General features: G+C 45.7%; 1 protein-coding gene across 1 annotated transcript; it reads left to right on the forward strand.

Annotated features, from left to right (window-relative positions):
• The first annotated feature begins 27,483 nt into the window (after nucleotides 1-27,483).
• LOC146808492 (extracellular calcium-sensing receptor-like) lies at nucleotides 27,484-204,111 on the forward strand. The gene is made up of 6 exons (XM_085623961.1): nucleotides 27,484-27,566; nucleotides 45,431-45,722; nucleotides 130,283-131,125; nucleotides 133,766-133,993; nucleotides 156,888-157,011; nucleotides 203,090-204,111. Exons 1-6 carry the CDS (start codon nucleotides 27,484-27,486, stop codon nucleotides 204,013-204,015), a joined length of 2,496 nt encoding a protein of 831 aa, XP_085480087.1. The 3' UTR covers nucleotides 204,016-204,111.
• Nucleotides 204,112-288,358: the final 84,247 nt, after the last annotated feature.

Here is a 288,358-nt window from a genome sequence, read left to right on the forward strand (position 1 = left end):
GGGGTGTTACACCTCCTAAAAAATGTATTTTCTGACAAATATTCGGGCACAGATGCTTTCAGTTGGGTATGGTGAGATGTCTGTTGGATTTCATCAGGAATGTTTACACACACACAGACAAGAACCCACACACACTCTCTCCCTTTCAGCTTTGACAGTCCTAAAAATTGTTGGGTATTTTACAAGATATTGTGTTTTCTCTCTAAGTACTAATACAAATCTGCATTCCTCTCTCTTTCCGCTGTACTTTGGCCCCTATCATGCACCCTGCTTGTCTTTTAATGCATCTAAAGATTATTTGTCAGCATCATTGTTGGAAAGTCTGACATTCACACTCCCTCAAACTTGCTAACCAAGCTACGCCCCTTGGTGCATTCCCCAATGTGCCCACCATGAGTAGAGACCTGCTGGGTGCAGCTATGTGGCAGGAGCATCATCTGAGCCAGATTATTCAACTTCTAACTGTCCCAAACCATATCCTAGAGCATCACATGCGTGTGCCTTGCGTGTGCAAACTCCACATTCAGGGTGGCGCAGGATGGCTTTAAACACTGACTGCAGCAGTGTCCGTTCAGCTGTGTCTTCCATGGGCAAGTATCTTCTGCTTCCAGCTCTGAGTGAAACATCTCCAGCTGCAGCACCACGTAAGGTGGGACGCGGCCGCCCCTGGAGGCCTCCTTCTACTCCATCCCTGTTTCCCTTCAAGCTCCGATGGTCCCGAGGAGGGTCGGTCATCTGGCCTAGTTGTGAACAGCACCACAAAATCTACCACAAAGAAAGGGAAAAGGTGATGTACAAATTTGAGCATCTGGACAATGCTCCTTATCCACCTGAGGATCACACATTTCCCATCTGCCATGGAATTCTGTCTGGAAACCTACTATGGACAACTGTTGGACAACCAGAACTTTCTCATCCAACATTCAAATTAGCCCATTTTCTGAGAATCCTACATAGAATACAATGTAATTAATTGACATAGTTAATAAAGAAAATAATGCTAAAATACAAATATTGTTTGTATGTGATACCTTCTTTGAATCCATTTTAATAAAATTGTTTTGATCATGGCATGCACACACTTTACACCACTGTGAACACCGATGACAATCAGTGTATCTAGACACAAAATATATAGTTCATGATCACAAACAGTAATTGTCAAAATAATATATCTCTAAACAAACACCAAATGTTGGGGGTTCAAGTAATACTGTAATGGGAATGCAGTAGAAAACCACAAATGCAGCAAGGGACGTAAACAATGTGCACAGTCATCTAAGTACATGTCGATGTGTCTATGTGGGGTTACTTATATAACGCGACTGTTACTCCAAGGTATATCCTGGCGCTACTGCCAAAAGGGTGACAGCGGGGGAAGAAGAAACTAACTAGGGGCTTGAGCAAAGCCAGGTCTTGAGCTTTTCCCAAAACACAGGCATTGCCTTGATACATATGAGGGCTAATGGCAATTTGTTCCAGAGGGAGGGACCCAAAAAAGAAAGGGCTTTTCCCCCAGACCTTGCCTTCCTGATTCGTGGGATTCTGCCAAGGCAGAGATTCTCAGAGCGAAGGTTTCTCTGAGGGGCATAGAACTTGATCCTGTCTTGTAGACAGCCTGAACCTGTTCCATGTAGGGCTTTCTGGATCACAAGCAGACTCTTAAAAAAAAACCTTTTCCTTACCGGCAACCAATGAAACCTCTTAAGAAGACATGACACATGAAAAAAAAATCCAGTATTTGTAAAGTGCAAACAGCTACCCGAAGGATCCTGGCGCTGGGGCCGTAGGGAAATTAAGCAAGCTATTGCCCAGAGTCACATGGTGCTGGGCTGACCTGCCACCGGTGATCGAAACGTGAGCCCCAGATTCCAGCGTCAGTCGCCCTGGCCGCGGTGCCACACCTCTTCCCTTAGAGTCCCGGGGAGCCCGAAAATAGTTCAGGCTGCTTCATTCTGGACCAGCTGCAGCCTATCAGTCAAGTATTTGGGCATGCCTGAATAGAGGACGTTCCCATAGTCAAGGCAAGTGATGATCTGGACTTGAATCACTTGCTGTCTGGCACAAAGGACAATAAGAACAGAAACATCCGAAGATGTCGAAAAAGGGCAAAACAGTGCCCGCCACTGAATTTACTTGGGAGTGGAATAGCAGTTGACCATCAAATTTACAGCCCAGATTTTCCAACCACAGATTTTTGGTAAGTGGTAGAGGGGGGCGTCAGATGGGCAAAAGGACTGCCAAGGTGTCTCACCCTCTGAACCCAAACAAAGCAGCTCTGTCTTTCCAGCATTACATTTATGTTGGTTCGTGGAAAGCCACCCACACACCACAAAGAGGCACTTGCGGATTTTGTTGCCTGGGCAAGGCTCACCATTCTTCCAAGAACACAGCAGCTGGGTGACATCTGCAAAAGACATGATTTTTGCCCCTAAAGATTCTGCCAAAGTAGCCAAAGGAGTGAGGTAATTGTTAAATAGAGTCAGACTCATGGCAGAGCCCTGAGGTATTCTTACACTTAGATTGCGGGGTTGGGCTGAAAAGGGGTGGCACCATACCTCTTGTCCCCTCATCTCCAGAAAAGATGCAAGCCACTTCCATGCCAGCCCCCCAATACCAACTGAGTGGAGATAGGCCAAGAGGATTTGGCGCAAGATTGTATAGAATGCCATCGACAGGTCTAAGAGAACCAGCAGTGCACTATCACCCACTTTTAGACCAAGGGGCCGGTTACGTTCTCACTAGGAAAGCCTTCAAATCAGAATTGCAGAATTGCAGAAACCGATCCGGAGCCCTTGTTCCTGACCGAATTGTCCCCCAGTCCGAACGACCAAGTACGATGTAAATATCTCGTCCATGTCGACCGACTCGTTTCTGAGGCCAATCCTGTCAGTTCAACTCGTTCACAGGCGAATCATGCCGCTCAATGGAGCCCACTTCCGAACGAGCGAGTACAATGCACGATTCGGACAGCCATATTGACTCGGTTTTGCCGAGATGAAACAGCTGTGGGAATTGGATTTCAGGGGGCTGTAGCAAGCACCCTTTCACTCGGGGCCCACAGAGTTGGTCAGCGTGGGGGTACCCATGGGTCCCCCCTTTTCATGCATGCACAGTGTCGCAGGCACCATGGGGTGCCGGCCACAGGGGGCAGGCTTTTCCCCACCCACCCCTTTTTGCTATCGGAGCCTGTGTACACTGTAGGTATACAGGCTCCCATAGACTTCAATGGCAGTCCGAGAGGAACAGTCAGTCACTATACGGATGCATCGGAATCGGTCGCTCGGACTCCCGGACCGCGATTCACTAGGAAAGCCCTCCCGATCCGAGCCGTATGGAGGGCTTTCCCAGTGAGATTGTAATCGACCCCTAAGTCGAATGGAGTCAACAACCTCCAGAAGAGCTGTTTCAGTACTAGAATTAGGGCGAAAAGTAGATTGGCTGGCATGTAGTAGGCTATTCCTTTCAAGATATGATGATATCTAATGGTTTACATACCATTCAGACAATACACACCAATGCAGAAACAACACAATATTAGTACAGATACAAAAATCAATAATTGAATGAGTCATGTGCAATTTTTAGTTTGAACGTCCCCGCAAAAGAATTGTTTTTAATCTGCCTAACATTTCGCCAAATGGGAGTCCTCACTAAAACATTTGGCTGTCCTCATGTTCTCTGAAGACAAAATGCTACAGACTCTATATGCTCCATCTTCTGTTGCCAAGGGGCCCTCATCGAAGTTTCATCTTTAGTTTGATAACAATTGGAGAAATAGGAAGAAAGCCCCCTTGACGGGCTTTGGTGAAGATGCCAACAATTGTCTGTATTTCCCCTTCATTAGACAAGGAATACAACCCATATAGCTGTAAGTAAGGCCAAAGGACAATATAATAACATCAGTGAATGAAGATGGGAGATGCTTTGGCATGTATAGATTCTCGTAGCTGTTGATCACTTGTAGGAACTTTTTCTTTACCATCTTCCGTATAGTAATATCATAACAATATTTCTGGATCCCCTGGTGGGACCAGATATTAATTATTTATGGCAGCCTGATGATGGAGCTGGTGCCCCTTCCCAAAAGCTTCCCTAGATGACTCACCAGGAAAAGATCTGGATCTTACATTTAGCTGGAAACTTCTTATCAAGAATTGCCAATTAACAATGGAGGAACTCAGGGTACCTGGCCCTTAATGCATCCAACAAGCCTTGCTACAGTTAGATCCCTCTTTCTGGGCATTAGGATTGAAGGACATGCTTATGCCCATAACACACTACAGCATCTGTAATTGTGTGCATAAAGCACTTACTACCCCTGATATGGTGTTGAAGTGCTTTTTGGTGAGTAGCACGCTACTCCGGAACTCAAAGGTTTGGCTTTGGATTAGTATTGGGAAATATAAGCTGTTCATTTGAGCGGTGGACCAGCGAGTCTGTTAGTTTGATTGAATACGATGAAGTAGGGATAGAGAAGGGAAGACTCTGGAAAGTGTTATTTGGGAGCTCATAGTAGTAAGATGAGGTTTGGGATGAGTAATCAACCAATCAATCAATCATAGCATTTGTAAAGCGCACTACTTACCCGTGAGGGTCTCAAGGCGCTGTGGGGTGGGGAATGCTGCTACTGCTCGAAGAGCCAGGTCTTGAGGAGTCTTCTGAAGGTCAGCAGGTCTTCGGTCTGCCGTAGGTGGGTGGGGAGGGTGTTCCAGGTCTTGGCGGCGAGGTGGGAGAATGACCTGCCGCCGCCGGTCACTCGTTGGATGCGGGGGAATGTGGCAAGGGCGAGGTCGGCGAAGCGGAGCTGGAGAGTGGAGGTGTAGAAGATGAGTCGTCTGTTGAGGTACGCGGGTCCGGTGTTGTGGAGTGCCTTGTGTGCGTGGGTGAGGAGCTTGAAGGTTATCCACTTGTTGATGGGGAGCCAGTGCAGGTCTCTCAGGTGGGGTGTGATGTGGCTGCGGCAAGGGATGTCGAGGATCAGGTGTGCAGAGGCGTTCTGGATGCGTTGAAGCCGTTTCAGGAGTTTGGCCGAGGCTCCAGCATAGAGGGCGTTTCCGTAGTCCAACCTGCTGCTGACTAGGGCCTGGGTGACCGTTCTTCTCGTTTCGGTGGGGATCCACTTGTAGATCTTGCGGAGCATGCGGAGGGTGTTGAAGCAGGAGGAAGATACGGTGTTGACCTGCTGAGTCATAGAGAGGGTGGAGTCGAGGATGACCCCGAGGTTGCGTACGTGGTCGGTCGGTTTTGGAGCTGTTCCCAGTGCAGTCGGCCACCAGGAGTCGTCCCATGCTGAAGGGGTGGATCCAAGGATGAGGACCTCCGTCTTGTCCGAGTTCAGCTTCAGTCGACTGTTCCTCATCCATTCGGCGACGGCCTTCATTCCTTCGTGGAGGTTGGTTTTGGAGGTGTGGAGGTCCATGGTGAGGGAGAGGATCAACTGGGTGTCATCGGCGCAAGAGATGATGTTAAGGTCATGCAATTGGGCGAAGTGGGCGAGCTGTGCCATGTAGATGTTAAACAACGTTGGGCTGAGGGATGAGCACTGGGGTACGCTGCAGATGATCTCAGTGGCTTCGAAGCGGAAGGGGGGGAGGCGGACGCTCTGTGTTCTGCTGAAGAGGAAGGAGGTGGTCCAGTTCAGGGCCTTCTCTTGGATCCCGGCATCGTGGAGTGCTTAGTGTGCGTGGCAGACCGTGTCAAAGGCGGGTGACAGGTTAAGGAGGATGAGGGCCGCGGTTTCTCTGTTGTCTAGCAGGGTCCTGATGTCATCGGTGGCAGCGATGAGTGCCGTTTCTGTGCTGTGGTTGCTGCGGAACCCGGACTGGGATGGGTCCAGGATGCTGTTCTCCTTGAGGAAGTGGGTCAGTTGTTTGTAAAAAGAGAGTTGGAGGAGGGAAGACTCTAGAAAGTGTTATTTGGGAGCCCATAGTAGTAAGATGAGGTTTGGGATCATTCAAAGCAAGAATACAGGAGGGAAGAGTCCAGAAAGTGTTATTTTGGTAATTATAGTACTAAAACGAGATTTGTGGTGTGAGTTCTGGAGGGTTAGAGCAGTGAAGAGTCTAAAGGGGTTATATGGGAGATCATAGGAGTAGAATGAGGTTTGGAGTGAGTCAAGGACGGATAGGGGAGGGAAGAGTCAAGAAAGGATCCTAGGGAGATCATAGTAGTAGAATGACGTTTGGAATGAGCTGGAGGGTGGAGGTAGAGGATATATTGCGAGAGGTATAGGATGAGAGAGAGAAGTGCATTGGAGGGAATTGAGTTGTTTTCTTCTTCCTTCTACAGCAGGATTAAAGTAATAAATATATAGATACATAACTACATAGAGAGAGTATGCATGTATATGGAAAATAATAATGAGTTATACATTTGCATTGCATAAAGTTCCATATGAGCAAGTATGGATATGTAGACTGTCAGGTGTTGCCCTGTAAAAGTTAATTGTACTTCTCCCTCAGAGAATTAAAGGTTAACTGATTTAATAATCTCGGCTGATAAAGCCTACATTTTAGTCCAGAAGGACTTTGCACCATCTTTCCAAACTTAAGATACAGGATGGCATTCCAAGCTATCTACTAACAGATAGGCCTGGGCGGAGTACGTGGAGTTCTACTACGTGGAACTACGCGAAGTGACGAAAAAACTCTGGTGTGCTATGCGGAGTTCTGCAAGCGGCGGAGTGCGTTACATCATGCTGTTTGAGCTAATTTTCAGCACCGGGTGTTTGCGAACGGTACCACGTGCATGCATGAAGGCGCTGCTTCTTTCTGCCGCTTGAGTAGAAATGCCGTCCTCAACACAAACTGAAGATTTCTCAGCGCAAGCAGCAGCGACCATCTGCAACCGCTCGTGTTGAGAAATCTTACTGGGAGATAGTCCAGTGTTGGATTTTCCTCACTTGCCAACTTAACGTTGGTGAGCGAGGAAAAAACGCCACTCTGAGTTTTTGGAACACCGCGTGCGCCGCGGAAAGATCCTCAAACTGAGCAGAGTTCACTGCCCAGGTTTACTAACAGGTTCTTGTTCAGCAGTTAGTCGAAGACTTATGTTAATGTGGGTTGGGTAAATGACAGAACATTATGAGGCAAAAATTGTGTAAAAAAGATGATAGTGTTTGCTGTGGATTTTAGGAGAAAGAATTGTGATAAACATCCTTATTTAATGTACTCTGGCTATCTTTCGAAAGAAATAGAGATGAGGTTGCAATTACGATGTATATTATGGACTTAACTGTTCAAAGAACCCTTTTAAAAAAGAAAAAGTGACCCCCAAAGTACTGTCGCTCTGTGATGTAGTCTTATTTCAGCGTACTAGCTGCAGTTTCGTTGGCCTGAGAGAACAAGCTCAATGGATCAATTTTAAAGCAAAACATGTTGGGAAGTTGATGTCTTTGTTGAAAAGGAAAATATAAGAAAGGTAAAGTGTGGTACAAGCTCAAAGCGTTCATCGCTCCCATGGGGGCATGCAAGCTCAACCCCATGCCGTTTGGACTTGCATCTCCAGCAGCAGTTTTTCAAAGTATAATGGAGAGTATGCTACCAGGGATCTGGCGTGTTCCGCTAGCAAGATGATGTTTTAATCTATGGGGAGAGCAAAGTGCAACATGATCAAAAAATCAGGCAAAGTATTGAGAACGTTCAACGAGTGGGGACTCACTGTAAAGAGGAAAAGTGTAAAATAGGCTACCTTGAAATAAATTATCTAGGTCATAGGATAACTGCAGAAGACATACTACCCAAATCAGAGTTAAATGACTCCATATTGAACCTAACACCCCCTACAAGTAAAGAAGAGGTCCAGTCTTCACTGGGAATGCTAGAGTTCTACAGCAAATCTTTAATAATTTTGCTAGATGAACATACCATATTCAAACGCTGTTGAAAAATGGGGCATACTTTGATTGAAGCGAGGAGTTCCGCCAAAAAATTGTTATGCAAACAAATGATGGATGGTATGCTGAATAAATCACACATTCACCCCCATTCAAGAGATCTGGGTTATATCCGACGTTCTCTTGCTCACCATGCCACCCCAGTTTAGACCTACTCATATGCAAATCAGTCTTGACCCTCTTTCCCATGGAAACAGTCCAGACCGAACTGCCAAGCCAGGTCCTCCCTGGACCGGAAACAAGAATCCTGGGACCGGTTTCTGTGTACTACCCTTCATCAGCCAGGCTAGCTTCAATCCAGTGGCACAGTGAGCAAGGAGCCCATGTCTGGGCATACCCATCCCACTTAGAGTGAAAATTGCTATGCAAATAAATGATGGATGGAATGCTGAATAAATCATACTTTCACCCTCAGTCAAGAGATCTGGGTTAAATCCATCGTTCTTTTGCTCACCATGCCACCCCAGTTTAGACCCTGCCATATGCAAATCAGTCTTGACCCTGTGCCTCATGGGAACAGTCCAGACCAAACAGCCTAGCCAGGTCTTCCTTGGACTGGAAACAAGAATCCTGGGACCGGTTTCAGAGTATTACCCTTCATCAGCCAGGCTAGCTTGAATCCAGTGGCACTGGAGTCAAGCTATCCTGGCTGATGAGGGCTGAAAGCCCGAAACCAGTCCTTGGATGCTTGTTTGCAGTCCAGGGAGGACCTGGCTTGGCAGTTCGGGATGGACTGTTCCCATTGGGCGCATGGTTAAGACTGATTTGCATATGGCTGGGTCCAAACTGGAATGGCATGGTGAGCAAAAAAACGATGGATTTAGGCCCAGATCTCTGTACTGGGGTGAACGTATGACATTGTTCTGCATTCTGTCCATCAATTGTTCTTTTTGCAAAAATAATTTGTTGACACAAAAGCAGCTGTAGCTACAGCTCCCAATCTAAAACCATTCATACCAGCCGGAAAAAACGTAGACAGTTGCCAGTTCCAAAGGCCCGGGAGCACTGATGATGAAAGTGAGTGAGAAGGGGGAAGAGACTTTTGGCTTTGCTTCCCGATCATTGAGACAGGATGAAAAGAACTATTCAGTGATAGAGAAGGAGGCTTTGGCTGTACACTGAGCAATCAACAAGTTCGGAAAGTTCATGTGGGGAACGAAATTCACATTAAGGACTGACAATCAGCCACTCGCAGACGTTTTTACAAAACAAGGCTTGGACTCTATTTCAAGCAGAATCAGGTGGTGGGTGGTTAGACTCCAGGAATATACTTTTGACCTGGAATATGTCACGGGTGGTGGGAGAAATTATGGAGCAGATTGCCTCTCATGCTTGGTAGATACCACGGAAGAGGAGAAGGAGGGTGTCACGCTTCAGGAGGAAAAAGTGTTGGACGTGCATAGTGAAAACGTGTGTGTCTAAACCCAGGGGGTTAAGTTCGTTTCGGAGGTCAACACCAAGACAGTCACATCGCATTCATCTTTATTCGAGCTCCGGAAGGCAGATCATAAAAGATACATGCAATAAGAAAAAATGCAATATAAGACAGATGTTAAAAAGACTACAAATTATAAAATAATTTACAATATGTAAAGTGACATGCATACATTTTCAATCCAATGATGTCACTGCAGTGTTGGTGCCAGCAGAGGCGCAACAAGAGCCAAATTTCGGGGGGGGGGGGGGGGGCTAAGTAAAAATTTCGGGGGGGGGGGGGGGCTGAATCTTTTAAGCCATAGGCAGAGTGGAGCTGCAGGGGCTCTTGGAAGGGGTGAAACAAAAGCGAGGCCTCATTAACATGCAAATTTTCTTTTAAAGACCTGTGAGGTGCTCGGGTGCGGCTGTGTGTTCGCCGGGAAGCTGTCTCATCCCGGGCCGCCACACACGACGGGGAGTTCTATGTTGCGCTCCCCTGAGGCGCGAGCACGGTGGCGGCTGGTGAAGCGACAGCTGTGACCGAGGTGTCTCCTGATATAATTGATGAAGCACTATTTCAAACTAGCAGCGTCCCCTGTGAGGTCTCTCTGCCAAGTTTAACATAAAGGCCCCTCATACCCTGCGCTCTGAGGGGATCGGACATGAAATCATTCCGGGTGCATTTTAGATCCGTGAACCACTGGTTATTCTCAGTTAGGACAGCCAACACGTGCTGCCCACTACAGGTCACAGCCTAGGGCTACTTTAAGGGAGAGGGGGTGATTTAAGGGAACCCTAAAAGCAGCGGCTGTTGTACCTCATGGGCCTGCGTCATCTGTCTGCTGGCGGTCCTGGTGCAGGAAGGGCACGCTTGAGCGGGAGGCGGACTTTCACTCTGTTTGATGCACATGTATGTAACTATTCTAGGTGCAGTGAGCACACATGTGTCCGGGAGGAGGGTGTAGACGTTTGCTAATACCCTTGGTGCCGTGTGATGGGTATTCACAGACGTTGAGACTCCACACCTGGACCTGTCATGCTAATGACATGCACAGTCACATGCATGGTCAAGAAACTGCTCCCTGCCCCGAGTCTATCTGCTCGTGTCTGCTTCGGAGGGTGGACGGCCTCGCATATGGGATTCGGTGCGGTGGGTCTGGTTCTAGCCGGTTCCGATGGAGAGCTGACCTTCAGAGCGTGCCTAGAGGGTGTGCACTGCTTGGCGCTGGAGCTCGATGGCTGGGATCCTTCTATTTGGTTTTGAGAGACCCTGAGGCCGATGCAGGGACTCCGACTCCGTCCAATGGAGCGCCTTCCCTTGTAACGGAAGCATCCAGTGTGCCTGCGCTGTGCCCGCGATGAAAGGTTTATCTGAGGCTCGGAGCTCCCTCCTCGGCCTGCAGGCTTCCTGGAGCCGCCGCCCGCACTCCTGCCTGAGGTGTAACAGGTCCTGGGGATACCCCCTCTGCAGTCTCCACGCTGGAGGCAGAAGAGCCCAGGTTGACTCAGGCCCGTGCACCATACAGCTTGCCTCTAGGCACGACAGCAAATATCTGTGCAAAGGAAACGGCAGTAGAAAAACTCAGTTCCCAGTAACGGTACAAACACGCACTACCTACGAGGGAATGTGACACATATCGCCATGTCTACCATGGGCTTCAAGTGAAATGCCCTTTCAATCATTGACCCCTCTGCTGAGACTGTCGCCTCAATTCGGGGAGATCTTTCTGAACCCATAGTCATCGGCACCTGGCCTCTCTGGTGACAGTGGTTCTGATGCCCTTTTGATTCTTGGTCTCTGTGCTGAGATCACTTACTCCTATGGACGAGAATGCAGTTGAGACGTCAACACCATCTCACCCCAGTCATTGCACCCAGGTATAAACGCCTGCCATCGCTGAATGTTGAAAGAAAACATTTTTAAAGCTCTACATTTTATCAGAGGGCAGTGCTGAGCATTTGTTGTACTCACAGAGGCACTAAACGAGACACACTCAAAGAATACAGCGACACCAATTTTGTACAATAACATTTCTTTTTATATATATTTTCGAACTGATAACCACTTCCTAAGGTAAGTACTGTTTTCTTATGAATTTTCAAAGATAAGCAAATACACGCCATGCACTCCCATGGGAGGAAGCGGCAGGGAGGACAAGCACACAGTGAACTTGTAGGGCAGGCCAAGAGCTCCCAAACAGATGCTGGAGTCCTCAGGCCTTAGGGATACGGGGGCACAGCTCTGGCAGGTCCTGGTGCCTGCACACTCGATGGGGAGGTAGATCTGACCCCCCATAACACGGGTACCTCTTCCTGGTTGATAACTGTGCCGGTTGGGCTGGGGAGCTGCAGGTCGGTGTACCGGACTCTGCGGTTTTGGTGCCTGTGAACTGCAGGGGAGTAGCTCCTCTACTTCAAGGGAATTCTTGGTCGATACGCGAAGGCTGGCAGTCCTCTGGGTTTCTTTGAGCCCACACAGCAGCAGGACGAGGCAGTTCACCTCAATTGTCGAGATTTGAAGCGGCAAGTCTGGTTTCACGCCACAAGTCTGCAGCAAACACTCAGTTCTCGGGTTCAGCAGCTCCTCTTTGTTCTCTTCTTCTTTAGGTCCATTGAATCCAAAGTGCTGGGTTGGGGGGTGCCACCTAAATGCACAATTTAGTGGTGTCAAGGGGAGTACCAGGTACTAGCCAATAGGCGGCCTACCTTTAGGGTGATTACACCCTCTATAAGACTACTTTCTGTGGAAAGCGGTCATAACCCTGACCTTAACAGGCTAATTGTCTCCTACACAAGATGGATGATTCTGAAAAGTGGGATCGACATCAGCTGCCCGACCTTAGGGTTTGTGCTGGCTGGGTGTGGACACACCTCCTAATCTTAACAATTTACCTGCTTATCCTCCTGCCAAAAAGTGGGGTTAGGACAGGAGGTTGCCATGTTCCACTAACTTGAGAGTCCTGGGCCGCATTTCAAAGGCAGCATGGCATTTAAAGTGTCCTGTCCTGGGAGTCAATTCCTGCTTGGAAGAGTTGCGAACACCTTCGCCCAGGGCAGGCTTTGTTCCTGGCTTCGGAGAGCGAAGGATCTCACCCCAGGAGGCCAGAAACATGTCTAGGGGTGTCAGGTTGGCTGACACCAGTCGATAATCACAATAATAGTCGGTATGTTTTCTGGGGGGACCTCGTAGTTGCCCTCTGGGTGCATTTATTAATAAATCCTACACTGTAAGTTGGCAGGGTATGCCCCCCAGACGTGGGTCCCGGGCTCACTTTGCCACTGAATTCAAGCTAGCCGGTCCTAGGATTCTTGTTTCCAGTCTAGGGAAGACCTGGCTTGGCAGTTCAGGCTGGACTGTTCCCATGAGGCACATGGTCAAGACTGATTTGTGATAGAATTGAAATGTAACATTGTCACCTTACTCGTATTTTACTCAAAATTATGTTAGCATTTGTATGGCTAATACATTGTATTTGCATATTGTGTGTAGATGCAACCAGTAGATGCAGATGTTGCGTTAGTTAGGTTAACATCTGTGCCACCATTTTAGTTCTCGAAGATGCCATTTTGTATTATAATCAAAACTGTTACTTGCTCATTTACGAGAAATGGTCCATGGTAAGTTTCATTTCTCCAGTGTTGAAACTTGCTCATTAACACGTGTCTTTCCTGTTACATAGAGTCCTTCTCCCACCTGTCTAGAAGGGAGGATAGGCCAGACGGCCTTGGATAGTAGATAGCTTGTACCAGGCTGTAGAATTGAAACTTGTGTTCTGTGCCCCCATTGTATTATGAAAGCTACCACTACTTTTCCATAATAGGCGGGTCTTTGTGGGCTTCGCAACCTACATAATGTAACTTTATGCTTGTTAGAGTCAGTCCCTCGTCAGCCATCATAGGAGGCTGGTCAGACTGGACTCCACAGCAGTGTACTTTGTGAATAAACTAGTTTGCTTGTATTCTCAACTGCATCATCGAATCTTCATTACTGGAAGGGGAGAAGAGGTCGAGAGTGACCCAGGTGACCCTAGTTGGGTCACTTCCTTCAGTTGGTGCCCAAACAGTGACTCCACCAGGTGACCCATTCCACCCGTAATCGGGTCGAGGGGGTCGGGGTTGCGTCCGGTCGGATAGGTGGATTGGGGATCCCCATATGATAAAGCTTGGTTCTTGCGGCTGCCCCGCCTGTCTGATCAGGTGGCTCCCCGTGTAGTGGTCATCTCGGCTGAGGTCCTAAAAGGTGAAACCCTTGGATCTTACTGTTTGGTCCAAAGAGTCGGCAGTGGAGAATAATCTTGTTTGACCTGTGTGCACCGGGTGAGTTTATCTTGATTTTTTGGTAAGTGCGGCGCCGTCTTGATCAACCTGGTGGTTCTGTCAACCCTTGTGATACGGAAAGTTTTTGAACGTTCTGCCAGGCCACTTGTTGAATTTGGTTTGATATTGAAAGGCCTGGGGCTATAGCCTATCTTGTCTTGGTGCAGTCTGAGGACTGACTTGGAGAGCTGTTTTATTTGTGTGTTCTTATTGTGTGTGTGTGTTGATTTAAGTGGAGAGTAAGTGTGTCTGATGCTAGAATGCCTTGTTGGAGTAAAGTATTTTGCTTGGTGTGCCGATGTTCTGCTGAGCATCAGCCTGAGGAAAGGCAGCCTGCGCCTCCAGAAGGCATTCTGAGTTTTGAGATGTATGTGAAACACAGTATTGGCCCTATTATGTTTCGTACATTGTGGCACAAGTATACGAGGGACAATACCGAGCTTCAGTGGCCACTGGATGGTACAAAAATTTAATTATTTACAGGGCAAATTATTTTCTAGAAGAAGTACGCAGTCGATGTTTGATACTTTGCAGATATTGGCTGAAGGAAGCTAAGCAGAGGCGTATATGTGCCGAGAAGGAAAAAGGCAATGCAAACAGTGGTTCAGAAAGCAGTAGCTTATGATAAGGAGCAAACTGAAAAAGGTATTGAGTGTGCAGATAGGAAGTTTTGATTGCAATGCAATAAGTCCTATTTTGTCCGGGAGGATGAGGATCCCTTTGTGGAGGATTTGTTGGACACTCGTCCCCCACCTCCCTATGCCCGCAGAGAATATATCCTGCTGTCCCATCGTCTCAGTCTTCTGTTGCCCAACCGCTTTTCACTGTTTTTTCTGCAGATTCAACAGCTTCGGCTCCAGTCCTATCTGTCTCCCCTCCAGTTTTGCAACCAGTGAGTGTGGTGACTGCAGGCACCCCTGCAGTGTCTGTTGTTTCCCCTCATGTTTCTCCTTCTTCTCTTACACCTATCACACAGTCATTGTTGACACTGTCACCTTCATCTGTACCTTTTGTGTCTTCCCTGGGCACTTCATCAGTGGTGTTGGATAGTGTTAGAATACCAATACGGGGGTCGGATGGAGGGGATTGGACAGCGGCACAGGAGCGAATGGGGCGGGCAATGATCCGATCTCATGTGGGTGAAGAGGGGAAGAAGATGGCTGCAAATCATGCAGCACAATGGGTTTGGACTCGGATTTATAGTGTGGAAGATATATGGCGTGTGATGAAAGATTTTGATCAGTTTGTACAACAGCATGCCCTTCAGCATATGTCGGCTACATTGATTGGCTTGTGGGAACAGTGTATTGGAGGTATAGCTCCTCAAGTTATTTATGATATTTGAGATTGTGTATATTCAGTTGGTATGGCCCCTGCAGTAGTTTTTGGTAATGTTGAGACACTCTTCGGTTATCGAGAAAGATGACATCACAAACTAAAGTGTCCCATTCTCCAATGAGAGCGGTGCATCCTATTTTTTACCCTGAGATCCCAGAACAGCGTAACCAGAATGGAGATGTGGTTCAGCAGCGGGTAGAGGCTCATTTTCGGGAACAGTGGGTCTAGACCCCATGGAAGAGAAGTGAGGGGCTTGCTCTTAAGAGTCAGTTACCAGACTCTAGGAAAAATCCTACTGCATACTATAAAGAATCAAAAGAGGCTGCCACCTCATCAGTTATGACTTTAGCAGACATTGAGATGTTTTTTGATCTTTTGGTGCCAGTGGACATTTGGCGACAGGTGCATACAGAAGATCATGTAGCGGAGCTGGGTGGTACTTGGAATGAGATTAGGGCATAGGAAAAGGAGAGAAAGGCTGGTGAAAGCCCAAAGCTGAAATTTTGGCTTTGCCAAGCCGCATTGTTACCTATATGCATTCTCTTATCCCACCTAGACGGGTTGATTGGGACAAGTTGACGGCATGTCGTCAGAAGAAAGAGGAGAGTGTGTCTGATTTTTTCACTCATTTTGAAGGGGTGTTTCTAGATTTCAGTAAGCAGTACTTGTCAGTCGAAGGCGGTGTTCGTTTGTTTGTTAATAGGTTTGTTACGAATTTGCGTTCTGAAATTGCTGCTCGACTGCAAGCTTCTGAGAGTACTTGGACTACTTCCTCCCCTTCAGTGATATTGAGTATGGCTCAGTATTATGAGCATCGAGAACATGAGGAAAAGGATAAGGTGGAGAAAAAGAGTAAGTATTTGAACACAAGGGTGTTGCTACAGCAGGCTACAAGGGGTCCAGAAGGGGTCGAGGCACTGGTCCGGCTCACAGGTCACTGGGTGCTGGTAGAGGTGGTGTGCCCTTGGGGCTGAATCAGTGCACGTATTGTAAAAAGAAGGGACTTTGGCGAAGCGAGTGTCCAGAACTGTTACAGAAACTTGCAGTACCCTGGGGGCGGGGTCCAAGTGGAAGGGGCCATGGACAGGTTGGTCGGGATGAGGATCAAGTTGGTACATCTTCAGGGGGTCGTACAGATCAGAATTATTTTGATGACCTCCGGGGAAGGCAGTACTATCATGACGATTAGGATATGGATGAAGTTACAGGGATGTCCTATAGCTAGGACAGCAAGGGACAGGGTGAGGGACCAGTCAAAATTCCTGTAGATCAGCGTGGTCCTTATGTATCGGCAGATTTGCATGGTTTGGCACAGAGATTTTGGGTGGATACAGGTGCAATGAATAGCTCTGTTTCTCATTCGCTGGTCCCTGGAGCAGCCTTGCCTGGCTGTAATAATATATCGGAAGGTTTTTCAGAGGTACCGGTTCTGTGCCCCATTTCCCGACCTCTTGCTTATACTGTTGGCCCTTTTACTGTGGACTCCCCGTTTTTGTTGATGACAAATTGTGGGGAAAATGTATTAGGATTAGATTTGTTGAAGAAGTTACATTCTACCATTTATTGTTCCCTGCATTTTGTTTATCTGACTTTCGGACCTAATGTGGTTAGTGCAAAACAGTGTTTGGCGAAAGATGCACCGCTTTCTGTTGAATTTAAGGATGTGCCGTCCTCTTTGTGGGCCACAGGGGATACGGATGTGGGGTTGTTTCAGATACCGCCGGTTTCAATTAAAGTCAAGGATAATGTTGTGCTCCATTGTATTCCCCAATACAAAATACTACAGGCTGGGGATCAGGCTTTGATGCAGATCATACAGGACCTGATCAAATTGGGGGTGGTTAAGGAGACAGTAGCGAACGTGTAATAGCCCCATTCTCCATATTCTTAAAAAGGTACCTGTGGGTTCCCATGATGCACATCCTGATGTTTATCGTTTTGTGATTGAGCTGAGGGAAATAAACAACGTAGTTGTCCCTCCGTTTCCGGTAGTCCCTGATATTACCGTCCTTTTAACAATGATTCCTTCCACAGCTAAATTCTTTTCTGCTATTGATTTGAAAAATGCTTTTTTTAGCATTCCTGTCCATCCTGACAGCTGGTATTTATTTGGCTTCCCTTTAGCCGGCAGAAGTTTTCAATTCTGTAGAGTTCCTCAGGGGTATACTGAAAGTCCTAGTATTTATAGCCATGCTTTGAAAAGTCAATTGGACTCTCTCTCTCTTCCAGCAGGTAATGTATTATTGCAGTACGTGGATGATCTTTTAATAGCCTCCGATACCGAAGAATGTTGTCGGGATGCCACAATACAATTGTTAATGCATTCGGTGAAAAATGGACATAAAGTGTCCCTTTCTAAATTCCAATATTGTTAACAGCAGGTCACCTATTTAGATCACCTGCAGTTGAAGGAGGGTCGGAGGCCAACACCCGAGCGAGACATTGTTAAGATGCCTGTCCCTGTGACTCAGAGGGATGTGCGTGCTTTCATAGGCATCACCTCGCATTGTCGTCATTGGATACCTGCTTATTCCTTATTAATCCATCCCCTGCTTTGCTTGACAACTAAAGATGTGCATGAACCTTTGCCCTGGAGGCATGAATGTCAGCATGCTTTTGAACAATTAAAAGTTGCACTTTGCGAGGGGCGTTGCCAAGATGGCGGCCGAGTAGGACGTGCCTGCTCATCGCTCCTTCCTTCGGCCCAGGTCCTGCTTGCATAGCGGCTTATAGCATTGCCCTACACATGGATTTGGACCTTGTCTTGGTCCCGCATATACCTGAGCGCCTTATCCTGGCTCCAGAGTGGTGTGATTGCAGCTGCCGAGCCCTAATGACCGCAGTGATCCGAGCCGGGGGAGAACCCGTAGACCACCTCGTGGGCTGCCGCGGGAGATTGCAGAGGCAGGCGCGCGGCGTCTGAGACCAGCTGCTGGGCTCCGGGTTTGTGCTGCGCTGGGGTGGAGTGCGGAGAATTGTGGTGAGCCCCCCGCTGGAGTCCCCGAGAGCAGTGGTGTGACGTTGGCCCAGTGGCGGATTGGCGACGTCGACCTGGAGATCGCTGGAGCTGCACCCCTCCGTCTACTGCGGTGACCCTGCATGCGGCGTGGCCTGCCGGTGGCAGCGGGTTAGAGGAGCCACCTGCTTCTGCATGATCACCGATCAGGGGCCACCCTGACCTGAGACTGGCGCTGGTGCGGCATCTAAGACCCGGATGTCGGGGGCCGGCACCTCAGAGCAGTAAGTGAATCGTGGCCTACCCGATGACCGGTGCCGGCGTAGAGCGAGGCCTTGCGACATACCTGGTGTCCTGGCATAGGAAAGGGCGGAGGCCTAGGACTGATCCCCGGGGATGGCCCACCTAACACACGCAGCCTTAGACCTCAGGAACTTCAGTGATCCCTGTGCTTATACGTGCCTACTTTGGAGCTGCAGCAGTGGCGTGGTTCCGGGCCCTGCTCCCACACGGAGAGTGCCGGCTGCTGGGCGTGCTGGCCTGCAGAGCCCTCATCCCTCCCGAGTAATCGTGCACACCGGGGCCTTCTCATCCCAGGTCTGGCCCATGAACTGCCTGTGAGACCTATGGCGGGGTGCCCCACACACGTGCCTGTACCTTGGCCCACAGTCTCCTACCAGGAGGGCCTCGCCCTTCTCCATCTGAGCATTGCGGCGGTGGCAGGACGCACTCGGAGATGTCGACCCGCTCCAGGTTTAGAGGTCAACAAGCGGAGACAGAGAGGAGGGGACGCCAAAACAGACCTTCCCGCACACAGAGCAAGGAATAACAGGGCCGGTGGTGGGTGGCCGGCGCCGAGCTGAACCTGACTGGTGGTGGGGCTTCGCTGGTGTGCTACCTGGCAGCAGTTTGTGTACCCATTCCTGAACTGTCCCTGCCATAGGAATGCCGACGACAGCAGAACTCTAGATTGGACAGTGCGATCACCACACATGCGGTGCTCCCCCTCCCCCACTGGTCGGGAACCACACATCCTTCCAGATGGCCTCTAATAAATCCCGAAAGGACAGGTCGGTTCGGGACCTGCTTTTCAAAGCTGAGGCCGGAGGCACCAATACAGCGTCACTGCCGAGTGACACAGCGACCGGACGTGGGTTGGAAGATATGGAGGGACTGGTCACACGCAGCATCCTAGAGTCCCTTTTCGATGGCCTCACAAAGGAATTTCACAACATGAAGAGGGACCTCACCACAGAGCTGCGGGAGATGCGAAAGGACATCAACTCAGTCGGGGAGCGAGTGGATGAACAGGAGAACCAGATGACTTTCCACGACGAAGAGGTGTCCCAACTCCAACAAGAGGTCCTGCGCCTCCGGGACCAACACATAGATCTCCAGGCACACGCGAAGGACATCGAGAATCGATCCTGCCGCAACAACATACGGATCCGGGCTGTGCCTCAGGAAGCAGAGGAACAGGACATTGAATCCTTCCTCACGGACATGTTCCGCCATATCCTGGGATGCCCCCCTGATATATAGATCAGACTTGCCCGGTCACACCGTGTGGGGCTTAGAAGGTCACCGGCAGCTCCACCACCAGACATTTTAACATGCGTCCATGACTTTAAACTTAAAGAGCGCATTCTCAAGGAGGCATGGGCCAAGCATCTTACCAAATTCCATTCCTGCAGGCCCCTTCTCTTTTAAGACCTAACACTCTCCACTTTGCAGAAACGTCGCGACTTCTGACCCATCACTGCCTTTCTCCACTCTAAGGATGTGGCATATTCGTGGGGGCACCCGTTCAGACTTATCTTTAAGTGGGAGGGCAAGCTACGCCAACTTTGCTCATTTGAGGAGGCCGCACAGCTTCTCCGACTACCACAACATGACCACGCTACACCTGAGAAACCTGCCTCCTCCGGATGCCAAGATGATGGCTGGGGGTGGGGGGTTAGCCGCAGAGTCTGCGGCCGGATCCAGACGCTATGGCCAAAGAGAGCTCGGCAATCCTTCAATCCCTGTCGTAGGACTCGAACACTGTGGACTGATGTGTCCTTATTGAGATGCTCTGACCTTCAATATGGTTGGGCTCTACCTGCCTCCCCTGGCGGGGCCTGGTGAAGGGAAGGAGTGGCGGGTGTTCCTGCTATCTGTCTCATGCCCCACTCCTGGGCGGATGCCCGGACAATCGTAGACTCCATACGAAAAGGGTTTTTCTTCTTCTTTGCTTATGTTGTGGGTTTTGGGGTTTCCTCCTCCTCCTCCACATTCTGCAGGCAACATGCCCCCTTTTATTCCAACTTCGCTTCCGTTTTTCACCCTTGCTGGATCTGGGGCGACTATTCATGGCTCATACAGGGACTTCCCTCCATGTCTTCCGACATCAACATTGTGTCCCTTAATGTTAAGGGGATAAATAATCCTACTAAATGACAGGCCAACTTGTCCTATCTCGAACAATCAGACACCCATATCTGTTTACTTCAAGAAACACACCTGCTGTCTTAAGACACACACAGATTGAGGTCTAGAATATTCCCTCATCAGATGTTTTCTTCTGCCACTTCCAAGACTAGCCATCCTGGTTTCCGCTCGGTTCCCGGGCCAAGTTGGCAGTAAACAGGCCGAGATCAGGGAGAGACTCCTAGCACACACTTTCACTTTAGCGGCACTCACGTTCTCAATCACCTCGGGCATGTCCCTAATAGTGGGCATGAGGGCTTCATCACGAACACCATACACAAACTTACGGGCCTACCGGATAGAACATTGCTCCTGGGGGGATTTTAACCTAGCATTTAATAAGGACATGGACCGTTCGGGTCAAAGATGGGTACAATCAGGGGCTCTTTCCAACGAAGGGAAACGGCTACTAACAGAGGCCGGACATACTGCTATCTGGATACCCCGTAACCCCAGCGCTCGGCTTATACCTTCTATTCTCACCCACATTAGACCTACACCAGAATTGATTATGTCCTCACTTCTGACTCTTTATCCTTTATCCGACCACTAGGCGATAAAAATATCCCTATCATTACATTATTGACGCCCTACTCACCGCTTCTGGCGTCTCCACGAGACCATGTTACAACGTCCCTCAGTGGTACAACTAATCCAATGCTGTATGACAGACTATTTGGACCTTAATGACTTCCCACACTCAGATTCCCAGCCTATGTTCTTTTGGGTCTCCCTAATGCTCTTACCTTTCCTCTTACATTCAAGAGGGGTCGACAGATGGCCTCGGCCTTGGTGGCGGCAGGCCCAAACCTCCTGACACATTGGGGTACCAAGATTGCCCCCACTCGACTGGGATGGCTCCATCATCTGTGGGCCATCCTGGGGATGGAAAAGATCTCCCTCTCCTTGACCAACCTGGGGGCTCCCTTCCACGATTTATGGACGCCCTTTCTCATGCTACTGACTTCGGAATTTACAGAGCTTACTTGCCCCAAATACCTACGACTCTTGAGACTAGCAGACCCCACTACGCAGACAACCTCTAGTATGTCCACCGCATAGTAGGCCTTAAAGGTCTCTTTCCAGATCATTGTTTGTTCCCTTTCTAAGTGGGAGTATTTATTTTCAGGGAGGAAGAGGTGGGATTGTTCTTTTTTTCATTTAACTGTGTTTATGACAGCCGCACTTAGCAATACAAATTCTGGGTTGCACCCCGATGACTGCGGAGCACACTGGCTCGTTAGTGTTCCGGTTTCTCTTAAATCAATAAAGAAATTTATTGATTTTGTACATACACAAAATGGCTGAGTGTGCGCTTTCGGTGTTAACACATGCCTTTGGAGGTAAGCAGTGGCCATGTGTGTATTTTTCTGCTACGCTTGACCCTGTTGCTAGGGCCCTCCTGAGTTGTTTAAGAGCCATGGTGACTGCGGCGGTCCCTTTTTAACAATCGGCAGGGCTCGTTCTCAATCATGATCTCACAGTAATGGTATCCCATGCTGTGGATGCACTTTTGAACAAAACAAAGACGCAGCACCTCACCTGTGCTCGTCTGACTGGTTATGAATTGACATTGTTTGCACCTCATATTACTATAAAAAGATGTGCCACACTGAATCCAGCCACGGTACTACCTCTCCCTTCGGAAAAAGAGAACAAGGATGTCCATGATTGTCTATTTCGTACCGAGGAGGAGACGAAGGAACAGGTAGACCTGACTGATGTTCCCTTATCTGATCCTCAAGGAGAACTATATGTTGATGGCTTTTGTTTAATATTGTCAGATGGCACCACTACAGCAGCGTATTCTATCACCACGCTACGCACTGTCGTTGAGACATCTCATGTTCCTCATCAATCAGCGAAAGCAGCGGAGTTAATAGCTCTTTTGTGAACATGTGAATTAAGTGAAGGACTGGCTGTCAATATTTATACTAACAGCCAGTATGCCTTCGGGGTGGCCCATAATTTTGGACGCCTATGGGCAGAGAGAGGATTCTTGACTTCACATGGTACCAAAATGCAACATGGTCCATTAATGGAGAGACTTCTGCCAGCTTTGACTCTTTCCAAACGACTGGCAATAGTAAAATGTAGTGCTCATAAAGCAATTACTGATGATGCAGGGAGGAGAAATACCTTTGCAGATCAGATAGCGAAAGAGACAGCCAGGTCGAGAACGACAAAAATGTTTGTGGCAGGTTCTGCTAGATGGGCACCAGATGTTGGTATGTTTGAGAATTCGCTGGAGAGTGTTAGAGAAATCCAGAGTGAGGCAACAGTAGAGGAGTTGGCAGTGCGGCAGGAGAGTACAGGGCGTCTAGATGACGAAGGATGTTGGACTGATAAATCTGAGAAACAGAGATGGATGCTACCAGATGCATATGTACTTCCCTTAGTTACTGTGGCACATGGTCCGGCTCATATTAGCACCATAGGCATTTGTAAATTGTTAGATCCTGTGTGGCAAAATGACAATATTTCAAAAGTTGCTGCTAATCTGGTGAAACACTGTATGATTTGTTTGAGACACAATCCTGGGAAGGGTACCCCTACACCTTCTGGTTATTTTGCACCCCCTTCTTTCCCTTTTGAGGTGCTCCAGATGGATTACATAGAGTTACAGCGAGTTAATAATTTGAAATATGTGTTAGTGGTAGTTTGTGCATTTCGTAAATGGATTCAGGCTTACCCAACAAAGGAAACCACTACCATGGCAATGACAAAGGCTCTTATTAAGGAGTTTTTGCCGCGCTACAGCTTGCCCCGTTTGATTTGGAGTGACAACGGAAGTCACTTCAACATAAATGTGATCCAATTTAGTGCGATGGTTTGCACATCAAGCAAAAATTCCCTGCAGCCAATCACCCTCAGTCAGCAGGTTTATTTGAGAAGTACAATGGTACTCTCAGGCAAAAATTGCCAAAAATTAAGGAAAGTACTGGGTTGCAGTGGCCAGATGCCTTACCTCTTGCCCTGTAGTCCACCAGAATGATGGCCCATTCTAGAACAGGATTATCACCCTATGAGGTGATTTTTGGCCATCCAGCAAGTGTGTGGGGTGTCCCTAGAACGAAGAAGTTTTCTGAGATAGATTATCCTTTATTGGTCTATTATTTGGATAAACTCATTAAAAGCTTGCGTTCTATTCACCAACCGATACATGAAGTTCTACCTTCAGCGCCTGAGGGGCACGGGCACACCATCCAGCCTGGCGATTATATTCCTGTGAAAAGCTTCCAGAGACGAGAAAGTTTGGATTCTAGATGGAAGGAACCCTATCTAGGCCTCATCACAATGAGGGCAGCTGTAAGGGTGGAAGGCCAGAAGCACTGGATCCTTGCTTCCCACTGCAAACGGGTGTCGATACCTCTTCCCTACGATGCCTGGGTGCGTGAAGGCATTGAAGACCACGAGAGGGAGAAAGCCCCAAGATTTCTTCCGTTCTCTGATGCCCAACTAGTTTGGATGCAGACAGAGGAAGAAAATGATTCTGTTCTGAATGCGACAGTTCCCAAAAAAATTAGGCATACTCAGGTATCCGCTTCATCTGATCTGCAGAAACCTGAGTCTCAGTCCCCAGCACCCTGAATTTCAGAGTCTTCTCCGAGATGAAACAGTGCCTGGGGTAGAAAGATACAATTTGCGTCCTTGATGGAAAAGTAGTGCACCAGAAGAGAATTGAGTGTAGTTAGGGATGGACTTCATTGGATAAGATTAGTGCCAATGCCCCTTGTTTCTGCATTTTCCTATTAGACTAGGGATTGGAAGATTCGGTGCACTGCCTGTGGCGCACGACAGGATAAGCTGGGGGTATTTTCCAAGGAGGGAGAGTGCCCTATCCTGAGAACATTGAACATTTGCTGATGGGCTGCAACAGTGTGGCTCCGCTGCTACGTGCTTAATAGCACCACCGAGGATTGGACAATAGAAGACTACCAGGTAGGCTTGGAACGGACCCTGAATTCTTTTTTGACATTTTTCTTTTTGTTTTTCGTGTCCTTTCCATCATTGGCTCCATTATATGACCTCTCTTTCTCTGGTGATTTGATTTGTAAAATTGTGGAAAACATGTATCTGTTTGGTCGTCCTCTTGCAGAAGATGAACAATTACTTGTCGCCCTGTGCCCGGGGCAGATTATTTTTGAATGGTTGCTCAGGAACAAAATATTTTGGGCTGTAGTTATATTGTTGTTCTTGTTGGTGGGAGGGGGGCTGTGCTGGACATCGGAGTGCTCTGGAGTTACCACATCATGTGTCTTATATCAAATTGTTTCCTCGATTCATAGCAATGTTTTGTTAGACACATTGAAAGTTCTTTGGGGATAACACAGCTTGTTATCCCACTGATTCTGTTACAAGTTTATGGACTGCTTATCCATTGTCATTGGTGAATTATACATATGTTTGTCCTCCCCAATCTGTAGAAGTAAAGGGTGAATTCGGCCTGGGATATCCTGGAGTTTGCTTTTACTAAAGAAAGCTGAGAGGAACAGGGTGCCCTGGATGCCTGCTCGAAATGTATTGTGGTGATCTGTACCTTGGTAAAAGAAATATCACCCAGACAGGTTAGCATTACCAAGCTTTGACTGTCACTCAAGAGGCAGGTATTTATCCTGCGTGTTGCCCTGTAATAAATAGTACGGATGCTTATTTGTATCTCAATTGTTCTGGGGAAGTAGTGTACAAAAATGTAATGCGCTTATGGAGAAAGGATGATCCTAGTATGATTGAATGAAAACTAGATACGCTCCATTAGATTATCAAGGTCTACTCTATGCTCATCCAGGTTTTAATTTTTTATCAGATGGTACATATTCTAATATGTACAACGGTACAGAGGACGTGGCATTGGGAATGGTGCTACCTCTTTGGGTACCTTGCAGGTGTGGTAGACCAAATATAAGATGGGTAAAAAGAACATTTACCAAGGAATTCTGTGAGGGAGTTACCGACTTGAAAGTTAATAATTATAGTAATGGTATCACCTTTGGATATATCCTTTCCTCTTTTATTACATTTGCTGGTACCGACATGGCCACGGGTGAATGAGCTAGAGAGTATTTCAGGTGTAAGTTGCTAATTTTATCTAATTCTACAGTGGCAGCTTTACGGGACATCACCACTCAGTTGGAAAGTATGCGGATATACTCCGAACAGACGAGATATTCAGTCGATTTTATTTTAGGCAAGAATGGTGGTGCATGCGCAATAATAGGAGAGCAGTGTGTGGTCGGTATCACGAATATGGAAAAGAATATTACACAACATATTTTAGACATTTTGGGAAATGTTAACGGGATGGAGAGCAGAAATTGGAGCTGGTCGTTGTTCGGGGGTTGGGGTTTGCTTCTAGAAAAGGTGATATATTTCATTGTTCTTTTAATTTGCTGCTGTGTTTTGATTCAGTGTCTTCCCTTATGTTGCTCATATTGTGCTATTTATCTCACTCCCAAAAGAATTTCGATTCATGATACAAATGCAACTGTAATGCTTCAAAAAGAGCTTGATACTATCAGGCAGTTGGACGATGGAGTTTTTGTTTCAACTACTTCCCTTGCAGGTTCTGTTCCTGATGTTACTTGCACTGCTAATGTTTAGTGTCATCTTTTTCTTTATGATGACTATGTCTATAAACATATTTTTACCGGACAAATTATTGTTTGTATAACTATATTTTTTAATTTACTCTGTTAGAATTGTAAAGAATATATCCGTATTTGTAATGCGTGAACTACTCACCCTTACGTGTCTCAAGGTGCGGCGAGCCATCGTGGAAATTAAGTGAGCTACTGCCCACATGGTGCCGAGCTGAGCTGCTGCCGGAGCTGGATATCGAACCGTGAACCCTGTGCTCCAAAGGCAGCTGTCCTGGCCGCTGCACCAGACCTCTCCACAATAAAGGTGTCCGTATTAGTATACAATGCTAAAAGGAGGGTCTGATAGAATTGAAACGTAACATTGTCATCATACTCGTATTTTACCCAATATTATGTTAGCATTTATATGGCTAATACATTATATTTGCATATTTTGTGTGGACGCAACCAGTAGATGCAGATGTTGTGTTAGTTAGGTTGACATCTGTGCCACCATTTTAGTTCTTGAAGATGCCATTTTGTATTATAATCGCAACTCTTAATTACTCATTTATGAGAAATGGTCCTTGGTAAGTTTAATTTCTCCAATGTTAAAACTTGCTCATTAACACGTGTCTTTCCTGTTACATAGAAGCCTTCTCCCACCTGTCTAGAAGGGAGGATAGGCCAGACGGCCTTGGATAGAAGATAGCTTGTACCAGGCTGCAGAATCGAAACTTATGTTCTGTGCCCCCAATTTATTACAACAGCTACCAGTTCGTTTCCATAATAGGTGGGTCTTTGTGGGCTCCGCAACCTACATAATGTAACTTTATCCTAGTTAGAGTCAGTCCCTCGTCAGCCATCATAGGAGGCTGGTTAGACTGGACTCCACTGCAGTGTACTTGGTGAATAAACTAGTTTGCTTGTATTCTCTACTGCGTCTTCGACTCTTTATTACTAGAAGGCAAGAGGAGGTCGAGAGTGACCCGGGTTATCCTAGTTGGGTCACTTCCTTCATTTGCCCATGGCTAGGTCTGAACTGGGGTGGCAAATTCAGCTAAAGAACGATGATGGATTCAACCCAGATCTGTGACTGGGGGTGAGTGTCTGAAAAGTTTCAGCACTGCATACATTATCTCCTTGTGATTCCTTTGTTCACCCTAAGTTGGAAGGGTATGCCCGGACGTGGGTTCCTTGCTCACTTTCGGAGATCGGAGACAGTGTCTCTTTGGAGTAGTGAGTACATATTGTTAGGTGTGGTGGTAAAAATATCTTGGATGTATTGTTCTCAGATTACTCCTAGCGTTATTATCGGTGGGACTCTGAGCTGTATTTTTAAGAAAAGCAGACGATATTAGTGGGGTGAAGTTTGTTTTATGATATTTGTAGTCAAACAGAGGTTGATGAGTGTGAGGTGGTGACAGACGACTGGGAGAATTATTGCACTAATTTTGTTGCACTAATATTGTTGCCCCGTTTTTTGTCTACCTTGCTCTCCCCTATACTCGATGGTGCACAAACATCCAGAGTGTGACGACAAGAGCACCATCCCCCAAAGTCCCGGGTTCAGAATAAAAACTCGTAAACTCTCGTAAGTACAATGGATTTGTAAAGAGAATGGCTCAGTGGAATCATAGATTTGCGTGGAGATGCTGGCAAATCTTTATTTTAAACTTATGTGCACTGTGAGTATACTTGTAGGTCTTTAATCTAGACTTTTTGCACTCATGCCACGGGCTGAGGGGTTCACGTGTGGGGTGATGTCCGCATGTACAGGGGATTAGGGTTATGTTGAATGAACGGGCTGCAATGAGGGATATAAATTACTTAAATAGATGCATGGGAAATTTAATAAGAGAAAAGGCTAATGAGAAAAACTACGAGTCTGGAAATCACGGAGGGTTTTCCCTCTTTTGTTTTTTCTTGTTGTAGAATTGTGTATCCTCTTGGAAATCTCCAGACAGAGTGACGTTGGGGCAAAACCCAAATATACAAAGTAAAAAGGTAAAGAATACCCGATTAGGGGTACAGACCAGTAAATAGGGACCAACACCCTGACGAATGCCAGAGTGACCCTGTTGGGCGCAAAAAGGCTGGCAGAACCATGTTGGTTTTTGCAGTGGGGATAGAAGGGTCGTTACCTTCCCTGAATACCCCATACCGTTGGTTTTAATCCTGCCAGAGGTTGACCAAAAAATAAAAATTGTGGGTTAACCTCGAGACAGTTTTACATTTATATCTGCACCTCTCTTGGTCCCTTCTTCCAGGAGAAGATTTGTTTTCCTTTTTATTTGAGTTACACTTTTGTGTTTCGTTTTGTCTTTCTTTATTACACTCTACCCTCACCACTATTCTTCATCTTCTTACTAAAAAATTGCGCTCCATCCAGGGTGTTGGTCTGCACCTGGATGTATGATGCGGCCCAATGATGAAGCATGACACTATCAAGTGTGTGAGGGCAGTATTAAGACATCTTTTGATTTTCCCACATTTAGCGTCTAGTAAAGTTATATGTGTTATATAGTGTTTCTCTGTCGTGTGAGATTATATTTCGGTAAGGGAGTCAGAGAAAGCTCAATCCCTTGTCTCTTCAATTTTGTGATATCCTTGCTCACTTTGCCTGGATTCAAGCTAGCTTGGCTGATGAGTGGTGTACCCTGAAACCGGTCCCAGGATTCTTGTTTCTGGTCCAGGGAAGACTTGACTTGGCAGTTCAGGCTGGACTGTTTCCATGAGGTAAGGGTCAAGACTGGTATGCAGATAGCTTGGTCTGAACTGGGGTGGCGAAGTGAGCTAAAGAACAATGATGGATTCATCTCAGATCTGTGACTGGGGGTGTGTGTCTGAAAAGTTTCTGCACTCTGTACATCATCTCCTTGTGTTTGCTTTGTATCTCCTAGCTACGGCGCATTCCTGCTCTTTTCTTTTTCCGTAGGGCAGCGCAGTAGGGACGCCGGCCATGCTGCCCTACTTTAAAACCTCAATAATGAGGCCCTGAGTGTCCTTATTAATTTGAATGTTATTAACATTGCTTGGGTTGGTAGCGTGCACCTGGTCCAACACAACTCCTTTCTTCTAACTTAGACTAGACAGATTGCGCATAAGTGACACTAATTCCACATGGCTAGCAAGCACAAAACTTGTTTCCTTTGGTGGGAAAGTAGATTCATTTTTTAAGCGTGTTTGTCACTTTATCTTTGTTATTCTGGTTATTTAGGAATATGGGGGCAGATCTATATCGGAGATGCTCCACTTTTACGCCGCCGTTGCGTCACTTTTGTGACGCAGCGGCGGTGTAAACCCTGCGCCACGTTGCGCCATATTTACATCGTGACGCATCTATGGAGATGCGTCACGATGTAAAGTCCTGCGCCACGTAAAACCTGCGTCAGGTTTCACGTGGGCGTGTCGACATAGGGGGGGGCGTTCCGTCGCAGGAACGCCCCTGAAAAGTGACTCAGTCAAATCTATAAGATTTGACTGAGTCACTTTCCCAACGCTGATGCGCCAAAACCCTGCGCCTGCTTGAAGCAGGCGTAAGGCTTGACGCACCATGTTAGGGATAGGGTTGGTTGGAACAGTGCTGGAGCTGCGTCGCGCTTGTGACACAACTTCAGCACTGCGCCAACCTTACGCCATTGGATGCGTCACGCATCTGTTTATTCCTGCGCCATGATGCGCCGCATTATAAATGCGGCGCACCATGTGTGGCGCAAGGGTAAACTTGCGTGACGCATCATTCCTGGCGCATCCTTGCTGATTTGCAGGGATGCGCCAGGCAACATAAATCTGCCCCATGGTTTCCAATTTCAGGTCAGCGATGCAGAGGTAGATCTAGCAGATTGATGTCAAGTCTTCCACTTTGGGATGAATGGTCTATAGATCTGTTTGTGCCTTTATCTGTATTTTTGATACACAAATCCAGATGGCACATTTTTGTGTCTAGAAAAACAGAGCTGAATAATGGTTGAACACATTTCTGCTCAGGTACAACCTTTGCATTCCTTCCTTCTAGAGACAGACCACGGTCAAGGCTACATTATTGTAGATTTTTTACAGAGTAGTGCCACCCTTCCATAACCTCCATGCTTTAATATTCTATTTACTGGCAGTGATATACTCTTCTCTTTGAACCCAGCGTTTGAGTTCAGGAGAAGCCACATCTGTTTTTTGCTTCTCAGCTGATACTGCTTGCAAGTGACAGTGCAATACTACAGCCATCCATGCATTTACTTCTACATCCGTACACTCATCCATTTACATTTCCACCCCATACACCCCTTCGTCCACTCAGCACCCTACACTACCTTTTCATTCAATCAATGCATCCATCTATCCACTCATTCACTATTCACTATCTATCATTTGTTTATCCAAGCATTCATTAATAACTCTTTTGCTTCCACACCAGTCCCCACTCGCTGGAAGCATGCCTCAGTTGTGCTGCTCCTGAAGAAGACTTCTCTGGCTCCTTCTATACCTGAGAACTTCAGGCCCATTTCATTGCTTCCTTTTTCCACAAAAGTTACAGAAAAAATTGTTAACCAGCAACTCTCAATGTTCTTTGAGACTTGGGTGCCGATTACGATCCGTTAAAAACCGCGTACGAACCGTCGGTCGGAGCGAATTCCCCGTCCGACTCGTACCCGGTTGTAAAACTTTACAAACATGGAATTACGATTCGCACGGAAACACCATTTCCGTACGAATCGTAAAAAACACCGACCGACGAAAATATACATACGAATGTGATCCGGGAATGCTGCGACGTGACGTCGGGACGCTTTCAGGCAGCGTTTCACGAACCAGGAATTACGATTCGAACCGACAGCAGTCCGGACGGCAATATTTTCACGGCACCCAAAAAGTGCCGCAAAAGCGAAGTACGGCACGAATCGACCAGAGTAGGTGGCCCGGTACGCGCCGACCCCCCCCCCAGCCCCCGTAGGTACGGGCCGACCCCCCCCCAGCCCCCGTAGGTACGCGCCGACCCCCCCCAGCCCCCGTAGGTACGCGCCGACCCCCCCCCAGCCCCCGTAGGTACGCGCCGACCCCCCCGTGTGTACACCCGTGTACGGTGCGTACCCCCCGTGTACGTTCGAGTCGTACCCCCACCCGTGTACGCTCGAGTCTGACCCCCCCGTGTACGCTCGAGTCGAACCCCCCCGTGTACGCTCGAGTCTGACCCCCCCGTGTACGCTCGAGTCGGACCCCCCCGTGTACGCTCGAGTCGGACCCCCCCGTGTACGCTCGAGTCTGACCCCCCCGTGTACGCTCGAGTCGGACCCCCCCGTGTACGCTCGAGTCTGACCCGTAGCGCTGGGGGTACGCACCGTACATACACGGGTGGGGGTACGACTCGAGCGTACACGGGGGGGTTCGACTCGAGCGTACATGGGGGGGTCAGACTCGAGCGTACACGGGGGGGTCAGACTCGAGCGTACACGGGGGGTACGCACCGTACACGGGTGTACACACAGGGGGGGTCGGCGCGTACCTACGGGGGCTGGGGGGGGTCGGCCCGTACCTACGGGGGCTGGGGGGGGGGTCGGCGCGTACCTACGGGGGCTGGGGGGGGTCGGCGCGTACCTACGGGGGCTGGGGGGGGTCGGCCCGTACCTACGGGGTCTGGGGGGGGGGTCGGCGCGTACCTACGGGGGCTGGGGGGGGTACGGCACGTACCGGGCACCTGTTTGGACGTCTCCATGGTTGTTATGGAAGTTCGGTGCGGACGGTCTTTTCACCATACGGTTGTACATTCGGACGCCCGGGATGGATCGTGATTCCCCGGTCGGAGTTCACCTTTCACGTTTGTACGGTGAATCGTACGAGGACGTGTCGGACACATTTTCCGACCCGAGGACGTGTGGGGAAATATTCCCAGTGCGGTTCGTATGGACTTTTTACCATGCGAATCGTGATTGCCAGTTCGTACGGCACTTGTACGATTCGTACGGTAAAAAGACCCGATACGAGTCGTACGGGGACATTTTTTACCGGATCGTGATCGGCACCTAAGGGTCTACTGCGTAGAGCACAGCCTGGCTTTCGCCCTCGATAGAACATAGCATCGGTTCTGTTGCTGGCCTCTGAGTCTATGCACCAGATTCTGGACAGAGGTGACACAGCAGTATTATTGCTGCTGGACCAAAAATGTCCCTTTGACACCATGTCCCGCAACATTCTATTAGAGCAGTTATGGAGCTACAGTGTCAGTAACAAGGCCCAAGTGGCTTGTGCCCTTTCTGCAGGGCCGCACTTTTCAGGTCCTGCTGAAACCTTTTCAATCGGAGGTCTTGCCACTGCAGCAGTGAGTGACACATGGCTCATCCTTGAGCCTTACTTCATTCAATATCTATATTCACCCTCTGGTGGATATCATCAAGCAGCCTGGGTTTGTCATCATATCGTATGCCAGTGATACTTAGATCACTGTCGCCTTGTCGCAGAACTCAGAGGTGGTTGCGGCCTCTCTGAGGATTTGCCTGTCTGAGGCGGCCCTCTGGATGGACCTGCCTCAAATTAAATGCAGGCAAGATTGAGGTCCTCATCCAGGGAGGGCAGATCTCTATTTGGACCCCGACTAGTGGCCACCATCACTTGGTCTCCTCCCGGCGCCAAAGCCCAAGGTCAAGAACCTAGGCATCCTGTTTCACACGGGCTTCAGGTTTGATAGCCTTATCACTGCCTTAGCATGCAGGTGCTTTGGGTTGCTAAAACCCCTCAAAAACATAATCGAGCTTCTGTCTGAAGCTGCTAGGAAAACAGTAGTCCAGGCTTTAGTCATCTCACGGCTAGAATAGTGCAGCATCCTATATCTGGGAGTCTCTCAGTTTCGGCTGAAGAGGCTCCCACGCATATAGAACACTGCGGCTCTGCTACTGCTGAACCTTCCCAGATGGGATTCGATGGGCTCTGCAGAAATTGCACTGGCTTCTGCTAAAGAAGTGTCTGTCCTTCAAGGCTTTCAACTATTATTACAGGGCCTTTAACAAATCTGATGCCAGCTATCTTCTCAGTTTCATCAAACCCTACTTCCCTCTGGGTGCTTGAGGTCTTCAGGGGCTCTGTTGGTTGAAGTCCCACAGTTAAGAAAGCCCGTATTGGGGGCTGTTTGTTTAGTTTTCGGCTCCCTAGCTATGGAACTTCCTTCGGTTGGTTGAAATCCCCGCACCTGGACCGTACTCTCCGAACCCGGACCGTACTCTCTGGTTAGGGCCGTACTCTCCGGCTCGAGCCATAATCTTCGGCTCAGGTAGGATAAAGTGTAATCAATGGGCTGGAATGCTATTTTTACAAAAAGGAACATTAGGAATGTTTGATAGATGATAGAGGAGGTCATGAAAAACAGTTTGGGCAGGGAAAAGGGTATGGCCAGACACTACATCATCACCCAGAAAAGTTTGCTCCTTTGTATTATGGTACCATTTGCTCTCCCCTCATTGTTGACTGCAGTGTCAACACTATAGTCAACACTAAGGGCACTACCCTAGAGTTGGCTGTAGTGTTGCTAACACAATCAACACTGAGGGGAGCGCAAACTGTGCACTAACTGTACCATGATGCAAAGAAGAAAACGCTTCTGGGTTATAATGTATATCTGATGTGATCGAACCATTAGACAAAAGCAAGTGTAATAGGATCATCCTAGCCGGGGATTTTAATGCAAAGATTCCCAATTCTGAATTAAATAAAGGAAATATCCAAACTGACCGTGCGGTAAAACGGGGCATAGAATTGGATTGCTCTATTCGTGAGCATGTTTTAACGAACGTGATGGACGTAAACCATATCTTTACAATTAATCACGTTCCAACATTCAGAGGTAGAGACCACTCCTCAATTATTGATTATATTTTTATGTCACCTGAGTTAATTGATCGCCTTATAATGGCTAAGGTTTTAGAATCCGCTTTTGGGGACCATAATGCATTAGTGGCGAAAATTAGCTTGGGTCCCTCCCCAGTATTCGCACGTATATTAGGTGCAAGAGATATTACCCCCGTCACAAATAATCTGAGGTTGAGATGGAGGGGGGTCGACAGTGGAAGGATAGTCGAGCTTGTTGTAAACAAGCATCATCATCTGATTGACTCATGTATACTCTCAGATGGGAATAATTTTAGGGTAACCAAAGATTTTACCAGTCTATGTACAGTTATGAAGTCACTCCTAACCGCCCCTAATCAAAGGATAGATAGGGATCCCAGGTGGTTCGATAGAAACTGCTCAGTTGCTAACAGGGCCTTACATAAGGCATTGAGCGCAAAACCGAGGTGCCGATTGGAGGTCAGGGAGGCAAGAAAGAAGTATAAATCCACAATAGAGGAACGCAAGGCAGCGATTCTGATAGAGCACTGGGAGGAGCTATCTGATTCCGCAGCAGGGAAGAATGGAATTACTTTCTGGCCTGTAGTGAAAAAGATGCGTAATATGGGAAATCAACTATCAACAATTAGCTGCATCATCCCGAGTGATCGGTGGGAAGATCATTTCTCCAAAGTATACGCCACACCCCCAAATGTTAATGATGAATATACACCAGGCCAACTGTGTCCTATACAGATTAGCTTAGGCGAGGTGACTGTGGCTATTAAACAGAGCGTTGGTAATAAGGCCCCTGGGCCAGACGGTTTTCCAATAGATATAATTAAATGGAAACTTGAATTTTGGGCACCTATTTTAATGAATGTTTTTAATAGCCTACCCCTAGCACCTATGCCCGAAACATGGTCTACAAGCATAATAGTGCCTATATATAAGAAGGGGGAGAGAACAGACCCAGTGAATTATAGACCTATTTCACTCCTAGACAACACTTTGAAAATTCTGGGAGGAGTCTTATATAATAGAGTAAATACTTGGGCAGAGGAATCGGGTGTTTTGGACCCGTGTCAAATGGGCTACCGAAGTAGGGTTGGGACGACAGAGCAGTGCCTGAATTTAAATTTAGTAATTGGCAAATATAACGTCGCCAGGTCGTCACCAATTTACCTAGCCTTTATGGACTTATCGTCCGCATTTGACTTTGTAAATAGGTCTAAACTGTGGTCCATTCTTCTAAATTATGGCTTAGATGCGCCTCTTGTACACTTCTTGGCCTATCTGCATACCGATACAAAAGCCCAAGTAAAGATCGGGATGGCGGGGGAAATTTCAGGGGCCATAAGAGTGGAAAGAGGAGTCAGGCAGGGGTGCGTTCTAGCACCCCTGTTGATTATTATTTATATTAATGGGCTAAATAACTCCCTAAAATTGGCAACTACGGATGTCCCGAAAATAAGGGGGGGGTTGTTACCGACATTGCTTTACGCAGATGATGCGGTCCTTATGGGTCTCACACCAAACGCCCTACGCACCTTGGTTAAAAGTTTTGCACAGTATATGGATAAATTAGACCTCAAAGTAAATTTTAAAAAATCTTTTATTATGCCGTGTGGGCCAGGGAAAAGACAGCTTAGTGCTATTTCGGTGGGAACTGATAAGTTATATTCCACAAATACTTTTCCCTATTTAGGAATGGTTTTTGCTGCGAACGGCTCGTGGAGTGGACATTTGGCCCACACCACGAGAAAGTTCTCAAAAGCCATTAATTCTATCTTAAGTCTCCCACGGCCTAAGAAAATAGGTGCAACTAAAGCAATTAAAAAATTTTTTAAACTGCAGTGTGTACCGGTAGCAACATATGGGGCTGAGATATGGGGTCTGGGAAAGACATTTAGTATTCAAACCGAGGAAAATCGTTTCTGCAGGAAATTCCTTGGAGCCCCTATTTCTACCTCAGAGTATATTTGTCATTGTGAACTAAATTTGCACTACATATCAGATTTTATAGCAACAAGATCAGCCTTGTTTTGGCTGGCCATCTGGAGGAATACAGCGGCCTCTCTAACCCATGAAATTATAAGAGATTGTCTCAATTGTGAGAAAGGGATGACAATCCCGTGGCTTGCTGGAGTTTTTAAGAAACTAAGCAGCGTGGGTAGAGGCCATCTATTTACCGATCCTACTAAGATTGAGCCCACAGACAAAAATGAAACTAAGTTTGCACTGTACGCACTTTATAGTAAAGAAAGATTGGAAGTGGAATTAACAAAAACAACTGTCCAGGCCTATGTGAGTAAAAACCTGTATAGACAACCAATTCCTTTGTATCTCACCTTACCAATGACAAATTGGGAAAGATCATTGCTGTCTAAACTAAGGGCAGGTACTGTCAGGTTTCTATTATGCTTTCCATTAGGTTACTTTTCATCGAAATCTGAACATATGTTATGCCCATGTGATGGAGTGAGTTTACAAAATGATCTACACTTTTTCTTTACTTGTACATTTTATCTAAAATATATTAAATGGTTTTTACTTCCATACTTTAAGAAACAAAGACCACTTTCCCTGGAGCAGTCTTATTTGATGTTGCTTACCCTGCACACTGACGAACTGATTTTTCGTGTTAGCACTTTTTTGAGAGTTACGTACGCAAAACAATGGAAAACCCCTGAAACAATCTTTGTTGCTAAATAATATGTGATTTTGTAATGTGTGTTGTTTTTAATATGAACTCAGAATTATAATTAATTATTGGGATTGTATATATGTGATTGCTTTTATGGATTTGATAAAATTCGAATAAAGACTATGAAATCAAATCGATAATGTAGTGTCCGGCCACACCCTTTATCCAGCACAAACTTATTTTCATGTCTTCCTCTACCATTTATTACATGTTCCTAATGTTTCCTTTTGTAAAAATTGCATTCTTGCCCATTGATTACAATTAATCCTACCTGAGCCGGAAATTGCGGCTCGAGCTGGAGAGTACGGCCCTAGCGGGAGAGTATGGCCCGGGTGCGGAGAGTACTGTCCAGGTGAGGAAATACCAGCCTGAGTGCAGACGTAAAGATATGACTCGTAAATGACCTCTGTGAATACCAAAAGCCGTAAGTGACTTCTGTGAATACCAAAAGTTGTAAAGTTTGACTTTTGTCTCTGGTTACCTTTGTGATCGGCCCCGGGAATTTTATTCCGGAATAATCTCAAAAAGGGGTTGTTTAGATAGTTCCCTGGTTGCCTTCAGGCTTTCTGTGTCTCTTTTCGGTAGCTAGACATTTCCAGCGCTGGGACACTTCTTCTGAAGTGACCATGCGCTTTATAAATTGTTTAATTATTATTATTATTCTTATTAAGCACTCACTCGTCGTTTGTCTGCACTCGCCATAGAGGTGTCAAACTTACTGGTCTTGCCAAAGCTTGTTTATATGTTAATATCACAAAGACATATGTCCTTCAATGAAGTGTATATTTTCGTTCTTTCAAAGAATACATCTCACAGTAAAATATAATTGATAAGGCTGAAGAAACTAGAAAGAAGTGATAGCATGGGGAAAAGAAAGGCAATTGTGGTACTCTTGACACCAGGTAATATTATCATTATGTAAGCTGAATATAGATATGAATATTATTTAGCAAATTGAGAAAAATATAGAGGAAGGATATGCTCTATAATCTTCACCTTATAGAAAATAATGTACATTGGTATTATCTAAATGATGGTTATTATCCAACGCCTGGAGGCGTGCGTTCCTATTCACTGCTTTCCACCCGCTCATCCCCAGGGGCTCTCTGGCTCTATAAAACACTGAAATTACTTCACCAGAGTAGAAAAATTAAGAAAAAGGAATGATTGCCCACTCAATACACCACACGACCTACAACAGATGATGCCTGCTCTACTCTAAACAAGGTGTGGAAAAGATGGCGTTGTGACATGCAGCTAAGAGACTGAATTTTAAGTGACTGCCCCTTTAATCCATCAGTAGATTTGCAGAACGTTTCTTGTCACTCATGAGGGTATCCAGGTTCCTTACTCCCAGTTTCATGCTTCTGTTCCTCGTTCGGGTCCGAGAGGCAAGGTGTATGGTCGATGCTGAAAAGGGTGAATTCTACATCTGTGTTATGTCTGGCCGGTCTCAGTGGTGAATTAGGAATCCACTTGGTCATCTATGGCTCTGTGGATATGCCCAGCTTTTCTCCTGACCTCTATTATTAGAGGAGGGTGGGGCTTGCAGTCGGGGTGCAGAGTCCAAGGCTGGACACTTGACTCCTACTCCTCGGACGGAGACATTCTGATTGGGGGAGTCTGTGTGGTGCACTCAGGATTCGCTTTCCCTCACCGGACTCTCGAAGACGAGCCAAAGCAGATCACATGTGAAGGGTAGGTGTGCTACTTGTTACTTTAGATAAAAGGCCACTGTCAGTTATCTGCCAAGGTAGGACAAACTGTGTCAATAATTAAAGAACACTCAACAATGGGATACAAGAGCTTATTACAGGACTCACATGTTACTGTTATCGTTTGCTGATATTTATAAACAACAACATCCGACAATGCTGACTCATGACGTCTGACTCCCATGGCTAATTGACCGTAGTTTGTTCTTTTCCTTCTCCTTTTTTATTAACCTAGTTTTCATCTCTCTCTGCTCTTGAGTTTGTGACACTCTTTATTAGCATTGGTGTCTGTGTCCACCGTTCACAGTTTCCATGTTTGTATCTCCTTGTCCAACTGCCTACTAGGTTTGCATCATAGAAAGACCCATACATACATATATACGTGCATACATACATACCACATACCTACATACCTACATTGATACACACATGCATACATACTACATTAATACATGCTTGCACACATACATACATGGTGGTTCCAGGGTGAGGTCGCCATCTTAGGTGAAGGCAGGTCGGCGCTCTAGGCGTCACACTTCCTGCCTACTTAACCAGATGTCAGCGCGAGCGCGCAGCGGACGCGCGCTGCGGGCGCGCCGCTGGGGCGCCAAAGGCGCACCTAAGGCAAGCCCGTCAGGCGCCCGTCCGCGCATGACCCGCGCACAGCATCAGACTTATTCTGCCTCGATGCTGCACAGTCTAAATAACACGAAGAGCAACTCCCGGTGTAGATGCATCTTTCCGGATCTCATATTTGCCAGCGACACAATAATTTGCTCAAACTGTGGAACTAATATACCCATACACTACTTATAACCGACTAATACTACCCAGACACTGATTAAAGCAAAAACAGGGCATGGAAAAAAGAACTCTCATAAATGTCTGCTAATAAACGCGAGGTTTCTTGTTAAACACAGCACTGAATGCACGCAATTAATTGAAAATGAAGAGATTAAGATCGCGTTTATAACGGAGTCATGGACCGACGAGGCCTCAGGTCCTGATATAGTGAAAGCCGGATGTATGACGTTACAACGCACACTTTTACAACGCATGCACTTACAACGCATTTTTTACAACGCATAATCCATTACAACGCATGACATTACAACGCATGACACTACAACGCATTTTTAAAAAATACCTTTACAACGCACTACCATTACAACGCATACTACCTTTACAACGCATACCATTACAACGCATAATATTAAATTACATTTAAGGTAAGTATTAGATAGTATAGGGGTAAAAATTACTATTCTAACTCCAGGGGGTGCAACAGTAGGGTAAGTGTTGGATAGTATAGGGGTAAAAATTACTATTCTAACTCCAGGGGGTGCAACAGTAGGGTAAGTGTTGGATAGTATAGGGGTAAAAATTACTATTCTAACTCCAGGGGGTGCAACAGTAGGGTAAGTGTTGGATAGTATAGGGGTAAAAATTACTATTCTAACTCCAGGGGGTGCATCAGTAGGGTAAGTGTTGGATAGTATAGGGGTAAAAATTACTATTCTAACTCCAGGGGGTGCATCAGTAGGGTAAGTGTTGGATAGTATAGGGGTAAAAATTACTATTCTAACTCCAGGGGGTGCATCAGTAGGGTAAGTGTTGGATAGTATAGGGGTAAAAATTACTATTCTAACTCCAGGGGGTGCATCAGTAGGGTAAGTGTTGCATAGTATAGGGGTAAAAATTACTATTCTAACTCCAGGGGGTGCATCAGTAGGGTAAGTGTTGGATAGTATAGGGGTAAAAATTACTATTCTAACTCCAGGGGGTGCATCAGTAGGGTAAGTGTTGGATAGTATAGGGGTAAAAATTACTATTCTAACTCCAGGGGGTGCATCAGTAGGGTAAGTGTTGGATAGTATAGTGTAATATTATGCGTTGTAATGGTATGCGTTGTAATGGTAGTATGCGTTGTAATGGAATGCGTTGTAAAGGTAGTTTTTAAAAATGCGTTGTAGTGTCATGCGTTGTAATGTCATGCGTTGTAATGGATTATGCGTTGTAAAAAATGCGTTGTAATGGTAGTGCGTTGTAAAAGTTGCGTTGTAAAGGTTGTTCCCCGTGAAAGCCACACCCCCAGGCTTCATCTGTCATACCCTTAATAGACAAAATAAGAAGGGTGGTGGATTAGCTATAATCTAACACAAATCCTTAACTGCAACCTTTAATAGTTCATCCAACTCTGAGTGCGAATCTTTAGACTTTTGCTTCTTGCTTTCGCACCAAAATAACTTCAAGGGTACCTTGGTGTATAGACCACCTGGCCCCAAATCCAGGTTTATAGCGCATGCCAGTAGTTGGGTGGAAAATGAACTAGGTGCAATCTCCTTCTCGATACTAGGGGACTTCACTTCCACCTAGAAGCTGAGGAAGACCCTGATACTAGGAATTTAATAGACCTCATGAATATGATAGACCTAAAACAAATTGTCCTCGGAGCTACACATAAGGCAGGCCATACCTTAGACGGCATATTCACTAATAATACACAAGTTACCTTCACTGACACACTCTCAGTGATCTGGTCAGATCACAAGACAATGAAATTTACAATATCTTCCTCCACGCAAGATACTAATAAAATAATGATTAAACAAACTATGTATCGATCGTGGAAAAAAGTGAAGGCTGACAAACTTAACATTCGTTTGGCAGATACCCTCCCTAATTTTTCTCCTGATCTGGATGAAGCAGTACTGAACTACTGTAATTGGTTGGAAGGAGCATGCAACGAATTGGCCCCTAAAAAAATTCGTCGTAATTTCAGAGTTCGACCATCCTCTCCATGGTACTCACAAGAGCTCAGAGATAAAAAAAACTCCGTTGTAAATACCTGGAAAGATCCTGGCGAAGAAAGTATGATGTACAGGATAAAAAATTATATAAAGACTCTCTGAACCAATATAAACAAATGCTCTATAATACTAAACAAGAGTTTTATGCCACTAAAATCAACAAGGCAAAAAACTCTATTAAAGAACTATTTAAGACTGTCACAGTCCTGGCTCTTCCGGCCCCGCCCCCCATAGAAACTAGTCAAGTACTTTGTGATAAAATAGCTAATTCCTTCTTTGATAAGGTTGAAGCCATCTTCTCTACATTTGCACATTCCTCAAATGTGATATCTGTATCAGGGTTGGCAGATACAAATGGCCTAAGTAATCATAATACTCAGCTTCACACCTTTAAGCCTGTTTCAGTTACCAAGGTCTTAAAACTGTTAGAGGAAACCAGATCAGGTTCACCTAATGACCCCTGCCCCCTTTCAGTACTGAAATTAGCCCCGGAACCAGTGTCAGCTATTTTAACTACCATCATTAATACAATGTTTGCACAAGGCTACTTCCCCAAAGCATTGAAACTGGCATCTATCCTTCCACTTCTGAAAAAACCACATTTGGATCCTAACGAATCAAATAATTTCAGACCCATATCTAGGCTCCCCTTACCTGCAAAAATCGGGGAGAAAATAATGAACACACAACTCAATAGATTCTTGGAGGAAGGCCAGGTGTTAGATCCCACAGAGTACGGCTTTTGAGGGGGACATAGCACTGAATCAGCACTTCTTAAATCAACTGAGGAGATTAGAGCTATACTGGACCAAGGAGGAAAGGCAGCAATGATAATGCTAGACTTATCTGCTGCCCTCGATACGGTCCATCATGGTCTACTGATGGACCGGCTCTATGAGATTGGAGTCAAGGGAAAAGCCTGGAAACTTATCAAGTCCTTCCTAGCGGACAGAGTACAAACAGTTACTCTTAGAGACTTTACTGCTAAATCTTTCTCCCTTCCCTGCGGCGTTCCTCAGGGATCATCTATCAGTCCGACACTTTTTAATGTATATGTAAAAAACTTGGCCTCCCGGGTAGAATCCTTTGGGTTCAACCTTACCTCATATGCGGACGACACTCAGATCGTGGTCTCTCTACTCCCCGGAGGACTTTCGAATACAGCATCCGCATTTAAGGAGTGTATGACAACAGTAGGCAGCTGGATGGCCCAGAACTGCCTCAAGTTGAACACCACTAAAACGGAGGTGGTGATTTTTGGAAAAGATCCACATTTCTGGACACCAGCATGGTGGCCAGATTTTATGGGACCTTTACCACTACCTAGCAGAAAAGTAAAAAATCTGGGAATCATTATTGATGATAAACTCTCCCTCAAAGACCAAGTCAATGCGGTAGTTTCCGCTACTTCGCATACTTTGCGGTCCTGTAAAAAGATCCTGCCACTGTTACCCAAAGAATCCCAAAGGATAGTCATATCAGCCCTGGCACTATCAAGACTAGACTATTGTAACAGCTTCTACCTAAACATTCAGGAGGGACTGCTGAGAAGACTGCAACTACTGCAGAATGCAGCGGCCAGACTGATCTCTGGGATTCCCAAATATGCTTCTATTTCGGCGTAGATCAAAAGGTTACACTGGCTGCCTGTAAATAAATGGGTTTTGTTTAAAGCTATGTGTATTACACATAGAGCCCTATACAGACCTGGACCCTCCCATCTGATAAGGCATATTTAATGGTATTCACCCGGTAGAAGGCTGCGGTCTTCAGAGGCAAAACTAGCTTCAATCCCAAGGGCAAATAAAGCGTATTGGGGTGGACGGAGCTTCTTAGTGAGAGCAACTAAAGCATGGAATACTCTTCCATTCCATCTCAGAAACACTACAAATCATCTGGAATTTAGGAAGGCCCTTAAAACATGGCTATTCAGACGTTAATGCCTTTCACATACCCGGTTTCGGTTTAAGGATGGACTCCTCTTCTATAGCGCCAGGACACCTTCGGGTATTAGTCGCGCTTTACAAAAGTTAATAACATAACATAACATACATACCGACATACATGCATACCCACATACATACCTACACACATACATACATACATACCCACATCCATACATACATACAGGGCTCAATAGCAGTTCTGCTTTCCTTCCTAGTCCCCAGGATCACCACCTCCTAAGCACATCTCTCCTCCTCGCCCCTGGCCCCCAGCATTACTCCCTTCTAAGCACATCTCCTCTCCTCTCCTCTGGCCTCCAGCATTACTCCCTTCTAAGCTCATCTCTCCTCCTTGCCCCTGGCCCACAGCATTACTCCCTTCTAAGCACATCTCTCCTTCCTCACCCTGAGCATAACCTCCTTCTAAGCTCATCTCTCCTCCTCACCCCTGGCTCCCAACATTACTCCCTCCTGAGCGCCTCTCGTTGAACCTTAAATCCCTATTTTGATGCAGCCACAAGGTCCTGCTGGGGACAGTCACACCTCGAGTGGAGAGCAGTGAAGCGTGTGCAGCTCAAATCTACTCAGTCTGTTTCCTTTACAATAATCAGCTGTTCAATGACCCACCCCTACTATTATATGTATATTTAATATCACCCGCCCCACGCCCTCACCCACGGTGTGAAGAGTTGTTCAAGGGTTTGTGGGAGGGTTTCTGTTTCCAGGACTAGATGCATTTCTGGTGTCCCTCACACTCAAGTGAACTAAAACAAAGGAACTGACCAGAAGCATGACTCAGTCATCTGCGGTCTAGAGATCCAAAGACCCACATGGGCTATCCTCAATACATAGGTATAATATCCTGATATTCATGATATACTGTGTTTATCATTTTACAGGCTCTTGGTGTCCTTCAAGTATCTTTAGTATAGTGCAAAAATGTTTGAGCCGCTACCAGCCGACATGTGTTTCGCCCTCTGCGGTGCACAAATCTGGTGGCTTTTCCAGGGCTGTGTATACAATATTTGCAATGATATGCACAAATCAATATCTGATTAATGAACCACATATTCAATGATTCAACCAAAAATAGATATTTTAACAGACATAGTATATCCATATTGTTAAAAGAAAGACCAAGAAAAAGAGAAAACCAAAAGGCATAAAAAAATGTAACTAGAAAATAAAATCCCAGGTAGTTAGTGACATTGCAGAAGGACAGACATACCAAAGAAAATGAAAAAAATAATAATTAGCCAGCATAGAATGCCTAAAAAATCTTATTCTCTTTACATTTATAAAAAGTATGGAGCATAGTGGGTATACTTAATTGATGTCAAAGTATGTCACAAAAATGTAGGCACTACACACATGTGAATGGTCTTACCAGTGTAATGGTGCACATGGATGTGAGGCCATAGAACACATGCATGTGGGGCCACTGAAGACATACATGCAGGGCATAGAAAACATGCATGTGGAGCCACAGAAACATTGATGAGGGGCTTCAGAAAACATTCATGTGGGTCTTCAGAAAACATGCGTGTGGGCCATAGAAAACATGCTTGCAAACCTTTTTATTGAAAAGAAATGCCAGGAGGTGCTGGGAGCAGCTATGTTTAAAATCGATCGGTACCCGGCTGATAAAGAAGGGTTAGAGCTAAAAAAAAATTGATAGGCATGACGCAATGTAACGCTTGTCTCTTCAGTGCTTAAATCGCGGGGTCAAGCTAAGGCAGCCGACGAAAAATCGGTCTTGGTAGAAGCCAAATTACAGTCTGAAATGCAAATAAGAATAATAGTGGTCCCGATTCACAAAAGTAATCTGAAACAAAAGCCAAACTTAACGACTTTCGGTATTTACAAAGGGCATTTAGAAATAGTAAAGTTAGGATTCCTAGAATGTGGATTTGAGGCCTGTAATAAGGAGGTTCAAATGTCAGTGAAATATCTCACTCAGAAGATGACACTGTGCCCAAGGCCTTGTAGTGAATAGTGGGGTGGTGTAAAGTGAAAGAAAGGCGGCCTTACTTTATTTGTGGCCAGACACGAAGGAAGGAGGGGCCCGGGCTCACCTTATGCACATGCGCTGAGCAGCTCACACATCTCTGTACAATACTAATGATGCTTGAAGAAAAACCAAGAGTCTGCAAAACAATAAACGCGATATAACACAAATATCAGGATATTAGATTTATATACGAGAATAACCCATACTGTTGCATTGTGGGCTTTCAGGGGTGCACGTCTGAACCATGAGCAGCTCTCCCTATGCCTGGACCACGAGCAGCTCTCTCCATGTCTGGACCACAGGCAGCTCTCCCCATGTCCGAACAACGAGAAGAATTGTACAACTGTTCGCTTCTAGGGAGAGACTGGGGTTCTTAAAGTAGGGCCTCTATCCCATTGTACCATAATTGATACCAATCTGCTCTTGATGTAAGACCAACAGCCATCTCTTTGTCCCACAGGTTCAATAATCGGTATTATCGGGATGTGCTGGTCATGGTTTTTGCCATTACAGAAATCAACGAGACCCCAGATCTGTTGCCAAACACTACGCTGGGCTTCCGGTTTCTAGATTCCTGCACTTCAGAGATCAGAGCCCTTCAAGGGGTGCTGGATCTTCTTTCTGGGGAACAGAGCCAGGTTCCGGGGTACCAGTGCCCCCCACGCCCTCTGCTGGCTGGCATTATCGGCGACCAGTTGTCATCACTGAGTGTCCCAATGGCCCGGATCATGGGGGTTCTTCACTACCCGCAGGTAAGGTACAGAAAAGACCACACAACCGATCTTACCTAGATTTCAGATAGATCTTTAGTACTGAGAATCTGTGGCAAAACTATTGAACCTTCCTCAAGTTGAAATGTAGCTCATTTAGTTTCAAGCTGTTTGAAATGGCCCTTTCTGCAGGGTCACCCCAAACCTTTTTCTTCCTCCTCCCCTTTTTGCTGAATTTGTTTTTTTGGCACTTTACTAATGCAACCTGTGCTAAAGTGCATGTGCTCTCTCCTTTAAACATGGTGACATTGGTTTATCCACAATTGGCATATTTAAGTTACTTATAGTCCTAGTAAAGTGCACGTCATGTGCCCAGGGCCTGTAAATTAAATGCTACTAGTGGACCTGCAGCACTGAATATGCCTCCCAATTAAGAAGCCCTTTAAACATGTCTCAGGCCTACCACTGCAAAGCCTGCGTGTTCAGTTTTACTCCCACGTGAGCTTGCCTTGTAAAACTCCTTGTCAAGCCTTTTATTATATATACGTCACCCCTAAGGTAGGCCCTCAGTAGCCCATGGGGCAGGGAGCAGTGTAATCAAAAGGTAGGACATGTACTTTTAAGTTTTGCATGTCCTGGTAATGAAAAAAAAACATTCGTTTTTCACTACTGTGAGGCCAACCTCTCCTGTGGGTTAACATTGGGGATTCCTTGTTACATCTAATAATCTAAAAGAGCTGTCATGTTTAGGAATTGTCATGATAAATCCTCTTTAATGGTAAAGTTGGTATTTTTCTGCTCTAAGTTCAGTGTGCCTGCTGACCACCTCAAATACAGATCTGGGGTGGGTGACAGCTGGGCTTGGTGCATTCTCTAGAAAGCCACACACAATGGGAACTCAGGTGTGCCTTGATGGGCCTCAATGGGCCATTAACAGGGGCAGAGGTGAGCACTGACTCACTTAAACCTGAATAGGCTGTGCCTTTCCCCACACAAAAGGTTGCATACCCCGTTGTAGTAAGTTTGAAGCCAGGGCAGGAAGTCTCCCTCACTTCAAAGTTACAACTGGGTATAGGTACTGGACCTCTGACACTCCCAACTCAGTACACTACTGGACCTGTGAAGATTCTGCCGGAAAGAAGGATTGCCATGCTGCTAACGGACTGCTGCCCTGCTGGATTTCTGCTCTGGTAGAACTGATTTTTAGCTGTGCTGTGGATTTTCTCCACTTCCCTGAGTGAGTAGGACAGGTCCTACGTCACTTGAATTCTGAGTTGTTTAAAGGGTTGGTCTGTTTGCCTCCTGTTGGAAGTTTCAGGGACATCAAAGACTTCACTCTACTACCAACAGCACCTGGACTCTGCCATATGTGAGTCCTGCCTCCTGCCCTGCCAAGTTGTGCCCATCAAACTAAAAGATTGGAAGTAGGCCTAAAGTGCTGCATCTGCCAAAATCCACGCATCAATGACGTAGCGCAGGTCAGATCAACACATCTCCCTCGACGCCGATGCATCGTTGCTACCACAAGGTCTGAGGACCGTCTGCATGCCTCCTCACCTTGATGCATCGCCTACAGTCTACGACTTGACGATGAGACATCCCTTATTTGCATAGCTCAATGTAGACATATTGCCTACGAATCCTGTACTTCGGCATCGATTCATCACCTCCTTCTTCACGCATCTCAGCTCCGTTAACAGCGCAACCAAAGTACGGTTCAGCGGGACCAACTTGGCTCCTGCATCCGACCCGCGCTCCATCGCAGTCGGTCTGAACTTTTGTATTTGACCCCAGCCAGGACGACCAGATAGCCTTGGTTTGTACTTTATGCTTTTAAGCATTGTATTACAAAATATTTCTTAAAAATGTATAACTCCGGTCCTACTTATTGGATTTTTTCATTTTTGGTCTTGTTTTGTTACAAAAAATATACTGTAGAGTCTGTTTGTGGTGCTTTCATTGTGTTACTGTTTGCATTGTAGCACAAATACTTTAAACATTGCCTCTCAAGTTAAGTCTGACTGCTCTGTGCCAAGCTTAAGGTTAATTTAAGGTGTGCATCTGACTTACCATGACTAGGAATGTGGTTCATGCTTGGACAAGGTGCATACCTCTGCCAACCAAAAGCTCAATTTCTAACAGAAGCTAAAACACAACAACAGCATTTCAGCCATGCAAAAAGTTTATTTAAAAATTAGAGGCTTCCTGGGACCCTTGACTGCTGTTAAAACGACACAAATACACAAATCAGACATGGGTTCTCAGTGCTGCACTTTGAGCTTTGGCCAGCAGACTCCGCACTAAGTGTGTATGATGGTTGTTGTCAAGAGAAAGTGATAGACAGAAGTAGAAAAGACATACACAAAATTCTCCTTACAGCGCAGATCTGGGCTGGACACCGGGGCAGAAGCAGGACCCAGAGGAATGGAGGGAAGTATTCAGGATACAGCTAGAGCTGCAGTCATACATGAAGATCATGACATGTTCAGGATACAGCTAGAGCTGCAGTCATACATGAAGATCATGACATGTTCATGATATAGCTAGAGTTGCAGTCATACATGAAGCTTTGTAATAGATCGCGACATGTTCAGGATACAGCTAGAGCTGCAGTCATACATGAAGACCATGACATGTTCAGGATACAGTTAGAGCTGCAGTCATACATGAAGATCATCACATGTTCACGATACAGCTAGAGCTGCAGTCATACATGAAGATCATGACATGTTCAGGATACAGCTAGAGATGCAGTCATACATGAAGATCATGACATGTTCGTGATACAGCTAGAGATGCAGTCATACATGAAGCTTTGTATAAGATCGCAACATGTTCAGGATACAGCTAGAGCTGCAGTCATACATGAAGATCTTGACATGTTCAGGATACAGCTAGAGCTGCAGTCATACATGAAGATCATGACATGTTCAGAATACAGCTAGAGCTGCAGTCATACATGAAGATCATGACATGTTCACGATACAGCTAGAGATGCAGTCATACATGAAGCTTTGTATAAGATCGCGGCATGTTCAGGATACAGCTAGAGCTGCAATCATACATGAAAATCATGACATGTTCAGGATACAGCTAGAGCTGTAGTCATACATGAAGATCTTGACGTGTTCAGGATACTGCTAGAGCTGCAGTCATACATGAAGATCATGACGTGCTCAGGATACAGCTAGAGCTGCAGTCATACATGAAGATCATGATGTGTTCAGGATACAGCTAGAGCTGCAGTCATACATGAAGATCAAGGCATGTTCATGATACAGCTAGAGCTGCAGTCATACATGAAGATCATGACATATTCAGGATAGAGCTAGAGCTGCAGTCATACATGAAACTTTGCATAAGATCGTGACATGTTCAGGATACAGCTAGAGCTGCAGTCATACATGAAGATCATGACATGTTCAGGATACAGCTAGAGCTGCAGTCATACATGAAGATCATGACATGTTCAGTATACAGCTAGAGCTGCAGTCATACATGAAGATCATGACCTGTTCAGGATACAGCTAGAGCTGCAGTCATACATGAAGATCATGATGTCTTCAGGATACAGCTAGAGCTGCAGTCATACATGAAGATCAAGACATGTTCATAATACAGCTAGAGCTGCAGTCATACATGAAGATCATGACATGTTCAGGATACAGCTAGTGCTGCAGTCATACATGAAGATCATGACGTGTTCTGGATATAGCTAGAGTTGCAGTCATACATGAAGATCATGACATGTTCATGATACAGCTAGAGCTGCAGTCATACATGAAGATCATGACATCTCCACGATATAGCTAGAGCTGCAGTCATACATGAAGATCATGGCATGTTCACGATGCAGCTAGAGCTGCAGTCATACATGAAGATCAATAGATGTTCATGATACAGCTAGAGCTTAAGTCATATATGAAGATCCTGACATATTCAGGATACAGCTAGAGATGCAGTCATACATGAAGATCAAGACATGTTCATGATAGAGCTAGAGCTGCAGTCATACATGAAGACCATGACTTGTTCAATGTGAGAAGTTGGCCTGGTATATGATGTTCACTAGTTAAAGTGACCACCTTGTACCATGCCAAGCAACCCTTATGGTGTGGTTGTAAGTCAACCTTTTCGGACTAGCTGCCCTAGTGGTAGCGTAGGCTAAGCAGTCTTTGAGGCTAAACTCGTTAAAGCGTGTTAAGCAGGCTGTTTTACCAAATGTAACCCCCCTTTATACCAATGAAAGGACACCACACAGATATATATTCAAAATATATATGTATTTATTTCTCAAAGTATCCCCTAGACTCTTTATGAGCACAGGAGCACAAATCGTTAAACAAGACAATGTTATAATATACAGAAGTTGCACTTTATATGGATGGGCCCTGGTGGCCACTCAAACCATATACTAAAATAGTGGTATAAGTACCACGAATAGGAAAGGGAAAAGGCCTAGGGCCTCTAGAATCGCTGGGCCTACAAGGAGCTAACTTCAGTTAGTGACCAGGAGGTCCACGGGTCGCGTGTGCAGTGAGGAAAGTTACACGCGGGCTCCCATAGGTTTTCAATGGGTGCATAAAAGTTAAAAAGTTACTGCAGAAAGGGTCTTCTGGGTGGACTACGATCTCAAGATTCGAAACACAGACACTAGAGATGATTCTCTACACTTGGGCACCGGAGTGCCAGCTTTACCTCACCCACAGGAAGCGGGTGCATAGGTCTCGAAGTGCGTCGGGTTTCTTCTATCGATTCAATGGAGCCTGATGACACAGATGCTGCAGGCGGTCGGTCCAGAAGAGCTGCGTTGGATCCAAGGGTGGATCGGAGTTGTAGAAGACCTGAAAGCAGAGGGGACAGTGTTCACAGTCACTAGCCAGTGACCGGCGTGGCACCAGGTAGGTACCAGGCGATGTCGGGTGCAAACAGGTGGTTAGGTGTAGCTTGTCTCCGCAGCCACGTGGTCCCTGAAGGTCGACGACGTCCGGTAGTCGGTTCACGAGCTGTCCCACGCAGGCTCTCGCTGTCGGCGGTGTCGGCGACTCGAAAGAAGCAAACAAGCCTTGGCAAAGGCAGGAGTCTTGGAAAGAGAGGAAAGCTGATTGTTCTGACCAGCAAGGTCAGAGGGGCTGCTCTTTTGGAGAGCAGCTAGGGCCAGTCTGGAGCAACCAGACCAGCGTCGTTAGTTTCAAGTTTCGTCGCCAAAATGGCCACTAGCCAACGGGCCAGGGACCGGGCAGGCGCGTCGAGTTGCAAAGTGCAGAGGGGCCCCACGCAGATCGTGGAGATGCTGGAGGGCTCACCTTTGGTGCAGATGCTGCTCGATGGTTGGGCTTCTCAGGACCCAAAGCACAACTTGGAGGGAGCCTCTGTCGTTGCGCTTGCAGCTTGTCGTCGGTCTTCCAAGATGGCTGGCTCCACGTGTCTCGGTGCCTCCACGGGTTCCTTCTTTGCAGGGACTGTGGATCGGGCTGTGAGAGGTCTGGAGGTCCAAGTCTTGTTGGGCTCTGGGCTCGGGCTCCGGCAGGAGGCGGCGGCAAAGCAGACGTTCAATAGCTGGTTGGTGCTTGCGTTAGCAAGATGGTCACTCCCTGACCATAGGGGAGATTTCCTTCAGTCCTCTGTGCAGCAGAGCGTCGAAGTTCCCGTCTTCTTCTTGTGGTTAAGTTGATTCCAGGATGTCTGAAGTCTTAGGACACAGCTCCTACCTTTAAGCGGATTCTAGGGGCCGGACTACCTGCTAGGTCCCTCCCTAAGGGTGGGACCAGGAAGGGGGGAGGTTACACCCCCAATCCTTTGTCCAGCTCGCCCCAGGTCCGGGGCTGGTGTGCCCCAGGACCGGATTGAACTGGCATATGCACCGAGGCTCCTTGTGAGCCTCAGGCATGTCTGGTTTCTTTCAAGCCCTACCTGACCAATACACAAAATTCTGTCTGGGGTGGTGCTCGCACCTCCCCTGGCAGGAACCCCTTTGTCCACACCGCCCAAGCTGGAAGGACTCCCAGCAGCAGGAGGGCAGACTCGTGTCTGTGGTGGCAGCATCCATTTTGTGGAGCTGAGGCTATGTCTGATTTTACCCGGGTTTCAGGTACTGTACATGTCGTGTCCCTCTAGAAGGGTGGAATGCTAACCCCGTCGCCAGAATTGGCGAGGGGTTAGTATTCCAATTCGTATGACACCTTACTCGACATGTTTTGATAAAGCCAAACCAAAGATAGCATTTAACCGCGAGGTTGATAATGCACTTAAGAGTATATGGTATGACGATATCTGGAAACGGTAGAAGGAAGTTGTTCCGACCACTGCAGACAGGCTCAGCTCATGCCAGAGCACCATCTCACATGGAACCAAGCACTCTGCCTTCAGGATTGTTAAGGGCTGCCATAGGAGTGACTTATAGGTTAACATGTGTCCCATTTAAGGTTAGGTATAGGTATACTACACCTAAGTAAGAGGTGGTTACACCAACTTACCCCAGCTGAGTGATCAGCCAGTTGTGTCAAATTTGTTAGGCCAAGCCTGGGGTGGCATAATACATGCTTCAGCCCCTGGCAGGCCTTAGATACACCAATGCCCTGGGTACCTAGTGTACACTGGTACAGGGGCTCACAGGGTGATCCACTTCCAATTGGTTATGCACCTAGGGTGCATAGTGTCAATTTAGTTAGAGAGAACAGCAGGCTGGGGGTCTGATTAGCAGGCCCACAGCCTCAATATGTCAAAAACCAGTGAAGCAAAAAGCAAAAAATTTGGGGTGACCATAGGATAGCAGACCCTACTCTCCTACACAACCCCCCCCCAAACGCAGGGACATTAAACTAGCCTTGACCAGTCTCGTCTTCATGTCCTAAGTGGAAGTACCTGGAGAGACCATCTACATTCCCATGGTCTGTACCTGGCCGGTGCTCCACTGTAAAGTCCACCCCCTGTAGGGAAATGGACCACCTAAGCAGTTTGGGGTTTTCACCCTTCATCTGATTTAGCCACAAGAGGGGCTTATGGTCGGTCTGAATCTTGAAGTGAGTGCCAAACAAGTATGGCCTCAGCTTCTTCAGGGCCCATACCACAGCAAAGGCCTCCCTCTCAATAGCTGACCAATTCTTCTCTCGGGGTCAACCTTCTGCTAATAAAAGCAATGGGTTGGTCTTGACCATCTACATTAAGTTGTGACAGCACAGCTCCCACACCCAACTCAGAAGCATCTGTTTGGACAATAAACTCTTTGGAGTAGTCAGGACTTTTCAGGATAGGTGCAGAGCACATGGCCTTCTTCAGGTCATCAAATGCCTTTTGACAGCTTACTGTCCACTGAACCTTTTTGGGCATCTTCTTGGATGTCAGATCATTAAGAGGAGTCACAATGGACCCATAGTTCTTAACAGACTTCCTGTAGTACCCAGTCAAGCCCAAGAAAGCTCGAACTTGAGTCTGGGTGGTTGGAGGAGACCAGTCCTTGATGGATTGTATCTTACTCTCCAGTGGTTGAACTTGGCCTCCAACTACAAGGTGGCCCAAATACACAACCTTACTCTGCCCTATCTGGCACTTAGTAGCCTTGATAGTGAGGCCTGCCTTTTGCAGAGCCTCAAGTACCTTCTTCAGGTGGATCAGGTGATCCTCCCAGGTGGAGCTAAAGACAGCAATGTCATCAAGACATGCTGCACAAAAGTCATCCAACCCAGTAAGGACTTGATTCACCAACCTTTGGAAGGTGGCAGGTGCATTCTTCAGACCAAAGGGCATCACCAAAAACTGATAATGCCCACATGGGGTTAAGAATGCTGTTTTGGCCTTAGACTCCTCAGCTAATCTGATTTGCAAATAGCCAGCTGTCAAGTCAAATGTGCTCAAAAACTTAGCAGAAGCTAGTTTGTCTATGAGCTTATCTGCCCTTGGAATAGGATGTGCATCTGTCCTAGTGACAGCATTGAGTCCTCTGTAATCCACACAGAACCTCTCCTCTCTCTTGCCATCTTTGGTGTGAGGTTTGGGGACCAGAACCACTGGGCTAGCCCAGGGGCTCTCTGAGGGTTCAATGACACCCAATTCCAGCATTTTGTGTACCTCAGCCTTTATACAGTCCCTGGCGTGGTCAGGTTGCCTGTAAAGTTTGTTATTTACAGGCAGACTGTCAACAGTGTCCACCACATGGGTACACCAGTCAGTTTGACTAGGTATCAATGAAAACATATGTTGAAATGATTTTAGAACCTGTCTACATTCAATCTGCTGATGGTCAGTGAGGTTGCCTCCAAGGGTCACTCCTTCAACTGAGCCATCTTCAGGGTTCTGAGACAACAGGTCTGGGAGAGGGTCACTCTCTTCCTCCTGTCCCTCATCTGTAGCCATGAGCAAGCCCATGTCTGCCCTGTCAACATACGCCTTTAACCTGTTAACATGGAGTACCCTGTGGGGACTCCTGGGAGTTCCTAGGTCCACCAAGTAGGTAACCTCTCCCTTCTTTTCCATGATTGTATGGGGCCCAGACCATTTGTCTTGGAGTGCTGCTGGGGCCACTGGCTCCAACACCCATACCTTCTGTCCTGGCTGAAACTCAACCAATACAGCCTTTTGGTCATGCCAAGCTTTCTGTAAGGCCTGGCTTGCCTCAAGGTTTTTGGATGCCTTCTCCATATACTCAGCCATCCTGGAGCGGAGACCAAGTACATAGTCCACTATGTCTTGTTTAGGCTTTTTGAGAGGTAACTCCCATCCTTCCTTCACTAAACACAGTGGGCCTCTTACAGGGTGCCCAAACAACAATTCAAAGGGGCTGTAGCCAACCCCCTTTTGTGGGACCTCTCTGTAAGCAAACAGAAGGCAGGGTAGAAGGATGTCCCATCTTCGCCTGAGTTTTTCAGGTAATCCTTTGATCATACCCTTTAGGGTCTTGTTGAATCTCTCAACAAGCCTATTGCATTGTGGGTGATAAGGAGTGGTGAACTTGTAGTTGACACCACATTCCTTCCACATAGCTGTCAAGTATCCTGACATGAAGTTGGTACCTCTGTCAGAAACCACCTCCTTAGGAAACCCCACTCTGGAGAATACTCCTAGCAGGGCCCTGGCCACAACAGGAGCTGTAGTGGTCCTAAGGGGAATTGCCTCTGGATACCTGGTGGCATGATCCACTACCACCAGTATAAATCTGTGCCCAGATGCAGTGGGAGGATCCATGGGACCCACTATATCTATTCCCACTCTTTCAAAGGGGACTCCCACCACCGGTAGTGGTATTAGGGGGGCCTTTGTTGTGCCACCTGATTTGCCACTGGCTTGGCAGGTTACACAGGAGCGACAAAACTCCTTGGTATCTTCATTCATGTGAGGCCAGTGAAAGTGAGGGACAAGTCTGTCCCAGGTCTTGTTCTGGCCTAAGTGTCCTGCTAGAGGAATATCATGGGCCAAGGTAAGAAGGAAGCCCCTAAATTGCAGAGGTATAACCAACCTCCTGGTTGCACCATGTTTTGGGTCTCTAGCCTATGAATAAAGGAGCCCATCATCCCAATACACTTTATGGGTACCTTGAGCATTCCCAGCAGCCTCAGCAGCAGCCAGCTGTCTGAGGGGTTCAAGAGAGGGACAGGATAACTGAGCCTGCCCCAAGTCAGCCCTGGAAGGCCCCCCTGTCCCCAGAAACTCAACCTGATCAGGTTCAAGCTCTTCAGGGACAGTTCCTTCAGGGTCCTCTAGATCATCTTCCTGGGAAGGCTGATCATCACTTGTAGGCAGGTGGGAAGGCACAGCCTTAACCCTCCTGTTCTTCTTCTTGGTAGGTGCTTGGTCCATTGTTCCAGGATCCAAGACCTGTGGTTCAGTAAGGCACTTTTTGGCCTGTGACCTGGTCACAGCAAGGACATGTGGTGATATACCTAACATCTCTGCATGTGTCCTGTACTCCACTTCTGACCATAGAGAACTCTCTAGGTCATTGCCCAACAAACATTCTACTGGGAGGTCTGCACTAACCACAACCCTTTTGAGGCCAGTTACCCCTCCCCATGAGAAGTTAACCACTGCCACACTATGTGAAGTAGTGGCATTGCTGGCATTGGTCACCAGGTAGTTCTCACCTGGTATGTACTGTCCAGGGTCCACAAAGCCTGGTGTCACCATAGTGACACTGGCACATGTGTCCCTGTAGGCTTGAGCCACTTTTTCATTTATTAAAGGAGTCTGTCTGTACTTGCCCAGGTTACTGGGGCTCACAGTCAGGGACAAATCCATGTCCCCATCACAGATCAAGACTGCCTGTGTCAGGGTTCTGTCTAAGTCAGAATCTCCTTCAGTTCCCATAGTGATTCCCACTACACCCTTTGTCTGGGGACCAACACTGCTAACAGTAGTACTGGGAGCAGGTGCCTTAGGGGCAACAGTGTTGGGGGCTCCACCCTTCTTACAATCACTAGTCCAGTGAGTTGTATTCTTGCAAGATTTGCACCAGGGTTTCTTTGGACCTTCTTTCTTCTTCCCTTTAGGCTGGGACCCACCCTCGTTAAGACTAGTTTGGGGCCCTGTTGAAGACTTCTGGTCTTTGGATCTCTGATCTCCACCCTTTTGGTCTGTTTTCTTCTGATCACCCCCTTGGCCCTGGTTCTGGTTCTTTTGCTTAACCCCGGTTCTGACCCATTTGTCTGCCTTCTTTCCCAATTCTTGGGGAGAGGTCAGATCGGAGTCAACCAAGTGTTGATGCAGTTGCTGGTTCTGACAGTTATTTAAAGTCTGTTCTCTCATCATCAAATTGTACAATCCTGTATAATCAGATACCTTACTTCCCAGCAACCAACCCTCCAAAGCCTTAGTGGCACATTCAATGTATTCAGACCAGTCCTGAGTCTGTGTCTTTTGGGTGTCTCTGAACATTAACCTGTACTGTTCAGTGGTTAAGCCTAACCCATCAACTAGGACACTCTTCAGGGCTCTGTAGTTTCTGACATCCTCCTCTCTAACAGTGAGGAGTCTATCTCTGCCTCTTCCTTCAAAGGAGAGCCATAAGATTGCTGCCCACTGGTCTTCAGGAACCTGCTGCACTTTGCAGGCTCTCTCAAGAGCAGTCATCCATTTGTGGATGTCATCCCCACTTTTGTAGGGGGGCACAACCTTGGACAGGTTCCTATTGTCAAAGACCCTATCTTTGTCCTTAGGGACAATGCTGCCACCAGTGGGTATAGACCCACTCTCTTTAGGTTGCCTAGCCTTACTCAGTTTCTCTTCCATCAGAGCTACTTCTAGCTCCTGTCTCCTGATTCTCAGCTGAGCTTCCTACATTCTGGCCTCATGCTCCCTCCTCTGAGGGGTGGTCATCCTCCTTCTGGAGTGACCTTGAGAGCCTCTAGAGGCATGAGAAGCATTAGATTCACCTGAGTGATTCCTTTGCCTCCCAAGCCCCTGGTTAAGTCGACTGGGGAGATCCAATGGGATGATCCCATTGTCAGTCCCCAATAGCCTTAGGTTAGCTGGGCCACGTATAACACTTGGCACTGGGCTAGTTCTCCCTTCATCCCCACTAACATCTGTATCCCTATCACTTTCATCCTCTGTAGTATGAATCTCATCTAAGGGGTGATTATTGGAAAGGGGTACCTCAGTTGCATCTTCAGAAGGGGGGCCTCATGTTCCAGTCCCTAAGGGTCCTAACTGGGAGGCTTTCTTGAGAGGTTTCTGATCTTCATCAGCTTGTAAAAGCTCTCTGAGTTCAGCAGAAGTAGGGTTCTTGGGCTGTTTAAGGCCCCTGATATTTGCCAACTGCCTGAGCTCATTTTGATTTAGGGTAGCAAAGATGGATGGTGCCCTCTGGGGGTCACTCTCAACAGAGATGGGTACATTGGACCCCTCTGCCCCAGCCATTGCTCTTAAGTGTGGGTGGATGTGTTGCAATCTACCTACACTTGGGTTTACCTACTAAACCTATCTAGTAGTTGTAGTCAGGGTGTGCTACTCCCTTTGCTCTACAACAACTAAGTTCAGTAGAACTTAAGTATATCTATCTTGTTTTATATGTACCTACAGGTACCTATGTGATCTTTCAATTGGTAACATAGAGATTACAATGGTAAAACACAGCAACCTCAAATCCAACCGCTGCTCACCAATGTGAAAAGTTGGCCTGGTATATGATGTTCACTAGTTAAAGTGACCACTTTGTACCATGCCAAGCAACCCTTATGGTGTGGTTGTAAGTCAACCTTTTCGGACTAGCTGCCCTAGTGGAAGCGTAGGCTAAGCAGTCTTTGAGGTTAAACTCGTTAAAGCGTGTTAAGCAGGCTGTTTTACCAAATGTAACCCCCCTTTATACCAATGAAAGGACACCACACAGATATATATTCAAAATATATATGTATTTATTTCTCAAAGTATCCCCTAGACTCTTTATGAGCACAGGAGCACAAATCGTTAAACAAGACAATGTTATAATATACAGAAGTTGCACTTTATATGGATGGGCCCTGGTGGCCACTCAAACCATATACTAAAATAGTGGTATAAGTACCACGAATAGGAAAGGGAAAAGGCCTAGGGCCTCTAGAATCGCTGGGCCTACAAGGAGCTAACTTCAGTTAGCGACCAGGAGGTCCACGGGTCGCGTGTGCAGTGAGGAAAGTTACACGCGGGCTCCCATAGGTTTTCAACGGGTGCGTAAAAGTTAAAAAGTTACTGCAGAAAGGGTCTTCTGGGTGGACTACGATCTCAAGATTCGAAACACAGACACTAGAGATGATTCTCTACACTTGGGCACCGGAGTGCCAGCTTTACCTCACCCACAGGAAGCGGGTGCATAGGTCTCGAAGTGCGTCGGGTTTCTTCTATCGATTCGATGGAGCCTGATGACACAGATGCTGCAGGCGGTCGGTCCAGAAGAGCTGCGTTGGATCCAAGGGTGGATCGGAGTTGTAGAAGACCTGAAAGCAGAGGGGACAGTGTTCACAGTCACTAGCCAGTGACTGGCGTGGCACCAGGTAGGTACCAGGCGATGTCGGGTGCAAACAGGTGGTTAGGTGTAGCTTGTCTCCGCAGCCACGTGGTCCCTGAAGGTCGACGACGTCCAGGAGTCGGTTCACGAGCTGTCCCACGCAGGCTCTCGCTGTCGGCGGTGTCGGCGACTCGAAAAACGCAAACAAGCCTTGGCAAAGGCAGGAGTCGTGGAAAAAGAGGAAAGCTGATTGTTCTGACCAGCAAGTTCAGAGGGGCTGCTCTTTTGGAGAGCAGCTAGGGCCAGTCTGGAGCAACCAGACCAGCATCATTAGTTTCAAGTTTCGTCGCCAAAATGGCCACTAGCCAACGGGCCAGGGTCCGGGCAGGCGCGTCGAGTTGCAAAGTGCAGAGGGGCCCCACGCAGATCGTGGAGATGCTGGAGGGCTCACCTTTGGTGCAGATGCTGCTCGATGGTTGGGCTTCTCAGGACCCAAAGCACAACTTGGAGGGAGCCTCTGTCGTTGCGCTTGCAGCTTGTCGTCGGTCTTCCAAGATGGCTGGCTCCACGTGTCTCGGTGCCTCCACGGGTTCCTTCTTTGCAGGGACTGTGGATCGGGCTGTGTGAGGTCTGGAGGTCCAGGTCTTGTCGGGCTCTGGGCTCGGGCTCCGGCAGGAGGCGGCGGCAAAGCAGACGTTCAATAGCTGGTTGGTGCTTGCGTTAGCAAGATGGTCACTCCCTGACCATAGGGGAGATTTCCTTCAGTCCTCTGTGCAGCAGAGCGTCGAAGTTCCCGTCTTCTTCTTGTGGTTAAGTTGATTCCAGGATGTCTGAAGTCTTAGGACACAGCTCCTACCTTTAAGCGGATTCTAGGGGCCGGACTACCTGCTAGGTCCCTCCCTAAGGGTGGGACCAGGAAGGGAGGTGGTTACACCCCCAATCCTTTGTCCAGCTCGCCCCAGGTCCGGGGCTGGTGTGCCCCAGGACCGGATTGAACTGGCATATGCACCGAGGCTCCTTGTGAGCCTCAGGCATGTCTGGTTTCTTTCAAGCCCTACCTGACCAATACACAAAATCCTGTCTGGGGTGGTGCTTGCACCTCCCCTGGCAGGAACCCCTTTGTCCACACCGCCCAAGCTGGAAGGACTCCCAGCAGCAGGAGGGCAGACTCGTGTCTGTGGTGGCAGCATCCATTTTGTGGAGCTGAGGCTATGTCTGATTTTACCCGGGTTTCAGGTACTGTACATGTCGTGTCCCTCTAGAAGGGTGGAATGCTAACCCCGTCACCAGAATTGGCGAGGGGTTAGTATTCCAATTTGTATGACACCTTACTCGACATGTTTTGATAAAGCCAAACCAAAGATAGCATTTAACCGCGAGGTTCATAATGCACTTAAGAGTATATGGTATGACGATATCTGGAAACGGTAGAAGGAAGTTGTTCCGACCACTGCAGACAGGCTCAGCTCATGCCAGAGCACCATCTCACATGGAACCAAGCACTCTGCCTTCAGGATTGTTAAGGCCTGCCATAGGAGTGACTTATAGGTTAACATGTGTCCCATTTAAGGTTAGGTATAGGTATACTACACCTAAGTAAGAGGTGGTTACACCAACTTACCCCAGCTGAGTGATCAGCCAGTTGTGTCAAATTTGTTAGGCCAAGCCTGGGGTGGCATAATACATGCTTCAGCCCCTGGCAGGCCTTAGATACACCAATGCCCTGGGTACCTAGTGTACACTGGTACAGGGGCTCACAGGGTGATCCACTTCCAATTGGTTATGCACCTAGGGTGCATAGTGTCAATTTAGTTAGAGAGAACAGCAGGCTGGGGGTCTGATTAGCAGGCCCACAGCCTCAATATGTCAAAAACCAGTGAAGCAAAAAGCAAAAAATTTGGGGTGATCATAGGATAGCAGACCCTACTCTCCTACATTCAGGATACAGCTAGAGCTGCAGTCATACATGAAAATCATGACATGTTTACGGTACAGCTAGAGCTGCAGTCATATATGAAGATCAAGACATGTTCACGATACAGCTAGAGCTGCAGTCATAGGTGAAGCTCTGTATAAGATCAAGACATGTTCAGGATACAGCTAGAGCTGCAGTCATACATGAAGATCATGACATGTTCATGATACAGCGAGAGGTGCAGTCATAAATGAAGATCATGACATGTTCAGGATACAGCTAGAGCTGCAGTCATACATGAAGATCATGACATGTTCAGGATACAGCTAGAGCCGCAGTCATGCATGAAGATCATGACATGTTCAGGATACAGCTAGAGCCGCAGTCATACATGAAGATCATGACATGTTCAGAATACAGCTAGAGCCGCAGTCATACATGAAGATTAAGACATGTTCAGGATACAGCTAGAGCCGCAGTCATACATGAAGATCAGGACATGTTCATGATACAGCTAGAGCTGCAGTCATACATGGAGATCATGACATGTTCAGGATACAGCTAGAGCTGCAGTCATACACAAAGATCATGACGTGTTCTGGATATAGCTAGAGCTGCAGTCATACATGAAGATCATGACATGTTAACGAAACAGCTAGAGCTGCAGTCATACATGAAGATCATGACATCTCCACGATAGAGCTAGAGCTGCAGTCATACATGAAGATCATGACATGTTCACGATGCAGCTAGAGCTGCAGTCATACATGAAAATCATGACATGTTTACGGTACAGCTAGAGTTGCAGTCATACATGAAGATCAAGACATTTTCACGAAACAGCTAGAGCTGCAGTCATAAATGAAGCTCTGTGTAAGATCGCAACATGTTCAGGATACAGCTAGAGCTGCAGTCATACATGAAGATCATGACATGTTCATGATATAGCTAGAGGAGCAGTCATAAATGAAGATCATGACATGTTCAGGATACAGCTAGAGCTGCAGTCATACATGAAGATCATGACATGTTCATGATACAGCTAGAGCCGCAGTCATACATGAAGATCATGACATGTTCAGGATACAGCTAGAGCCGCAGTCATACATGAAGATTAAGACATGTTCAGGATACAGCTAGAGCCGCAGTCTACATGAAGATCAAGACATGTTCATGATACAGCTAGAGCTGCAGTCATACATGAAGATCAAGACATGTTCAGGATACAGCTAGAGCTGCAGTCATAAATGAAGATCATGTCATGTTCAGGATACAGCTAGAGCCGCAGTCATGCATGAAGATCATGACGTGTTCAGGATACAGCTACAGTTGCAGTCATACATGAAGATTAAGACATGTTCAGGATACAGCTAGAGCTGCAGTCATACATGAAGATCACAACTTGTTCAGGATACAGCTAGAGCTGCAGTCATACATGAAGATCATGACATGTTCATGATACAGCTAGAGTTGCAGTCATACATGAAACTTTGTATAAGATCGCGACATGTTCAGGATACAGCTAGAGCTGCAGTCATACATGAAGATTTTGACATGTTCAGGATACAGCTAGAGCTGCAGTCATACATGAAGATCATGACATGTTCAATATACAGCTAGAGATGCAGTCATACATGAAGCATTGTATAAGATCGCAACATGTTCAGGATACAGCTAGAGCTGCAGTCATACATGACGATCATGATATGTTCAGTATACAGCTAGAGCTGCAGTCATACATGAAGATCATGACCTGTTCAGGATACAGCTAGAGCTGCAGTCATACATGAAGATCATGATGTGTTCAGGATACAGCTAGAGCTGCAGTCATACATAAAGATCATGTCATGTTCAGGATACAGCTAGAGCCGCAGTCATGCATGAAGATCATGACGTGTTCAGGATACAGCTAGAGCTGCAATCATACATGCAAATCATGACATGTTCAGGATACAGCTAGAGCTGTAGTCATACATGAAGATCTCGACGTGTTCAGGATACAGCTAGAGCTGCAGTCATACATAAAGATCATGACATGTTCACGATACAGCTAGAGTTGCAGTCATACACGAAGATCTCGACGTGCTCAGGATACAGCTAGAGCTGCAGCCATACATGAAGATCATGATGTGTTCAGGATACAGCTAGAGCTGCAGTCATACATGAAGATCATGTCATGTTCAGGATACAGCTAGAGCCGCAGTCATGCATGAAGATCATGACGTGTTCAGGATACAGCTAGAGCTGCAATCATACATGCAAATCATGACATGTTCAGGATACAGCTAGAGCTGTAGTCATACATGAAGATCTCGACGTGTTCAGGATACAGCTAGAGCTGCAGTCATACATGAAGATCATGACATGTTCACGACACAGCTAAAGTTGCAGTCATACATGAAGATCTCGACGTGCTCAGGATACAGCTAGAGCTGCAGTCATACATGAAGATCATGATGTGTTCAGGATACAGCTAGAGCTGCAGTCATACATGAAGATCAAGGCATGTTCATGATACAGCTAGAGCTGCAGTCATACATGAAGATCATGACATGTTCAGGATAGAGCTAGAGCTGCAGTCATACGTGAAACTTTGCATAAGATCGCGACATGTTCAGGATACAGCTAGAGCTGCAGTCATACATGAAGATCATGACATGTTCAGGATACAGCTAGAGCTGCAGTCATACATGAAGATCTTGACATGTTCAGGATACAGCTAGAGCTGCAGTCATACATGACGTTCATGACATGTTCAGTATACAGCTAGAGCTGCAGTCATACATGAAGATCATGACCTGTTCAGGATACAGCTAGAGCTGTAGTCATACATGAAGATCATGATGTGTTCAGGATACAGCTAGAGCTGCAGTCATACATGAAGATCAAGACATGTTCATGATACAGCTAAAGCTGCAGTCATACATGGAGATCATGACATGTTCAGGATACAGCTAGAGCTGCAGTCATACACGAAGATCATGACGTGTTCTGGATATAGCTAGAGCTGCAGTCATACATGAAGATCATGGCATGTTCAGGATACCGCTAGAGTTGCAGTCATACATGAAGATTAAGACATGTTCAGGATACAGCTAGAGCGGCAGTCATACATGAAGATCAAGACATGTTCAGGATACAGCTAGAGCTGCAGTCCTACATGGAGATCAAGACATGTTCACAATACAGCTAGAGCTGCAGTCATACATGAAGATCATGACATGATCACGATACAGCTAGAGCTGCAGTCATACATGAATATCATGACGTGTTCAGGATACAGCTAAAGCCGCAGTCATACATGAAGATCGAGACATGTTCAGGATACAGCTAGAGCCACAGTCATACATGAAGATCATGACATGTTCAGGATAGAGCTGGAGCTGCAGTCATACATGAAGATCATGACATGTTTACGATACAACTAGAAGGACAGTCATAGATGAAGCTGTGTATAAAATCTCAACATGTTGGTACCACACATCCCATCAGCAAGGTGACAGCCTATCCTAGCGGGTAAAACCTGCAAGCACTATGAGAGCCTAGGGTGGCTACATGTGAGGCTGCAACTGTTGGACAAAGCATCCACAATTATATTATTGTGCAACCACGGATTACAGAATGTCCATCTTTGACCGTCCTTAATATGGCCGTTGTATAGGACACATCTTCTCCTGCATGGTCAAGCGACCTAGAGGAACGCTGGGCTGGTTTCGGTATTCTTTTCTGATTTCCTTTTTAGGTCTCGCCTACACAAAACGCATGCGGTGCTTAGGAAAAATACCTTTAGCAATCGATTCAGTTTTTCATGCAAACATGTGCACACATTGCATTGCTTTGAATGCAACGCATGCACGTTTGGCGATTCTCTTGCGGGAGCGAGTTTTGAAACCATGTGTTTGTAATCAACATATGGTTCCGGCTCACTCCCGCAAGGGAAGCAGGCGCAGGCCCCCTCCTCTCTCCCCTCCCCCTGCTGATATGGAGTCTGCACTCTCCTTCCACTCCTGTCATCACGGCCTGCCGCGCTTCAGGCGCCGTGTTGTTAAAAGAAATCTGCATTTTCTCTGCCCCTGCCTCCGAGGTGCCATTATCCCCCATCTCCCCAACCTATGCCCTTCTTGTTGCTTGTTTGTCCCTTCTTTGTGGTAGTCTGTCAGAGGCCTTGCACACAGCCTTGATTTGTTTCCAAAATATTTACCTGTTGGCAGCTTCTTGGCTGTATTGTAAACCGCTCTGACACCTTTGCGAAAAGTTTGTGCTATTTAAAATTGCAATAAATAAATAGTGCTTCGCACGGGACGCAGAGACCTGTTCTTTCTTTCTGGTACCAATTTCCTTCCTATGGTTACCTACTCCGTCTCCCCGCCCCCACCCCCCCAGTTCAGAGAGGTCACATGATTCCATCGTGCCCTCCCCCCAAGCACTAATTTATTTTATTTTATTTAATGCGTTTTTATATAGCGCGGACTTTACCCGAAGGTGTCAGAGCGCTTCACAATAGGAGCAGTAATGATACATAAGGAGAAAAATTACAAGTGAGCATGTTACAAAATCAAACGTTACGTTTCATGAGGTAATAGTGGCATTTGTGCAAGTATCAGGAGCAAACAAAATACAAGAGGGAGCAAACGATACGTTACAAAAGGAAAAAAGTGACGTGTGCAGGTTACAAGAGCATACAAAGTACACAGAGGTCAATAAATGGCAGACACTCAAAACACTAAAATAAAAGTTACTTTACATGAGGCAGTGGTGGCCGTTGTGCAAGTATCAAAAGCAAACAAAATTCAAGAGGTAGCAAACGATACGTTACAAAGGAAAGGAGACGTCTGCATGTTATACAAGAGTACAAAGTACAAGTAGAGGTATACTACTGCACTAAATGGCAGACACTCAACACACAAAAACACACTGGGAAGGCACTTCTATAGGCATGGAGAACAGAATTTCCTATAACGGCAGGACTTCCTTCAGAAAATAGAGGGCGTAAATTAAATTTGGAAGTGTCTTTGAAGGAGGAGAGCTTTGAGGTCAGATTAGAAGGCCTGAGAAGAGGTGGTGGTCCGGAGATGAGGCGGAAGTGAGTTCCAGATTCTCATCGCATTGCCTGAAAAGGATTGGGCCATCGATCTTTCCTTCTTGAAAGTGGGAGGTTCAAGCAATACATTTTCTGCATTACGTGAAGGTCTGGAGCCTCCGGAGAGTTTCAGTTTATTCGCCAGGTAGCGAGGGGAGGAGGAGTGCAAGGCTTTGTGGGTGATACAGGCAGTCTTGTAGATAGATCTTGCCTCTATGGGAAGCCAACGGAGGGTGGATAAAATGGGTGTGATGTGGTCGCTTCTTTTGGCCCCATAAATGAAACGAGCTGCTGAATGGAGAACGGACTTTAGGGGGGACAGGTGGGTTTTGGGGAGGCCAGTAAGAAGAGAATTGCAGTAGTCCAATCTGGAGAGAACCAGCGATTGGACCAGGGTTTTAAGGTCGTGCTCCGGGAAGAAGCGACGAATCCCCCAAAGAAGTCGCATTTGGTATCGAGCAGACTTTGCAATGGAATCGATGTGGGAGTGTAGATTGAGTTTTTTGTCGAGTATGACACCAAGGGATTTTGCGCTCTCGACAATGATGGGTTTATTGTTCAGTAGATTAGTCTGATCCAGCCATGATTGCACTGGGGGAGGAGAAAGTGATGAGGAGAGGAGGAGGAATTCAGTTTTGGAGGGATTCAGGATCAGTTGATGAGTTAACATCCAGTTTTGAATGGAGTCGAGAGTAGAGCTTAGGATGGAGAGATCGTGAGTGGAGGCCACCTTAAGATAGATTTGAGTGTCGTCCGCATATAGATGATAATGGATCCCGGATTTACTCAGGAGATTTCCCAAAGGTTCTAAATAGAGATTGAATAGTGTGGGTGCAAGTATAGAGCCTTGAGGGACACCTTGGCTGACCGCTAAAGGAGATGAAAGGCTGTTCGCTATTTTGATCATTTGGGATCTATCAGAGAGGAAGGAGCCAAACCATTTGAGCACAGTGTCCTCTATGCCCATTCTCTGTTGAAGAGTGTTAAGGAGAGTGTTGTGATTGACTGTGTCAAAGGCTGCAGAAAGGTCAAGAAGAATTAGAAGACAAGACTCCCCTGAATCGAGTATCCGCAGCGCGTCATCAATCACTAGCAGCAGGGTAGTTTCAGTGCTGCAGTTTTGAATGAAGCCGGACTGGAAAGTGTCAAGAAGATCATTGTCCTTGATATGGCGAGAGAGTTGTTTCGCTACACATTTTTCTGTGATTTTCGCAAGAAAGGGTAGGTTAGTGATGGGACGGTAGTTGTTGAGGTCGTTCACATCAGCGGTGGGTTTTTTAAGCAGAGGGGTGACCTGTCCATTTTTGAAGGAAACAGGAAGGGAGCCTTGACTGAGGGAGAGGTTGACCAGAGTGGTCCAATAGGAAAGAGAATGGGTATAGAAGTCCATGGCAATGGCACTAGGGATGGGGTCAAGAGAGTGGTTAGAGGGCTTTGTATCGAGGATGCATTTAAGGAGGGCGTCATCAGAGATGGGGTCAAAGTTTTGCCAAATGGTTAAGGATTTGCGCTCCTCTGTAGGGTTAGGATGAATGACCTGATCTACAAGTGATTTCACCTTTTTGTCAAAGAATATAGCGAAATCCGCAGCTTTCTTTGTGGAGTCCTCCAATTTGGAGGTTGGGGGAGAGCTGTTAGGGTTCTTGAGGAGGTCGAATAGTTTTTTGGGTCTATTTTTGGCTGAGTCAAGGAGGGATTTGAAGTGCGACGCTTTTCCAAGGAAAATGTGCTTGTGGTACTTGGATCTTGCTGAACGCAGCGTGGCCAAGTTTTCGGTGGAGGGCGCTTGTCTCCATTGTTTCTCAAGGACTCTTAGGTACTTCTTTTCTTCATAGAGGGATTTGTTGAACCAAGGTGCTGAGGGAGTGGGTCTTTTCTTTTTGCTTTGGAGAGGAGCGACATTATTGATTTCTACTGCAAGGACTGTAGTAAGGCATTGGGAGGTGAGTTTGTTAACATCTAGGTCCGGGTCAAGCCTTGGAAGTGATAGCAAGGCAGACTCACAGAGGGTACTGATGTCAATATTTTTAGTGTCACGGAACCAGGAAGTATCCCTCTTAGGCTGGCCAAGAGTTATAGAGTGTGATAGGTGAAGAGAGAATGGGATGAGGAGGTGGTCAGACCAGTCTACATGAATAGGGGAAGCGATGGTCAGCAAGCCTGCTTTAGAGATAACAAGGTCCAGGGTTGAACCCTTAGAGTGTGTTGTTTCAGTGCAGTGTTGGATAAGATCGTTTGCAGAGAGGAAGGTGGCCAGCGCATTCGCATAGGTGTCTTGAGGCGAGCCCCAGTGGACATTGAAGTCACCCATGAAGATCTGATTGTCACTTTGAGAGTATTGGTCACTGATGAAGTCCGTGAGTTCCTCCATAAACGAAGGGCTGCTACCAGGCGGGTGGTAGATAACATGGAATCTGAGAGGTGAGCGGTGGTGCAATTGAAGCTCAAGAGATAGGCATTCAAAAGTGTGGAAGGAGCTGTTAGGAAGGGCCTTAAATTGAAGGGAGTTTCTAAAGATGACTGCAACACCTCCTCCAACTTTGTCAAGTCTGTCATTTCCAAGTATAGAATAGCCTGTTGGTACAAGGAGATCAAACATAGAATGAGAGGTATCATTAAACCAGGTCTCTGTGAGGAAGAGCATGTCAATATTGTGCAAGTTGATGGTATCGGAGATTTCAAGTTTGTGTTTTATTGCAGATCTGCAGTTGTGGAGCATACAGCGCAGCTCTGTCGAGACTGTTTTGGTGACGGGGGCACTTGGGCTATGAGGGGAGATGGGGATATTGAACTTATATGAGGGCGCTCGGGAGGGTTTAGGTGGATGAGTGTTTCTGACGGATCTCTGACATATTATCGACAGACACATTATCGAACTACACAAATATCGCATCAAATATATCGACATCAAAAATATCGACATTGTATACTTATTTAAAAAACTACACTAATATCGACACTACAATATCGTAATACAATTATATCGATCACACAAATATCGCACACATTAATATCGCAATACTAAATATCGACATGAGTTAATAAATATGACACGTCACAAATATCGATAACCAAAATATAGACATCAATAATATCGTTTTTTTAAAATATATCGACAATTCTAATACTAATAAAACCAATACTTTCAACAACATAAAGACAATATTTTCCCAAAACATACATTTTCAAATGAGATTCTACTTAAACATAAACATAACATTTATAGCGATCTCAATATTTAACAACATAATAAAAAAACACTGAAATAAATATCACATTGGCATTTCGAACACATTTAAATAAAATGACTACAGATTATAAACAATCATTTTATATATAATGATTTAAAACTCTCCTCCTTTAAAACTAAATATACTCTTACTTAGCATTTTCCATAAAAGGAAACCAATTAACTAAAAAAAATTCAAACCATCCAATAGAAAGGCCACATACAGAAAACAACCAATAACATTCAAGAAACAATTTGAAACCACTATATAAACCAATTAAAACAAGTCTTCTACTGTGCCTTAAACCAAAGCATTGAACGAAGAAGAAACTCTACTAAACAGAAGAAACCTACATCCTACTACTATTCTAAAAACGTAAGTAAATATTCTTTTCTAACTAAACTGCCAAATTAAACTAAAACACTAATTTATCTTTACTCAAATAAATAACTAACTTATATATTCCATCTCTTTATGTTTCCACTACAGATATTACTCAAAACAGCTAAAGAAAATATTGAAGATTGCCAGAAAAGACTCACTAAAAAGTAAGTATACTATCAAAATACTGTATAAAATATTAATTAAATCCTACTCAAACCCCAAAACATCCTAAACCCCTAAACAAATCCATGTTCTCTTTTTAAAATTTTTAAAAACCTGTATAAATTAACACCTATAGTCTATACCACTGGGCATGAGGGTAGGCTCTGTTTGCTTAGGGAGAGGTTAGGCTACTGCATCTTATTTATTAGGCAGGAGGGGCACATAGTAAGAGGGGTAGGGGACGGGGGTACATTGACATGTGGTGGGGTAGGGGGGGGTAGAGAACTGGGTGGAAAGGTTGTTCATTCTCCTGAATAATTGGTCTTGATGATAAATGTGTGGTACTTCCGGGACAGGTGAAGGCGGGGGAATGTTTTTTGAGTTGTTAATTTGTAAAACAATAAAATACGTTTCTACAATAAAAATATAGTCTATACCAAACAGCAATACCACCCCACTTAAAAAACTAAACCAACCACAACAATAAATGTTCTTTAACTTTCAGAGACTACATCAACTAAACAACATTTTGTCTACAAACAACATCTTCATTCAAATACAACCAAAAACACTTGGTAAGTATATATAAAAAAAAGGCTTTTTTGCTATTTTCATTTAAATATATAAAGTACTATTGCATATATTTTAATATACATTTTTTTCCAGATTTGTAACACATCAAGATGACAGAAGAAGCCCAATTTATTACTTCGCAGAAAGGAAAATTCCTATTGTGTTACATGGGTTACACATACAGCCAAGAAAAGCAGACGGACCGAAAAGTGAACTGGAAGTGTACTAAATATTATTCTAACAAATGCTACGGACGAGCAACAACAAGAGAAACAACTGTACTATATACAAGAGAGCATAACCATCCACCCAATCTCTCTGAAATAGAAGTCAGATCAACTCTTGAAAATATCAAAGAATTAAGCAAAGGTTCACAAACTGCTACAAGTGTAATCCTAAAAGAACTATTACCTAGAGTGCCCAAAGAAGCAAGAGGCCAATTACCATCAATTGCTTCTATAAAAAGAACTATTGCTAGGACCAAAAAAGCAACCACGACAACTATACCATCCCCTAAAACTTTTCAAGAGATCATCATTCCACCAGAATTAAGTATCACCCACAAGAATGAACCTTTTATTTTTTTTGATAACAAAAGCCCAGAAAAAAGAATCATAATGTTTGCTACTGCAAACAATATAACTAAACTGCAACAATGCCAAACATGGATGATGGATGGCACCTTTACAATATGCCCAAAACCATTCTACCAGCTTTACACAATACACGGTCAATATCACAACACTTCCATACCTTTAATTTATGCACTATTACCTAACAAACAAAACACAACATATAATGAAATGCTAGGAAAACTAAAACAAGAATCAAATGATTTTTACCCTCAAAGAATTATCATAGACTTTGAGCAAGCCATGATAAATTCCATTCTAAAACTGTACCCCCATACAGCTATCCAAGGATGTTACTTCCATCTAAACCAATGTATATGGAGACATTTACAAAAATCTTCACTAAGGTGCCGATCACGATCCTGTAAAAACCGGGTACGAACCGTCGGACGGAGCAAATTCTCCGTCCGACGCGTACCCGGTCGCCAAAATTTACAAACAAGGAATTACGATTCGCACGGAACACCATTTCCGTACGATTCGTAAAAAAGCCCGACCGAACAAAATAAACCTACCAATGCGATCCGGGAAAGGGCCGACCTGACGTCGGGACGCTCGCAGCCTGCCATTCACGAACCAGGAATCACGATTCGCACCGACGTCATCCCGCACGGTGAATATTTTCCGGCTGCCAAAAACTGCCGGGAAATCAGGACGACGCTAACAAGAACCACCAGTACGCGACGGACAGACAGGACGCCGCGAACAAGGAGGACCAGTACGCGACAGGACGACGCGATCAAGGAGTACCAGTACGCGACGGACACACAGGACGACGCGATGAAGGAGGACCAGTACGCGACGGACACATAGGACGACGCAAACAAGGAGGACCCGTACGCGACGGACAGACATGGACCCGAACCTACGTGTCATCCCGGCCCTCATAGCAGTCCACCTCCTCTACAGGTTCCGACGCAGACGCCGCAGAAGGTCAGAACAACTAAGGGAGGGGGGAAAGTGGGGGGGGGTGGGGATGGCAGGACCAGGGCAGGCCACAAAACCCCCACCAAAGTCACACACCACACATGCCCAGGACATACCTGACACCCATGCCCTGGTCACTACGAGGGGGTGGGGGCGTGTCCAGCTAAGCCAGCGACCGCCACAACGGAAGTCCGTCACCACGCGAACCGGCAACACAACCAGACTGGTACGTCCCGTACCCACGCCTCAAGAGCGTGGGTACGAGACGTACCACGCCCACACCCACGTCACCCCAACAATGGCGGGACTGATCGTACCCACGTGGCAAAGGCCTGGGTACGGCCCGCACAAGCATCACATAGCGTGGGGACGGAGATGTACGGACCCTACCCCCACCCCCCTATGCATGGAGTGTACACCCACCCCACCAGTGTAAGTACGACTCGTACCCTCACCCGCGTATGCATGGAGCGTACCCCCACCCCAACCGCGTATGTACGTACCGTACCCCCACCCCAACAGTGTAAGTATGACCCGTACCCTCACCCTCGTATGCATGGAGCGTACCCCCACCCCAACAGTGTAAGTACGACCCGTACCCTCACCCGTGTATGCATGGAGTGTACCCCCACCCCAACCGCGTATGTACATACCGTACCCCCACCCCAACAGTGTAAGTACGACCCGTACCCTCACCCGCGTATGCATGGAGCGTACCCCCACCCCAACCGCGTATGTACGTACCGTACCCCCACCCCAACAGTGTAAGTACGACCCGTACCCTCACCCTCGTATGCATGGAGCGTACCCCCACCCCAACAGTGTAAGTACGACCCGTACCCTCACCCTCGTATGCATGGAGCGTACCCCCACCCCAACAGTGTAAGTACGACCCGTACCCTCACCCTCGTATGCATGGAGCGTACCCCCACCCGAACAGTGTAAGTACGACCCGTACCCTCACCCGTGTACGTATGGAGCGTACCCCCACCGCAACAGTGTAAGTACGACCCGTACCCTCACCCTCGTATGCATGGAGCGTACCCCCACCCCAACAGTGTAAGTACGACCCGTACCCTCACCCGCGTACGCATGGAGCGTACCCCCACCCCAACAGTGTAAGTACGACCCGTACCCTCACCCGCGTATGCATGGAGCGTACCCCCACCCCAACAGTGTAAGTACGACCCGTACCCTCACCCGCGTATGCATGGAGCGTACCCCCACCCCAACATTGTAAGTACGACCCGTACCCTCACCCTCGTATGCATGGAGCGTACCCCCACCCCAACAGTGTAAGTACGACCCGTACCCTCACCCGCGTATGCATGGAGCGTACCCCCACCCCAACCGCGTATGTACTACACGTACCCCTACCCCAACAGTGTAAGTACGACCCGTACCCTCACCCTCGTATGCATGGAGCGTACCCCCACCCCAACAGTGTAAGTACGACCCGTACCCTCACCCGCGTATGCATGGAGCGTACCCCCACCACACCAGTGTAAGTAGACTCGTACCCTCACCTCGAATGCATGGAGCGTACCCCCACCACACCAGTGTAAGTAGACTCGTACCCTCACCTCGAATGCATGGAGCGTACCCCCACCGTGTATGTTCCAAGCGTACATATCCAGAAATAGGAGGTGTGTGTGCAGAGTCCTCCCAGCAGTGCCCTGAGACAGGAGGGGTGGGTGTGGAGTCCTCCCAGCAGTGCCCTGAGACAGAAGGGGTGTGTGCCTATCACTTCCAGCAGTGCCCTGAGACAAGAGGGGTGTGTGCAGAGTCCTCCCAGCAGTGCCCAGACGCAGGAGGGGTGTGTGCAGAGTCCTCCCAGCAGTGCCCAGACGCAGGAGGGGTGTGTGCAGAGTCCTCCCAGCAGTGCCCAGAGACAGGAGGGGTGGGTGCCTATCACTCCCAGCAGTGCCCTGAGACAGGAGGGGTGTGTGCAGAGTCCTCCCAGCAGTGCCCAGACGCAGGAGGGGTGTGTGCAGAGTCCTCCCATCAGTGCCCAGACACAGGAGGGGTGGGTGCCTATCACTCCCAGCAGTGCCCTGAGACAGGAGGGGTGTGTGCAGAGTCCTCCCAGCAGTGCCCAGACGCAGGAGGGGTGTGTGCAGAGTCCTCCCAGCAGTGCCCAGACGCAGGAGGGGTGTCTGCAGAGTCCTCCCAGCAGTGCCCAGAGACAGGAGGGGTGGGTGCCTATCACTCCCAGCAGTGCCCTGAGACAGGAGGGGTGTGTGCAGAGTCCTCCCAGCAGTGCCCAGACGCAGGAGGGGTGTGTGCAGAGTTCTCCCAGCAGTGCCCAGAGACAGGAGGGGTGGGTGCAGAGTACTCCCAGCAGTGCCCAGAGACAGGAGGGGTGGGTGCCTATCACTCCCAGCAGTGCCCAGAGACAGGAGGGGTGCAACACATGTGTGTGAGGCTGGAAGTACCCACATGCATACTGCCTACAAGGGAACATGTCCCCATGAACTCATGTCAACAGACTCCACACACAAGTACAGTGATCACCAAGGATGCCACGAATGTTGCAGGTGGAGACATGGCCCTGCATGCATGGCCAAAGTAGAAGGGCTCCATCACACACACAGCTCATGTAGACACAGCCCTGCGCTAAACATTGGGAACACCCTGCAGGGAAGATATCAGGGTACACAGAGGAAGGAATACACCCTGGGACAATTGCACCATGCAGTAACTGCTTACATGAACAAAGAAAGTTATCTAACACCTTGTGATGGCACACAGATCCCAGGGTCCCCCCAATGAGCAGCACACTACTACATATCCCACACACCCAACACATAAACACCACCCAAAACCACGTAGCAGCCCCACCAACACCAATACCAGCATAGCAGTAGTGTTATAATGAAAAAAAAATTAAGCTTTATTCAGCATGAGCACAATGTCCGTGGATCGCAGGCAGTTCAATATTCACAAAGCCCATAGGGCAGTCAATGAGTCTCAGCTGGATGGGGGACACAGTGGGATGCGTGTCCCCTACCTTGCCTGCACAGTTACATGCCATCGTCTTCCACAGGGGTGAGGGCATCATGGGGGGGGGAAGCAACAGGCACCGCAGGGACATCAGGGCAAAGGGGAGGCGTTGTGGGTGCAGGGATGGAGGACTCCACCACAGGTGAAGTACTGGGTATTTTAGACCCAGCGGTGCAGGGGCACACACCCTATGACTTCGGGGTTTCACCCTGTTCCGGACCTACAGAAACACAGAGTCTTCTGGGTGAAGTCAAAGAATCGTTTATTGGCTGCAGACCAATGACAGGTATCCTAGAAGTACAACAGCGTGTATGTTCTCAGGAGACTGCTGCAAATCATAGGAACGAACTTCTCCTTAAGTACAAAATATCATGCTCCAGGCATACATTCCTTGGTTTACGATATGGTCATATAAAGGCATACATTACAAATGAAAAAGCAGAGTCATGATGACCATCCCACATTCCAGTTCGGCCAGCCCACAATGATTTACACAGGAAGGTTCAGATCCCATGTTTGAAGTAAATAGACCCCCCAATAAATATGAGCATCTCCTGTTTTGGGAAACAAGTCATAAAGCAAGAACAAGCAGGTGTGGAAGAGATTAGCCGGGGGATTGTGTAGAATGAAAGGGTTTTATGACGGGTCAAGCCCTGATACGAATCACAGGTGGAAGGAGGAAGGGGAGCTCGTGAGACCGGTTTGACCCGGGGCAGCAGAGCCAGCTGCCCAGGTCACAGAGAAGTCAGAGGGAAAGCCCGTGTGCTGTGAGGCCCGTATTAACTCCATCATAGCCTATGTGAGGGCAATGACAAGATGGCCACTGCTTCCAAAATGGAACCCGCGTAGTTGAGCAGAATACGTGTACACAGTGCATTCGTAGCTGGAACGGCACATAAAGCATTCGTACGTGCCGCATTTACCATTTGCGGTTCGCTAATACCAAAATAGACAGAGGTAGGGCCCTGTCCCTTACGCGGTTCCGAATACCAAAGTACGACAGACCCTCCTTTTGCCCTTACATAGGCAATCACTATACTCATCTTAATCCGAGTCTAGGTCAATGTTCACGAAGTCATGGAGATGTTGCTGTAGCATCATCCTATTACTTAGCTCGTCCCTCGATACAGGTTTCCTTACACATAAGGTAGCACAGAGGCCACATATCGCAGGAGCACACTGTATGCATAGACAGAACAGGAAAAGAATGGCTAAGATCATTCCAATGACCATTAGAACTTTCCAACCCCAGGCAGATATCAATTCCCAGAACCATCCCATCAGTGACCAATCTCTCTTATCCACGTGTATGGCTTCAGATATTTTATGGAGTTTGGAGATGGCTTGATACACTGTTGGAGCATTATCTGGTATGAAAATGCAGCAACTGGATTGGATGACCTTGCATACCCCACCGCGGTCTGCAAGAATAACGTCTAGGACCATGCGGTTCTGCAAAGTCATAAGGCGATCCGCTTGGAGCTCAGCTGTCAAATTACTAAGGGCACCAGCCGTTACATTGACGGTGGATTCAACCACACGAGTCAGCTGTCTCAGGTTCCTACTATTGACCATAGGTCCCCAAAACGGCAGGAAACCCAGGAAAAAGTCTCCTGCTTCCTGACCGGCAGTGTCCTCCTTACTAATCACACCTCTCACAACTCTGGTCTTGTGATAGTCAGAGGCGGCAGTAAATGTCGGCGGTAGCAAGTTCGCAATATAACATGTGCCCGAGAAATCAGGGGGCAACCACGTATATGCTCGGTCATGACAGATGAAATATGTGCCCTTAGCAGCCAAAAATGCAGGGGAAAACTGTGACGGGAAAGTGTACGTTTCAGTACAGTCACTTCTTCCCAGTTGAGCCCTAGGGTTCTGACCATTACCCTGTAAGCAGAACCGACCCATGTGGGGTACGACCCAGATTGGAGATGAGATTTTTCGCTGTCTTTCACCCAGACTAATACTATACCCCGTCGCGTTCCATCCTACATAAGGTCTCAGCTCTTCTTTGGGAATGGACGAGTATGCATTAATATCCCTACTCATATCGGCAACTCCTTTCATCAAAGCCTTATTATTGGTGATGGGTCTGATGGAACGCGGTGGGCGAGGGGAGTATGTATCTAGGGCGTAGAGAAACATGGTTTGGAATGCCCATGACGATCCATTGTAACTGTACGGTAGCACCAGGTAGGGAATACCCTTGTTAGTGGTATGGGGCATTAACCCACAGACCCAGCAATTGGTCGTATTCATTACCAGTTGGTGCTGGTGCAAGAGTTGGATAAACGAGTTATTTACGAACTCTGATCGTCGGGTCTGTTCGTGCTCAGGCAAAGGGTGAAAAGAGTGAGAGGAGGCAGTAGAAAGAGATATAGGCTGTTGAGTGGGTGCAATGGGTTTTGGAGCAGAGAAAAACACACATCCTACAATAAACATCATGATACTACACAGTGTAACAAAGCACAAAAAGACAAAACATTTACTTTTTACAATTCTACACATCCTTGTTTGAGAGTTCATTTCCTCAATCGGTCTCTCCATCCTACAAAACTCCATCCTCTACTCGGGCCGCTCGCGGTGGATGAGTTTCTTCTGCTAAGGAGTACGCCTGTCAGTCCAGGGAAACGCCCTAGACCAACCAGAACCGTTGACCTAGCGTCTTCGGCCTGTACCCCAAAGTCTTGGCACCGCGACCCTGCGGCAGAACCCGGATGGTGGTTCGAAAAACAAAAATCAAGAAAGTCCTTCAGATGGGAGAGCAAAAAATGTCAAAAGGGAAATAATGAGGAAATCTTTATTTGTCCATGGGCCTAGGTCTCAAGTTATAGCGGAGATGGCCAGGTGCTGTTTGGTCTTGAAACAAAAGTTCAGGCTCAGTGGTGTCCAGTCGATTTGATGGCGGCACAGCTTCCTGCAGAATATTGTCACTCTCTTGGACTGAAGCTGTGTCTCTTAAGCGGGCGTCACTGAATGGTACAAAGCGAGGTACAATGTCTGTCTCTGAGTCGGCGATACCCTCGTTGACCCACTGGTCATATGGCAGAGGCAAGGGAACTACCTTGCAGTGAGTACCATGAATCCAGTGCTTCTTCCCTTTCACTCGCACTGCTGATCTTGTCGAAAGAAGAACAAGATGGGGGCCGATCCAGCGAGGTTCGTCGTTGCCCTTACGCTGGAAATTCCGGACCAGGACCCACGAGCCAGGGTTGATGGGGTGTCCAGGAGGTTCAGAGGCTTGGGGAAGAGTATCATGTACCTGTTGGTGCAAAACACGCAGTTTAACAGTCAAATCATACAGGTAATCGAGCAGTACTGGATGCTCTATTTCACTGAACTTCGTAGGCCTTGGCACACCCCATACGTTGGCCGGGCGGCCAAAGACTACTTCATAAGGACTAAGTCCCACTCGTGAGTGTATCGTCATTCTGGTGGACAAGAGTGCTAGAGGCAGAGCATCAGGCCATTTAAGACCAGTGCTCGCCTGGATTTTGGCCAACTTGAGCTTTAAGGCTCCATTGTAGCGTTCAACTAGTCCAGCTGATTGGGGGTGATTTGCAGCGTGGAATTTCTGCCTTATGCCTAAACCTTCACATACATTCTTCATCACTTTACCCACAAACTCACTTCCATTATCACACCATACCATTCTCGGCATCCCAAACCTGGGGAAAAACTCCTTCACAAGGGCTTTGGCTGTGGATAGGGCAGTGTTACCTTTCAGAGGATAAGCCTCTACCCATTTTGAGAAAGCACAAACAACCACTAGTACATATTTCAGGTTGTTGCATCTTTCCATGTGAATAAAGTCCAGCTGCAAAACTTTGAATGGACATGATGGGGGTGCAAAGTGACCGGCCGGAGTTGGGGTTCCCCTACCAGGGTTGTACTTCAAGCATACTATGCAATTCTTGACCACATTCTCTGCACACTTGGGAATCCCAACATTCTGTCATACTGGAGCCAACAACTTACAAATACCTTTCGTACTGATATGCGCCATTCCATGTGCCATAGTAACCACTGGAAGCACATATGCATCAGGCAACAACCATCGCCTATGTTCTGTCAGGTCAATCCAACAACCATTCTCATCCAACTTACCCATACTCTCTCTCCACTTGCTTAACTCTTCTTCTGTAGCTTCAGCCTGAAGCGACTTCACACTCTCTATTGTGTTCTCACACATTCCCACATCATTAACCCATCTTGCGGGGCCTGCAACATACATTCTAGTCTTCACATTCTGTGCTGTCTCTCTCGCGGTCTCATCAGCAAACGCATTCCCACGTCCAACATCATCTGTGACTTTCCTATGCGCACTGCATTTCATGATCGCAACTTGCAAAGGTAGGGTCAGTGACTCAAGGAGATCATTCACCAACTTGCCATTCTGAATTTTAGCTCCATGCGACGTCAGGAACCCACGCTCTTTCCACAAACGCCCAAAATTATGAGCCACGCCAAAGGCGTACTGGCTATCTGTTTATATGTTCACTCTCATTCCTTCAGACAACACACATGCTCTCGTGAGGGCGATCAATTCTGCTGCTTGGGCCGAATTATGTGGCACTCGTGCAGTTTCCACGACCGTATGTAAAGTCGTGATAGCATATGCAGCAGTCGTGTCACCATTAGGGAGCTTGAAACATGACCCATCTACCCATAAAGTGCCATCACATTCAGTCAGGGGAGTATCTTTGAGATCTACTCTCCCTTTCATCTCTTCTTCTGTCCTGAACAGACAGTCATGTTGCTCAATCTCATCTGAGTCTGCTGGAATCGGCAATAATGTGGCTGGATTCAGCGTATTGCATCTTTTTATGTGTATGTGATTCGCTAACAGTGTGAGTTCATACCCTGATAATCGCGCACTAGTCAAGTGTTGTGTCTTGGTTCTATTTAATAATGTGTCTACAGCGTGTGGAACCATGACAATCAATGTGTTGTCCATTACCAGACCAGCAGATTGTCGGATAGACATCGCTGCAGCAGCTGTCGCTCTCAGACAGCTTGGCAATGCCCTCGCTACAGGGTCCAAGGTGGATGAAAAATACGCGCATGGGCGCGGTCTGTCGCCAAAAGGCTGTGTTAACACTGACAACGCACATCCATCTTTCTCGTGAACATACAATGTAAAAGGCTTGTTATAGTCAGGGGTACCCAACACAGGAGCAGAACATAGTGCACTTCGCAATTCCAAAAAGCTTTTCTGGCACTCTTCAGACCATGGAATAGGATTCGGTGTGTCTTTGCATGTTAATGCTAATAAAGGTTTTGCCAACAAAGAAAAACTAGGGATCCAATGCCTACAGTATGAGGTGATTCCTAAGAAAGCACGCACTTCTCTCTGTGTCTTTGGCACACTCAACTGTGCAATGGCTTGAATTCTTTCTGGGGTCAGTCTCCTTCCCTCCTTCGATAAGAGATGACCTAAGTAGGTCACTTCTTGTCGACAATATTGCAGCTTAGAGAGAGACACTTTGTGATGGTAAGCGGATAAATGGCGCAACAGTGACAATGTGGCTTCTTTACAGATCTTCTCAGTATCCGCAGCGATCAGTAAATCGTCCACGTACTGGATCAGGATAGCGCCACTAGGTAAAACAAGTGCATCAAGCTGCGCTTTCAAAGCTTGACTGTATATGGATGGACTCTCGCAGTAGCCTTGGGGAGCGCGTTTGAAGCGGAAGCTTCGGCCTCCCAGACTAAAACCAAAAATGTCTCTGCTCTCTTCTGCAATTGGGATACTAAAGAAAGCATTCTTTAAATCGATCACTGAAAACCATGCAGCAGAGGCTGGAATCATCGTTAACAAGGCAGTTATATCGGGGACAACCGGAAACTGAGGCACAACAATCTTATTAACCTCTCTAAGATCAATCACAAATCTGTAAACAGGTGGCTGTGAAGGGTCCGTTCGTTTTAAGACAGGTAAAATCGGACTATTGCAAACGTTGCCTCTTGTCTCTTCAATCACACCCTTATTAATCAAGTCGCTGACAATGTCTAACAATGCTTTCTGGCCTTCATTAGAGATCTTGTACTGGGGAATACGTGGCAGTCTGACATTAGCCTTTAGAGTCACCACATATGGTGGTATTTCCAAGAGGCCCACATCATTGGGACCAGTAGCCCAAAGGGCATCCGGAAGGGATGACAATTCAGGCGGCATCGTGTTTTTAGACAAATACATTGGAGAAACCACTTGCTTGCCTAATGTAAGTTGTACTCCTGAAGGAGAACAATACAGTGTAGCGTGCAATCTTTTCAACAAATCTAATCCCAGCAAATTCTCACCACAACCTGTTGTCAGGATCAGGGGCGCTCTCAGCTCGCAAGGTCCAACGGAAAGTGACATGGGACTGGAAATCGGGTTCCTAACTGGGGCGCCAGAAAAACCTACTGAAACATTTATATCGCCAGACAAAGGTGCGCCAGGGAGTTTGGAATGCATAATTGAACTCTTTGCAGCACCAGTGTCTAGCAGAAAGGGCTCCGTTACATTTGCTGTAGTCACCTCAACATACGGTCCACTCTGATCCACTGGCACTGAAACAACTCCCTCTCTCTGTCTATGGCTGTCCTAGTAATCATTATTCTCTGCATCACCATCTTCTGCATAATAATCATTATTGTAATACTGAGCCGTATTACTAGTCGCATTAGCTTGCTGATCAAAGCTATTAATGGCGCTTTGGGGCGGAAGAGGACGCGCGTTTTGTGGAACACTTCCACGCCCTCTGCCTCTAGGAGCTTGCTGACCACCTCTACCTCTTGCGCCATACGTATTACCGTTCCGTTGCATTAATTTAGGGCAACTATATTTATAATGACCTTCCTCTTTGCAGTATGAACATTGGTTGGGACCTACAGGGACACGTGGTTGATAATACCCATTCATTTGCTGATTAGTCTGAAATTGTTGGGGTTGGTGATAGACACCTTGGGGTTGTCTATAATTATTACCGCCGCCACGTGGTGGATAGGCCTGCTGTAAAAGGACCTTTGTCTTTAGTTCCTTCGTTTTCTTCTCCGTTCTATCTTTCTCGTCTTTATCTCTGTTTTCATAATACTGTGCAGTAGCCAGTATTTGCGCTGAAGAAGAAACGGCCCAAGAACTCTCTGAATCTTTCAACTTTTTACACAGGTCAGGGAGTAAATTCTGCACAAACTTATCCACAAACAACCGTTGGCCACCCTCAGTACTCATATCTTGCCCACTGTGGTCAATAAACGTTTCCTCAAACCTAGTAAAGAAGTCTGACACTGTCTCATCTTTCTTTTGCTTACATGCAGATAACTTGTCCCAATTTACGCGCATCGCAGGCATTATTGTCTTCATATACGTGATGATTCTACCAGGGAGTTCAGCTACTAAAGGTTCTGGTTTCGCACCACCCGTTTGTCTAGCATCAGCAGCAACAATGTTAGCCCATGTATCCCCTAGTTCTGCATCGTGATCTGCATTACGAATTGACCCCCATAGAGGCTGTGGAACAACATTTCCAAACAACATGTCTATGTCGGCCAGATTCATAATGCATGACCCTGCCGTCTGTGACAACTCTTTATAATAACCTGCTGGGTTTTTACGGGGATCAGGCAATGTCTGCTTAAGTGCTAACACCTCAGAGCGCTTCCATGGAACATGCACCCAAACACGCTGGAAATGCGCTGCCACAGCGGGGTTACCACCGACAGCTGCAACCGCTTCCTTCCATACCGGGGGAACTTCTCTCATAGGGTATTGTCGCGCTTTTGCCTTTTTCCCCACAAGGACCTCTTGTTCAAACAATGACTGTTGGCAATCGTCATTCCTTAAGGACAATACAACCGCAACTGCTTTATCTACTTCGCGGTCCACAATTATACCAGTTCCAAAATCGAACCTCACTCTACACAATTCCTGCGGGTTCGGATTTCTACCACTATCCTCCAATTCTTCACAGAGAATTTCGCACATTTTCTCGAATACATATCTCTGTTTCGGGGCATCCCATTGATGGAAAGTGTTAACAACCGATTCCACATCATACAGTGAAGGAAAAACGATCCATCTACGCGCCATGTGATCTATTACCTTTTTCTCATCAGGGTTAGGCAATTGGCTGCGCAACTGCTTACGCTGTACACCAGGAGTTGCACCAGATGACCCAAAGAGAGGCGACATTAATGTAGTAACCACATTAGCTAAACGCTGTCGCGCTGAAGGAGAAGCTGAGGCGAGAACAGGGGGAAAAACAGAGGGAAGAAAAGAGGATGTAGAGACAGGTACTGGAGTGGTAGAAGGAAGAGTGTTAGGGGAGGCAGTTACTGGATTAAGCAAAGTCGCAGGAAGTGCGGGGGTAGTTGGAAGCACTACTGGAGGCGCTTGGGAAGACTGCGCTACAGGAATAGGAACTGGTTGCAAAGCAACTGGCGGTTGCGGCAAGGCTTGCAGTATATGCACTGGAGGTGGCATATTTACAAGCTGGGGAGGCGCCGTGGCAGTTTGAGCATACGGGGGTGGCGAACTCAACAAATGCGACATTAAGGGATCTTTCTCCTTTTCTTCTGACTCATCCTGCTTAGAATGTGGCAAAACTGGGTAACATTTGTCAATCCCTAACTTACGCTGCCTGTGCAATTGCTCATTCATTTGCTCCTCTTCATTATCTTTAAATTGTACAGCTGCTTGCATTACTGACATACCTCTCTCTCTTTTATTCTTTTTCGCTAGCTTAATTTCCTTCTGTTTGGCTTCCTTTCGCCATAAGCGGAAAGAGTCAAACATCGCCGGCCGGGCTTTCTTCTTAAACAATTTAATTTCCAGGTTATCTAAAATATCGGTATCAAAACTACCATTTTGGGGCCATTTTAAAACACCGTCTTTCCTGGTGTAGTGGATCCACACTTCGTTATATGCAATGGGGCCTACGCCATGTTTCACATAGAGCTCATAAGTTGGAGTTCCAACCGGAGGAACCGGACATGATTCTTCCAGCTGGAAATCTTTTCCACAACCCAAACAGAATAATCTACCAAATAGTCCAGAACCAGGCATCTTCGCTCACTAGTCTAGATCCAAACGTCAAAGGATTATCGATTACGATATTCTCGTGAATGCACGAGTCCTCTGGCTTTGGGGTTTGCAAACACCAAATCACCAATCAAATCAAACGATCCCGAGGGATACCAAAACAAATGGGAGACGCTCCACTTATACTTAACTGAATATTGCTGATCGATGACGTCACCAGAAGACTCTCTCGATTGTTTCGCTCTCTCAAACTCGTCAAGGGTCCAAAACAGGTCGATTAATCAGGGCAGCAGTCCTTCGTAGCCGTCGGGACGCGGAGAACCTCGCAGAAAAGACTTTCGGACCACGTCGACATGCAGGGGTCGATGAAGTGGCGGCCTTCCTCCGGAATTTCCACACGAAGCTCCTCACGAACCTCTGGCTTGGACTGGTACCGCTGAAATCGGCCCGAGTTGGGCGCCAAACTGAAGTACTGGGTATTTTAGACCCAGCGGTGCAGGGGCACACACCCTATGACTTCGGGGTTTCACCCTGTTCCGGACCTACAGAAACACAGAGTCTTCTGGGTGAAGTCAAAGAATCGTTTATTGGCTGCAGACCAATGACAGGTATCCTAGAAGTACAACAGCGTGTATGTTCTCAGGAGACTGCTGCAAATCATAGGAACGAACTTCTCCTTAAGTACAAAATATCATGCTCCAGGCATACATTCCTTGGTTTACGATATGGTCATATAAAGGCATACATTACAAATGAAAAAGCAGAGTCATGATGACCATCCCACATTCCAGTTCGGCCAGCCCACAATGATTTACACAGGAAGGTTCAGATCCCATGTTTGAAGTAAATAGACCCCCCAATAAATATGAGCATCTCCTGTTTTGGGAAACAAGTCATAAAGCAAGAACAAGCAGGTGTGGAAGAGATTAGCCGGGGGATTGTGTAGAATGAAAGGGTTTTATGACGGGTCAAGCCCTGATACGAATCACAGGTGGAAGGAGGAAGGGGAGCTCGTGAGACCGGTTTGACCCGGGGCAGCAGAGCCAGCTGCCCAGGTCACAGAGAAGTCAGAGGGAAAGCCCGTGTGCTGTGAGGCCCGTATTAACTCCATCATAGCCTATGTGAGGGCAATGACAAGATGGCCACTGCTTCCAAAATGGAACCCGCGTAGTTGAGCAGAATACGTGTACACAGTGCATTCGTAGCTGGAACGGCACATAAAGCATTCGTACGTGCCGCATTTACCATTTGCGGTTCGCTAATACCAAAATAGACAGAGGTAGGGCCCTGTCCCTTACGCGGTTCCGAATACCAAAGTACGACACAGGGGGTGGGGCAGGGCCAAAGGCGGAGGCCAGGATGGCACTACACACCTTTGCAAGGTCCTCCAGGGATTCCCCTGCACCCGAAGGATCCACAGGCCCCAAGGAGGGGGGGGGGTCAGAGGGATGGGTCGCAGCACCACCGGGGGAGGGTGTAGACAGGGGGGGAGAATCAACCACCCTGACCGAGGACTTCCTTGACTGCTTGCGTTGTGGTGTCACTGTGGGGCTCAGGGACAGAGCGGCCATGAAGGAGTCCTTGGGGGAGATGTGGCCAGGAGAGCTGAGGGGAGGGGATTTGGAGGGAGTGGACTGGGTGGAATGCGGACTCCCACTATGGCTGCGTGTCACACGTTTGCCCCCCGACCCAGTGGGTGTGCCTACCTCACCCTGTGTGTGCGTGTCAGGAGGAGTGCGGTGGACCTTCCCTGCTGGTGTGGTGCCTGTGTCTGTTGATGTGGGTGCATGCCGACGTCTGGGTGTACGTGGGACAGGCATGGGAGTGGGAAGTGTGGATGGGGCAGGGGTAGGTGGGGTGAGGTCGCGCTGCAGGAGACCCACTGCTGCAGTCAGTGTGGAGTCTATGGACCTCAGCAAGTTGCGTTGGTCAGCCTGCGATGAATGAATGCCCTCCAAGTATGCCTCGATGTTGGTGAGGGTTTGGCCGTGGGCATGGAGGACATTAAGGATCGCAGCCTGACCAACCTGCAGTTGCCGCTGGATGTCCACAGACTCAGCATTGGCGGCAGCAGTGGAGACAGGGGCAGGGGGTGCGGTGCCTGGCATGAAGGAGACATGCGGTGACCGGGCACGCTGGTAAGGGACACGAGCAAGTGGGAGGCGGCTGATGGGAACTGAGGGGGCGGTGCGAGGTGTTGTTCCACTGTCAGCTGCTGGTGCAGCCTCCGCCCACTCGGAGACATCCTCCTCGGACCTGTCAGCTTCGTATTCTGATGTGCCAGTCGACAGGTCCTCGGCCGCACTATCCTCCGCCTCTGTCCCACTCGATGTGCCAGCCCCGATGTCACGGCTGGCACTGGTGCTCGGTCCCTCCGCCTGGTCTGTGTCCATGTCTCCCTCTGTGTCCCCCGACGATGCTGTGGGCAGGGTGGAGAGACATAAATTAATCAGACACCTGTACACATCTGTCACATGAGTCCAATCTACATAGTTAACATTGCATAGCCTGAAAAGGAAGATCCCTAACATCTACTAAACAAGGTACCGATGTAGGGCATGAAACACACAGTTGGTTGAGCCACCATGCCACTGAAATACCATGGAGAGCATGAGACAATAGCTAAAGACAGGAAACGGAGTCTGACATAGCACCCAGGCCCTGGGGACAATCCAGCACTGCATCTGCACCACACAGCGTTGGCGAAAATATCGATGACCAGGGACCAAATCCATGAACTTGAGACACATGCTGCATAGGTAATGCTGAAAACATGCCCAACATGACTCGGTCACTGCACCTTGCGTGTGTGTCCAGACAAACATCACACACTGGCCAGACCCAGCAAGTAGAAGTCTGGATTTGACATATAGGCTTTGCCCGCCCCAACCACCCCCTACACGAGGTAAATAGTTGAGACACAGGTGGCACCAACATCTCATAGTCTGGGTGATAAACACAGGGGCAGGCTAAATGCAAGATTGGACGCCAAACAGCCAAGGTGCGCCTGTACAAATAATGAGGTACCAGTGCCCATCCTCAGATGAGTATAACAAGACACACAGGCACTAGCAACTGTGAGTATGAAGAAGGACATTCAGGTCAGGCTGCACAGTGGACACCTGTACAAAATAGCACGTCTATATACATGGTGCCAGGGGACAATGGCACAGAGCACAACCTACGCTGTAGACACTGAGAGTGTCCACGTTTATGATTACACATACAACACCGATGAAAAGGTGCCCCAGGGGACAGTAGTGGCCACGCAACTCCATGCTCCTGAATGGTAATGACTGCAACACACGCCACCATCCCTGCACTATGCGTATCGCACACTCATGCACATCATGTCACAGGCCACTACATAGGACATGCGCGCTGTAAGGCATGACACATGAGAGACCAACTCCCATGTCTGGATTCAGCATCAGTGCCAACTGACATGGAACCCACATGCAGTGAACTTGACAGGGCACAGCCAAGGTCCCAAAACCTGTTACACACCACCCCCACACATGATGCTACAGGCATAGTTCTCGTGGACAAAGCGCCAGCCTACATTACCTTGTGAAGGAGTGACTACACACAGACCAGGGTACACATTGCAAGGAGGGGAAGGGTGGCAGGGGCGCAGCGCTATACTGGGGCAAACTGGATCTGCACAGCACCTTTAAACCCTGGCAGTGAATTCATGCTACTGTGCCCTTACAAATGCCGGTGACACACAACAAACACACATGTACCTACCCCCTTCCGGCTGCTGCTTCGCCTGTAAGCGCCTATCCAAGTCTGGAAAGACCACCGGCAGCACACGCCTGTGGAGGTGGCTCAGACGGCGGCGGCCGCGGTTCTTGTGGCTCTCAGGTGAGTCCCCCAGCAGGACCAGTGCAATCCTCCGCGTCCAGCACCGGATATCCTGCCAGCGTTTCCTCACCTGGGACATGCTCCGCCTCCGACCATCCACACCCCTCACGGCACTGACGGCGGTCAGCCAGATCTGCTCCTTGGCAGTGGCGCCTACCTGTGAGGAAGAACAAGTGACACCACATCAATACACCAGCCACATGTCACAGAGAGACATTTGATATCAAATTAGCCGGTAACAACAAGGCATGTCATGCAGCCAACGCATTGCACCTTTGTCATAGGGACATGATCCTCTGGTGAGGGAAAAAGCAGTACGTGCCATAGTGGGTACACAGGTGGAATGATGGCAATGTCACAATCAATGATCAAGGCTCACACTGTGCATCACACCCACCCCTCCTGTCTCAGGGCACTGCTGTTAGTGATAGGCACACACCCCTCCTGTCTCAGGGCACTGCTGGGAGCACTCTGTACCCACCCCTCCTGTCTCAGGGCACTGCTGTTAGTGATAGGCACACACCCCTCCTGTCTCAGGGCACTGCTGTTAGTGATAGGCACACACCCCTCCTGTCTCAGGGCACTGCTGGGAGCACTCTGTACCCACCCCTCCTGTCTCAGGGCACTGCTGTTAGTGATAGGCACACACCCCTCCTGTCTCAGAGCACTGCTGTTAGTGACAGGCACACACCCCTCCTGTCTCAGGGCACTGCTGGGAGCACTCTGTACCCACCCCTCCTGTCTCAGGGCACTGCTGTTAGTGATAGGCACACACCCCTCCTGTCTCAGGGCACTGCTGTTAGTGATAGGCACACACCCCTCCTGTCTCAGGGCACTGCTGTTAGTGATAGGCACACACCCCTCCTGTCTCAGGGCACTGCTGTTAGTGATAGGCACACACCCCTCCTGTCTCAGGGCACTGCTGGGAGCACTCTCTACCCACCCCTCCTGTCTCAGGGCACTGCTGTTAGTGATAGGCACACACCCCTCCTGTCTCAGGGCACTGCTGTTAGTGATAGGCACACACCCCTCCTGTCTCAGGGCACTGCTGGGAGACATCAGGCATCCCCCCCCCTGGGACCCCCCCAACAGTACATGGCATGTGTGTCACACCAGGACACAATGCCAGAAGTCACAGTCACAACATAGGGACAGTCTGTGCCAGTGGCCTATGCACCCACCTGATACCCTGGTCGCCCATACAGCATGGGGTACTGTGGGAGGATCACATCCAGCAATGCCATGTTCTCCTCCAGGGTGAATGGCTGTGACCTCTCCACAGCCCTTGACATGGTTCCAGGGAATCAGTAGCAGCAGCTGGGTCAACGAATTCAAAGATGTGCAGGCAAGTACTCCCTCATGGGACCTGGCTGCCTTATATGTGCCTTTCTGCCCTGTCTCATGCACAGGAGTACAGAGTGATTGGTCACTCACATTTGCATCCTATGTTTCCACCAATCCCTTCAAACCTAGCAGTCTGTGTGTACTCTATCGGTTTCATTCTCCTGCATGATGTCAGCTCCACAAACACATTGCAACAAAGTATTTTAATTCCAACTGACTTCTGCTGTTCACCTTCCAGAAGAAATTCGATTTTTGAACTTGGTCTCCATGACAACCAGCATGCATGTAGGCCTTAATACTTGTCCCTCATGTGTCCCCTATGTAATTTTGAGCTCCACACACAGGTACGGTGCGTTCCGATGCCCTAGGGCACTCCAAATGCATTGCAACGGCCCGTACACGCGTGACTACGTTCACTATCACTATGGGTGGCCTCGCGTATGCGTACTCGTAGTGATAGGGAGCGTACAGGCGTGTGTACGGCCCGTACCACTACGAGTACGCATACGCGAGGCCACCCAATAGTGGTACGGGCCGTACACACGCCTGTACGCTCCCTATCAGTATGGGTGGCCTCGCGTATGCGTACTCGTAGTGGTACGGGCCGTACACACGCCTGTATGCTCCCTATCAGTATGGGTGGCCTCGCGTATGCGTACTCGTAGTGGTACGGGCCGTACACACGCCTGTACGCTCCCTATCAGTATGGGTGGCCTCGCGTATGCGTACTCGTAGTGGTACGGGCCGTACACACGCCTGTACGCTCCCTATCAGTATGGGTGGCCTCGCGTATGCGTACTCGTAGTGGTACGGGCCGTACACACGCCTGTACGCTCCCTATCACTATGAGTACGCATACGCGAGGCCACCCATACTGATAGGGAGCGTACATGCGTGTGTACGGCCCGTACCACTACGAGTACGCATACGCGAGGCCACCCATACTGATAGGGAGCGTACAGGCGTGTGTACGGCCCGTACCACTACGAGTACGCATACACGAGGCCACACATACTGATAGGGAGCGTACAGGCGTGTGTACGGCCCGTACCACTATGAGTGGCCTGGCGTATGCGTACTCGTAGTGGTACGGGCCATACACATGCCTGTACGCTCGCCATCACGATGGGTACACATACGGCAGCACTCCCATAGTGATATGGGAACGTACACAGGCCCTCTTGGCAGCAGTACAGCGGTATTCACACATCACAGTGGTGACAGGCGGCACACAGGTAGGGATAGGGCGGACATACTTGTCCATGGATGGACATACTTGTCCATTAATTGACATCGAGGCATCGTCTGTGCATCACTACATGTGTGGGGCACAGGTGTGACGGCCTGTGATGTGGAACATTACTCCTGAGTCGAGAAGGCACCAGATGTATGATGAGATGTCTACAGATGTACTGTGTGATGGTGCAATGTGTGCCAGGCATGCCCTTGACTCCTTTGACATGTGTGCATGTCGTACTGCGCACTTGGGGTGAGCGTCACTGGCATGGCACGGACACCAACACACGGAAGTGTCCCCTGATGCCCGGTACAGGGGTTATGACACCTGACTTGTCACTACCCACGGTGCACAATGTGACTATGTCATGTATGTGTGGGGGCTTCCCATCAGGTTGATGTTGGAGCACCCTCAAAAGCTGCAGCCGTTGCAGCAACCAACATGTGTCTGTGTGTAGATTGTCATTGCACACTGTTCCGCACACCATGCCACATGTGGTATAGGATGTGAGGTGCACATGTATGCATGGGACACGGAGTAGCGTGACAAGGACATGTCAGCATCCTCACAAGGTATGTGTGGTGAGTCATGACATGTGCACCTTCATGGCAAGGTGTGTGGGCTGGCCTAGTGTAATGTCATGTGACCTGTGGCTCCAGTGTTCCGCTACCAATCTCTGCAATCGGCATCCTACTGCTGCTGATGTGTGGGCGTATGTCACTCCTGTGTTGCGTCTGGCTGTTCACTTGCACTGGGACACAGCTATTCGCATGGCGTGGCATGGGGACGTTCTCAATCTCCGTGTGTAGCTGGGTCTCTGAAGGAGTGTCACCTTGCATCCATACGTGTCCTGGCCATGTAGCACATACCTGACTCCCTATGTAGCATGTGTGTATTGACAGATTAACATGTGCTCAGTACACATGAGTTGTTGTCGTAGTGCACTCACTCTTCCTTGTCACTTCCAAATTACTGCAGAGCGCCGCCTCTTGCCCGAAGAATTCCAGACTTGGCTGCCATGCAGGAGAATGACAGCATCCGGCTCTACCGCTTCACCCAACCGTTGATTCTGGAGTTGACGGCGAGACTGGCACCACACCTGCAACCGCAGCACAGGTATCCCACGGCACTGACACCCCAGCTGAAGGTAATGGCTGCCCTACATTTTCTTGCCACGGGTACCTTTCAAAATACCATAGCTCATGTTGGTGGCATGTCCCAGAGCACGTTCATGTGCTGCATGATTTCTTAGAGGCCATGTTGATTCACCTGGATGACTTCATCAAGTTCCCAACCCCTGAACAGATGACTGAGGTCAAGCGTGGATTCTATGCCCTGGGAGGGATGCCCCATGTCATTGGGTCCATAGATGGGACACATGTAGCTTTGGTACCACCACACGCACGGGAGGTGGCGTACCGCAATCGGAAGCACTACCACTCCATCAATGCCCTTGTGGTGTGTCTGTCCAACATGGTGATTTCACATGTCTGTGCTCGTTTTCCAGGATCAGCACACGATGCCTACATCATGAGGCGTAGCGGGATGCCTGATATGATGATGCAGCTGCGCAACGAACGGGCATGTGTTGTTGGTGGGTACAGTCTGTCTGTCCTGTATTCAGTATAGCCTACCAGCACGACCGCTTCACCAGTTCTAACGATGACCATGTGCTTTCCATGTAGGGGACGCTGGCTATCCCAACATGCCTTGGCTGCTCACACCTCTCCGCAACCCCATCACGCCGGCCCAGCTCCGCTACAACACCGCCCATGGCCGGACAAGGCGAGTGATAGAGAGGACGTTTGGCATGCTGAAGAGTCGATTCAGGTGCCTCCACAAGACCGGCGGCGCACTCCCATATGCCCCGGCGAAGGTCTGCAAGATCTTCATGGTCTGCTGCATGCTGCACAACATGGCATTTGAAAGAGCAGTGCCACTCATCCTGAATCAACATGACGAGGACCATCCACCCGTGGAAGGGCTTGGCAATGGGGCTAGTGATGTGGAGGATGTGGAGCCGCAAGAGGACATCCGGACTCGGCTCATACGCGACTTCTTTGCATAGTGGTGAGTACCAGTGTCTGAGTGTGCACGCATTGGTCCCCGTGTGGCATGCGTTGTGATGTGTGTCTCCACCTGCATGTATGGCACGTGAGTCAGAGGTGTGTGTGGGTGTGTCACTGGAGTGATGGTGGCAGTGATGGTTGTACTTCCCCAGTCATAATTGTGACCTAGCATGTTGTCATCCGTACATGTGTCGAGTTCATGCACATGCAAGTGGCTGTGCTTTTTGTGGCTGACTTCTTGTGTGTCTCTCTTCCCCAGGTACCTGCGCATGCCGTCTGCTGGTTGCATTGTTGTGGCACTGCTATTCCTCATGGACATGACATCGTGGGCTGACTCAGCGTTACAGGCACGGACACGTTTGGAAGTCTCCATGGGGTAAGGGATGCATCTGGGGTGTATTGGGTGTGGCAGTTGTTCACGATGTGTGCACACTGCCCCTGTCGGTGTTTGGTTCCTCTGCAGCCATGTCGCATCCCCATGGGACACGACATGCAGCTGTGTACACCTGAATAGATGGTCTGCCTGGTTGACAGTCATCAGTGATGGGATAGGGGATTGTGATGATGGCATCAATGTGTGTCACACTGCCCTCGGACACATTCGGTTAGCATTGGCTTGACATGGTGTGGGACTTCGACATCCGCGGATCTATGGTGTATGGCAGGCTCTCCGTGTGCAGCTGTGGGTATTTAGCTGTTAGCCGACGCTTGTGTGCCAGTTCCATGGCGAACACGCATGTGTGCTGCTGAAGGGGGGTGCCAGTGTTGGACCCACATGCTACTCCACATGATGTGTTCATGTGTACTTCGAGTTGCCTCTGCAATCCCGAATACATGACTAATAAAGGTGTCCCTATGCCTCCAAGGTGCCTCTTCTCAGTCAATGCTGGTGTGTTGCCACGGTGCATCCTGCATGTCTGGCATGGTATTCCCTGATTGTGGCTATGTGTCAATGTGTCCAGTGGCAAGATGCAAGCTGTGTGTGTGGGCTGAGACTGTGTATTGGGCATGATGTCCATGACTGTGTGGGTATTGTGACATGTGCCATCCCCATGCATCCAACGTTGGCCAGGCCCCCATTCTCTTCATCCACCGGACTCAAGCTTGCAGGACATGTGTCTGCCACCTGTCTACACATACCTGGGTGCCCCCCAGGACACTGGACTGGATCCCTGACCTCTGCGCATGACTGTTGCTGTACTCAATGTGTGTGTCAGCACGGTTGTTCGGTAACCCCCTCAGCTGGTTGGGCCCATCACGGGTGTGTATGGTGCTCCATGTCTGTCTTGCCTAATACACTGTGACCCATGTGTCCTGTGCCAGACTCAGGCCCCAGGGTGTGGGTGGTTGAAGACAAAAGATGACTCAGGCATGTTTTGACTTTACAAGACACATGTTAGGTAATAATGCTACCAGCAGGCATCTACTCTTCATAGTGTGATTTATTATTGGGGGGGGGGGGGCAACAAAGTGAGTGTCTTTCCGGGAATTTGGAATCCAAAGTTCAGTAGGGGAGTTGGTGTCCTTGCCATTGGATATCCTCAGAGTCCATGCCACAGTCTTTGTCAACATTGGTCAGCCAGTGACCAGCAGGGCCATGTGGCAGAGAATGTCTCTTGATGCTGTGATGCTGTTGCTCCAGTGGGCCAGGTGTCCTGGGAGATGGTGATGTAGCGCCGACCCTCACGGTCCTTTCCGTGGACGACCCGGCCTCCTGCGTGGAACCTCAGCAGCAGGCCGTGACGACATCTGGGATGCTCCGTCGGATGTTTCCTCCTCCTCCTCCTCCTGATCCCTCCCTGTGGGTGGTGATGTTCTCCGCCTTCTGGCACAGGGAGGGTCGGCCATGTTGTCGGCCATCCGACGGAGTGTAGCGTGAATCCCCTGGAATGCCGTCACTTGCTCAGCCTGTCTGTCCTCCATCCTCCGTTGGTGTACCAGTAGACAGGCATGTAGCTCCGCATGTTGCTGGGCCTGCTGGGCCTTGATCCCCTCGAGGACGGACACAACCTGGGCCATGCCCGTGGTGTCCTGCCGGTATGAGTCCAGGATGTTACGGACATGGGAAAATACCGGATCCCCAGCCAACTGGTCAGGCTCGCGCCTCCGCCGTCCTCCACTCCCACCACCCCTGCCCACTTGCGCCTGGCCTGCCCTTGTGGGCACATCGGGTCTCCGGGACCTCTGAGGGGTGGCATTGGCGTTGTCGCCTGCCTCCTCCTGGGTGCCCGGGACACCGTGTCCCTCCTGGCCAGCCTGGCTGCATTGTGGTGTTGGGGCAGGGATCCTGGGTGTCTCCTGGGATGTGGCAGGAGTGGGGGTGGTGGTTGGCACAGTTGTACCTGACGCAGGTGCTGCAGGCGGTTGGACACCAGAGGGGCCAGGTCGGTCGGGGTCGTCCACAGAGTGGTGAGAGTGGTCGCTGCCGGTGGGATCGGGCTCCTGCAGATCCGGGTCCTGTGAGTCTTCCCCCCCAGTGTTGGGGGGTGCACCACGACGTTGACCTGTGTGTGAGAGAGACAATGTTAATTTTGTTCCATGCAACATCCATGTTTCATCATTTTCAAAGTTGGCACATTTCCTCTTGGAATTAGGATCTGTCGTGCATTCCACTCACAGTGCACTTGTGCATGGGTGTGTCCCTTGGGCACCACTTTGGCCCCTTTAACTATGTGTGGCACAGTCTTACTTGCTGCGTCAAGTGTGACTGCAGTCAGCAGTGGAGTGGGCAGGTGTGGCGAGCCATGCATTGGCGCCTTCCGTGTAGCACTGTACATGTGCACATGGAGTTGTTCCACACACTTATGTGATGCAGGTAGCTGTCATTGTGCTCGTGCACAGGTTGTGACATGGCACTGTGTTTTGCCATGGAGAAGAGGGGGGGTTCTGGCACGGGCCACCCTTGCCTACATGCACGCAGTCTACCTGCTGATGAGCAGACATTTCCACACACCACACGGCTGATTTGCTCTCCCTGTGTCTCCCTCCCTCTCTGTCCCCCTCTCCCTCCCTCTCTGTCCCCCTCTCCCTCCCTCTCTGTCACTCTCTCCCTCCCTCTGTGTGTCAGCCTCCTCCCTCTGTCCGTCTCCCTGTGTCTCCCTCCCTCTCTGTCCCGCTCTCCCTCCCTCTCTGTCCCCCTCTCCCTCCCTCTCTGTCCCCCTCTCCCTCCCTCTGTGTGTCACACTCTGTCACCTCAGCCAAGCTTCCTGGGCACACACTGTTAGCAGATCTTTGAGTGGCCCTTGGCTTGTTGATGTGAGTTTGTTTCTGATCTCCAGGCACCCATTGGGTGTGATGTGTGTCTCTGCGCTGCTGCTGTGGTGGTGTGTGCTGCCACTCTTTCACAATGTTGGCTGTTCATTAGCTGCTGTCATGTGCAAAACAGTGCCTTCACCCCCATGTGTTGATGCAAGGCGTCCGCCATTTGCTGGCAAGTCATTCCTGTGTTGGGACACACTGTTTGTCTGGCTGTGACCTAGGCCATATGGGCAGAGTGCATTGTTGTCTGCTTCGGAGTCGCACTATGTGATTTTTGGGGCCCAGCCTCCCGCCATCCGGGTTACCGTGTCATGTGTTGTTGTCTTCTGTGGCCTGTGACTTGACATTGTCCAGCTGGGTGCATGGGGCATGGTGGCAGCAGTGGCATGTGCGTGCTCATGGAGTGTGGTTGAGTAATGCGATGGCTTGTGGTGGTTGCGTGCCTGTTAGTGATTTTGGTTGTGGATGCCGTTCCCCCCATGTGAGGTGCGTTGTTTGTGTACTCACCCGGGTCTCGGAGTCCTTCTAATCCTTCGACTGCCTCCACCGGCAGTATGGCCATCACCCTCTCCTCCCAGGGATGGTACTGTGCGGTTCTGCGGGAGGGCCCTCCTCCGGTGGCGTTGGCCTGGTCATGTTCCTCCTGCCTCTTGGCTCTGACCCTCCTCCGCAGATCGTACCACCTGTTCTGGCATTCCTGCCTGGTCCTTCTGGTGTCCGCAACAGCATTCACAGCATCGACGATGGTCTGCCACATGGCTGTTTTTGCTGCCAGGCTGGTGTTTCTGACCAATGTTCCAAAGATCTGTGGCTCGACTCTGAGGATTTGATCAACAAGGACCTCCAACTCTCGGTTACTAAACTTTGGATTCTTGGTAGTGGGCATGGTGAGGGGTGTGGGTGGGGATGGTGGGGGGGGGGTGGATGTTGGGGGGGGGTGTGTGGATGGTTGTGTGTGTGTGTGTGTGTGAATGTGATGAGGGGGTGTTTGTGAGGGTGGTTGTGTGAAGGTGTGCAAGTGTAAGGTGTGGTGTAGCTTGTAGTATGGTTCTGTGGTGTCTGGCAGCAGTGAGTCTGTTGCAAAGGCTCATGGTTTGTGTGTGTGGGCCCTTTTTATTGGTCCATGGGTGGGTGTGGCAGTGTTTGAAGTTTGGGTGGGTGTGTTATAAGTAGTGGTGGTGTTTTGGGCCTCTGTTTGTCTTTGGCAGTTGCAGGTCAGTGAAGGTGTATTTGTAGTGTTTGTTGGCCATGTTTAGTGGCTTTGTGCCATTCGAATAGTGTATTCTTGTGTTGTTTTGTTTTGTCCTGGTTGTGTACGTGCGTTTTGAGCGTGTGTACGGTGTGTACATGGGCCATTTGGTTGTACGGTGCTGTCCTTGTGTGTGGGTTGGTACGACTCGTACATGCGGTTGTGATTTTGGGGCCTGGGGTGCGCTCCGTACTTAGGAGGTTGTGTTGGGGGTAGGACCGGAACGTACTGGGGTGTACATAGACGGTGGTACGACACGTACTGGGGTGGGGGTAGGACTGGAACGTACTGGGGTGTAGGTACACGGGGGTATGACACGTACAGGGGTGGGGGTAGGACTGGAACGTACTGGGGTGTACATAGACGGTGGTACGACACGTACAGGGGTGGGGGTAGGACTGGAACGTACTGGGGTGTACATTGACGGTGGTACGACACGTACTGGGGTGGGGGTACGACTGGAACGTACTGGGGTGTAGGTACACGGGGGTATGACACGTACAGGGGTGGGGGTACGACTGGAACGTACTGGGTACACGGTGGTGCGACACGTACTGGGGTGGGGGTACAACTGGAACGTACTGGGGTGTAGGTACACGGGGGTATGACACGTACTGGGGTGGGGGTAGGACTGGAACGTACTGGGGTGTAGGTACACGGGGGTATGACACGTACAGGGGTGGGGGTACGACTGGAATGTACTGGGTACACGGTGGTGCGACACATACTGGGGTGGGGGTACGACTGGAACGTACTGGGTACACGGTGGTGCGACACGTACTGGGGTGGGGGTACGACTGGAACGTACTGGGGTGTAGGTACACGGGGGTATGACACGTACTGGGGTGGGGGTACGACTGGAACGTACTGGGGTGTAGGTACACGGGGGTATGACACGTACAGGGGTGGGGGTAGGACTCGAACGTACTGGGGTGTACATTGACGGTGGTACGACACGTACTGGGGTGGGGGTACGACTGGAACGTACTGGGGTGTAGGTACATGGGGGTATGACACGTACAGGGGTGGGGGTACGACTGGAACGTACTGGGTACACGGTGGTGCGACACGTACTGGGGTGGGGGTACGACTGGAACGTACTGGGGTGTAGGTACACGGGAGTATGACACGTACTGGGGTGGGGGTAGGACTGGAACGTACTGGGGTGTAGGTACACGGAGGTATGACACGTACAGGGGTGGGGGTACGACTGGAACGTACTGGGTACACGGTGGTGCGACACGTACTGGGGTGGGGGTACGACTGGAACGTACTGGGGTGTAGGTACACGGGGGTATGACACGTACTGGGGTGGGGGTAGGACTGGAACGTACTGGGGTGTAGGTACACGGGGGTATGACACGTACAGGGGTGGGGGTAGGACTCAAACGTACTGGGGTGTACATAGACAGTGGTACGACACGTACTGTGGTGGGGGTACGACTGGAATGTACTGGGGTGTAGGTACACGGGGGTATGACACGTACAGGGGTGGGGGTACGACTGGAACGTACTGGGTACACGGTGGTGCGACACGTACAGGGGTGGGGGTACGACTGGAACGTACTGGGGTGTACATAGACGGTGGTGCGACACGTACTGGGGTGGGGGTACGACTGGAACGTACTGGGGTGTAGGTACACGGGGGTATGACACGTACAGGGGTGGGGGTGGGACTCGAACGTACTGGGGTGTACATTGACGGTGGTACGACACGTACTGGGGTGGGGGTACGACTGGAACGTACTGGGGTGTAGGTACACGGGGGTATGACACGTACAGGGGTGGGGGTACGACTGGAACGTACTGGGTACACGGTGGTGTGACACGTACTGGGGTGGGGGTACGACTGGAACGTACTGGGGTGTAGGTACACGGGGGTATGACACGTACTGGGGTGGGGGTAGGACGCGAACGTACTGGGGTGTACATAGACGGTGGTACGACACGTCCTGGGGTGGGGGTACGACTGGAACGTACTGGGGTGTAGGTACACGGGGGTATGACACGTACTGGGGTGGGGGTAGGACTGGAACGTACTGGGGTGTAGGTACACGGGGGTATGACACGTACAGGGGTGGGGGTAGGACTCGAACGTACTGGGGTGTACATAGACGGTGGTACGACACGTACTGGGGTGGGGGTACGACTGGAACGTACTGGGGTGTAGGTACACGGGGGTATGACACGTACAGGGGTGGGGGTACGACTGGAACGTACTGGGTACACGGTGGTGCGACACGTACAGGGGTGGGGGTACGACTGGAACGTACTGAGGTGTACATAGACGGTGGTGCAACACGTACTGGGGTGGGGGTACGACTGGAACGTACTGGGGTGTAGGTACACGGGGGTATGACACGTACAGGGGTGGGGGTAGGACTCGAACGTACTGGGGTGTACATTGACGGTGGTACGACACGTACTGGGGTGGGGGTACAACTGGAACGTACTGGGGTGTAGGTACACGGGGGTATGACACGTACAGGGGTGGGGGTACGACTGGAACGTACTGGGTACACGGTGGTGCGACACGTACTGGGGTGGGGGTACGACTGGAACGTACTGGGGTGTAGGTACACGGGGGTATGACACGTACTGGGGTGGGGGTAGGACTGGAACGTACTGGGGTGTAGGTACACGGGGGTATGACACGTACAGGGGTGGGGGTAGGACTCGAACGTACTGGGGTGTACATAGACGGTGGTACGACACGTACTGGGGTGGGGGTACGACTGGAACGTACTGGGGTGTAGGTACACGGGGGTATGACACGTACAGGGGTGGGGGTACGACTGGAACGTACTGGGGTGTGGGTACACGGTGGTGCGACACGTACAGGGGTGGGGGTAGGACTCGAACGTACTGGGGTGTACCTAGACGGGTGGGGGTATACATACACGGGGGGTACGTGTCGGACGTACGGGGGCTGGGGGGAGTGTTGGGCGCGTATGCGGGCACATGTCTCCATGGTTGCTATAGGAGTTTGGTGCTGATGGTGTTTTTTCCATACGGTTGTAACCTCGGACGCACGGGATGGATCGTGATTCCTCGGTCGGACTTGACTTTTCACGTATGTACGGTAAATCGTCCGAGGACGTGTCGGACACATTTTCTGACCCGAGGACGTGTGGGGAATGATTCCCAATGCGGTTCGTATGGACTTTTTACCATGCGAATCGTGATTGCCAGTTCGTACGGCACTTGTACGATTCGTACGGTAAAAAGACCGGATAAGAGTCGTACGGGGACATTTTTTACCGGATCGTAATTGGCACCTAAGTGTAGAATATGCCACTAACATAAGTTTTGCACATCAAATAAAACTTCTAACAGCCCTAGCTTATGTACCAACCACAGATGTTGCAGAACATTACAATCTTTTATTAGAAAGTCCATTCTACAAACAAAATGAAGTAAAGTTATCTCCCCTCTTAGATGATTTTGAGGATACCTGGGTGGGGAGACTACACAGATCAGGCCATAGACGTCAGCCCAAGTTCCAAATACCTTGGTGGAATGTATATGTAAGTACACTCAACCAACAAGCCAAAACTAACAACGCCGTGGAGGGCTGGCATAATGCATTCCTAACTTCTACTGGGAGAACAACTCCAACACTACAAAAACTACTAATTGCCATACAAAAGGAACAAAGTTTCCAAGAATTAAGAATGCAACAATCTGTCCTACAATTAAAACCAAAACAGTCTAGACAAACTACTCAAATGTATAATTACCTACAACAACAGGTACAGCTATATCCATCCACTAGAGGACTTGAGTACTTAAATATAATAGCTCAAACTCTCTTCTAAACCCTTTCCTAAATATTAACCCACAATTCTACTAAAACAACTATCACAACATAAATAAACCACTTTATTATATCACATATTTAATTATGTGGTCTAAAATATATACATCAATTATATGGACATATATTTAGACAACATAATTAAACAAACCAAGGGGCATATTATCAAGCCAGGCGATAAAATTATCGCCGCTTTAGCGGCAGAAAACTGCCGCTAAAACGGCGATAATGGGCTTGATAATATGCTCTATGAAATTCCAATTGAAGCCTATGTTAAATGTGAAGGACGTCTAATATGGGCTTCAATTGGAATTCCATAGAGCATATTATCAAGCCCATTATCGCCGTTTCAGCGGCAGTTTTCTGCCGCTAAAGCGGCGATAATTTTATCGCCTGGCTTGATAATATGCCCCTTAGTACACAACAACAATATTAAATATATAAGGTTTGGCCACCAACAATAAAAAAAATTAAATGAACTTACCTGTGTAGTTGCTCCAATGGGATAATAACATTCCTTCCAAATAAATCCAGGGAGTTCAAAATCCATAGGTATCCAAAAAAAAATCCCAATAAAATGTAAAAATACAACTGTTTATCGAAAACAACGTCTACGCAAAAAAACGACTATCCATTAACCATAAAAATCCCGAAAAAGTTTAAAAAGGTAAATAACCGCTCCTGGAAACCCGAACAATAAAGCAAGTGTAAAATAAACATTAGTAAACACAACTAATACACACTTCCTTTAAAAAAAATAAGGTGTTTGAAACCGATGAAAATATCTTCTCCGTAAAACCTACAAAAGAGAAACAAACATTCCCACCCACCCACAAACACACAAAACGCACCTAAAAACATCACTACAAACGTTATTCAAACACTATAAAACTTTAACACACCGAAATAACAAAACACTAACAAAGCCACAAACACGGAACACAACGTAAATTATAAAACCGTATACAAACTATTACTAACACCCTAACTTCTAAAACATCAATCAATACACACTTATTACAACATTACTACTTCCACAAAACACTTAAAACTATTTAATAATAAAGAAAATAACTCTTACCTTCTCAAACGCGAAACAGCCCTGGACCGCGACCTGGATTCGACCAAAATAACCCAAAACAACAGCGAGCGGTTACCAAATAAAAAACCCAAACAAACATAACAACTAAAAAAATACCAATAAATGGCCTAACTATTTATTTAACATTACACATTACTTTAAAAATTAGTAAAACATTAGAATACAATACTCAAAAAGAATACCTAATTTTTGTCTCTATGTGAAAATTCATTAACGTATAAAAATAAATATAATAAATAAAAGATTTTTATTAATATATCAATAAAACAGTATATATTAACAAACTAAATAGATGAACATGATATAATTAATATATTGTATCTACAACATACCAAAAAAATATTTACAAAAATACATATTCTAAAATGTTAACAATTTCAATATTAAATATATAATATAAATATTAATAATTAAAATATATTAGTCATATATTTCAAAACATACAATTTCTTATAAATTCAAATAAATTATAAAAAATTTCAGAGTACACAATATAAATTTATAAATATTATACAGCTATAAAAATCTGATATTTTAAATTTTTATTTATTTTGTGTGTTCATATATTCATGTCCAAAATATACATTAAACAAATATATATCCATTATAAAAAAATTATAACTATAATACAAATGTTAAATATTAATTATTTTATTACATGTTTATTTCAATGATTTAATTATTAGAATATGCGTAATAATAAACAAAATTTTCTCTCTAATGAATATACATTCCAACAACTATAAAATAAATATTATTTTCCTTTCTACTATTTAATAAAAAAAATTGGAATTTGCATTCTGATATAACTTCTATCTTTTATCCAACCAAAACTAAAATCTACAGATTTTTTGTAAATTAAATCCAATTAATTTAAATATTCCTATTCAACTCTATAATTAGTTCTAATATTTGCTATTTACCAAACTTAATTAACATACTACTCCCACTACATACTGAACTTAATTAATTTACTATTCTCAGTCCAATCTATATTTAATTAGGGTAGATGCTGGACACTGAACTTAAATAATTTACTATTCCCACTCTAGTCTATATTTAATTAAGATAAGTGCTGGACACTGAACATAATTAATTTACTATTCTCACTCCAACCTATATTAAATTAGAGTAGGTGCTGGATACTGAACTTAATTAATTTACTATTCCCACTCCACTCTATATTTAATAAAGAAAACTGCTGGACACTGAACTTAATTAATTTACTATTCTCACTCCAACCTATATTAAATTAAGGTAGGTGCTGGACACTGAACTAAATTAATTTACTATTCCCACTCCAGTCTATATTAAATTAAAATAAGTGCTGGACACTGAACTTAATTAATTTACTATTCTCACTCCAACCTATATTTAATTAGAGTATGTGCTGGACACTGAACTTAATTAATTTACTATTCTCACTCCAACCTATATTTAATTAGAGTATGTGCTGGACACTGAACTGAATTAATTTACTATTCCCACTCCAATCTATATTTAATTAAGATAAGTGCTGGACACTGAACTTAATTAATTTACTATTCTCACTCCAAACTATATTAAATTACAGTAGGTGCTGGACAATGAACTTAATTAATTTACTATTCCCACTCCACTCTATATTTAATTAAGATAAGTGCTGGACACTGAACTTAATTAATTTACTATTCTCACTCCAACCTATATTAAATTAGAGTAGGTGCTGGACACTGAACTAAATTAATTTACTATTCCCACTCCATTCTATATTAAATTAAAATAAGTGCTGGACACTGAACTTAATTAATTTACTATTCTCACTCCAACCTATATTTAATTAGAGTATGTGCTGGACACTGAACGGAATTAATTTACTATTCCCACTCCAATCTATATTTAATTAAGATAAGTGCTGGACACTGAACTTAATTAATTTACTATTCTCACTCCAAACTATATTAAATTACAGTAGGTGCTGGACAATGAACTTAATTAATTTACTATTGCCACTCCACTCTATATTTAATTAAGATAAGTGCTGGACACTGAACTTAATTAATTTACTATTCTCACTCCAACCTATATTAAATTAGGGTAGGTGCTGGACACTGAACTAAATTAATTTACTATTCCCACTCCAGTCTATATTAAATTAAAATAAGTGCTGGACACTGAACTTAATTAATTTACTATTCTCACTCCAACCTATATTTAATTAGAGTATGTGCTGGACACTGAACTTAATTAATTTACTATTCTCACTCCAACCTATATTTAATTAGAGTATGTGCTGGACACTGAACTGAATTAATTTACTATTCCCACTCCAATCTATATTTAATTAAGATAAGTGCTGGACACTGAACTTAATTAATTTACTATTCTCACTCCAAACTATATTAAATTACAGTACGTGCTGGACAATGAACTTAATTAATTTACTATTCCCACTCCACTCTATATTTAATTAAGATAAGTGCTGGACACAGAACTTAATTAATTTACTATTCTCACTCCAACCTATATTAAATTAGGGTAGGTGCTGGACACTGAACTAAATTAATTTACTATTCCCACTCCATTCTATATTAAATTAAAATAAGTGCTCGACACTGAACTTAATTAATTTACTATTCTCACTCCAACCTATATTTAATTAGAGTATGTGCTGGACACTGAACTGAATTAATTTACTATTCCCACTCCAATCTATATTTTATTAAGATAAGTGCTGGACACTGAACTTAATTAATTTACTATTCTCACTCCAAACTATATTAAATTACAGTAGGTGCTGGACAATGAACTTAATTAATTTACTATTCCCACTCCACTCTATATTTAATTAAGATAAGTGCTGGACACTGAACTTAATTAATTTACTATTCTCACTCCAACCTATATTAAATTAGGGTAGGTGCTGGACACTGAACTAAATTAATTTACTATTCCCACTCCAGTCTATATTAAATTAAAATAAGTGCTGGACACTAAACTTAATTAATTTACTATTCTCACTCCAACCTATATTTAATTAGAGTATGTGCTGGACACTGAACTGAATTAATTTACTATTCCCACTCCAATTTATATTTAATTAAGATAAGTGCTGGACACTGAGCTTAATTAATTTACTAATCTCACTCCAAACTATATTAAATTACAGTAGGTGCTGGACAATGAACTTAATTAATTTACTATTCCCACTCCACTCTATATTTAATTAAGATAAGTGCTGGACAATGAACTTAATTAATTTACTATTCTCACTCCAACCTATGTTAAATTAGGGTAGGTGCTGGACACTGAACTAAATTAATTTACTATTCCCACTCCAGTCTATATTAAATTAAAATAAGTGCTCGACACTGAACTTAATTAATTTACTATTCTCACTCCAACCTATATTTAATTAGAGTATGTGCTGGACACTGAACTGAATTAATTTACTATTCCCACTCCAATCTATATTTTATTAAGATAAGTGCTGGACACTGAACTTAATTAATTTACTATTCTCACTCCAAACTATATTAAATTGCAGTAGGTGCTGGACAATGAACTTAATTAATTTACTATTCCCACTCCACTCTATATTTAATTAAGATAAGTAAGGACACTGAACGTAATTAATTTACTATTCTCACTCCAACCTATATTAAATTAGGGTAGGTGCTGGACACTGAACTAAATTAATTTACTATTCCCACTCCAGTCTATATAAAATTAAAATAAGTGCTGGACACTGAACTTAATTAATTTCCTATTCTCACTCCAACCTATATTTAATTATAGTATGTGCTGGACACTGAACTGAATTAATTTACTATTCCCACTCCAATCTATATTTAATTAAGATAAGTGCTGGATACTGAACTTAATTAATTTACTATTCTCGCTCCAAACTATATTAAATTACAGTAGGTGCTGGACAGTGAACTTAATTTATTTACTATTCCCACTCCACTCTATATTTAATTAAGATAAGTGCTGGACACAGAACTTAATTAATTTACTATTCTCACTCCAACCTATATTAAATTAGGGTAGGTGCTGGACACTGAACTAAAATAATTTACTATTCCCACTCCAGTCTATATTAAATTAAGATAAGTGCTGGACACTAAACTTAATAAATTTAGTATTCTCGCTCCAACCTATATTTAATTAGAGTATGTGCTGGACACTGAACTGAATTAATTTACTATTCCCACTCCAGTCTATATTTAATTAAGATAAATGCTGGACACTGAACTTAATTAATTTACTATTCTCACTCCAACCTATATTACATTAGAGTAGATGCTGGACAGTGAACTTAATTTATTTACTATTCCCACTCCAATCTATATTTAATTAAGATAAGTGCTGGACACTGAAATAAATTAATTTACTATTCTCACTCCAAACTATATTAAATTACAGTAAGTGCTGGACAATGAACTTAATTAATTTACTATTCCTACTCCAGTCTATATTTCATTAAGATAAGTGCTGGACAGTGAACTTAATTAATTTAATATTCTGACTGAAATCTGTATCTAATTATGGGATTTGTTAAATTCTAAAATATATTTAATTTTTCTAAATATTTTAATTTTTTAATTAAAAAATATATAAACATTTTAAATTAACTTCCCACCCTTATCCCCTATAACCCAACATTCCGCTCCTAAATTTATTTGTAACATTCTAAATTAAAGTTACAATTTCTACATTTTTTTTTTAAAAAAATGTACAAATATATAAACATTTTTAAAACACTTCCCACCCTTATCCCCTATTAACCAACATCCCACTCCTAAAATTATTAGTAAAATTCTTAATTTATTTTACAATTTCTAAATTTTTATTTTTTTTAAATTAACAAATATATAAACATTTTTAAAACACTTCCCACCCTTATCCCCTATCAACCAACATCCCGCTCCGAAATATATTTGTAAAATTCGAAATTTTATTTCCAATTTATAAATATTTTTAATAAAAAATTAACAAATATATAAACATTTTTAAAAAACTTCCCACCCTTATCCCCTATAAACCAACATCCCGCCCCTAACAGTTTTTCTAAAATTCTCAATTTAATTTACAATTTCTAAATAAATTTTAAAAAATTTTAAACAATATATAAAAATTTTTAAAACACTTCCCACCCTTATCCCCTATAAACCAACATCCCGCTCCTAAAATTTTATTTAAAATTCTACATTTAATTTACAATTTCTAAATTATTTTTTTTTTTAATTAAACAATATATAAACATTTTTAAAACACTTCCCACCCTTATCCCCTATAAACCAACGTCCCGCTCCTAAAATTATTTATAAAATTCTAAATTTATTTTACAATTTCTAAATAAATTTTAAAAAAATTCAAACAATATATAAACATTTTTAATACACTTCCCACCCTTATCCCCTATAAACCAACATCCTGCTCCTAAATATTTTTTAAAAATTCTAAATTTAATTTACAATTTCTAAAAATTTCTTTTTAAAAATTTACAAATATATAAACATTTTTAAAACACTTCCCACCCTTATCCCCTATAAACCAACATCCCGCTAGTAAAATTATTTTTAAAATTCTAAATTTAATTTACAATTTCTAAATAATTTTAAAAAAAATTCAAACAATATATAAACATTTTTAATACACTTCCCACCCTTATCCCCTATAAACCAACATCCCGCTCCTAAATTTTTTTTTAAAATTCTAAATTTAATTTACAATTTCTAAAAATTTACTTTTAAAAATTTACAAATATATAAACATTTTGAAAACACTTCCCACCCTTATCCCCTATAAACCAACATCCCGCTCCTAAAATTATTTTTAAAATTCTACATTTAATTTACAATTTCTAAATTATTATTTTTTTTTAAATTAAACAATATATAAACATTTTTAATACACTTCCCACCCTTATCCCCTATAAACCAACATCCCGCTCCTAAAATTAAATATACATTTCACATTTTAAATAAAATTTACTAATTAAATTTTACAATATATTAAAAAAATTAATTAACTTTTTTAAAACACTCCCCACCCTTATCCCCTATAACCCAACATCCCGCCCCTAAAACAATATAAATATTTCTCATATTATATACATTTTAACTATTTATACAAACAACTTCAAAATATTTACTAAACACACAATGACGATATTTTCACATGTCGATATTATTACTAACGATATTACTTACATCGACATATAAGTAAAAAAAAAAAAACGATATTTTTCACATCGATATTAGCTATTTCGATATTTTGGACATTCGATATTTTTGACTCGATATTTATGTCCCTCGATATTAAAAAGTCGATATATAGACTGCTCACCGTTTCTGACAGAGGAGATGGTCGGAATATTGTAGATAGCAGGGTTATTGGGAAGTGAAAGTGGAGGAAGGGAGGCGTTCGAATGCTTGTGTGAATTTGCAGACGCCAGGCTATGCTTAGCTATTATGGGTTGTGGGGGCGAGGTGCATCTCGTGGGAGGGTGAGTGTTTTCCAAAGGAATTGAGGTGTATGGAAAAGTCGAGATCTTGGAGCTTAAAAGTGAAATGGTAGCTTCAAGTTGGGAGATGGAGGTGATTAGAGAGCCTAGCTTATTTTCCAGAGAGAGGAAGGCAGAGCACGGCATGTTGGGTGACTCAATGGAAACGGGAGGGGGTGCACTTGGCGGTGGCAGGCAGGGAGAGGTGGGAGAATGGGAGGGGAGTAGGGGAATAGGGTTCAGAGGTGGGGAGAGGTTTTGGATGGGAGCAGGAGTAGGTGCACCGGGGGTGGGAGGAGAGTTGTCATTGTTGGCGTTGCAAGAAGAATAGGAGTTGAGGACAAAATTAGGGGGCGATAGGAGAGGAGTGAGGCGGTGGGGCGGAAAGAGAGGGGAGGAGAGTGTGGGGTCATAGGGATGAAGGAGGTTTGGGAGGAAGAGAGGGGAGGGGGTTGGAGAGGACCTGGTAGCTAAGTGAGGTGGCTGTGAGGGAGCGGGTATCAGGCAAAGTGGGGGTGATTGGGAGATAGGGAAGTTGAAGAAAGGAAGTGGTTCTGCTAGGCCCGAGGGAGGTAAAGGGTTACCAGGGGGGGGAAGAGTGTAGCACAGCAATTCTGGAGGAGTGTGGGGAAGGAGAGAGATGGAATGTATTTGTGGGGAAATCGGGGTACATGGTGAGGGGAGGATGGGGAGGAAAAGCAAAGAGGAGGAGGGAATAAGGGGAACATAAGGAAAGTTAACTAGGGGAGAAGGCTGGAGGGGAGGTGGTCTAGGGAAGGGGGTGACCGGTAGGGATAGGGGGGAGGAGATGCGAATGGAGTGCCGGGACGGCCTCTCGCACAGCCATATCCGCCTCTTACAACGAAGCAGCTGCAGCAACTGCCTCGTCCTTTGAGGCGCCACGAAGTCTGCAAGGGTGGCGCAGCAAACGCTGTATCAAAGACATGACAATATACTTATTGGGGCAGAAACATTTTGGCAATTCTCTCATGCTTGAAGAAACTGCTCGATCGGTGTCTGCCACCTTGTGTGGTCTTCATATAATTTTAAACAAACATTCTGCACTCGAGTGCTTTTGCTTAAAATGTGTTTGCTGATATTTTGAGTGCAAACAAGGCCTTGCAAAGGAAATAAAGCGAAGATGCTGATCTGTCATATGTATCCACTCTCCGACCAAAAGCCTACAGCCTTAATCGGCACAAAATCATCAAGGAGATCACGCATTGGAATGGGAATTTAAGAGGACCCCTCTCGAATGACAAACCTTTTAAAATACAATTCGAATTATAATTATCAAATGAATTTCTGTAGAACACTTGATGTAGTATTTGTGGCGGTGCACATAATGAGAAGTCAGTATTGCTTCTACCCTTACTCAAGTTGGCGCTTTTGGGTGGATGAACGGTGGAGCTGGTATGCCGCCTACTTCCAGGATTTAAAGCTGGGAGCATCACAGGTGTTTGGCAGCAAGCACTAATTTCACTGGGCGGTGCCGTGGACTTTCTGCCAGCTGTAGTTTTGAGGAGCTGGACACTCAGTTTTTGGGCTCGAAGTGGCACATTTCTGAGGCAGGGCGCAGCTCATTCCATTGCAAGTACTTTTCAGCCAGATGCGTTTTGAGTCTGTGCTTTTTCTTCTGGAAACACATCTCTGACACCTGCTGTTTTCAGCGGCAGACATTTGCGTGCCATCTGACGATCACAGGCTCATGTCCTGACCTTGGCCTTTCATCCTTCTAGATTGAATGAAATAAGGACCAAGTATAGATGGTGTATAGTAGTCCTGCCATGAGTGCATGTTAGGTGTGGGGCGCAAACCTTCAGCACTATGTGTTCCAAACTTCGTAAAACAGTAGTCTTTTTGAAGGAAAGGTAACCCTCCAGTGCTGTGACCCCCAATGCCTTCACCATTTGCAAAGTATGGAAGATGGGTGGCAACTTATCTGTTTAGGCTGAACCTAGACAGCTATCGAGATTGCTTCTGGGCCCAAGAAGCCCAACAAGACATGGTCACATTCATGTTTTTTTTAATACCAGATAAATACACCCCTCATAAAAAACACTCTGACACATAGCAACTAACCACATAAATACACTCCACACCACACCACGAAATTCCAATCAACATAATTCCACTCAATACCACACAGTTTCATGCCACGCAATTCAACTCCACATATTTCCATTCCACACCACATAATTCAACATCAACCACATAATTCAACTCAACAACACAATTATACAACACACCACATACATCCAATCCACACCACAAAATTCCACATCATGCCTCAAAATGCAACAGCACACCACATAATTAAACTCCACTACATTTCACTCCACAATACAAAATACCATACCTCATAATTGCACTCCTGACACACAGTACCACTCATCATAAGTGCAGGACACTAAATACCACATAATTACTATCCACATAATTCCACTGCACACTGTGCCACATAATTCCATTAATCCACTCCACACAATTCCACAGCCAACAATTCCAATTCAACCCACATATTTTCACTCCACACCACGCATTTGAACTCCGCACGATAGCACATGGGTAAAAGACATTGTCATTTACAACGCCAATAGCTCTAACTCTCACAAAAGCGAGACCTATTGGCTTTGCCAATGACTGTTGTATATCCATGTGTCTTGGATTAACTTAAGGACGTCGGTTCTGCGTGTTTCCCCTGCTGCTGAGGGCACATCAGGATGCTGATGATGGCTTCGGTGACCGGATTAAGACACTGGTTTCGTTTATGTGTGAGGAGGGCATTCTTTCCCTACATCAAGTCGAGCTGCGGTTTGGGCCACAGTGCTGGGTAGAATAGACATTCCTACCAGCGTGAACAGGCTGCCAAAGCCAGTCAGGCACAGACAGGAGGGAGAAGCTGTGCACGATCAGCCAGCTGGGCAGTGACGCAGCACCCACCTCCCCTCGCAGTCCGGCCATGAGCATCCCGCGACTGTTGCACACCCTGCCACAATGTACTGCCACTAAACTTTCAGGACCAAAAGCAATGGAAAAGTAGCCCAAAATAGCCCAATGTTGCCACTCCATTAACATACATGTAGCCTGACTCCAACATTCACAAATATATACTTCTGTTTCAAGGATTATATGTTTAGAACCCCCATTAGTCAGATTACCCATATTTTGTACACTAAAATCAAGTTGGTCTGTCAGGAAAACTGTCACTCCCTTGATATCGCATGGTGTGGAGCAAGCTGCCCAAACGTTTTCTGGGTCCAATTTTGAAAAATGCAACTGCGGGAACGTTCTTCTTGTGAAAGGTGCTCTTCAGCATGAAGTTCCTTTTGCAGACTCACGCCAGGCCGAGGCCCCCCAGAATAACGGCCATAGAGGCCAATGCTCCATGTTTTTTCACATTGGTTTTAATGCTCCAAGAGCAATGCTGAACATCTCTTTACATACACAAATTACGTATGTTTCGTACTTTTTGGTACTCATCAGAAGAAAGCAGTGCATGGCATGGGGTGCGGAGCTTGCTGCTTGATGTTCAGCTGATACCCGATAAAGTGCAAGTGCTTTCTGCAGACTCACAGAAGAATCTCCATCTCCTGTTCTTTGCCAGGCAACAGTTTGGTGGATCCTTGTTCCGACAGTGGAAAGTTCAATTGTGCCAAAGAGTTCTTCTGGGCCAGACACTGCCAAGATTAGCAGCATCCCAGAGTCTGGCAGTGGCACTGCCAAGAATAGCAGCATCCTTCATGGTCTGGCAGTGGCAGGTTGTGGTGGGCAAAACTATTCTGACTGGTTAAGGTGCACAAACGTCTTCTTCTGGGCCAGGCACTGCCAAGATTAGCAGCAGCCCATAGACTGGAAGTGGCAGGGTGAAGACTAGCAGCATCCCAGAGTCTGACAGTGGCACTGGCAAGAATAGCAGCATCCTTCAGAGTCTGGGAGCGGCACTTCCAAGATTAGCAGCATCCTTCAGGGTCTGGCAGTGGCAGGTTGAGGTGTGGAAAATGCTTCTGACTGGTTGAGGTACACAAATGTCTTCTTCTGGGCCAGGCACTGCCAAGATTAGCAGCATCCTATAGTCTGGCAGTGGCACGGTGAAGACTAGCAGCATCCCAGAGTCTGACATTGGCACTGGCAAGAATAGCAGCATCCTTTAGGGTCTGGCAGTGGCAGGTTGAGGTGTGCAAAATTCTTCAGGTGTGCAGAATGTAGCAGCATCCTGCAGAGTCTGGCAGTACCAACTAAGTAACTTTCCCTCAAAGTTACTTAGTTGGTAGCTTCTTGGGGCCTGGTAGAGGACTGTACGATCAAGCTCTGGTGTGTGGCAGGGCAAGTATCTGCAATTGGAACAGATAGAATATCCATCAACATCCCGGGATCAATAGAGTTAGCCAAAAACCATAACATCGCTTAGTCCCAAGCGTCTGCGGATTGCTCACAGCACAGAAATATTCAGTAGGATGAAACCGCTACTCCCATAAAATGAGACATTCTTTGGAGCCCCTCTCCTTTTGCATTTGGACTCTGTTCTACTTTGGAAGTAAATATTTGTGCATGTATTGTATTGTAACTGCATTTATATAGCGCTTACTACCCCTGACGAGGCACTGAAGCTTTTTTTTTGGCATGTAGCACGCTACTCCGGAACCCGAGAAGGATTAGTGTTGAATTAGTACAGTGAAATATGAAAGTAATTTGAGTAGTGGATAGGTTAGTCAGATATTTGGATTCAGAAGGATAGCGGAGGGGTAGAGGAGGGAAAAAGGTTTGCATTTATAGAGTGCTTGTTACCCCTGATGGGGTGTTGAAGAGCTTATTTTTGGCGAGTAGCACGCTCCTCCGGAACCCATAAGGATTAGTGGTGAATTATTATAGTTAAATATGAAAGTAATTTGAGTGGTGGGTATTAGTTAGTTATTTGGATTGAGAAGGATAGCGGGGCGATAGCGGAGGGAAAAAGGTTTGCATTTGTATAGCGCTTGTTACCCCTGACGGGGTGTAAACAATAAATGTTGGAGTAAAGTCAGCGCTATCCCTGTGGCTCTATCCACACAACCAAAGGTGGAACAATTACCCCGAGTGCAAAAGCCCAGAAGGTTCCGGAACGGAGATGAGAAGAAAATCCACTTAGAGGTTCACATGCAGTTTGTTAGATATTAATTTAAAAGGACTCAATACAAATCTGTGGCAGAGGATCACAAAGGTGCAACGCTTCCTGGACACACCACGGCCTCAGAGACTCACCTTGCTTTTGAGGAATAGAGACAGCCAATTAATCAGTCCAGGAAGAGACTGAAGAAGAGGGTCCATCAGTCTATGCCCATTAACCCGCTTTGCCACATCAGTTCAGGTCTGTAGGTTTGGGATATGCTGGTGAGTTCCACCCATACACCTGCCCCCTCTGATGACAAGCACACAGAACTCCCGAAGTGTAATATCTGCCTAAAACATTTGTGAATATAAAAGGTTTGCCTGAGTACAGCGAATGGCAGAAATGCAACAGTAGCTTTAGAAATGCAATTGTGTCACTTGGAGAACTCCCACTGTCAGCACCAGAGGAGCTGCAGAGCGCTTAGAGGCACAACTGGGGGATATCTGTTTTTCCTGCAAGCAAATATGAAGTCAGGAAGACCATCAAATACTGCCCGCCAATGGGATCTACTGGGTTGTAAATTCTGGGTGGAGAAGAACTACAAACAAATATTGACAAAGCCAATAGCTCTTACTTATAGCACATGCCCCCATGGCAACAGACTGCCACACACAGACACCACTGGCATACATATGGACACAAGCAACATACACCCAAGCAAACACACCTGGGCAACACATGCAGGAGCAAAGTCAAAACGTAAATGGCACATATGCAGATCACAGACAGGATAACATGCAAACACAACATACAAATGACACATGTGGACAGAGTTGGTAACGCAAGCAAATACATGTCTTCCCACAGAAACAAATCTTTAGGACACTAGATATCTTAAAACAAAGTAGGGCACTATTAGTTGGAGGCGTGGTGTAGCTTCCAATCCTGCTCAAATGAATTTAAGAGCTGAAAACCAAGGATACAGGGGATGGCAGGGAAATGAATTCATTACCAAACAGCCCCTTAGAGGAACTGGAGACTGTGGCTTAATATTCAGTGGCAGGACACAAAGGTTAGCTAGGGGTCAGAGAGGTGTGGGAGCTGAGCTTCAACTGAAAACAGGCCAAGCTCCAGAATTACTCAGTTTCATTTTACATAGTGCCTGTTCCCAAGTCTGCTTGTTGACAGAGCTCTTCCAAGTTGTCACACTAACATCTGTAACATGAAAGGAAGACTCTGGGCTTTTCCACTGCAGCTCGTATGGTTTGGTGCCACCACATGTCACCCTAGATCTTCGGTTTGGGAAGTATTATCCTGTAAGGCCAGCAGACTGTTACCTTCTTAGCGTTCAGTACCTGTGAGTACCTGTCTCCGTAGCATCTTACAAGTGCCTCCACTGTTCCAAGAAGGCTTCCAGGGGAGGAAGGAGATGAACATTTCACTGGGTCTCAGGATACCTTCAGTTCATTCAAAGATACCACATCTGCCAGCCCAGGTGAGGCACAATATGGTGTCCACCCTCAGGCTCCCTTAACTTCACAGCTTACACGCCAAGCAGCATATGGCAAATGCAGAATTACACTAACACACAACACCTCACAAGCAGTACGACTGTTACTCCTGCTCCAAGAGTCACTTGCTAGGTCTCTCCCCGCCCCATCCCTCTGCGCACCGCCTTGGTCGCCTCTCTGGTTTCTACCCTATGGATCCACGGATGGGTCTGTACTACGAATGAATGGAGCCCGCAGGGCAGCCCTGCTTGAAGACGAGAGGACACAGCTCGCCAGCACTTTGCTTGCTTACCCTGCACACACTTAAGGGCATTCCCCAGCCCACGTGCTCCCCGGGGCAGCATTCTCAGAGTCCGCGGCATTCAACTGACTATTGATCAGCCCCTCAGTCAGTCACTGATTCTGAGTAACGCCCATAAAAACACAATACAAAAGATTTCATAAAATATAACAGACTAACAGACTAATAGAGCAGTCCAGATAAACAAAAACTGCCAAATGAACTACCAACCTTGGGTTCCGGAGTAATTAATGTGCCACTCACCATAAAGCGCTTCAAAGCCTTGCATGGGACAGTAAGCACTTTATAAATGCTTTTACAAAGCAACTATAATACATGGGATTCTGCCGCAATTTATTTTTAATCAGTGACTTGTGATGCACCCAGTCACTGATTTTGAAGAAAAGACGTCAGAACTACTCAACTGTAATAGCTAATTACAGTAGAGATCTGAAGTGCCGATGCCTGCTGCCAGACCCAGCATCAGAGGGGGAAGGCACCTCAGATCACAGAGCATCATTGAAGCAGCGGTTTATAGAACAGAGATGAAACATGGCGCTTTCCCTCTTCTTTCTGTATGATGACAGCCAGAAAAGAGATACTCGTGGCAACACTGAATGTTGTATGTGTGCATGCAGGTGGTCATGGATAGGTTTGACTCGTGCTGCATGTTGGCACACATTCTGAGCTCCTGTGCCTTTTCTTCATAAAGTGACTCGTATTCAACTGATTCTATATCTTCTTGCAACAAATATCTCACAGCTTTTTTGATGTTTTTAATTTGTCACTAGAAATTCTATGTATAGTCTTCACGTTTCCAAACACACTCTCTCTTTTGTATGAAAGAGCTCTGCATGAAGGATGTAGGTGGTTGGTGGGAAAGGTGATGGTGTGAGTGTGTATTATAAGAGATAAAGAACTCTCTGCCGAACATGCTAAGGATATTGCAAGTCGCCTTCAAGTTCCATATCCTCATATAGGAACTTGGCCTTCTGCCTCCTTTCTCTATATGGTCATTGAACTCCTCGGTGACCTGCAATATCCGAATAATGCTCACCAGGGGGTACTTTATCCCAATTGTAATAATGTGATCAAAGGTCATTTACAACTAACCTAATCATACAAACAACCATAGATTGTGAGGCTTTCAGCTTTATTATTGTTGCTACAGGGGATGAGTGACGCACTCCAAGCCCCCTCAACACGTGTTGAGGGGTCTTGGAGCGCAGCACGATATGCACAAGCGTTTAGATGCAATAGTTTAAGAGACAACATCGTCACTTAGGTACTCTACAAAAAAAAAAACACAAATGAGAAAACGTTTACGTCAGTGTACCCTTCCCAGGAAAGGAAACCTAAAAGTAAGTCGGGGACAAATCGGTTCATCTATTTAGAGAGGCAAACTTTCGTCTTTATGCTGAGTTTCTGATGCCTGTAGATAAGGTTACATGTTTTAAACTGGCATCTAAAACAACCTTTAAGGTCAGTGCTCCGATGAGTGAATGGGAGTTTCAAGGTAAGTTACAAAAATAAACTAAAGTGTTTTCCTGTAAATGGTGTACAGTGGTGTACATGAAGGGCACGCTCCCTCCAGTTAATGCATCGGACTGAGTACACTCCAAGGGCACCTCCTGCCACTAAGAGGGTTCTTGGGGTGCAGCTTATGAGTCACAACCCGTGTGTTTTGCAGTTTATATAGCAGGAACTCGACCCGAAGGTATCGGAGCGCTTTACATGAGCGCCAGTTGTGTTACAGACGGACACGTTCATTTTTACGCCCAGGAAGATAGCGTGATTTGCCCAGAATTAGAGGATGTTTGAGCCTCCAGCCAGACTAGAACCAGGTTCCCCAGCTTTAAAGTGGAACGCCCTAGCCGTTAAGCCACATCCTCTGTGCCAGTATTTTGCTCCTCTCTTTACATGGCTGATATTCGATCTGGGAGACTGCTAAATCTATTTTTTGTGCCATTAAAGCATGTTTCCTCTTTGAATAACATGCACTCTCACATCAGAATGCCATATCCACCCCTCCCCCTTTACTTCTGCTTCGTCCAAAAGCAATGCTCACAATAAGAACAGCAACAAGCAGGTGTGATTCTGGGGAGATGTACACTTACTACTTCCAGAATGAGGGATGAATTTGCATAATGCACGCGCTAATGTGCTCTCTTCGGCCAAGTGGAGATGGAGAGTCTGCTGCTGAGAGTGCACTGCGGAGGCAGGTGCTCACTTGGCGTGTCTGTTAAAAAGTTAGGGGCAGATTGTCAAGCATGGAGTTAACATTATCGCCGCTTTAGTGGCAGAAAACTGCCGCCACAGCGGCGATAATGGGCTCGATAAAATGCCGCAGAGAATTCCAATAGAAGCCCAGGTTCACACCAAAAAGGTATTTAAAAGGTGGTGTTTTGTAACCAGTTCCGTTTTCTCTAGACTGGAGATTTGTGTGATAACAACATGAAAACAAGCACTACTAACTGTTCCTTTTTAATAACATTATTAATAACATTATTAATAGATATATATATATTAATATATATATATAAATATTTAAATTACCTGTACTATTTTTATGCGGTAAAATTCAATAAGAATAACTCAGTAAAATAAGAGGCAGAATCCGTGGTATTAGAGGTTCTAAAAAAAGACTTTATTCCTTACAAAGGAATTATGGTTCGAACCAGGCAATCGAATTCCATCACCACGAAGGTTCAGGAAGGGAATAGGCAATACATTATTGACAAGTAATAGTATATATATGAAATGCATTACATTAAGACAGATGCAGGAGGCGTAACAGCTGATAATACAGATAAGAATACACATACGTAATGAAAAAGGCGTTATAATAGGCGTGCATAAAGGCGTATACTAGAAACGTCATTTAAAATGATGTCACAGGTGGGTGGATCCATAAAAGAATCCTGCAATGTCAGCAGAAATATTTGGCAGAGATGCGCGCGCAGCCGCATGACGTGTGATTGACGTGTAACTAGGGGGTGAAGGGAACGTGACATTTAGCCCTACGTGAGGAGACAGAAGTCTGGGGGGTCAGGTCAACCTAATCCCAAATCATATCTAATATCTTTGTTTAAGGAACTGTATTATCCAAAAGGAAAGGTCTCTCGGACAGAATCTATTCTATACTGACTGTTAGTACGTGTACAAGCGTCTAAGTGTCTACATGAGATGCGAGGGGGCATGGATCTTCCATGGTAACAGGGGCTATGAATTACTTGCATGAAGACAGTGAGGCCGGGCCCTTTGCTCGGTAGCTGGAAGGATGTTTACCTAAACTACTAGACAGGAATGTATTGGATGAGGAGCGGAGCAGATAACTTGAAGGTGAAATACAGTTTTTGGCAGGCAACAGGCCGCGTCAGGCACCGTTAGCCGCGCAGGGAGTAGGACAAAGTTCATGGATACAGATGCAAACTCAGGCTGGAGCTTTCCGAGGCAGAAAGCAGGAAAAGACTTGATGACAGGATTCAGGGCCTACTCGCCTGAACTGTAAAACGTGAAAAGTATACCATATAAAGTCGGTGGCCAATCATACTTAGGAATGGAATATCCGACCCATTCATGGCGGATCTGAAAGAGGACATGTTAACGTTGGACGCACATGTATTTGCGTCTTCATAGCTGGAACTGGAGGGAACATACATGTACTTGTAGCATGTACATGGAGCCGTTGGGGTCTAAGATAGGGGACATAACTGATCATAAAATTCATATTTCCTCATTCCCTCCTTGTCCCCTACGGACCCTTCATGAAATATCGATCTTCATCAATCCATCAATCTGTTCATATAACATCATCTGTTCTTCTTTCTTTTTACGAGGTCTTGAATGAAAACTTGAATGTGGAATACACGATGTGGCACACAGACCACAAATCGCTGGCCCACATTGTAGACACAAGCAGCAACTGAATAGTATGAGAAAGCCAATACCTAGGAAGGATAGGATCCTCCATCCCCAGGCTGACAACACGCTCCAGAACCAACCGGACCAAGTCCAGGTGCCTGGACTCTGGTGTATCTGGCTTACAATCTTATGAAGGCGAGTTATGGCTTTATATACTGACGGCGCGTTTTCTGGAATGAAAACACAGCAACTTGATCCGATGACCCTACAAGCTCCGCCCCTATCGGCCAGGATGACGTCAAGGACAAGACGATTTTGAAGAACAACAATCCGCATCGCAGACTGCTCCTCTGTTAAGTTGCCTAGGGCGGAAGTAGTTTCATTCACTACTGCTTCAAGGGTTCTAGTTAATCTACGTATCAGTTTACTATTAGTGACGGTACCTATGTAGGGAAAGAAACCTTTATTGAAATCTGTGTATTGCTCCCATGCCGTTTCAGTGTAGTCGACAATCGGGAGATCTCTCTGCTGTCTGTTGTGTACTAAATGGGTATTCCTATGATAATCAGGAGGGGCTAGGAAAACAGGTGGCAGAAGGAATGCAATGTAACAGGTACCATCCCAATCTAGAGGTAAACGTATATATGTGGTCTGGCCACATATAAAGTAGGAATGACGAGAAGCTCTAAATGTAGACTTGCCTTGATCACTGAATTCGATTACAGTGGTACATTTTCTATGGCCCATGTGTATTGAACCATTCTTTCTTACACACAATTCACCTTTAACTGGAAATACTGACATAGCGGGCAAGATTGGTACAGCTTCGGATTCAACATTCAAAATCATGAGGTTAAGTGTAAAGTTACCTAATCCATATACTTCATTTTCTAGATCAGTTCCTGTTCTTTTGGGAAGTCCCTCCTTGTTAGGGTAGCAGACTTTAAGTAAAACTAGGTTCAGGTTTCCCCATACCCAGTTGTCTTGGTAAACTACTGAATTTGAATCTAAGGAATTAATCAAACTAAACCATGCTCCACAGGAGCCATTGTGTGTGAATGGATACGGAAAGAGGGGCAGAACTCCCTTGTATTTCTGATAGGGAGGGAGTCGGCCACATATCCAACAATTTGTAGCATTGCTGGTCTGATGGGAATGATGTAACATACTAATGAATATGTTGTTACGCAGCGCAAATCTATAGAACAACTCATGCGGAGGTAATTCGCTAAAAGAATGTTCGGCAGTAGCATTGAAAGCACGCTTGGAAATAGGGTAATACATGTGTAATAGTATACTTGCGACAATGATCAGAAGACTTAGAAAAAACATAATTAATAACGTCACTATACAGTGACTACGAAGTGATTTACAGTACGCATGTTTCTTGAGCTGTTTCTGTCTATTTCTCTCTCTATTTCGGTCTAGAGGATACATGTCAGAGACTAATTCAACCGATTCACCTTGGAGAGGACTTAAACAATCAAATTGTCTGACTTGCTAGACCTTAGTTTCAGTTTATAGTTCTCTTTTTCTGACTTTTCAACCAGGGGGAGTTTTGAGTCAGTCGGTGAGGGAATGCAGGGCTGAAAGTTCAAATCCGATGGTAATCCATGAAATTTTTTGATATGACTCGAGTGTAGCCAACCCTTGCGACCCTCAATCTTCACGGCTGTCCTTGTGGTGAGAAGAACGAGCTTTGGCGACTGCCAACAAGGCTCCAGCGGGCTCCTCCTGTCGAAGTTTCTTACAAGCACTAGGTCGCCTGGAACCACTTCATGGGGCTTCACCTCAGTGTTATCGGGAAAAGCTGCAGCTACCTGTGAACGACAAGATTGTAGTGCAGACATCAAGGAAGCCAGGTAATCTGTCAACATATTACAATCAACATCAGTGATTTTACGAGGTATAGGCGTCCCCCACATATTTGGTGGCCTACCGAAGACCACCTCATACGGGGATAGCCCTGTTCGAGAATGTGCTACCATCCTCATGTAAAAGAGCGCAACTGGTAAGGCTACTATCCAGTCGACACCTTTTTCTCTACAGATTTTGGACAATCTAATTTTCAGAGTTTGATTATGACGCTCCACGAGACCTGCTGCCTCGGGATGTCGGACACAGTGGAATTTCCATTGATAGCCTAACAGAAGTGAAACGTGTTTCATTAGCTCGGATGAGAACGGCTGGCCGTTATCTGAGTACACGACACGGGGCATACCATACCGTGGGAAGAATTCTCGAACTAACTGTTTGGCAGTAGTCGGGGCAGTGTAATCTGAAACCGGGTAGGCTTCTGTCCAACGGGAAAGAGCACATACAACTACGAGGACATATTTGAATCCTCGACATCGTTCCATCTGGATATAATCCATCTGGAGGACTTCAAAAGGGTGATCGGGAGGTTGAAATCCACCTTGCTCTACAGGAATGCTTTTACCGGGATTGAACTGACAACAAATCATGCAGGTACGTACTTTCTGTTTGGCTGCTGCTCGCAAGTGTTTGTTGAACCAAATATGTTGAATACTATCTAGCATAGCTTTCTCTCCTAGGTGCGCTGGGCTGTGTATTGTGTTAATGATGACTTGAACCATGGAGTCGGGGAGAAACCATATAGATTTTCCCTTCGTCATCCATCCTTGATCCGTTTGGATCCCTCCTAGTTCAGTCCATTTCTTTATTTCCACTGGTGTAGCATGTGTCTGTATGTCAAATACATCAAGGGCGGGATCCTTAACTGTCATGCAGTGTGTTGGTGTCGGAACTATTGTCTTTGTCAAGTCAGGTGTATGGGTCTGATTCTGAGCAGTCTGTTTAGCTGTTCTGTCAGCTAGGTCGTTACCCTGAGAAATAATGTCAGTCACTTTCGTATGGGCCTTGCACTTCATAATCGATATTGCAGTAGGTAGATGAATTGCATCTAATAGAGCTTGAATGAGGGGTCCGTGTTGGATGTGGGCACCGTGAGAAGTTAAATAACCTCTCTCTCGCCAAAGCACGCCGAAGTCATGGACGACTCCGAATGCATAACGCGAATCTGTGTATATGTTGACTTTCTTATTTTTAGCTTGAGTACAGGCTTGTGTCAGAGCGATGAGCTCTGCTGCTTGAGCTGACAAGGTGTTAATACAATTTGTTTCAATGACTTCAGTGTCTGTTGTGACTGCATAAGCGGCCACTAACTCTCCTGTACTTGTTCTCATGCATGAACCATCTACATACAATGTCAGGTCTGGATCTGGTAATGGAATATCTGTCAAGTCTTGTCGGGGTTTCGTCGTAATAGTAATGACTTCAATACAATCATGTGCCAATGGGTCTGTTCCACTTAATGGCAAAAGTGTGGCAGGATTTAATGTACTACAACGTCTGATTTCTATGTGTGGCTGGAACAATGTTAGTTCATAACCCGTCAGTCTTGCTATCGTCAAGTGTTGTGTTTGTGTCCGATTCAAGAGAACCTCTACTGCGTGTGGTACTTGTACTGTCAATTGATGTCCTAATACTATAGCATCGCTTTGTCTGATCGCTAAAGCTGTTGCTGCGACTGATTTCAGGCACGCAGGAAGAGCCTGAGCTACGGGGTCTAACGTACTAGAAAAATAAGCACATGGTTTGTGTGATCCTGCTTGTTCCTGAGTGAGTACTGACAAGGCAGTACCTTCGCGTTCTGTAACAAAAAGTGTAAAAGGCTTACTGTAACATGGTGTTGCTAAAACAGGTGCTTGACATAAAGCTTTCTTTAAGCTTTCAAAAGCTTGTGTATGTTCCTGAGTCCAAGGGAGGACAGTCGATGTTGCTGCCTCCTGGGTTGTCAACTGAATGAGTGGTTTTGCTAGAAATGCATATTGAGGGATCCACTGCCTACAGTACGAAGTGAGGCCTATGAATGCCCGTACCTCCTTTTGTGTCTTGGGTGGCGGCATGTTAACAATTAACTGGATGCGGTCAGGTGTAAGCTGTCTTCCCCCCTTGGACAGCAAGTGCCCAAGGTACACAACTTGCTGGACACAGAATTGCAGCTTTGAAGGGGACACTTTGGGCCCCTTGTCGGCTAGGAATTGTAAAACCGTCAGTGATGCTTTTTCACATTCACGTTCGCTTCGGGCGGTGATCAGCAGATCATCGACATACTGAAGCAGGGCAGTGTTAACTGGCATGTGGATACTGTCAAGTTGTCTTTTCAGTGCTTGGCTATAGATGCTGGGGCTTTCTGTGAATCCTTGAGGTGCGCGTGCGAATTTAAAACTTCGTCCATTTAAACTGAATCCGAACAAATATTGACTTTCCGGATCGATTGGGACGCTAAAAAAGGCGTTCTTGAGATCAATTACAGTAAAGAACGTTGCTTCTGAATCAATAGCTGTTAGTAATGAGGAGATATCTGGGACCACGGGGTATTGTGGTACAATGCATTTATTCAATTCGCGCAGATCAATAACTAATCGATATACTGGCGGTGCTTTTGGATCAGTTCGTTTAAGAATCGGAATTATCGGGGAATTACATACATTGGAGTCGGTTTCCACAACCACTCCTTGTGCAATGAGCTCGTCAATGATTTGCAGCAAAGCCACTACAGCATCTGGAGGTAACTTGTATTGTCGCATTCGTGGTAGTACCACTCCTGCTTTGAGTGTGACTCGATATGGTGTAATGTGCATGCAACCAACATCAGTGGGGCCTTGTGCCCATAAATATGCAGGTAAATTCTGTAACCGGTGATCCATGTCTCTGGACACGTAGTGACCTTTAAAGTCACGCAAAAATAATCGTACTCCTTCCGGAGAACAACATATTATAGCTCCTAGAGCTTTCAGTGTTTTTATACCTAACAAGTTTTCTGGACATGATTTAGTAAGCAATAAATCTGTAGTTCGTGTCAATGGACCAACCGTAAGTGGAAGAGGTAGCGATACTTCATTAATAATAGGCTTTCCTGAGAATCCAAGGGAAATATTCTGTGAGCCTGAGAGGGGTGCCCCTGGAACTTCGTTGTGACTTATAGTTGTTCTGCTTGCCCCTGTATCAACTAGGAATTTTCTGTCTTTCCCTAATACTTGACTATGTACATAAGGTCCCTCTTGGTCTACAGGAACCTCAATAAGGGGTAAGCCAACTTCCTTCTCTAGGCTATTTCATGTGTATCGCTGATAATCGGGATAGTCAGCTTGTGCATACTGGTACATCTGTTGTGTCGTGGTTTGTGTTGCAGCAATAGGCTGCGGCTGTGATATTGCTACAGTCTGTTGTGGAACTGGCATAGGTTGCACATGCTGAGGTACTTGTTGTTGGATCTGATCCTGTCTAGGTGGACGTGGTCTCTCCTTGGTTTTACCCGTAGAGATATTATGTTTCAGAACTGCACAATCGTGTATATAATGACCTGGCTGTTTACAATAGTTGCATGTCCCTTTTACAGGAACCGCTGAATCACTGGACTGTGTCGTACCCTTTTTATGACCGTCAGCTGGAACTGACTGAGCAACAAGCATTTTCATTTTCGTGTCTTTCATACGTCTTTGTTCATGTTCTTGTTCTTCTCTGATTCTATTGTGATGATATTGTAACATTTGTAACATCTGGGAAGGGGTGTTACCTTGCCAAGTACTCTCAAATTTCAATACTCTATTCTTAACTTGGGGCAGGGAATTTTCAACTAGTTTTGTCACAAACAGATGTGGATACGACTCGCTATTTGCTTTTATGCCACTATTAATACCAAAACATTTTTCAAATCGAGAATAAAAATCACTAGTGTCTTCATCTTGTTTTTGTTTACAGGCTGAAATTGCACCCCAGTCTTCCTTTTTCGTAGTTAATAGACGTGGCAGTACTTGCACTAATAATCCTGGTAATGCTGTAGTTTTTTCCCCAAGTCCTGAACCTGCAGCTCGGGCCTTTTCTTCGTTTTCTAATGCTGTCCAATCTATCTTTTGGTCTCCCACCTCCCATTCCTTTTCTTTGAGTTTCTCGTAAATACCGGCAGGCAATAATACCTTTAATATTTTCATAATGTCAGGGTAGGTATAATCTCCCATGAGTAACATGTCTTTTATCTCACGGTGGAAACCTGCTGGATCTTTGTCATGGCTGGGTACTACTTTTTTCATTTCCAATAATTCTATTTTAGTTATGGGCGTGTACACAAACACGCGTTTAAAAGTATTGTCTTCACCTTTGACTGGGTGCACTTCGCGTAAGGGATTCTGTCTGTCTATGTGATACGTTTTTCTTTCCACGGTGGGAACTGAAACATGTTCTGGGCATACGAAGACAATGTACTGGTGTCGATATTCTAGAATTTCTTTAATTAAATCAGTACCTGAACCTCTCCATTTATTCGTGAGTAATTCTATCAGGATATCAGGTAGGGGACCAGGATCGGAGTGTTGGCTTTTATATAATATAAGGAGGTGTTGTATCATGTATATACCAGCTAAACGCTGTTCGTCTGGGGTAAAGATTTAAAAACGTGTGTGCTAGCGCATCATCACTGTATTTTTCAGAACTGTCAGCCCATTGTACTGCTGACCTAGCTAATTCTTGTTCATCCATAGAATCGAGCATATGATACCCCCTTCGGTCTCGGAGTAATTTATCAGCAGCCTGGAATAAGTGTTCAGGGGACCTTGTATTTAACATAGGGGCTTGAAAATTTCTGTTACATTCTGGACGTATCGGACGTATTGGATCATTAAAGTATCTGGTATTATTAAAAGATCTTCCCCTACCTACATAAGCTATCGTTTCTAATTGTCCTGTGGACATTTCTGATTCTTTCTCCTCCTCTCCCTCTGATTCAGTTTTGTCTGCCTCTAATCTGATTTTATGTATTTGTTCTACTTCTTTGCGGATCTTTCGGCACATAGCTACTATACACTTCTGTTTATCATGTTTTCCTTCTGATATATTCTGACCCCATCTGGTAAGTACTTGCATTTCATCCTGATCTACCTCAGGCCTATCTCTGTTTCTGATCAAGCAGTTTATGAAGAAGCGTAACAAGAATCTCTGTATATCCACTTTCTGGTATTCCATGGCCTCGTCAATACTTTCAGGGCCTTGCCCTGTTTGGACAAAGCGATATATATTGTCTAGATGAGCAACCATTCCTGGTAGCATCGTTAAATAGTTCGAAGCTCGTCGTATACGTAGTGATGATAGCAACATTCTGTCCTTTTTACCGGGCACTGGATCATATCTACAATCTGCAAGAGATTCCTTAAATATATCGGAAGTTGCTGTTTGGGGTGTACGTTGGTATGCTAAATCTCTAAAAGTCAATTTATTTCCTGGCGGTGGCGTGGAAAAAATTGGTGTCGCACCTCCTGTCGCACCTTCTGAGGTGCCAGGCGCGAAAGGATTTGTTGAATGTAAGGTAGAGGCTGTAGATGCAGGAAAAGCGGTGGAAACAGATGGACCTATTGGAATGTGAGGAGGAGTTTGTTGTTGCGGAGGTGGGGGCGGATGATCTTGGGGTTGAGCACCATCGACAGGTGGTGCGTGTGGCGGCGGAACATTAACATACTCGGGAGCTACATCGTCTAAATAAGAAGAAAGGAAAATATCTTTTGCGGTTTTGGGATGTGCTTTAATCGGGAGTAATGGAGGTGGCAGATCTTTCGGTATTTCCGGGGTGGCCTTAGGTAAACCTTCGGCCAGAAGAGGATACATACCATTCATAAGAGTGTTTCGTTGTCTGTCTACTTGTTCTGTTTTTACTCGGATACCTTCCTCAATTAATATATTTTCTCGGGCTTTATTTGAATTCTCCCTACTTTTCTCTTCTTTTCTGAGCGCTTTCTCTGTGCGTCTATGCGATTCTTTACGCCATAATTCAATGGCATCTTTCTGTGACTGTCTGGCTTTCTTTTTCCATAATTCTTCTTCTACTCTCATGATGCAATCTGCATCCCATGTCCCAGCTGCGGGCCATCTCTGACTTTCTGCTAAATCCTTGGTGTAGTCCACCCATAAATCAAGATATAACACGGCATCTAGGCCATGTTTATGGTACATAAAGTACCCTGGAGTGTCCCTAGGTGGAATGGGAACAGCTTCTTCGAGTACCCCTTTTCTAGTTTTGATCTGTCTTAATTTTGAAAAGAACGGCATCTTTAAACCTTGCTACTTGATTCTTACTCAAACTCTTAATACCTAGACTTGAGCACAATTAATACAATAAACACAATAATGAACACTCATTCATACCACAATTTTTTAAAACATATTAAAACATTTAACATTTAACGAACAATGATAATTAGAAGAAAACTAGTTACCGACATAACACTAATACTAGATAATACTGGATTATACACAAGATATACTAGATATACTGCTAAACAGTACAGATACACTGCTGAAACAGTGCAGACCGGATCTGTGTACCCAAACCCGTCTTGACCGGCACAAACTAATGTGCACGTCTAAATGCCTTCCCAGCAACGGTACTCACCGGGAAGCACGGAACGGAAGGCCTCGGAACTGAACTGGACTGGACCGGACTGGACTTGACTCGACACGGAACTTCGGAACCTGGTGGGCCTCTGTATACCTCGGATCTTGCTCTCTCAGCTAGGCTCTGGTCGGGATCCTTCGCACTTCTCACCGCCTCGTCCGGGTGTTGATCGCAGCCTCAGTCACCCCCGCTTAGCCGGAGGGAGATACAGGAAATCCTGCGGGTACGCGTAGTTGTCCGTCCAGCTGTGGCAGGAGACCGGGCCTGCAACGCACCTCCGGCGCGTGAGATGGGGAAAGTGTCCCTGTTCGGGCGCCAATTTATGTGGTAAATATTTAAATTACCTGTACTATTTTTATGCGGTAAAATTCAATAAGAATAACTCAGTAAAATAAGAGGCAGAATCCGTGGTATTAGAGGTTCTAAAAAAAGACTTTATTCCTTACAAAGGAATTATGGTTCGAACCAGGCAATCGAATTCCATCACCACGAAGGTTCAGGAAGGGAATAGGCAATACATTATTGACAAGTAATAGTATATATATGAAATGCATTACATTAAGACAGATGCAGGAGGCGTAACAGCTGATAATACAGATAAGAATACACATACGTAATGAAAAAGGCGTTATAATAGGCGTGCATAAAGGCGTATACTAGAAACGTCATTTAAAATGATGTCACAGGTGGGTGGATCCATAAAAGAATCCTGCAATGTCAGCAGAAATATTTGGCAGAGATGCGCGCGCAGCCGCATGACGTGTGATTGACGTGTAACTAGGGGGTGAAGGGAACGTGACATTTAGCCCTACGTGAGGGGGGGGTCAGGTCAACCTAATCCCAAATCATATCTAATATCTTTGTTTAAGGAACTGTATTATCCAAAAGGAAAGGTCTCTCGGACAGAATCTATTCTATACTGACTGTTAGTACGTGTACAAGCGTCTAAGTGTCTACATGAGATGCGAGGGGGCATGGATCTTCCATGGTAACAGGGGCTATGAATTACTTGCATGAAGACAGTGAGGCCGGGCCCTTTGCTCGGTAGCTGGAAGGATGTTTACCTAAACTACTAGACAGGAATGTATTGGATGAGGAGCGGAGCAGATAACTTGAAGGTGAAATACAGTTTTTGGCAGGCAACAGGCCGCGTCAGGCACCGTTAGCCGCGCAGGGAGTAGGACAAAGTTCATGGATACAGATGCAGATGCAAACTCAGGCTGGAGCTTTCCGAGGCAGAAAGCAGGAAAAGACTTGATGACAGGATTCAGGGCCTACTCGCCTGAACTGTAAAACGTGAAAAGTATACCATATAAAGTCGGTGGCCAATCATACTTAGGAATGGAATATCCGACCCATTCATGGCGGATCTGAAAGAGGACATGTTAACGTTGGACGCACATGTATTTGCGTCTTCATAGCTGGAACTGGAGGGAACATACATGTACTTGTAGCATGTACATGGAGCCGTTGGGGTCTAAGATAGGGGACATAACTGATCATAAAATTCATATTTCCTCAGGCAGATTGTCAAGCATGGAGTTAACATTATCGCCGCTTTAGTGGCAGAAAACTGCTGCCACAGCAGCGATAATGGGCTCGATAAAATGCCGCAGAGAATTCCAATAGAAGCCCAGGTTCACACCAAAAAGGTATTTAAAAGGTGGTGTTTTGTAACCAGTTCCGTTTTCTCTAGACTGGAGATTTGTGTGATAACAACATGAAAACAAGCACTACTAACTGTTCCTTTTTAATAACATTAGATCATTTTATTTTGAAAGGCACTGACAAGACGAGTGTGCCAAAACGCGAATACCAGCACCTGCCCATTGAGGCGGGATGTATTTTTCTAACCAGCATTTCTTTTCCTCTTATAAAGATACTACGTGTTCATCAATAACCGTATGCATATAACCAAGTGCGCTCAATAGGCGCACGTTAGTAGTCTAATTTTTCACCTTAATTTAGGTTTCTGCACAGAGTGGTACACGTGGGGCTGGATCCCATGCCGTCCTGAAGAAGAGGTTAGGGGATACCTCGAAACATGTTGACAAAATAATAGGCAATATAACCACATAACAGTTATATTTTTCCTGTTATTAACCCCTTTTTATCTTACCAGCTAGGAGTAGGAATAAATTGTTAACTCACTAGTTAGGTATTTTTAACTAACACAAACACCACTCTCCCAACACTGCACAACACATAGTTTCACACAAAAAAGTGCTCCTACGTAAATCTCGCAAGTCGTGGCATGCCCCAGGCAGTAGATGCTTGGGATGGCCCCAATGATGAAGCATGTCACCTAGGGGCAACCCTGGGTGAGTGAGGGGACTCTAGAAAAGCATTTTTCTTTTCCACATTGTTGAGGCTCACCAATTTGGTGAACCCACTGTCTGTTGACTTAGGCTGAACCTCCTTCTCCCTCTTATTCTGACAAATGGTTTACATTATTCCCAGCCATTTAGCTAACATTGTCACCGATCTGTAATCCCACTTTAATGTTTGTGGTTTTTTTTACTGAATCATATTTTTTGACTTTGTTGAGGAGGACATTTTTACATATTTATTTAGGTGAAGAAGGTGAAGATCACCCCCTCCGGCAGTTGTGTTTATATGTGGATTCAAGTCAAAGTTCTGTCTGCACTTTTTCAGAATATAGGAACAATTTGTTGCACTTTAAACTCTTCTTTTGGTTGATTCATGGAAAAAAATACATTCCTCCATGGAGACACCCATTCCCAAATTGCAACACATTTTGGGGGGATTCCCCTACCTGTTCCCTTCCTGGTAAGGACCTACACCTCCATTCATTACAAGCAAATCTTTAACATCACCAGGGTGGGCTTGTCCCTGTCGGAGCTTTGGGTATTCACCGATTTAGCTCCCTGCACTGGTGGATGTTCAAGCATGAGCACATCCATTCAAGAGCATTAATCCACACTTTGTGAATGACTGGTGTGAATTTGTATATGTAAGTTATAGTATTTTACTCCTAAGTAGCAGTTGTATGTGCACATGCACCTGTGAACTATGGTAAGAGACAAGAGATGTTTGTGGTGATACATTTACTCCACTTCAATTGTCGTCTTTGATATTTTCTGTCCCAAACAGATCAGCCAGGGATCGGTGCTGTCCACGCTCAGCGACAAGATCCAGTTCCCATCGTTCCTGCGGACGGTGCCAGCCTCTACCTTCCAGAACGTGGTCCTGGGTCAGCTAGCTAGGCACTTCCGTTGGACTTGGGTGGGGATGGTGGTGGCCAATGATGAGTTGGGATTACAGGGAGGACAGGGTATAAAGAGAGGCATCGAAGATGTAGGCGGCTGCGTGGCCTTCATGGAGCACGTCAACCTTCGGTTCTCCAAGGAGGAGGTCCTCCATCTGGCTGAAATGATCCAGAGGCACACAGTGAAGGTGGTCATTTTTCACAGCCCATCAGTGCATCTCAAGGCACTGCTACAAACCCTTTACACACTGAACGTCAGCAGAAAGGTCTGGGTCTTCTCTGCCTCCTTTGAAATAACTCCAGGATTACTGGGCAGCCACGCCTGGAGAATACTCAACGGAGCTCTGGGAATTGTACCTCACTCGGATCTCATGCTGGACTTTGCAGAGTTCTTGCGCAATTTGCAGCCATCAAGGTATCCTAAAGATATATTTATAAAACTGCTGTGGGAGAAAGCCTTTCAGTGTCATTTTCTCCTTGCCAATGGGACGGAAGAGGTGTCTGTGGATGGACAAGAAGGCAGAGGGCTGTCTTGTTCAGGAGCAGAGACACTGCATGAACAGGCCATGACTTTATTTGAACTGAATGACCTGAGCTACACTTACCAAGGTTACACTGCAGTGTACGCCTTCGCTCACGCCTTGAACAGTCTAAAAACCTGCACTCCAGGTCAAGGACCCTTTGTAAATGACTCTTGTGCTGATATCAAGGACATCCGGCCGTGGCAGGTAAGTGGACCCTTGCTTATTCTGGAGCATCAGAGTAGAACATGGTGATATGCCCCCTAGGAACCAGATTACATACACCTCATGGTGATGTGCCCCCTAGGGACCAGATTACATACACCACATGATGATGTGCCCTTTTGGGACCAGATCTCATACACCACATGGTGATATGCCCTCTAGGGACCAGATCACATACACCACATGGTGATGTGCCCCCTAGGGACTAGATCACATACACCACATGATGATGGGCCCCCTAGGGAACAGATCACATACACCACATGATGATGTGCCCCCTCGGGACCAGATCACATACACCACATGGTGATGTGCCCCCTAGGGACCAGATCATATACACCACGTGATGATGTGCCCTTTTGGGACCAGATTACATACACCACATGGTGTTATGCCCCTATGGACCAGATTACATACACCACATGGTGATGTGCCCCCTAGGGACCAGATCACATACACCACATGATGATGTGCCCTTTTGGGACCAGATTACATACACCACATGGTGATATGCCCCCTAGGGACCAGATTACATACACCACATGATGATGTGCCCCTAGGGACCATATCACATGCACCACAAAGTGATATGCCCCTTAGGGACCAGATCACAAATACCACATGGTGATGTGCTTCCTAGAGAGCAGATCACATTCACCTTTTGGTGATGTGCACCCTAGAGAGCAGATCACATTCACCACATGGTGATGTGCCCCCTAGGGAGCAGATCACATTCACCATATGGTGATGTGCCCCTTTGGGACCAGATTACATACACCACATGGGATAGTATTGTTCATTTTGTGGCTCTCAGGGTTATGTTGCTATATTTCTTTTGTCAATAGTATTATTTTGAGAAAGTAAAAACTGATGTTCATTCAGTCTGACTTGACAATGCAGATGTTGTCAGAACTTATATGTAAACGAAAAAGAGCTTTCAAGAGCTCCACAGGCGGGACGGTGGCCCTACACAGATGTTAGCTCATCTGAGTACAGCTTTTGATTTGAAAAAACTGTGTGCTTCCACAGAAAGAGGGCTTCCCCTACAAACAGCTGTGATCATGTGCTTATCAGGGTGCTTGAGCAAGGCTCTTAAGCAAGCAACGCTATTTCCCTTGACCCTTTGGTCAGGCATGTCACTGTGATGGATGGAGCGTGGTCTTTAAGGTTCATGAAATTAACTGTATTTTATCCCCTGTCCTCTGATGTGTCGTGAACTCTGTAATGTAATGCTGCTATATTTATGAAATGTTTTTATCATCTGTACATTTACGGCCATAATTGGCCGAAAACCGTTTTGTGACTGACTCAAAATAACTATCATGTCCAAGTGGTGTATTATTATTGCGCGGGAATCCAGGCAGTGATTCTCCCAGACTATATTCTGAGGAAAAGCAACCATCAGGTGCAATAGGCTTAATCGCAGGTCATGTTAAATAAAAGCTGAGGTTTCTGTTTGGAAACCAGGTGAGGTAAGGCTCACGCCCATGTGTCAGACTGGAATGTAAGAGCGGCTTACAAGCAGATTATCAAGGGCCGTCTGGTGGGCTCTGCCTTGTCTGCACCGAAGAGCCTCCTTTACCCAGTAGATAGCCCCGGAGTCAATACCCGCAGGATTTGTGGCGTAATCCTGCAGAGACAGCTCTAGGAATTCTTTCATTATATTTCTGATCCTTGGTATGGTGAGAGCATTGTCCAGAGAAAGACAATCCTTCAGTGCATCTTTTGAGAGTTGGGTGTCAGGGTTCCCCCAAATCCTCGTGCATTAGAGTAGCAGCGCCAGCTTAATTTTGTCACCTACAGGTGTTAATACCAGCTCTGATAGGCACATAAAAGCAGGGCATGATTGGGGAGCTGCCAGCAGCCTATGAACAAACGGATTTTCTACCTGCTGAATTGACCCGGGCCTTTATAGCCCCAGAACCCTGCACCATACATAGGTCGCCACACAGGCACATTTACTCCAATTAATCTCTAGCAGTTCTTTGACCTGTTTGTGACCCAAATTTCAGCAGTCCTGGATTGAAGTAGGCTCTGCCAGGCTAGGGTTTGATCAAAAGAGAGGCCCAGATAATTGAAACAATTTACTCTGGATTTCTGTTCCCCCCAAAATAAAACCCTATTTTTTTTTTCTAGGGCCTAATCTCATTATACATGATTTTTGTAAGTTTGTTTTAGGATTGAGATCCCCATAAAATTATAACATCCATCTAAGAGAAGCGGGAGACCAATAGTGGTCCTTGCCATTAATACAGCGCTGTCTGCACACAGCAGCACCGGCAGGGCTCTTGTCTTAATTCTAGGGAGATCCTTCCCTATCCTTGTTAGGCATTGTTCAAAATCCTTGATGTAGATGAGAAACAGGAGAGAGGCCTAAACACACCCAAGTCTCACCCCTAGGTGTGACCTAATGTTTCCTTTAAGTCCCGGATGTTTACCAAATCTAACTGAAATTTGTTGCCCAATGCATTCTTTGTAGGAGCATCCACCTTGGGAAGGAAACACGTATGTGGAACTGAGGATTTCCGGTGCGGAGTCTGTGTCCTTTCTGCTTATATTCTATGGATTCATAAGATGGTTTAGATGTCAGGTCCTGGGTCTAATCATATTTTCTCTTTCCAGATCCTTCACTACCTGAAAAACCTTCGCTTTAAGACTCGCACTGGAGAAGAAATATTCTTCGATGCAAATGGAGATGCCCCCGCCACCTACGACATCCTGAATGTGCAGATATCCCAGGACGAGGAATTTCGGGTAGTAAAAGTGGGCAGGGTAGACCCAACTGCAGCTGAAGGCAGAGACATCATTGTTGATGCTGGCGCAATCCTGTGGAGTAGTGGGCAGTCTCAGGTACGAGGAGGTTCAGTAAACTAAACAGAACAAAGGCAGCACTTGTTCATTACGGGCTTATTTTGTATGACCTGGAAAGATCCCCAAAGGACAGCACAGCGCCCTTTCATCAGTTGAAAGAACAAAGAGTTGCATCCTCTTAGGCTACTCAGTAAAAAGAAAGTGGTGAGTGGAATGCTTGACTGAATCTCTGCTACCTGTGCTTCCTTGCAAACACGGGAAGAATTGGGGACCGGGAGTAATGTTTGGAAAGTAGGAGGTCCAGTACCCTGACTCCCAAGAAATCAGTATTCAAACAAAGGGGTAACTGTTTATTTATGCCTAGCGCGATGGTAATGGGATGTAAGAAAGAGCGATGAATGTTGTGATGCGGCCATCTTAGCCTAGTAGTCAGGTGTACACAACGCATTGCAGGAGACAATGGTAGACGTTATGTGTATCTTTATTTTGAAAAGTGGTCAATGCTGCAAAAGCGGTAGGAGATGAGTGTTGCCCCTCAGAGTGCGGCACACGGACAAAAGGCAATGAAATAAAATAAAATAATTAGAGTTCGTACTGACGGTATATTCAGAATTGATAATGAACTATTAAAATAAGTTTAAAAAAATTGGAATTTTTTTTTACTAGTCGTCAGGAGAACATCGCATGAACAGAGGCTGGTAAAAGTGAGTGGGGATCATGTTCACGCATATGCGATCAGGTATACTGGGATTTAAAAAGGTGAATCTCAAATCAAGGTTAGAAAAAGAAGGTTAAAAAACTAACTCTATCCATGGGATTTTGTCATTAAGCCCTACTGTATCGCATTTAAGTTTGTGGACCCAGCATTGTTCTTGCCTGAATAGGGTTTTAGTAGTCCAGTTTGGGTTGGAGTCAATGATTGTCAACCTTATGCTGTTAGCTGGGTGTTTATGCTAAAAAAAAAGGGTTCAGTAGTCTAGTGTTAATTTTGCCATGCCTGATCATACTTTTGTGTTCACCAATCCTTTCACTGGTCTTGTTGTCATGCCAATGTACCTCTTATTACAGGGGCAAAGGATGGTGTAAACACAATTACTCGTGTTGCAGTTGGTGTGTCTCATTTGGCGCCAAGGAGTACCAAGGCCCAAATCAATTTGTTTAGAAATAGTAGTCTCGTTACATGCGGTGCAAGAGCCACAGGGATAGTGGCCCACTACTGGTGGTAAGGTCCACAGTGTAGGTTGACGAACGAGTGGAGTTTTAGGTCTAGTGTGGACAAGATAATCCCTCAAATTCTGAGTGCGTCTGAATGCAAATAATGGTGGTGGTCCTAGTTGGAAAGAACCAGTTTTGAGAATATCCCAATGCTTTTTGATGACTTTCTGTACAATATTAGAACTGGGAGTGAATGTTGTAACACATGTAATGATATCGGACTTGGATCTTTGTTTTGTCTCGAGGAGGGCTGCTCTAGAATTGTTACGTACCCTCTTCTGGGCTAGATTAACCATTCTCTTAGGGTAGTGGCGTGCCTCTAAATTGTGTGTTAGGATAGTGGATTGTTTCTCAAACTCAATGGTAGTGTCACAGTTTCTCCGAAGACGGAGAAATTGGCCCACCGGAAGATTATTCCTGAGTGCTCTGGGGTGATGACTATCATAGACAAGAAGGCTGTTTCTGTCGGTTGGTTTCCTATAGTTCGTGGTGTGTAGGGAACCATTAGTCAGTGTAATGAGAAGGTCGAGAAAAGGTACCTTGTGCCTAGATCTGGTGTTGGTGAATTTGAGGAAGGGGTCTAGTGGGTTGACCCAGTTGCAGAATGTAATGCAGAGTTCATCTTCCCCTTTCCAGAATAGAATAATGTCATCAATATAACGACGCCACAATAAAATATTGTGGCGATATGGGTTGGTCTCATTTTGGATGTACTGTTTTTCAAAGTGGGCCATGTACAAACAGGCCAGATTAGGAGCAAATGTACTTCCCATGCTGGTACCTTGTATTTGGTGAAACAGTTGGGACTTGAAGGCGAAGAAATTTTCTTTCAGCGCTAGGGAAGCGCAATCACAGATAAAGGTGACCGGTGTTTCATAAGGCCAAGGGTCGATGTTACGTAGAGTGCTTTCAAGAACCTCAAGAGTGGCATCCTGTGGAATATTCGTGTACAGAGCTTCCACATCCATTGTTACAATGCGATCAATGTTACCGGGTTCTGGAAGATGTTCAATAAGGTTCAGGACTTCAGTGGTGTCTCTAAGGTAGGAGGGGGTTTTGCTTACCACCGGTCGTAAGTAGAAGTCGCAAAATTTGCTGAGTGGTTCAAGGACCAAGTGTATTCCTGAGACAATCGGGCGACCCGGAGGAGGGTCGGTCCCTTTGTGGATCTTAGGTAAGGTATAAAAGTATGGTATACGTGGTTCTTCATTGATGAGGAAATCTGCTTCCTGTCGTGAGATCTAGCCTTCCACGGAAGCTTCGTTGACCATTCTCTTGATCAGAGTGAGCAGACGTTTAGTTGGATCTACTGAGATAGATTCATAGTATGTTATATCTGATAACTGGTGGTTGCATTCATTGTCGTAGGTGCCTATGTCCTGAAGGACAATGGCACCGCCTTTATCTGCTGGTTGGATGATGATAGTAGAGTCTTCGGTAATGGTTTTCAAAGTGAGTCTTTCTACTTTGGAGAGGTTGTTGTAAGGTTGTTGGTAGTTCATAGATGTCAATTCTTTTAAGACAGCTTCTTCATATGTAAGAATCTCATGAGGAGTCATTGCTGCTGTGGGGGTAAACTTGGATGGTTTCTTAAGGCCAGTTTCAGTAGGGGTGGTTTCTGGTTTATCTTGGAAAAAAGCCTTAAGTCTAACTTTGCGACAAAATTGATGTAGCTCTTGATGTAATCTGAAAGAGTCTTCTGTTGGTGTAGGGACAAATCCTAGGCCTTTTTCCAGTAATTTGGTTTTGTCTGGGGTGAATTGTCTAGACGATAGATTGACCACTAGGGTATCTTTCCTTTCGTTTGACTCCGTGTCGTCATCGGTTCTGGGTCCTGCCATTGGACCGTCTTGTTGCCTCCTCTTCTTCTGCCTCTTCCTTTGCCCCTCCCTCTGTAGTGAAAATGGGGGTTCAGGAATTGGTGGAACTGAGGAGGTTGGAAGTGGTGTGTAGGCGGCATATTCCACATAGGCGGGGGTCCTAAGCATTGACCCTGATAGATAGGTGGTGGGAACGGTTGCTGGGGGAAGTTCTGAAATATTGGAGGACGTTGTTGGTTCTGTGACCCTCTAACGTTTGGGGTATTCCTTCTTCCTTCATAACTGGTGTCACTACCAAACGATCCTGATCTGCTTGATGGATTGCTACTACCTTCTTCAGAGGTCGTGTCACAGTTCACAAAGACGTGATCTTCTTTGGTATAGGGATACATTTTTTCTTTATTGAAACGTTTCATGTCTTTCTGAAGTTTTGTGATTTTTTGTTTCGTGAGGAAATCTTTATGCTCGTTCATTTCCTCATTAATTTCAGCTAATCTTGATTTGAATGCAGTGATTGATATCCCAGTCTTGAGACCATTCTCAGCTATTGTTATTTGTACGAGAAGTTCATCGGAGAGACGCTTAGCCGTGTTAATAATTAACACAAGCCAGTCTTGTGTGCATTTCCATGCAATTTCTGACCATTCGTTACGAAAGGTAAGATCTTCTAAGAAGATTCTAGGTGAAAGAGTGACTAGAAGGCCATTAGGTGCTATGTTGGCCCTGAGATACTCAGTCATGATTAGGCCATGCAACGCTGTTTTGATCTGTAGTTTTCTTAATGACTGTAAGGATTTCCAGTCATCAGCTTTGCTCCCAGTGGCCGTGCTACCATCTTCGGTAAGAAGTGAAGGGGCATGAAGAATCTCTGCCACTGTGTCATCATCGAAACTCAGGCCAGGGCTGTCCATATTGAGATGTGCTCATTTATCAGGGTTGATTAAGAAGCAGAGAACAGTGAGAATGTGCGGATAAGCCATGTAAAACTGTTCAAAAGAACAGATAAAAAAGGGGGAAAGGATACAAATTTGGTCCCACGGCTGACTGCCATTCTAATAATGCAAACACGGGAAGAATTGGGGACCGGGAGTAATGTTTGGAAAGTAGGAGATCCAGTACCCTGGCTCCCAAGAAATCAGTATTCAAACAAAGGGTAACTGTTCCTCTAAAAAGAAGTATCAAAAACAGGTAGATGAAAGTGACACTCACATAAGAGTGATTAGTGTGAGTGGTGGAGGAATTGCTCCTATAATTTATAGTGCCCTCACACACCCTTGCGGGTGTCATGCTTCATCATAGGGCGATACTCCTCGTGGGGGTGGCGCTGCAGTCCCTCACGGGCCCCGCAAGAGGGCTCTTTCACGGAGATCTTTTTAAGGAGTCGCCGCAGTTGTGCGTGGGTGTGTGAGGGCTTTGTGAAAGGGAGGAGTGTGTTAAAATTACTAGATGGAACCATGAACCGAAGTTTTTATTCACGGGTCCAATCTGTAAATTAAAATGGGGTGGATCCTGGAGTACCTCTTCGGAAAAGAATCTTGAGGGCAGGGGTGTAACTAGCTGCTGCTCACAGGATGAATGTGATAGTATTGAGATTACGTAATGGGGTCAACATGTTTCGCGCACTCTGGTGGTCCATAAGGGATCCATTTGCGCTCCGTCAGGACCAGTGAAAAAGTTGAATCACAATACCTTATGATTAAAGGACGACGCATCCATGCGCTGAAGTTACTTTAGTTTAAAGGACCTAAATCCAACCTGGAAAAGATAAAAAAGAGAGAGCGAAAAAACAAACAATAATAGTCACTCTGTTAGTTAGATTAATATTGATCGTGGCCATGTCCTGTGTGGTGATGTGTGAACACAAAGTCACAACACATGCACTGCTCAATAGTGACCAAAGAGAAGATTCTCATGCTGGTGTACTCATCAATAACAAATTTTTATACAGGTAAGAGGAGTAGTCAGACAAATAGTGTAGAACGGCTAATAAAGTGCACAAACCAGAGCCAGGATCATAAATATTGATAGCATATGGACAGGGACAGTTGTCTTACTAAGAGAGTAGGCTCTGTGTTGGTGGGAAGTGCTAATGGGAACGGACACGCGGGTGCCTGATTCAAAAAGTAAGAAATGGCAGGTACCAGTCCGGGCTGAGAAGTTGATGGTGAAAAGGAAACTAAAATACGGGTGGACTAAAGAGAAATAACCGGAAGTGCAAAGAACTGCATGAACTCACGGCGCTAACAATAACAAAAACCATAAGACAAAAACAGAAAACAACAGAAATAAGAGCCTACCCCTCCAGTAGAAGTGCGGGCTCCTTCGGCACCGTCCGGATAGTCGGGCTGAGAGACTACAAAATGTGCAAAACAATAATAATAGAATACGGAGCAAAGAGGCACTGTGACAATGGTGACTACATGGTCAGAGCTAGTAAGCAAAAGAGGAGCTTGGCACATAGTGCTTCCTTCCCATTCATGTTTTTTGCTCACTCTGGGACCAAGCATGTTCAAATCAGTTTCGATATCGCTCAAAATGGCACGGTTCAGTCTGAACATTAGGCTATGTTCACCCTAGAAGGGAACAAACATTACACAAGCTTCAGCTCTGTTAGGGCCTCATTGGGGAGGTGAAGCTTGAGGTCTATGTCAAGTGACTACAAGGTAGATTGTGTTCCCTACGTTGGATGTAGGGGGTGAGGGTTAGAGAAAGGGAAGTGGAGTGGAGGTGTCTGGTGGGCTGATGGAAGTTCAGGTGGTGGTTCAAGAAGATGGATCCGCAGTTGTGTAGCTCCTTAAATGCGTGGGTCACAAGTTTGACTGGAATCTTTTCTGTACAGGGAGTCAGTGGAGTTTCCTGAGGTAGGCAGTGATGTGGGTTCCTCTAGGGAGATAAAGAGCGATGCTGGATTTGGCATTCTGTATGGTCTGTGGTTTTTGGAAGAGGTGAGCTGTGATCCCTGCAATGAGAGCATTGCCATAGTCCAGTTGGCTGGAGATGAGGGCGTGGGTGATGGTGCGTCTCAAGTGTTGGGATGGACATATGAATATAATACGAAGCATGTGTAGGATGAAGAAGTAGAAGAAGGAGACAGAGTTGACCTGAGTCATCATGTTTAACTTGTTGTCCAGAATGCTGCTTAGGTTCCTAGCATCATCAGTGGGGGTAGGAGTAGGTCCAAGTTCTGAGGGCCACCAGGATGCATTCAATGGGGAGCTTTTGTTTCTGAAAATCAGTACCTCTGTCTTGTCTGAGTTGAGCTTCAGGCAGTTGTCTTACATCCAGTTGGCAATGTATGTCATGCAGTTATGGAATCTTGTCTTGGTGTTGGGCGTGTCTTTAAAGAATAAGAGGGTGAATTGTGTGTCGTCGGAGTAGGGAAAGAGGATGAGTTTCTGAGTTTTGGCAATGCTGGCCAGAGGTGTCATATGAGAGTTGAAGAGGGTGGGGCTGAGTGAGGAACCTTGGGGTACTCCATAGATGATTTCCTTGGGTTTGGAGGTGAATGGGAAAGGCACACCTTTTGCATTCTCCAAGTGAGGAAATATGTGATTTTTCGGAGAGTGGCTCCTTGGATGCCTATGTTGTGTAGCTTTGTGAGAAATGTGTGGGGGGAGACCATATTGAAGGCTGCCAAGAGTTCTAGGAGGATCAGACCCTCAGTCTCTCCTCAGGCAAGTAGGGTTTGGCTGTCAGCGGTAGCCGTAATGATGGCTGTCTCGGTGCTGTGGTTGGTGCGGAATCTGGGTTATGAGGATTCGAGTAAGGGGTTCCGTTCCAGATGTGAGGAGAGTTGTTGATTAAAGACGCTTTCTAATACTTTGGCCGGGAATGGGAGAAGGGAGATTGCTCAAAAGTTGTTGAGTTTGCTTAGGTCTGCTGATGGTTTCTTTAGTTGCCGCTGACTTCTGCATGTTTCCAGTGTTGTAAACTTTCCATAAATCAGTCCGAACTACGCGTTTGCGGACGACATAAACTTAGAAGGGTGCCAGACTGATTCCATGGACACCTGCTGGATATGTTGTGCCTTGGACCAGCTAGCTCACAGGGCCACCATTAGCCCCTATATAACTGTACAGGGAGCGTGCAGTTCTGGCAATTATGAACTTGACACCCCTGTTCCCTCAGGAATTGTGGTGACAGATCAAGGACGTTTGGCTCAGTTGCTCATGCTCTCTTTTGTTCATAAAATACACAAAGAATACAAAGTCAAAGTCAAATTAGCTTTATTCGACGATTGTCATAAAAGCATACAAAAATTAAATGTAAATACAAAAACGAAAAAAGAAACAAGGTTAAAAGAGTATTTAAAAAAATAAATAGTATTACAACATAATTCATAATTCAAGGTTTTTCAAAAAATCTGCCCGGCCAACATTTTGCTCCTAATCACCCAGGCCCTTCCAAGGAATTTAGCAACAGATATATAGATACATGGGATTTCTGAAGAACGCAGGGCCCGATTCACAGAACTAACTTAAGACAAAATCCTAAACTTACTACTTTTGGTATTCACAGAATGTAGGATTTTGTCTTAAGTTTGTCTTAAGTCTGTCTTAAGTCTGTCTTAAGTCTGTCTTAAGTCTGTCATAAGTTTGTCTTAAGTCTGTCTTAAGACTGTCTTAAGTCTGTCTTAAGACTGTCTTAAATCTGTCTTAAGTTTGTCTTAAGACAAACTTAAGACAAAATCCTACATTCTGTGAATACCAAAAGTAGTAAGTTTAGGATTTTGTCTTAAGTTAGTTCTGTGAAACGGCCCCGCAAAATTCTAAGTGCCACCTTGGCATTCCTAGTGCCAAACAATCGACACATTGGTTTTATCCAGGTCCGTCGCGGAATTATGTATGATGGGCATTGAAACAAAAGATGGTTAATTGATTCAATATATGCCATACAACCCGGACAATTAAGCATGTTATTCGAGGACCATCTGGATGTAAATTCTCTGACTGGAAGACTACCAAATCTAAATTGGAAATAAAGCTTCCTATCCAGAGAATTAGTAATATCATCCTAGAAAGTTGCCAGGGAAATTGTTTCCTTAAAATCAAGAAATACACCTGTTAATGAAAGCAGGGCTGTGGTTCTGTAAACTCGAGCAGCCACCATTTCCCAATATAAGGCCTTCAGTACTTGTTTTGACGGAAACCTGGCATTTACTGGGTCCTCCCACAGATCTTTTAAACCCAATTCGTTAAGCGTCCCATATATCCTATGGAGCCACTTAACTTTGTGGAAGGTATCAGTCTTGATAATGTCCATGAGGCCAAGAGCAAAGAGCCCCAGTTCCGGGGTAACCCATAGTCGCCGCCAGTATAAAACTGGTCGAAATGAGGCAATTAGTGCTATTGGTCTCATTCCTAGATCATAAAACAAAGGGCACAAAGGAGTACTCTGTGGTAATCTTGTAAGATTACGTAAAAATCTATTTTCTGAGGTAGACATTTTGTGTAAATTCTCAAATCCCCAAATCTCAACTCCATAGAGCGCTGATCCAACCACTTTTCCATCATACAAACGGACTGCCGGGTCGATTGGTTTTGTCAGGGATTTAATATGTTCTTTACTCAGCGCTCCAGAGAGTTGAGAATGTTTAAGGGTTGCCAGATCCACCTGCTTCTTCCACCCCAAATCATGTTGAATACAAATTCCTAAATAGATAAAATCTTGGACCTGATCAAGTGGCAGATTATTCATAAATATTTTACCCTTGAAAGATTTGGACTGATTAAAAGTCATAAATTTTGATTTTAAAACATTTATTTCTAGCCCACGAGCTAAGCAAAAATCCTCAAAATACCTAAAGATTTCTGAAGACCGCTCGGGGTTTTAGCTATAATCAGGCAATCGTCGGCAAACATGAAAATAGGGATTTTAGCACCTGCCAATATAGGGGCATCAACGCTAGCATCAATTAAAAGTTTAGCCACGTCATTGATGTACATAGAAAATAAAGTTGGCGCAAGGACACAGCCTTGTCTAGCCCCCTTCTGTATACGAAACTGGGTGGTCACTTGTCCTACACTGCCCCATCTAATCTGTGCGAAGTTATCCACGTGAAGTCTGATGATCAGTGAGAGTAATAGCGGTGGCAAGCCCATTTTGTCAAGGACAGCCCATAAAGATGCCGAGGGACAAGATCGAATGCTGCCCTTAAATCAATAAAGACAGCATATAGGCTGCCTCCTCCTAAAAGTACAGTCTTCCAATGGAGCATGGCAAAATGCAGCACCTGGTCGATGGTGCTTATTCGAGCTCTGAATCCTGCTTGCAAATGGGAAAGAATTGAATGTTCAGAGGCCCAATCCAACACTTTATTCAGAATCATTCTACCCAGAATTTTTTGTGTAGTATCAATCAAGCTAATTGGTCGATAATTACCGGGAAGGGACTTATCCCCTTTCTTAAACACCAGAATAATTTCAGCACCTTTCCAGGAGGTGGGTATCGGGGCACCTCTAGCAATCAAGTTAGCTAGCACTAATATGTACTTTCCCCAGGATTCACTATTACTCAAGAAGATATCGGCTGGGACACCATCCATACCCGGCGCCCTGTCCGGAACTACAAGCTTAAGAGTATTTTCGACATCGCCCAAGGTAAAAGCTTCATCCTTATAAAAGACAATTTGAAACTCAGGGATAGTGCTCAGACTCCCTCTTGTAGCATATAGGGACTCAAAATGCTCAACCCATGCTTCTAGAGATACCCAGTTTTGGGGTTTGTCCGGATTTCCTCCACTCCCCCACTTTAGAACTGCCCAAAAGTGTCTAGAGTCCTGTTGGGCACCAGCTTTCCTGAGTTCCTGCCATCTTTGGTCATCCCATGCTCGTTTGGAGTTAGATATTACTTTCTTGTAGTCACATCTTGCAGAGCGAACACTGGAGCTTTTGCCACTTTTAAGGGCGATACCCAGGTTCAAGCGGGCTTCTCTACACTCTGCAGTATACCATCGTGGGGAAGAATCATACTTATTTTTATTATGTTTACATGGCCTCACAAAGATATCTCTAAGTTTTAGGAAGAAAGATTCGTGGATCATTATCCCAGTCATACGGGATAATTACAAGGCACTCTTATTAGACTCTACCCCAAGTTCCTGGATAGCAAAATTTAGGCTACTTAAAATAAAATTAAGATTTACTTGACTTTGAACTACTTTTGCCCACCTAACATGGCGCATATCATTCGCAATAGCTATATCTTGTTGGATCTGAACAGGCAGGTCGTGGCAGGCAATGGAGTTCACCCAAAACAAGAGTGACAAAGAAAGAGGATTATGGTCACTCTCCAGTCTATCGATGATCACCATACCTCTCAAGTCTTCCCATAAGTCAAGGGATAGCAAAATATAATCAATTCTGCTGGCACGTAAACCACTCTTGAAAGTATTAGACCCTAGTTTATCTTGCTCAGATCTGCCATTAGTTGCTCGGAGTCCCTTATTCAAACAAAGGGCATTGATCTGGATTGCCACTTCAGACCAACGTTTGACAGGATCAAGGTCTAGTTTTGGGATACCCCATAACTGGTCCTCTTCATCCGAAACACTCCAAACGACGCCAAGTAGAGGTTCAAAGGTAGTGTTAAAATTACCTCCAATAATGACGTGGGAATGCTGAGAATAGAGAAGCATAAGTTCCTCAAGGGAAGCTATGGTATCAGACTTCTTGCCACTAGTGCTTCTAGCATAAACATTATAAATGTCTAATGATTTCCCATTTCTAAACTTAACATTAAGGAGCTGGATGTCTGGATGTAGAGTAGAGAACTCCTTGACAGTGGCGCCAAGGGCCTGCTTTATCCAGACAGTGAGACCACCTGAAGGTCGTCCTTTTTTACCCTTTTCTGCTAAGACATTAAAATTCAAAAACCCAGGAAAATGCTGGGCCTCTAGGAGCCAGGTCTCCTGAAATAAACATATGTCAAATGAGTTGATAAACAATGCCCAATCAGGCTCCATAGGTTTTGATTTTAGACCTGCAATATTCCAGGATAAAAGCGTCCCAAACTCTTGATAAGTTACAGTACCTTTCTGCTGGACCTCCAAAATGCTATTCAATTGGGGTGTCCTCTTCAGTTGCATAGGAAAACTGTGAATTTCGGTACTACCAATGGTTCCTAGTTCAAAATCAATATTTGAAATATTGCCAGTTATCAAAGGGCGAACGATAGAATCATCAACAGCACTTTTAATGGGCAGTCAGTCAACACGTTCTAAATGCGAGTCTCCCATAAGCTGGCTAAAAGGAGCATCTGCCCGTGGTAACCGACAGGGAGTGGGCCTCATTTGTATTGCAGAGTAATCCGGAGAACAACTTCTGAACTCGAGATTGATCAAATTCTCTGCAATACTAGAATCAGTGAAGCCAACCTCAATATGGTCCACCTCACATCCACCCTGTGAAATCCTTCTTACTCCAGCAATATCAGCTCTAATCACCGAACGACAGCCCCTCACATGTCTAATCCAGTGAATTACTTTGTTAATCAAAGATTCACTGGTTTCATAAGCACACCCAGAAGACAACCTAGGGACATTCACCATGTATATTTTATGTGGATGGGGCATGAATGAATTTGGTTCATATGTTAGCTCACCGCTGTTAATACTACCCCTAGTATAAGTTCCAGCTCTCTCATTAACAGCAGTTAAACCTCCATAAGGCTTCTTAGCCTGCTGGTTACCTACAAGTGTTCTGGTAACTTGACCCAGATTTCTTGGGGTGCAATTAGTGGGTTGATCAACCCTCGACAATTCAGGCAGTCTAGACTGTTTCCTCTGTAAGTTTCGCTCTTGAAAAGAATTATTCCCACTACTAGTAGGGAACTCACTATGCCTGGCTGCCACAAGTGGTAGAACATTGTTCAAATCACCACCAAGCAAAGGAGCCTCGTTAGCAGGATGCGTACCAGAGCCCGAGTGGTTTTCTTCAAGCTTCTTAACAGTAACAGTTAAGATATCAATTTTGCTCTGCATAGACTCTAACAGGGAACAAAGATTATTCACCACCACCAATAGAGATTTCACATCACTAGCACTTGTTTCTATAGTAGAGATACCTTTGATAGAATTAGAAATACAACTATCCTCTGGTAGAAGCGAGTCCAGAATTAAGGTTGGGGGAAATGGGAGGGGAGATGCAGGATTGCAAATGTCCGAGTCAATTTCTCCCAAAATAGAAAACCTGTTGGTACAGACAATATTAATCATTTCATTAGTCACAGATGGGATCACCTCTGGGGGAAAAGAGACAGGCTCCACATCAGGCACAGTAACTGGAACCCTACAAGGAGATTCATTATCGGCCACCCCTGCGCTCTGAGCATCTCACTTTTTTTTGTGAGAAACATGTCCGGAACAACAACGGAACCTCTTATAGGCTCTATTCTCCCACATGCAACAGGTATAGACGAGGTATTGAGCAGCTCCCCACATTCCACAATTATGTTGTCAATACGGTCCATTACACAGTTTCCACCAATATGTGAGCGTTTTTTCTTAGCTTTAGTCTTCCTCAGCTTGCTCTTAGCAGGTGATGTGATATTAAGCTCAGATTCGCCCTCCCATATTTTCCTCTTCCCCATGACTTAAATAATTCCCAACCACTAAGCACAGTACCTTGTTAGGTAGATATCAGGGGGATGGCCCGACCCGTCCCCAGTCGACCCCTGACGGCCACAGATGGCCCGCCCTTTACCCGGGCTTAGCCCGGCGACGCCCGCGCGCGGTCCCGCGACGCGGTTCTGCGATGCGGGGGCTCTCATCAGCTTTATTGCGCCTCCGGGCACGTGAAAGGCGTGTACGGCTTCCTCCCGCTGGGGCTGATGGGGAGTGTAGTTCTCTTCACGCTGCGGCCGCTCCGATGTTCAAGAATAGCAGCGGCAAGCAGGGGAGACTGGTGCAAGGAAAGGACCGCTGCAGGTATGGCAGGGAAGATGTTTTGAGCCACCAAACAGAGCCCCAAAGAATACAGAAAGGGATATTCTCAATATTTTTTTAACCATAGTGATTCTTGTATAGTATAGTATTCTTGTATATGTGCTGCAATGATTACTAGACAGAAGCAGACAACGATTATAATGAGTGTCAAAATTGTGAATAAAACAAAGAGGCCCGCCATCTTGTAGAGATAGCTTATATATGCATACATATACAGTATTATAACAATCTAACATACTCCTATGATGCAAACCCTAACCTACGTGTCTAGGGTGTGAATGTATGGTCTGCTAAGAAACCGGATGATCTAACCCCTTTACCTGGGTGGGTAAGAATGTAGGACCCCGTCTTGTTTACAAACTGGACACTCCTCCTGGAGATGACAGTCAAGTGCTTAGGCGAAAGCTTCAGCATGCACATACCCCTCACAGTCAGCAAAAGTGTCTCCTCTGATTGTATTCAGAAACAAAAGGTTATATATAGAAAAGGGCATCCTTGCCTCCGGCCGTGATTGTGATCAAGCTGCCTATTGTTTGTTTTCCACAGATATCTGCGTCACCATATGGACGTAATAAGAAACATATTTGTATCAAGAACTTGAAGACCTTGCACATAATGCCAAGACAGTATGATAGTGTTCTGACAAAGCTATTTTGTGTCCGCAAGGTTGGTGTTTCTTAGAAACTTACCCAAGCGTAGTAAATGCAAATGTGTGTCAAAAGTCGATGTGACAAAGGGAAGGCAACTTTAGGAAAGAACTATGTGCACATAAATTGGCATTATTTCCTACCAGGCCTAACTCTGACACATGACACCAGTCCCCGGGAAAGGTGGTCATGGCAATTGAGTTGTTGGACAAGGTGGTGAATACGTGGTTGATTCAGACATTGTCTAGGCAGAAAATGTGGTGCCGGCATGAGTCGTTTGAGGCCCCTGAATGGACCAAGTTTATGATAGAGGCAGTGTTCTGTGGGGCAAGCTGGCTCCATTCGGTTAGTCAGATGTCTATGGTAGTAGTGGGGTTGTGTTGCTTGAGGAAGTCGGTGGTCTTGGGCTGAGGTTTGAAATTTTTGTAGATGTTGGTGATCTTGCCATGAAAGAAGTTTGCCAGGTTTTCACAAAGTTCCTGTGATGGGACGATGTTGTTTGTTGCAGCTGAGAGGTTGGAGAATTCTTTGACAATGTTGAAGAGTTCTTTGCTGTTATCGAAGCATGATTTGATGCATGAAGCTAAGGCCTTTTTCTTCGATTCTCTCAACTGTAAGTGGTAGAGGTCGAAGGTTGTCTTCAAGGTGATCTTGCCGATCATGTTCACGCTGCCACACCACCTCGTTTCCAGTTGTTTTCAGTGTCGTTTACCAGTTCTGAGGTCTTCAGTGTACCAGCTAGACTGCTTGGTGGAGCTTCTGTGGGTGTTGTCACTGATGGGAGCTACTCTGTTGCACAGTTGCTGATCAAGTTGTTGAAGTTTCTGCCGATCTAATCTAGGTTGTTGGTGCAGATGGGGTGGAAGATGTTGAGGGCATTTATCCATGTGTCCTTTGAGTCTTCACTCCAGTTGCAGTGGGGGGCTTTGGATGGAGGTCCGTGAGTTGGTAATGTAGTAGTTGACGATGGAGGCATCAGTCTAGGTGAGTCACATCGTGTGGATGTACCTGATGCAGTCGCTAGAGGTGATGTTGGGGTCTAGCGTTTGGCCTGTGGTGTGCGTGGGCCCGTGGATGAGTTGGATGAGTCCGATTTTGTTCATACTGTTGAGGAGGTTAAGTACTGATGTCATTGTGGTCGTCAAGATGGAATTTGAGTTTGCCGAGGTAAATCTAGTTGTTGGAGTCTATGGCAATTGGGGGCGATGAAGTCAGAGATGAAGTTGCAGAAGGCTGGTTGTGGCCCTGGAGGATGGTAGGTGAGGGTGCCCCTGATGGGGATTTTGCTATCTGTTTGAAGCCGGATGTTGAAGTGTTCCATGATTAGTGGGATGTTGTCATTTATGGTGGTGCATTGGATGTATTCCTTGTGTACTATGGTGATCCCTCTGCCAGGCTTGTTGATGCGGTGACAATGGGTGATCTTGTATCCTTTGGGCATAACAGTGGTAATGTTGGGCGCCGTTGTGGGGTTGAGCAAGTTCTCGATGAGGTAGAGGATGTTGGGTGTGAGGGTGGAGATAAGGTCCCATATCTTGGTAGTGTGTTTTCATGGTGAAAGTGTATTGAGAAGGGCACATATGAGTTGGTGTTCTTGCTCAGGTGGTGTCTCTGGTGTTTGCGGGTTGGGGCTGGTTGGTGGGTTGGTGGGTGTGGTATGGCAGGTAAAGTGGCAGTGGGTGCAAGTGAAAGATCCTACCATGGACTGTTGGTCAGTTTTTGTTGCAGCCTACAGGGTTGAGGGTGTTGAACTCAGCGATGGTGTACCTGCAGGGGCATGAGGGCCAGGGATTATGGTGTTGGGCGTGGTCTAGGCGTGTACGGGTGCAGACAGGCTTGCCTTTGGCTTGTCTTCTGCAAGCCAGCAGTGTGGCATGCTGCGTTCAGCATTGAGTTGGTCATGTGGTGGGCGGGGCTTCTGTTGGCAGGAAGAACAGCCAACAGATGCCTTGCTTTTAACATATGGGAGCTGGTATTTGATATGTATGTCCAAAGATCAGATGACATGCCTCCCTGAACTCCTTGGTTCCCTTCCTCCTCTGAATTGATGAGTAAGATGACACACCACTTGCTATGGATTGCATGGTGGGATGCACCATTACAATGCGGGGTGTGGACAGAACAAGATCACACTGCCCACAATGGCTCACCTTCCACCATGGTTCAGGACAAGCAGAGTTATGTGGAGGACCTTCCCCAGGGGCGGTCCATCAAGGCATCGAATATATGTATGTATCTGTCGCTTCCCTTCCCCACCCAAACCTCCAGTGCTAACTATGGATGGTGAGGCCAACTCACATCATATGTAGCCTCAGTGTCCTTAAATAGGCCACTTGCATTTATATAAATTGATGTGTAACATTTACAACATGTCTCTCAAAGTGGAATATGGATGTTATCTCCTCTCTCTTACACGTAATCATGAAATCAAAAGTTATACATTGTATGTGAAAAAAACATCATTGATCCACTCGTAAAGCTCAGAAAAAAGCTAAAGCCCATTTCTTTAATATTCACCATATCACTCTCTGATGGGACTCACTAATGTTCTGTGGCCTTAAATCTGTCAAAGAGAGAAGTCTCCAATTATCCCTTTCCTTCCGTCAAATAGTTCACAGACTCTCTATAAGGACAACAACTTATGCATTTCATGCTTCATGCTTGAAAGCGACCACCTAAATGCCCCTCCAAGGACTTTGGAATGAAAGGAGTGGTCCTTTACCAGTCCCACCTCTCCCAGCCCCCTACCCCTGCCGGTGCTGGTACTGCTATTTCCTAATCTGTGTTGATTTTTGTGAGACACCAGAGATTGATGACATGAATGGTCTTCACTATTTCATAGTGTATCACCGCCCCACATACTGAGGCATTGAAGAAACATGTGCAAGGGCAGATAATCTCCACAAGAACATCAATTACATTAGATATTAATGCACATGCTACGCTTCTGTCAACTACATTGTAGCCATGACCTTAAACTATCTCTCTGCCTGAAACTAACCCGATCACTGTGCCATGGCCTTATGACTAATGCTAACCCTAAGCCCTAAACCTAGCATAATATGAAACTCATGCCTCAGGCCAATCCTAGACCTGAGTCTGAGACTAATGATAACCCTAACTGTAACACTAGGACTGTGCCATGGCCCTATGACTAACGCTAACCCTATTCCCTAAACCTAGCATAATATGAGCCTCAAGCCTAAAGCCAATCCTAGACCTAAGTCTGAGACTAATGATAACCCTAACTGTAACCCTAGGACTGTGCCATGGCCTTATGACTAACACTAAACCTGAGCCCTAAATCTAAGCATAATATAAACCTCATGCCTAAGGCCATCCTCAGACCTGAGTCTAAAACTAATCATACACTTGAGACAAGCTCTATCCGTGTGCCATGACCTTATGACTAACGCTAACCATGAGCCCTGAATCTAGCATAATATGAGCCTCAAGCCTAAAGCCAATCCTAGACCTGAGTCTGAGACTAATGATAACCCTAATGGTAACCCTATGACTGTGCCATGGCCTTATGAGTAATGCTAACCCTATGCCCTAAACCTAGCATAATATGAACCTCATGCCTAAGGCCATCCTCAGACCGGAGTGTGAGACTAATGATAGCCCTAACTGTAACCCTAGGACTGGGCCATGGCCTTATGATAATGCTACCCTATGCCCTAAACCTAGCATAACATAAACCTCATGCCTAAGGCCATCCTCAGACCGGAGTCTGAGACTAATGATAACCCTACCTGTAACCCTAGGACTGTGCCATGGCCTTATGACTAACGCTAACCCTGAGCCCTGAACCTAGCATAATACAAAACTCAACCTAAGGCAAACCCTAGACCTGAGCCTAACACTAATGCAAACACTAAATGTAACACTGTGCCCGTGGCCTGAACATATGACTAAAATTTACACAAATCCCTGTACCTAAGCATAATATGAACCTCAAGGCTAAGAGCAACCCAAGACATGAGCCTAAATTTAACTCTATCTCTATCCCTGTGCCATGACCTTATGGCTAAAAGTAATCGCAAGCCTTGAACCTAAAACTAAGATAAAACTTAAGCCTAAACTCAACACTAGACCTGAGCCTACAACTAATATTAAGCTTAAAATTATTACTAGCCCTTTAACTTGCCTCCCAAAATTAATGTAAATCAGAGACCTAAACATAAGGTTAATCTCCTCTGCTCTCTCGTTACATTAATATTCACACTTTGCTCCTCCTGCAGTGTCAGCATGCTGCCTTCCATTAATAGTGTCTTGCTGATCCTCCTGCAGCTTCCGTGCTCACTTGTTCCATTAATATTCACACTTTGCTTCTTATGCAGGTTCCATGCTTGGCCTTATATTAAAATTGTATTTTTGTTCCTCCTGCATGTTCTGTGCCCTCTCTTCTATTCATAGCGTATTTTTGCTCCCCCTGCAGGTGCCATGCTTCTTCTTCCATTAATAGTTAGGGGCATATTTATAAGAAAGTCACACAGCGCATTGCAGCAAGTCACCTTGATGCGCTGCGTGACAGGGCAAGGGCAGGATTATGCTGTCATTAAAAGAATACAGCACATTACAGCCTTTGTCCCTGGGTTGGCGCTGTTTTGGCTGCCTAGCACCAATGCAGGCACCCTTGCACCATGGTACAAGGGTGCCTGTTTTGCCTTCAAGATTGTTTTTGTGCAGGAAGGATCACCTTCCTGCACAAAAACAATCCCCTGAGGTATATTCCTCTGCAGCACCCATAGAAAGAGGAAGTAGCGAGGAGACATAAAGAAATTTCTCCTTGTTAAGCCTCCTCTGAGAAGGCTTATCTTTCTGTCAGTAGGTAGCTTCCTACGCCACACTGCTCTGCCTGATAGCCGTTGCCCCCAGACCCTTCCAGATCCTGAGCTACTTTCATCTTTACTTCTTTTCTGTCACTTTCTGCACCCTTCTGCTGTTCTGTCCCTTTCTTTCACTTTCTGCACTTTTACACTTTTTCCACTTTTTCACTTTTGCGTGTTTTTCTTGCTGTGTTCCCGACGCTGCTCATCATTGCAGTCTCACCCCCCTTCAGCGCCGCTTTCCCGTTTTCTTGCCTCTCCGCTGTCCAGCCCTCCCCCTCATGTTACTTAATGGCAGCCGCTGCACGGAGAAGGAGCGACCTTACTGACCTTGTCAGTAGGTAGTTTTCCTCACTGCACAGCTCCGCCTGGTAGCTGTTGCCCCATGACCCTTCAAGGTCCTGAGTTTGAGGCCCTCCTCCACCTACAAGCAGCTGATTGCACCCCATTCCTGATGGTCCAGTGGGGAGTATCTCTTCTCTGCTGCTGCTCTGCCCTCTGCGTACTGCCTTTCTCCTCTGATCTTTTTCCCTCCGTTTCTGCTTTTCTGTCCCTTTCTTACACTTTCTGCACTTTACTGTAACTTTCTTTTACTTTATGTACTTTTCCACATTTTCGCTTTTGTGCCTTTTCCTCGCCATGTCCCAGCCCTGCACCCCTCCAGTGCCACTTTCCAGCTTCCTGCTTTTCTAGCCACTCAGCTGTCCATCCCTCCCTCTCACTCTACTAAATGGCAGCCACTGTGCCATGAAGGAGCGACCTTACTGACCTTGTCAGTAAATTGCTTCCCTCGCTGCACAGCTCTGCCTGGTAGCTGTTGCGCCCTGGCCCTTCCAGGTCCACCCACATGCACCTGCCTGTGCCTCATCCCTGGTGATCCAGTGGGGAGCATCTCTGCTCTACTGATGCTCTGCACTCTGTTTCTCTGCTTTTTGCCTTTTCTCCTCTGATCTCTTTTTCCCTCCTTTCACTTTTCTGTCACTTTCTGCACTTTTCCACCTTTTCTCTTTTGTGTCTTTTACTTGCCGTGTCCCCCCTGCTGCTTGTCCCCCACAGCCCAACCCCCTCCAGTGCCGCTTTCCTGCTTTTTGCTCTTCCTTCCTCCCAGCAGTCCAACCCTCCTCCTCATGCTACTTAGTGGCGGCCGCTGTAAGGCATTTCCACTGGTACGCCGAAGGCGTGCTAAAGGCTAGCTCATCTGTGCCCGTCTGCTACTGGACCGCGCCCAGTGCCACGGACCCTGGTTCTCAAGCGATTCACTGCTACAATGCCTACATGCTCCACACCTTCAACACTGGATGCCACTCCACTGCCACCTTGCTTCACCGAAGAGCACCTAAGGCCCGTTCACCTGCCTCACCAGCAACTGCACCTTCGCCGGCCTCCACACACCAGACCTACCAACAGCATGACCCTCAAGAACTGGACCCGACCACCTCATATTTATCCTCCTTAACACACGCTAACTCAAAAGAGATCTGGGGCCTACTCAACTCCTTGTACAGCAAAGAACTCTTCGCCATAGTCAAAGAATTCACCAAACCCAGGACAGAGAAAACAGACACCCCCCATCCCAAGACCTCTGTGTCCCCCATCCCAAGACCTCTGTGACAACCTCACCACCTTTCCACTGCATTATCAAGGAGATCTATGATGGCTTTGCAACCCAAGACTCACACATAGCACCCAATGGATGCAGCCCCCAGCAGACCTTGACCAACTGGACTACCCTCACCTCCGACGACACCCTCAGGATCATGAAGAGCATCCACTCTGGAGCTCTCCCAGATCCCTGCCCTCACCGCATCTTCAACAGAGCAGGCACCTCCATCGCTCCTGAACTCTGCCCCACCATCAACTGCTCCATCGAGTCCCCAACCTTCTGATCAACACCCTGCTGAAGAAACCTTCTGCCGACCCGACGGACAGTCATCGAGAAAACCATCAATGCCCAACTCTCTGAGTTTGCTGAAATGAACAACATCCTGGACCTCTCCTAATCGGGCTTCAGAAGCAACCACAGTGCTGAGACCGGTCTACTTGCTGCTACGAATGACATCCACACCCTCCTCGACTGAGGCGAGACTGCAGGCCTCATCTTCCTGGGCCTTTCAGCCTCCTTCAACACTGTCTCCCACCACACCCTCTGTGCAAGACTCCACAACATCGGCATATGCGACAAAGCCCTCAAATGGATCCGCTCCTTCCTCACCGGTTGAACGCAGAAAGTCAGACTTCCACAATTCAAATCAGAACCCACAGAGATTAGCTGTAGAGTGCCTCAGGGATCCTCCCTGAGTCCCACCCCTTCAATATCAACATGGCCCCTCTTGCAGCCATTGTCAGAAACCACAGACTCTACAATGTCTCCTACACCGATGACACCCAGATGATTCTCTCCCTCACAGATGAGCCCACAGCCACCAAGAGCAGCTTCCTTGAGGGGATGGAGGCAGTTGCCTGCTCGACGAAGGGAAGCTACCTCAAGACCAACTTAGACAAGACAGAAGTTCTCATCTTGGGCTCCTCCCCCTCCACCTGGGATGACCCTTGGTGTCCCGCAACACTAAGACAACGCCATCACATCCTCCTGTTTACACCCACAGACCATGCACAAAACCTCAGCATCACCGCTGACTCCTCACTCTCAATGAACTGCCAAATCAATGCCGTCACATCCGCCTGCTTCCACACTCTGCGCCTCCTTCATAGGATCTTCAAGTGAATCCCCACTGAGTCCAGGAAAACGGTCACCCATGTGCTCGTCAGCAGCAGATTCAACTACGGCAACGCACTCAACACCAGCACCACCCAGAAACTCCAAAAGATATCGCAGACCATCCAGAACGTCTCCACCAGACTCATCCTGAACATCCAACACCACCACCACATCACTGGTCACCTGAGACACCTTCACTGGCTACCTGTCAACAAGAGAATCACCTTCAAGCATCTCACGGCTGCCTACAACGCTCTCCAAAATGTCAGACCCGCATACCTCAACCACCACCTCTCCTTCTACACCCCCAGTAGACATCTCTGCTCCACCCAACTGACCCTGGCCACAGTCCATTGATCCACAGGACAGCGACTTTAGGAAGATCCTTCTCTTGCCTCACTGCGAAAACCTGGAACTCCCTGCCTCTACACCGCAGGCAGTTACCATTGCTGCTGCAATTCTGGAAGGACCTCAAGACCTGACTCTTCGACTGAACCCCAGACCCAGCCCCTTCCACCCCAGTGCCATGAGACCCTCACGGATGAGTAGTTATGCTTCATAAGTCCCTGATTGATTGATTTGGCACATTCTTAGGTCTGCCAGTGATGGTAAATCTGGGAATGTGTGAGTAACGCACCATAGCAATTTGGGCTGTGTTTCTTTACTCTGGATTTATGAAGTCACTCAGGTCATGTAATGTGGCCTTGCATGGCTTTATAAATTGCATTTTGGGCTTGCGTCTCACATGCACCGCATTCCATGGTGCAAGGGCAATCCAACCTCACTCATGAACATGCCCCTTAATTATTGCTCCACATGCTGGTTCTCCGCTGCCTTCCATTGCCAGTTTATGTTTGGTCTTCCTGCAGGTTCCGTGCGCTGTTTTCCATTTGTTTCTTTTTGTTCCTCCCACAAGTATTGTGCTCCTTCCTCCTGGAGTTTCTATGCTCTGTGTTCTATTTGCTCCTCGCACAGGTTCAACGCCCTGTCTTCTATTATCAGTTTCCTTTTGCTCCTCCCCTAGGTTCCGCACTCTGACTTCTATTAATAGTTTATTTTTGGTCCTCCTGCAGGTTCCGCACTTTGACTCCCATTGGCGGTTTCTTTTTGCTCCTCCCACAGGTTCCGCGCTCTGTCATTCATTAATAGTTCCTTTTTGCTCCTCCCACAGGTTCCGCACTCTGTCATTCATTAATAGTTCCTTTTGCTCCTTCCACAGGTTCCGCGCTCTGTTGTTCATTAATAGTTTCTTTTTGCTCCTCCCGTAGTTTCCAAGCTCTGCCTTCATTAATAGTTCCTTTTTGCTCCTTCCACAGGTTCCGCGCTCTGTTGTTCATTAATAGTTTCTTTTTGCTCCTCCCGCAGGTTCCGTGCTCTGTTGCTCATTAATAGTCTATTTTTGCTCCTCCCACAGGTTCCGCGTTCCGCCTTCCATTAATAGTTTCTTTTTGCTCCTCCCACAGGTTCCGCACTCTGTCTTGCATTAATAGTTTCTTTTTGCTCCTCCTGCACGTTCTGCATGCTGTCTTCCATTAATAGTTTATTTTTGCTCCTCCCACAGGTTCCGCGCCCCGTCTTCCATTAATAGTTTCTTTTTGCTCCTCCCGCAGGTCCCGCACTCTGTCTTGCATTAATAGTTTCTTTTTGCTCCTCCTGCAGGTTCCATGCTCTGTCTTCCATTAATATTTTATTTTTGCTCCTCCCACAGGTTCCGCGCACCGTCTTCCATTAATAGTTTCTTTTTGCTCCTCCTACAGGTTCCGCGCTCTGTCTGCAGTGAGAGTTGCCCTCCTGGGTACAGAAGGGCCGCCAGAGAGGGGGAGCCCACATGCTGCTTTGACTGTGTTCCCTGTTCACAAGGAGAGGTCAGCAATGACACAGGTAAGAGATGCTGATGGATACTTCTTCAGATATCTAATATCCAGACTCAAGAAGGACACACGCATGTAAAATACACTAAAAGCTGTAATATAAAAAAATAACTCCCTTTGGGAAAACTCAATTCAACACTCTCAAAGGTATACATTCAACCTCAGCCAAATGTGATATATTAACCTAAACCCCGGTCTCACTTATAGTAAGTACCACAAAACAAAGTAAATTATCAAACAAAAGATTTATTAAAAAGGATGTCAATATTGATTTTCTTAACCGATTAGGGAACGAACAATAAGTATAAGTGTATATCGTACGTCTTTTATCTCTCTTTTTCTTTTGTATTCCTTCTCCTTTCACCTAGGAATTAGCTATGATACAATGATGTAAAAACCCTATTGATTTATTTTCTATGGTTTCAGTGGTGCCTTGCATTTAGTGAATCGACTGATTATAGCTATGACATTTTTTAGATTTTTTGAAAATAAATGGAATTTTAATGTAATATTATATTGAAGGTCATACTTCTTTTTTTAATAAAATAGTTTTTTGTAATGTTCTTTGTTTTATGGTACTTACTATAATTGAGACCAGGGTTTAGGTTAACATAGCACATTTGGCTGAGATCAAATGTCTGCGTTTGAGAGTGTTGAATTGAGTGTCACCCAAAGGGAGTTGTTTTTTGATATTTTAGCTCTTAAAGAGCCCTGTCCCTTTGGTGAGAGGGGCCTCTCTCATGACATTTTTATAATACCATATAGTGCCATGACAATCCCTTTAATCCTGCCACATTTGGTGCAGATTGGTGAACGGGATATAGGTGTAAGGGCATTTTCACATTTAACGTGGAAGTTTCACCTCTGAAGAACAGTAGATGGGAGTGCAGCAAACCCAAGAGGGCTCGAGCATCCGATGCATGTTGTACTTCTTTTCTCCTTACATCCGGTACTGGGGCTTCACGTCTTCTGTTTCCTCATCTCCCCTCCTCACATGTAAAGGGAACAATCAAGGCATTTTTAGAAGATGTTTTTTAATCTCTCCCAGTGTTCACGAACATCATTAGAAATTGGAAACAATAAGTTTCAGAGCTCTGTCCATCATCTCCTTGTGTTTGCTTTGTTCGCCCTGATTTGGCGGGGTATTCCCAGACGTGGGTCCTTTGCTCACTTTGCCACTGGAATCAAGCTAGCCTGGCTGATGAGGGTTATGAATCCAAAACTGGTCCTAGGATGCTTGGTTACAGTCCAGGGAGGACCTGGCTTGGCACAGGGTCAGACTGATTTGCATATGGCCATGTCTGAACTGGGGTGGTGGAGTGAGCTAAAGAATGATGATGGATTAAACCCAGATCAGTTGACTGGGGGTGAGTGCTTGCAATGTTCAACACTCCGTCCATCATCCCCTTTGGTTTTGCTTTGTTCGCCATAAGTTGGCGGGGTATGCCCAGACATGGGCCCCCTGCTCACTTTGCCACTGGAATCAAGCTAGCCTGGCTGATGAAGGGTGTTGCCCAGAAATCGGTCCCAGGATGCTTGTTTCCGGTTCAGGGAAGACCAGGCTATTCTTTTCCTGTTTATATCTCTTATGTAACTCATGTAATCCAAAGATATCAGGATCATCATCAGAAATTGAAAAAAAAAAAGGCAAACATTTGAGAACCTGTGCCACATTTCTGAAAGGAGTGAATGTGTGTACAGGACAACACATTTAAAGCATGGAAGTGGGGCATTGAATGGAGGGAATTAACCTAACCTGTGAGTGTGAAACTGGGAAGGAACCGGCCATTGACTTTGTGGAGTTAAATGAATGAAACCGAGCATTGCCTGGTTGCATCTTTGTTATTCAAAGCCAGTGACAGGCATGACATGATCGGCAGATTTGTGGGGTGTTGATAGCCTTCCTCATTAATTACTGTCTGTTTATAGGGTGGCCATTAGATGTTAATGAGGTCATGAATGAATGCATGTTTATTGTATAAAATCAATCAATTACACATGTTCAGTGAGGCGCCCAGTTAGGGTACAGATGTTAGTCAGGGTGGCACGCCTCTTAACTTGGCACCTCACTGAACATTTGCAATTGTAGTGAAAATGCTACACCTCCCCAGGGAGCCACAACGAGGTGAAGTACCTTTATTTCTTCTGGATATTTCCTCTTTCTGAGTGCGCTGCATTCTACGGCACACTTACAAAGAGGAAAATGCCTCTGAGGATTGTTTTTGAGCAGGAAGGTGCTTGCTGCGTTGTGCTGCATGAAGGGAAAGGGCAGGGATGCACTGTATTTAACATTATACAGTGCATTCCTGTCCTTTCCTTGCGCTGGCGCCCTTTTGGCTCCCTCGTGCCAATGCAGGCACCCTTGCGTCATGGTGCACGAAGGGGCTGAGTTATATAGCTCCTGGAGGCAGGTGTTGCACTTTACAAGTTGTGGTAACATAACATAACATAACATAACAGCACCCACTTGTTTAGCATGTCCTCGTGTGCAGAGTAGCAATCACATGCGTAGTTGGAGAGCGAAGGTATGAGCTGCTTACAAATTTTAGGTTCAATTTAGGCCGAAGAATACCCTGAGGAGTGGAGGCCCTTTGGTTGAATAAAAGCTTAATGTTTTGCATGTAGATTTTGTACTAAGGATATTGATCTAGAAGTGCCCCCGAGGCATTGAGAAGAAGCGGAAGGAGTTTGGCATATGAGGCCAGAAGCGAAGGTGTGATTGCACGTCTGCAGTTCATGGTACAGAAACGTTTGACTCCCTGGGAGACTGTCGTAGCTTTGTTTTTTACTTGGTCAATATGTGCGGACAAAGTTAGTTTGGAGTCGATTATGATGCCTAGGCACTGATAGTTGCAAGCGTCGTCTACTCAATGTTTTCTGATCTGCCAAGCTACGTGCTCCCCTTTTTTACCAAATACCAGAATGTGTGTTGTAGAGGCATTGACGATCAGGCCATGGGTGAGATTAAACAGTTTCAGGTTTGTTTGTTGGGTTCGTTGGCAAAAGAGAAGATCACCTGATCGTCAGCATACACAGCGTAAGGGATGGGTTGGCCGCCCAGTTTGAATGGGAGATTCTCCAGGGAGGATGAGGAGTTGGAAAGCTTGGATATATATAATGAAAACAATAGTGATGCCAATGCACAGTCCTGTTTTATCCCATTTTTGATGTGTCATTTTGGAGAGACTGACTAAAGCGCCTGTGTGCAGAATTGTGATTTGGTGAAATAATGACCGATCTATGCCTTTGTTGGCCAGTTTATTATAACCTTAGAGCCTGACGTAGTGCCCTCTACCGGCCCTTAAAAGTCTGCTCACGCATTGGAGCTTCGGTCACCCAAGAACCACCCTTGAGTGCAACACCACCTAAACACCTGGCTGAACGATGGCAAGAATTTCCTGCTCTGTGAATATGTAATATATAATTGTCCAAGACTAATCGCTGTTAAAATGTAATCCTGCGTGAATTTGCAATTTGTATATATACTTATCTCTAACCACTAGTATATATAGTAGACCTTTGTACTTACTACCATTCCTATGCGATTTTAGAGTTTATCTGTTTGTATCTCTTCCTTGAGTGACTTTACAACTTGTAAATTTGCAACTCTTTTTCTGTGTATATCTCTTATGTAACTCATGTAATCCAAAGTCCTTATGTAACGCAACTGGTTCTTCGGGTAATGTTCGCGCTATATAAAATCGCATTAAATAAATAAAAAAATTGGAGCGCGCAATGGCCGGTAGAGCCAGCTACAGAGGGCTCTAAGGTTGTTAGAACATTACGTCCCTAGAGGGTAGAATGTTTCAAATGTAAAACAAAGGCCTCACAGAGTCCAAGGGGGTTGAAATCCCCTTGGGCTCCATGAGTCCTTTGTTCACAGCTCGGGCTGGACTGTTCCCATAAGGCACAGGGTCAACACTGATTTGCATATAGCTGGGTCTGAAATGAGGTGGCGAAGTGAGCTAAAGAATGATGATGGATTCAACCCAGATCTGTGACTGGGGGTGAGTGTTTGAAAAGTTTCAGCGCTCCAGCCATCATCTCCTTGTGTTTGCTTTGTTCGCAGAAACAGCTGTGAACAAACATTGAAATTTTGGAGCTCTGGGTGTCTATCAGCCATTAGAAGCCCAGAGCACACTATTGTCTCCAATAGAGCACTCAACATTCCAATATTGTAATCCAAAGAAAATTACAATTCACTTTATCAAATGCTGCACTGTAATCAGTGAAGCAGGCAAACAGGACCTTGTCCGCCTTGGTCGTTTTTATTGTCAGTAACATTAGCGCTAAGATGTTTTCTACTGTGCAGCAGTCGGAGTGGAAGCCTGTTTGGTTCTTTGGCAGCTGATTGTTGTTTTCTACCCATTCACTTAGTTTGATCAGTAAGAGTTTAGCAAACAGTTTGCCTTCGGTGTCGAGCAAAGCAATGAGCAGGACATTTTTCTAATCATTCATCGAGACCTTTTTGTGGATGGTGTGTATTAATGACCCCTTCCAGGATGGAGGAATCCAGCTAGTATGTAAGATTTGGTTGAATAGACCAGAGAGGAGTGTTACCCATAGCACTGGATTCTGTTTAATCAGTGCAATTGCTCATGATAAAGTGTCACTCATAGTTGTTGAAATGTCACTCATAATTACACCAAAATTATGAAAATGTCACACATAGCAATCTGAAACCTTAGTTGCTATGGTCTACCCAGGCACCAGTGACCTAGCTGGAACCACTCATATCGAACAAAACACAAACGCTCTCCATCCCTCCTTAATGCCACTCATACCATTATAGCAATAAAGTGGGCTGAGGCCCACCTCTTTTCATAGTCTTTCGTCTGCTCTTCCTTGCAGGGAGGGTTCCAGGCCTCCCCTTTTAGCTCCTGGGTAAGTAGGACAATGTATGAGGCAGTGGCACCATGTCAGGAGTTAAAAGTGGTTGATTCATTGTAAGGGGGATGTGTTATTTCTTCTCTTTATTATTTACTCCTCACAAATATGGCGGTTACTAAAGAAGCCTCTTGAAGAGCACATTTTCTGGTATGTTTTGCTCTCTTTTATACATACGCTGCTCACACTGCGAGACTGCTTTAGTAGAGTATAGGAGGGAAGCAAGCGCCTACTCTCTGCCCATATTTTTCATTGGCTTGTGTCATTGTCTTTCGTAAAAGCTGTATTCGAATTTGTTAATAGGCTTGTTAGTCCCTCCTTAGTACGACCTTGTCTTCATTTGTAACCTCCCATGGCTACTGGCCCCTTTACTTCGGTTGTTACATGGGACCTGGTATTTAGTCTGTAAGCACTATTTACTTTATTGAGATTCTCTGACTGCAGGCCAGACATGCGCAGCTTCATCTGAAACCGCTTGTGTTTTTTTAGCAGCACGGCCGCCCCGTAACACAGGCGCCTGCTTTCAATCACTTTAACCCGACATTATCTTGTGTCTGTTCAACCCACAAGTAAAACTAGTTTGGAAATGATTAGTGAATTAAGTCATGTGAATTCCAGGTAGCACATAATCCTGTGCTAATAGGCTGAAGCTGACAACAGCTCATCTGTGTGACAAGTTATGTTATGTTATAGTAAACTTATACCGCGCACCGATACTCAAGAGTGTCCTGGCGCGAAAATTGAAGGTGATCCGATGTGACAAGGCTTTAGCATGACTCTGGAAATAGACAAGTTTTCAATTGTTTTTTAAAGAATCTAAGATCTTGGATATTCCATAGCTCCTGAGGCAGAGCGTTCCAGGCCATGGCTGTTTTGACTGATAGAGACTGGCCCCCTAGCCGAGTCCTGCGGAAGTGTGGAATCGACATCCGTCGATGAGTAGCTGACCGCAACACTCTATTCGGAGCATAAAAGGCAAACCGCTTCCGAATATACATGGGGCCAGAATCATGCAGCGCTCTATGCGCCAGAGTAAGAGCTTTAAATTGCACTCTCTGGGCAACAGGCAGCCAATGCAAGTCGCGTAAATATTTTTTTATGCTGAATCTTCCAGAGATGTTAAACAGAAGTCTGACAGCGGCATTCTGTATAATCTGTAGTTTTTTGAGTAAGTATCCCGGAATCCCCACATACAGAGCATTTGCATAGTCGAGGCGGGAGAGGATAAGAGCACGAACAACCGTTTCCTTAGCTGACTGCGGCAGCAGCGGAAGGAACCTTCCTAAGGACTTAAGGATGCCGAAGCACATTCCAGAGAGTTTCTTGATTTGATGGGTAAACCGTAAGCCCTCTTCAAACCAGACTCCCAAATTTTTTGCTTTGGCACCCTCAGAATTCGGACGAGGAAAGTCAGGAGGCCATAGAGACTCTCTAATGGTGGATGGGAATTGGCCATACAATAGGACCTCGGACTTGTCCTCGTTACATTTCAATTGGGCGGAGGCCAACCACCTGAACACCGTGGAGAGGCAGTTCTGGGCAGTCTCTGTTGACAAATCAGAGTCCTTCCAGGTGAAAAGAAGCTGGGTGTTATCCGCATATGCAATTATTTTTGCACCTAACTTCTCTGCCAAGAAGATCAGGGGAGTCAGGTAGATATTAAAAAGCAAAGGGCTCAAGGTGGAGCCCTCCGGGACACCGGTAGACATCTTCTTAGCAGTAGAGGAGAAGGGAGGCATCCATACCTGCTGGGTCTGATCTTCAAGGAAAGATTTCATCCAGTCCCAGGCAGGGCCAACAATACCAATAGTAGAAAGGCGAGTAAGAAGCAGTTGGTGGGGTACCGTATCGAAGGCAGCAGAGAGGTCAAGTAGGACCAGGGCTGCTCTGCCGCCTGCTTCGAGGCACTCCCGAATTGCTTCGGCCATTTCCACCAAAGCGGTCTCGGTACTGTAGGATACCCTAAACCCAGACCGCGCTGGATGGAGAAGGCCAGATGTTTCCACATAGGACTCCAGCTGACGACAAACCACCTTCTCACAGACTTTCGCCATAGCTGGAAGAAGAGAAATAGGACGGTAGCTAACTAGCTTAGTCGGGTCTAAGGAGGGTTTTTTCAGGAGTGGTAGGAGTTTGGCCTGTTTTCAACTCCTCGGAACAACAGCAGTCTGTAGAGATAGATTTATAATCCTATTGGCCTCGAGAGAGACCACCTCAGCAACACCGGCAAGCACCCTGGCACGGATGGAGACCCCGATTTAAGGGATTTAAGGATGGCCAAGGTATCAGAACCGGCTACGGGCGCGAACTTAGTGAATAGAGGGGAAGGAGCCGTAGAGACTAAGGACAACGAGAAAAAAGAGTCATTTAACGGAAGGGGGTCCAATCCAAGACTATCTTGAATCGTCTGAATTTTTTCAATAAAAAAGGAGGACTATTCCTCACACCATTCAGATGAGACTGGGAGGGTTGTTTGTTCAGTGACAGGAGATAGAAAACTACTTACATCTCTTTGCTATTGTTGCTGGCTTTAGCAATTCGCACAGCATAGAAGCTGCTTTTAGCTGCCCCAATGGCTGCATAGTAGTTCCTCTGGGCTTTACGCAGGGCAATTTTGGCCAAGGGGCAGTAGTCCCGACGCCAGTGCCGTTCCAATGTCTTACATGCCAGTTTGAGGTCTCTAAGAGAGGCTGAATACCAAGGTTTAGATGGAACTATTCTCAGAGGGGGATTTCGACACCGCCTGACTCCTAGATTGATCCACGAAGAGAAACCAGCAACCGCATCTTCTAGATCATTGGTGACCGGAGGACAGGTCGACAAGAGGGCCTCAGAAAGGGCAGGGATATCAATCCTGCGAGTCGGTATATTATGAACCGGAAGAGGACGGGCGAGAATTTCCCTATGGACCAAGAAAACTGTAACAGATAATGGTCTGACCAGGTGACGGGCAGAGGGTCCAATGCTAATAAAGCAAAATTAGAACAGACCAAGTCGATTATATGACCCCCTTGATGTGAGGGGGATTTTATCCACTGTGTTAGGTGAGCCAGATCGAACAGGTCAGTAAGTTCCCTGACACCAGAGGCTTCAAGGCCTATTGAAATCGCCGAGAAGGAGGAAATTGGGGAAGTGCAGAGCGCGTGGAGTGATCGCATCGTCTAGGGCCTTAAGAAATGCACCCGGGGGGCCAGGGGGACGGTACAAAAACGTGCCACCTAGAGTGAAATGGGGCGATATAACAATAGAAAAGTTGAACGCCTCCCCCTCTACTAACCCCACCGAGGCTTCACCAGAGAAGGCTCAAGTATCTCTGAACACTACAGCAATTCCAACCCCTCTCCCTATTTTCCGATCCAGTCTTGCAATTTTAAATCCCAACGGAATAGACTGTTCAATCGAAGGGGCACAGGATTCATTAAGCCACGTTTCAGTGATAAATAACAGGTCTCGGGATTCGTCTGACAGACGTTCGTGGATGTCAAGGGCATTTTTAACCATGGAGCGTGAATTGATGAGAGCAGCCCGAATTGCAGTTGATCTCTCAGTGCACAAGGCGGAGATACCCTCCTTCGTGCAAAAGCAGAACATGCAAGCAGGACATGTCCTAGAGAGATTCTGAAGGACTGCCCATTTCTCCCTACCACTACAGCTGACATTATTCAGAGCTATCAGTTGGCTTCTACTGAACCTCTTGGCTCCCCGCTCTTCTGACAAAGGACGAGCAGCATGGCTGGCGCTGATCGCTCCCGGGACGTGGACGGGCGCAGACGGGCTTGCCTTAGGCGCGCCTTTGGCGCGCCCGCTGCGCGCGTCTGCTGCGCGTTAGCGTCTCACATCAAAAAGGATTTTAAAAAGCAGGAAGCAGCTTATTTCATAAAAGTAAATTTCGAAGACAGTAAAAACTTAATTTCAGCGTCACAGCAATAGCCCCCCCACACTTTTAGCAGCAGAGATCAGATCACAATTACCGGAGCGCGGACGCTGCATCCGGTTTTATCGGCAGGATGCGATCAAAAAAGACAACAACTAGAGCGCTAACCTCACCGCGGGCCGACTCGGACACCGCGTTAGCGTCTCAGATCAAAAAAGGATTTTAAAAAGCAGGAAGCAACTTATTTCATAAAAGTAAATTTCGAAAACAGTAAAAACTTAATTTCAGCGTCACAGCAATATCCCCCCACACTTTTAGGATCACTATTACCGGAGCGCGGACGCTGCATCTGGTTTTATCGGCAGGATGCGATCAAAAAAGACAAGAACTAGAGTGCAAACCTCACCGAGGGCCGACTCGGACACCGCGTTAGCGTCTCAGATCAAAAAAGGATTTTAAAAAGCAGGAAGCAGCTTATTTCATAAAAGTAAATTTCGAAAACAGTAAAAACTTAATTTCAGCGTCACAGCAATAGCCCCCCCCACACTTTTAGCAGCAGAGATCAGATCACAATTACCGGAGCGCGGACGCTGCATCCGGTTTTATCGGCAGGATGCGATCAAAAAAGACAACAACTAGAGCGCTAACCTCACCGTGGGCCGACTCGGACACCGCGTTAGCGTCTCAGATCAAAAAAGGATTTTAAAAAGCAGGAAGCAGCTTATTTCATAAAAGTAAATTCGAAAACAGTAAAAACTTAATTTCAGCGTCACAGCAATAGCCCCCCCACACTTTTAGCAGCAGAGATCAGATCACAATTACCGGAGCGCGGACGCTGCATCCGGTTTTATCGGCAGGATGCGATCAAAAAAGACAACAACTAGAGCGCTAACATCACTGCGGGCCGACTCGGACACCGGGTTAGCGTCTCAAATCAAAAAAGGATTTTAAAAAGCAGGAAGCAGCTTTTTTCGTAAAAGTAAATTTCAAAAACAGTAAAAACTTAATTTCAGCGTCACAGCAATAGCCCCCCACACTTTTAGCAGCAGAGATCAGATCACAATGTCATCTGTACTAAAGCCACCTGATGGGTTGTTTTCAAAAGCCTGTTTTAATAACAATACCACCACCACCGCCAATACCACCACCACCAATACCACCACCACCAATACCACCATCACCACCAATACCACCACCACCACCAATACCACCACCACCACCACCACCAATGCCACCTCCACTAATACAATCACCACCAACACCACCACCACCACCTATGTCACCTGGAATTGGGTTTAACCGCCCTGGCGGACCGCATACAAAGCGCTCCTATTATGTTATGGCGCTCGATTTGAGTCAATGAAGAACCGTCTCTCAACTGAAAAATAATTCAAGATTGTTTAAACTGAAACCAGGCCTATAAAATACCATGGCTCAGCTATGTGAAGACCCAGCTGACTCGAATGGGGAGGCAGGATTTATTTGTAAACCCTCAGCTTATTATCTCTGTTACAAAATCACAACTAAAAAGAGATTTTTTGAATATCTCAAGAGATCTTAGAGAATACAAGGAGCGCAGCAAAAAGGAGGTAGCTGAGTATTTACCCCTGATCACGACCGAAGGAATTGAGCCATATCTTTTGTACCCTTTTAGCCATTTTATAAAATGTTATGTTGCTAGATTCAGATTTGGTTCTGCTCACCTATTGGTCTTGTATCCAAGCCAAACATATCACGAGGCCCTTCTCGATCCATGCCCCTGTGACTGCAAATCAAGCCAGAACATGCTGCACTTTCTTTTCTTCTATAACAAACCAAGCAGGGAACACATTTTTCCACTTTTGAGGGTCCTGAATATTAAAAAATGTAGGCCAGTGCTGTTTTACCTCCAACTGCTCCAATCAGAATACATTTGCGAAATGATATATAGATTTATTTCTGTTGCTATTCGCTTAAGGAGGTTGGTTGGAAAATAATGGGTCTTTTTTATTTTTGAGATTTCATTTTATCTGTTACCCTCTGAGACTGTCTCTTAAATTGATTATCGGAACTAGTGGAGGATTCTCGTTGTATTATTGATTTTTCTGGTTCTGTTAATCAAGCATCTTTGCACTTCAAGAATGACTGACATTAAGTCAGCATTTATTATTCGGCTGAATTTTCAATTTTTCTTGAAAGTCAATGATAATAAGAAAATGAATTACACTCGATTGTAACCTGTCAGATTCAGTGGAAAGCTATTATGCACTTTATCTAATGTTTGAAACCTGTCAGTTTAAGTGGAAAGCTATTATGCACTGTATCTAATGTTTACTCACTCACAGCCTCAAACAGGCCCTACTCAGGTCAAAACAGCAGTAAACAGGCCCTGATTACCGACTTTTTAAAAGTCGCTATCAAATCTACCATGGAAAACCGATACCGCAATGAATCCAAGACCCTGAAAGCAAGTAACTTAACTAATACCACCACAGTTTCTGTAAGCGAGGCGCCCACGAGTCCCCTAAGTGACAGAACCACTACTAGTTGCAAGGGCGAAAGGAGTGGATCCCTGGTTCCCCAGGCCAAGGGCTGGGCAGCTATGCCCAAAGCAACTAGCACAGTCCCAAGCCTTCAAACTTTATCATCAAAAGCTCTTCACTCTCTGGACCTGCATCAACGGCCAAAGCCCCAAGTCATTGAGGCACAAATTCATCATCATCAGCCTTTCCCGGGCCTGTTAAAAGGTGCCAAAGGCCCGGACAACCGCAGCCCTCTAATGAGCACAGACCTTAAGGCCAAGACAATTACTATCACCTTTGCTCATCCTGAAGCTAGCAAGTCACCAGGATCTCGGCACTTAAACACGGCCAGAACATCTCTAGTTACAACATGAAAAAATCCACATGTAGCCACAAACCCACCCCAGGGCCACAACATCTGCTGCTGGAACGTGTTTGTCCTCAGCACGAAACTAGTAGACCCGGACCTTATGCAGTTTATCACACAGTACAACATACTCCTTTTCCAGGAAACCTGGCTGAAAAACTCTACATCCTTAGTCGGCTACAAGGAATTCCTGAAACCGGCTACAAGGGATACCAACCAAGGGAGAGCAAAAGGGGGTCTCTCCACCTTCATATCGACTGACATTTAGGGACTCGCCTCTGCCATAGACCTCAACTCCTCCTGGTTGCAATGCGTCAAACTTGACGCCCCACCTCTTAACAGTCTGCTGATCCTTAACATTTACACCCACCCAGCGCTCAAACAAAAACGGACAAGAATCGAACACTTACTAGCCTCACTTGCCACATTAAAACTCGCCTACCCTGACGCCAACATCATTCTGTCAGGGGACTTTAATATGACTCTATTGCAAGAGACGAATGGCAGTAAGGGACGTACTCAGGCCCCAATTCGATGAGACACTCTTGGCAAGAGATGCGCAGCTCGCCTGCACGATCTTTCAATGAGCGTGATTAACGGTCAAAGCCCGGCAGACTGCCCTGCAGCATACACAAGGATTACTCAAAAGTCAGCTTCAATCATTGACTATACTCTCACAGATCACGACCTTGCTCCTTACATCACAAACTTTCAAATCAGGGACAGAGCAGAGAGCGACCCTCAACCGCAGTCTTTCACGCTCTTAAGAAATATCGCTAACCCAGTCCTTGCCAACGCAACGTCAGAACAACTGCATTGCTACAACCTCAAACGTCTTATATGGGAAAAGGACAACATACGCAACATCATGGGTGCATGCTCTAGTCTCCTGGAGAAATCCAAAACAAAACCATCAAGCATTCAGGCCTGGGAGTCATTTATTAAAGAACTAAATCACAAATGTTCAAATCAGGCCACTGGCAAATATTTATGACAACATAGAACCCGGGGATCAGCTTCCTCTCAAGACCTCCTGCTTTTATTTTCTAAAGCCAGAAAAGACCTTAAAAGAGACATAAAGGCGGCCAAAAAAGCGTTTCATGAACATCTCTGGGCGAAACTCCATTACACCTGTAAACAAAGATACTCCAAGCGCTTTTGGGAAATGATCAACCAGTTAACCAATGGCAGGAACCGACAACACTACTCAGATGTGACCTAGTTCTAGGACACCCCCGCGCCGCACAGCCACCAGCTGCTGCGTGTGCCTCCCAGCCTCTGCTTCGCTGCCCCGGCTCCGCCGCGTGACCACGCCCCCTGACTTCGAGCGGCGTGGTCTCTGCTCGCTTCTTGCCCTGCGCCACTGCCTCTGACTGTATTGTGTTTGTGATTTGATTTTGCTGTTATCTTGTACTTTTGTCCCCCCATTCCTGCCTGTTTTGCCAGTACTTTCAGCCGCCCCGTCTCATCCCTCCCCGCTCCCTGCTTCCCGCCACCACCGCTGACCCCGCCCCTTTTTTTCTTTCTGTACCCTCCCCGCTCCCGCCTCCCAGCTGCTCCGCCCACCCGCGCACTTGGCCATATATGGCGACCGTGCGACGCAGGTGAGTGTGACCTAGTTCTAGGACACCCCCGCGCCGCACGGCCACCAGCTGCTGCGTGTGCCTCCCAGCCTCTGCTTCGCTGCCCCGGCTCCGCCGCGTGACCACGCCCCCTGACTTCGAGCGGCGTGGTCTCTGCTCGCTTCTTGCCCTGTGCCACTGCCTCTGACTGTATTGTGTTTGTGATTTGATTTTGCTGTTATCTTGTACTTTTGTCCCCCCATTCCTGCCTGTTTTGCCAGTACTTTCAGCCGCCCCGTCTCATCCCTCCCCGCTCCCCGCTTCCCGCCACCACCGCTGACCCCGCCCCTTTTTTTCTTTCTGTACCCTCCCCGCTCCCGCCTCCCAGCTGCTCCGCCCACCCGCGCACTTGGCCATATATGGCGACCGTGCGACGCAGGTGAGTGTGACCTAGTTCTAGGACACCGCCGCACGGCCACCAGCTGCTGCGTGTGCCTCCCAGCCTCTGCTTCGCTGCCCCGGCTCCGCCGCGTGACCACGCCCCCTGACTTCGAGCGGCGTGGTCTCTGCTCGCTTCTTGCCCTGTGCCACTGCCTCTGACTGTATTGTGTTTGTGATTTAATTTTGCTGTTATCTTGTACTTTTGACCCCCCATTCCTGCCTGTTTTGCCAGTACTTTCAGCCGCCCCGTCTCATCCCTACCCGCTCCCCGCTTCCCGCCACCACCGCTGACCCCGCCCCTTTTTTCTTTCTGTACCCTCCCCGCTCCCGCCTCCCAGCTGCTCCGCCCACCCGCGCACTTCGCCATATATGGCGACCGTGCGAACGCGCAGCGGTCACGCGCAGCGGGCGTGCCGATTGTGCGCCGAAGGCGCGCCAAAGGCAAGCCCGTCTACGCCCGTCTACGCCCGTCCGTGCCTGGACCGCGCCCAGTGCCAGGACCCCTGGCCCACGAGGACCCCGACCGACCCGCCTGACGTACACCGCCGCCAACCTCAGCGCACTCAACACCGGCCGAACCCCGGGATGCCACCAAGCCACCCCGAGACACACCCACGGACCCTTCAGCTGCCTCACCTGCAAGTTCACCTGCACCCGGACCTGCCTCGCACCAGCACCCGCCAAGTCGAACACCAGCAGCACCCACCTCAAGTGCATCCTGCTCAACACCCGCTCCGTCCATAGACACGCCATCGAACTCTGGAACCTCCTCGACTCCACAGCTCCAGACGTTGCCTTCCTCACGGAGACCTGGATGAACGCCTCTTCAGCTCCCGACATCGCCATTGCCATCCCAGAGGGCTACAAGATCACCCGGAGGGATCGCACCGCCAACCAGATGGGAGGAGGCATCGCCATCATCCACAGGAGCACCATCCGTCTCACGACCAGCACCGACAACACCCTGACCACCGCCAAACACCTGCATTTCCAGATCCACACCGACCCGAAGACCACCCTCAGAGGCACCCTGATCTACCGACCTCCAGGACCACGCACCCAATTCAGCGAGGACATCGCCGACTTCGTCAGCCCGCATGCCCTCCCCTCCGCTGACTACATCCTCCTGGGGGACCTCAACTTCCACCTGGAGAACAACAACGACCGCAACACCAGCACCCTGCTCGACAACCTCGCCAATCTTGGACTCAAGCAGCTGGTGTCCACCCCCACCCACCTCGCCGGACACACGCTCGACGCAGTCTTCTCATCCAGCACAGACATCGACTTCAGCCACGCCACAGAGCTCCAATGGACGGACCACAGCTGCGTCCACTTCACCTTCAAAAGAACGACGACCCACCACCACCAGCAACAGGCTGCCCGCAGAAGCTGGACAAGATCACAGCCGACCAGCTCGCCACCACCATGAGCCAGCACCCTCCTGCCAGCTCAGCGACCCCCAGCCAGGCCGCCGACAACCTCACGAAGTGGATCAGCAACTGCGCGGACGAGCTCGCCCCGCTGAGGACCCCGCCCAGCAGACCCGGCAGCAAGAAAGCCCCATGGTTCACCGACGAACTCAAGAGCTCCAAGAAGAACTGCTGAGCCCTCGAGAAAGTCTGGAGAAGGGAACCAACACCGGACAACATGACCACCTTCAAGCTTGCCACCCGGAAGCACCACCAGATGATCCGCGCCGCCAAGAAAACTGCATTCAAGGACCGGCTGGACAACAACGCACACAACTGCAAGGAACTCTTCAACATCGTGAAAGAGTAATCCAACCCCAGCGCAGGAAACAACAACATCACCCCATCGCAAGACCTCTGCGACTCCCTCGCCTCATACTTCCACAACAAGATCGCGGACATACACAACAGCTTCAACAACCAACCAACGCACACCACGACCGAACAACCACCCCCCACCACCACCCTCCACGCCTGGACTCCGATCAACACCGAAGACACCATCCGCACGATGAACTCCATCCACTCCGGATCCCCGACCGACCCCTGCCCTCACCACGTCTTCAACAAGGCCGACGCTGTCATCGCACCCCACCTGCGAGACATCATCAACACATCCTTCGACACCGCCACCTTCCCTGAGAGCTGGAAGCACAGCGAACTTAGCGCTCTACTCAAGAAACCCACAGCGGACCCCACCGAACTCAAGAATTACCGCCCCATCTCGCTCCTCCCGTTTCCAGCCAAAGTCATCGAGAAGACTGTCAACAAGCAGCTGGCCGCCTTCCTTGAGACGAATGGATCCCTCGACCCCACACAGTCTGGCTTCCGAGCCAACCACAGCACCGAGACCACCCTCATCGCCGCCACCGATGACATCCGAGCCCTGATGGACAACGGTGAAACAGCGGCCCTCATCCTCCTAGACCTCTCCGCGGCATTCGACACTGTCTGCCACCGCACCCTAGTACAGCGCCTCAGCAACGTCGGAATCCAGGAGAAGGCTCTGAAATGGATCATCTCCTTCCTCGACGGAAGAACGCAGAGAGTTCGCCTACCACCGTACAAGTCAGAGGCCACCGAAGTCATCTGCGGCGTCCCTCAAGGATCCTCGCTGAGCCCCACCCTCTTCAACGTCTACATGAGCCCCCTCGCGGCCATCGCACGCCAACACAACCTCAGCATAATCTCCTACGCCGACGACACCCAGCTGATCCTCTCCCTGACCAACGACCCCGCTGCCGCCAGAGCCAACCTGCACGAAGGGATGAAAGAGGTAGCCGAGTGGATGACGACCAGCCGCCTGAAACTGAACTCAGACAAGACGGAGGTCCTCATCCTGGGCTCTTCACCCTCCGCCTGGGACGACTCCTGGTGGCCTCCCGCCCTGGGCACCGCACCCGAACCGACAGACCACGCACGCAACCTGGGCTTCATCCTGGACTCCTCCCTCTCCATGACCAGGCAAGTCAACAACGTCTCCTCGGCATGCTTCAACATCCTACGCATGCTACGGAAGATCTTCTGGTGGATCCCCACCGAGACCAGGAAGACCGTCACCCAGGCCCTCGTCACCAGTCGACTGGACTACGGCAACGCCCTCTACGCCGGTACCACCGCCAAGCTCCAGAAGAGACTCCAGCGGATCCAGAACGCCTCAGCCAGACTCATCCTCGACATCCCACGAACCAGCCACATCTCCGGACATCTGAGAGACCTGCATTGGCTCCCCGTCAACAAAAGAATCACCTTCCGCCTCCTCACCCACGCACACAAAGCCCTACACGACCAAGGCCCGAGCTACCTCAACAACCGAATCAACTTCTACGCTTCCAAACGCCACCTCCGATCAGCCAACCACGCCCTCGCCGCCGTCCCCCGCATCCGAAGAGCGACGACAGGAGGAAGGTCCTTCTCCTACCTGGCCGCCAAGACCTGGAACTCCCTCCCGACCGACCTGCGCCTGACCCAAGACCACCTCTCCTTCAGGAAGAAGCTGAAAACCTGGCTGTTCGAGCAGTAGCGGCACCCCCCCTCCCCCCCCAGCGCCTTGAGACCCTACGGGTGAGTAGTGCGCTATACAAATGTCTTGATTGATTGATTGAGATATAATGAAGGAAACATGGAGAGCTCATATTGAATCCCTATATATTGAAATTCCAACACCAGGCACCGCTGACCTTGGCTTTCAAACAAGGAACGAAGTCGCTGCAGGAGGTCTAGTAAAAGACGATTTCACCTCCAAATTACTTGACTTCCCCCCGCGGATCCTTAATGAGCAAGTCTTAAAAACAATAAAAAACTTAAGATCCGAGGGCGCCCCAGGGCCCAATGGTCTTCCAAAAGCTTTGTTACGGTATGATCCTCCATTGTGGGCTAGCCATCTGACCCCACTCTTCTCTGACGTTTTAGCCTCCAACACAATCCCTGACTCCTGGAGGGGAAGTATCCTAAGCCCAATATACAAGTCGGGTGCTCGTTGGGACCCCTCAAACTACAGGTTGATTGCGTTAATTGATGTGGAGGCAAAAATATACGCATTGAACCTGCTGGCAGACTTAGAGGACTGGGCTGCCCGAACAAATCTTATTTCCCACACGCAAACTGGATTCAGGGATACGATGGGCACTCTTACGAACATCTCTGCAGTAACCCTCCTAGCCACCCATGCCCTCGCAAAATCAAGGCCACTGTACGCATGTTTAATTGACCTTAAAGCGACCATTGACAAAGTTTCAAGAGGCACGCTGAAGATATAAAAACATTTTTAGGGGTTCACTGATACACCTGGTCCTTTAACCCAACAAAGAAGAGATTGGCACGGAAGCTGTAATATCAAAGAGAAATATTTATTAACCTCACATGAGGGAGACTGCGTCATACAGTACCCTCAGGCCACTGTAGGAGACAGTCTAAGGAGTGCAGAAAACAGGGGCCTTTTATACCCACACAGGGGTTCTAAAGGAGGCGGTACAAGTACACATGAGCAGAGTTACACACATAGATGGTCATACAGAAAATGCACAGTCAACAAGTAGTAGGAGTGATGAGTTGCTGACATCAGTTAGAACAGCCTGACAGTTACAGTCTAAGGCAGGTGCATGAGCAGCTACAGACTCTTCTGAGCATGTGCAAGGCTCTGGCTCAGTGCTGAAAGAGTTAACTATATCACATGACACAAGCAGAATACAAGGGCAGTCAACAGTGAAGAGGGAGAAAGAAGATGGCGAGCACATAGCTAACTAAAATGGCTGCCACAAACAAAATGGCTTCAGCAGATGCTAACAGCTATTGCAGCTAGTTTTCCACAACGCTTTGGCAAAAATGCACAATTGGGGGTTTCCGGCTAAGCTGCTGGAGGCCATAATAAATTTGTACTCTCAGACATGGGTCTAGATCAGGAAATAAGACGGGGACAGCATAACTAACAAGATCACAACTCTTAACAGGTTAAAATAAGGGTGTGTGCTGGCGCCCTGTCTTTTCATCATTTACATCGCTGACCTGGACAAGCACCTTCGGTCAATTCAATCTGATCCTCCAAAGCTTGGCAAAATATCTACGCCTAGACTTCAATACGTGGACGATATTGTTCTACTAGTGCAAACACCAGTAGACTTGCAACGACTAATCACCAAATTAGGAGCTTATAGCACCTCGGCTCAATTAACCATCAACCACCAAGATGATGCGCTTTGCCAAACTACCTTATGCAGCGAAAGATCGCAAATTCATCTGGACTTTGGACAAGCAACCCCTGACTCAGATGCACTCGTATAAATACCTAGGATTTCAAATAGACCGCAACCTCAACTTCAAGATACATCTGGACCAATGTCGCACGAAAGCCAAACAGCTGCAGTTTGCTTTTAAATCTTAAAAAACAAGCTCACAAGCTGCTCCACCGGACATTTGCTAAAAGTTATTGCAGCAAAATGTCTTCCCTCCATCTCATATGGGAAGGAAATCTTGAACGTTAAAGATGCTACAGTTCTAAATCTAGCACAATCAATTCTCCTCAAGAACCTGTTTGCAATCCCCCGCTATATTCAACAAGCCCAAATTTGACTAGAATAAGGCCTAAGAAATCAGATCCCCGATAGACAAGGTGTACTAGTCAAATACTATTGGAGGATGAGGGAAGCAGAGGACAATGCCCTTGCACATTGCTGCTGGGTAGAGATCGAAAACCAAGCCTGGCTAAACAATTCAATCTTCAAAGTTTTGAAGGCCTCCCTCTTGGCACTGCAGCTAGAGGAGGCCTGGCTCACTGTCCCTACCTACACTGGCTTCAAATCTGTGGTCAACAAAGCTACTAAACAGACTTTATTATCAATGGACAAAACAGCCCTTGCATAAAAATTTCATGCCTGGGCAGTTATACAGGCATACCACAGGCTGCAACCTCAACCTTATTGGTTAGACCACTTTCCACACCAGAAAAAAACACGTCTTCACGCTACTGAGGCTTGGGTCATTTCCATCAAAGGACCTGACCCCGAAATGGAAATAACCCTGGCAAACAAAGGAATGCCGCCTATGCGGAGCAGGGGATGAGTCTTTACTGCATCTAATATGTATCTGCTCCTTCCTAGCAGTAACTCGAAAAACGGTCCTTCGGGAAGCCTTTAGGAAGAAACAAATAAGAACTTGCAGAGCAACAGTCATCCAATGTCTCGGAGGCTCATCAATTTACTTGTCCTGTAGTGCCATAAACGTTTTGAAAATCGCGGCAAAAGAACTGGACAAAACTGAAACTGCCAACCAACCGAAGTAGTTTTAGAACAATTAGCCTAAAAACTTCTCTATTGCACTTTCCCGTATGTTTTAATATTATTTACTTAAACCACCACCACTTGCCTTCCGACTGTCTTCCTTGTGCTTTTCAAAAATGTTTACGTTTTTAAAATATATATTTTATGTACTCCTTACCTATGGTGGTTTTCCCACCCTTTTATAATTTTTTTTATGAAATCAAATAAAAGTATACTTGACTTGACCTGTATCGAATGTTTACGCGACCTAGTTTACATACTGTTGTATAGCCAAGAAAATTTGCACTAAAATTAAAATGGCACTATGCACTCTGAAAAACAATTGTTTTATTGCTGAGGTCCGGTGCTGCATTTTTATAAAAAGGGAAAAAAAAGGAAAATTGTCATGATGCAGCTGAAACTTGAAAATTGATAATGCTCTATGTATGTGCTGTGCCTGGGTTAGCTGCTCATGATTGGTTTCATGTCTTTCACACTTATTTTTAAATATTTCAAAATTTTGTGTGTATATGTCACTTTTATGGTTTATTAAAAAAACGAATAAAGTTTATGAATGAACAATACCACCAATACCACCACCACCAATACCACCACCACCAATACCACCACCATCAATACCAAAACCACCAATACCACCACCACCACACAAACCACCACAACCACCAATACCATCACCAATACCACCAGCACAAATACCACCAATACCACCACCACCAATAGCAATACCACCAACACCAATAACAATACCACCACCACCACCAATACAACCACCACCACCGCCACTACCAATGCCACCACCACCAATTACAATACCACCTCCACCAATACCATAACCACCACCAATACCATCTATACCACCACCACCAATACAATACCACCACCAATACCAATACAACCAATGCCACCACCACCACCACCACCATTACCAATACCACCACCACCACCACCACCACCAATACCACCATCACCACCACCAATACCACTACCACCAATACCAATACAACCAGTACTACCAATACCACAACCACCAATACCACCACCAATACCCATAGCACCACCACAACCAATGCCACCACCACCACCAATACCACCAATACAATCACCACAAATACCACCAGCACCAACAACACTACCACCAATATGCCACCATCAATACGACCAATACCACCACAACCAATACCACCACCACCTACAATACCACCACCACCAATACCACTACCACTAATACTACCACCACCAATACCACCATTACCACCACCACTAATACCACCACCATCACCACCAATACCACCACCATCACCACCAATACCACCACCAATACCCCCACCCCCACCAATACCACCACCCCATAAATACCACCAATACTACCACAACCAATACCACACCAAAACTACCACCACCAACAATACCACCACCAATATCACCACCACCAATCCCACCACCACCAATCCCACCACCACCAATCCCACCACCATCAATACCACCAAACCCAATACCACCACCACCAATACCACCACCAATGATACCACCACCACCACCAATACCACCACCACTAATATCACCAATACCACCACCACTATACCACCATATCACCACCGCCAAAACCACCACCAACACAATACCACCACCAATACCAATCTCACCACCAATACCACAACCATCAAATGCCAGCACCACCAATACCACCACCAATACCAACATCACCAATACCACCACCACCACCACCAATACCACCACTGCCAATACCAGTACCACCACCACCAATACCACCAATACCAATGCCACCACCACCAATTCCAATACTGCCACCAATACCATAAATGCCACCACCACTACCACCAATACCACCACCACCACCACCAATACCACCACTGCCAATACCAGTACCACCACCACCAATACCACCACCAATACCAATACCACCAATACCACCAACACCACCATTACCACCACCACTAATACCACCACCATCACCACCAATACCACCACCATCACCACCAATACCACCACCACCACCAATACCCCCACCAATACCACCACCCCCACAAATACCACCAATACCAATACAACCAATGCCACCACCACCACCACCATTACCAATACCACCACCACCACCACCACCACCAATACAACTACCACCAATACCAATACAACCAGTACTACCAATACCACAACCACCAATACCACCACCAATACCAATACCACCACCACAACCAATACCACCACCACTACAATACCACCAATACAATCACCACAAATACCACCAGCACCAACAACACTACCACCAATATGCCACCATCAATACGACCAATACCACCACAACCAATACCACCACCACCTACAATACCACCACCACCAATACCACTACCACTAATACCACCACCACCAATACCACCAATACCACCATTACCACCACTAATACCACCACCATCACCACCAATACCACCACCATCACCACCAATTCCACCACCACCACCAATACCCCCACCCCCACCAATACCACCACCCCCATAAATACCACCAATACTACCACAACCAATACCACACCAAAACTACCACCACCAATATCACCACCACCAATCCCACCACCACCAATCCCACCACCACCAATCCCACCACCACCAATCCCACCAAAACCAATACCACCACCACCAATACCACCACCAATGATACCACCACCACCACCAATACCACCACCACTAATATCACCAATACCACCACCACTATACCACCATATCACCACCGCCAAAACCACCACCAACACAATACCACCACCAATACCAATCTCACCACCAATACCACAACCATCAAATGCCAGCACCACCAATACCACCACCACCACCACCACCAATACCACCACTGCCAATACCAGTACCACCACCACCAATACCACCACCAATACCAATACCACCACCACCAATACCAATACTGCCACCAATACCATCAATGCCACCACCACTACCACCCCCACCCCCACCAATACCAGCACCACCAATGCTACCACCACCAATACCATCACCACCAATACCACCACCACCAATACCACCACCACCACCAATACCACCACCACCAATACCAATACTGCCACCAATACCACCAATGCCATCACCACTACCACCAATACCACCCCCACCCCCACCAATACCACCACCACCAATACCAGCACCACCAATACTACCACCACCAATACCACCACCACCAATACCACCAATACCACCACCACCACCACCAATACCACCACTACCAATACCACCACCTCAGCACCTCTCGCTAACTAGTAATAGCAGGGATACTGTATGAGGCCAGAGCTGCAGCCAAGACCATCCCTCTCTTCCTCGATGCCTGCCATAAAGCACAGCCTGCTCTGCACCAGTTCAATATCACCAGCACAAATACCACCAATACCACCACCACCAATACCAATACCACCACCACCACCACCAATACCAATACCACCACCACTAATATCACCAATACCACCACCACTATACCACCATACCACCACTGCCAATACCACCAAAACCACCACCAACACAATACCACCACCAATACCAATCTCACCACCAATACCACAACCATCAAATGACAGCACCACCAATACCACCACCAATACCACCACCACCAATACCACCACCACCACCACTGCCAATACCAGTACCACCACACCCCAATACCACCACCACCAATACCACCACCATCAAAACCACCACCATCATCCACCACCACCAATACCACAACCACCAATACCACCACCACCAATACCACCAATACCATGACCACCAGCACTACCACCACCACCAATAGCAATACCACCACCAATACCAATATCACCACCAATACCACCACCACCACCAATATCAATACCACCAATACCACAACCATCAAATGCCAGCACCACCAATACCAATACCACCACCACCAATACCACCACCACAAATACCACCACTGCCAATACCAGTACCAGTACCACCACCACCAATACCAATACCACCACCACCATTACCAATACTGCCACCAATACCACCAATGCCATCACCACTACCACCAATACCACCACCACCCCCACCAATAATACCAGCACCACCAATACTACCACCACCAATACCACCACCACCAATACCACCAATACCACCACCACCACCAATACCACCACTACCAATACCACCACCTCAGCACCTCTCGCTAACTAGTAATAGCAGGGATACTGTATGAGGCCAGAGCTGCAGCCAAGACCATCCCTCTCTTCCTCCATGCCTGCCATAAAGCACAGCCTGCTCTGCACCAGTTCAATATCACCAGCACAAATACCACCAATACCACCACCACCACCACCAATACCAATACCACCACCACCACCACCAATACCAATACAACCACCAATACCACCACCACCAATACCACCAATACCAGCACCATCCATATCAATACTACCACCACCAATACCAATTCCACCACCACCGATAACAATACCACCTCCACCAATACCACCACCACCACCAATACCACCACCACCAATACCACCACCATCATCCACCACCACTAATACTACCACCACCAATACCACCACCACCAATACCACCACCACAAATACCACCAATACCACGACCACCAACACTACCACCACCAATAGCAATACCACCGCCAATACCAATACCACCACCAATACCACAACCACCAAAACAACCACTACCAATGCCACCACTACCAATAACAATACCACCTCCACCAATACCACCCCCACCACCAATACCACCACCACCACCACCAATACCAATACCACCACCAATACCAATACAACCAATACCACCACCACCAATACCACCACCACCAATACCACCACCACCAGTACCAATACCACCAATACCATTGCTACCAATAATACCAATACCACAACCACCAGTACCAATACCACCACCAATACCCATACCACCAATGCCAGCACCACCAATACCACCACCAATACAATACCACCACCACCAATACCACCACCGCCAATACCCGTACCAACACCACCAATACCACCACTAATACCACCACCAATACCAATACTGCCACCAATACCACCAATGCCACCACCACCAATACCACCACCACGAATACCAATACCACCACCAATACTAATACCACCAATACCAATACCACCAATACCAATACCACCACAAATACCAATACCACCACCACCAATACCACCACCTCAGCACCTCTCGCTCACTAGAAATAGCAGGGACAGTGAACGAGGCGGGAGCTGCAGCCGAGACCATCCCTTCCTTCCTCCATGCCTGCCATAAAGGACATCCTGCTCTCCACCAGGAGGTGAAGCCAGGGCCCTACTACAGCTAGAGTGTTTTTATTAGACCAAAGATAGCAATAACATTATACAATGCCAAGCTGCACACTCAAAACACAGAGAGGGCTGGAAATAGCCCCCCTCCCGCTCTTCCTCCTGAGCCACAACAGTGTAATCACAAAGCAAAAGGTGTTGGAGTGCTTTGTTAGTGTTTATAGCTTGGATCATATGTAACTCGCACTTCACACTTTGTGTCTGTGTAATTTACAACACTTACACATCTTCTTCACGGCACTATTTATCACTACTTTAAACACGTCGCAGGCCGGTCTCTTCCTCTGATATGTACAATAAAAAAGGGTCGGAGAAAGCCCTTTATTGCAATGCAATGGGTCTTGCATTTACGAGAGTTTAAGCTATTGGTATTGTAAATGACAATGCCTTTTATTTATGTTTTAAAACCCATAAATAAAAGGAATTGTCATTTACAATGCCAATAGCTCAAACTCGTATGAATGCAAGACCTATTGCATTGCAAATGCTTGTTGTGAGTTGGCGTGCTTTTTTTTTGCTGGTGACCGTGTCACTTCTTAGTCTGGGTTGGTTTTGGCACAGCTTGAGGATGCACTTGTCGAGCTCCTGCCGTCCTCAGGGTGGCTCGCTTCTCCTCGCAGCAAGGCGGCCGAGGTTCACTCTGTGGTAAAGTTTTCTATATGGTTTTTTAGTGCACGTTTCACAAAGGTTTAATGTGAACCGCATGCTGACTCTGACAGCTGTCATCCCTTTGCTGGAGTGTGTCTGGTCATAACGCTCCATAAACACGGCACAGGCAGTCTTTTTGGGCTTTATCAGATGAATGAAGCTCAGTCACCTCATGGCTGTTGTTCTTAGTCTTTTGAAAAATAGGGTGCAAGCCAGCTGCCACCTTTCTTTTTATTTTTCTATATTTTTATAAATGGAATTATGTAAAATAGTTTGAAATTAAATACATTATTAAATGAATAATTATACCAAAAAGAAAATTAGGGGACAGAAAGAAAGAAAAGAGTATTAAACTGAGGACACGAGGTAGAAGGGTCTTTAGATTTTTCTCAGGCACTATTTTGGACAGACAGTGGTCCTTTGAGGTGGTATAAAAGGCCTCCCTTGGCACTATCTTTGTGTTTTATTGCACAAGGAATGATGATGGTAGTGGAAAGAGGTGCAAGGGTGATGGAACTGACCGTGTTCCTCCATCTGGAAATTTTGAGTTCTTGGAAGAGCAAAAGCAAATTTTGAGTTCCTCTTTAGCAGATGCTTTCCAGAAATCAAAGGATAATTCTGGTAGCCGCTATTCTAATTCCTGTCACACTTCTTCAATTTCATCTCTAAATGTTTCTTCCCCATCTTCTCTATCTTCCAGGCCTTTCCTCGAGTATGAGTCTGTTCATAGGAGTAAGTTTATTCAGAAAAGTGAAGATTTAGCTAAATCTTCAGATCCCTTTTCAAGACAAGATACTGAGTACCGGTTCTGGGTTATTTAAACAATTGCAATTCAACCCTCCTCCTTGTTTCACGACCAAGTAACATCATGGACTTGCGCCAAGGAGAATGTAAAAAGCTAGAAAAGGCAGATCTTCCCACAATTGGGGCTCGTCTGAATCTTTTTGTGAAAGGTGTCATGAAAATTCCTGCATCGCTCAAGGCTGATCCAAAGTTGTCTCACCTGGTATCTCGGTCTAATTTCTAATCCGGGGGAGGGAGGGATTATGTAGACCGTAAGGTAGAAGCATCCTTGTTGAATAGTTACTCTGGGTTAAATCTTGCTTTAAATGCAGCAGTTTATGCAGTTTATGTTTCTCATTCCCTTGTTAAAGATTCTCAAGTTCTGCAGTAAGACGTTCAGGAGCGAGCGGAGTGTTCTGATTTGTTTGCCTGATGTATCCTGTGATATATAGAAACATCCTCTTTTTCTAAGGGTTTTAATGTGGTGGCCCAGAAACATATTTATTTAAGGGATTGGAACGCAGAAGGTGCTCAGAAGTATGGGTTGTCACATATGCCTTTTACTGGTAATCGATTATTTGGAAATCAACTTAAAGATACATTGCAGAGGGCTTTAAAAAACCAGAAGCATGAGCAGGTATTTAGAGCCCAATTTAGCTTTGACCTCCCTCAAAGAAAAGCAAGAAGAAGGCTTCAGAAGGTTTTCAATTCAAATTCCAGGTGGGAATGAATAGGTCCAATTTCCATTTTCCAGTAAGAAATCAGAACTCTAAATAAACTCTCTCCTGCTCCATAGAGACCCAAGAGGCATGCCTGACCATGCCAAGCATCCTGTGAACGGTGCCTCTCATTCTTTCTGCAGAGATGGCAAGAAGCTGTTTCAGACACACGGATTCTATTGCAAATAGAAAAAGGTTTTGGTTTGGATTTCTAGAAAATACCTCAGAACTCTGGTCATATGTTTCACACCTACACAAAGGATCCAGTAGAGTCTGCTTTTGACTCAGAAAGAACCCAAGTTACTAATAAGTTACTAATAAAGAATGCAGTCTGCTCAGTTGCAGATGATCAAACGGGAAAGGGATTTTATGCCAGAGTTTTCCTGGTCCAAACATCTTCAGGGGATTACAAATAATGGTCAATTAGATGGTAAATGTGTTTCTTAGTAAGACATGTGATGGAGCGGGGATTCAAAAGAGAAAAAAAAAAGAAACCCGCTCATATTGAATACCCCATAACACATACTAATGTTAAGTAGATAGAATACTAATGTGCACCTATACAACACATGAGGGTAAACCGCTTTGCAAAATGCATGAAATTAATCTTTAACAAAACGTAAATAACCGAAGATGTAAAAATATGGCAAGCAGAATGTGTTGTGAATGACTTGCACTGCAAATTGTGTGCATAGTGTATTAAAAGGCATGACATGTGATGCTTAAAAATGCTAATTAACATTGCTTTTTACTTATGCTATGCTAGAAGAACTGCTAACTTGGATCTGAGTAGAGGAGGGTGGTTAACATTGAACGTTTCATTACGTTATTAATAAATGTCTGCTTTCAGTTCTTTTAGTAAATGGACAAGTCGCCATGTTCTTAAATTGACCAAAACTGTGATGAGTGAAACTTGCACCACACACACACTATGTGATACAGTGGAAACTTGCTGAGCCAGCTGAAAGAGTGTGACGCGGTGAAGGACATGACACTTGACGAGTGGCCAACTTCTGTGCTTTCGTGTGAAACCCTGAAAATGTATAAAATGTATAAACTTTGTCCTTAACATGATACTTTTCCCTCATGAGAGAGTAGGGATGTATACCAAATAGGTGGGAAAGAAGACGAACAATGGGGTAGTCAAAGAAAGCATGATCCAATGTTGGATGACTATACGCCCCTCATTTTTAACCAATCCCGTAGCTAGAATAGGTGACATTAGCAACTTTAGTGGGATGGACATGTACGAAAAGGGTATAAAGAATAGGTGATTTAGGGGTTGGAGCTGTTGCCGGCTGCAAGACTTTGAGGGAGAGTGAGGGTGCGTTGCTGATTGTCAAGTTGTAGAGAGGCCTGGTTGATCCAGTCATATCCTTATCCTGATCCGAAAACTTTGATCCCTGACACTCTGTTCGGGGGTCCACTGCCGCTTTCCTAGGACAGGGTGGTGGTTTTCCTCATTCCTATTTCCTTGGGTTGGTATCTTTGATACTCAAGAATTTATTTTGTGATTTGTGATACTCGAGAAATTATTTTGTGATTTGTGATACTCGAGAATTTATTTTGTGATTTGTCTCTTCATCTATTTTTCTGAAATCAGAATTTGATTTGATGCCTATTGTCTGATGTTCTCTTCGTCTAGCCCCTACATGCGACAAATGTTTTTGTTGAGATTGATTATTTGCTAGATGATTATTAGATTGTATTCTCTCTCATGAGGTGTTTTTCGGAATTAATGCATTGATTTAGATACAATTTTATAACTTACAAAGAAAGTTTGTGGTTATTTGCGTCTGTCAATGATTTGAAATGACTATTTACCTTCAATTGTTTACCTAATTGATCCATCGATCAAGTAGATGAAGAATTGATCATAGGTGATTATATGTGAATTTTTGGAAATCCTTAACTATTGAATTAGGGATATATGATCTGGTAAGGAAATCACAAACTTGTGGTAAATAATTTAATTACCGGGACTTAATTTGATACGGAAAATTAATAAACATAGCTCAGTAAAATAAGAGGCAGAATCCGTGGTATAAGAGGTTCGGAATGGGCTTTATTCCAATGGACAATTCGAATTGTGGTCCTCAAGTTCCATCACCACGGGGGTTCAGGAAGTGAAGTACAATACATTATTGACAAGTAATCACTTTTATAGAATAGACATTACAATGAAACAGATGCAGGAGGCGTAACAATTGATAGTAAAGATAAAACTATACATGCGTAACTAAAAGGGGCGTAATTGGGCGTAACAAAGAAATGTCATTGGTTGTGATGTCACAATGGGTGGTTCCATAAAAGAATTTCACAATGTCAGCAGAAATACTTGGCAGAGATGCGCGCGCAGCAGCATGACGTGTGATTGACGTGCAACTAGGGGGTGAAGGGGACTTGACATTTAGCTCTACATGTGGAGACAAAAAGTCTGGGGGGTCAAGTCAACCTAATCCCAAATCATATCTAACATCCTATGTTTAAAGAACTATGTTATCCACAAAGGAAGGACTCTTGGACAAAATCTAGTCTATACTGACTGTGTGTGCGTGCACAAGCGTCTAAGTGTCTACATGAGATGCAAGGGGCAGAAATCTTCCATGGTAACAGGGCCATGAATTACTTGCATGAAGACAGAGAAGCCGGGCCCTTTGCTCAGTAGCTGAAAGAAATGTTTACTTAAACTACTAGACAGGAATGCATCGGATGAGGGACGGAACAGATAACTTGAAGGTGAAATACAGTTTTTGGCAGGCAAGCAGACCGGCCGAGTCAGGCACCGTTAGCCGCACAGGGAGTAGGACAAAGTTCATGGATACAGATGCGAGCTCAAGCTGAAGCTGTTAGAGGCAGAAAGCTGGAAAGGGCTTGATGGCAGAATCAGGGCCTACTCGCCTGAACTGCAAAATGGAGTAACTGAGCCATATAAAGTCGGTGGCCTTTTGTACTTAGGAATCGAATATCCAGCCCATTCATGGCGGATCTGAAAGAGGACATGTTGACGGTGGACGCACATGTGTTTGCGTCTTCATAACTGGAACTGAAGGGAACATACATGTACTTGTAGTATGTACATGGAACCGTTGGGGCCCAAGATAGGGGACATAACTGATCATAAAAATCCATATTTCCACATTCCCTCCTTGTCCCCTACTTGCCCTTTAAGAGATATCAATCTTCATTAATCCATTGACTTGTTCATATAGCATCATTTGTTCTTCTTTCTTCTTTCGGGATCTTGAGTGAAAACCTTGATGTGGAATACACGATGTGGCACACAGACCACAAATCGCTGGTCCACATTGCAGGCATAAGCAGCAACTGAATAGTATGAGAAGGCCAATACCTAGGAAGGATAGAACTCTCCATCCCCAGGCTGATAACACGCTCCAAAACCACCCGGACCACGTCCAAGTGCCTGGATTCTGGTGTATCTGGCTCACAATCTTATGAAGACGAGTTATAGCTTTATATACAGATGGCGAATTTTCTGGTATGAATACGCAGCAGCTTGATCCGATGACCCTACAAGCTCCGCCCCTATCGGCCAGGATGACGTCAAGGACAAGACGATTTTGAAGAACAACAATCCTCATCGCAGACTGCTCCTCTGTCAAGTTGCCTAAGGCGGAAATAGTTTCATTCACTACGGCTTCAAGAGTCCTAGTTAATCTACGCTTACTATTGGTAACTGTACCTATATAGGGAAAGAGGCCTTTATTAAAATCTACATACTTTTCCCATGCCGTCTCAGTGTAATCGACAATTGGGAGATCTCTCCGTTCTCTATTGTGTACCAAATGAATATTTCTATGGTAATCAGGAGGAGCTAGGAAAACAGGTGGCAAAAGGAATGCAATGTAACAGGTACCATCCCAATCTAGAGGCAGACGTATATATGCAGTCTGACCACATACGAAGTAGGAGTGGCGAGAAGCTCTAAATGAAGACTTGCCTTGATCACTGAATTCTATTACAGTAGTGCATCTACTATGGCCCATATGTATGGAACCATTCTTTCTTACACACAATTCACCTTTAACTGGAAATACTGACATAGCGGGCAAGCTTGGTGCAGCTTCGGATTCAACATTCAGGATCATGAGATTTAGCGTAAAATTACCTAATCCATATACTTCATTTTCTAGATCAGTTCCTGTTCTTTTGGGACGACCCTCCTTGTCAGGGTAGCAGACTTTGAGAAAAACTAGGTTCAGGTTTCCCCATACCCAATTGTCTTGATAAACTACTGAGTTTGAATCTAAGGAATTGATTAAACTAAACCATGCTCCACAGGAGCCATTGTGTGTGAACGGATAGGGAAAGAGGGGCAGAACTCCCTTGTAATTCTGATAGGGAGGGAGTCGGCCACATATCCAACAATTAGTAGCATTACTAGTCTGATGGGAATGATGTAACATACTAATGAAAGTGTTATTGCGCAGCGCAAATCTATAGGACAACTCATGCGGGGGTAATTCACTAAAAGAATGTTCGGCAGTAACATTGTAAACATGTTTGGAAATAGGATGATATATGTGCAACAATATACTTGCAGTGATTATTATAAGACTTAAGAAAAACAAAATTAATAACGTCACTGTACAATGACTACGCAGTGATTTACAGTACGCATGTCGTTTCAACATTTTTCCATTTCTTTCTCTATTCAGGTCTAAGGGATACATGTCAGAGACAAATTCAACCGCTTCACCTTGGAGAGGACTTAAACAATCAAATTGTCTGACTTATTAGACCGCAGTTTTAATTTGTATTGGCCCTTTTCATTTAGTTCAACCAAAGGAAGCTTTGAGTCAATAGGTGAAGACACACGAGGTGTGACATTTACATCCGATGGTAGTCCATGAAATTTCTTGATATGACTTGAATGCACCCAGCCTTTCCGGCCTTCGATCTTCACGGCTGTCCTTGTGGTAAGCAGTACTAGTTGCGGCGACTTCCACCTAGGATCCAGCTGAGTCTTCCGGTCAAAGTTCCTCACTAATACTAGATCTCCGGGAATTACGTCATGGGGTTTCACCTCAGTGTTGTCAGGAAAGGCTGCAGCTACCTGTGAACGACAAGATTGTAGTGCAGACATCAAGGAAGCCAGGTAATCTGTCAGCATATTACAGTCAACATCAGTTATTTTACGGGGTATAGGCGTCCCCCACATATTTGGTGGTCTGCCAAAGATCACCTCATAAGGGGATAGCCCTGTTCGAGAGTGCGCTACCATTCTCATGTAAAAGAGTGCAACTGGTAAAGCTACTACCCAATCGACACCTTTCTCTCTACATATTTTGGACAATCTGATTTTCAGAGTTTGATTATGTCGTTCCACAAGACCTGCTGCCTCGGGGTGTCGGACACAATGAAACTTCCATTGATATCCTAGCAAAAGTGAAACGTGTTTCATTAGTTCGGATGAGAACGGCTGGCCGTTATCTGAGTAGACAACACGTGGTAAACCGTACCGTGGGAAGAATTCTCGAACCAACTGTTTGGCAGTAGTCGGGGCAGTGTAATCTGAAACTGGGTAGGCTTCGGTCCAACGGGAAAGAGCGCAGACAACTACAAGAACATATTTGAATCCTCGACATCGTTCCATCTGGATATAATCCATCTGGAGGACTTCAAAAGGGTGATCAGGAGGCTGAAACCCACCCTGTTCTACGGGGATGCTTTTACCTGGGTTAAACTGACAACATATCATACAGGTACGGACTTTTTGTTTAGCTGCTGCTCGTAAATGTTTGTTGAACCAAATGTGTTGAATGCTGTCTAGCATAGCTTTCTCTCCTAGATGCGCTGGACTGTGTATTGTATTTATGATAACTTGGACCATAGAGTCAGGAAGAAACCATACAGATTTCTCCTTCGTCATCCATCCCTGGTCCGTTTGGATCCCTCCTAATTCAGTCCATTTCTTTATCTCGTCTGGTGTAGCATGTGTCTGTATGTCAATTACGTCAAGAGCGGGATCCTTAATCGTCATACAATGTGTTGGTGTCGGGACTATTGTTTTTGTCATGTCAATTGTGTGAGTTTGAGCAGTCTGTTTAGCTGTTCTGTCAGCTAAATCATTGCCTTGAGAAATGATATCAGTAACTTTCGTGTGCGCTTTGCATTTCATAATCGATATAGCAGTGGGTAGATGTATAGCATCTAATAAGGCGTGAATGAGGGGACCGTGCTGAATGTGGGCACCGTGAGAAGTTAAATAGCCTCTCTCTCGCCACAGCACGCCGAAGTCATGTACAACTCCAAATGCATAACGTGAGTCAGTGTATATGTTGACTTTTTTATTTGTGGCTTGGATACAGGCTTGTGTCAGAGCAGTAAGCTCTGCTGCTTGAGCTGACAAGGTATTTATACAGTTTGTTTCAATGACTTCAGTGTCTGTTGTGACTGCATACGCGGCCACTAAATCTCCTGTACTTGTTCTCATACATGAACCGTCTACATACAACGTCAGGTCTGGATCTGACAATGGGACATCTGTCAAGTCTTGTCTGGGTTTCGTCGTGATTGTAATAACTTCAATACAATCATGTGCTAGTGGGTCTGTTCCGATTACAGGTAAAAGTGTGGCAGGATTCAATGTATTACAACGTCTGATTTCTATATGTGGCTGAAACAATGTTAATTCGTACCCTGTAAGTCTTGCTATGGTCAAGTGTTGTGTTTGCATTCGGTTCACAAGAACCTCTACTGCATGTGGTACTTGTACTGTCAATGGATGTCCTAACACTATGGCATCACTTTGTCTGATAGCTAAAGCTGTTGCTGCCACTGATTTCAGGCACGCAGGCAGAGCCTGAGCTACGGGATCTAATGTACTAGAGAAATAGGCACATGGTTTGCGTGATCCTGCTTGTTCCTGAGTGAGTACTGACAAAGCAGTACCTTCGCGTTCTGTAACAAAGAGAGTAAAATGTTTATGGTAACATGGTGTTGCTAAAACAGGTGCTTGACATAGAGCTTTCTTTAAGCTTTCAAAAGCTTGTGTATGTTCCTGAGTCCAAGGGAGGACAGTCGATGTGGCCGCCTCTTGTGTTGTCAACTGAATGAGTGGTTTTGCTAAAAATGCATATTGAGGGATCCACTGCCTACAATATGAAGTGAGGCCTATAAAAGCCCGCACCTCCTTTTGTGTCTTGGGTATTGGCATGTTAGCAATTAACTGAATGCGGTCGGGTGTAAGCTGCCTTCCCTCCTTGGACAGCGAGTGTCCAAGATAAACAACTCGCTGGACACAGAATTGCAGCTTAGAAGGGGACACCTTGTGCCCCTTTTCAGCTAGAAATTGTAAAACCGTCAGTGATGCTTTTTCACATTCAGGTTCGCTTCGGGCGGTGATCAGCAGATCATCGACATATTGAAGCAGTGCAGTGTTAACTGGCATGTGTATACTGTCAAGTTCTCGTTTCAGTGCTTGGCTATAGATGCTGGGGCTTTCTGTAAATCCTTGAGGTGCGCGTGTGAATTTAAAACTTCGTCCGTTTAAACTAAATCCGAACAAGTATTGTCTTTCCGGATCTATTGGGACGCTGAAAAAGGCATTCTTGAGATCAATTACAGTAAAGAACGTTGCTTTTGAATCAATGGCTGTCAATAATGACGAGATATCTGGGACCACAGGGAATTGTGGCACAATGCATTTGTTTAATTCGCGCAGGTCAATAACTAATCGATATACTGGCGGGGCCTTCGGATCAGTTCGTTTAAGAATCGGAATTATCGGGGAATTACATACATTGGAGTCAGTTTCCACAACCACTCCTTGGGCAATAAGCTCGTCAATGATTTGCAGTAAGGCCACTGCAGCATCTGGTGGTAACTTGTATTGTCGTATTCGTGGCAGTACCACTCCTGCCTTTAGTGTGACTCGATATGGTGTAATGTTCATGCAACCAACATCTGTAGGGCCTTGTGCCCATAAATGTGTGGGTAAAGTCTGCAGTCGGTGATCCATGTCTCGGGATACATAGTGCCCTTTGAAATCACGTAAAAACAATCTTACTCCTTCCGGAGAACAACATATTATCGCTCCTAGAGCTTTCAATGTTTTTATACCTAACAAGTTTTCTGGGCATGATTTAGTAAGCAATAAATCTGTAGTTCGTGTCAAGGGTCCAATCGTAAGTGGAAGAGGCTGTGATACTTCATTAACAATAGGTTTTCCTGAAAAACCAAGGGAAATATTCTGCGAGCCTGAGAGGGGTGCCCCTGGAACTTCACTACGTTTTATGGTCGTACGACTTGCCCCTGTATCAAGCAAAAATTTTCTATCTTGGCCTAATAATTCACTGTGCACATAAGGTCCTTCTTGGTCTACAGGGACCTCGATAAGGGGTAAGTCAACTTCCCTCTCTAGGCTGGTTCATGCGTATCGTTGATACTCAGGATAGTCATACTGTGCGGTCTGGTACATTTGTCGTGTCGTGGTTTGTGTGGCAGCAACAGGCAGCGCTGGTGCAGCTGGCACAAACTGTATAGACTGTTGCGGAGCTAGCATGGACTGTTGCGGAGCTGGCATGGACTGTGCATGCTGCGGGGCTCCTTGTTCATTCTGATCCTGTCTTGGTGGCCGTGGTCTTTCTTTTGCAATACCTATGGCGATATTACGTTTCAGGACTGGACAATCGTGTACGTAATGACCTGGCTGTTTACAATAGTTGCACGTCCCCTTTACAGGACCTACTGAATCTCCGGACTGTGTCACACCCTTTTTATGACCGTCAGTTGGAACTGTCTGGGAGACTAGCATTTTCATTTTCGTGTCTTTCATGCGTCTTTGTTCATGTTCTTGTTCTTCTCTAATTCTATTGTGATGATACTGTAACATTTGTAACATTTGTGACGGGGTGTTACCTTGCCAGGTACTTTCAAATTTCAATACTCTATTCTTCACTTGGGGCAAGGAGTTTTCAACTAATTTTGTCACAAACAGATGTGGATATGACTCGCTACTTGCTTTTATGCCACTATTTATACCAAAACATTTTTCGAATCGGGCATAGAAATCACTGGTGTCTTCATCTTGCTTTTGTTTACAGGCTGAGATTGCACCCCAATCTTCCTTTTTCGTAGTTAATAAACGTGGCAGTACCTGTACTAGTAAACCTGGTAGCATTTTAGTCTTTTCCCCAAGCCCTGAACCTGGACCTCGGGCCTTTTCTTCATTTTCTAATGCTGTCCAATCTATCTTTTGATCTCCCACCTCCCACTCTTTTTCCTTGAGTTTTTCATAAATGCCAGCAGGCATTAATACCTTTAATATTGTCATAATGTCGGGATAGGTATACTCCCCCATGAGTAACATGTCTTTAATTTCTCGGTGAAAACCCGCTGGGTCTTTGTCATGACTGGGTACTACTTTCTTCATTTCTAACAATTCTATTTTAGATATGGGCGTATATACAAATACACGTTTAAACTCATTGTCCTCGCCTTTTATTGGGTGCACTTCTCGTAAGGGATTCTGTCTATCCATGTAATACGTCGTTCTTTCCTTGATGGGCAGTGAGACATGTTCTGGGCATACAAAAAGAATGTACTGCTTTCTGGATTCTAGTATTTCTCTAATTAACTTAGTACCTGAACCTCTCCATCTATTCGTGAGTAATTCAGTTAATATATCCGGTAAGGGACCAGGATCGGAGTGTTGGCTCTTATATAATATAAGGAGTTGTTGAATCATATAAATCCCAGCTAAACGCTGTTCATCTGGGGTGAGATTCAAAAACGTGTGTGCTACTGTATCATCACCATATTTTCCGGGACTGTCAACCCAGTGAACGGCTGACCTGGCTAATTCTTGTTCATCCATAGAATCGAGTAGGTGATAACCCCTTCGTTCTCGGAGTAATTTGTCAGCGGCTTGGAACGAATGTTCGGGGGACCTTATATTTATTATAGGTGTTGGATAAGTCCTGTTATTATCTGGACATATCGGACGTATCGGATCAGTAAAACATCTAGTATTATTACAAGATCTTCCTCTACCTACATAGGCTATGGTTTCTGACTGTCTTGTGGGTAATTCTAATTCTCCCTCTTCGTTTGGTTCAAACTGGTCTACCGCCAATCTCTCTTCATGTATTCGTTCTATTTCTTTACGGATCTTTCGGCACATGGCTACTATACATGATTGCCTATCATGTTTCCCCTCTGATATATTCTGGCTCCATCTTGTAAGAATTTGCATTGCTTCCGGATTCACCCCCGGTCGGTCTTGATTTCTGATCACACAATTTATGAGGAAACGTAACAGTTCCCCCTGTATCTCCACTTTCTGGTATTCCATAGCTCTGTTAATACATTCAGAATCTCGCCCTGTTTGGACAAAATGATATATATTATCTAGATGCATAGTCATTCCTGGTAGCTTCCCTAAATACATCGCAGCTCGTCGGATACGTAATGATGCCAGGATCATTTCGTCCTCTTTGCCGGGCACAGGGTCATATCTACAATCTACAAGAAGTTCCTTAAGCGTGCGGGAATTTATAAGTTTGGGCGTACGTGGATGTGCTGATTCTTGAAAGGTAAGTTTATTTATTCTGGGTGGCGTAGAAAAATCGTTGGTAGCACCTCCGGTAGCCCCATCTGGGGTACTGGGCGCAAAAGGATTCGTTGAACGTGATACAGCAACCATAGGTGTGGGCACAGCTGTAGAAACAGCTGTGGGAACAGATGTAGGAACAGATGTGCTTGCCGGAACTTGTGTCGGAATTTGTGGTTGCAGAGATACAGACACAGGATCTTGGCGTTGAACCCCCCCAGCAGACGGTCTATGTGGTGCGGGGTTAGCATACTCGGGAGCTGCGTCGTCTAAATATGAGGAAAGAAAAACATCTTCTGCGGTTCTGGGATGCCCTTTGGGGTGTACTTTTATTGGAAACAATGGGGTTGGCAAGTCTTTTGGTATTTCCGGAGTAGCCTTAGGTAATCCTTCGGCCAGGAGGGGATACATACCATTCATAAGGGCATTTCTTTGTCTGTCTACTTGTTCTGATTTTACTCGTGTACCTTCTTCAATTAACAGATTTTCTCGGACCTTATTTGAATTTTCCTTACTTTTCTCTTCCTGTCTGAGCGCTTTTTCTGTACGTCTATGGGATTCTTTACGCCATAACTCAACGGCGTCTTTCTGTGACTGTCTAGCTTTCCTTTTCCATAACTCTTCCTCTACTTTCATGATGCACTCTGCATCCCAGGTCCCAGCTGCGGGCCACCTCTGACTTTCTGGTAATTCCTTGGTGTAGTCCACCCATAAATCAAGAAATAATATGGCGTCTAAGCCGTGTTTATGATACATGAAGTACCCTGGAGTGTCCCTAGGAGGAATAGGAACAGCTTCTTCGAGTACCCCTTTTCTGGTTGTGATCTGTCTTAATTTCGAAAAGAGCGGCATATTGACAACTGATCTGATACTTAATCTTGAACACACTTAATACAATAAACACAATGATGAACAGTCATTCATACCACAATATGCAGGACGTATTTAACACATTTAACATTTAACATTTAATGAACAACAATGATGATGATGATCTAAGAAACTAGTCACTAAGCATAATACTCGGCAATAACTAGATGCTTCTGAATTATATATTTGACATACTAGATATACTGCTAAACAGTACAGATACACTGCTAAAACAGTGCAGACCGGATTTGTGTACCCAAACCCGTCTTGACCGGCACAACCTATGTGCACGTCAGAACGCCTCCCCAGCAATGGTACTCACCGGGTAGCTCAGAACGGAAGGCCTCGGAACGGAACTGAACTGAACTGGACCGGACTGAACTCGACTCGAAAACTTCGGAACTTCGGAACATCTGAACCTCGGAACTTCGGAACTTCGGAACTTCGGAACTTGGTGGGCCTCTGTATACCTCGGATCTTGCTCTCTCAGCTAGGCTCTGGTCGGGATACTTCGCACTTCTCACCGCCTCGTCTGGGTGTTGATCGCAGCCTCAGTCGCCCCCGCTTGACCGGAGGGAGATACAGGAAATCCTGCTGGTACGCGTTATTGTCCGTCCAGCTGTGGCAGGAGACCGGGCCTGCAACGCACCGCCGGCGCGTGAGATGAGAAAGTGTCCCTATTCGGGCGCCAATCATGTGGTAAATAATTTAATTACCGGGACTTAATTTGATACGGAAAATTAATAAACATAGCTCAGTAAAATAAGAGGCAGAATCCGTGGTATAAGAGGTTCGGAATGGGCTTTATTCCAATGGACAATTCGAATTGTGGTCCTCAAGTTCCATCACCATGGGGGTTCAGGAAGTGAAGTACAATACATTATTGACAAGTAATCACTTTTATAGAATAGACATTACAATGAAACAGATGCAGGAGGCGTAACAATTGATAGTAAAGATAAAACTATACATGCGTAACTAAAAGGGGCGTAATTGGGCGTAACAAAGAAACGTCATTGGTTGTGATGTCACAATGGGTGGTTCCATAAAAGAATTTCACAATGTCAGCAGAAATACTTGGCAGAGATGCGCGCGCAGCAGCATGACGTGTGATTGACGTGCAACTAGGGGGTGAAGGGGACTTGACATTTAGCTCTACATGTGGAGACAAAAAGTCTGGGGGGTCAAGTCAACCTAATCCCAAATCATATCTAACATCCTATGTTTAAAGAACTATGTTATCCACAAAGGAAGGACTCTTGGACAAAATCTAGTCTATACTGACTGTGTGTGCGTGCACAAGCGTCTAAGTGTCTACATGAGATGCAAGGGGCAGAAATCTTCCATGGTAACAGGGCCATGAATTACTTGCATGAAGACAGAGAAGCCGGGCCCTTTGCTCAGTAGCTGAAAGAAATGTTTACTTAAACTACTAGACAGGAATGCATCGGATGAGGGACGGAACAGATAACTTGAAGGTGAAATACAGTTTTTGGCAGGCAAGCAGACCGGCCGAGTCAGGCACCGTTAGCCGCACAGGGAGTAGGACAAAGTTCATGGATACAGATGCGAGCTCAAGCTGAAGCTGTTAGAGGCAGAAAGCTGGAAAGGGCTTGATGGCAGAATCAGGGCCTACTCGCCTGAACTGCAAAATGGAGTAACTGAGCCATATAAAGTCGGTGGCCTTTTGTACTTAGGAATCGAATATCCAGCCCATTCATGGCGGATCTGAAAGAGGACATGTTGACGGTGGACGCACATGTGTTTGCGTCTTCATAACTGGAACTGAAGGGAACATACATGTACTTGTAGTATGTACATGGAACCGTTGGGGCCCAAGATAGGGGACATAACTGATCATAAAAATCCATATTTCCACACCGGCACAATAGGGACATTGGGTGTATGTGTATGGGCCACAGTAAATGAAATAATTGAATGTTCGTCCCTGTCCAAATTATTGGGTTTGCGCTGGATTCAATGCATTCTGCAGCACGCGTACAAAGATGAACATGACTTTCCGATTAGTTTTTTTGCACAAAAGTGTTCCTTCTTGTACAAGAACAATCCTGCCCGTAACGCAGGTACCCTTGCACCCTGACTCAAGGGTATCTGCATGGGAGCTAGGCAGCCACAAGTGCGTCAGCCCAATGAGACAGCAGAAATGTGCCTTATCTTTGTATATATGGTACATTTCTGCTCTCTCACTTTCACGTAACGCAGTACAGCAAGTTGTTTTGCTGCTCTGCATAACATGAAGAATAGTGAAACTGATCCAAGGTGTGGTGGGCTTAAGCCCTCTTTCTTGCCATAATGGTAGGAGGGTGTCTTCATTTTTCTTTGATTTGATTGGCTCCAGATAGGTCACATGGTGCCTGGTTAATATTAGATACCTCATAGAACCAGTATTGATATGAGAAAAAGGGTTTTCCGAGTAATGATGATTACCGGTAAGTAGCGCGTCCATTTATCAATCTTATTTGCTATTGCTGAGAAGTGTTTTGTTGGACAACCTTAACTCTATATGCTAAATTAGATAAATAATTAATTAGGCCAATTGGAAGCCTGAAGTCGAAAGAGTAATGCTATTTTGTATAAGTTGAGTATTTTTCTAATTGTAAAATGCATTTTGACTTTGTGGTTATGTTGTACAAAATGCCCCATTGAACTTTAAAAAGTAATCACCAACAGGGTGTTGGGTCTGGGCGACATGGGTTGTGTGTTGGGGATCCATTGGCGGGTGCGGTCCGTGCCTCCCCGTTGGGGGTCCGGAGGCGCACACGCCACGACAGGTACTTCAGTGTGTTTGAGGTATGGGGTGGGAGGTTTGTTTTGGGGTAGGGGTTTGGTTAAGGGGACGAGTTGCGCTCTTACATTGTGCTCATATCGCCATACACACTCGCAGTGGGAACCATGTTTTTGTGTCTTATGTCAGCTGAACGTCCCATGGCTGTGGGGAACGTAGGGATAGGGGGGCCCTCGGGCACCCTCCGCATTGTGAGTTGGAATGTACGGGGGGTGCTGGACAAAATTAAGCGAGGCGCAGTTCTGCGTCAGGCCAAAAGGATGGGGGCTGATATTCTCCCCTTGCAGGAAACGCATTTGATGGCCTCTAAGGCCCTGTTCATGCAGCGCTATGGCTTCCAGCAGGTCTATCACTCTGGGTTCGTACAGGGATCCAGGGGGGTAGCGGTATTGATACATCGTAGTGTCCCTTATGTACATACACAACAGTGGCTTGACCCGCAGGGGCGGTACTTATTCCTTCAGGGTAAGATAGGAGACAAATCTATTGTGCTTGGCTGCGTGTATGCTCCCCCTCCTTTACAGTGGTCCCTGGTGGAGCGGCTGCTCTCGTTGTGGGCGGCAATGCCGGATGTGGCTACACTTGTTGGGGGGGATTGGAATGATGTCATGGATCTGGGAAAGGACAGGGACAGGGCGGGGGGAGGTCTGGGGGGTACCCAGTCCACGAAACTGCTTTCCATGGTGCATAGTCTTGATTGGATAGACGCCTGGCGACATGTGCATGGCGCTCGGAGGGAATATGCATACCTCTCCGCAGTACACAAGTCCTTTTCGCGGTTGGATTATATCTTCGTACCCCAGGCGAACGCGACACGGGTACTGTCTGCAGCGATCCTTCCTAGAGGATTGTCGGATCACTCGCCGGTGTCGGTTGCGTTGCGGTGGGGCATGGGGCGGCAGCCGTTTCGTTGGCGGCTAGCGGTGTGGAACTTACAAAATCCAGCGTATGGGAGATGTATGAGGGAGGCACTCATGGGTTACCTTGTAGGCAACGCTGGGTCAGCCCCCAACGCGGTAATACTTTGGGAAGCCATGAAGCCCACCCTTCGCGGGGTCGATATTGCTTGGTGCGTGGCGGCCCGTAGAGAGCGCCGGGAACCGTTGGTACAGGCGGAGGCGGAGGTGGAGGGACTTGAGCGTCGGAGTCGGGGGACAGATAGCGGGCTGGCAGTGCGACAGCTGCTGCTGGCACGACAGTCTTATGCCTCTCTCCTATTGGATGAGGCTCGCCAGGTGTGGCTAGCGACGTGCAGTAGAATTTATCAATGGGGCGACAAGTTGAGCAAGATGCTACATCGGCTCTGCCAGGGGGCATTTGCTCCACAGGTCCTGCCAGTGGTGCTTGATGAGAGCGGTACATTGATTATCGACCCGTTGATCATAGCAGAAAGCTTCGCCACCTATTATGCGGATCTCTATGCCCCAAAGGAATGCCTTGCGGAGGCAACGGTGGTCAAATTCCTAGAGAATCTCCCGCCTAGGGCGGTCTCTGATGAGACACGCCACCAGCTGGAACTCCCCGTCTCGGAGGAGGAGCTGGGTAAGGCCTAAGGGGAACTCAACTCCGGGAAGGCGCAGGGACAAAAGGGGTTCCCCAGCGAGTTTTTTCGTCGCCACCACTTACAATTGGCGGTTGAGGAGGCCAGGGAGACCAGCCGGCTCCCGGTGGGACTGGCGGCATGCGGAAGTGGTGGTATTCCATAAGCCTGGTCGGCCTCCGGAGCAACATGCGTCCTATCGTCCTATCTCTCTTTTAAACGTTGAGGCCAAGGTCCTGGCCAAGGCCCTGGCTAATCGCCTTCTGCCACATATCTCGACCCTGGTTCATCCGGACCAGGCCGGATTCATGCCTCATAGAGCCACGCGGCACAATATTCGGAGGGCCCATGCGGCGTTGGCGGCGGTGCGGGGAACGGGGGAGCCGGCAGCGCTCTTACTGGCGGATATGGACTCGATTCCCTAAGCTGGGTTTATCTGTTTGCTCTACTTCGCCAGATTAACCTGGGCCCTCGGTTCCTGTCTTATGTGAAGCTTCTGTATACTGACCTGACGGCTTCGGTCCGCGTGGCAGGCGCGGTCTCCCCCGGTTTCCCTATTTGTCGGGGTACTAGGCAGGGGTGCCCCCTGTCGCCATATTTATTCGCCATCGCCATGGAGCCATTAGCGGCATGGGTGCGTATAGATTCGCAGCTGCGGGGCTTTGAATGGGCTCCTGGACTGTCGGGCAGAATAGCCTTATATGTCGATGACGTTTTATTTTTCCTAACAGCATTAGATAGGTCGGGACCACGCATACTGGAGATAATGCGACTCTTCGGGGAAACATCTGGTTTATATATGAATCCTCGTAAGTCCACTTTGTGGGTCTCGGGCGACCGGGTGGGAGTGGGAGAGTGGGCGTCTACGCTGCAAACGGCAGATGGAGGACTCAAATATTTGGGGGTTTTCCTGTCGGAGGTTCTGGCGGTTTCGTGGGAACGAAATGTGGCGCCGGTCTGGGAACGCGTCTGGGAAGACGTTGCGACCTGGTCCCGAATGCCGCTGACGATATACGGTAGATCGGCGATCTTTAAGATGGTGGCACTTCCCCGACTGGTGTATCAACTTCAGAATCACCCATACCCGATTGCGCCTCGCTGGTTCCGACTGGTGAACTCTATGCTAGGCCGGTGTGGGTGGCGTTGCGCACGTGCTTTCTTTCCACCTATTGTGGAGGGCTGGTGACCTCCGACATGCTCTCGTATTATCAGGCATCGCACCTGCTGGTCATTAATGAGTGGTGGTATGAGGACAGAGGGGACCCGGCATATGCTCTAGAGAGACACCTCATGGGGTGACAGACTCTCCACACCATCCTATACTCCGCAGCGTTGCGGAATGCGCTGCCGCCGGTGTCCAGAGTAGTCTTCCAGATTTGGCGGCAGTCCCTAAGGCGAATGGGGTGGTGGAACACACTGACGGGGGAGACTCTGCTATGGCACAATGGACGACTGCCAAAAATGGCGGCGCTGCAGGGGTTTGGCAGGTTGGATGACATTGGCATATCCACCCTGGGCGACGTGATGAGGAATGGGTCCCTTAAATCGTTTCGGGATATACAGCAAGAATTTGGTATGCCCCGGACACAGTTTTTACGCTACCTCCAGCTCCGCCATGTGCTTTCCCCTAGACTGGAGGGTCATGTTGACATTCCCGACTTTAGGCCATTGGAGGCAAAAGTCTTTATGGGTGATCTTGTCACCAAAAAGATATCGCGGATCTTACAGGCCCTGGTCACCCATAGTGCGCCCACCTTGGACAAACTGCGGAGGGTGTGGGAGGAGGATGTTGGCCAGTTGGAAGAGGAGGATTGGAGGGAGGCCCTGGACGCCCCCTGGGGAGCGGCCATTGCGATGCGCCTCCGCCTGGTTCAATTCAAATACCTACACCGGGTATACTATACTTGGGTGCGACTGCACCGAGCGGGCTTGATAGCTTCCCCGGAATGCCTCAGGTGTGGTAGGGAGGAGGGCACATTCCTACATACGGTCTGGCATTGTTCATCGCTGGATCGTTTCTGGAGGGGGATGTTTTCCTGTTTGTCTGAAGTCCTTGGATGGCTGCTCCCGCGCATGCCGCAGCTCGCGTTGCTACACGTTTTGGATGGCATCGGGGGCAATATTTATAAACGGCACCTCATGCTGCTTGGTCTTACGCTGGCGAAATGTGATATTGCAAAGATGTGGAAAGATGAGCGGGCCCCCTCGGTGGTTGCCTGGAAAAATGGCCTAGACTTCTCTATGGGGCTGGAACAACATATTTTTGTGGCTCGGGGCTGTCCACGTAAACATTTTAAGATATGGAAGCGGTGGGCGGATTATCGGGGTCTGTGGCTGGAACCACCGGCAGGGACGGAAGATCTCCCAGTGGGATTAGGGCAGGGCTAGAGTGGGGGGACCTGCGATGTGGGGGTAGGGGGGTTGTGGGCGGTGCAGGGGTGTTGCGGGTGGGGCGGGCCTCTATTAGAGCGAGTAGGCTGTCATTTCTGTTCCTCTCAGTGGACTATGGGTGTGGGCGGGTGAGCGGTTCTCAGTGAACAGAGCGCAACTTGGTTGGGGGGGCTGGGGGGGAGGGTGGCGATCCGAGATTCCACTTTAGATCAAAGAATGGGTTTGGATTGTTTATTCTTTGTGGTTCCCTTTCTTAAAAATTGAAAATGTCCTTTGCTGTGTTATTGCTTTATAACTGGATGCTGCAGAGGCCTCTGGGGTACAGAGCCCTGCATATAATGTGCAAATGACAAATAAAAATGTGTTGTTAAAAAAAAAAAGTAATCACCAAAAGGAACTCCTGCCTTTTGGAACCTTCAAGAACAATAAACTCCTAGAAAATATAATGTTATGAGTCTCTAGATAGATCTCCAACAACCTAAAGCATTAGGAAGCATTACCTTTAACCTATCGAAGAATCTTCTTTCTTTTTCAGATACACTCACATGCTTAAAATGTCCTGACAGCCACTGGCCCAATGAAAGGCGTGATCGATGTGTCCACAAAGTGATTGAGTATCTACGCTATGATGAACCCCTGGGGCAAACTCTCACCTCCTCTGCCATCCTCCTGACCTTCTTCACTGCTTCTGTCTTGGGGATCTTTATCAAGTACAGACACACTCCTGTTGTGAAAGCAAACAACCGAGGCCTCAGTTACCTGCTCCTCCTTGCACTCATATTCTGCTTCCTCTGTACTTTCCTCTTTATCGGCAGTCCCAGGACGTTCACCTGCATGCTTCGACAAATTATGTTTGGGATAATTTTTTCCATCAGTGTCTCCTGTGTTCTTGCAAAGACTGTTCTTGTTGTTCTTGCCTTCAAGGCAACTAATCCATGCAGCTCTGCAAAGAAGTGGCTTGGATCAAAGACCCCAACCTGTATCGTGTTCTTCTGTTCACTGGTCCAGACTGTAATCTGCACTGCTTGGCTAGTGATGTCCCCCCCATTTCCAGAACTCAACATGAAGTCTTACAATGAGAAGATAATCTTTGAGTGTAATGAAGGAGACACCATCTTCTTCCAAAGCATGCTGGGATACATGGGCCTCCTGGCCACAGTCAGCTTCATAGTGGCCTTTCTCTCAAGGAATCTCCCTGGAAGCTTCAATGAGGCCAAGTTGATCACCTTCAGTATGCTGGTGTTTGTCAGTGTGTGGATCTCCTTCATCCCGGCGTACGTAAGCACACGGGGGAAGTACATGGTGGCTGTTGAGGTGTTTGCCATCCTGTGCTCTAGTGCTGGACTGCTTGGTTGTTTATTCTTTTCAAAGTGCTATATCATTCTAGTGTGGCCTGAGAGTAATACCAAGCAGCATCTGGTAGGAAAGGCACATCCCACTGATAATAAAAAAGAATGTTAATGAACATAAATGTTTTACAATGGACGGGTGGGGCAAATAATACTGCACATACCACTCTCTCTATTTGTTTCATTCAAAGAAAATGGGTACACATGTAAGAGGAACTGGTCACCATGACCCCTGTCAGGAAATCATTGTGACCACAAATATAATTAAGTTTTACTCAGCACTCCAAACCATATCACTGAAGCCACATTATATATGTATAAAAACTATGCGATGCCAATCAATGATCATCTCTTAATAAATTTGAAAATGGATCTGGTATTCCATGGATGTTTGATTCTTTATTGTCTCCTTCTTCTCCTAAGAAAATCTAAATTGTAGCCAGAGCAATATCCAAAATGGAAAGCCAACACGTTTCGTCCCTCTCAGCACTTCTTCAGGGCTCCGAGGTTCCAATCAAATGTATTAGTGAAAATAAAGTATTCATCATGTTATCCATATATTCAACAGCCTCTTCGCACCCGAATACCTCATTCCAGTTTTGAGAGGTAATGTCAAAGCAGTATTCCTCAATTTCCAATTAAGGCCAAAATTGCAACAAGTGTTGTCCCCGAGGAAGGTACCAAGGTTCTCTTGAACAGTCTCATGCAACAATGTCTCAATGGGAGTCAATGAGGGAGTTATGAATGTTTTTGATAGTAAAGTGTATTAACTGCAAAGTGAACACGTGTTTGTGCAAGGCTTAAACGGCGCAAGTGAAACACATGAGAAAGGTAAAACAACTTAATCTTGGGAGTATTTGAAAAGCAATATTATACATGAACGTTTTCTTTATACCACAAATACAAAATCATGTTATAATTTTTAATCCCAATTTAGCTGCTACAAGGCGACGGCATTTTGACCTTCATGACTCACGGTCATCATCAAGGCAAGGGATCTCAAGAAGGATGACTGCTGCCTACATGAATTCGAAGACACGTGGGAGCCAGTGGAGCATATGTGCTTGGACCTGGGCCAGTCCAGCTGGTCACCGGCAAAGAGGCCTACTGAAGGTCCTCAAGTGATCCCGGATGAATCTGCTTCTCCAGCGCCCTTCGTTTACGTGCAAAACGGTGCAGCGGGGCAAAGCATGCTACTCACTCATGTTGAACCTTAAGCGAGCACAATGTGTCCACTTTGCACTAGTACACCCCCTAAAAAGCATGGTTTTTTGCTGCATTATAACCTTTGTAAAGTCTAAATCTATGCTTTTTACTGTTAATATATCTGCATGAAAACAAAATGCTAAGATTATGTGTGTTTTTGTAATTAATTTACTATAAACAAATTGGATTCTCTCATTGAGACATTGCTGCATGATACTGTACCCACCCAGGTCTCAATTGGGATACAAGTTCCTCTTGTAGTTTCGAACAAGGTTCTCTTGAAGACGTCCAGTGCATTTTGCTTATAACATACAGCTGTACGCTATGAGCATGCTTCACAAGACGCCTTCAAGAGAACCTTGAGCCTATGGACGACATAATGAAAGCTTAATTTTCACTGATACATTTGATTGGAACTCCCAAGCTCTGAAAAAGTCCCAAGAGCTATGTTCTGCCACGTACCTGCCATGATATATATTGCTTTGCCGGCTGCGTTACATTTTTCAAAGATTATTTAATTCAAAGTGAAAGTAAACAGTTCCGACCTCTTACGGCCATCCGCTCTGAAAACACTGAAACACGGACGGTAGTAACTCAGCCCCTCGTGTATCCAACTTCAGCCACGGGGTGTTACATTAACAGTATTGTTGACAGCATCCTAGGTTATGAATTGAGAGTGCAGCAGCTGTACCTCATCATAGAGCTGAAAGGTAAAGCCGCCTCCCTTCTGGTAGCATGGGATTGTGCCAGGCCCCTTGACCCTACTCCATGGTGGTGGCCTCCTGCTGCAGAGACAGTCTGACGACCTGCAGTGGCCGCATGGGTACACTCAGAATGCAGCCCAGCTAGTGCTTTTTTGAGGCACTTCCGGAATTCCATTTTGTTTTCAGGCCTGAGAGTAGGGATGGTATAATGGACTTGTTTTATGACTACCGATGCTACTTAGCTTCATCGGCTAGGCTGGTGACACATGTGGCATTACACTGTTTGAATTACTTGTACTTGCATTTACTTAGCGCTTGCTATCCCTGATGAGGTGTCGAAGAGCTTTTTCGGCGAGTAGCACGCTACTCCGGAACCCATAAAGGATTAGTCGGGAATTAATATAGTGAAATATGAAATTAATTTCAGTGATGGATATGTTGGTCTGTTAATTGGATTGAACAGGATAGTGGAGGGATGGAAGATGATCTCATGCTCAAGAATTGAAGGTGTATTGATGAGCTAGAATTTCAGGCTGGGACTTGCAGCCTACATGAAGATCTCTAGAGTAGGGACTAAACGTCCGAGTGATAATTGATAATACTGTAGCTGGTAAGTAGACTTTACTGCTGTAAATTCAAAACAATCATGACATCAATTCATTTGTGTATGATAAAGATTTGTGCTTGTAATTGTCAATACGACTTTGATTAAGGTATGTTTAAGCAGACTTGAGGAGGGTCATAGACCTGGCCCTTTCCTCTGGGAAGAGAGGCTCATCTGGGATTTTTATTAGGGGAACTAAGACCTCGGTTCTTTCCTTTTCCACCTCAGACCCCAACATACATCAATTAGAAATTACACCAATTAACCCACTACAGGCTGGCTAATATTTAGAATGTGGTGGCAGAAGAATATTCCAACAGCTTTGAGATACATGCAACGGCTCCTGGAAAGAGAGAGAGTGCAATACATGGGTGTGTGCCTAGCGTACAAGATAAACTATGCCTACGCTCTAGCAAATCTCTCCTGGGTTGTTCAAATTTAAATCTACATGCTCTCTGACCAGCAAGGGGCAGAACATTTAGAGACAGATTCATACAGCGTTGAGAATCCACAATCCTGAAGGATCTCCATCACCTCAGACTCGAAAGTGACCTAGAAAAGTGCCCGAGACTACTGAAAATACTTTTTTGTATTTGAATTTCAGTAAGAGATGCACCGGTTCATTTTGTAATCTTGCTCCTCTGATTGACCTCGTGTATGCAGCATTGACAGTTGTCATTCTATATTCTTTCCAAGCCTACCCTCTTACCCAGCTGTGCTAATATGTGAAGGACCAGTCTTGAGTCCTCCTTTCAAACAAGTCCCAGGGACTGATGCATACCATGGCCTCAGCGTACCAATGTAGTAGTTTTGAAAAAGCAACACTGGCACATGCAATTATTTGTAAGGTTCAAAGTTACATGATACATCATATCTTCTTGCATCTAAGTAACCTACCTGCATCCCCTCTACTCAAAGAGATGACGCTTCTCAAAGAGGCGAGATGTGGTACAGTAGTGTGCACCACTTTACAAAACCCAAAATTAAAAAAAGATAGAAGTTGAGGGTAAGGACACAGACAAGAATGCGCAAAGTTCAACAAATTCAGAAAAACTTCATATGAAACACACAAAACCCTCCCCTCATACATATCCTTCTTATGTGTGGCCTGCACAACACATTACAGCCTGTGGAAATATGCAACCAACAGTCAGTGTTTCTTATTGACAGACCTCCTACACATTCTCTAGAGTGAGGAGTTTATGTGCTTTGCTACATATAGACGCTGTCACCTGGGCTGCTGCTTGCTTTAGGACGTTGTAAAAAAAAAGTCTTCCTTTGGTCAGCCTAATACTAAACACCACTCAAAATCAATCACCAAGCCACATAATACAGAATCTGATATACACAAGGGAGTCTAGTTATCAACTCAAAGCCAGTAAACCAGAAATACGTCAGTAGTATAAATTATACATGTCTTTTTGTTAAAATCGTTAAAAAACATTTATAAAAGTTAAAAATGAAGTTAAAAATCACAAAGTATTAAACCACATCAATTGCTTGTACATATAATGAATCACCAATGTTATAGCAGCATGTAGCAAAAAAAAAAAATTGCCACCACACACAAAATCAACCAATCAGACAACATTTAATACAATAAGAGTAGAACAAGACAATACACTATGTCATCAAGAAAAACATATGTGTGTATATACAACGTTAGGACTGGAAGCCGATATGTTGTCAATCGCTGAATATCTATGGTACCAGCCACCAAAACGAATTGTGTATCAAGGCGTCTGAACGAATCAAAAACAATTGGGTGTACTCAAACCCACAGAGTAGATACAGCTTGTCTCGAAGAGACCGCGCATGCAGCACATGCGCTGCCTAGTCGAGACCTAAAAAGGGAGCTTGAGATCAGGAATTTAGAAAAAAACATGTTTATTACTATTATAAGTACCATCAGCAAATAGAAATATGTAAATGTAACTACAATCTCATTCAATCAAAGGACAAATAAATCACTTCAGTTACAGGAAAATGCAATAATCAGCAAAATGAGGAATAGAAGTCTCAACATGCAACAAATCAATATAAAACCAGGCAGCATCTCAAGTAGAAACCCAAAGCCTCAAAGGAGTCTCTCTGGCTCAAACCCCAAATACGAGGGTTGATATAAAACTATTTCATCACAGAAAATGATGGAAACTGCAAAGTGGTGCAAGCAAAAGTATATATATTTCATCAAATCATAATAGAAGTATTTGAAAATGTTATCTAAGCCTACCATCTTAACACTAACCCACTGCGTGAATATTTATTTACCCCCTTCTAACCTAACGCCATCGGAGGTGGCAGAACAAAGATATCACAATAAACAATGGAAAGTTTTATATGAGCCAGTACAGTGGGTTAGAAGAGAGAACCTTAGAAAGCAGCAAAAACATTTCCGCAATGGATTCTTCAAGAACATGTCATACAAAACAAACAGTGCACATCTTGCAGCATGAGGTGTCGAGTGAGAAATATAACCACACAGTGAACATTATGAAACGGCGCCCTACGTATAAAGATTTCATGGAATTCTTCCTACTCTGGCAAACCTCCACACTTCACAGCAGTGTTTGTCAATTAAATAACTTTGATAAGGGCCTTTCCAATGAGCCTCTAAGCAAGACCTTCTAAAATACTCTTTCTCAACAACCCAGTCGCCGGGTTCTAGGTCATGGACCGGTTTGCACTTGCTGAGGGTGTTGCCACATAAAACAAACATTGGCAGTAATCCAGCTGCAGATCACGTGCAGCTGAAGGAGAACCAGAAATCCACCCTGCTTGCCCCAAAAGGATCTGACGTGGTGATAAGTCTGTGGCCTGGAAGGTTTGCTTCTCATACACAGTAGTTCAGGGGGATGAGCATTTCAAAGTTATGGGTGTATTCACTTTTGACAGTTTTGCTTTGAGGGTACCGTTTATTCTTTCAATGATGCCTGATGCTCTGGGATGATAACTACAATGGAATCTTTGATCTATTTTGAACTATTTAATAAAACCCAACCTGAAAATCGTCCTTTATATTTTCAACCAGAAGAACCAATTACAATAGTACAAGCACTGGAAATTATTATGCAAGACAGTTCTTTCTGACTCTAAAATGCCCGCACATATGCTCACACTGATGGGGGGCCTATCATGGTCGGACGGCAGACGCCACCTGTTGGTGGTCACCATGAGTTATAGTCAGTCTAGCTCTTCCTTAACAGGTAACTGTCTCTTGAGGTCTCATGTACAGTCAGCCTCAGCTATTTCACGTTGAAGACCCCTTATGAACGATACAATGAACAGAACGGGCTTTGCATCAGTCTATTGCACGTGATTGGATGGCTTTACCTCTATCTTATTTCCTTGCTTCTGATTGGATGGCGTTCCTCCTTGTTGTGTTGCTCATCCTGCCCAAGGAGCATTTCAGTTTCTCAGTGTTTTGATTGGTTGAGTTTTGTGACCTAAGGCTGCAGACCTCTGAACTGCTTAATTTGTAACAATAAAAAAAAAAGGGGGGCCAGTGCCCGAAGCTCCTCTGAGAAGCCCATGGCAGATGTTGTTAAATGTCAATGCCCCCTAGTCCAGTGCCTTTAATCCACCTTCAGACACTCCCTGTCCCTTTCTCTTCCTTTGCAGGCTCCTGCTATATCCCTCTGTTACAGTTCTCTGTCTTTCTCTTCCACCTTGTTTTTCCCTCTTGTTCTCATTACATGTCTGGTGAGTAAGTGCCATTCCCCAAAAAGGAGTGCTGGGGGGCCCACCGGTAGTCACCGGCTCCAAATGAGCACTGCTTCTGTCAACATTCAACAAGTAAATGAGTATTGAAATGCAACCTGTACTTGCCAAATGAGCATTACCAGGGGTCTAGTCGGGGTGGACTTAGGTGGTCGGAGTTTCCCTCCCTCTATTTTAGAAAAGGGGACACCATCTCCCACCGAGCCTAAGGGAGGCTGGAAACTTTCCCTTTGTTTTTAAACTGATGGCTCCTGGTGCCTCCTTGCTTGTAGTCGCCAGCATGCCTTGTCCAGATGTGCAGTTGTTACTGGTTTGATGGTTAAACACACAAGCAAAACACAAAGAATGTACAGTAAACAACTAACTCTCGCAAAAATACACCGAGGCCTTTTACTCACTTTGTAAAAACTCGTTTTTAGGTCTCGCGTTGCAGCACGAAAGCGCTGCCATCGCTTTGCGAGGCATGCAGTATACACTATAGTGTGGAAGCTTCCTGGAAGCTCCGCCCACTCTCCAGCCCATCTTTTTCAGTGGCTTAGGTCCTAAATGCTGCCTTTCTATTGGGTTTTGGCATTGTTATACCATCCTCCTGACGAGCATGTCGTCATTTGGAGCCTTCCACAGCTATCGGCCCCTTTACTCCTGCACTATTTTCTTCCCTACCCCCCCCCCCCTGTCAAAGTTAACTTCTCGGACCCTCACCCTCCTTCCTGCCCACTTGCCACCGGTACTCTAGGGAGAGAGGCTGCCACCGGTACTCTAGGGAGAGAGGTGCCCAGGAGCAGCGGCAGAAAAAACTTGCAGCTGCCACTCAAAGTGCAAGGAGGAAATCAAAACTGGGCGGGCCTCCCGGATGCACCTGGATCAGCCCGCCTGTGGCCAAGAGAAATCAATCAGGGCAGCTCCATCGGGAGACTGGTTGACTTTCGGAAATACGCAGAGGTGCCCAGAGCCATAGATGCCTCTTTCATGTATGCGTTAAGTTGCACCTTTGCCAATGCTTGTTATTTTCTGTGCACCGTGCGCGCTTTCACTTCCATTGTTGTTTCACAATGGCGGCCGCCGCACACACCACTCGCGGGACCCAGCCTATCTCTGAGCTCCCGAGTCCCGCACAGCCTATGACATCCACGAACCCACTGTTTGTTAACTCTTAATCAAACTGCCCCCCCTCATCCGTCGGCTAGACTGCCAACTTTGGTGCTGGAAACCAGGGTTCGAGCCTCGGGGTCGTGTCCACATCCTGTGATTCTGGGCAAATCACTTAATCTCCCCGTGCCTGAATGTGTAATGTAAATACGGTGCTCATGTAAAGCGCTCCAATACATTCGGGTCGAGTTTGCGCTGTATAAATATGCAAAAAAAAAAAAAAGTTTCCATTCCTGCCAAGAACTTCAACGCGGGAGCGGTGCAGCGGAGGGACGAAGATGAGGGTACGCTCACTTTGGCTGCACAAAACGTGCTTTGATGCATACCATCCGTGAGAGTATGCTTCTAAATATAGCCATATGTGTGTGTGAGTATTGTATGCTTCAGAGTGCAGTGGTTCCTTGTACCCCTGCACACATCTTTTGTGGGCTGAGAGGTAATGTTCCCAGGACGGGTTTTATCCTGAGCCCTTTCTTTACACAAGGTGGCAGTTCCCAAAATAACTAGAACCCCTGAGACAGGAACTTGTCTGCTCTTTTGCAACTCTTTGTTCTCTTAGGATGTGGCCGAAAATCCATGATCTTAACCCCCCCACCCCTGTCCGTGCCTTTTTTACCCATCCCCTCCCTTTGTCTGTGCCTTCTTTGCCCCGCCCCCTCCCCCATCCGCCCCTTCACTTGCCCGTGGTGCCTTCTGTTTTTTGACAAATGTTGCTGTGGGGTACATAATTATTACCATGTATTTATGGACGACTAACTAATAGCTGCTGGGTGTTTTGGAAGCAAAATAAGAAAGTAATCCAGCGCTCGGTTGTATTACTCATCCTGTTCTGAGGAGTGAGGCCAGTGAAGCAGCAACAAATAGGCAGGCAGGCTAGATAGCTCAGTGGGTCACTGCCCTCGCCGGAGAGATGTGAGAAAGCTCTTACTATTCTTGCAGGTTTCTCAGTATTTCACCCGCATGGAGATGATACAATGATTGCCATTTTTTTAGCCCTGTGAAACCGAAAAAAGTTGCAACAGTGATATTAAAATATTAGAATCTAATTAAACACCGATTTAGAAACAGATTTTTTGTAAAGTGGTCTCGTAAGATTATCGCTCGCGTATAATAGTGGCCAAGCCTTTGTATACATTGTATGCGTGGATATCAAAATACGTGTGTCTTCGTATATTGATTTTACAGGGATATCGGTATGTCGAACTGCAGTGACCTTGGGGCCGATTCACAGAACAAACTTAAGACAAAATCCTAAACTTAGTACCATTTTGGTATTCACAGAATGCACTTACTACTTCTGGTATTCACAGAATGAACTTACTACTTTTGCGATTCACAGAATAAACTTACTACTTTTGCTATTCACAGAATGGATTTACGACTACTAAACTTACGTCCGCACTCGGGCCGGAAATTCCGGTCCGGAGGCGGAGCTTCCGGCCCGGAGGCGGAGTTTCCGGGCCGGAGGCGGAGATTTGGGCCATGGCTAAATCTCCGCCACTGGCCGGAATCCCCACCTTCGGGCCGGAAGCTCCGCCTCCGGCCCGGAAGCCCCGCCTCCGGGCCAGAAACTCCGCCTCCGGGCCGGAAGCTCCGCCTCCGGGCCGGAATTTCCGGCCCGAGTGCGGACGTAAGTTTAGTAGTCGTAAATCCATTCTGTGAATAGCAAAAGTAGTAAGTTTATTCTGTGAATCGAAAAAGTAGTAAGTTCATTCTGTGAATACCAGAAGTAGTAAGTGCATTCTGTGAATACCAAAATGGTACTAAGTTTAGGATTTTGTCTTAAGTTTGTTCTGTGAATCGGGCCCCATGTATCTTTTGTAAAAAAATCTAAGAACACATATCCAGTCCACAATTCCCCATGTAACTATCTGCATTTTCTATTTCAAGAATAGTGTTTACATCCTTCTCTTCTTGTATTTTTTAAAATATATTGAGAAAAAAGTGGCATCGGGGTCTAGAATCACGTGTCTTTTAAAATCTCATCCTCTGAGAAGATGTGCATTAAACAGGTATTTAATCCAATTAATCCGAACATGGACTTTTTTGTTTTGCGCCTTGTGTGCATCCCAGTGCAAGTGACACCACTTTCTTTCAGCCGCTGTATCTACAGTGCCCGGCATCGGTCACTGGGCTAGTTTAACGCCATTTCATGCTTCATCATCACCGTCCGCTCCCTGCTATTTTCAACAAAAGTAACCTGACTTCAGAGACTATTCTCTTTGCCCCAGAATTTCCCTCAAACAAAAGTTTGTTTTAAGCCCGGACGTTTATCACTTTTTTTCCTTTTTTTTTTTTGCTATTTCTTTTTTTTCTTTTGTTTCTTTGTCTTATAGACTGCAGATATTCTGTGTGTTTGAATTAAATAATCAATTTATCTCCCATGATTACGTTGGCATTGGTGCATGTCTCCCTGTCATTTTAACCTGTGATTTTGCCTATTCTGATTTAATATGCACAAACTAAAATGGTTATGTTTTAAGACATTCATAGGCTCTTCCTGTAGAGGATGCTCGTATGGTCACTGAAGCTCCCCCTCACCACCCAGGCCAGAGATTGATTGTGAACCGCTTACAATCAACTTCTGTCCAGAGCAACAATCCCCAAAGTGCAGCCAAAGCAACCCCCTTACCACCCCCCCCACCCGTCCCCTGGCACTACTGCCGCTGCTGGTTCTGCTTCTGGTGCTGCTGCAGAAAGGCGCCTGCGGGACCGACAGTTCGAGTAAGAGGGAGTGGGGATGGGGTGAGTGAGTGAGATTACGCGGGGCGGGGTGGGTATGTATGTATGCCTGGACGCAGCTCTTAACTTGTATGCAAATACTGAAGCACTTTTATTGCGCGGCTCTATGGAGTGGTCTTGGACTCCACAGCGCCAGCGACGTTGAAATGCTGGTTCAACGTGCACATTCCATTGGACAGGATGGATACAGTGTGGGAAAAAGCTGTATCATTCATGTGAAGGCTACTTTACCACTGTGCACAGGGATTCGAGGCATGCAGGGCTGCAAGAGTTTGTGATGTCAGCACTTGGGGGTATGTGTGGCAGACGGTGGGAATGCGGGGGAGGGGGAAGGTGTGCATGCTTAATATGCATTTAGGACATGGCTGAGGGTATGCAGTATTAGGAACATGGCATATGATGCATGGGGCAGCGATGCAGAACACCTGAGTCTGGGCTGAGGTTGGGAAAAACGGCCATCAGTGGATAGTATGCAGGGCCTGGAGGGAATGCAATGCCCGAGGTACACTGCACAGTGGGCATACTGGGTGCTGGATGCTTGCAGCGATGTACTTTAGAGAGAGTGAATACTCTGGATGGAGGGAGACTGATTGGAGTGAGGGCTGAGAATCAGACACATTATAAACAGTAGACAACAGATATCGGTGATAAAGGCTCTCGGAAGTGAGTGTTTTATGCTTTCTTCAGTTTATTATTATAGCTGAACACTATAACTTCTTCCACAACTGTTGGAGGTCTTGTGACGGCAGAAGAGAGTGCACGTTTCTCAAACTTGTGAGCCAGGACCGCAGTGGAGGTCTGCAGACAGGTGTGGTGGGATCGCATCGCCTGGACCCTGACGGAGTCGGGTCATTCCATTCTAGGCTGTACCTAACTTGTAAATCTGCAGAATGTGGGACTCAACACAACCTTTAATTACAAAAGGAACACTGGAGCTTAATTGGCTCCGGTGCCTCAAAGGGCGTCACCAGAAATTGCTTCATTCATCTCTCGACTGACAGAAGCAGCAAGGTCCAGGACATATTTCACATCCAGGCTAGTTTAATCACTGCATTAAGGGTTTATAGGAGAGCCACTGAGCCAGGGTCTTATTACCAAAGTTAAACTGTCTGCTCTGCACTCTCCACTGCTTCTGAAGCTAAAGAGTGCAGATAGTTCCGCTAAAGACAATCTTGCGACTCCAGTGATATTAATTGCATTTCCTTCTGTTTCTTTAAAGAATGTCTGACGCACTCTTCAACATTTAAAACCACTCCACAGAAAACAACATGAGCCTGAATCTGGATGATCGCTTACAACTTCAGAAATGTCTATTTGTCTGCATTGATCCAACATTAAAAATGTAATTTTGTATTCATCTTGCTTATAGGGTGTGCAGGTAAAAACAGCTCTGTTTACCCTTATTAGCTTGCTCTGTGACCATTGCATAAACAGCACTGGTAATTTTGCAGTTTGCTAGGTGCACATTTATCTTAATGCAGAGCCAAAGATGAAAATGGGAATGTTTCCTCTCATCCGGAGGTGATCTCCGTTTTACTTTTTCAAAAAATAAAAAAAGATACAACTTTTTTTTCTTAAATATTAATTGCAGTTGTAAATCACACTGCATCACCCAATGTGTAATAATTGTCTAGCTATTCAATACCTGGCGGCAAAACATCCAGGATATTGTGCTGCATAGCTACACACTTATAAGGTCTCAAAGGCGAGACCGATTGCATTGCAAATGCTTGTTTTACAATCTTGCTACTAACCAATAGGTGGAGGTGTATATGACGCCTAAAAAATGTGTAATGTTTTGTAGGTGCACTACCGACCACGACCACCATTGCCAGGGCCAGCGAAGGCGACGCGGAGGGAAAGGATGCGGCAGTTGCCAATACCGATGGAGCGGTAGGGGGAGTGCCAGCACCAGTGGCGGGCGGTGGTAAGTTAGATTCATAATCCTTAACTAGTGTTGACATTACACTCACTGCAAGGGTGTACTGTATGTATACTGTACTGTTGAGACTTAGGGCCCCATTAGGATGGTGGGCGGATTGCCCCCGCCGGGCCGGCGGTAGTCACCGCCGACCCCGCAGGGGCAAACCTCCCGCCATCCCTGTAAAAAAGACCCCCCGTCATATTACAATGGCTGGGGGTCCGCGGCGGATTGAAACCGTCTGCCGATTTTCCACACAGTCGACATGTCGACCGGGCGGAAAAGGGTTCAATATGGCGGTGTCTGAACACACCGCCAGCCATATAATCTGCATTTTGGAATGCCTTCCCGTGGCGGCATTGCCGCCATGGAAAGGCATGCGGAGTATGCTTGGGGGGCCGTAGTGGGCCCCCATGGAAGGTACCCCCCTGCCTTCCAAAGCACAACGTGGCAGGCTCCGCGCGGGGCCTGTCACGTTGTGCTTGGAAAAGCACAACATGTATTTTTAGCATTGCGGCGGGCGGTGCTTTCGGCACCGCCCACCACAATGTTAAAAATACGGGATACGCCCGCCACTAAGTAAGTAAGAGTTGTGAACGTTTGAAGAGTGAAGACACCCTTTAATTGGCATAAGGGCAGGAGTATTGAGTAACCAATGGCCTCATCTATCTGATTTCAACTCCGCTTTGAAAGTTTTATGGAGAAGACTAAAAGTCAGATCAGATCACCTGGTGTTCAACTAAAAAGTGAAAGACGGGTGGAAGGAAGAAGGACGGGTGACATTTAATAAATGTTATGTACTGTGCTTTATAGTGCTACCATGCCACTATGTGTATAATTAACTTGTCTTACTGTTTTTCTAAGAGTATATTTTACAATTGTCTTGTTTTTTTCTTTTTGATATACAGCTACTCCTTCCAAAGTTGATCGGAAGGAGTTGGCCGCCAAGGCACGGCGCCGCAAGCTGGAGGCAATCCATCAGGAATATCAACGGCTGGTGGTCTTGGCAGAGGAGGAAGAGGAGACTGCAGCACTTGAAGCCTCCTCCAGTGCCCCGGGCCCCAGCCACCGCCCTCCAGCGGTACGGAGCCACCGTCTGGCGGCTGCCTGCCGCCGCAATACCATCTCTGGTGCCCCCCCCACTGTGGCTGCAACTGCCGCGCTCTCAGGCGCCGCGTCGCCCGTCTAGAGGAGCAGATGCGTGTTGTCCTGCAATCCCGCCCCACATCTTAGTCCCTGTCTTCTGCCCCTTTTTTAATTCTTGTTTGGGTGGGTGGGAATTGGGCGTTGGGGTTTTGGACATTTGGACTTTCTTACGGACATTGGTTGGGGTTAGAGAGGGGGGTGGGTCAGCTTTTGTGGTTTTTGTTACATAGTTTATTTTTGTTAGGGTACATTAAATCTGTATTTCTACGTTACATGCAATGTTGTTAATGTTTTGTGGGTGGGGTTACTGTTTTACATCACACTGTTTCCTTGCTGGTGCAGGTCCACCCATAGCCAGTGTTTGATTTAAATAATTGGCTGACTGTGTAAGACACAAACAGATAGATGCAACACCCCTCACTGATTGAGTTGTCCTACTAGTACTTTCAGTCTCTCTTCTAGTCTATGCATTCTTTATCTGGACTCAAAGGGTTTGTGAATTAATTGAAAACATGTGCATTATTAATTATGCCTCCCCCAAACTTCTCTTACCTTTGCTTGATGTTTAACTTAGGCACAGCGATGGCTGCATGGTGAATATGGTTTCCTTTTTCTAACATACCATGATTGGGGTGGTGGTGGTAGTATAGTAGTAGTAGTGGACACTGGCAGGGCAGCAGCATTTGCAAACAAAGAAAATGAGACAGTCAGTCGCCTTTGAGAGACTGTTCGAGGAGTAGTAGAATGTACAGTACAGAATTTACTGAGCAACAATTTGCTAAAATATTTTACAACAAAATATAATGGTGGTGGGGATAGCCTACTAGACAGAGTTACAAACTATAGTTGTGTTGAGTCACTTGACTAGGCCTACAGCATAACAGTTAGTGCTGTGTATGAGGAATGACAACAAATCCAATCAATGCCGGCAATTAATGCTGAGGTATATGTTCCTTTGTTAAATAAAAATCACCTTTAAAATATACTGCTCATGGGTGGGCAAGCAGACGAAGATCATCGCTCTGCCTTGAAATTGAAGTACTGTTGCTTTTGCCACATCCGCCCCAGCAAGCATGTGATGAAGTACTGGTGTACATTTAATTTAGTCACACCTCGACAATAAGTCACACAGCCCGGGGGAAGAGGGTTAGGGTTTGTTGAATGGATGGGAAGGGGGTTTGGGGGAAGGTTTGACAGTGAAAAACAGTACACATGGACAAACAAACGACAATCTTTGAAGAATACCATATCCAATATTGGTAGGGATGAATCATAAACAGAGAGCAAACCTAATGATAATAACAACAACAAGAAGAACACACTGTTGTAAAGATTGTAGACAAAAAAAATTAGTCAAATTATTTAAAAGAAGATGAAAGTTGATACTGTTACTGTGTTATCCTGGTCAAAAATGTGGACTGGATTTACATCTCGGCATTCCTCTTGGTCCTCTCGTCCATCAATCTTGGTTGACGCCACTCGCCACTGCCCAGCTGGAAATAAATGTAGATTTATTGGTAAGGTAAGTGTGCATTGTAATGTTTTCCCAAGTATAGGGCAAGGCCCGGCCTGTAATTGTAGATGGAAAAATAAAGGGGATATTGAGAAACAAAGTTGAAACAAATGCACAAGTGATGGTGTAGTGCAACAAGAAAACTTTCCGAGGCGGCATGTATGCATCATCTCTACTCTAGTCTGTTTCCAGCATTGACCTTCAACAACAACAGGACAGAGCAGGCCCACAGTGACAGGCCTGACGGCACGTTGCTTAGCACATCCTCCGTTTAGAGTACTTTTTTTTTTTAAAGAGTTGGACAAAGGCAAATCACATATCCATTCCAAACATAGCATTTTACAATTTAATTCAGTAAATCAATGCACCGCAGTCATCCCACCGCTACACTCGACTCCACTTCTACACCGACATTTGGGTCTGCTGTGGTTGTTGTTGACGTGTTTACCTTTAGGCTTTTATGCCACTCATGAAACGTCCTCCTGACTTGTTATTATTCCATCAATCATCTCCGATACTTGTACTGACTGACTGTGAAGATCAGCCTGCAGTAGAAGTAAAATGTTGTTATTACACAACAAGAGTAGAAATATTATTGACTTGAGTCATTCTTTAGTGTGTACAGTAAGACTACTAGTACACTTTGACTTCACTTCGTGCACAACAAACAAACAACAAAAACACAATCACCAATCGCTCAGAGTCAGGTGTCCAATGCATGCCATTCATTTTCATTACCTGTTCCTTCTCATCTTAAGTTAACGGGCCGTCTTTTCGTCATCATCATCATGGACGGTGCTGTTGTCAGTCATACTCAGTGCGCAGATTGAGCCCCCTTCCTGTATTCAATCAAAAGCAATGTATCAAGCTGCAGGAGAAGTACAAATTTCTTATTTGCAAGAAGGGGAAAATTCACCTTGAGTTACGTTTAGTGTGTACTGTAGAAATATGATTAGTGCACAATGACATAGCTTCATGCACAACAAACAACAACAAAATCACTCAGTCTGCGACTCTGCGTCCAATGCATGGCATCATTCATTACCTGTTCCATCTCATTTTCAGTTAATGAGCAGTCTCTCTCGGCTCTGAAAGGAGGATAGCTATAGTAGTCATGTGATTCATGCTCCACTTCTTTTGGCGGGACTAGGAAAGTTTTTATTTTTTCTTCTATTTTCCATCATCCAATCATCATTCATGAGGGCAATGGATTTAGGAGGGAGATTCAGTATGATGGAGCGGAGGAGCTGGATTCAGAAGACTGTACTGTCAAATTGCAGACACCTGAAACTTGTATATTGAAATAAGAAGAGTAGAAGACGGTGGTAATGGATTTGTTGTGATTAGCGAGTTTGTAACCAGAACGACAGACACACAGATAAAGGGAAAAAAAAGGGAGGAAGACAGTAAGTGCAAGCCTAATGTCAGGGAAGTATAGTTCGTCCTCAAACTCTGGCGGTTCAGCCAGTAGTAGGTAATCATGTGACACACTACTTCCATCACCTGAGCCTCTGTCCTCATCTTTCTCCCTTGCTTCATGTATTGTGTATTTCAGTGGTATGAAGTGCTGATTCATTTTGATCATTGTTAACCTCTCCACGTTTTTGGGTGAGAGACTGGTCCTTCTCACTGTTACAATGGAACCAGCAGCACTGAAAACATGTTCAGAAGAGACACTTGCGACAGGGCAAGCCAGATAGCTTATCGCCAGCCTGCTCAGCAGTGGCCATTCAGACCTTTTCCTATACCAATACTGCAATGGGTTTTGATCAATGTACACCTCTGTTGGGTCGTCCAGATAGGCCTGGACCATCCGCTTAATGTTCAGGGGTGCTGCTGCTAAGCTTTCCGGCTCTTTTCTCTGTGCATCAGCACTGTGCTTACTGTACATACCAATTGTCTAACGATTCTACCGGGCCTGATGATCCAGTTATTGTTGCTGTTGTCGATAGTGATGGTGAGTGTTGTGATCCAAACGCACTGCCCTCAGCCTCCGAAGTTGCACTTGATGCTGCATGCCCTGCTGCAGTACTTCTTGTGGGTTGATCTTGCGGGCTTTTAATTAGGAGCCGTTCATTTTCCAACTTACTCGCTGCCTCAGCTATCCAAATTTTGTAGCGGGCAACATCAATCTCTGAAAAAGGAAAGAATGTCTTCTGTCCAAATTTTGCCCGTGGATCCAGAATTGTGGCAGAAATGTAATGTTCTTGTGACAACATTTTATTTTCTATCCTTGTATTTTCAGCTAAGCGACGGGCTAAGCTCTCCACCAAGTCATGGGTTCCCTTTTTGTCCTCTACACCTTTGAATGATTCAGACACCTTCAGCTGATGCTCTAGCATTTGCAATAATGGGATAGCTTGGCCCATTGTACAGTCCTCCTTGCTGACTTCATGTGTGAAGACCTCAAAAGGACGAAGCATCTCAGTCAGGCATTTAACTAGGCCCCATTGCTCCATCTGAAGGGTCATGCCTTTCACAGTATCATCCCCTCTTTGCATGACATATTCATTGAGTGGCCTGTACTGCTCAAACAGACGATCAAGCATGTAATACGTTGAGTTCCAACGTGTTGCCACCTCCTGGATGAGTGCTTTGACTGGCATCCTATATTCACGTTGAATGATCCTCAGCTGCTTCCGAGCTTTAAAAAAATGGCTGAAATGAGTGCATATTCTTCAGCAGATGGCCAGTAAGTTGCTAACTATGGGTCCTTTTTTCAGAAAGTCTTGAACTATAATGTTTATGCAGTGCGCCAAACACGGAACCCTGAAATAGGAACCAAGATCCATGGCCTTAAGTACATTACTGCCATTGTCTGTGGCAACAAAACCAATACTAAGCCCTCTTGGGCGCAGCCATTCAAAAACCTTGCGGCGAAACTCTTTCAAAATGTTTACAGCAGTATGAGATTTCTCTATGGCGAACATGGCTACAGTTGCATGTTTCCGAGTACCTTTAAAAATCGCAGCTGTGTCAACAGCACCTCGTTCAGATAGCTTATCTCTAACCCCCACAAAAGAGACCCAGTGTGCAGTGATGCACATGTAATCTGTGTCTGGGCAACTGGTCCACATGTCTGTTGTCAGGTGGATATTGTGAACAGCACTCTGCAAAGCTTGTCCAACCAATTCCAGCACATCATGATGTAGTGCCGGACCAGCAATTCTTGCGAAAAAGGACCGGCAGGGAACCATCCATTTAGAGCAGATGGCTGATACAAATTCAAGGAAACCCACCCCTTCCACAAAAGAAAAAGGGAGAGGGTCCAGTGCTAACATTTTAGTCAGCTTCGCATTGTACTACCGTGCCATTGGGTGGTTGCATTGGAACTGCCCCTCCAACCTAAGCATGCTCTCAATGGTAGGGTGGATTACTTTCCTTTGTTGTGCTGTTGTTTTCATTAACCCACTTAGGCTCAACAACACAGTTTGTCTCATTGCGGTACTCGGTCGCCTTGGTGTCTCAGCCTGACTCTGAGTATGGCTCTTACTGCGGTGCCACTCAGATGTTACTGAGGAGGATGTAGGCGGTACCACTACTGGGGACTGGGGACAGGGCTAGTAATGCCTCCCTCTTCTTCACCTTCCACCGCAATAATATCGTCCCCTGATTCTTCCTGACCAACTTCAATGGGTTGAGTTTTTCTACTTTCTTTTAAGTGAAGTAGGTGATTCGCCCACACAATAGTGTGTTGTATTCTGAGATGACTTGCTTGGCCTCCGGTACCATAGTTTGTACCAAACTTACCCCGCCGAACACCTTGTCGACAAATTGAGCATATAGCAACGTTCTCCTCCTTGGTGCTAACAGAAAAGAAGTCCCAAACTGGGGAAGAGAACTTTCTGCCACTGCTGGATGTGCCACTTTCAATACCAGATGAACTGGAGGGTGTGCTTGGAATGTGACTCTGTGCAGCTACACTGTGACTTTTACTACCACTACCTACTGAGATGGTTGAGCTGGATGTAGGTCCCTGCCGGGCCTTGGAAAATATGGCAGCTGGAGGTAGTGATGGTGTAACCTGTGTTGCTGATATCCGTGCTACATCCCGCTTAGTAGCAGCCTTTCTGGATAGGGTGAGAATGTTGGTCTCCAATCCCTTTGGGGCGGGAGTGATGTGCGTGATGACTGGCTCGTCTTCATCAACATCACCCCCCTCTTCTACATCTACCTGCATAACTCTAAGTTTTTCTGGGACCTTCCTTTTCAGAAGCATTGTCTTGTGGCGTGCATCACTCTCAGACTGAGCGGGTGGCTGCCAAGTGGCATCACGATCATCAGAAGCGGGGCTTGAAGAAGAAGATGATGGACTAAGCCTCCTTTTCCTTGCTGGTGGTCTGGAAGACAATAGATCTTCCGAAACAGTGGTTTGCTCCAGTTTGTCTGCAGGAAGCTTGATTTCCTGAAATGCCCCTACGTCAGGAGCAACAACTACTATGGTGGGCTGTTCTTGCGGCTGCTGCTGTACTTGTTGCGGCTGCACACTTATCTGCTGAGTTTCTGCCTGCGTTGATCGTGTACTACTTTGCGATAATGACATTTCAACATCGCTGCTCGTTAGTAGACTGGCTACCTCTGCGACACTCAAGTGCTTGGGCCTAGGTTGGTGGGGTTGGACCGCTGGTGCTGAGGTGCTGCTCCCAGCTTGGTTCCCGGACAACGCTGCTGCAGGCGTAACTTTTATGGTGCCAAAAAAAACATTGGCCGGGACACCAGACGTGGTTAATGGCACTCCTTTTTCTGTTCCTTCTTCTCACCGGCATCATTCTTGGTACTGGACCTGGCACCTTTCTTTGGGGCCCTCTTCTTCAGATGTCAGGCAGGACAGAGATGCACAACAAGTTCTGGTCACACGTGGACGTGATGTGCAGCAGGACTTCTGTCTGGCTGGCAGTACAACGGGTGATAAAGATGACACCTTCTCCTCTGGCTTTTTGTGCACCTTAAAGCAAATAAGCCAGGAGAAGAACATCAGTGAAATGTTGCATTTGTTGTTGTGGTTCAGTTACTTTCTACTGTACTAGTGCAAACAAAAGCCATTTCTGAGACTTTGTCAACAAGGGCTATGTTATACTACTGTGTACACACACTACACTCTCAGGAAGGATAGGAAAGATAATAACAACCACCAAAAACAAAATGTAATGGAAGTGGGGTGGACCCTATTTGCCATTAAATATTTGAACATCTCATCATTCATGGAGCTGCTGCTGGCAAAGGGGGTGGATGGATGGAAGCAGTAAGCCAATAGGAAAACCATGCAGGCCTATATGGCAAAAGCAGGACACTAATAACTCCAACACAAAAAAGGCCACCAGCCACATGGACACTCACAAATCACAAACAAGCAGGGTGCCTGGGAAACACCAGGAGCTGAAAAAAGGCCTATAAAAGCCAGGCAAAGGATGCATGCTAAAGCACACTGATCTGCCTTTTTAATGTAACAAAATGCAAATATGAAAATTCACAGGCCCCAAAAAGGTCTGCAGGGTGCATGCATTACACACCAACACACACCAGACACACACAACAAAGGCATGTCTTTAAGACAACCAACATCAGAAAGCCCACCCCAAAAAAACACACTTGCCAACTCAATCCAATGCCATCCATGCCCTAAATGATGTCTAAATTCAACAGACCACACAGAAACACTTGATTAATAAAGCTGTGGCTACCTGCTCTGAGCCTACTGGATGAAAGCAGGCCTGTTGGCAGACAACAAGGCCAGACAACAAGCTTGCAGGCCTAGGCTTCAAAATGTCCTCCAGCCACATGGGCAGGCCCAACAATATCGGAAAGCCCACCCCAAAAAAACACACTTCCCAACTCAATCCAATGCCATCCATGCACTAAATGATGTCTAAATTCAACAGACCACACAGAAACACTTGATTGATACAGCTGTGGCTACCTGCTCTGAGCCTACAGGCTGAAAGCAGGCCTGTTGGCAGACAACAAGGCCAGACAACAAGCTTGCAGGCCCTAGGCTTCAAAATGGCCACCAGCCACATGGCCAGGCCCAACAACATCAGAAAGCCCACCCCAAAAAAACACACTTCCCAACTCAATCCAATGCCATCCATGCCCTAAAGGATGTCTTAATTCAACAGACCACACAGAAACACTTGATTAATACAGCTGTGGCTACCTGCTCTGAGCCTACTGGATGAAAGCAGACCTGTTGGCAGACAACAAGGCCAGACAACAAGCCTGCAGGCCTAGGCTTCAAAAAGGCCACCAGCCACATGGGCAGGCCCAACAACATCAGAAAGCCCACCCCAAAAAAACACACTTCCCAACTCAATCCAATGCCATCCATGCCCTAAAAGATGTCTAAATTCAACAGACCACACAGAAACACTTGATTATTACAGCTGTGGCTACCGGCTCTGAGCCTACTGGCTGACAGAAGGCCTGTTGGCAGACAACAAGGCCAGACAACAAGCTTGCAGGCCTAGGCTTCAAAATGGCCACCAGCCACATGGGCAGGATCAACAACATCAGAAAGCCCACCTCAAAAAAACACACTTCCCAACTTAATCCAATGCCATCCATGCCCTAAATGATGTCTAAATTCAACAGACCACACAGAAACACTTGATTAATACAGCTGTGGCTACCTGCTCTGAGCCTACTGGATGAAAGCAGGCCTGTTGGCAGACAACAAGGCCAGACAACAAGCTTGCAGGCCTAGGCTTCAAAATGGCCACCAGCCACATGGGCAGGCCCAACAACATCAGAAAGCCCACCCCAAAAAAACACACTTCCCAACTCAATCCAATGCCATCCATGCCCTAAATGATGTCTAAATTCAACAGACCACACAGAAACACTTGATTAATACAGCTGTGGCTACCTGCTCTGAGCCTACTGGCTGAAAGCAGGCCTGTTGGCAGACAACAAGGCCAGACAACAAGCTTGCAGGCCTAGGCTTCAAAATGGCCACCAGCCACATGGGCAGGCCCAACAACATCAGAAAGCCCACCCCAAAAAAACACACTTCCCAACTCAATCCAATGCCATCCATGCCCTAACTGATGTCTAAATTCAACAGACCACACAGAAACACATGATTAATACAGCTGTGGCTACCTGCTTTGAGCCTACTGGATGAAAGCAGGCCTGTTGGCAGACAACAAGGCCAGACAACAAGCTTGCAGGCCTAGGCTTCAAAATGGCCACCAGCCACATTGGCAAGCCCAACAACATCAGAAAGCCCACCCCAAAAAACACACTTGCCAACTCAATCCAATGCCATCCATGCCCTAAATGAAGTCTAAATTCAACAGACCACACAGAAACACTTGATTAATAAAGCTGTGGCTACCTGCTCTGATCCTACTGGATGAAAGCAGGCCTGTTGGCAGACAAGGCCGGACAAGCTTGCAGGCCTAGGCTTCAAAATGGCCACCAGCCACATGGGCAGGCCCAACAACATCAGAAAGCCCACCCCAAAAAAACACACTTCCCATCTCAATCCAATGCCATCCATGCCCTAAATGATGTCTAAATTCAACAGACCACACAGAAACACGTGATTAATAAAGCTATGGCTACCTGCTCTGATCCTACTGGATGAAAGCAGGCTTGTTGTCAGACAAGGCCAGACAAGCCTGCAGGCCTAGGCTTCAAAATGGCCACCAGCCACATGGCCAGGCCCAACAACATCAGAAAGCCCACCCCAAAAAAACACACTTCCCAACTCAATCCAATGCCATCCATGCCCTAAATGATGTCTAAATTCAACAGACCACACAGAAACACGTGATTAATAAAGCTATGGCTACCTGCTCTGATCCTACTGGATGAAAGCAGGCTTGTTGGCAGACAAGGCCAGACAAGCCTGCAGGCCTAGGCTTCTAAATGGCCACCAGCCACATGGGCAGGCCCAACAACATCAGAAAGCCCACCCCAAAAAAACACACTTCCCAACTCAATCCAATGCCATCCATGCTCTAAATGATGTCTACATTCAACAGACCACACAGAAACACTTGATTAATACAGCTGTGGCTACCTGCTCTGAGCCTACTGGCTGAAAGCAGGCCTGTTGGCAGACAACAAGGCCAGACCACAAGCTTGCAGGCCTAGGCTTCAACATGGCCACCAGCCACATGGGCAGGCCCAACAACATCAGAAAGCCCACCCCAAAAAAACACACTTCCCAACTCAATCCAATGCCATCCATGCCCTAACTGTTGTCTAAATTCAACAAACCACACAGAAACACATGATTAATACAGCTGAGGCTACCTGCTCTGAGCCTACTGGATGAAAGCAGGCCTGTTGGCAGACAACAAGGCCAGACAACAAGCTTGCAGGCCTAGGCTTCAAAATGGCCACCAGCCACATTGGCAAGCCCAACAACATCAGAAAGCCCACCCCAAAAAACACACTTGCCAACTCAATCCCATGCCATCCATGCCCTAAATGAAGTCTAAATTCAACAGACCACACAGAAACACGTGATTAATAAAGCTATGGCTACCTGCTCTGATCCTACTGGATGAAAGCAGGCTTGTTGGCAGACAAGGCCAGACAAGCCTGCAGGCCTAGGCTTCAAAATGGCCACCAGCCACATGGCCAGGCCCAACAACATCAGAAAGCCCACCCCAAAAAAACACACTTCCCAACTCAATCCAATGCCATCCATGCCCTAAATGATGTCTAAATTCAACAGACCACACAGAATCACTTGATTACTACAGCTGTGGCTACCTGCTCTGAGCCTACTGGATGAAAGCAGGCCTGTTGGCAGACAACAAGGCCAGACAACAAGCTTGCAGGCCTAGGCTTCAAAATGGCCACCAGCCACATGGGCAGGCCCAACAACATCAGAAAGCCCACCCCAAAAAAACACACTTCCCAACTCAATCCAATGCCATCCATGCACTAAATGATGTCTAACAGACCAAACAGAAACACTTGATTAATACAGCTGTGGCTACTTGATCTGAGCCTACTAGTTGAAAGCAGGCCTGTTCACAGAAAACAACGCCAGACAACAAGCTTGCAGGCCTAGGCTTCAAAATGGCCACCAGCCACATGGCCAGGCCCAACAACATCAGAAAGCCCAACTCAAAAAAACACACTTCCCAACTCATTCCAATGCCATCCATGCCCTTAATGATGTCTAAATTCAACAGATCACACAGAAACACTTGATTAATACAGCTGTGGCTACCTGCTCTGATCCTACTGGATGAAAGCAGGCCTGTTGGCAGACAAGGCCAGACAAGCTTGCAGGCCTAGGCTTCTAAATGGCCACCAGCCACAAGGCCAGGCCCAACAACAGAAAGCCCACCCCAAAAAAACACATTTCCGAACTCAATCCAATGCCATCCAGGCCCTAAATGATGCTTGAAAATGAAATACATTCAAAAAACACCAAAGGAACAGTTGTTTCATCATGCACACACCCATGAGGCCATGACTAGCTCGGGCCTACTACTGACTACTACTACCCACAACATTTTAAAAAAAAGGAATTATAGGTACCAAAAATAAATTGTAGTTACAACAACTGCAATGCCCCCAATCAAACAGACACAACAACCACTTACTTGTAAAATATCCAATTAAAAAATCCTCAAATCCAATTGCAATGATGCAGCAGACAAAAAGAGTGATCTTTCCAGCTCAAAATCCAAAAGCAGAATGAGCAGGAGATGGACAAAGCACTGGGAGGAGCCTGTTGGACAGGAACAGGAAGTTGGAGATTCTGTGGCACTTCCTCCCTCTCCCCACCTTTTTAAACAAGCATTTGCAATGCAATAGGTCTCGCATGTTCAAAACTTTGACCTATTGGTATTGTAAATAACAATGCCTTTTATTATTGCAGGTTTTTTGAAATACATAAATAAAAGGAATTGTCATTTATATTGCCAATAGTTCAAAATCTTGCAAATTCGCAATTTAGCACGTTTGTATGCCTGCTGTAGAGATCCTATTGCAAGTTACAAGTTATATTTCCTGCAGAGGGGAGACACATGTTCGATTACCACGATAATTTAATGTGTTGATTAATACTGTGATATGATAATAAAGCGCTTAGGTAGATTGTAATACGAAAGAAATGTCAAGCTTATGTATATAAGCTAAAGCTAACATTTTCTGAAGAAATTTTTATGTTTTCAGATTAAAAAAACAGAGGCATAAGGAAATAAGATGACGATCAAACAATGCAGTCAAATTGAGATGCCAGAATCTGCAGCCTGGGTCTGCTGGCTCACAAGTCAGTAAAGTCATTTTGATTACATGGATTGCCCTCGTACCAGCAGAATCTTGCACTAACATTTAGACCAAGTACCGGTTCATGATGTCATAATTGTGTTCGTCAGTGCACATATTGGTGCAAAAAGGCCAGTGCACTTGATGTAAATCGGTTTGTTCTGCCCCTTTGTATCGTTGTAGACGTGGAAAGTGATCTGAATTTTCAAATACCTTAAAATAGAGGTGTCGTTTTCAAAGTAATTATTAATGCCTAGAATATATTTCAAAAGATAAGCCAAAGGGTGGAAAAAGTCACGGCCTTGACATCATATCAAAACTGAAGCAAAGGTCGATTTGTAGGTGTTAGAAGGAAAGAGCAGCAAGTAATAGCGCCTATGTTGATGCCTGTATTTCAGGCGCATGCAGAGAATACAGGGGTGCGCAGTATTAAGAAGTTTATGGAGGTGACTGGAGATGGTTCTGGAGGGCTCTGAATGGGCTCTGGAGCCTCTAGAAGTGGAACGTCAGAAACCACATCTCCAGCCTGAACCCACAGAGCTACTTGTGAAAGCTGAGCTATGCACACTTGGTTTTGCATGATTAAGCCTCAGAATATGAGCATGACCGAGGAACGGCTGTCTGGGTCAGTCCTCATATCGATTCATATTTTTCAGCATATACCATGTTGTTTAGTCGAATGCCCAGCAGTCGCAGTATACAAAACAGTGTAAAAGTACAAACGTCTGTCCCCGAAGCTGGATCCGTGGTCTCCCCTCTGCGTCTCGAAGCAAGGGTCGTGGTGAAGTAAATTTGACACGGTTACTCCATGGACACTAACTGGCCATTTCCACCAATCAAACATTACCTTGCACCTGCGAGAGTTCACACACTATAAACTGACTCGATCACATGTAGCACACACTGCACACTGACTCGCCTCTAAGCGCTATCTAAGCAAGTACTAATCAAACGCATTGCACACAGTGAAAACAGACTCACCTCTAAGCTCTACCTCTCCAAGTACTATTTACATACAGCACACACTGCAAACTGACTCGCCTCTAAAGCGCTATCTCGGAAGTACTAATCACAGGCATAGCACACACCGAAGACTGACTCGCCTCTAAGCGCTATCTCAGGAAGTACTAATCACAGGCATAGCAAACACCAAAGACAGACTCGCCTCTAAGCTCTACCTCTCCAAGTACTAATCACATACAGCACACACTGCAAACTGACACGCCTCTAACCTCTTCCAGCGATTCCGATTCAGACCACTAGTTTTTCTTTTCAATTTTCAAAGCGCGAACATGACCCGAAGGTATCGGAGCGCTTTTCAAGAGCAACAATTGCATACAGATCTATTTAGGCACAGGAAGCTTAAGTGACTTGCCCAGAATCAGAGAATGTTTGAGCTGACACCGAGGCTCGAACCCGGTTCCCCACCATCAAGGTCGGCCCCTCTTGCCGTTTAACAACCAGCTCTCGTTTTGTGCACAAATTGATGCAGGAAAAGTGAAAACAAAGGCATCAAGGACAAATGAACTGCTAATAAGGAAAAGTCCAATGTGTGATTGGTGCAGCAATTTTGAAGTTTGCCTGGCGGCACCTTCAACAGGCTTATTTCCGTGCTGTCATTGCATTCTGGTACATGCAGTTGTATAGATTCACCCCGAACATAAAAATTCACTGAAAAAACTAAAGAGCAGAGTGAAATAATTGCTGATGTGCCTGATAGTATTTGAATCTCCACCTGTCCGTAAATTGCACAATTGGGCCCGTAATTTTATCCTGAAGTCCATTATTGACATGATAGCGGACAGCAATTTGTCAGTAGTTGGACACTTTCTTTTTACGGGTTTTTTTTTTTTGCAGATTTATATAGCGCGAACTCGACGTGAAGGTACTGGAGCGCTTTACATGAGCACCAGTTACGTCACGAAATCTGCAGTGAAGACCTCCATACATTGAAGGTGTGGGGGGGGTGGGGGAATGCTGTGCACAGGGCCCTGTCTCCACTTTGCTGTACATACCATATCTGCTGCGTGGAACAATGCTTCTACTTTTGGCCCGGTGTCTGTTCTCCTGTCAGTAGGGGAGCGGCTTCCTCATGTTCCCTGGTACGAGGGGGGCAGATGGGGGCCTGAAATGGAAGCGCAAGCAGCAGCGGCAGAAGCCCTTTCTCCCGAGGGGCGGGAGAAGGAGGCAACTCGAGTTGCAGAGACAGCGGCTGTCTGCCATAAACATCAAGTGTGGCATGCCGCTGCATAATAACATTTAATTTCAATAAAGAAATAATTTAGTGAGCTGCGCTATCAGAGAGGTGAAGCAGGGTGTTGTGTAAATAGTAAAGTAACAAGGAAGTAGTCCCTAAATGATTAGTTAAGGCCGAGCAGCGGAACTAAACTGTAGTTGGTCAATGCTGCTTCCGGCAAAACAAAATCAAAACGGAAGTGAGGGATCAGACCACCAGCCTATCAATGAGCGAGATAAGAAGAGCAATGTCGGATGTAACCAATGGTAAGTGAGAAAACAAATAGAAACATAATGGGTGGAGTTTCACCACTAATACTAATTACTTAATGCCTCGGAGAGGCAGCGCATGCGCTGCCCTATGCGAGACCTAAAAAGGACTCCTTGCACAAAAAAGGACAGCCAAATGTCAATCTGAGCAGTTGTTTTCATCCAAATCCTCATTTGCAGAAGGTTTCATGCTGCTAGAGCTGATATTCTTCTCCAAATTGAAAATTTTACATGTTCGAGTTCTCGAGCTTCACATTACTTCCGCCGGATGTCGATGGCGTGTCCAAAATGACTTGATCGCATTCTCTCGCTCCCTGTCGCGTTGGATATGACGTGTTTGGGGTCTCTTGCTCCTTTTCGTGTTCGATATGATGTGCCCGCGTCCTCGCGCTCTCGCTTGCGGTAGAGAATGACATGTTCGAGATCTCAATCATCTCATACTCTCGCGGTGCATGATCGCGAGAAGAAAGACGTGATCGCGCGACGAATGACGTGATCGCGCGACGAATGATGTTAATGAGGGCGCAAACTTTCACGAGACAGCGCAAATGGCTACCAACAATCCAACATCTCGTGGAGAACGTGACCGGATCGGGAAAATTTGTCGGCGAACGCGGGGATTCAGGTAAGGCGACCGCGCGCGCGCGAGAATGTATTTTTTTACAGTCCGAACAATAAAAAAATTCCCGGTAAGGTTGATCCAGGCTATGGTTCACCCTTATCAACCACAAAGAACCTTAAGATCAGAGGGCAAACATCTGCTAATAGTTCCTAAAGTGAAACAAACCAGATGTGGAGGCCGTATGTTCTCATACTGTATTGCTAAACTCTGGAATATGGTCCCCCTTCATATTCGGTCTCAACTTAACCACTGTCACTTCCGCAAACAGCTAAAAACCTTTCTCTTTCCGTGATATGTTACTGACTGAATCTAGTGTCCTCCAAGCGCGGGGATGCCTCCGGGTAACCATGCGCTTTATAAATGCTTCCTCATTCATTCATTCATCCATGTACTTGTACAATGACTCAGGCATTAACACAGGCAGTGGTACAATCAAATGTGCACTATCCATGCACTTCCCAAACCACCTACACAGTACTGTTTCACTCCTCAAATTATCCAGGTAGTACCCATGCAGTCAAGCAATCACACTGTCACTCTTTGTCCACTCCTCCAATTATCCAGCCAGTAGCATGTCCTTATCTAATCACTGCGCCAAAACCCACGCACTTATAAATTCACCATACTGTCAACTTCCAGCACTCTAAGTATCCAGTCACTATCCATGTACTTGCACGATGAGTAAATGTAAATGTAAATGTGTGTGTACTTGTAAAGCGCACTATCACTCCTGTCGGAGTATCCTGGCGCTGAAGACCGCTGGGGAACCCGTCCTGGTTTTCCCTGTGAGATGGTCCCTTACTGGGTATCTCCAAGGTGAAACCAGGCATCCCCGGCGTCTGTGGGGGGCCGTTGTAGAGATGAGGCAAGCTTAATGCCCAGAGTTGCCGAGTGTGTTCCTGGTTAGAGTAGGTACCGAGGCGAGAATTATCGAGTCCGTTTTGACCCTGGTCCACGACCCTGCCGCGTCGGGAATTGAACCCTGGTCCCTGGCCGATTCTCTGCTTACGGGTCTGCCGCCTCTAACCAGTGAGCCACACCTCTGAGTCACGCATTAACACATGCAGTGCTACAATCAAATGTGAACTATCCCTGCAGTCCTCTAACCACCTCCACACTACTGATTCACTCCTCCAATTACCCATGTAGTACCCATGCAGTCCAGCAATCACACTGTCACTTTCCGTGCACTCCTCCAATCATCCAGCTAGTACCATGTCCTTATCTAATCACTGCGCCAATACCCAAGCACTTATAAATTCACCATGCACTCACATTGCAGTACTCTATTCATCCAGTCACTACCCATGTACTCATACAATTATCCAGACACTTATTCATGCACTTCTACATTCCTTTGACTGCTACCTATAAAGTTTACTAATCTCCCTGTTACTACCCATGCACTCCTTCAATTACCCAGCCAGTCCCGTTTCCTTTTCCAATCACTCTGCCAAAACCCATCACTTATAAATTCACCATGCACTCTCCTTGCAACACTCTAAGTATACAGTCACTATCCATGTACTCTTGCAATGACACAGGCACAAACACATGTAGTGGTACAATCAGATGTGCACTATCCATGCAGTCCTCTAACCACCTCCACACTACTGATTCTCTCCTCCAATTACCCATATAGTACCCATGCAGTCCAGCAATCACACTGTCACTTTCCGTGCACTCCTCCAATCATCCAGCTAGTACCATGTCCTTATCTAATCACTGCGCCAATACCCAAGCACTTATAAATTCACCATGCACTCACATTGCAGTACTCTATTCATCCAGTCACTACCCATGTACTCATACAATTATCCAGACACTTATTCATGCACTTCTAGATTCCTTTGACTGCTACCTATACAGTTTACTAATCTCCCTGTTACTACCTATGCACTCCTTCAATTACCCAGCCAGTCCCGTTTCCTTTTCCAATCACTCTGCCAAAACCCAAGCACGTATAAATTCACCATGCGCTCTCCTTGCAACACTCTAAGTATACAGTCACTATCCATGTACTCTTGCAATGACCCAGGCACTAACACATGTAGTGGTACAATCAGATGTGCACTATCCATGCAGTCCTCTATCCACCTCCACACTACTGATTCACTCCTCCAATTACCCATGTAGTACCCATGCAGTCCACCAATCGCAATGTCACTTTCCGTGTACTCCTTCAATCATCCAGCCAGTACCATGTCCCTATCTAATCATTGTGGCAATACCCAAGCACTTATAAATTCACCATGCACTCACATTGCAGTACTCTAGTCATCCAGTCAGTACCCATGTACTCATGCATTGCCCAGGCACTTATTAATGCACTTCCACATTCCTCTGACTGATACCTATACAGTTTACTAATCTCCCTGTTACTACATATGCACTCCTTCAATTACCCAGCCTGTCCCATGTCCTTATCCAATCACTTTGCCAAAACCCAAGCACTTATAAATTCACCATGCACTCACATTGCAGTACTCTAATCATCCAGTCAGTACCCATGTACTCATGCATTGCCCAGGCACTTATTAATGCACTTCCACATTCCTCTGACTGATACCTATACAGTTTACTAATCTCCCTGTTACTACCAATGCACTCCTCCAGTTACTCAGCATGTCCCATGTCCTTATCCAATCACTCTGCCAAAACCCAAGCACTCATAAAATCACCATGCACTCTCCTTGCAGTAGTGTAATCATCCAGTCAGTGCCAATGTACTCCTATAATAACACAGGCACTAACACATGTAGACCTACAAAGCCCTGTGCATTACTCATGCAGTCCAGCCATCTCCCTGTCACTACCCATGCGCTCTTAGAATCAATCATGCTCTACACATGTACTCTAGCAATAACCCAGATGTTAGCATGCAGTTAGTTCTCTTTTTTAACCAAATAAGTTAGTTCTGAAGAGAACAGTTTTTTTTCTTATATTCTGTTTTTAAATTTTGTTTGTGTTTTTTAAACAATTTAGATTTTTTGGGTGTTTTTTGAAAAACGTTTAACTTTTGGAATTAAAATGTCATTCTAACTCAAAAACAAAAATTAGCAGCAATGATTTCTTGCTGTTGAACATACAGCGTCAACTGATTGTTCCCCCCAACATAAAATGGCATTGCAGAAGATTTCCAAGTAAACACCAAAAAAACTCTCACTATTGCTAAGCAGGTGTCTCTCCTCTGATGCAGCAGAGAGAATGACTAAAAAGGGTGGGGTCCTCCAAGTTCTATAATGGAAAACCTTGTCAACCAATGAAATAGTTTCTTTCAAAGTCACATGAGAGTCGTGCACCCAGCGCGCAACCAGCGCGCACCCAACGCGGCGTCGCGAAAATATATTTAACAATAATATAAGTTTAGTACAAGTACAAAAATATTATTTTTATAAATAGTTTAGATAATCTCTTGTTCTGATATGTACATTAAAGTTATATACATTTAGTTTTAATACATAAAACTTTGACGGGAGTCGCGTACCTGGCGCGACCCAGCACATATATGACATCACGTGGGTCCCAGCACCGCGCACACGTTGCATACGAAACACGCATGACGCGAACCCATACATATATGACGTTACGCGGGGCCATACACCGCTCACCTGTCTCATACTAATTGCGACTTTTCCAATATGGCAGCTTGAATTCGTGCGCCCAACGTAATAGGTACACAATGGGTACCCGACTCCAGTATTTTTGGGAAAAAAAATATACATATATTTTAAAAGACATAGGACATTACATTATTAAATTAAAATGAAAAAAGAAAAGAATTATATAATATTAGAGTTACAAAATATCTTTTTTTTAACTTGTAATTTTCAGAAAAACATAAAAGGTTGTATAAATATAAAATTTACAAATCAGGATTTAAAAAACCCTACAAATTCACTCAAAATACCATAGGTTTCAGGCCCGTTATAGTTAGAAATTAGCATTTAAAAAACCTTAGAAATTCACTGACAAAACCATAGGTTTCAGGGACGTTATAGTTAGAAATTAGAATTTAAAAAAACTATTGAAATTCACTGAAAAAACCATAGGTTTCAGGCACGTTATAGTTAGAAATCAGCATTTAAAAAACCTTAGCAATTCACTGAAAAAAAACATAGGTTTCGGGGATGTTATAGTTAGTTGGACATTTCACTCCTACAAAACCATAGAAATTTTGCTGTTATAGTTAGTTCAGCTAACTATTACTCGCACCCGCACAATGCACTGCTGATGACATCACATATTACATCATTCATGACATGGTCATGGTCAGTGACATCACTGATGACATCACTGATGACATCTCAAGTGACATCACTGATGATTTCATCCATGTGATAATCTAATGCACCTCTTCACACCCTAATATAATCTTTGATACACCCACTCCAAAATACAGAATACCATTTTCGAAACCATAGACACACCAATACCAGTTACTACATATCTACTCACTGGTTCTTAGGTCTAAACACACATCCACTCATTTAACCATATAATCACTCATACATGCAGTCACTCATCAATACACCACTATTATATATACTCACACATCCACTCATTCACCCATACAATCACTCATACATGCAGTCCCTCATCAATACAACACTATCATATGTACTCATACACCTACACAGACACTCACACACCAGCCCTCATCCAGAGTTACTCACACACCTAGTCAGTCATGCAAAGAATCAAGCACACTTCCATTTACTGACCTATACAGTTATACACACAACACATCACTTATTCATACAGAAACAAACACATAATTACTCTCTTATACAATCACTGATACAAGTACACACTCATCTATACAGCCACTCTCACAATCACTAACTCTCACGTATAGTCAGTTATATACTCCAACTCTCACATACACTGCCTTTTACATGTGTAGCTACTTAGACATGAACAACTGATACATCCATTCATTCACTAACATACTCATACACACACTCACCCACCCATACAGCTGTTCCACATGCACTTTTGAACCCATACACCCAGTGAATCAATCGCTCAAACATGTATACACAGAGTCACACACCTTCCACATACACACACCCACACTCAGGCACCCATACAATCAATAACCCATATAGACACTCATGTAGGTACTGACCAATCCATGCAGCAGCTTATACAACAGCAGACAGACTGATACAGACATTCACATAGTTTAGTCGCTAACCCATGCATTCAGTAAAACACATGTAATAATTCACTTAAATAGTCAGTCACGCACCTACTGAATCCTCCATCCAGACACTTATACACTCACTCACTCTTCAATAAACCTTGGTATATACATAATACATACTTAAACTTTAAAGAAAAACACTGTCACTGGATGATGTCATCAGTGATGTCATTTGAGATGTCATCAGTGATGTCACTGACCATGTCATGAATGATGTAATATGTGACATCATCAGCAGTGCATTGCGGGGGCACAAGTTATAGTTAGATGAATTAACTATAACGGCGATATTTCTATGGTTTTGTAGGAGTGAAATGTCCAACTAACTATAACGTCCCTGAAACCTATGTTTTTTTCAGTGAATATATATATATATATATTATCTACTGGCGGTCGCTAGTAGATAGTTATAGTTAGGACCGAGTTCCCATAGGAAATCTGAAAATTCTTTTTTGAATTACTTTGGCGCCGGTTGACTTATCTTCGTGAAATTATCAAAACTAATGGGGCGCTCCGCTCAGCTCCTACCCTGAAAGTCTCGGGGTGATTCATCAAGCGGGGGCTGAGAAAAAAGGGGGGTCCCAAAATGCGTTTTCCCCATGCATTTTCCCATAGGACCTTTAGTCGAAGGTACAGCCCGAACGGCTGAACAGAATTACTTGAAATTTGGCAAAGAGGTAGTCCTCAGGTCAGGCATGTGCCTTTTGCATATATAGTGTCAATCTGTTCAGTAGTTCCTGAGAAAATTACAGTTAAAAGTACCTAAATATCTATATGCGCGCACCGTGCGCACACCGTGCACGCACCAAATGTCCGCGAGCATAATTCTGATTGGTGGTTAGATGTCAGTCAACATTCCAATCGGTCGAAATCAGGAAGTGTCGGACGCCATTTTGTGTGTGACAGTGAAAAAGAAAGGTGGAGAACGTGAAAAAGGGGCAGGGTAGAGAGTTCCTGACCCCCTAGCCTTTGTCAGGGGGCCCCTGAAGGACCCCGAAGGGTGAAAAAAACATTTAATTTTTTTTCAAAAAATCACGGCGTGCGCGCACGGTGCACGCACCCCCAAGCCGCCGTTTTGAGTCTTTACCGCCGTGCGCGCACGGCGGCCAAAAATTCATTAAAAAAATTACAACACAGTATATTAGGAATATAGCTCTTCTTGGAGAAGTGAAGTGAGTTCTGAAAAGAACTGTTTTTTTGTCTTTTTTGTTTTGTATTTTTTTTATAGTTTTTTAACAATTTTGTATTTTTTTTTATTTTTGTAGAGCACCAAAAAAAACAGGGAATGAAAAACTGTTCAACAGGAACAAAAACAATAAATGAAAACAATTATGGGGTGGAACATGTGTGCTGCTGTATTTTGTTTTCAATCAAATTAATGCTGCTCTCACCGTAGCAAAGAACAGCATTGCACACATTGCAATGTATGTGCACCTTCTGGAACAGTGGGCGGATATACAGTGATCTTGTACATGGTGAATCTGCGGCCGCAGATGATGTGCTCGGCGGAGCAGGTGGAGGGTTGTCTGCTATGGCTCTTGTCGACTCACGAGCATAAGCTACAGGATGCACTGTTTTGAAGTGCCTCAACATGGAATAAATACTAAAGGAGTATTTTTTTGCGGGATCTCCTCTAGATAAGACACTTCCACAAATAGTGCATGTCACCTTTGGGGCATTGACCTTCTTTTGGCCCTCTGGAAAGGTGAAGAATTTCCATATGAAAGAGTCTTTTTGTTTGCTGTGCCTTGGTGGTACCACAAAGGTCTCCTCCTCACTCCCTGAAGAAGACTGCTGTTCTGCCATTTTCAAGTACTGGAAAAGCTGTTCAGCTCCTTCTCCCAGGAAATAAGAAGAAATAGTGAGGGGAGTGGGTGTGGTGTTTGAAGATTATGGAACAGAAACTACTATGAACCAATGAAAAGTGTTGTTTCATAATCACATGACTTGCCGTGCGCACACGGTGCTCGTACGCATGCGCGCACCGTGCGAGCACCATGCGCGCACAGTGCTTGCACGCATGAGCGCACCGTGCGTGCACCATGCTCGCACGCATGCGCGCAGCGTGCACGCACGCTTCAGGAATGAATTACTTTTAACCCGATTTCTAAAAAATGAAAAAGAGGCAGAGAAGACACTCCCTGCCCCCCTAGACCTTCTCAGGGAGTCCCTAAAGGACGTCGTAAATTAAAAAACAAAACATTTTGTTTAATGAAATAAATTGCCGGTGCGCGCACCGTGAAAAACCCTTAAAAAATAAAAATACATTTTAAACTTTTTATAAGTTTATAGAAGATATTACCTATGCTGTTCAACTTTATCCAAATAAAAAAAAAAGAGCTGAGCCATTCCATATTACAGGATACAGTCAATCTATAACTATATACATAGGTAGTTTATTGTAAAATAAATATATACAAAATCTAATAATACATACATAAATTAGCATTTAAAAAACCTTACAAATTCACTAAAAAAACCATAGGTTTCACACAAGTTATAGTTAGGAATTAGCATTTAAAAAACCTTGCAAATTCACTGAAAAAACCATAGGTTTCACACATGTTATAGTGAGCTGGACATTTCACTCGTAAAAAAACATTGAAATTCCCCCGTTATAGTGAGTTCAGCTAACTATAACTCGCGCGACCACAATCCACTGCTGATGACGTCACATATTACATCACTCATGACATCATCCAGTGAATATGTGTCTTTCTGGAATTACTGAATAGGTTGTTCTAACTGGTATTGGTATCTCTATAGTTTTCAAAACTTTAGTTTGTATTTTTCAATGTGTGTATCAAAGTTTATATTAGGATAAGAGGAGGTCTGCCACTCTTACACAAGGATGATGTCATCAGTGATGTCATCAGTGATGTAATTTGAGATGTCATCAGTGATGTCATGAGTGATGTCACTGACCATGTCATGAGTGATGTAATATGTGACGTCATCAGCAGTGGATTGCGGTCGCGCGAGTTATAGTTAGCTGAACTAACTATAACGGGGGAATTTCAATGGTTTTTTACGAGTGAAATAGCCAGCTAACTATAACATGTGTGAAACCTATGGTTTTTTCAGTGAATTTGCAAGGTTTTTTAAATGCTAATTCCTAACTATAACGTGTTTGAAACCTATGTTTTTTTTAGTGAATATACATTTTTATTGTGTGGCGAGGCAGTGAAGAAAGTGTGGTAAAATTTGTAGATGAAATCAATTGAAATGATCTTAATCTCAAGTTTACTTTTAACATCAGTAAGTACTCAGTGACCTTTTTAGATGTTCAAGTCTTAATAAACAACAATATTTTAACAACTACCCTTTTTAGAAAACCCACGTCAGGTAATACACTTCTGCACGCATCAAGTGCACACCCTCCACATTTGATCAAGAGCATCCCCTATGGGGAGATGCTTCGCATCCGCCGAATATGTAGTGATCCGGAGGATGCGAAAATTAAACAAATGGAGAGCAGCGCAAGGTTTTTAGGGTAAAGCCCCAAAATAGTGCAGGCTGCCATGAAAAAATCCCAAGAAAAGGCCAGGGAGGATCTTCTAGTGTATAGATATAAAATGCCACAGCTGACCGTGCAGGATAAGATGCAACCGGTCAGGCTTATTCTAACATATTCAAAACAAGAAAATGAGTTGAGGAGTATTATCAGACATAACTGGCACTTTATTCAGGATGATCCAGTGATAGGTGCCCTTATGCCCTCAAACCCGGCAATATCTTTTAGAAGATCGAGGAGCATGGGAAATGCGTTGGCTAACAACAGTCAGGAAAACTTTCGGAAGGATATGTGGCTAACCACTAGAAAGGGATTTTTCAAATGCTTATCGTGCAGAGCATGCCAGTTTGGGAGTAATACAAAAACCTATACCACTGCCTTTTGCAGAACAGTGAGGGAAATTAAACAACATCTAACTTGCAAGACGGAATATTGCGTCTATGTTCTGGAATGCGACTGTCACCTTAAGTATATTGGCAGCACAAAGTTGGCAGTACATAAGCGTATTTTGCAGCATCTAAGGGCAATAGCTAATAAGGATCAGAGTTACCCTGTTGCGAGACATTTCCAGGCGGTACATGTCAGCAACCCACTACATCTCCGCTATTTTGCCATTGAAGCCATACCATTGGCAAAAAGAGGGGGTGATAGGGAGGCCAAATTGCGATGCCTGGAAACGAGCTATATTTTGGAATTTGATTCCAAGTCCCCGGGTGGGCTCAACATAACAGAAGATCTTCATACATTTTTATGAGGACTTACAGACTCAAATCTAATTATATGTAGCTCAAGTAGTAGCCTAGTTGACTAGAACTCAGATGTACTGCATGATGATCCTAATATGCTTAATACAAAGGTCATAAGGAATTGTTTTAGATTTAATACATTTAAAGGTCTCTTAAGAGAGGATATCTTTGTATACAACCTATTTTTAGATTTTGATAACTGGTTTTAGACAGGAGGGTAGTTTTCTTATCTTTGTGTCTTTTAACTGAGTATATTTAAATTGGGTCCCTGTGTACTTGATATGTATATCACTCTTTCATATGGCATCAAACAGTAACTATGTTCACACGCAGGGACGAGACACGGCTCTGTCAGCCTACGGTTGCGGTGGTTTATGAGCAAATAATAGTGTTGCCATTTACTCGGGGGACAGTATTCAATATAACCCCCTGTGGCATAGTGGAGGCAGGTACGAATGCCCTCCGCCTCTACATGCCCTTCTGCAACCCCAAAATTACAATTCCAGTGAGGTGATTGAAACCCTTGAAACCCTTGCCCTGATGAATTTGCCAGAACAAAGTTAAGTGGCAATGAAACATGTTGGCCTTCTTTGAAACGGGTAACAACATTATGTGTTTTTATTTTTGAGTGGGCTCACTGTCTTGAATAAAGAGGGTGATTGTGACGTGAGTCTACAACTGAATTTTAAAGATTGCTTTGAACAGTCGTTCCTTGCAATTCACGGGTTTTGTCTTTTCTTTTTCTGCTGGGAACAGGAACACAGCTTTCTCTTGCGACCTGTTCCCTCCTTTCTCTTCACTGGACTCTAATCTCTTTCTCCCATGAGTGGGCACCCGATGATGAGAAAACGTGGGCATACTAGCGAGAACCGGCTGGTAGCCTCCCTGGTGGTGCGTACGTGAGGGGCCCACTCATGTTTCACTTTCTTTTTTGCTCAAATACTTTTGATTTGTCTTTGTGAAGGTGATGGGTAGTGAAGGGCTGTCTGTTGTTTGAAGTTTGATAAATTGAGGGCGGCTGGACTTAAATAATTTCTGGATAAGAATACCAATAGTAGAAGAAAAATTGTTTTCTCTCTAAGCAATTTTTGGGTCCTTCGCTAAAATTTATACCCCTCTTTGGTGCCTAGCCTTGTTTGATATATCCCCATATAAGCAACCCAAACTGAGACTGTTATGACTAAACTAAATCCGAAACCATAAAAACGTAACCAGTGCCCAGTAAGTACACACGTTTAAGTTCACACGTTCCACGCTACAGTTAAAAAAGCCATACTCAATGTGTACCCACCATACTCATGTCATCAACTGACACGTGTACATCTGTGTCTATTTAAAGTTGCACTGTGCTTCTAGTTACTGCTTGGCTTCCTTGTTCCTGATTTCTACCGACTTGGCTCCAGCTAAGCTGTCGTGCCTTCCTGAACCCCTGTGCCCCTGTAGACCAGCCTCTGCTGCTCTCTTCAGCATTTCTGGAATCCCCTGTAGCTCCTGGAGAAGAAGAGCATGACACAAAGGTGAACTCTTTTTCATTTTTCTGGAATCAGCAAAAGACAAGGTAAATAGCAATCTTAGGCAACAGCACCACCTTCTGGAAAGACTTCGACGTTCAGCCATATTAATGCTGAAAGACAATTGTGAAGAACTACAAACTATTTAAAAGGACTCTATGCAGTGCATTTAAGCAGGATAACAGTTATTAATTAACAGTGATAATTTTTTGTATTCTTAGGTACAGAAACCAGTCCAACAAGAGATATCTTGCTATGAGTCAACTAAAGGTTTTAGTGTATGTAATGCTGTTCTACACATGGATTGTTCATGAATAAATATTGACATCACAGTACTTTAATAAGATATTCTCTTATTGCAGACACGGTGCTCATGTGAATTGTCTAATGCTGTCCAGAAATCCCAGGGTTACTTCCTGTTTGAAACTCAGAGTCCAGCACATCAGGCAGTGCTATATCCTTTCCTGAGACCAGAGTCCAGTACTCTAGACGTCACATGACAGGAAGCCGGTATTTCTCTTTCTCTCTCTCTCTCTCTCTCTCTCTCTCTCTCTCTCTCTCTCTCCCAAACCACTTTCCCCTTGGGAACTTGCAAAGTAGCTGTGTTTCAATCCATTGCTGCCACATCAGGTCTCAGAAGGATCTGAGGAATAACTTTGCCCCATCTGAACATCCTGGAGTTCAGGTGAGTGGCTTGCAACACTGAGGAATAGCAGCAGGAGCTTTGCATCCCCCATCCTATAGGGAGGACCCAAAGAAACTTACCAGTAATGGGGGAGAAACAAGAACCCTCCGGCTGCTGCCTCTCCAAGACTGAATGTGAGGCCCGATGACCCGAGAGCAACTTGCCTGATGTACAGCACTGTGGTGCTGAAACACTTTTAATGAAGAGTCAGAGTCACACTCCTGAGACTCAGACTATTGGTGGGGTCTTAACCTGAATGTTGCCTATGGTGAAGAACCACTCCCACTAGCCACAGGGGAGTGGGACTCAGGAACCCACCTAACATTAGGGCTCTGACCTCAGGAGACTTAGGGAAATATATATGAGAGCTGTGCATCACATTTGCACCACACAAAGTGGTACATGCATAACGCAAGAATCTGAGTCAGATTTATGAAGCCACACAAGCCCACATTGTGTGGCCTCATACATCTTGAGTAAGGCAGCACAGTGCAAATCGCTGCATCACCTTACTCTGCACAAAGGAGGTGTTCCATGGGCTTTTATACTTAAAGAATCCTGCAGACAACACAGGCATCCGTGCACCATGGGTCAATGGTGCCTGCATTGGCACTAGGCAGCTGAAACTGCATCAGCGCAGTGGGAAAGGACAGGAATGCACCATATTGCAGAAATACGGTTCATTCCTGCCCTTTCACTTTGACGTAGGGCAGTGCAGCAAGGTGACTTGCTGAGTTGCCCTACACCAAATCCGAATAAATGAAGGCCTGTGTGTATTGTTTGTGAATTCTATTTTTCACTTTGTGCTTGTATATAAATATCTTTTGTACATAAAAGCAAATATTTGACTGGACAATCTTGTATTGCTGCTGCTGAATGTATTTTGAGTTGTGAGACATTGTTTACCCCCCTTGTGTCTACTTCCCCCTCCCAGAGAAAACTTGGACCACTTGACCAGCACTACCACTGAAAGTAACCTGCTAAAAGGGTATGTTGCTCAATTTCCCAGGGGCCATCATAGTTTGGGCCACCAAAATATCTGAAGTAAAAGGCCTCAGTTGGGACCGATAACTTCTGCTTGGCCAACTGCACTCACAACTGGGTTCTGACAAGCAGTATCTAATTGTGGTGGTCCTTAACACCAGGCATAGCTTCCAGAGACTGATACTGTGTACTAAGTAGGGACTCAATAGCAGACATAGACGCACACAGACACGTATAAAAATATGCAGACATGCATAAACACACACATGCATGCACAGATGATTGCCTCAGTTCTGGTTCCAAAGCCTGTTCTCTTCAACTCCTGGGCTTACATTGCAGCCAATTAACACATTTTGTCTTCTCTTGTCCCCTACTTTGATGAGGCCACACTGCCAACTGCTCTAGCTACTGCTGGTAGTCTGGTAGAGAAGGGTCTTCAACAAGGTCCATCTCCTTGTCACTTTGCTAGTTGAAGAGTAGAGACAAAAGGTCATGTGACAGACCTGATAGGCTGTCACAGTGTATTGAGTGTTATCATGAGACCCTGCCATTGGCTGGCACTCTGAGTGTCTTTAGATTAGCAGTGTTGTGTTTTTTAATAGGCACCAATCAGGGGCATAACACAGGCCCCTGTATCCCCCCCCAGTGTGGGGGGCCCCCAGCTGCAGGGGTCCCCCTCGGCACAGTACTCAGGCCGGAGTGCTACGGAAAAAATCCAAGCAGGGGCCTCTCCGTGTACATTGCAGGGGGGGCCTTAAACTTTAGTTATGCCACTGGCACCGATCCACTGAATTAGGTACCGGGTGGCAGATTTATAGTCTTTAATGCAGCATGATGACACAAGACAAATTACTGCACTGTATTGCATTGTGTCGCATGGAGAGGTCAGGAATTCACCATATTTATTAAGATATGGTACATTAATGCTCTCTCACTGTGCTGGAGCACTGGGTGGAGCCTAGTGCAATTGCAGGCACCCTTGCACCATAGTGCAAGAGTGCCTGCAATGTAGGTAGAATAGTTTTTGCACAAGAACCAACCTTCCCACACAAAACCTAGCCTTAGAGACATTTTATTCTTTCTAAGTGTGCTGCAGAGAGTAGCACACTGAGAAAGTGGAAAAACCCAGGAGAAATAATATTTCTCCTTGTTGCACCTTTATCGGGATGGCGTAAAATGTTGATGCATTACCATGTTTACCTGTCTTGGTAAATCTGGGAATGCAGCAAAATGCATAAATGGACAAGTGGGAACACCCACTCTCCACCCATGTAACGCTTTCTTGGTGCAGAGTATTCTGGATCTACCAAGCCAAGCAAGGCAGGATGCAAGGGCAAAGCAGACTCTGTGTTTCACTTCACCTCTCAGAACTATTTCTACAGTGCTGGTGAGGGACCAGTATATTCTGAGCTACTCATTAGAGACTGCTGACTTAAGAGTGCTGTTTCTGTAGACAGTGACATAGGGCCCGTTGTCAAAGCATCTGACACCATCTTCCCTATTTAAGGTTGACTTTCTGAGGTACATTTTTCTTGTCTGGGACCACCAGAGTAAACCTGCCTGTCCCAAACAGAAAAAAAATAAAAGATTCCACACTCTAGGAGAAAATTACTGCTTTTGGTGTTTTTTGAAAAACAAAAACCTTTGCTGTAGGGGGGCATTGCATATGGCCTCAGCAGAGCAAAGATGTTGTGCCTTTAGAGGAATTGTTGTGGCAGTAGTTTGTCTGAAATCACAGAGATCTCTGAAGTCCACCACAGCATCAGAGTAGATCCGTCTTCTGCCCTGGCCAGAGAACAGCCTGCCAAGGGCTAATCATCCCCTAATAGAGCACAATGCATTCAGCTTTTCAAAGGAAGAACTACAATCAATTTCAGTTGTAAATTTGTCGGAATAAAGTTTACAACTACCAGATTGTAAGGAAAGGGGCCATTACTTGTGTGACCTGCTCCACTATCCTGCCTCACTGGGAACGGAACACCCCATTGTAGCAATTGACTCGCTCAGGGTAGCAAAGCAGAACAGTCCAAGGCCTACTCAGGGGAGGTGGTGTCGGCTAATAATCATCATTCACTGGTCCACAATATTAGCACTCAATAAATGATTGTCCAGTCCGTGCTTTTCCTTGGAAAATGAAAAGTACATTTATCACGCACGCACTACTAAATAATACGTAACAATTTATAAATATACATGAGGTTGGTTGAAATAACTTTGGCAACATTGCATTTGACCCCTACAGGGTAATGAGCCACAAAATCACAATAGCCCCTTTCTGGTAAAATATAGCACATAACCATGTAGAACTTTAATCAGGTGAATATTATTACACTTAAACACCTGAATACCATGTCATAGCACATCATTCCATCACCGACTTCAGGAACCACAATCCCTCTGCATCATTATCAGTAATCATGCATTGCAACCATGTGCAACATTATGACTAATAACACATTGTAGCCTTCCACGGATAAGCATTACTGTCTGTCTGCAATAACAACTCCTTTAAATAACACATTGTAAAAAAGCAACTTAAAATAAAACATTGGACAATCCTGAACCATGTGTCTGTGTCTTTCTTAAACACACTTAGACCACATAGAATGTAGCCATAGAAACAGCCCCTAGAGGGTGCTGCACAGCCAGCTGAAATACAAAGCTCCAGCCTAGGGAGTGACCGTAATGGGATGTAAAACTTAGGGTGGTCCTAACTCCTAGGACCCCACTGACGTAGACCCAGCGCCTTTCATAACTTTCATTGAGGAGAGCTGCTGCACTTCTCCAGCCCTCTAAACCCTCTTCTTTCGGTTGGTGGTGGAAGAAGAAAATGTCAGTTTCAGCCCACGGGTGTGATTTATGCAGAATCCCTTCCCTTCTGCCCTGGAAGCATGAATTCCTAATGAGGGAGTGGCTCCGGCATCATTCCTTTGTTGTTGCCGCACAGCCTTGTGGCACAGAGCATCCTATTTTCTGCTTATTTTAATTTTTCTTGATATTGCCCAGACTCACAGGCAACCTGTTTGGCATCTTTTTTTGGAGGTAGATCATGAAGCCCACCCCTGCTTCCTGGTGTGGCTCCTTGCCCAGGCAACATTTTCCTTATCCACTGCGGGAGCCGGCAGCACTACTCCCTCTGGGCTTAAATTGGAAGATTTCATTTCTCTGTTTGATTTTTGTATTTTAGGGAAAGTTTCTTTATTTTTATGTTTGCCTTTTTTGGGGATTGGATTTTGAGAAGAGGTGGTTTCTCAAGAACATTAGCTACATAACTCCAAGTCCAATATTTTTATTTAGTGCTTGGGCGAAAATTGTTATATTTTAATTTTTATATGTATTTTAGTTTTACTGCATTTGAAAAGTGTTTTTATATGTTTGTGTTTTAGGACAGATTTCCCATGAGTATTTTAATTAATCTTTAATGCAATACTGTTATTTATAAGCCTTATTTTGTACCTTATTAATATATTTGCTATTGATTGATTTCTAAAAAGAATTATTTTAATTTGTATTTAAAAATGTTTATGTGAGGATGGTGTTGATTTTTGTTCTATTTTAGTTGTGAGTATACTGATACATCAGAGGTTTATAACAGTGATTTGGCTGTCCTTTCAATGAAGTCTACTCTTTTGATTTTTAAAAAGAGTCTGGCATTGAATTTGCCTGGCTTTTTCTGTTACTTTAGTTTTTTTGGAGTACTGAATGTTCTCACCTTAGACATTGGTCCCATTGTTCTTTTTGGAGAACCTCTATGAATTTGTAGAGTGTTGGTTAGGTTATCCCTAGTGTGGCTTGAATGATATTGTACTATCCTTCCACTGCAATGTTGGTTTCGGCTTATTGAGACATGGTGTTGTCGTAGACATTTCACCATGGTATAGGAATTCGGGTTGGTGTCTGTGTTTAGAGCAGTGCAGTCTGCCAACCCAAGTGTCTGCGAATTAGGCCATTAATGTACTTTGCTTTTGTATATTTTGTCTGGTGAAATGTGCATTCTATTAGGATGTTGTGGTTTTTAGGTACGTCTGTTAGAGATACATATGCCAGAGCTATTACCTTTTGCATTCCAAAAGCAAACTGCTCTCTGCATATTCTACATTTGCAGATTTTATCATATGTTTCCAAATATTTAGGATGAAGTGATAGTAACTGCCTCGCCAGTCTTGTCTGTATCATTAACTATTCACGTTTATTATATTTTGAATGGAGAGTATTTGTTAGTTTTTCCTTTGATGTGGCTCAAAATTTGATAGTTAGTTGTAGATTGTTAGGAGCAGTGCATAAATGAGGTGTATGTCAGCCTTCTGATATTTACCATATATGAGGTAATATCTGTGTGAACAGTGGAAGGCATATTTTATGAGTTCTCGCCAGCGTCCACACTTCACGTTTGCTTAGTCATAGGAGGTTGTTTTGAGTTAATTATGAATATGATTAATGTTCTGTTGTTATCGTGATTGTCATGTAGGTAGAAGGGTTATGTGCAGTGGTTAGGTGTTCTGGAATTTACATGCCTAGGTATTGTATAGGGGCAGTAGGGGTTTGACTTGTGACTTTAGTTTTTTTAAGGAAGGAATTGCTGGTAGCTGACCAGTAATCTGCTCAGGTACTTTAAGGAGTGTAACTTAACATTTTAGTAGTGTGATCTTGAAGTATGTGCTTTATTTATTCTTCTCTGTTATCAGGGGAAGGTTGCATCTTCTGACGTTAATTATAATATCAGTTCTCATTATAGCCCTCCAATAACAAACATTTTCATAATATTTAGTAGGTTTCAAATTCATGATCTTAGTGCTAGTGCTTTCCTGGCTGTATATTTATCCTGTGTGTGAGCGTAATGGTTTACTGTTCTGTGATATGATACATGTGGCATTTCTGATATTCTATCTGAAAGTAACTCAATTTTCAAATGAATTCTTTGTCATAACATTTATTATGGTTGGTGACATAAATTAAACATGGCTTCAAACGTTTAGCATTTTATACTTAGATATGTGCTATTGCTTTAAGATGCTCTTTATTTTCTTCTGTTTCTCTTTGATGTCATTGAGATTTTGTTCTGGTGGGCTTTCCTTTTCTGTTGGTGAGAAAATGATTGCTTTAGTTACGTATTTAAAATAAAGGTTCAGTATTTTTTGAGGGATGAAGCAGTTTTTAGTTTGAAGTTTCATGTGTACTTTTGTTTTCTTTCTATGGCTGTTTACATTTCATTGACGGTGAAAGTGCCTTTGTGGAGTTAGCCTTTTCATTGTGCAGTGCTTAATTTTTGCCAAAGGGTTTCTTTAGTATCTAAGTGTTAATATACATTATAAAAGAGAGTGTTTACTAATTCATTTATATATTTGTGTTTTAAAATTATGTGTAATTACATTCTAGGTAATTCAATTTTTAAACGTACTTGGAAGGAGACTTGTTATTTTGATGAAGTCTTCCTTCTGGCTTTTCTTCATGCAGTTAGCAAGAGTGTTAATTTCTTGCAGGTTGTTACGTTTTTTCTATGTAAAATATTGAGGTTTTTATACTCTTTCTATAGCATTCACTAAATTATGGTTTTTTTTTTATTGATTCGTTTGTTTTAGGGTAGAGTTCATTGGCTACTTTTTGTGTAATATGATTTCTTTTGAGTTATTACCCTTTTTTGTGGACTCTAATTAGCATTTTGTTTTCATTTTAAGTAAGTGTATTTGTTGGATTGCTGTATTATTAATGCATTGTATATGTTAGATATGTTTTATTAATTTTTATGTATGTTGTAATATGTTCTTTATTGTAATAGTGTTTGATTTTTTAAAAGCTCTTTCTATTTTAACAATACATTTTTTGTAAATATACATGTTTATATAAATAATTGTTTGTTTGTTGTTTCAATGTATTATTTTCTGTGTATTGTTTTATTGTTTTTTTTTATTCTTTTTGATCCACCAACATTTTATTGGGCTTATAGTTTGAACTTAGAAGTAGGAGAAGCAAAACCTCCTTGCACAGTGTGCTTTCTCCACATTGCACACAGCCTTTCCCAAACGAAAATGTCTCCCCCCTCCCCGCAACATACAACCATGAGATCAAGGAAAGCCGGGTTTCTTTAGTTGTACAACTATTATGACTCTTACATTAATTCAGTGGCAGGTCTTAATTTGCATGTCCTTCATCTCAAGGTAACCATCCATATAGAACTTCGGAATCTACTACAATTAAGCAACATCCGTTTTTACAATGGGTCATTAGATAATCTCCTAGTGGTTGCCATTGGCAATCAAATTTGTGATCGAACTCAAGCAATGGTTATTTGGGTTCTTGCTGTCACATAGGTCTTCCAGGCCAAGCTTGTTCATCTCCCACAACACGGTTGATGGCATTGTGCTGTGCAGATAGCGGACTTGGGGGTGCACATCCAGTCAGACATCAAGGGCCAGATTGAAGTCACCACTCACACCAAGCTAAACAGGTCCCATTTCCCAGAAAATGTAACAAGCGGGATGGGAATTGTTTCTGGCGCTGGTTTTAATTATGTTTTCAGGGAAGCCCCTGCTGCTTCCTTGATATGTAAAGATAACCACTCTTGTTACCCCAAGGTGGAAGGTCCTATGGTTCATTTTTCCCACTTTCATTTCCGCAGTGGATGCAAAGTATTGCATGGGGTAAAGTTTGTGTCTCATCAGGTGAGTGTCTGCAGTTTTCAGGTGCATTTCCTGTAGGCAAAGGATATCTGGGTGTACGTCCTTCACCTCCCTCTTAATTTTATAGCGCTCAACAGGTAAATCAAACCATTTATGTTCCACAACACTACTTTGACCATGTTCCTAGTAGTGTAATTGGATCCAATGGTACCCAAATATACCCTACCATTTACGTGGTTCTGCCTACCTGAACTTTGACTCTGCTTACTCTGACCCTTGATTGTTGGCAGCTTGTTGCACCCTTCAATATTATCCTCTCAAGGGAAGAGATCAGATACATCCCTAACTCTATGCTGAGTCATGTTGTAATCTGCTTCGTTCTGCTGCAGGGCTCCCAAGGGCCGTAAAGTAAGTAACAGTTGGCAAATTTCAGAAGCCACTCCAGGGAAAACATCCATGGCATAGTTTAATACTGCAGTGGCTGCAATTTCATTGCATCTTACTTCTGGTTGGCCGCAATGGTTTGGGTTTCTCACATTTTTGCCTCTAATTCCATCTCAGGTGGTCATCCTCTTTTTCTGGGGATTGTGGATGATTTGTGGATGGGCCCAAGATCTTCTAAGCCTTCTCATGAATGTGCACCACATGAGTTTTATTATCTAGCTGAAACTAGATGGGAAATGGGAATGTCCATCTCTAGCAATTATGTTGCCTGTTCATCTCTGCTGCCACCAGGGCTATGGCATGCCTCACATTCAAGGTAGCCTGGCAAAGATCCTGATAGAAGTCTATGTTTTGGTCCTGGTAGGTGAGGTTGTCACTTCCTGGCTTCTTGCAATATTCTGTCTTTCACCTCCGAGGGTCAACTTTTGAGATAATATCTCTCAGTCTCATCCCAGGTGCAGATCTAAGGATTCCCATTCTGTGGGCTTGGACAATTGGAATGTCAAGAGCAGGGTTTTCTTTGAGGGCATGTCTAAAGCGGATCTTACTGAACTGGACCACATCATCCCACACCTCAGTTTCCCGAACAGTGTGGCTGCACATATTGTCTGTCATAACCAGTCCTCTAGATTGGTGCATTTCTTCCACAGCTGTCAGACCTATTCCTCCATATCAGTGTCAGAGTCCTCCATCTCCACTATCTCATGACTCAGGGTGATTATGTCATCCACTTTAGTAGCCACTCATTCCCTTAGGGCTTGAAGTTCTGTTGTTAGGCTGGAGAAGCCTGCCGCCAGATCATTTCAGTTCCTGCGGCTGGGTGGTCACCATATTTGAAATGTTATTGAGCAGATCATTTAGGCGTGCCTGTAGGTCTTCCTTTGTAATTTGGGCCACCCTTGCAGACATTTTGTGAAGTCTTGACCCCTCTGTCCCTCGGTGTGGCTGACAGTGGTTGCCCAGTGGTCATTGGTGCTATCGCCCCTTAGCACTCATCAAACAGTTTTTTGTTCCTTCAATTTTATTCTCATATATACCCCTTGGGGGGAGGCTGCTAGGTGGCACTCCTAAATACCGATTATCCTGCACTTACTCCCTGGAAAATGACAACAGGAGAGCATATTTGCCATCTCTGCGGCTTGGGCAGAGAGGATCTTGTGCATGTTATCTTCATTTGTGCAAGCTTAATGGACATTAGATGAACTCTACTTTGCCCAACTTTTAAACAGAGCGGCATCAGGACTTGTAGGCAGGCAGTGAAGCTATGCTTCAACTTTACTGCTACCCAACTACACTGCCGCCTTACAAAGTTCTTTGATATAGTGGAAGAGAGACTCATTAGTAATCCTTAAAGTCAATATGAATTGACTAAACTGCACCGGTTATGTTTACATCTGGATGCACTGGCACTTTTAACTGGCAAGGTTGACCTGGCACATTAACTTGGCTAATTTGAATGTTTCCATTTTTATGCACTGGCATTTTATACTTGGTATATTGATTTTGAAGGAACTCTACATGATGCACAAATCAAAAGATAGATGAATTTTTCACGGGTTTTTAATGTAATGTTTCCATTCAATTGTGAACTGGTTATGTTTATAACTCTATGCACCGGCACTTTAAAATTGGTTCACCTAGGGATCCCGCACCTATGAACGTCCTGAAAAGGGTAGCACCCATAATTGCCCCTACAATCATGGATGTGATTAATGCTTCACTTGCTACAGGAATAGTCCACCCCAATTGGAAAGGGGCCATGGTAAAGACACTTCTGAAAAAACCCAACCTGGACCCAGGGGACCTGGGCAATTACCGCCCCATCTCTTCCTGGGATTGCCAAGCTCACTGAGAAACATGTTAACCATACCCTCTGAAATTTTCTAGAATCCCAGAAACTGCTCTGTTAGCTGTGGTAGAAGAAAGCAGAAAGATCTTGGACTCAGGAGGGTCATCAGCCATTATACTCCTTGACCTGAGTGCAGCATTTGATACGGTGAATCACCGCATCTTAATTCACCGTCTCAGAAATATAGGAGTGACTGACACTGCAGTGCAATGGTTGTGCTCCTTTCTGGAAGGAAGATTCTTCCAGATATTTGAAGGGGCGATAGCTTCTAAACCCTTGACTTTGCTGTGTGTTGTCCCTCAGGGCCCGTCGCTGAGCCTGACTCTTTTTAATGTGCTATGGCCCCACTGGCGGCTATCGTGGCCCCTTTCGGAATCTATATGGTGATCTATTCTGATGATACCCAACTGGTTGTTGCGCTTAATCAAGCAAAGCAGCTGTCTAATGGCCTTTACTCATGCCTAGAGGAAGTTTCTAAGTGGATGGGGGCGTCCCACCTTAAGCATCATTAGTGAAAAGACTGAGATCATGATCTTGGGCAACCCCTCACGCTTTACATTGAGCACTATGTGACCAGCATGCATGGGCCCAGTCCCGGTCCCCAAGACCGAGATAAAGAGTCTGGGCATCTAGTTAGTCCAGAACTTGACATTTAGGCTGCAAGCAAGGAAGACGGTGGCCACTTAATATGGCCTACTCAGAATGGCCCGAAAAGTGCTTCCTCTTCTTCCTTCCCAGGCCAAAAAAACCTTAGTCCAATCATTGATACTTTCAAGGATAGACTATGGAAATGCACTTTACTTAGGGGCCCCAATCGCAGTAATTACGAAACTGCAAACGGTCCAAAACTGCGCTGCCAGACTACTGTCGGGAATGTCCAATCGCCTCTCGGCTAAACCTGCCCTTCGCTCCCTTCATTGGCTTCCAGTGAAAGAAAGAATCAGCTTTAAGACCTTCTGTGTTGTCCACACGTCCCTGCAAGAGAACGGGCCACCAATAAACTCGACCATGATCCGCCCCTACAAGGCCAATAGGAAACTGCGCTTGGACAAAATTCACTTGGTTGAAGTCTCAAGGATTAAGAGGGCCAGAAGTGGCGGCCGACTCTTTTCTCACAATGCAGCCAAACTCTGGAACGCACTGCCACTATATCTCTGCAGGGAATCTAGCCATTCTGCTTTCCGAAAGCAACAGAAAAAACTATTGTTTCCCTAAGTTTCCCTGCCACTGGTCACTAGTCTAGCACAGTGCTGGGAGGCCCCCGGGTAGCCATGCACTATATAAGTGTCTCTCGTTAATTTAATTTCATTCATTTCATTTCATATTGATTTTGCAGAAACCGCACATGGTGCACAAATCAAAAGATGGATGAATTTTAAGTGGTTTTTGATGGAATTTTCCATTCAATTGTGGGTTTTAATTGACTGAACAATAAACTAACTAATCTATAGGGTGCTTAGGTGCCAAAGTTTCTGAGGAATTTATCAGCAGTACTGTTTTCAGGTCTGGGAGGGCCGCTTCAAAACAGATGCTGAGAGTGCCCCGTGCTCTACGGCGAGGTGTAAGGAAATGCCTATTTTTGCATGGTCAACCCAAAGTTTTTCGACTAAAGCTGCAGTTTTTTTGACTATCAGAGTCAACTGAGGCCTGCTAACCAGACCTCAGTGACAGGTCCCTGACCCTAAAGTATATGTGAAATTGGCTATACTCAATTGGAAATGGCTAACTTACCTGTTTGTCTCTAGTAAATGGTGCCCTGGTACCCAGGGCATGTAAGTTAGAGGGGTACCCAAGGGCTTGGAGCACTGATTGTGCCACCCTGGAGGTCCCCTAAGTAAAATAAGTCACCCAATCCACCACTGCAGACTGGTAGAGCATTTGTGCATTGGTAGCCCAACTTTGCCAATGAAACAATGCTAAAGCCACCACTTCTCATGGGCATATTTGTGTATTTATGTCATCCCTCTGGCAGGCCTACCAAGCCATCAAGGCAGGGTGCAAAGAACGACACAAGCAGGACATGTAGTTAACATGTTCTGATATAAAAACATGCAAATCAACCATGTTTAATGTGTAACGACTTGTTTGCCCAATTGGAAAGTACAGGGTTAAAAAGTGACCACCTCAGCTGTGCTAACCAAGTGGTACGACCAAAGTGGGCCCTCCAAGATATCAAATAACTCATTACATTAAGCCCTACTTGTATCTCAAGTTGTAAGGAATGTAACTTGTTTAAGTTTTCAGTTTTATCGTGGGTGCCACTCTGTTGCCTTTCAAAATCTCCTGCCTTTCTGGGCACACATCGAGTCTACTCCACAAGGCAGATTTCTCCCCTCTAGGCAAGACGTGCTAACAACATTCAGGAAGGAGAACGAGGGATTGCATTTCAGGGAGGTGTCACCTCCCTCCTGCAGGAAGCCAATTGGTTTTTAGCCCCAAAAAGCATGCTTCAAAGATGAAGCCACCTTTGAAGGGCAGATGTGTAGCACAAGGGGATGGCATGCTGCCCCATTGTTTAGGGAGACAGTTCGGCATAGGAGACAGAGAGGGTAAACCAGTTGCCAAGCTGTTTTCTCTTGGGACGTGTAGCCCTGAGGTAGCCACATTCCAGGGGTGGACTAGTGAGATCTGTACACCAGGAAAGGTGTCTCACCATATGCCACAAACAAAAGAAACAAATGATGGACAGAATGCTGAACAATGCATACATTCTCCCAAAATCACACAGATCTGGGTCCATCGTTCTTTTGTTCACCATGCTCGCTACGCCTCCAGATTCCAGCTATCCTGGCTTATGAGGGGCATAACCCCGAAACCAGTGCTAGGATGCTTGTTTTTGGTCGAGGGAAGACTTGGCCTGGCAGTTCAGGCTGGACTGGTCCCATGGGAACAGGGTCAAGACTGATTTACATATGACTGGGTCTAAACTGAAATGGAGTGCCATGCAAAATAAAATGAATTCAACCCAGATCTGTGACTGGGGGTGAATGTTTGAATGATTCGGCATTCTGTCCATCATCTGTTCTTTTTGCATTTGTCACCCTAAGTGGGAAAGGTATGCCCAGATGTGGGTCTTGTGCTTGCTATGCCACCAGATTCAAGCTGTCCTGGCTGATATGGGGTGAAATCCCTAAAGTGGTCCAAGGATGCTTGTTTCTGGTCCATAGAGGGCCTTGCCTGGCACTTCGGGCTGGACAGATCCCATGGGGAACACGGTCAAGACTGATTTGCTTATGGCTGGGTCTAAACTGGAATGGCGTGGAGTACCAAAAAATGATGGATTCAACCCAGATCGGTGACCGGGGGTGAACTTTAGATTAATTCAACATTCTGTCCATCATCTGTTCTTTTTGCATTTGTAGACCCTAAGTGGGAAGGGTATACCCACACCTGGGTCCCGTGCCCTCTACACCATCAGATTCAAGCTATCCTGGCTGATCAGGGGTGAAACCCCAAAACTGGTCCTAGGATTTTTGCTTCTGGTCCAGGGAGGTCCTGGCAGTTCAGGCTGGACTGTTCCCATGGGGAAAAGGGTCAAGACTTATTTGCATATGGCTGGGTCTAAACTGGATTGGCGTGGTGTGCAAAAAAAACATAGATTCAACCAAGATCTGTGACTGGGGTGAATGTTTGATTGATTCAGCATTTTGTCCCTCATCTGTTCCTTTTGCATTAGTCGCCCTAAGTGGGAGGGGTATGCCCAAAAGTAGGTCCTGTGCTCGCTACACCACCAGATTCACGCCATCCTGGCTAATGAGGTGTAAAACCCTGACACCGGTCCGATGTTTGTTTCTGGTCCAGGGTGGACCTTGCCTGGCAATTTGGGCTGGACTGTTCCCATGGGGAACAGGGTTAAGACTGATTTGCATATGGCTGGGGTGGGTGTTGTGCAAAAAACGATGGCTTCAACCTAGATTTGTGACTGAGGGTGAATGATTGATTCAGCATTCCGTCCATCATCTGTTCTTTTTGCATTTGTCACCCTAAGTGGGGAGGTTATGCCCAGACGTGGGTCCTGTGCTCACTATGCCACCAGATTCAAGCTATCCTGGCTGATGAGGGGTGAAACCCTGAAAACCGGTACTAGGATTCTTGTTTCTGGTCCAGGGAGGACCTGGCCTGGCAGTTTGGGCTGGCCTGTTCCCATGGGAAACAAGGTCAAGATAGATTAGCATATGGCTGGGTCTAAACCGGAATGGCGAGGTATGCAAAAAATAATGGATCCGCCCCTCTACACTGGCATCAACAAGTCCCTGCTCCACAAACTCCAGACGATACAGAACCCTGCATCCTCAGCATCGCCTTAGACAACCACATCAGCCAACAACTACGGAACCTCCACTGGTTCCAAGTCGAGAAGAGATTCACATTCAAGATACTCACCTATGCCAACAAATGCCTACACAACACAGGACCTCAATCAAAGAATCACCTTCCATGTACCCAATAGAAACCTCTACTCCTCCAACCTCGTCGAAACCCCTTGCATCTGCAGAGCCAGAACAGGGGGAAGATCCTTCTCCTACATCACAGCAAAGACCTGGATTGAGCTCCCTATTGACATCAGACGCGCCCCCTCCCTGAACACCTTCAGGAAGGTTCTCAAAACCTGGTTTTTCGACCGAACGGAACTGCTACTTCCCTCCTTCCCAGCGCCTTGAGACCCTTACAGGTGACTAGTGCACTTACGGTTCCCCTGATTGATTGATTGGCCCCAAATCTGTGACTGGGGTAAATGTTCAATTCATTCAGCATCCCGTCTATCATCTATTCTTTTTACAGTTGCATTATGTCAAACCAGGTGGGAGGGAACCTGGTAGCCCATTGGCTACCTGCTGCATCCTGATCTGAGGGGACTTTCTGAGCTTAAAGGGGGCACCCCTGGGACCCAGAAATCAGCTCTCAACTAACTTGGAAGAAGGACCAAAGAAGGACTGCCCTGCTGCACCGAGAGACCAGCAAAGAGAGGCTGCACCTTTGAAGACTGCACATGGTGCACTTGGGGGCTAGCGAAGGAAGACACTGTGTCTGCCCTCTCCTGCTCAAGGAGAAGATGTCCCCCGAGCCCAGTCAAGTCAAGTGAACTCCAAGGTCAAAAGCCTACTCCTCCCCCACATGATGTCCACACAGGACAGCATGGTGGACCTGGGCATAGAGGAGAGGCCATAGCTCTGGCTGAATGAAGAATGGCATTCAAGGAAGAGAGGACCAGGCCGGGCTTTGAGCCCAGAGAATATAGTGTCAGCAGATCTGAAGGTGCTGATGGGGGTGTCCCTGGTGCAAAGTTTCCCAAGGAGTTGGCTCTACCTATTGATATTGACAAGTGGCAAGCCTCATATGAGTGTGCGCTCAAGATGAGGAAGGTGGGGACACAACACTGAAGAAACCTCCTATGGGAGTTAGTACCAGGGTTTACTACAGAAGATTAGATCTCTTCAGCAGGGTAATACACAGACATGGGTAGACTTCTTTGACACCTAACTTAAGACACTAAATGTGTGGATTAAAGGTAACAACATAGATACATTTCAAGGGTTCTACAATCTGTTGGTTAATCTGCACATTTAAAAAAATGTCTTTCAGAGAAGTTGCATCAGCATCTGGTGGACTCTAATCTGTTTAGCTCTAGGGAACCTGGCAAGATAGCTAATGAGTTGGTAAGAACCGAGGTCCCTAAAAAGACCCCTGGTGGTGAACGGAAGAAAAATAACCAGGCCCCTCTCAGGGGAAAGGATAAAAAGAAAGATAGCCCCAAAGAGTCCTCAAAAACAGACCTGGGGAGCCCAAAGCTACATCCCAGGCAAAGGGGAAAGGGTAACAGGGAAAGAAGTTAAACCCCTTGATAGTAGGGCTGTGTTTTGACTGTAACCAGCTAGGGCACAAACTAAAGTGGGCATGCCATGTGCACCAAAAAGGCACCTACTGGTGACCAGCCCAAATGGTTGGCTAGTGTAGAGATTGGATGGTAAATTGCCACTAGAGATCTCAAAGAGTACACAGAGGCCACCTTAGAGTCCCAGGGTGGGGGCAAATTGAACCTTTGGCCCATTGGCCTCCTAGCATGGAGAAGTATAGGCAGAGGCCAAAAATCAATGGGGTGGAGGTGAAAGCTCTGAGGGATACAGGTCCCAGTATAATCATGGTCATGGCTAAACTGGTTTCCCATTACCAGATCCTACCCGATGAGGTGCATGAGGTTGTCAACGCTAACAATGTCAAAAGGTCATACCCTATGGCTGTGGATGGCATTGAGTGGGGAGGAACTACTACCCTAAAGAAGGTAGCCATGTCCCCTGCTATCCCAGAGGAGTGTTTGCTGGGCAATTATCTTGAGACTTCTGCTTTAACAGAAATAGAGAAGAGGATCCATGCAGCAATGATGGATCTTTCCGAATGCGTTTGTGTCACAATCAGAGCACAGACGGCCCTGAGAGAGAGTCAAGGTATCTTCGAGCCTGAAACTATTGACCAGATGGCTAAGGTCAAGAGCAGGAAGACTGGCAGCCCAGCCTCCAGAGGCCCCCCAACCCTAGCCTTTACGGCTAGAGAGGTCGACCTGGGAGCTGGGGAACTGGGTTCGAGTGTCGGCAAGGACGCTCAAAATCCAGTGATTCTGGGCAAAATCACGTAATCTTCCCATGCCTAATAAAAATGAATGTGTCCATCTGTAATGAAACTGGTTCTCATGTAACGCGCTTTGATACGCAATGTCTCGGGTCTAGTTTGCGCTATATAAAACTCTGAAAAAAAAACCTCTGAAGAAGAACTGCTTCTTGGTAACCTGTCAGATCTGGAAGAACTCCAAGGAGCTGGGATGCCTGTAAGGAAGACCGGAGCAATGAACTAAGGACCTCTCTCGCTCTAGAAGACCTGTGACAATTAGCTGTTAAACAGGCACAAGAGATACCATTTGTATCCATAAAGAATACTGGGAGGAGGAGCTCCTATACAGTTAGCCAAGGGACCCCAAACCAAGGGACTGGTGGTCCTTCAAAAGTACAGTGAGTTTCTCCTTAACCTGGCCCCTGTTATCCACTTGGCAGGGCATTTGGGGCAGATCAAATCCTGGGAAAGGCTGTTCAACCACCTCTACTAGCCCCAGAAGTCTGAGAAGGTCAAGGAGTTTTATCGCTCTTTTGTGACCTGCCAAGCCAGTGCCAAGGAGGGAGGCAAGACAAAGGCCCCCTTTACATCACTGCCTGTGAGTGTAAGATTCGCCTTGGAGAGGGGGGGATAGAAATTGTAAGTAGTCCCTGTGAGAGGCGGGGGATCGATATTGGTGGTTCCCTAGACCCACCGACATTTTCAGCGAACAGGTTTTTCCCAATGGTAGTGGGCCACACCACTAGGCATCCTGAGGCTATTCCACATAGGCAGTGGCGGCTGGTGACATTTGAAAGTGGTGAGGTGTAAAGTTATCGTGGTACTGCACTGAGGCGAGCGAGCTTAGCGAGCGAGTCGAAACAACCTATGGGGGGTTCTCCGAGTCGGCATAACATTCAATGGCATAATTAGATGCAAGAAATTCCTTCATTCTCGAGCTTACATCCCCATACAATCGGCACACACGCGCTTTGAAACCCCTGTACCTCAAAGGGAGTAAAAACTATTGGTTGTCTCAAAACAACATTCAAAAACACTTCTCCAGAGTTGCTGGTCACCAATGGCCAGAAACAAGACGCCCCCATTAGGAACTAGGCAAAACAGAACAACAGACCCTGATGTAATCGGGAAATCACACAAAGGTTAAAACCAGCCACAGTCACATTAAGCAAAGCTAACCACTTCAGGCATTATCATTAATATTCAATAATCACGTAATGGCAATCGTCTGTGCAACAGGCATAATATATATAATATAGTATACATCATATGTGCTATTCAAACATATGTCGTTATTTAATGTCTCCTGCTAAGAGAGCTTTATGTGCAACGGAACTGCCACCACTCCTTAAATGATGCATATTCTCCCATAAACAGACAACTATATGAGTGATGCTTTCAAACACGCAATTGTCAAAGAAATTAAAGCATTCCTCAATTTCCCCAAAACAATACATCAAATCAAAAAATATATTGTTTCCCCGCAGGGGATTACTCCGTTGTCATTTAAGTCAGTTACCTATGTTAAAGTATAAAAGTGGGTTTCTGCTCCCAGACCCGTGCGCTGGTGGCATTATTTCACAGGTAGCCGGGCGTCATGCCGTGCATTAGTGACCGCGCTGCAGGAGCGGACGGGACTGGACACCTTGTGAAATGCCGGGGAGGCTGCTTTAAACGCAAAGCTCCGTGAACAATGTGCCCTAATAAAATGTACGGATCACTGATTTTCAGTCATTTCGAAGGCCAGGTACCTCTCAATACGTGGAAAAAATGCTGGCGATTTGTAATATATTTAAAATGTTCTTTTAAATGTTCTCAGCACATTTCCCTCTGTGATAATACCTGCTTTACTGTTGTAGTTATTTAGTGCTCAGACAGGCAGGTCGAGGTTGCTTCAGGGCCCCAATAAAAAGGTATCAGTCTCAAACCTTTCAGATGGCTGTTTGTAAAACTGTACTCATGTCTCCTGGCATGATGCCCCCACGCATGGTCTGGAATTCAAAGACACTTCGTAGTCAAACAGGCTCAGTGTTTGGCTTGTACTTGAGCTGGTTTGCTCTCTGCTTTTTGTGTAGTCTTTATCTTTTGATATTACAGTGTCTTCAGGCTGCCCAGGGCAGGGGTTGATTAAAAAGAAAAAGATAGCAACAGGCGCAGGGAGCTCATTGGGTCCTGATTTCAGAATGCGTCCGTTTCTCGTTCTCCGTGGTTGGGACAGAGACCTCAGTTTGACATTAAGAGGCAGGACATAAGAGACCATACAATTCCCTGAGTGGCAGCTTATCCATGTGGTGGAGACTGGCAGGTTGGCAGGAATTAGCGATAAAGTCTGCTAGAGAGAGAAGGATAGAATCGGACAACTGTCCGGAGCCCAGACTGTGGCATGGAGAGAGTACAAGCCAGAAGAGAGCCCAGGACAGGAAGAGGAAGAGATGACCGCTAAATATCATGCGAGGCCTCCACCTTAAGCTCAGTTGAAGGCACGAGCGAACGGCCTTGTAGTAACCAGCACCGGCCTTCATTCATAGCCTCTCCCTCTCCGCGTGGGTGATGTGTACAGAGAGAGTAGAGTGCTAGAGAGAGAGAGTAGAGTGTGTGGTGTCCTTGTAAATACAAATAAGCTGAAGTCAGGATGAAAGATTAAGCAAGTAGGTTTATTGGCACCTCATCCATCAACCGCTCTTCTCCAACTACCCACTTCCAGAATCCCACGATAGCCCTTCTGATTCCACATTGGAATCCATGCCACATTCTGACCTTAGGCCAGTTAGCTCCACTGTACATTGCCACACATCTTCCCCCTCAACAATAATAATAACAGAATTGCAAATAATCATAAAACAAGAAAATCATCATACAGCATCAGGACAAAGAAACATAAGCTGCCCTGTAACATACTACTAAAATGAACAGAAAGGCATCACAGTAAAATAAACATGAGACAAGGCGATGCACAAATGAACCCCACACACTCTAACATGACCAACCTATCACCTAACATAGTCCTTCATGTAAACCGGAAGCCTGCGCACCCTTTGACTTTTTTCCCGGATGCCCCTCAAGACCCCAGACTGATTAGAACCAGAGGACAAGAGACCAGAGGACCCAGAACCAGAGACTAACCCGTTGCTATCCGCCTGACCAACAGAAGCAACAGGATTGACCACTACAACGCGACTCTTGTTCCAAATCCTCCCATCACTTGTTTTTACAGCGTTATTAAACACTTTAATCACAGATCTTACGTTGGTAAATTTTGACCAAGGTTGACACCCCACAGGAGCTCTTATCTTAACCATATCCCCAACCTTCACCACCTGAAATTGGGCACCTTTCTTACCATCAACATAAAGTTTCCTCAAAGCCTGCTTCTCTATCTCTCTATCCCTCCACCTCCCTACCTGATTATCAACAAAACCCTTGTTTAACTTCATCCAACCAGGACACAACAAAGTATTAGGTATCCTCCCTTTAAATAATTCAAAAGGAGCCCTCCCGGTAGTTGAATGAGGAGACACTCGGTAAGCCAAAATTCTGTCTTGAAGTGATTCCTTCCAATTCAACCCATTGGCTCTTGCCAACTGAATACTCTCCTTAAGAGTCTTGTTGACCCTTTCTATTGCACCATTAGCTTCAGGATGATATATGGCACACCTTTTATGTTGAATACCACACCTCACTATAAAATCCTTGAACTCACTAGAGATAAATTGTGGTCCGTTGTCCGAAAGAATGCTGTTTGGAAAACCCTCTCTCTTGAAAATTTCCTGCAAGAACCTGATGACACACATCGTTGACACTTCCCTAACAGCACCTACCTCTATCCACCTTGAGTATAAATCCAGAACCACTATTAAATATGGAGTATCACATACCCCATGCAAAGGACCAACAATGTCAATCGAAACCTCATCCCAAGGATGATCAGGTAGCTTCCTGCACACCATTGGAGTTTGTTTAGTCTTCAAAATCTTGTCACTAGCACAGCATTCAGGACACTCTCGAACCAACCTCTCTATCTCCATATCCATACCAGGCCACCAAAACTGCAACCTCAGCAGTTCCTTAGTCTTGACAATCCCAAGATGACCAATATGAGCAAAATTGAGCAACCTCTCTCTAATACCCACCGGAGGAACCAACCTCGTGCCCCTTGAAAGTATGCCATCCACCACAGAAAGCTCATCAGAAACTAATCTCCAGGGTTTCTCCAACTGTTTACCTTCCCCCAACATCACCATCACTCTTGTAATTTCATCATCCTTATTGATTTCTGAAATCCAATCCTCTTGGGTAACAGTACCATCTGTGATTTCACACACATTAACCACCTCATTATCATCCCCACCATCCTCCTCATTGCTTCCTTTGAGATCAACCAACCTGGAAAGACAGTCCGCAGATCTATTTACCACACCCGGAATGTAATCAACCTCAAAATTAAATTCCTGTAAAGAAATGATCCATTTCCTTATTCTAGAAGAAATGGAGTCAAGACCTTTCTTAGAAAACACCTCCTTCAAGGGCTTATGGTCCGACAAAACACTAACCTTCACACCCCACACCAGATTTTTAAACTTCCTTAAAGCCCAAAATATGGCTAAAGACTCCTTCTCTATAACTGAATAACCCCTTTCAGACCCTCTTAGGCACCTTGAAGCACAAGCGATCAAACAATCCACTCCATTCTTCTTCTGAAGCAGCACCGCCCCCAATCCTTTTTCACTAGCATCTGTCATGATAACCGTCGGATCGCTAGGCACAAACGCATGAAGGGCTGGCGCTTTACTCAACTCCTTTTTGATCAAGACAAACTCCTCCTCACACTCACTTGACCACAAAAACACCGCATTTTTTACAGTCAATTTCCTCAAACAATGAGTTTTACTTGCATAGCCAGGGATAAATTTACTGTAAAATTCTACCATACCAAGAAAAGAAAGCAATTCTTCCTTGTTGACCGGTACCGAAACATTCATGATGGATTCCACCAATTCCTTCTTGGGAAAAACCCCATGTCCAGTTATGCAATGTCCAAGATAATTTACCTCCTGCAACCCAAATTTACACTTATCCTTCCTAAGAGTAAGACCCGCTTCCCTTAAACGTTGCAGGACGGCAAAAACCCGACTATCATGCTCTTGTAAGGTACTCCCAAAAATCAAAAGATCATCTTGATAGCATTTAACTCCAACAAGACCCCTGAGAATGTGTGACATTATTCGTTGAAACACAGAAGCCGCCGAGACAAGCCCGAACGGCATTCTACAAAATTTAAAGGTACCCATGGGGGTAACAAAAGCAGTGAGATCCTGGGAGAAGTCATCTAACTCAACTTGATGATAAGCTGAGGCCAAATCAAGAGTTGAAAAGTATTTCGCACCACCCAACGTACCAACCATCTCATCGATGTTCGGTAAGGGAAACTTATCTACTATAACCTCTTTGTTCAATGCCCTTAAGTCAATACAAAGACGAATTTCGCCAGTGGCCTTCTTGGCCACGACTACCGGAGCCAACCATTCAGTAGCTTCAACTGGTACAATTATGCCTGCCTTCATCAATTTATCTATCTCTTTCTGAACACCAGCTTGTTCATTCAACGGAATTCTCCTTACTCTAGCCACAACAGGTACCGCTCCTACTCTTACTTTAATGTGATGTTTATATCCCTTAAGACACCCCAAGGTATCCTTAAATATGTCAGCAAAGTGTTCTACAAAGCTGAGGGAGGTGTCCCCAACCGCTTGTACTTGAACCTGTGGAGAGGCATTGGGATTTAACCACACCCCCAATAAACGTTGATGAGGCCAACCCATAAGGGAATCACCCTGCTTAGCAACATATATCTTCCCCGCAATCATCTTCCCACAAAGTTCAATGGTGGCCACAAAATATCCAGACATTTTTATAGGTAAGCCTCCATAACCCATGGGAGAAAGATCACTCTTAAAATATTTCACTCTGTTGACAAAATGTTGCATAAAAACATCCTCTCCAATTATTGTCAGGTGAGAACAGGAATCAAACTTAAAATTAAGGGGTACCCCTTCTATATTCACCACATGAGATGGATGATCACTTTTGCTTGCATCAACTTGAAATGTGACCACCTTTACCTCAGGCTGGTGCTTGGCAGTCATACTGTTATCTTTATTGCCTTTACCCTTGCAACATTTAGCGAAATGTCCTTTCCGACCACACATGTTGCAGATAGCTCTCAGTCCAGGACAATATGGTGAATTAGCAAAATGCCCAAAACGTCCACACCTAAAACACACAGGTTTTCCTCCAACAGGAAAACCGGCTACATTGCTAAGCATAGACATACTAGTATCTTTTCCCTTAATCTCCCTCTTTTGTACCTGGCATACCACTTCTTCTACTTTATTTTCAACCACTGTACTTTTACTCTTTTCTTCAATTTTAGCCTTTTCTTCATTCAACTCATCAACACACTTCCTCATATGCTCTACTTGCTTGGCAATTGTAATCACTTCTTCGAGCGGAGGTTCATCTTTCAACCAGAGTTCTTTCCTGATATCATCATGCGCACACCTCAACACAAACTGATCCCTAATCCTCTCCTCCACAGCAGGACCAAATTTGCATGAGGAAGCAAGCTTCCTCAGAGCCGAAACATACTCTTCCACCGACTCCTCTTTTTTCTGTCCCCTTAGACCAAAGTGGTACCTTTCCATTATCGTGCTCAGCCTTGGTAGGTAATGACGGTCCAATTGTTCAATACATATCTCATATTCATTGAGGTTCCTTTGTTCAGAAGCACTTAACTCAGGTAAATGTTCCAACACCTCTTGACCTTCACCCCCAAGACAATGCAACAACAAAGAATGTTTACGTTCGGCACTGAGATTCGTGCCACACACCCTCGCATAATTCGTAAAAATCTTCTTCCACTTTTGCCATTTAACATTCGGCTCACCTGTACTAGTTAGAAAAAACGGAGGTTGCGTTACATTCTGCATGACGATAGACTTTTTTTTTTTTAAGTCTTAAACATTACCAAGCTATCAATAACAGCATGCAAACAGAATAAATAAAAATAAAATGCAAATTACTATATGACCAACTCCACCCTTAGTAGCACTAACACCTCTAAAATTTCGATCAATTGTAAAAGTACTTGTGACCGGCTGGCTCACATACGGGAAAAAAAGAGATATAAACGCACTTAAAAAGAGTTATAAACGCACTTCCAATGAAGTATGATTTCTGTGCAAGTTCCCTCTGATTCCAAAAGGAAAAAAACAAAGTTCAGTATCTTTCCCTTTTTTTTTTTTTTTCTTGAACACCGTATTTCCTTACAAATGAATGAAGATCTTCCCAACAACTGAAAATGGCCCCCAACAAGGTTCTCATTGGCTGTCTCCAAGCCTCCTTTTGACGATTCAAGCCTCCACCTGGGAAATGCTGGGACACGCGCTGAAGCCTTTGTTTCCCTTATGACTTCACCGCACACGCGCAGAAGCCTCGCGCCTCCCTTTGGCACACACGCAGAAGCCTTCGTTCTCCTTTATGACTTCAGCTGCACATGCGCAGAAGCCTCGCGCCTCCCTTCGTGACTCCTTGGTGAACGCGCTGAAGTCTCGCGCTCCGCGTTGAAGTCTCGTGCTCACAGCAACCAGATTTACGGAGACGTCTCGCGCTCCCGATGCCACCAGCTGTTCTTCTCCTCCAAAACTCACACCAAACGAAGATCCGCAGCGCCACACCCGGAGCGTCACCAGTCTCGAAGGCCTCCAACAACGCCTCCTCATTCGCAGAGATCAGCTCCAGGATCCACACCGAGCCCTCCAGAGGTTAGTGCCAAACCGATGTTGAGGTGCCTTTACTCCTGCCTTTACTCCCGCTCGTCGCCAAATAAATGTGGTGTCCTTGTAAATACAAATAAGCTGAAGTCAGGATGAAAGATTAAGCAAGTAGGTTTATTGGCACCTCATCCATCAACCGCTCTTCTCCAACTACCCACTTCCAGAATCCCACGATAGCCCTTCTGATTCCACATTGGAATCCATGCCACATTCTGACCTTAGGCCAGTTAGCTCCACTGTACATTGCCACAGAGTGCTAGAGAGAGAGAGGAGAGTGAAGTGTTTTTTTGCGCTCAGTTCTGACACTAAGGGTGTCAAGAGGAAAAACCTATCGTATCAGACCAGACTAGTACCATCTCATACAAATCCCGCACAAATTAATCCACATAATCAAGGTATGTGAAGCGAAGGGCTGAAACAAGATTTAGCCACCTCAAAGATTCCCTGACAGGGCTGATACAGAAGCAAGGTTTCTATGTATCCAGGTTGTTTGTTCAGAGGCTACCGTCCACATGGGGGCAGCCGCGGGGTCACTGGACCGAGTACCGTCACCCGGCTAAAACGCTAATGTGCTAATTGTGAAAAGTGTTGTCCACTGGCAACAAAAGGAAAATCAGCTGGTCTAAAACCACAGTCGGAATTGCTGCCAGGTAATGGAGGAGCCATTGTAGGCTTCTTTCAGTTGTGCTAGACCCAGTCCACGCGAGCTTGTAATGAAGCTCAGATCCTTTAAGAAGATTACTTGCGGTCAACGCGTTTCACACTCAGGAGAGAACACCCATTAGAGGAAGCAGAGAAGGATGTGGTTTATAGAACTTAGACATAAATTTCAAGCTTCAGAAACTCCTGGAGTTGGTGCACCGGCATGATGGGCGGGTGAGGGTGGAAATGGGGTCGTCACGGGGTGGGGGGGGGAGCGGGAGGGGTTTAAGTAAAAAAAATATATATAAAATAAAACTTACCGTCCTGCGCCAGCCACCTCAGCTTCTAGATGACTCCCGACTCCCGCTCCCTCCGTCCTACTGCATTTTCAAATCCAATTCCTGCAACGCCAGCGCCGTCATCAAGGAAAGGCAGCCTTCCTCACCTCTGCCAATCACAACGCTGCAATGGCAGCGTTGTGATTGGTGAGGCGCAGCAGAGCGCGCCCCACCCGGGCCATTTTCTCTATGTAGGCTGCTGCATGCAGCAGCCTACATAGAGAAAAAGGGAGAGTGGGCGGTCCTGCTCGAGGGCAGGGGGGAGTGGCTTGCCCACTGTTGTGGGTATTGACTGTTTGGTTGGACCCAGGGCTGACCAAACAGTCGGTACCTACAACAGTGGGCAAGCCACTCCCCCCTGCCCTCGAGCAGGACCGCCCACCCCAACAAGGCACTTCTGCTTTCTCGCCGTGCGAGAAGCAGAAACATAAATGGCGGTAGCTATTACCATTTATGTTTCTGCCTTCTCGCACTGCGAGAAAGCAGTGGGTCGACGCCCCCACGCCCCAATGGGGGAGCCGCCACTGCACATAGGACAGTTACTTCCCCTGCAGTTGCTCGAGCCCTCTTTGGGTTGGGCTCCGTAAGGAGGATATGTCAGATTAGGGCACAAATGCCATGCCAGCATATCTGAAGACAATGTGGGAAGAATTTGGGTTGTGTTCACTACCACCTATTACCCCCAAGGCAAAGGTTTTGATGAGAGATTCAACAAAACCATAAAAGGCATGATCATGGGTTTTCCGGAAAAAAAATAGGAGGAATTGAGAACTTTTTCTCCATTGCCAATTGTTTTTATACAGGGAGTTCCCTCAAAAAGGAGTTGGCTTCAGTCTTTTGAGCTGGTTTTTGGACACACTGTGAGAGGTCCATGCAGCTTGGTTTCGGAAGGAGAGACCCCTCCAGTAGTTCATGGGTCAGCCCAGTGATACTGAAATAACCTAAGCAGGACAAAGTGGACTATGTGCTTGACTTTTGCTTCAGACTGGCTGAGTACAGGAACATGGCAAATACAAATTTGGTGGCAAGCCAGGAGCTTGTCAGACGCTGGTATGACCAAAGTCCATGGGTGTTTTTCATAGAACCTAGAGCAACCAGGGCCAGGCAAGTGGACCTGGCCCTACCCCATATTAGAGAAGAAGGTGGAAGTCACCTACTTGTGGACTTGGGTACTCCCAAGAAACCTCACAGGGTGATCCATGTGAAAAGGCTCACGATGCACCATGAAATGGCAGACATCGCCATGTTGATGGTAACAGACAGAGCCAAGGAAGAGACAGCGACCCTGTTCCAGAACTTCTTTCTACTAATTCCAAGCATGGAAACATGGAGGGACTAGTTCTCTCACTCACACTAACAGACCATCAACAAAAAGACTGCTATCACTTGCTGGACCATTTTTCTGGATTGTGTACTCTTTCCCTAGATCTGACAACATGGGGTACCCATGATGTGGACACCAGTGACAGCTTGCCTCTCAATAGGAAAATGTATAGATTATCTGACTAGGTCAATGCCAGCATCAAGGCTGAGTTTACCAAGATGTTGGAGCTCGGGGGTATTGAGACCTCCAGTAGCTAATGGGCCAGCACAGTGGTACTGGTGCCCAAACCCAACCCCAATGGGGAAAACCTGAAATGAGGTTCTGTGGTGATGGGCCTTAATGCAGTCACTAAGACTGATTCCCACCCCATTCCAAGAAATTATGAGCTAATTGATAAGTTGGGGACAGTTAAGTATATGATCACATTTGTACAGACTTCAACTTATTGGTAGATTGTCCTCATTCTAGGAGCCGAAAAGAGGTGTGCTTCCTATACGCCTTGCCCACCTCATAAAGTGCTTCAAGTTTTGCAGCAGGCAGGCCTGACTATCAATGCAAGTAAGTGCCCGATTAGGCTGTGCTCTGTTAAGTACTGCACTGACACTTCCCTAGTTTTCATTTAAATAGTTCTTAAGGGTCCAATTTGTTGACTTTGCAAAGGCTTGCTCGCTTTTGAGTGAAACTGCAATGATTTATGATTGCTTGTAAAATGTATATCTCCAGAACCCTCTGGTTCTTTTTTGTTCTGATATCGAAATTCCTATAGAAATACTGTCTATTTTTATAAATTGGTGTTGGATTCCTTGAATGTTGCCTCAATTTCTTCTTTACGTTTTTTGGTGCTGTCTAAACGATTAACAATTCTTCTTCTGTGTACACCTGGCTTATCAGTGTTACAACAACCGAGGGGTGAGCTGACTGTTTTACAGACTAATCCTACTGGACCTAAAGGGGTTGGTAGTGTATTACACTGTGAGGTCGCAAACCCACACCATACAATACATCCAGTTCCCTCACAGCTGAGCTTGATCCCCAGTGCAGAAGGAGGGCTTCGTGGACATCAAGAAGTGGGCATATACAGGGATAGCATGCTATCTGTGTCCTGCATCTGTTTCTCTTGCGTTCACCAACAGCCCCTCTTTTTCTTTAGAGAGAGAATTACTTGAGGGACAGCCTTGCTTTTATTTCTCAGCGGAGTGCACCGCCCTAAGATGGTGGCCTATGCTCACTGCAGCTGCCTCCACAAGTGTCAGCATACCACTGACCCTGTTCACCACACCTCCTGGGAGACGGGTGTTCCTCAACTGCATTCACATATTAAGCTATATTATTGTAGTTGATATTGTGTGTTTTTATATTTTTTCATATTTTCTGTATATTTAAATAGACAATATTTTGTGTTTTGATATTTCTGTGTGTTATACTGTTAAATTTAGATCTTTTTGACAGTGATATATATGTGATCAATGCTTATGTTTTTGGTTAAGTATAGGTTGACAATATTTCTGTTGTTGTTCTTATTTTGATTATGTTTTGGAGAGTCTCTATGTTTTTTCCATGATATCCTGTCAGGCAACCCCACTTGGATAACAGATACATCACATCCATATTACAACTCCCTTATATGCATACTTGACACAGTGGTGTCAGGAGCTGTAGAGTTACAGCAAATACCAAGTTTAAATGGTGTTTGCTGAATGCTTACAGCAGCTGGAGTGCTACATATGATGTTGATCAGGATCAGAGGAAAGGTCACGTGCACAGCGCCGAATGCTGCAACAAAAGGAAACTAACTTGAAACTTTCAGGACCTGGACTTTGGAATCAGCCGCCATCTTGGATATCATGTGTTAAAGGGGAATGGAGTCTTCTTGCTTCTTTAAACAGTCTGTTGCTGGCATTTGTCGGAGGATCATTAAGGAGACAGTAGCCCGTAATAGGAGCTTTGGGTTGGAACTTTGCCTTACTGTTTTTTGCACTAACTTTCCTATTCAGATCCTAAATTAAAATATTAGTTCTAATGGTTAAATGAAAGAAAATGTAATCCTTACCTGTAGAACAGTGGTACTCACAAACTTTCTCTCGGTGGCCAAATTTACAGTGTGGTTTGTGGCCGAGGGCCGCACCGGTGGAGGCGGGGGTGGGGCAGTGGGGGAGGGGCGGGGTTAGAGCAAAAAAAAAACCTGTGACCATGAGGTTGAACACAGGCCCCTGCAGCAGACGCCTTCGTTCACTGAGCCACCAGACCCGGCATTCACACATCTCTATCTATCTATCTATCTATCTATCTATCTATCTATCTATCTATCTATCTATCTATCTATCTATCTATCTATCTATCTATCTATCTATCTATCTATCTATCTATCTATCTATCTATCTATCTATCTATCTATCTATCTATCTATCTATCTATCTATCTATCTATCTATCTATCATCTATCTATCTATCTATCTATCTATCTATCTATCTATCTATCTATCTATCTATCTGTGGTACTTTAAAATTTGGGACCGCGTAGGAGGCAGGGCCCTACCCTGCCTATTCCGGTATTAGCGAACCGCGAATGGCCAATGCGGTATGTGCAAGTGCTTTGCATAACATTTCATCGATAAACGCACTTTGTATACGGTATTTCACATTGACTTCATGGGTTCCATCTTGGAGCAGTGGCCATCTTATGGTTGCCCTCACATAGGCTACACACCAAGGACAAACACAGGCCTTCAGAACACATGTGCCTTCCATTTTGACTTCTCTGTGACCTATGCGATTTGGCTCCTCCGCCCCGGGTCAGTCCGGTCCCACGAGCTCCCCGTCCTACGGCCACCTGTGATTAGCATCAGGGTTTGACACACCATAAAGCCTTTTCATCCCACACAAGCCTCCGGCTAATCTCTTTCACACCTGACTCTTCCTGCTTTATGGCTTGTTTTACAAACAGGAGGTGCCCGTGTTTATTGGGGTCTGCTGATATCTGATGTGGGATCTGAGCCTCGCTGGGTAAATAATTGTGGGCTGTCTTAACTGGAATGTGGGATGGTCATCATGACTCTGCCTCTTCGTTTGTAATGAATACATATGAATGACCATATCGTAAAACGAGGAATGTGTGCCTGAAGCATGATATTTTGTATATAAGGAGAAGGCCGTTTCTGTAAGTTTAAGCAGTCTCCTGAGAACATACATTGTGTTGTACTTCTCGGATACCTGTAATTGGTCTGCAGCCAATAGATTGATCTTTGACTTCACCCAGAAGACTCTGTGTTTCTGTAAGTCTGAAACAGGAAGAACCTGAAGTCTTAGGGTGTGTTCCCCTGCACCGCTGGGTTTTAAAAACCCAGTACTTCATATCTATCTATCTATCTAGCTCTGTCTCCCTCCCTCCTCCCTCTATCACTCTCCCTCTATCACTCTCCCTCTCTCTGTCTCCCTCTCTCTCTATCTATTTCTCTCTCTCTCTCTGTCTCCCTTTCTCTCTCTCTCCCTCCCTCAGTCTCTGTCTCCCTCTGTCTCACTCACTCCGTCTCCCTCCCTCTCTCTGTCTCAGTCCCTCCCTCCATCCCTCCCTCTCCCTCCCTCTTGTCTCCCTCCCTCTTGTCTCACTCCCTCTATCTCCCTCCCTCTGTCTCCCTCCCTCTGTGTCTCCCTCTCTGTGTCTCCCTCCCTCTGTCTCCCTCCCTCTGTGTCTCCCTCCCTCTGTCTCCCTCCCTCTCTGTCTCCCTCCCTCTCTGTCTCCCTCCCTCTTGTCTCCCTCTTGTCTCCTTCCCTCTTGTCTGTCTGTCTCCCTCCCTCTTGTCTGTCTGTCTCCCTCCCTCTTGTCTCCTTCCCTCTCTCTGTCTCCCTCCCTCTCTCTGTCTCCCTCCCTCTCTCTCTGTCTCCCTCCCTCACTGTCTCCCTCCCTCTCTGTCTCCCTCCCTCTCTCTCTCCCTCCCTCTCTCTCTCTCCCTCCCTCTCTCTGTCTCCCTCCCTCTCTCTGTCTCCCTCCCTCTCTCTCTCCCTCTCTCTGTCTGTCTGCCTCCCTCTCTCTCTGTCTCCCTCCCTCCCTCCCTCCCTGTCTCACTCACTTTGTGTGTCTCCCTCTCTCTCTGTCTTCCTCCCTCTGTCTCCCTCTCTCCCTCTGTCTCCCTCTCTCTCCCTCCCTCTCCCTGTCTCCCTCCCTCTCCCTGTCTCCCTCCCTCTCTTCCTCTATCTCTCTCTCTCCCTCTGCCTCACTCACTGTGTTTGTCTCCCTCCCTCTCTGTCTCCCTCCCTGTCTCCCTCCCTCCCCCATCTCCCTCCTTCCCTCTCTCTCTCCCTCCCTCTCTGTCTCCCTCCCTCTCTCTCCCTCCCTCCCTCTCCCTGTCTCCCTCCCTCTCCCTGTCTCCCTCCCTCTCCCTCTCTCTCTTCCTCTATCTCGCTCTCTCTCCCTCTGCCTCACTCACTGTGTTTGTCTCCCTTCCTCTCTGTCTCCCTCCCTGTCTCCCTCCCTCCCCCTGTCTCCCTCCTTCCCTTTCTCTCTCCCCCTCCCTCTCTGTCTCCCTCCCTCTCTCTCCCTCCCTCCCTCTTCTTCTCTCTCCTTTCCTCTCTCTCTCCCTGTCTCCCTCCCTCTCTCTATCTCTCTCCCTCTCTCTCAATCAGTTTGCCTCCCTTTCTCTCTGTCTCCGTCCCTCTCTGTCTCCCTCCCTCTCTGTCTCCCTCTCCATCTGTTCTCCCTCTGTCCCCCTCCCTCCCTCTGTCTCCCTCCCTCTCCCAACTTGTCTGTCTCTCTCTCGCTGTCTCTCCCTCCCTGTCTCCTGCTCTGTCTTCCCCCTCTCCCTCTCTCCCTCCCTCTGTCGCACTCTGTCTTCCTCCCGCTTTAAACTCACCGGCTGCTCTCACTAGCTGCTGCCCGCCCCCCCCCCCCCCCCCCACCCCCTGTCCGTCACCTCACCCGGCGCTGAGTCAGCTTCCCTGGAACACAAACAGCCGCCACACCCAAGTACTTCACAGGTCTTTTAAAGGCCAAGTCACTTGTTAATGAGGCTTTGTTGTATTTCATCTCTTCTTAGCGCCCCTGCATCTCCACTCATTCAGAGGGGAGATGCAGGGGCGCTAAGAAGAGGTGAAATACAACAAAGCCTCATTAACAAGTGACTTGGCTTTTAAAAGAATCGCCCGGCCCCCATAGCTCCGCGCTGCTGCGACCGGCGGTGCTTGCACAGGTACGATGTCTGCAAGGTCCGCGGGCCGCCAGGGAAGGCTTGCCGGGCCGCTGGCGGCCCGCGGGCCGTACTATGAGTACCCCTGCTGTAGAATTTCTGTTTTGATTTACATCATTGATTATGAATAGAATTAATTTAAATGAATGTTAATATATTTCGAATACCATTTAATGTACACAATGCCTTAAATGAAAAATAGGTTTTATATTTATTCATATTTGTGACTATTTCAAATAAATAATTTAATTTGCATTACCAATGGTTGGCCATGTGTAGTGCTGGAACTGCTATAAAAGTTTAAATTGTCAAAAAAACGTAAGTTATACTTGTATGTTACTGCAAAAGTGTAAGTTACCAAAAAGTGCAGGTTGTGAAAGCCGAATAGTAGTACATTTACTCAAAAATCTCAAATTTACTCAAAAGCGAAAGTTTCATTTGTGAATCATACCAATTATGCCTGAGCCGCAGCTCTGCTCACACAAAACATTGTTACTTTCACAAGCCAACTCCAGCCTGCAGGCGGAAATGAATTATTGTTTTGTTTACAGAAGCCTTTTTTCTGGAGAAATTGAAAGACAGGTTTGCTTAGCCAGACAAACATCTCTATTGCATACCATGGATTGCCCTGCCCTGTGCAGCAATGCATGAGGCATTGTTCCAAGTAACTTTTGAACTGTGTGAGCTTGAAAGATGTATTGCTATTTATTGCTGGATTCCAGCCCCGCCTTCTGGCCCCTCCACAGCTGAGCTCACTTTGAGCAAGCAGCTGATGGACTGCTGAGCTTAATGCTGCCTTTATTAGGTGGGAATTGGCCTGTCATTCTACCTTAAGAGCTTAAAGTGTAAACAATACTCCATCCTGCCAATGTCCTAAAAAGCTTGAGGATGGGCTGGTTAACCAGTAGGAGGTAAGAGTTCCATAAAAGGAGGAGTCTACCACCTCAGTCAATAGTGCTGGCAAGTGTGATTTTTAATCCTGCATCAGCTTGCAATGGTCTTTGAAGCAACTGAAAGGTAAATAACCTATTTTTAGCTTAAATAATGAGGAGTCTCCCACCTAAATTGGGGGAATTGTTAAGTATAATATTTCAAAATGAGCATCACAAAAGCAAAAAAGAGAAATCTTCCAATTAAATTATGAAAAGTATAAGTTAAGAGGTGTCTGATAGATGTCTGAAACTGCACACAATAAATATATATTTAAATACACAACTAATTTAAAGAGGTACTCTTCGTCCACACTGAGATATGTCTCTACTGAAAATGAAATGAAATTATCAGCCGAACAGAGAGAATTGTGTGGATGATGGAAAATCACATGAATACATCGGAGGCTCACAGAAGGCCTTCTACTAAGCACTGTGGCTGGAAAGCTCTGCTTTCTTTACAGCAGAAGGATACTTTTAATTCAAAGTGATGCCCATTGGGTTGAGGAATTCCCCAGCCCCAATCCAGAGGTTGGTGAATCATGTGCTGTCAAGATAGGAGAGTGTCAGTGCAGCTTATCCTGATGTTCTAACTGTCTTTAGCTCCACCTGGGAGGATCACTTTGCCCCCCTCAAGGAAGTGGTTCGGGCTGTGCAACAGGCAGGCCTGGCAAACAAGGTGAGTGCCAGCCTGGGCTCTGTTGTGTACCTCATTGCCACTAAGCTACATTTTCTTTGAAAAAATGTCAAGGGGGCATATTTACAAGGCGGCGATAGAAAATTATCGCCGCTTTTGCAGCCGTTTTCGGCCGAAAAGCGGCGATAATTTTATCGCCTAATTAGCAAGGTCACGCTAACTCGTGAAACCTTGCTTTAGCACCCATATTCTTAACGCCCAGCTTTGCATCTCTAATGAGATTGAAAGTGGGCGTTCCTGACCTGACATGACAGGAGAAATGTCGCTAAGCGACATTTCTCCTATCATCAAGCCCCACGCTATGAAGCATAGCGGCAGGAAAAGTAGCGATAACCCCTGTTATCGCTACTTTCCTTACGCCTGCTTCAGGACTGATTTAGCCATGATATCCTATGGAGGGTGGATATCATGGCTAAGTTTGTGGTGCCATATCAACAAGCTAACGCCACATTGCGTGAGATTATCGCTGGGTTTCCAGCGATAATCTCACGTTAGGCAGTTAGCGCTAGGATTTTTTTCGCTTTTGAGATAAGCGTTGCTAATAGCACGCTATCTCAGCGATAAAAATTCACGCTAGCCGGTGATAATTATCCTAACGTTAAGTGCGCTTAGCGATAATTATCGCCGGTTGTTGCTGATATGCCCCTAAGTTTCCAATGTGTTGACTTCCTCAAGGCTTATTCGCAGTTGAGTGAAATCGCACCAATTTATGATTGCTTGTCAAATCTATATTTTGGAATCTTTTGGATCCTTTTTGTTTTAGTCTTTAAATTGTTATAGAAGTCATTTCTCTTTTTATAAATTGGTGTTGGATTCCTTAGGTGTTGCCTCAATTTCCTCTTCAACTGTTTTGGTGCTGTTAGGTTGGGTAACACTGGTTCTGCTGTGTAGGCCTGGCTGGTCAGTGCCACAGCTAACCAGGTTTGAGCTACGCTTATACAGATGAAACCTACTGGACTTAAAGTGTTGGTAAGTGAACTACAAAGAGAGAAATCTTCCAATGAGATTATAAACATTAGAAGTAAAGAAGTGTCCTAGAGATGTTTTAAACTGCACACAACAAATATATATTTAAATTCACAACTAATTCAAAGCTGTACTCTGTAACCACACTGAAATATTTCTCTACTGAAAATGAAATGATATTATGAGACAAACAGGACTGTCTGCATGATGGAAAATCAAATGCATACTTCAGAGCCACTAAAAAGGAACTGTGGTTGTAAAGAGAACCTGGAAGTGCCTATCTTCATCAGAGAGCCCAGCTCACAGATACACACAAGTAGCAACAGAGACCCAGAACTGTGCAAAGGGATTTTTGCATTTTTAAACTCTATTTTCCTTCTAAATCTGGAAATTAGTCACAGCTGAGGAGTCATCAAGGGTATTAGAGCTCCAGTAAAATTGATATGGGTGCAACAATTCTTCATCCAACACCCCCAGCTGCCCTTAAATGCTACCCGTCTCTCCTCCGTGGGGGGGCAATGTCTCAGTCACCGTCAGTTGCCCCTAGCTTTTGTTTCAGACAAGGCGAATGCATCCAACTACATTCAATGGCACAGAGTCCCTTAGCTTGTACTCTGACTCTTTGATCTAGAAATGCCCCAGCAATGCCCTAGAGGCACTTTGTCTGGCTTCAGATGCCCCAGTTAACTCTCAAACACAGCTGGAACACCCTCAGACACCGCAGACCAGCTCCTAGAATCCTTTTTGTTGCTTAAAAAAAAAACAACATCATTCTCTTCTCAAAATACATATTACTGGTTCATACATATTATTCCTAAAACATATTAATTGATAAACTTTATTGGAACATCACACAGTTAATAATTCATGATAATGTTTCTTCTAAATAATTAAAAGAATATTTAAATATTTACTAATAAAGCATTTCCAAGTGTCAGATAATCATAAATAATTATTATAAATAGTGTCTCAATATATATCTTTGGCAACATTATAAAAACGGAGCTATTGAATTATTAAAATAGTATGCACAGCAGCACTTAACTCATAGCTTCTTTACTCTAAACCTCTAGCATCTATAGAAAAACTCATGGCGATACACTTTATCCATCTTATTACACCAATGATTCATGGTTGGTATTTTAATTGACTTCCAATTTGCCAAAATCAACGATTTGGCAACCAAAGATGTTATAAAACAAAGCTGATTCAATTTGGGAGTCAAATTATGAGCACTTGACGGTATGCCAAGAAAAGATCCCATGGGGTCCGGAGGAATCTTCCTTTGCTCCCATTTACTTATTTCAGAAACGATCCCTGTCCAGAACCCATTCAAATTAGGACAGGTTAACATCATGTGAAGCCAGTCACTGGTCTGAGATCTGCATCTAAAGCGAGAGGGATCGGCAGTGTGGTCCATTCTTTACATTTTTGCAAGGGTTTAGTAGAACATCCATTTACCATAGAAGCTCATATGCTTAACATTGGCCGCTCAAATAGCTTTTCTACTAAAAGAAATATAATAAACCCAATGTTCCTTTGTAATACTACAACCTCAAATGATACTGATGCTGTTAATGTGCCTCGATATTAATTTAAATCCAGAATGTTGATGCAGAAGTCTGTGCCAGTTGCCGATTCCCGCGAGCCGGGCATCAAAAAAAAGCTTGTCCTATTTTCTCAAAATTTCGTTTGGCTCAGCCAAATTACACTCACAGACATGGTTAATTTGAGCATAGCTGAAAAAGAGTGTTGGACTCTCTGCTAATGAGTAAGTTTTAGCCAAGTGATAAAGCCCTTATTATGAAAAAAATCACCTAATGTACGAAATCCAATATTTGCCCAACGTGTTAATATAGAATGCCCTAAGCTCAAACCTAAACCAACACATTTTTATTTATTTTTATTTTTTAAAGGTTTTATATAGCGCCGGCTAGACCCGGAGGTATCAGAGCGCTTTACATGAGTATAAGATCATAGTTGCAAGTTACATCGTTACAAAGGTAACACAGTTATTAGAGCATGGCAACATAGTTACTTGTAAGGTCTAGATAAACAATAAGCGCATGTACATAAGGGAAAAAGCAGGCAAGGGGAGAGATTCAGGGGAGGGGGTAAGGAGCAGGGGAAGTAGACAGAGAATGAAGGAGGGAAAGTGGAGGGGAGGGGGAGGGACACCGCGTGGAAAGACACATGGCTCTAACTTCATCTGAAGGTGACAATATGGAATCCTATATTCTCGCCAAATATAATTGGTATGTTCAACTACTATTTGAAGCATCTTACAGCGAGTACGTTTTGGTAGTCTTGGATTTTTAAAGAAGGAAGCGGATGTATTTTTGCTGTTTTTAACATGATATGTAGAAAGTAATTACACCCAAAACCTATTTGTTTTTATGCTAAGGTCAGCCATTTTATAAGCGTAGCCTTATAGTAAGTTCTTAGATAAGGAAGGGCTATCCCTCCCTCCTCTTGAAATAAAGAAAGTACTGACAGTATGGCCCTAGGTCGATTTCACTTCCATATAAAAGACTGATTTTCGCCTTCTAAGGCTCCCAAAAAAAAACCCTTTGTTAGCTTAATTGGTACATTCGAAAAAGCAAACAGAAATAGTGGTAATAAATTCATTTTTATAAGCGATATGTGACCAATGATTGTAAAAGAAAGGTTGCTCCAACGATTAAGCAATGCACCAACTAAAACTAATAAACAAGCATAATTTAGCGCATATAAATCACTATAATTCATAGTTACCTTAATCCCCAAATAGAGACGTGGAGCTGAAAAGGACAATTGCAAAGCGATTGGTAATATCTCAGGGAACTATTCAAAATTAAAGCTGAAGATTTTACTATAATGATTGTATAGCTCTCTATACCCGCGAACTCAGAAATCTTATTAAAAGACCCTCAAACATTATCCTTATCTGCTTTTAAATATAAAATCATATCATCCGCATATCGCTTAAGTCAGAGATGTTCTTACAGCCACTAGACACCTTCTCTCACCCTGGGAGCACTTTCAGAAACAACCTAACCGGCCCTCATTGATCCTCATCCCCAAGAAGGTGACGCTGCAAACAGTCCTTCAGCCTGCCTTCAGGTACCACCATCTGTTAAAACAGCCCTTCACATCACGATCATATTCCTATCTGTCATCAGACTGGCCCCACCTTCAGCTGATCTGTTAATGTCCCCAGTAGGTCCAAGAGGCTGTGGGCCTGCCCTCATGCCCTCAAGAGTCCATGAGACTGTCTTCAGTTCCCTTCAGCCCTCCCACCCTCCTGTAGCCAGCCCTAAGAGACCCTCACTGTGCCCATAGAAACCTCCAGAGAGCACTCAATGGAATGTTGTTTCACTCCCACAGCTATTCTCAGTTAGATGTCAAAGTTCACCTGCCTTTCATACAATGACATCCGGTCTTCAGACACCTCCCATTGGGCCCTTAAGCACCCGTTTAACTGGCCCTCACCCCCCATCTGATGCCAGTCCTCAACTGACCAAAATGTCCTGGCTTTCCTACTGCCCTATACTGCAGTTACTCTACACATGGGTACCAAGCAGAGGGTGCATTCATAATATCCTTGCCCTCTGTTTTGTCCATGCAAGGCATGGCATGTGGCCATATCCCTGCACACTGAGCGACTTCAGCACCAGCCATGGGGTTTGCGTACTGTGGGCATGGGCAATTTACAGAACGCAAGAGTGAAGGACATTCCCTGGACCAGTATCCGCAGTGTTGATTAACTCACACTGACGTGACAGATGAGATTGAAAGACACTGTCAAGGAGAGACTGACAACATCCCACATGGCATGCCCAGTGACTGCATCAATGGAGGCAGCAAAACACTGTGGGCCCTAACACTGTGTGCGGTGAGAGCAGTGCACAAGTGAGGGACACTCTGTGAATGGTGAGTACAATGCACAAGTGAGGGCTACTCTGTGAAGGGTGATTACAATGCACAAGTGAGGGCTACTCTGTGAAGGGTGATTACAATGCACAAGTGAGGGCTACTCTGTGAAGGGTGATTACAATGCACAAGTGAGGGCTACTCTGTGAAGGGTGATTACAATGCACAAGTGAGGGCCACGCTGTGTGTGGGGAGTACAGTTCACAAGTGAGGGCCACGCTGTGTGTGATGAGCACAGTGCAGGAATGAGGGCGATGCTGTGTGTGATGAGTACAGTGCACAAGTGAGGGCCATGCTGTGTGTGGGGAGTACAGTTCACAAGTGAGGGGCACGCTGTGTGTGATGAGCACAGTGCAGGAATGAAGGCGATGCTGTGTGTGATGAGAACAATGCGCAAGTGAGGGCCACGCAGTGTGCGATTCTTGCAGGTGCACCATGAGGCCAAATATTTAGCACGCCCACAGTGTAACTGAACCTCAGCATGCTTGACAAAACAGATAGTTTACTTTTTAAGGTATTTTCCAGCCTGCAGGTGAAAATGTTTTTTTTTTGCAGAAGCCGGTTTTTGTTTCTGGAGAATTTGAAAAAAAGTTATGATTCCCTGGAAGACATTTCTATTGCATACCATGCATTGATAAGGATCTGTAAAACATGTGTGACATTTGTTCATGAACTTTTTAACTGTTTGAGCTTGAAACATAGTTTTTTACCATCTGGAAATTATGCAGCAGATAGTGGATAATGTAGCAGGTGGTGTATATCCTAAATTATGTGGAAAACACCAGCGCTGCATAATTTCAATGGCAAATACATACCAGTAATTATCATGGGCTGAACCAAAGGTGATCTGGTAACTGAAGAAGAGCTTTCACTGTTTTACTGCAGAGCACATATGCATTAGCTCTCCTATATTTGTAATGTAACAGTGATACCTGAAGAGGCATATCTATGTATAAACCTGCTTCTTGCCTAGTTCATAAATACTATAAGAACCTTGGAATGTGATAAAGACCAATATTCCATAGTTTGTCTTTCTGTCTGCCTTTTTTAAACTAATTCTACACTCATTGGGTGCAATGTTCTAATATATTGATAACCCTCTGCTGTGGGCTAAATGCTGCTTTTGCGCACGTTACTACGTTGCTTTGTTTTTGCAAATTATTTCGTTTATGCTTTTCACATGAGAACTGTCTGCGGTGTTCATTTCCTGCATGTCCTGGAATTTAGTCTGAACATTCTGTACAAGGTCAATTAACAATGCCCCTTGTTATTATGTTCTGGTCAGGCCCTAGAACCTAGACAAAACATACCAATGCAGTTGCTGTTGAACACCCACGCTTTTGATATTATGGGGAGGCACTGATTGTTTTTGTGATATGCATTTTCCTTCTTGTTGTGGCATGTATACTGCATGTTAGGGCACGTTAGTTAAAATAAACATTTGAAACCATTTTTGTGTCTCTGTTAGATATTATTGTGGACAAGTATAAGAGTGAAGGCGAAAGGGTGTGTCTTGTTACCGCGATTCCTGCGAGATCTGGAAGTGTTTCGCTCTGGGGTGTCTAATCACTTGTTTCTCTGTGAATGAGTAGGAGAGTGAGTGAGACACTATAGCTAGTCAGTCCTGGGCTTCTGGGTACTCAGGTGGTAGGGTGACTCAATCCCTGCTTACCAAAGTCCTATAATCCTATGCACAGTTCTGTTCATTGGCAGAATCCTTGCAACATGACACCACCAACGTTTGGTCTGGTACTTAATTGTGATTTATTTATTTATTTTATTTATTTATTTAAATGGTTTTATATAGTGGTGGCTAGACCCAAAGGTATCAGAGCGCTTTACAGGGGTTGGAAGTGGAACAAATTGCAATATAACATTTGTACAAAAAGGAAACGTGCAAGAAAATATGAGCAAAATACAAAGAACAATAAATACATGGTCAAGAAAATAAGGAGTACATTTAGTCCATAACCAGAATTGGATAGTTGTGCTAGCGTGGGTGGTCAGGAATGGTGGGGGGAAAGTATGGAGGTAGGGTGGAACTGAGGAGGGTGATGGGAGAGGAGAAAGCATGTAGGAGTAGGCAGTGATTATAGAGAAGTAGTAGGAGGAGGGTGGAAGTATATGTGAGAATGAGAGGAGGGGGGTAGTAAGTCAGGTATAATGTGGTGAGAACATAGCACCGTCATGGGCAGGTTGTGAGACCCTGTTAGGTGGCAGGATTAAGGACCCCAGTGTTTGTTGAGAAGGTGCTGCTTGAGATCTTTTTGAAGCTGAGGTAGGAGGGGTTGCAACGTAGATCTGAGTGAGTTCCAGACAGTAGGCGCATTTCTGGAGAAAGAGCGTAACTGGGTAGATTTCTTGTTTACCAAGGGAGGTACCAGCATGAGAGTATTTGTGCTCCTCATTTCTTTAGAGCAGCCAGCTTTGTGGAGTTTGTATGAGAGATATAGTGGGGTATGAAGACGCAAGGCTTTATGCATAATGCACGCATTCTTATCGGTGGATCTTCTGTCGATGGGAAGCCATTTGAGATCTTTGAGGATGAGGGGAGATGTGATCAAACCTCTTACAATCCAAAATAAGCCTGGCCGCGAGGTTATGGACTGATTTGATTGGGGCTAGGTGGACCTGCGGTGTTCCAGAGAGAATGGCATTACCATAGTCCAATCTAGAAAGTCCTAGTGATTGAACAACTAATTTAAAGTCATCAACAGGAATGAAGGCTTTCATTTTCTTGAGGGGATGTAGAGAAAAGAGAGCGCCTTTAGCTGCGTTTTTATGTGGGGAGAAAGGCTGGGATTTTGGTCAATGCTTATTCCGAGGGATTTAACTGAGTTGGAGGTGGACAGAGAGCACTTGAGAGCTTAAAGCTCTCAATTGCTTTTGACTGGGGAGTCGGTGGTTTTTAGGAGCGAAGAGAATCACTTCTGTTTTTTTAGGGTTGAGTTTAAGGTGATTGTGGTGGAACCATTGTTGAATCTTAGTCAGGGCATCATTGAAGTGCAGAATGTCTGCTTGGGATTTGATTTTATAGTAAAGCTGGGTATCGTCAGCATAGAGGTGATAGTTGACTCCTGCTTGCTGAAGAATGAGGGTGAGGGGTTCCATGAAGAGGTTAAATAGAGAAGGACATAGAATAGAACCATGGGGAACACCCAGGGATACCGGCATAGGTTTAGAGAGGCAATTGCTGATTTTAATTTGTTGGGTTCTGTGCTGAAAGAAGGAGGTGAACCATTCGAGGACAGGACCATTGAAGCCGAACCGATCTTTGAGGGTGTTGAGTAAGGTGGAGTGGTTAACAGTATCGAAAACAGCAGAGAGGTCGAGAAGAATGAGAAGGGAGGCCTCCTGCTTGTTGAGGAGTGGATGGATATCATCAACAATGACGAGCATAGCAGTTTCAGTACTGCAGCCCTTTCTAAAGCCTGACTGTAATGTGTCCAAAAGGCTGAACGAGTCAATGTGTTTGTCCAGTTGGAGCAAGGTGCATTTTTCGAGGGCCTTGGCTAGAAGGGGAAGATTAGAGATAGGACTCAAATTGCTAAGGTTGTTGGGGTCAGCAGTAGCATTTTTGAGGGTGGGAGTGATTTGGCCAAGCTGGAGGGAAACGGGGACAAACCCTGTGGCCAAGGAGGTGTTGATGATGGTAGTCCAATAAGGTGCGATGATATGCTTTAAATCTTGAACGAGGTTAGCGGGGAGAGGGTCCAAGGTATGTGAGGTGCCCTTGAGTAGTGCTTGTGCTTGTCCACAAACCCTCTCATCGTTTGCGGGGACGTCGGTGGTGGGGGGGTTAGGTCTTTATCTCATAATTATCGGTTTTTCATGCTCGAATTTAAAAACGTTTTCTTTCTGATCCATTTTTGCGCACCCGCTTTTCTTGTGTTTGTGGTTCCATTTCTGTTATTGCACAACCTGTCCCTATTGCGGCACCTTACTGAGCTGCGGTTACAGCATTTTTGACTGGCCACTGAGTCCCCATTGCAGGAGCCATTATTGTTTTTTTTCGTTGAAGCTGACCCAGCGTTCCGCTATGAAGACTTCTATTTAAGGGTTACATTTCCTGCTGTGGATGGCAATGATCAATTGTTTAATGAATTTACGAGATCTGCTGTTCCGAACGCATAAAGCCCATATGCTTTGCTTGAAGTTCCGTTGACTGATTGGGAGCATGCCATTTGGTTTAATGGCACCTTTCCCAGGGGTTGTAAAACAGACCCCCCCCCCACCCCCTGCAGTGCGGGGGGGCCTGAGCTGCAGGGGGCCCCCTCGGCACAGTACTTATGCCTGAGCACTCTGGAATAAATCCAGGGTGGGGGCCCCTTCTAATTCTCTGACTGCTGTCTGGCTGACCCCTTATCTATTGATAGGGCCATTTGGCCGATTTTAGCTGGGTTTACACCGCACCCTATTTATTTGAATGCTAGTCTGGCAGAGTTCCGTACATTACAAAATCATTGATTCACATATATAGACATGTCATACAATTTATGTCACGTGCGATTCGAATGGCTCTGGCTGGAGCCACTCCTGGACTGCCTGCACATGGTGGTTTGATTAATAGTCTTGTCATTGTAAATTCAGTGATGGGCAGACATCCTCAGAATCGTGATGACTCACCCTTTTGGCTTGCTCAAAAGTTTGAGTAGCTAAATGCTGTTTTTCCAAATACTACTCTTGTTGATAAACACAGGATCCTTACAATGAGTATGCAGAGTGGTTTAGTTCCAACTTTACCTGACTGCAGCACATAGGGGACAGTCTTTGCCTGTCTTTATACACTGTGCTTGGGCACCACCTCCATGAGTTTTTCTACCGAGCGTTCTAAAGAAGGTTCAGGATGAACACAGGGCTGGCCCAGTCCTAGATTTGGGGATGAAATTAGTGGGAATGTTCCATGTTGTCCCGGAAATGATCATGGCTAACATTAAGGGTGAAGCATATTGCTTACAGGTGCGCCAGTGCCTTTAGGCAGTACCGGAAGGTGATCTGCAACATCGTTTGCCGGATATTATTGCGATTGTGTATACATCGTTGGGTAACAATAATTTGGGAATTAAGGCATTCATGCAACAACAGTTGATATTGTGTGTTTCAATATCTTTTACTTATATTTGAATAGACAATATCCTGTTTTTTGATGACTCTATGTTCAATACTGTTACATTTAGATCTTTTTTAAAGTGATATATATGTGATAGATTTTTATGTTTTCGGTTAAGTATAGGTTGACAATATTTTTTTAGCTGATCTTATTTTGAAATTCTGTCAGGCAATCACACTTGGATATCAGATACATCACATCCACATTACAACTCCCTGTTATGATTACATGACACAGTGGTGTCAGGAGCTGTGGAGTTACAGCAAATGATGCTTGCTGAATGCTTACAGCAGCTGAAGTGCAACATATGATGATGATCAGGATTGAAGGAAAGGTGGCGTGCATAGCGCTGAAAGCTGCAACAATAAGAAACCAACTTGATTATTTCAGGAAGCAAATCTTTGGAATGAGCGGCCATCTTGGATATCATGTATAAAAGGAAAATGGAGTCATGATCTTTTTGCTTCCCAAAACAGTCTGTTGTTGCCAGGTGTCAGAGGATCATTGAGGAACCAAAAGGTTGTAGTAGGAGGGTTAGGTTGGAATTTTTACTTGCTGATTTTTGCATTATCTCTCCCATTCAGATCATAAATTAAAAATATTTTTATGATGTTTAAGTTTTTAAAAAAAATTAAATCTTTACCCGAATAATTTCCGTTTTGATATGCATTATTATTTATTAACAATTCTGAACAGAATTATTTGAAATTAAAGTAAATATTTGTAACAACATTAATGTTACATAATGTCTTAAAATTAAAAATATGTTGAATCTTTTTTTCAAATGATTAATTTAATTTAATTTAGCATTTCTTCCTGTGGGTTTTATTTTAAGGCCCTACTTTTATTAATTTCTATGGAAGGGTGTTGCATTACCAGTAGTTGGCCATCTGTAGTGCTGGAATTGGTATAAAAGTGTAAGTTACCAAAAAAAGTGTAAGTTACATGTGAAAGTTAATACAAAAGTGTAAGGGCACCATTTCGATATACGTCCGCCACTTTAACAGGATGCGGGCCGCACGCCAGGGGTGTGGTGGACCCGCTGTGCTGATTACGGTGCGCCCACCTCACTTGCGGGCGCATCATGCATATTTTACATTGCGGCGGGCGGTGCCGCAAACAGCACCCGCCGCAATGTAAAAACTGCATGTGGTGCATTTGCATGCACAACGTGACAGACACTGCGCTGTGCCTGCCACCTTGTTCATGCAAATGCAGGGGGGTACCATAGGTATCCCCCTTGTGCATCCCCCACCCCTCCAACACACTGGACTGCCCACAGCGGGCCCCCAAAA

Source organism: Triturus cristatus, chromosome 8, assembly GCF_964204655.1.
Source record: "Triturus cristatus chromosome 8, aTriCri1.1, whole genome shotgun sequence".
NCBI lineage: Eukaryota > Metazoa > Chordata > Amphibia > Caudata > Salamandridae > Triturus > Triturus cristatus.

What these genes read in the sequence shown, in the direction of transcription:
- LOC146808492 (XM_085623961.1), top strand. Translation starts at nt 27,484, where the DNA reads ATGGTGCACAAACATCCAGAGTGTGACGACAAGAGCACCATCCCCCAA. An exon ending in GGAGTAGTGGGCAGTCTCAG is followed by an intron (nt 133,994 to 156,887) that starts GTACGAGGAGGT and finishes CTCCTCCTACAG; the next exon opens with GTTCCGCGCTCTGTCTGCAG. An exon ending in AGAGGTCAGCAATGACACAG is followed by an intron (nt 157,012 to 203,089) that starts GTAAGAGATGCT and finishes TTTCTTTTTCAG; the next exon opens with ATACACTCACATGCTTAAAA.